Here is a 288,358-nt window from a genome sequence, read left to right as displayed (position 1 = left end):
AGGTGAAGAGACAGAGAGGAAAAAAACAGAGAGAAACTGTTTTGCCTTCTCATTTTCTTGTCATCCAGAAGCCTACATTAGTCAGAGTCAGGCTGCCACCTAGAGGGAGAGGCCTGAACTGAGTGATCATAGAGATAAACCAAAGGATGTAGAACTGAAGGATGGAGAGAAACCAAGACCTGACAACCACTGGTGACATCATTTGAGCCCAAATCCAGCCATGTCTACAGGTGAGGTCCCCAAAACTTTTCGATTAAGTCAATAAGTTTCCTTTTTTTGGAAGTTGTTTAAACACATTCAGATAGGAAGTTTTTGTTACTCCACACTGAATTAGTAAAACTTTCCATAAGTATGTGTTTAACACTGTGAAAGTAATTTTAAAATACGAAACACATAGACTCTTCCAACAAGAGATTTACATGCTAGTTAATAGAACACATATTATGGTACACAGGAGTAGACACTCATTGTTATGGTTTAAACAACCTGGCACTCTGATAAATTTTCAGAAAAACAGAGCCTGAGAAGTTATTATAGTTCCATGGGAAAAGGAAGTGGGGTTACCCAAGGTCCTGTTTTTAATTCCAGCTATTGAGTACAAAAAGGACCCATTACAATGATGATTTCAAAGTCTTGTTAGAGCAGATTTAGAGACCTTGAAACCTCCACCCACCACCATAATTTCTTGCTTTATTGTTCAGAGTGCCTGAAGCTTTAGATTCTGAATTCTAAGTTCTTCAGAGTAAAGACCTTACATTGGAATCTCAGCTACACAAAGCACAAAGAATGTCAGAGATGCTATATATATAAATTATACACAGCAGCAGTGATGAGAGAAAAGGAGTTACAAAGAAATTGTACTCCTCAGAGCTTTATGAAAGTAATATTTCACATTGAAACAAGAAAATCTGGGAAACAGTTTGTACTACATAGAAGTAGAAAATTGGGAAGTTAAGATCTGTGTTTTTAATATGTCATGATTAACTTAGGAATGGACATTGGAAATTTATGATCTGGATCACTCTCCCTCAGTGAAATAATGCCTTGTGCTTATTTTTGTAAACTATATAGAAATGAATCTTTAGGTTAAAAGCCCAAATCCTTTCATGGAGCCATTTCTTCCTTTAGTGATCTATGCATTTAGAAAATTGGTACATAAAGTAATATATTAAGATGAAAACTATAAAACATTTTGAAAAGTATTCGGAGTTTTGATGTATTTCAGAAAAAAATATAAAATTACGAAGTTTTACAGGCATAGGAAATGATACAAGCAAAAATAGAAGATCCTAAGAGATATTTACAAATGATGAACAAATGTGAGGTATAGACAAAAACTAATTGACATTGGCATCCTCTGAAGCTTTTCCTATTTTCTCTTCCACCTATCCTCCCCTTCCGCCTATCCTCTCCACCAAAAAACAGATAAAAATGCCCCATAATACAGACACCCAAAGGGCAATTACATGTATCCTATAAAATGTTCAAGCTACCACTAGCTCTTTGTGACATTCGATAAATCAAGAAGGAAAAATTGATCATCAGACATTTTTAAAATAACAGCTTCATTGAGATGTAATTCACATGCAGCTAAAGTTTACCCTTTTAAAGTTTATAATTCATTGGTTTATGATATATTCACAAACTACTGAAACTGCCTCAGGAAAGTCTGTACAGAGATTAGTATTTGTCCAATTCATTTAGGTTATCTAATTTGTTGCCATGCAATTGTTCATAGTATTCCATTATGAACCTTTTTCTGTAAATCAGTAGTGATTTCCTTTTACTGTCCCTAATTCAAATAAGTTCAATCTTTTCTCTTTTTCGTTGGCCAGTCTAAAGTGTGTCAATTAAAGTGATCTTCACAAATAACCAATTTTTTATTTCAATGATTTTCTCCATTGTTTTTCTGTTCTTTCTTAATTTCTGCCCTGGTCTTTATTATTTTCTTCCTTCTGTTTGCTTTGGGTTTAGTTTGCTTTTCTTTTTATAGTTGCTTAAGTTAGAAGGTTATGATATTGATTTGAAATTTTCATTTTTAATATAGGTAGTTAAAGCTATAAATTTTCTTATAAGCACTGTTTAAGTTGTATCCCATAAGTTTTGGTACGTGTGTTTTTGTTTTCATTCATTTCAAATTATTTTCTAATTCTCCTTGTGATTTTTTCTTTGACTCATTAGTTATTTAGGAGTGTTTTGTTTAATTCCCACTTATGTATAAACTTCCCAAATTTCCTTCTATTACTGATTTCATTTTTGTCCTTTTAATCCTTTTGTAATTTTAATCCTTTAAAATTTATTGAGGCTTATCTTATGACCTAACATATAGTCTGTTGTGGAGATAGTTCCATGTGTACCTGAGACAAATATGCATGTTGCTATTGTTGAGTGTGGTGCTCTATAAATGTCTGTTGAGTCTAGTTGTAGTCTTCTTCGGGTCTTTCATTTTATTGATCTTAAGTCTGGTTGTTCTATCCATTAATAAGAATGGGTTACGAAATCCTCCAACTATTACTGTTAGATTGTCTATTTCTCCCTTTGATCTTATCAGTTTTTGCTTCATGTGTTTTTGGTGCTCTATTGTTAGGTGCATATATGTTTATAATTAGTATATCTTCCTAATGAATTCACCCTTTTATTATTATAAAATATCTTCCTTTATCTCTAGTAACAATTTTTATCTTAAAGTCCATTTTGTCTGATAATGTAGCCACTCTAGCACTCTTTTAAGGATTGTATGCATGGTATATATTCTCCATCCTTTTGCTTTAAACCTATTTGTGTCTTTGACCCTAAAGTATGTCTCTTTTTTTTTTTTTTTTTTGAGACGGAGTCTTGCTCTGTCGCCCAGGCTGGAGTGCGGTGGCCGGATCTCAGCTCACTGCAAGCTCCGCCTCCCGGGTTCACGCCATTCTCCTGCCTCAGCCTCCCGTGTAGCTGGGACTACAGGTGCCCACCACCTCGCCCGGCTAGTTTTTTGTATTTTTAGTAGAGACGGGGTTTCACAGTGTTAGCCAGGATGGTCTCGATCTCCTGACCTTGTGATCCGCCCGTCTCGGCCTCCCAAAGTGCTGGGATTACAGGCTTGAGCCACCGCACCCGGCCAAGTATGTCTCTTATAGAAGCATATATGTGGATGACAGTGGTTTTGTCCAGTCTGCCAATGTCCGCCTTTAATTGGAGAGTTTAATCCATTTACATTTAATTTATTACTGATAATGTAGGATTTATGTCTGCCATTTGCTGAGGCAGGGGGTTTCTGTGTATCTTATGTCTGTTTTTTTTTTTTTTTTTTTTTTTTTTTTTTGTTCCTCTATTCCTCCAATACTTTTTTTGTTAAATAGATATTTTCTTGTACATCATTTTAATTCACTTGTTGTTTCTTTTACTATGTCTTAGAAGTTATTTCCTTAGTAGTTTTCATGAGGAATACAATTAACATCTAAAAACAATCTAATCACATTAATACCAATCTAACTTTAATAGTATAAAAAACTTTGCTTCAGTACAGTCCCGTTTCCTCCACTCTCCTTTGTAGGACAGGTCTGCTGGTGATACATTCTCTCAGATTTTGTTTTGGTTTCCTAGAAATACCTTAATACCCCCTTTATTTATGAAAGATAGTTTTGCTTGATATAAAATTATTGATTGACAGGTATTTTTCTTTCAGCAGTTTGGATATGTCATTCCACTGCGTTCTGACCTCCACAGTACTCCTACTGTTAATCTACAGTTGTTAATCTCATTGAGGATCCCTTGAACATGATGAGTCACTTCTGTCTTCATATTTGCAAGATTCCTTGTCTTTGTCTTTTTTTTTTTTTTTTTTTTTTTGAGACAGAGGACAGAGTCTTGCTCTGCTCTGTCACCCAGGCTGGAGTACAGTGGCATAATCCCGGCTCACTGCAACCTCTGCTTCCTGGATTCAAGTGATTCTCATGTCTCAACCTCTCAAGTAGGCGGGACCACGGGCAAGCACCACCATGCCCAGATAATTTGTTTGTATTTTTAGTCGAGATGGGGTTTCACCATGTTGACCAGGCTGGTCTTGAGCTCCTGGACTCAAATGATCCACCTGCCTCAGCCTCCCAAAATGCTGGGATTATAGGCATGAGCCACCACGTCCAGCCTCCTTGTCTTCGTCTTTAGATAGTTTGATTATCATGTGTTTATTGTGGATCTCTTTGGGTTTATGCTTTTAAAGTTTAATGAGCTTCTTGAATGTATAGATTAAATTTTTATCATATTTGGAAAACTTTGGATATTATTTCTTCAAACATTCTTTCTGCCCCTTTCTCTTCCCTCTCCTTCTAGATCTCCTACTATGCATGCATTAATACATGTGATGATGTCCCTCAAGTCTCTGAGGCTCTATTCACCTTTTCTTCTTATCATTTCTAGGACTGGATAGTCTGAATTTACCTGTCTTCAAGTTCATTTATCCTTTCCTTGTTCTGTTCAAGTCTAGTACTTCTTATAAATTTTGCATTTCAATTATTGTTCTCAACTCCAGAATTTATATTTGGTTCTTTTTTTTTAAAATAATTCCTATCACTTTACTAATATTTGGTGAAGTATCATTCTCATACTTTCTTTTGGTTCTTTAGACACCGATAGCAGCAGGGTGCAGACAAATGTCTACGCAAATGGGGCATGTCCCTGGTGAAATCCTACCTTCAAGCTAAAAAACAACCTGAAGGCTGAAAGACTGGACTGCTGGTCCTGGATGAAACCCAGACCCAGAGTGAGGACTTCTGTTCCTGTTTGCCTGCCCTTTCCTGATTGATTCTTTCTGAATAATGCCTTTTAACCAATCAAATGTTGCCTTTTCCAATACTACCTATGGCCTGCCCCTCCCCTATTCTAAGCCCATAAAAGTCCAAGATTCAGCCACACTGGGGGTACTTTCCTGCCTTTGGGTAGGGGGACAACCCCCATGTTCTCTCTCCCTGGAAAGCTGTTTTGTCACTGAATAAAACTCTCCACCTTGCTCACTCTTTGATTGTCAGTGTATCTTCATTCTTCTTGGACACTGGACAAGAACTCGGGAACTATTGCACAAACCAGAGTCAGCCTATGAAGGCTGATTTGACAGGGTACCTCCTGCAGTGGGTAGCATGCCTCTGGCATTGCTGGCTGGAGATCCCTGACTGGCAAAGGGACCAAGAAATATCCTGTATCACTGCCAATCAATAAGAAAGGTTCTGTTACAATAGCATGATAAAAATAAAATCTCAATCGCTTAATCTTCAAATTATATATCTTATTCCTACTACACATCTAGATGTAGGGTGAGGGGAGATCTATGGCCATCACACAGAGACCCAGGCTAATGGAGGCTTCATTTTCTATAGGTGATTTCAACATTAACACTACATGGTAAAGTGAATCTCCCACTGGTTCTTTTTTAAAATTTTTTCCATAAAGTGAAAGTAAGTTTATTAAGAAGGTAAAGGAATAAAGAATGGCTTCACCATAGGCAGAGCAGCCCTCACTGGTTCTTAAAGAGCTTGAATTTCATTGGCCCAAACAAATCACTTGACCATACCTAACTCTGAATGGATCAGAGCTGTGTAATTCTATCATATGACAGGAAGAAGAGAAAAGCCAGTTTATGAACAGTTAAAATGTCTATGACCATGAGTCTTATCATTTTATTCTTTATCATTCTTAATTTAACAAGGACTATTTAGTACTAAGTATAGATGTCAGTTTTCAGAAGTCTGCTTAACAAGTAAACACAGAGAAAAACTGCCTAGTAATATATTAAATTTTGGTCACCACTCAGTTTATTTCCCTAGAGAAATCTGGTAAAATAAATTCCACTAGCAGAATTCTGGATTCCTGTTAGAGTTGGCAATGATGATAACTCTGGGGATATTGTGCCCCCAAATGATACCATTTAGTGGGGGATAAAAAAAGGAAGCAGAGTTTCAGTGTCATTCTTAACATCTATTCCTTCATTTAACAGACAATGATTGGCTGGCACACACTAGTCTATTTCACTCATTAAAAAACATTCCATAGCAGTCTATTATTTGACAGATTCAGTTCTACAAATATGCATTAGCACCTGCAATGTACTAGAAACAAGCAATGCCAAGATGAATTCAATCCAACTCTACCCTGAAAAAAGCACACAGACCAAAGGAAGGTAGTGGTCATGTGATTAACAGATTACAATGCAAGGGTAGTGTTTGACAGCCAAGTTTTACTCTCTCAGTAAAACTGACCTTCAGACCCATGGAAAGCCTCAGAATATCTGCCCTCCCACTCCTACCAAAACTACAGTAGAGAAAATAGGTAGTTGGGTAGGATAAAGTAACGACCCCACTTCTAGATCACTGATTTTCAAATATTCATACATAACAGAAGTACCTAGAAAAACTGATATCAATGTAGATTCTCAGGGCCCATCTCAAATGTTCAGATTCAGTTGATATAGTCTTTGCTGTCAGACCCATGGGTGACAGTTATGGATTTTATTGTGTCTTCCAAAAACTTCATATGCTGAAGTTCTAACCTTTGGTTTTCCAATATGTGAGCTTATTTGGAAGTGAGGTTGCTGCAAATATAATTAGCTAAGATGAGTTCACATTAGGGGTGGGCCGTAGTCCAATATGACTGCTACTTTTATGTATTACTCTGCTCGGGCCCCCATAACAAAATAGCACAGACTGAGTAGTTCAAACCATAGAAATGTGCTTCCTCACTGTCTTGATGTTGATGGTCCAAGATAAAGGTTAAGTTTACCATCAGTAGGCCTAGTTTCCTCTGAAGCTTCTTTCAGTGGCGCCTCCTTCTCCCTGGGTCCTCACGTGGCTATCTCTCTGTGGGCCCACATCCCTGGTGTCTTCCTGTGTGTCCAAATTTTCTCTCCATGTAAGAACAGCCATCAGATTGGACTAGGGCCCATCCTAACCTCATTTTAACTTAATCATCTCTTTAAAGGCCCTGCCTCCAAATATAGTCACATTCTAAGGTACCAAGGTTAGAGTTTCAACATATAGATTGGGCAGAGGGAAGGCAAACATAATATAGCCTATACACCTTACAAAAAGGGAAAATGTAGACACAGACTCACATGGGGGGAATGCCATGTGAACATGAAGGCAGAGATCTGGTGACATAACCAAAACCAAGGACACCAGACTGCCAGCAACCCATCAGAAGCTAGGGGAGAGGCCTGAAACAGATTCTCCCTCATGCACTCAGAGGGAGCCAACTCTGCTGACACCTGGATCTCAGACTTCCAGTTTCAGAACGGTGAGACAACCCATTTGTTTGTAGTCCACCATGTGTGGTCGTCTGTCGCAGCAGCCCTAGCCAACTGATCTACCCTCCTTTCCCGCCACAGTCAATGCCACCAGACGTCCTGGTTAATAGTCCTGAATTTCTTTGCCTGAGACCTTTCCCTGACTGCCAGAGTTTACAGGCTGGGATATTAATGCTCCAGAAGCCACCTTCAAATAAGAAGTGATGGAAGTTGGTGTGTAAATACCTCAGATCCCTGCCCCTCAGGAGTAATAAATGTTCTGTAGGACAGAGTTCCTCTAGAGTGTTAACCTTCAGTTGGGGGCTTGATAACGTACCGAAAATCATCTGACCCATCTTCTCTGCCCTCTTCCCCACTGGGGTTTCTTTCACTTCCCCCACTCTACTTAATGCTTGCCTCAGGCTCTGTTACTAGGGGTTGGATCATTCCAGGATGGGGCCTTGAGATTTGCATTTTACAAGCTCCCCTGTCACTGGAATGCAGGTAGTTTGTGGATCACCACTGGAGGCATACTGTTTCAGGGAATCCAAGTTCTATCCCTGAGGCCAGTGAGAGAAACCCAAGTCTACACAATTAACTCCTACTTGTTCCTATCTGGCACAACCATTTTGCTGAACTGAGCTTTTATGTGACATCATCCTTGATCACTATAAGTGAAATAGGGATTAAAAACAAGCTCTAAATTCATCATAAAACTCTAAAAAAAAATTCTAATTTCATGATAAAACTCTCGCTGTATATATAAAATTCCTCCCAAGATTTTTTCTTTCTCTAAGAATTTTATGCCAAGAAAAATAAATTTCCTCTAAGGACCCAAAATGCTTCTCTGTAATAATGAGAGGAGTGGATTTGCTCTTTTTCCCCTTTTGGCCTGGTGACCAGGAAGCTCTAAGGCAAATCAGATGCTCAGTCACTGTAATTATGGAGCCCACATTCATATTTGCTTCTCATCTCTTTCATGCTCTTACATTTCAATTCCACCTATATTTCCTTTTGGAAAGAGTCAAGGGAAAGGGAATAAAACAAACAGTAGAGTGTGAATGAAGAATAATAAATTTTCTAAGGTTACCGAGGCAACAAGCCAAACAGCTTTTCCTCTACATTTTCTATGATGGACTTTCTCCCAAGGAAATTTTACGTGGAGCACTTCATTGGCAAAGAATACATAGGTGAAAGAGACTCTGAGTAAAAATGATGAATGGCATTTGACCTGAGCCAGTCCCCTAATTACACCTATTTGGCTTCTAAATCTGAATACATTCTATGCTAAAAAAATAAAATAAAATAAAAATAAAATAAAATAAAAAACATGTCCAGGAAAAGGAAAAGATTGACTCAGTCAATAGGATCCCCAAAGGGAAATTTTACCATTGCTGCAGAACCGTGGTGGGGAAACAAAGCACCCATGCACATTTCCTCTTGAGAAACCCCTGTTGAGAAGACGAGAGTTCTGTTTTCCTTTCAGTTCAACTCCAGAGGGCCCACTTCAGACAACTGTAGTTTTCTCTACTGAGCCACACTCCTCAAGCCCAAATACCTGCCAGCCCCATGGGCACTTCGAAGAAATCTTAGAGGCATTACTGTGCGGAGAACACGCTCAGTGGTACCCTGAAAGTGATAGCTTCTCTTCATAAGGAGAGACACAGAGAAAAGGGACTGACAGAGTCAGACACAGGGACTGACAGAGACAGAGGAGGCGAAGCACAGACTCATCTTCTCTAGCAGTTGTCTTTGCAGAAATTTCAGCATATTGTAGGCATTCAACATGTTGAGTTTGAGACATTGTTTATTTATTCAACAATATATTATTTAATTCTTTAAACGACATCTTCACAAGACAGGTAAGAGAGACGACCATTTGGATCTCAGAGGTGGGCAAAAAGAGCACAGAAAGATTGTGACTTATTTGAAGTCATATATGGCAAATGACTTAGGACTATTTATTCCCAATCATTCCCTAACAACCTGCACCTCCTCCTGCCTTTGATATCTCAGTTGATATCATCACCACCCACACAACCTCTTTGGCTGAAATTCTCAGAGTCAAGCACAGCCTCTCCTGCTCCTTCCCCTCCTATATAAGTTGCCAGCAATGGGTTCTGTCTACCCCAGTGTCTGAACCCTCTTCTCTGTCCTCATGACCATGACCTTGCTCCCTCCTTGTCTCTCATCAGGATATTCAGCAAGTCAAGTGGTTTCCAGTCCATTCCATTTTGAGACCACGTTTGCAGAATCTGAACTAAGGGACTAAGCAATTGTGTTAAAGGAAAGAGAGGCGTGTTCCCTGCTCCAAAGGAACTTTTGCGAGAAGACAGACAGAAAACTCCAGTGTGTGAAAGTACTAAAATGGGGCCATGGGGCCACAGGGCACAGGCATTCATTAATTCAGTCATTGAACAAATACTTACACAAACATTGAACAAACTTTGTGCCAGACACTAGGCAAGGTGCTGGAGATCATCTGTGAGTAAGACCATCCAAAGACCCTGTACCCATGGAGCTTGTACTTTCATGGAGGAGACAAACAAAACTATTGCATTGATAATAGATGAGATAAATGACAGATGAATAGAGAGAGGGTAAAATCAATTACTGTAAATAAAAATGAAGCCAGAGGAGTATCATATAGGTTATAATATAAATAGGGTGATCAAAGAAAACCTCTCTGGAGATGCTGTGGGAGCTGAGACTGGAAGAAGTGAGGCAGTGCACCCAACACCGATGCAAAATCTTCCAGGCAGAGTGAATGGTAAGCACACAAAGTGTGCAACAGGAATGTGCATTTCCCTCCTGCCAGAGCCAGAGCCCAGGAAAGCCTCATGGAGAAGACAAATGCGGGCTGACTGAGAATGAATTAGGCAGCCAGGGATGGTGGCTCATGTCTGTAATCCCAGCACTTAGGGAGTCCAAGGAGGGTGGATCACCTGAGGTCAGGCATTCGAGACTGGCCTGGCCAACATGGTGAAACCCCAACTCTACTAAAAATGCAAGAATTAGGCAAGCGTGGTGGCATGAGCCTGTAGTCCCAGCTACTCGGGAGGCTGAGGCAGGAGAATCGCTTGGGCCCGGGAGACAGAGGTTGCAGTGAGCCAAGATACCACTGCACTCCAGCCTGGCGACAGAGCGAGACTCCATCTCAAAAAAAAAAAAAAAAAAAAAAAAAAAAAAAAGAATGAGGCCAGGCGCTATGGCTCATGCCTGTAATCCCAACACTTTGGGAGGCCAAAGTGGTTAGATTGCCTGAGCTCAGGAGTTCGAGACCAGCCTGGGCAACATGGCAAAACCCCCCTCTCTACTAAAAATACAAAAATTAGCTGGGCGTGGTGGTGTGTGCCTGTAATCCCAGCTACTTGGGAGGCTGAGGCACAAGAATCGCTTGAACCCCAAGAGGGGGAGGTTGCAGTGAGCTGAGATCGTGCCGCTGCATTCCAGCCTAGAAGGGCACAGCGAGACTGTCTCAAAAAATGAATACATAAATAAAAGAATGAGTTGCTGCCAGATGGAAAAGTACAAAGCATGACCAGCTGAGGGCAGACACAGGCAGAGCACAGAGCCAGGAAAAAGGAGTGATTTCTCCTGGGATCGCCACATAGTTAGAAATATCTGGCCACCAAACAGCTTTGATCTGTGCCACCAGCTTCCTATCCCATGAAGTCTCTAGGCTTTTTGCCTCATCTGTATTCAGTTTGAGCCATCTTCTCATGCAGGCATTTCACCAAGAGAAGCTCTTGGAGATTGGAAGTTCCTATTAAAAGCTGGCTCACTCAGACACCACAGTAAAAGCTTTGGCCCATTTCTACACACTGGACTGGCCTGAGGGTCCTGATGAGAAGAAAGGGGGTGGGGAAACCACAACCCTGGCCCACGGGTTCCCAGGGAGGTACCCTGCAGCTTTCAGGGGTACCCGCCCTCCATTCTGGGCATTAGCTCAGGATATGGGCTTGGACATTGCTTTGCTTCACTGACTTTGTTGCAATACTAAGCACTGCCTCAGTTTCTCCATCTGTTAACAAGGACCAAAAGTCAGTGCCCTCCCCTTGCTTTGCAGAGCCCTGTAAGATTAATTATGCATAGTCTATAAAGCCTGGTAAACTCCTCCAAGCACAGCTTTATGCAAATACGAGATTATGCCTTCAGTGGCAGGCAGAAGGTCGGTTTTCATTTCTACATCAGCTCTTTATTTTTTTGCTGTAGAAAGAAATCCATCACTCCAGTATTCACAACTGGAGGGGGGAAGATTTCCTAATTTTACTTCCATATAATCCAGAAGCATATGGCTCACAGATCTATTGCGGAGGAAGCCAGAAGAGGCCAGATGAGGCCTCACCAGGCAGAAGGAGCACAGCAGGAGTAAGCACTAGGACAAACAGCAGTAAAAGAAAGAAGGAATGCCGGCCGCGATGACTCATGCCTCTAATCCCAGCACTTTGGGAGGCAGAGGCAGATGAATCACCTGAGCTCAGGAGTTCAAGACCAGCCTGGCCAACATAGTGAAACCCCATCTCTAATAAAAATTTAAAAAACTAGCTAAGCGTGGTGGCAGGCGCCTGTAATCCCAGCTACTCAGGAGGCTGAAGCAGGAGAATCACTTGAACCTGAGAGGTGAAGGTTGCAGTGAGCTGAGATCACGCCATTGCACTCCAGCCTGGGTAACAAGGGCAAAATTCTGTCTCAAAAAAAGAAAGAAAGGAAAGGAAAAAAAAATAACAAAGTAATTAGGCCAGGCTGCAAGAGGAGAAGGGAAAGAAAGTAGGACACACGGCAGAGGTAGACAACCAGCCCTTACCATGCACACATCCCCAGGATCAGGAGGCACCAGGAGAAAAACCAGCAGCTCATTGCTTTATCTCATAAACCAACTACTTCTGCATGACCCCCTGCAATAACCACCTGAGTCTCAATCATCTTGCTGAGAACTTGAGTTCTCATCTTTGGGTCTCCCTGTCTTCTCACAATCTAGTTAAGGAAGCTTGTGAGGCACAAAGTAGGGCTTTAAAGACAACCCCTAAATACAAAAGTTAGCCAGAGTGGTGGTGGGTGCCTGTAATCCCAGCTACTTGGGAAGCTGAGGCAGCAGAATTGTTTGAACCTGGGAGGCGGAGGTTGCAGTAAGCTGAGATCGTGCCATTGCACTCCAGCCTGGGTGACGGAGCGAGACCTTGTCTCAAGAATTAAAAATAAATAAAAATAATAAATAAAAAGTTAAATTCAACCACTAACTGGAAAACAAGACTATCTACCCACGAAGTAGCCAGAGCCAGACCACACCTGTCTCCTGGAATGAGATCTCCCACCAAGAAGTGACTCTTGTCTCCAGTCATCTCATCTGTTTCCCAGACCTGCCCTCAGCTCTCACCTTCCCCACCTGCCCTTTGGGACCCTTGACTTCTCAGCCAAGAATCAAGCCCCATCCATGCATGTCTGGCACTGACGCTCTATATTCAGGCTCTTTATGTCTTGTGTGGAGCGAGGCATGCCAAATTCTACCCCTGCAGTAACTACTGAGTCTTTTATCCACTTACTCTCATGCATTTAACAAGCAGGCACCCCGCTCCTACCATGTGTCATACACAGTCGTGAACACTAGGACTCAGAAGCACAAGCAGGAGAAGATTTCTGCCCTCAGCTTAGCACTGGAGAGAAAAGAAACACCAATAGGAGAGGGGTAGTTGATGGGTGTCTGGACCACTAAAAACAGGTGGTCAAGGAAGGTCTTTCAGAAGAGGTGATATGTGACAGATGAGAGACAGCCCGCCATGCAGAGATGTCAGGGAAGAGAGATGGGGCGTGAAGGAGGACAGCCAGTTCAAAGGCCCTGGGGCAGAATCAAGCTACATTCAGAAACCAGAGGGAGCTATGTGGCTGGAGCAGAGAGAAAGGGGGAATTGGGAAGAGATGACAGCAGAGAAGTTCCTTAGGCACCAGATATTCTAGGGCCCTGTCGGCTGCGGTAAGGATTGAGGGTTTCGTAAGTGAAACTGGAAGGCATTCAAAGGTTTAAAACAAAGGAGTGATTTGTTCTGATTTGGGTATATATTTAAAGATCATTGTGCTGCTGTTTGGAGGGAACAAAAGGAAGAAGAGAGGCCTATAGGGGCAGTTGCGGGGTCCAGATGGGAGAGATGATGGATCTGGAGAGGGGGCAGCCATGGAGATGGTGGTCCTTCCTGCTGTTCACCTACCTTCATGCAGACCCTCCTCACTTCTCGCCCATACTATTACAGTGGCTTCTGAGTTCTTTATCCTTCTTCCCCAATCTCTCCCACACGAAAGCAACTCTAACACCACTACCTGGTAATGCATCGTAATGACAGCAGGGGAGCCATGGCTGGATGCCTGTGGAATCCAATTCACCTCCTCATTATTTGCACATCACCATCACCCAATTTGGGTTAATGAGAGGCACATGAGAGCCGACAGGGTGGCGCCTCCCAGAAACCTATTGCTTTCCTGAGATAAACAATAACAGACTTGGCTGATACGAGATCTTGGCCCAGTTTTTGCCTATGGTACAGGCCCCATGCCCAGAGGTGGCATGGCCACCTGTTAAGGATGGTGAAGCTCAAAGTTAGAAGAGACCTAGTTCCCAAGAGCATCTTTGAGCCCCTGGAGCATCCCCTGGATAGCCTGCCTCTGAACTCTTTTTTCAGCTGAGGAAAATGAACCCCTATTTGTTTAAGCCACTGTAGTTGAATTTCCATTAAAAGCAGCTGAACACATTTTCTCACCAAAGCAAGAAGCTCAGGGAATAAATTCACCTACAGCAATAGATGATGTTAGCCCCAAGCGTGTGGCTCATAAAACAGAGGGAGAATTGGGTTCTGATGAGAGCTAAGTCACTGTCATGTAAGGATTTTCAATAATACAAACTCTTAGTTTCTGTGGGGTAGTTGCTAGAACTCCACGATCTCCATATGGGCAGATGTGTTAATTGAAGAACATTGGGCCAAGGCCCAGTGACTCAGCTCCCCAGGGGAGCTTGTTCTGGATGCCCAGATTCACTCCCCTAAACTCTGTGCATCGTGGGAGCATCCAGAGAGGCCTCAGAATGTGAGCTCCGAAGCAGTCACCTAAAAACAAATCGCAGCCGGGCACAGTAGCTCACACCTATAATCCCAGCACTTTGGGAGGCAGAGCCCAGGAGTTCAAGACCAGCCTGGGCAACATGGCAAAACCCCGTTTCTACTAAAAAGTAAAACATTAGCCAGATATGGTGGTGCATGCCAGTAGCATCAGCTACTCAGGAGGCTGAGGCAGGAGGATCGCCTGAGTCTGCAGAGGTCAAGCCTGCAGTGAGACAAGATTGTGCCACTGGACTCCGGCCTGGGCAAGAGAGTCAGAACTTGTCTCAAAAAAAAAAAAAAATCACTTCCATGAACTGCTGGGGGTCAGAAGGCTAGACAGGGTCTGGAACAGAGGCAACTCCTTTTCCTATAATTGTAATAGGTAAATTGTAACCATAATAGGTTCATCACCTGAAGCACATGGCAAGTCAGCGCACCAAGACATTGAGTTGCAGCAGAGAAAGAGGTTTAATCACAGGGTCACCAAACAAGGAGACAGGAGGAAACCTCAAGTCTGTCTCCTTGAGGAGTTTGGGGCCAAAGATTTTAAGGGTTTTGGAGTGGGGCAAAGTGTGGAAATCATTGATTGGTCTGAGAGTGCAGGATTAAGTCATGGGACAAGGAGGTAAAGAAGCTGTATTCTCATGCTGATTCTCTGTAAAGGTCTTTAAACCTGTTGGCATCAGCTGTTTTGCTGGAATTCAGGATCTGCTTAAGCAATTCTGAAACAAAAGGCTTAGGATTCTAACGTCAGAAATCCTAGCTACAGGAAACAATGGGGATGCAAATCGCCAGTGTCTAGCATTGAGAGGCTTTCAGTTACATGGAAGTGGGTCAAAGTGCAGCCTGGTTAATGCTTACTTACAACTATAGTTCTGTCCAGAATTCTTGTTAACCATGTGAGAATGGCTCCACTCCAAGGTCCAAAAGAAACTCAGAGGTGGGGCCAGGGGCATCCATGGAGACCACCAGTCAGGCTGAAGCATGACATTACAGGCTCTGGGGGTCAGTCCAGACACAGGCAGGCAGCATCTCGAGGCCCTGTAGTTGGAAAAAGAAAGGTTTCCCAGCAGGGAGAGGACAGAGCATATGAGTCACCACGGAACTTGTTAAAATACAGATTCCAAGTCAGTTGGTCTGGAGGGAAGCCTGAGAATTGCTAACAAGCTCAGAGGATGCTGAGGCTGCTCAACAGGTGACCACACTTTGAATAATGAGGAGTAAGAACACAGAATAGGGAGTGTGTGCTATGGGTATAACCAGGAAGCTACTGGGAGGTGTGTGTGTGTATGTTGTGCAGACATGTGTGCTCATATTTTGACAATTGTTATGAGCAGGGACTCAGTAGGAATCAGATGAGTGAGAAATGGAGTTTAATACTGGGCAGGTTACCTATTGTTGACAACAAGAATTAAATCCTGTAAAAAATATTTAAAGAGGTTTATTCTGAGCTGAATATGAGTAACCATGGCCCCATTTACAGTCCCAAGAGGTCCTGAGAACATGTGTCCAAGGTGGTTGGTTTATAGTTTGCTTTTATTCATTTTTGGGAGACATAAGGCATCAATCAATACATGTGAGGTATACACTGGTTTGGTCCAGAAAGGCAGGCTCACCTTTCCAGGATGAACTAATGTATATCTCACATGGTATGGTCGGGGTGGGTAGGGAGGGAGTTTACAGATCACAGCCACTGGATTCACAGGTTTTCTGACTGGCAGTTGGCTGAAAGAGTTATTTAAAAACCTGGAATCAATAGAAAGGACTGTCTAGGGTAAGATAAGTTGTGGAGACTGAGGTCCTTGTTATGTAGATGAAGTCTCAATAGGTGGCCACCCTCAGAGGCAATAGATGGCAAATGTTTCCTATTCAGACCACTAAAAAGTGCTAGACTCTAAGTTAATTTCTTCAGGATTGGGAGGCCCTAGAAGGGGAAAGAACTGGTTACCTTAACCGAGATTCTTTACAGAGGCAAATTTTCTTCCACAAAAGATCATTCTGAAGGGGCATTTCAAAATATAGCAAAGAAACATCTGGGGATAAAGAAGTTTGATTTTCTTTTTTATCTGCTACATGATGTTATGCCAGAGTCGGGTTGGAAAGTAAATCATGTTATAAAGGGTTAAATAAAACCCATCTGATGAGATTTTATGGTTTGTAGGGCATGACAAACCTTGGTCCCTCAGATAGGAATTCGGGCAAGAGATGAAAAGGTCAGAGTTTAGTCCTCGCTATGTGGAAACTCAAGACATTGCTGAAGATAGTCCCAGAACAAGAGACACCCTTAGGAGCCCTGCCCGGCCAACATCACTGCAGCTGTGAGCACTGCAGCACATGACTGGGGCCAGCATCATCTTCAGATACTCAATCTGTGTGGCTGCAATACACAGACTAGAGAAGCTGTCAGTTTCTTCCTATGCAGTCCAGGTCTGCCTATGCAGCTTCCTATGTAGCTACCAGTTTCTTCCTGTGCACTCGGTTGCGACTGTGGTAACTGAAACTCAGTGCTAGGACTGAGTAAGGTCCTTGGAGTTCTTGGAGTTGACACAGAGAAAGTTAAAAGACCCCAGAAAGGTCAATACATTCCTGCAATAGGAAGTTGGTGCTCAAGCCATGTAATCTAAATATAAGAAGGGATTTGACCTCAGTATGAATTCTAAGCCAGTAAAGCCAGACAGATTGCTTACTTTATAATCAGTGAAAACAATAAAGCTATTTTCATTTGAAAGAAATTGAAAATGCAGAAAGGGCCTGGCCTTCTGAAAATTGCTCTAGATTCACTGCAAAACCAAGCATGCCCACGCTTTTCCAAAACTTACCCTGTACCGGCAGCTCAAATATTTAAAGTCACAAGAATGTTCTTCTTTGCTCTTAAATGTGGACATGGGTGGGAAATGGGGAAGAAAAGGAGGCTGGATCTAAAGGAAATATAAAAGCTGGAGTGGATTTGTCCTCTCCTCTTTCAAGCTTGTTTGGAACTGTGTGAAGAAAATGTTCTGGTCTGTTGTATCCCTCTCGGTTCTCATTTAAGCTTCACTGAGACTGTATTTTGAATAAACAGAGCACAAGAGCAGTGCTTTGGAAGGAGCTTCACAGAGGTTGAATAGATAGCAGAGAAAAGAGCCTAAAGCGTGAAGATCTTGGGGCTCAGAGTCAAACCTGAGTGTCCTAGAAAGCCTGTGTTTTCTTTCTCAAAAGTTTTATTTTTCTTCTCATCTCAAATTCTGATATCCTCAGTTAGGGGTAGAAAGAGTAAATCTGGGAAGGATTGAGCCCCAGGAAGGAGCCCATTGGATCTGGTGCTGTCCCCACCCCACCCCACATGCATACAAACCTCCAGCCTAGCCCACAACAGCCCTGACTCTATCCTGCTGGCTACCAGGAAGTCAACCCAGCGAGGCTGGAGGCCACACCTGCTATCTCCCTCCATATTTGTTCAATAACTTGGCTCTGGGATTCTGAGTGGAGGCCTTGGAATCTTGTATCTCAGGAAATACGTGTAAAAGTGTCCTTAGTCTGGGCACGGTGACTCACACCTGTAATCCCAGAACTTTGGGAGGCCAAGGCAGGCTGATTGCTTGACCCTAGGAGACCAGCTGGGGCACCATGGTGAAAACCCATCTCTACAAAAAATACAAAAATTAGCAGGGCATGGTGGTGCCTACCTGTAGTCTCAGCTACTCAGGAGGCTGAGGTAGGAAGATTGCTTGAGCCTGGGAACTCAAGGCTGCAGTGAGCCATGATCACACCAGTGTATTCCAACCTAAGTGACAGAGGGAGACCCTATCCCCAAAAAAAAGTATCTTTATAAGCAAAATAAATTCCCTTTTATCCTTCTGATATGGTTGGGCTGTGTCCCCATGCAAATCTCATCTTGAATTGTAGCTCCCATAATTCCCCTGTATTGTGGGAGGGACCCAGTAGGAGATAATTGAATCATAGGGGTGGTTTCCCCCATATTGTTCTTTTGGTAGTGAATAAGTCTCACGAGATCTGATGGTTTTCTAAGGGGAAACCTCAGTTGCTTGGTTCTCTCATTTCTCTCTTGCCTGTACCATGTAACACATGCCTTTCACCTTGCGCCATGATTGTGAGGCTTCCCCAGCCACGTGGAACTGTTTAAACCTCTCTTTCTTTATAAATCATCCAGTACTGGGTATGACAGACCTAACAGGATTGAGGGGAGCCCTGAGTCTAGCTCATAGCTGACACAGTTTCTCCAAATCCCTCTGGGAGAGGCTGGAGGGGGCTGTGGGTAGAGCTGTGGTGTGCTGTAGTGAAAAGAAAGCCAGAATTGGGGATATCGGGGCCAGTCTTAGATGGTGGTAGTTAAACATCTCACCCAGTATCCATTCTAGAAATACCTACTGAGGATATGCTAGGTGCCAAGCTCTGAGATGGACATTATGGTGCAGTCACAAACAGTATAGACAGGCCTAGAAGAATGCTTATATATATATATATATATATATATATATACACACACACACACACACACATACACACACACATGCATGTGTGCATGTGTGTATGTGCATATTTATGCACCTGTGCACAGAAATATGCACATACACATACAATTGCAGAGAAAATCATGGAATGGAATGGACAGCTCTAGCGAAATGCTTATCGAGGAGCACTGACCTGACCTAAGGTTAAGGAAACCTCCCTCAGGAAGTGGTGTTTAAACTGAGCCCCAAACCTCATTGAAAGAGGAGGAGGAGAAGGAGGAGGGGAAAAAGAGTCAGTTATTGGGTATTTACAATGCATACAGCACTGTCCTAAACATTTAGCATCTATTAACTCATTTAATTCTTACAACTTTATAAAACATGTACTATTATTATCCCCATTGGGCAGATAGGGAAACTGAGGCACAGAGGAGGTAAGTAGCTTGGCTAACGTCATCCTCTCTGATGTATCAGTGATGTTCCTAGTCACGTGCACTGACTTTACAAAATCTCCAAAGCATAACTAAATTGAACATGATGCAATGGACAAACTCAAATGCCACTTTGCGTTTTTAATCTCTTTGACCCCCAAATCATTCTCTGCAACAGGAAGAGGCAGCAGCAGTGGTGGCTGTGAGGGCTGGGCTGTGGGGGCTGCCTGGGATCTTTGCAGCCTGCAATGGGAGGCTCTCCTGTGCCCTTCAGTCACAGTCAATACATGAGTGGACTCTGGGATCAACCTACCTGGGCTCCAATCCCAACTCCAGCACATATTAGCTGAGAGGAGTAGGTGACTTATTTCTCTCTGTGTGCCACTGTTTTGTCATCTATAAAATGGGAATAAGTATAGCATCTTGCTATTATAAGGTATTACTATAAGGAAGCCTTGCCTTTGAACTGCAGTGGAGAATCATTCAATACTAATTTATGTAGTTTTGTCCAAAAATTCAGTGCTTTTCCAAAAGGTGTCATATGTGTAAGCCAGAGGTAAAGTCAGGCAAGGCTTCATGGAGGAGGCAGAATATCACGCATTCGTTCAGCAAAGATTTGCTGAGCAGCTGCTAAGTGCAAGCCTTTCAGTATTCTAACAGTAGGAGAACAGATAACAGCTAGTGAATTGCTGTTGCTCCAAGCCTCCAGGCCACCCCTGCCTGAGGGCTTCTCCTTCAGAATCCTGGGAATTACCCCCAGTTCACCAACCAAAGAGGCAGGGAGAGACTTCCAGAACCTCAGGACCTGCTCCGGGACTCCCATACCCATTCTCTTTAGCAGGAGAACACAGGAGAAGATAAACAAGTAAACAACAAGTTACCAAACAGTGTGGGAAGAACAGAAATAGAACTACCTAGAGCACAGGCCAACAGCCTCATGGGTGGAGCATGATAACTGGCTTTACCAAGGAGGCGATTACTGACTACAGGCATAACTGGGAGCCACAGAGAATCAGCATCCCAGGAAGGCTGGAGGGGACAGCAGCAGAAGAGACCTGGAGGTGAGAAGGAGCAGACTCTGACAGGTTAAGAGGTCCAAGAAGCAAGATCACAGGGCATCTGTTAAGAGTATTATGAGGCAAGGAGACTAGGAAGGTGGGTGGGGGCTAAATACTGCCCAGCCTGGGATGTAATGAGAAGTCATTCAGGGACAGGAAGCTGGGGAGTGCATTTTAATAAAATCACCCTTGTGGTGGAGTGGGAAATGGACCAGAGGTACAAGAGGATGGAAGTAGAGAAGTTGCTGTAGGAATTGGTACAAGAAATGACAAGCTTCCCAACCTAAGTAGGGACAGAGTGGGTGAAGCTGACAGGGGAATTGCAAAAGAAGCAGAAAGGATGGGTGCAGCTGCTGAATGGAGAGGATAAGTGAGGTGGAGCAGTTCAAGGAAGGTGTCCAGATTTCTACACGATCACGTAGTAGATGGGATGCCACCTCCCAAGCCAGGGTGCCTCAATGGGAAAGACAATGGTCAATGATATATACAGAGGAGACAAGAGATCATGTAGCCACTGCCATTGTGAGATGGCAGCCAGAGGGATTTTTAACAAATATGCAAAAGATGACATCACTCCTGTGTTAAATTCCTGCAATGTCCCTCTCTCCCTCAGAATAAGATCTAAGTCCTTTGTTCCCTTAACCACATAATCAGGCCCCGGCATCTCTCTAACCTCATTACCTATCCTTGGCTTACTGTTCTTCAGGGACACTGGCCTCTTTCTTTTCTTTTTTATTTTTATTTTATTTTTATTTTTTGAAATGGAATTTTGCTCTTGTCACCCAGGCTGGAGTGCAATGGCACGATCTCAGCTCACTGCAACCTCTGCTTCCCAGGTTCAAGCAATTCTCCTGCCTCAGCCTCCTGAGTAGCTGGGATTACAGGCATGCGCCAACATGCCCGGCTAATTTTGTATTTTTAGTAGAGATAGGGTTTCACCATGTTGGCCAGGCTAGTCTCGAACTCCTGACCTCAGGTGATCCACCCGCCTCGACCTCACAAAGTGCTGGGATTACAGGCGTGAGCCACTGTGCCCGGCCCTGTTTCTTTTCTTTATATCAAACTCATTCTTGCTCCTAGATACTTGTCCTTTGCTGTCCCTTTCATGTGATTTGTGTTTCTCCCTATTTTTCTTGTCATCCAGAACTCCTCTTAATGGTCATCTTCCCAGAACCACTCTCTCTGACCACGTGACCTGAGGTTGCTGACTCACCTACACCCACCCAGCTATTTGCTGCCACCTTTCTTTCTTTTCTTTATTGTCTGAACAGCTATCTGAGATGATCTGAAGCATGTGTGATTGATTAGTCTTTTTCTAGTCTCCCCCACTGAGATATAAGTGCCACGAGGGCAAAAGCTGGGTGTGCCATTTTACCCCTGTACTCCTCAATGCTCAGAACAGTCCTGGCTTACAGTAAATTGTCGGTAAATATCTCTGAAAGAATGAAGGGACCCATGTGGGGCATGGGACCATCCACAGTGTTTGGTTTTGACTTTGGGAGAATACTGAGAGGGGAATGGGGTATACAGTATTATCAGTCAAGTTGATAATAAGAAACAGACATCACGCTCATGGGATGTTTGAGGTGAGCTTAGTAAAGAGACTCTTTACAAAGAGGTGTGCAGAATGGAGGCAATTTACAAGGAATGAGGAAGAACCCCAGGGTTAAGAACGCCAGAAGCTGTTACTTCTCCTGGTGAAAGGCATAAGGGAGACAGTTCCTAGAACCCAGAGGCAGTAGAAGGCACCTGCACGAGCTGGGAGCAACCCAGAGAGAAAAAGCCTGATAAATAACCTCATCCTCCCAGCACTGGTCTCCTGTGGATGCCTCTCATTGGATGAATCCAACCAGAAGCCAAGGAGAAGAGAGCCCAGGTGATGAGATTCCTATAGCTCAGCCTCCCAGGCAAAGAATGTGGAAAAAAAAAAAAGTAGAATGTGTCTCTGAAGGACAAAAGGAAGTAACCTGTGCATGGTTTTATCAGTACCATCAGAACACATACAATAGAGAAAAAGTGACTCACCAAAATGAGGCTGGATGAACAACAAAAGCAATGTATTTCCACCATGCATACAGAGTGACAAAAAAAGCATCATTTTCCATCACCTCTTTCTTGTCCCTTTGGAGTCCAGCCTTCTCTTTCTTCCTGGAGCCCCACCCCCCAACCCCCCACAGCTTTGCACTGCCCTTTGCTTGTCAGACATGGGAGCAGCACAGTGGCTGCAATCTGTAGAATCATCCTTTACATGTTGGCATTGCCTTGGGTTGTGGTGCAGAATAAACTGGAGGCATAAAAACAGATCGGTGCTCTGAAATTCTCACTGAACTCAAAAGCAGCAGGAGACAGTAGAATAAGGGATTTGAATTTTATGCCCTTATCACCTGGGCCACGAGTTTTGGAAATGCAGAATTTTTAAAATGCTTACCTTGGAAATGACACGACTCAAGCTTGGAATCCTCAGGAGGATTTAGGCTGCCCCGTGTGTTCCCCACAGATCTGAGTGTCTGCTTTTTCAGCACAGAGTTAAAGCCTGCAGACGTGGGTACACATATTCCAATGATTTCGTTGAAGTATTTTGTGTCATTTGATTCCTAGGCATCTAATTCTGTGTTTTGTCACAGTCTCTACATCACAGGCATAACCAAGCATTACCTATTAAAATCTTTAAATGTAGTAGGGTTTAAAGTCCCTTTTTCTCATATAATAGAAACTTTGTGGAGGAGAGAAGAGAAGGAAAAGTTTAAATTCCATCTTCCTCTTGTCTAAGGAGGCATATGCCCTGTGGGGATGGACATCTTCTACCTTAGGAAGAGCTAATGCATGAAAATATTCCTGCTTTCAGGGCTTGCACTTCAGTGAATGGCAGTGCCAAGCAAGCCTGACCCCCAGAGCTCCAGGCCCTCAGGGGTTACCATTTGCTCCTGGGATCCCCCTTTACTGTGAAGACACCTCCCTAATGGGGACCCCACCATTGAAGGATATCTGTTTTCTTCCCTTTACATCATTAAAATCAAAGATGGATGCTGTGCTCTGGGAGGGATTTTGTAGGGCCAATCGGTGCTCCTGATAGATTAAGCAGCAGTGCCTGATAATCGAAAAGTTTTCTCTTTGCAGAGTCACCCTCAGGCTTTAGAAATAGCCTGGAGTTGGAATGGGAGAGCTGTACGCAGGCCCTGGGCAAGCACTGGGCCCTGTGATGGCCCTGCTAGAGGCTGTGTGTGAATAGGTAAGAAACAAAAGTGGAAACAGAGAAAATGAGAATATTGGGGTGGTGGGGGAGAAAAGGAAGCAGAAAAGAGAAAAGAATAAAATAAAGATTAACATAATGTGTCCATAGTAACTCATCTGGAAAGTAGGACAGGCGGGACTTAGATTCAAATCTGGGTCTATTTGAGTCCAAAGTCCATCTTCCTTCCTCTGTAACAGGAGAGGAGCCACAGGCTATTCTCAGCATATGAAGTACCGGTACACTTACAAGGAGAATTCTCAGTTGATCTGTCTAGTTCTCCTGACTCCCACGAAAGCATTTTCAGTGTGAGCCAGACAATGGGCTGGGTGTTTGAGGCCCAAAGATAAACAAGACATAGTTCTTACCCTTGAGGAATCCACAGTCTCACAGAGAGGTAAATGTGCCAACAAACAACTATATCCAAAAATTGTAGTAAAAATAAGAACTTAAAGAAGTATAAAATGCCAACAGACCAGAGATGGAGGAATAACAATTGATCTAGAGAATATGACAAAGATATAAAAAGATGGGGTTATTTGATATGGGTTTCAAGGAATGATTAGGAGTTTCTACAACAGACGATGGCAAGAAAACATATTACCAGCAAAGGAAGAGTTATTCCAAAAGGGAAATATGGGATCAATATGTGGACATAAAGAGGTGGCAGATTTGGTTCCATAAAAGCATGAATGGCCCCAACATGGATAAACTGCCCTAGAAAACAAGAAATTCCCCATTGTTGCAAAGGTCCAAGTAAAGTGTAGACCAATCGTGTGTCAATAAAAGGGTATCATGGGGAATTCTGCTTAGATTCCTTGATGCTCTTTGCAGTGTTCCTGATTTCCTCTGTCTATGACTGAACCTTGGCTCACTCTGGAGTTGGAGTATGGTGCCCTGATGAAGGGCACAGTCTTGAAATCAGATAGTCCTGAATTGGAACCCCAGCTCTTCACTTGCCTGGGATCATGTGATTGAACCTCTCTGAGCCTCAGATTCAGCACCTGTGGACACTGTCACCTACCTCACCTGTTATAATTAAATGAATTTGTGGTGTAGAGAACTCAGTAGTGTCTGGAGTGGAATATGAGTCCACAGTATATAACCACGAACAATGACATTATGACTACAGCAAAAGGTGGTGATATGATTAGGCTGTGTGTCCCCACCTAAACCTCATCTTGAATTGTAATACCCATAATCCCCAGGTGTCAAGAGAGAGATGAGGAGGAGGTAGTTGAATCACGGGGGCGGTTCCCCCATGCTGTTCTCGTGATAGTGAGTGAGTTCTCATGAGATCTGATGGTTTTATAAGGTGTTCTTCCCTTCCTGCCGGCTTGTAAAGAAGGTGGCTTGCTTCCGCCTCACCTTCTGCCATGATTGTAAGTTTCTTGAGGCCTCCCCAGCCATGCTGAACGGTGAGTCAATTAAGCCTCTTTTCTTTATAAACTACCCAGTCTTGGGCAGCTCTTTATAGCGATATGGAAATGGACTGATACAGGTGGGGAACACCACCAAGGTAGAGTAGATAGCTTGAACCTGCTTTATCACTGAACTATGATGCTCTTAGGTGCTGGGGCGGTAGTCACTGATAAGCAGGCACCATGGACAGGGCAGGAAAGGGTTGAGGAGGGTGAGTCATCTGAGTGCAGGGGTTGATCCTAACTTTATTCAAAATTTTATATTTTATTTCTTATAGATTATTTTTGCATTCATTTTGATTTTTTAAATATTGCATTAATATATTACTTATATTGATTCTTGATCTTTTTTAGTGCTGTCTTAAATTTAGGCAAATGCCTCACTCCCCTGATCCTGTCCTAAGGTGGACCACCTACCTGTCCCCTCCCCAGACTATTCCCTCATGTGCCCTGGGATAAGCAGCCCACATAGCAGCCTGGCAGGTCCTATCTTTGCTTTAAGATCCTCCCTGCCAGGACCACCTTGCCTGTACTGAGGGTCCTGTGAGGTCCAAGACTAAATGAAAACAGCTTTTAAGTTTGTGTTAATACCTGACTTCACTTGGTTCATCTTTTTTCTTCTTTCTTTCTTTTTTGCCTGCCCTATTAGGAATTTTATAAAATAAAATTGAAAAGAAAAAACTTTAGAATTGGAAGGTAAGAGCTTTCCACTCAAAAATCAGCCTGAATTGTGTCATTACCTTGAGAAACCAGAGTGAACTGAAACTAAGACATACAATTCACATAACCTCCAAATGAGTAGTCTTCGTGCAATTTTTGCCAAGAGCCTGTGCTCAGAGGGCTTGTTTTCCAGGTGTAAAGTGCAGCAGGCTTCTACTAAGCGATGGCCAGGCATGTTTTGCAAAGTGTGGAAGCTCAGTAAGTCTCCACGTTAGCAACTTCCTTAAGTCCTGGTCCTGCTGACTTCTTTCCCTCTGCACCAGCCCTAAACAATGCTGTTAAGTAAGTCAGTTTGAAGAACTCTTACGGAGATCAATTTGACTAATGCACACATAGCATAATAGAGACTGAGCTACTGTAGAGAGAGGAATCTCTTTTGTTTGTTTTTTTTAATCAGAGAACAAGAACAGGAATTACCGACCAGGTTGGAGCCATGGCCTAGGGATGGCTTCCCTATGGATTAACATTTCCTGACTTTGCACTTTGCAGAAAGGTTACAACTATTTATGTTATGTGCAAGCTATGCATAGTAATTAGAACTTCTGCACGGCTTTAACCATGACAGTTGGTGGGATTTCAATGCAGACATCAAAGACCCTCAGTTTCTGATGACAGTTGTCACTCAGAATTGGCAGCAAGAGCCTAGAAGAAGCCTACACTTCTCTCTCTCTCTAAATCACTCTCTCTCTTTATATATATAAGGCAGTACCTATTTTATATACTGCATATATATATGTATGTATGATTGCTTCTATCATTCCAATGTCGTCTTGATTCCTTTCTCAATGAACCCTTCTGTTATGCACTTTTATTTTCCTAATGTAAACGGTTGCATTGTGAAGTCTGCAACTTAGCGACTATTTGCAAGATAGAGATCTAGTTCAAAGGCAAACCTTGGTCAGTGTAATGACTTATTCAAATCGTGCTGTGTTAATAGAAGGCAGGCATCAACAAATGGCAAACCACATAGAAACAAAGCATTTTAAAAGGTGTGGCCTTAAATGCTTTTTAAAAAGCATTTAAAAGATATTCTAGAAACTACTCACAGAGTCATTTTGGACAAAGACCAAGTGACTGCCTTGGTCTATTTGGGCTGCTATAACTGAAAGAGTCTCTCTGGGGCCTGAAAGCTTAAGGGAATAAATAATTCCTCCCTTCTCAGGCCCAGTCTCAAGGCACAAAACTACTTGCACCAGCAGCTTGCACCAGCAAGATAGCAGAAGCAGGAAGAGAGCCGGCAGGAAGACATGTACCCTGGCCAGAAGACACCTACCCCTGAAGATCGATAAAGACACCATCTGGGCACCGCGTAGCAGTTATGTCCGTCTCATACACTTCCTGTTTACAGGAGACTATGAAACCCCTGCCCCATCCTCACTTGGGGCTGACACCATTTTAGGCCTCAACCCACCTCCACCCAGGTACTCATTAGAACAGCATGTTGCTCCACACAGCCTCATGTTGTCTGTTGGCATGCTCTTGGGGTTCGAACCGATACAAGAACCTTTCAATAACAAAATGCCATAAACTGGGTAGCTTATAAACAACAAATTTGTTTCTCACAGTTCTGGAGGCTGGAAAATTCAAGATCAGGGTACCGGGAGATTCAGTGTCTGTGAGAGCCCATCTTCTGCTTCACACATGGCACCTTCCGGCTGCACCCTCACATAGTATAAGGGAAAAAGTTCTCTCTGGGAATCCCACTCATGAGGGTGGAGCCCTCATGACCTAATCACCTCCCAAAGGCTCCACCTCCTAATACCACCCATTTGGAGGTTACGGTTTCAGCATATTAGTTTTGGGGAGACACAAACATTCAGACCATAGCAGTGACCTGTGAAGTTTATGCTCCTTAAGCCCAGCAGTTTCTGATTATGTGAGCCATCAGACTAAGACCCTGTATACCTTCTGGTGTGCCCAAGTGTTCTATAGAAAATCTATTATCTTAAAAGCCATGATTTTCCAGTAACAGAGCTCCCCATTTATATGCCTCTGTGACTCAGATTTTCCCAATATAATTTTGGCTATATATTAAGTGCATTTGCAGCTTGAGCCCATGAAAAAGTAGGACATCAGAGAAGCATTAGATCACCCGGGCTACTTCATACCACTTAGAAGATTAGTAATCTACAAGGACACAGAAAACTTGTTTTAAAATGCCTTTTGCTCTCCAGCGTCTAACTTGAAATAGATTTCCAGGAAGCGAAGATAAGGGGATGGGAGGGCAAGACAAAAACTAACATGCATGGGGCTCTGTTAAGCATCACGCATTTTACTAGGCACTCACAGACCTTCTCACATACTCTAGGTTGTAATGATTTGGGATAATCAATCCGTCTGCCTTTTTATTTATTTTCAGAGAAACCCATTTTCTGCAAAGAACCTCGTGTATCTCATTTTAATGAACTCTTTGTATCAGTTTGGTTGCAAGTGACAGAATCTCAATTCAAACCAGTTTTGGCAAAAATGGAAATTTATTGACTTTACTGCAAATAAAAATTGAGAAAACAGACCTGGGGGAAGAGCAGGCATGCAGCCCAGTTTGATGACAACCGGAAAAGCCTGGAGATTGAATCTCATCAGGATTTTGTCCCCAAATCCTCTCTATTTTTTCCTTTCACTGTTGGTTTATTCTTCTTTAATGCACACTGCTGTTCTCCTCATGTTGGGGGTTGGGGGAGGCGGGACGTGCCCTCTACACCCGCACCCCAAGCACTTGAGCATAACGTCATACAGCCTCCACTTCAGGCAGGGGATTAACCAATGTCTCTTAAGACCAAAAATCTCAGAGAGAAGATCCATAGACCTAGCCTGGGTCAGGTGCCCAAAGGGAGGTTTCAGTTTCAAGATGGACACAACTATGTCGGTGGTCACCATGGTGATGGGACATGAGCACTTTCCCAGGAGAAAGGGGACAGTGTGCATAAGTCTCCTTTGAGTTCCCTCGACCTGTCCAGAAAATCTCTCTCTCCTTGGTCAATGCCTAGTTTGATTCCTAACACACGAAAGACTTCAGTAAATATTTGTTGAATGTCAAGGGTTAAAAAACTGAAAGTAGAAGAAAGGGAAATGAGCAGAATAGACAAAATCCAGGGCTGACGATGATGCCAGTTCAAAGTAACATCTCTTCCCTGCAGGGGAGCTCACTACCTACAAAAGTGCTGTTGAAAGCCCCAGGGGGAGTCACTCAAGGGTGTGCAAAAGAAGTGAGTATGCCTCTCCCCACTGCTGGCTCTCAGCTGGAGCAGACCCTCGGTCCATACCGATAAGACGCTCCAGCTGCCAATGTTCCCAGGCTTATTTTATCTTCCCCCGCAACAATATTATTTTTTTTCCTTTTAGCAGCTGGTATGAGAATCCTTCCCCCAGGGAGAGACCCAGTTTTGTCAGGCAAGCGCTTTGATCAACCCACGCAGGGCCTTGGGTCAGCTGGTGCTGGGTTCAGAGGAGCAGGCAGGGCTGCTTTTCTTCTGAGAGGAGGGAGAGGTGGAGGAGCAGAGGGAGGAGACAACAAGTCATTGGCACATCCAAGGAAGCCTCAGAAGAAAAAAGGCTCTAACTGTGTGAGGTGCCTGGGCTCTGCTATGTGAGCCCTCCCCACGACTCCCTGCATCCTTTACAAAATGTCAGCAAGCCCCATTCACTCAGGAGGGTGGCCTTCTCGGGGAAACCTGAGAAAGGAATAGATTTTGTGTCAAAGTCAGGGTGGAGAACATGAAGAGTCTTGACCATGTGGGCAAAGGAGGCAGCACTTGGCTTAGGTTCCCAATGCACAGATGTGAAAATGACCTGCACATCATGCCATAATGTGCACCTGCTGGGGCCCAGGCAGGGCACCACTGCCAGTGTCCAAGGTGAGGACAGCTGGACTGCCCTTTCTGTTCCATAAGAAGACAAGTCTGAGTTCTAACAAGTCCATCTGTTATGTCTAGTCCTTGTAAACAGGTCCCAAGTTGCTGTTACTTTGCTGGGCATTCTGACCTGAGGTCTTTGACTCTCTCCTCTTCTCTCTATTATCTCTCTCTCTCCCTCTCTCTCTCTCCCTTTCTCCTCCAATCCACTGTGCTGCGCCTCCCTCTGTCTGTTTGCTTTTTATCTCACTGTCATCTGGAAAACTCTTCTTTCTCCTTCAGATCTCTTTTTTTTTTTTTTTTTTTTTTTTTTTTTGAGGCGGCGTTTCGCTCTGTTGCCCGGACTGGAGTGCAGTGGCCGGATCTCAGCTCACTGCAAGCTCCGCCTCCTGGGTTTACGCCATTCTCCTGCCTCAGCCTCCCGAGTAGCTGGGACTACAGGTGCCCGCCACCTCGCCTAGCTAGTTTTTGTATTTTTAGTAGAGACGGGGTTTCACCGTGTTAGCCAGGATGGTCTCGATCTCCTGACCTCGTGATCTGCCCGTCTCGGCCTCCCAAAGTGCTGGGATTACAGGCTTGAGCCACCGCGCCCGGCCTGAGATCTCTCTTTTTTAAAAAAATACTTTAAGTTCTAGGGTACATGTATACAACGTGCAGGTTTGTTACATAGGTGTACATGTGCCATGTTGGTTTGCTGCACCCATTAACTAGTCATTTACATTTGGTATTTCTCCTAATGCTATCCCTCCCCCCACCCATGACCCCAAAACAGGCCCCCGTGTGTGATGTTCCCTGCCCAGTGTCCAAGTGTGCTCATTGTTCAATTCCCACCTATGAGTGAGAACATGTGGTGTTTGACTTTCTGTCCTTGTGATAGTTTGCGCAGAATGATGGTTTCCAGCTTCATCTATGGCCTGCAAAGGATATGAACTCATCCTTTTTCATGGTTGCATAGTATTCCATGGTGTACATGTGCCACATTTTCTTAATCCAGTCTGTCACTGATGGACATTTGGGTTGGTTCCAAGTTTTTGTTATTGTGAATAGTGCCACAATAAACATATGTGTGCATGTGTCTTTATAGTAGCATGATTTATAACCCTTTGGGTATATACCCAGTATTGGGATCACTGGGTTAAATGGTATTTCTAGTTTTAGATCCTTGAGGATTCGCCACACTGTCTTCCACAATGGTTGAACTACTTTACACTCCCACCAGCAGTGTAAAAGCGTTCTTATTTCTCCGCATCCTCTCCAGCATCTGTTGTTTCCTGACTTTTTAATGACCACCATTCTAACTGGTGTTAGATGGTATCTCATTGTGGTTTTAATTTGTATTTCTCTGATGGCCAGTGATGACGAGCATTTTTTCATGTGTCTGTTGTCTGTATGAATGTCTTCTTTTGAGAAGTGTCTGTTCATATCCTTTGCCTACTTTTTGATGGGGTTGTTTTTTCTTGTAAATTTGTTAAGTTCTTTATAGATTCTGGTTATTAGCCCTTTGTCAGATGGGTAGATTGCAAAAATTTTCTCTCATTCTCTAGGTTTCCTGTTCATTCTGATGGTAGTTGCTTTTGCTGTGCAGAAGCTCTTTTGTCTAATTAAATCCCATTTGTCTATTTTGGCTTTTGTTGCCACTGCTTTTGTTGTTTTAGTCATGAAGTCCTTGCCCATGCCTATGTCCTGAATGATATTGCCTAGGTTTTCTAATAGGATTTTTATGGTTTTAGGTCTAACATTTAAGTCTTTAATCCATCTTGAATTAATTTTTGTATAAAGCGTAAGGAAGGGATCCAGTTTCAGCTTTCTACATATGGCTAGCCAGTTTTCCCAACACCATTTATTAAATAGGGAATCCTTTCCCCATTTCTTGTTTTTGTTAGGTTTGTCAAAGATCAGATGGTTGTAGATGTGTGGTGTTATTTCCGAGGCCTCTGTTCTGTTCCATTGGTCTATCTCTCTGTTTTGGTACCAGTACCATGCTGTTTTGGTTACTGTAGCCTTGTAGTATAGTTTGAAGTCAGGTAGTGTGATGCCTCCAGCTTTGTTCTTTTTGCTTAGGATTTTCTTGGCAATATGGGCTCTTTTTTGGTTACATATGAACTTTAAAGTAGTTTTTTTCCAATGATGTGAAGAACATCATTGGTAGCTTGATGGGGATGGCACTGAATCTATAAATTACCTTGGGCAGCATGGCCATTTTCACAATATTGATTCTTCCTATCTATGAGTGTGGAATGTTCTTCCATTTGTTTGTGTCCTCTTTTATTTCATTGAGCAGTGGTTTGTAGTTCTCCTTGAAGAGGTCCTTCACATCCCTAGTAAGCTGGATTCCTAGGTATTTTATTCTCTTTGTAGTAGTTGTGAATGGGAGTTCACTCATGATTTGGCTCTCTGTTTGCCTGTTATTGGTGTATAGGAATGCTTGTGATTTTTGCACTTTGATTGTGTATCCTGAGACTTTGCTGAAGTTGCTTATCAGTTTGAGGAGATTTTGGGCTAAGACAATGGGGTTTTCTAAATACACAATCATGTCATCTGTGAACAAGGACAATTTGACTTCCTCTTTTCCTAATTGAATACCCTTTATTTCTTTCTCTTGCCTGATTACCCTGGCCAGAACTCCCAGCACTATGATGAATAGGAGTAGTGACAGAGGGCATCCCTGTCTTGTGCCAGTTTTCAAAGGGAATGCTTCCAGCTTTTGCCCATTCAATATGATACTGGCTGTGGGTTTGTCATAAATAGTTCTTATTATTTTGAGATACGTTCCATCAATATCTAGTTTATTGAGAGTTTTTAAGCATGAAGGGCTGTTGAATTTTGAAGGCCTTTTCTGGATCTATTGACATAATCATGTGGTTTTTGTCTTTGGTTCTGTTTATGTGATGGATTATGTATATTGATTTGCGTATGTTGAACCAGCCTTGCTTCCTGGGGATAAAGCCGAGTTGATCTTGATGGATAAGCTTTTTGATGTGCTGCTGGATTCAGTTTGCCAGTATTTTATTGAGGATTTTCACATCAATGTTCATCAGGGATATTGTTCTAAAATTCTCTTTTTTTGTTGTGTCTCTGCCAGGCTTTGGTATCAGCATGATGCTGGCCTCATAAAATGAGTTAGGGAGGATTCCCTCTTTTCCTAGTGATTGGAATAGTTTCAGAAGGAATGGTACCAGCTCCTCTTTGTACCTCTGGTAGAATTCGGCTGTGAATCTGTCTGGTCCTGAACATTTTTTGGTTGGTAGGCTATTAATTATTGCCTCAATTTCAGAGCCTGTTATTGGTCTATCCAGAGATTCAACTCCTTCTTTTTTTTCTTTTCTTTTCTTTTTTTTTTGAGACAGAGTCTTGCTCTGTCATCCAGGCTGGAGTGCAATGGCACGATCTCAGCTCACTGCAACCTCCATGCTCTGGATTCAAGCAATTCTCTTGCTTCATCCTCATAAGTAGCTCGGATTACATGTGTGTGCAACCATGCCTGACTAATTTTTGTATTTCTAGTAGAGACGGGGTTTCACCATGTTGATCAGTCTGGTCTTGAACTCCTGATATTAAGTGATCCACCCGCCACAGCCTCCCAAAGTGCTGAGATTACAGGCGCAAGCCACTGCGCCCCGCCCAGATCTCATCTTTAAGGATCCTTTTCCTACGGAGCCTTTCCCTATCTTCCCAAAGCTAAGTCCATGTTCCTTTTATGTGATCAGGGTCTCCCAGCTCATCTCAAACATCACCTTGACCATGTTGAGTTACGATGGTTTATTTGCAAGTTATCTGCCTGTCTCTCCCATTAGGCTATAAATGCAGGGAGGACAAGAGCCTGGAGTCTGTTTTGTTACCATCCCATCCCTAGCCCTCTCCAAAGTGCAGTGCCTGCCACATTGCAAGTGCTCGATACATATTTGTTGAATTTATTGAAGAAACTCACTAATCTGCTAACTCTTATGATCCACTTGGCCACTGTGACAACCTCCAGGAAACAAATACATGGGCCCTGACGGCATCAAATATGTGCTGTCTCTAGGGCAGCTGCGTGAAACCATAGAAGCAATGGCAGAACCTTCTAGAAGCCTCTTCATTGTCCTCGCTCTCTAAGCACATGAAGCAGACACAGTGTGGTCCTTATTCTCAAACAAGCCTGAACTCCCATGAAGAATAATGGACACACAAAAAGCCAAGGCACACCCACAAAAGACAACAACAGAGAGAAGGCAGTGAGCAGTTAAAGCCCACAAAACAGAGGTCTCTTCCGAGAAGAGGAAGAGACCATTCCCAGAGGACTTGGCAAACAGATAGCATCTGAAAAGGTGTATTAGATTGGCAAGGTGTTGAAAACATGAAGACTCTACTCTTCACATCTCTGCAAAAAGGTAGCCATGGGAAAACCAAAGCCGCCCTGAGGTGGGGAGAAACCCTTGTAGCTAGAACTGATGATTCACAAAGGAAGAGGAGAACCAAAAGCCTAGAAAAGCTCAGATAGATCATGGAAGTCTGAACTCCAGGTTATAGAGTTTGCACCCTGATCTCTAGGTAATAGAGAGCCTTGGAGAGCTTTAGGGGCATGTTTCCCTCAAAGTAGAGGTTGGGGACAATTAATCTGGCAATATGAAGGACGTGTCAGAAGAAGGAGGCTCCAGCAGCAGAGGGGTAGGCTAGGAGGCTGCAGCGGTGGGGGTGAGGTCAGAAGGGACTCATCTCTTCCAGATCAATCTGGACCATGGAGGCAAAGTGAGGAAGAAATGAGGTAAAGGGAAAGGAGGGCCAGGATTGGGGGTGCATTGTGAGCAAAGAAGGATTTGACTTTTTTTTTTTTTTTTTTTTTGAGACAGAGTTTCACTCTTGTTGCCCAAGCTGGAGTGCAATGGCATGACCTTGGCTCTCTGCAACCTCTGCCTCCCCAGTTCAAGCAATTCTCTTGCCTCAGCCTCCTGAGCAGCTGGGAAGGTGCGCACCACCACACCCAACTAATTTTTGTATTTTTAGTAGAAACGGGGTTTCGCCATGTTAGCCAGCCTAGTCTCGAACTCCTGACCTCAGGTGATCTGTCCGCCTCAGCCTCCCAGTGTGCTGGGATTACAGGTGTGAGCCACCGCACCAGCCAAGAAGGATTTGATTTTACCTGAAGTATTTTAATTTTTTACAAGAAAAATGCATTTATGTGAAACTTAAGTCATTAAAAAGTATTTAAAAATTTTAAAGGAACAAGCAAGGGAGATAATAAGAAAGAACTAAAGGAAGTTGAAAGAAAAGGAAAGATTGAGGCAGAGCAGGAAGAAAGGAAGACAGGGAATAAAGAAAATAAGAAAATATAATTCAGTAGATTCAGGAGGATTATTCATTCAGAAATATTTACTGGGTGCCCTCTATGTCCCAAGTCCTCTTATAGGCACTAGGGTAAAATAATAGATAGGATAGAAAAAGTTCCTTCCCTCGTTGAACTTATATTTAATGGGAAAGACAGATAATAAACGAGTTGATGCACAATTCCAAATAATTATAAGAAAATTTTTTTAAAAGCTAGCAGTATAAAAGGAGAAAGAATGTTCCTGCTATCTAGCTATTATTATGTAAATATCAACCACCAAAGAGTGGGTTTTAATAATCATCATCCTTTGTTTTTTCTCTTGATTCTGCAGGTTGGGCGGGGCTGAGTGGGGACAGCCCATCTCTGCTCTACTCAGCATCTCTAGGGTAGCTCTGAGGTTAGAGGAACCGTCTGGAGCCTTTTTCTCTCACCTGTCTCTCATCTGGTTGGCAGCTGGCACCTGACATGGTACTGTTGGCTGGAACATCACATGGCCATGGAGGAAGCCTATGCTACTCTCCATGTAGCACAGGCCTCCTCATAATATGGTGAGGAAATCGCAACACAAACATGCTAAGATAGATGAGAGACAGAGAGGGTGGCGGGGCGGGGCATGAGCGGCAGGCTGACACTACCTTGCATCTTCTGATCTAGCCTCAGGGGTCCTCCAGCACCACTTCCATTGCATTCCGTTCGTAGAGGTGAGTCACTAAAGCCAGTCCATATTCAAGAAGTGGAAAATTAGATTCCACCTTTTTATAGGAGGAGTGCTAAAGAATTCGTAGATGTCACAGACAGCAGTGTGAGAGAATGGTATGTATAGTAGTGGTTAGTAAAGGAGACTCCAAAATCCTTATCAGTCAGGATTCTCCAGAAAAACAGAACCAATAGGAAATTAGATAGATAGATAGATAGATAGATAGATAGATAGATAGATAGATATGATACGCACATATATAGATGCACAGATCTATGTAGATATGCATATACAGTACATATATAAGCCTATATACATATGTATATGTATATGCAGGCATATGTGTGTGCGTGTGTATGTGCACGTATATGTAGATATAAAGAGTTATATTTTAAGGAGTTGGCACATGCAATTGTGGGAGCTGGCAAGTCTGAAATTCACATGTCAGGCCAATAGACTGGAAACTCGGGCAGAAGTTAGAGATTTGGGAACCACTGGAAGATTCTGGGCAGGGGAGTAGTATGATCCACTTCACCCCATTTAAAGATGGCCCTGGCTGCCAGGGAGGAGGTATGATGGAAGGATTACCCAGTGTGAGCAGCTCCCTGGTCCAGGAGTGGGGAAGGATGGGGTGAAGAGGCACCGCACAGGACAGCCCTGAACTTCCCATGCCCTCTGATGCAGCACAGTCCACCATGAAACAGAAATGAAGAAATCAACCTGGGGCCTGGCCTAGGAATTCTGTTAGAGAAAGGTGAGTTTTGAAACAAAAACTGTACAACTCTCTAGAATAAAAGCAGTGGGAATTCGGGCCTAGAGGTGGCCTGCTGGCTCATGACTGCAGGTATGGTTCTCAAAGGCAGGGCTTAGAGGTGGTGTCTGAAACCATGGGCGTGAGGGGCTCAGGAAGGGCAAGAGAGGAAAGACAGCACAGGACCTCCCAGCCACCAGTTCCTTAGGATTACCTATTCATGACCACAGACAGAGGTTTCACGCATTGAGGGAAGTAAAAGAAAACAGTTTGAAGAGAACACTCCTCTGTTCTCAGCCTCCTGAAAAGGTCACGCGTGTGATGAGGTATTAAAGGCAGTCCGGGAGACAGTTGAGGGCCAGCAGTATGCAGGCATGCATTACTTATGAGACTCCACTGAAATGTAAATTGGGGTGAGTTTATTGGTTCCCTTGGTCTTAAATGGAATCATTAAGTATTTATTGGGTCCAGCGAAGGCCTTTCAGATCTGGAGCTCTGCAAGAAATATGCGGCATACTAAGGTTACATTAATAAAAAATAAATAAATCCGTGTCCGGGAAACTCGTGCTTGTGCACTATAAAACTGCCCATTCTGTAGATATTAATGTTTAATGTGTTTGTAAAAAGCCGTCGGCTTTGCCGAGCACAGCAACAAAAACGTCCCGCACCCCTCAGTACTTAACATCTCAGCACGTCTCCTAAGTGCTCTGGCGGAGAACACGCCGGCCTGGGTGGGAAAAGAGAGTTCTGGGCAGCGCCTACTGGAGCCACATTAAAACACTGCTTCCCTATGAGAAAACGTGCTTGCTTCCTCACCCATCAGCCGCTGCTACTGATGTGAGGGAGAGTCAGACTTGCATGCCCACCTCCACATACGACTGGCTCGCCATGCTCAGGAGAAATGGTAAGAGAAGTTGCTGTTCTCAACTGAATATGTAATGACTAGAAATCTGTTTAAAGAAAGGCACCCAAAAGATAACTGCTTCAAAACAAACAAGGTTTGTTTTATGGAAAATATCTGATAAACACCTGACTCAGAAGAGCACAAATATTTCTTTTGTTTCAGACCACAGACACAACCCCACCTGTTTCCTAGACATTTCTAGAAAGTTCACAGCAATCGATGGGCATCATCCCTTTCCTAGGCACATCTGATTGGCTGTACCTTGGTAGCTGTGATGTTCTGCTTTTGGTCCCGACTCAGTGCAGAGAAATCCTGCTTCCCCTAAGCTGATCTGCAGTCTGGAAACAGGCTGCCACCCTGCAGACCTGCTGACCAAGCCTTACCGCATTACCTTTCACCCTGAGGCGCCACTTGGAACTAAATGGTAAAATACGAACAGACGGGTACACAGAACAGAGCTGAACACTCAGGAAAGGGAACAGATACTTAAACCCAGCATCAGGTGCTCCACCCCGCTCACCAGCAAACTGTAGCAAGGATCTGCAAAAAAGGAGTGGGAGCAACAGCTAGAGATAGTCCTCTCTCTCTACCTCTGTGTGTGTGTGTGTGTGTCTCTGTCTCTCTCTTGTCTCTCTCTTTCTGTGTGTGTGTGTGTGTGTGTGTGTGTGTGTGTGTGTGTGTGTGCATGTGTGTCTCTCTCTCCACATTCTGGAATTCAGCAGATCCATTTTCATTTCTGTCTAGACTTCAGCACCCACTGACTGTGTCCCTGATGTCAAGGACCAAGGTTTCCCTGACAGAACAAGCCTTCTAGCTTTAGAAGTGCTGGGAGAAACCTGGGGCCCTGCTTCTTATATGGTAAGATGAAGCCAGGCTTAAGATGCTCCAAAGGAAAAGCTTTGCTTCTCACATCCGGTATTGTGGAGTCAATCGTGTTCCCCAAAATGATACGCTGAAGTCTGAATCCCTGGTACTTGTGAATGTGACCTTATTTGGAAATAGGGTCTTTAGAGGTGTAATCAAGTTGAGATAAGGTCATCCGGGCTTAGACTGGGCCTTAAATCCAATGACTGGTGTCCTTGCAAGGAGAGAGAATTAGAGACACACAGTCATACAGAGGGAAAGACCATGTGCAGAGGGCGGCAGAGACTGGAGTGACGCTGCCACAAGCCAGCAGATGCCAACGACTGCCTGCAACCACAAGAAGCTAGAAGAGCCAAGGAAGGATTCTCCCCTAGAGCCTTCAGAGAAATGATGGCTCTGCCAACATCTAGATTTCAGACTTTAGTCCTCTAAAACTGTAAGACAATACATGTCTGTCCCTATAAGCCGCCCAGCTTGCAGCAGTGTGTTATGGAAGTCCTGGAACACAAATGCACCCAGGGATACATGGGGGAAAGCTCAGGAATAAAAAAGAGAAATCCCTGAGGTCAGTGACACAAATGAGACCACGGTGAACATGAAGACATTCACAACTGGCCTCAAAGAGGCCTCCCATCAGGGCCACACTGAGGTTGCCAATAAAGCCCAACCAGGCAGGATGTGGTCAGGACACAGCTATCCTCCTGAAATTTCCAGGCAGTGTCAGCCACAAGAACGGTGTCTCCGAGAGCCTTACCAAGGCAACAGAAGAACTGAGATGAGAGGAGTTGACCGCCCAGAGAGGTTGGGAACAGGGAGGAGGCTCAAACCGCCATGTGACCAGGCAGCCATGTCGCATCATGGTCTGCTCCAAGGAGAGGGGCTGACTGTCCCCAAATAGTTCCCCTCCAGCCTGCCACAGAATTGTTGTTTATTTCTAAAATGCCTTAGCTAAGAAACACATAAACCAGTCTCCACTGGTGCCATGACTCTTCCCCGCAGGGACCCAGGGGCTGGAGCAGGGCCTAGTAGAGACTAGACACTCCAATGAGCTGAATGACTGCACCAGTGAAGGAATGCATGATTTGGTAAAAGCAGAGAGAAGAGAGGAGCCCCCCTGGATCCCAGAAAGTTAAGCGGAGGGGAATCGAGGGCTGTAGGAAGCACAGCAAAGGAGGGGCTTCTGGAAATGGTGGGCAGAATGGGCACCTTGAAGGGCAGCTCTGGAATGCCAGGGTGACTTAGTGACCCAGACTTTGCTAACCCTCCAGCCTTCTCTCACTCCTTTCTCTGATGTTTTATGCCCAATTCCAAATTGTTTCCAGTTGTCTACACTTGCCTTGCTATTTCAGGCATCCAAGCCTTTGCGCATGCTGTTCCCTGAGCCTGAATGCTGTCTCATTGCATTCTCCAAAACCATTGCTTGTCATCCCCCTCCTCCATGAAGCCCTCCTGGATAACCCCATCCAGTGCCTACTTGCACATCCGACGGTATTGCAACAACCTGGGGTCTTCCAGGGCTCCCTCTTTAGCTCACCTCTATATCCTCAGAAACTAAGACAAACTCCAGGTGAATGTCTAACTTAACTGGGGCGGGATGGGATGGGACGGACAGGACAGGACGGGACGGGATGGGATGGGAGTAGGGGGATGTGGAGAGGCGGAAAGGACAAGGACAAGGATGAGGCTGGCCCAAAGAGGGGAAATACCGAATCACGAATGGACCAACAACCAAGACAGATTTGGGGTCTGAAGGGATTCTGCCTGGAATAAACCTGGTTTTGAGTCGTCTGTGAATGCCCTTTAAAACCGAGTGTGGACATATTTATTTAGGGAAGAAACTAAAGGAATGTGAATCGCCTGGTTTTTTACTCCAAGTCCTCCTGGTTTGGCTTCTGGGATCTGCTTTCCCCAGGCAGCCTCACGCTGGCCTCCGGCAGCAAACAATCCTGAGGACAATTAATGTCAGCCGTTCTAGAAATCAAACTGTGATTTCTTGGAATCAAGACCGCCATCAGCTCATTGAAATGGACCTGCCTCCTTCCCCTTTTCTCTCTTGAATGATGAGGAAGTGAAAGAATTAGTGAATGAATGAATGAATGGGGTTTATCATGGCAGGATAAATAATACTTGGTCCTAAAAACAAGCATAACAGTGTGGAAACAGCACAGGTTTTGGAGTCAGATGGGCCCAGTTTAATGTCACTTACCAGCTCTGTGACCTTCTGCAAATGGCTGTACCTCTGAGGGGCCCCAGTCTCTCAGCAGCGATATGGTTGCTAGCGAGAACTAAAGATCAACATATAAAGTTTCCAGCACCTAACAGGTGCTTCGTGTCAAGAGTTTCCTTCCTCATTCCTCCATCCTCTCCTTCCTCTCGCCTTTGTTCCTTCCTTACAGTCACTAACATTTGATAAACACCTGCCAGATGGCAAGCCTTGTGTGCAAGGGGCTTTCCTGTGCATCATCTCATTTAATCATTGCTCGCATCCTTATGAGTGAAGGCTGAGGTTAAATACTCTCCTGCGTTAGTTTTCTAGGGCTGTTGTAACAAAGTACCACCAACCAGGTGCTGAAAATCACAGACATTTATTATTTGACAGTCTGGAAGCTGCAACTCCAAGATGGAGGTGTTGGCCGGGATGCCTCCTTCTGAGCGCTGTGAGGGAGAATCTGTTCCGTGCTCTCCCATCACCTCTGGTGGCTGCTGGCATTCCTTTGCTTGTTGATACATCACCCCAATCCCTGCCTTCACCTTCGTGTGATGTTCCCATTGTCTGTATCTATCTCTGCATATAAATTTCCCCTTTGTAAAGAACACAGTCATATTAGTTTAGGGCCCGTCCTCATGATATCATCTTAACTTGATCATCTACACAGACCCTATCACCAAATAAGGCTACATTCACGGGTCCTGGGATTTCAACATCTTTTGGGGGACACAATTAGACCCATAACACCTCCCAAAGGGCAGAACCAAGACTCACGCCCGTATCCTTCTGTCTCTCTGCCTTTCTCCCCAGAATTGCCTTGGGTTTGACTTTTCATGCCACAGTTCAGGAAAAATGCAGTGTGAGCACTCTCACCACAGGGAGACTGCTTGGGGGACAGCAGGTCAGATTGGAAAGAGATCTTAAGTGTCTTCCAGTACAATACTATCATTTTACAAATAAGGATGTTGAGGTCCGAAGAGGGACAGTGACTTGTACAAGGTCACACTGCTGGATAGAAATGAGCCAGGGCTAGGACTCACGTCCCAGATTCCCCCTGCAGACATTCTCTCTGCTGTAGAAAATTCCTCCACTAATCCCGCACCAAGAAGCTGCTAGCTACTACATTCACACTCCCCATTAATGTTGGGAAAGAAAACATTTTTTAAATATAAATTTCTGAATAAAAGCTTTAAACGCCCAGTTGCATCAAATGACTGCAGTAAGCGAAGTGTCTGTTTTAAGCAGATGAACAGACTATTATTATTATCATTATGATGATGATGATGATTCTAATACTCACGTCAAAATTGTCAGCAAGTCCAAGAATGCCACTTGTGTCCAGTTCGAAGAAAACAGGTGTAGAAAACGACCCACAGAAATGGAGTCACAGTTTCAGCTAAATACATATTTAATTCCTTATGTATTTTTTATATTTTGTTTTGTACAGGACTGTTTACCCAGTTAATGGTGAAGTGGAATGTATTGTCACCAAGTTGCTGGGGTTTTTTTTCTTACTCAGTCTTGAAGTGCCCCCTAGTGAAATGTTTTTACATTTAAAAAGTTGAGAATTAAGCCGGAAATAAGATTTTCAAAAAGTGGAATAACATTTTAGAAAGAAATGGGGACAAATTGGAGGTGGAGGGATGGCTCCTTTGTTTTAAGGGGATTAGAACATGATTATTTTACAATCCATTCCTGAGCCCTTTTCTATATGCGCCCTCACGCTGGTCGCCTTGTAGACTTGTCCCTGAGAAAGGAGGGTTTTACCTCCAGAGCGCACACCAGAGAAATCTTGCAAGCTGACTTGCATCCAGGCAGAGGGGAGCAGCCAGCCCGCCACAGACACTGTGGCCACAAAAAGGCCAGGGATTCTGCCATTTTTCCAAAGAGGAGTTATGAAACCTATGCCAATGCTAGGTTTGTGCACGGGCAGTTTTAGGGAGCATCTTTTGATGTGAGGAAATCTGAGAGTCATTCTTTGGTCACTGCAAACCATGCAATGCTGTTTGTACTGAAAACAGCATTTGAAAGCGGAGCTTGCAGAGGGAAAGGGAGAAGGGAGGAGGGTATTTTGGAATTCTCTCTACTTTCTGCTCATTTTTGCTCTAAACCTGAAATGGCTCTAAAAAAGTGTGTTAATTAATTTTTAAACAACATTTGATAGCGCAAACAAAACCCAAAGGAAGTGGTCTTAAAAGGCAAGTAAACATCAGCTCCATCTAATTGACAGTTTGCAACCTTGACTATAAAAAATGTGCATTTCCAGTGCCCATGTTCAGAGGTTCACATTTAATTGGTTTACGGTGGAGCAGGCATTAGTCTCTCATAAGCTCCCTCAAGCAACCTGATATGCAGCCTTGGTTGAGAAACATGGACCAAAAGGAGGCCCCCTGCCCAGACACCAGGCTTTCACCAAGTTTCTTCTGGAATGTGATTTGGGTTCCCTTGGGGTCCTCCTCCTACAGGCAGGAGGACAGGAGTCACTGGTCATGGGGAAGGGAAGGACATGCAGTATGTCCTATCTCCTGAGCCCCTGTAGCAAGTCACTAAAGTGGCTTCCCAGGTAAGCAGCTCACAAGAGGATTCAGTTCTCCAGGTCAACTCGAATAATTTGGGTAATTTTATAAATGGGGACGGGCCACAAAGCAGTGCTGCAGTGTGGGCTGCATTCCAACCAGAATGCAACGCTCAGGAGGGCAGTGTGCTTCCCAGGAAATGTACCTGATACTGACGAGGCTGCTGGGCACAGCCCAGGGGCCACAGCAGCAGCACACAGGCTGAGGTCCTAGCCATGCCTCTGTCCTCAGCAGTTCCTGGCCTCTGTCTGTTCCATCACTACAGGTATCAGGCCTGGACACTCCCCTTGATCTTTGCAGGATGGAGGAGGAGAGGCTGGTGGGAAACGCTCCTGATGACGTCACATAAAAGCAAGAGCTTCTCAGCAGTTCTCTCTTTTTCTCCCTTTGAAGGCAAATTGTCATAGAATTCAGCTGTAGATTGGATGTGGGAACAAGCCAAGGGAATGTCCAAGGTCATACCATAAAAATAGTGGCAACTACCAATTTCAGTGATTCCCAAACGCTAATGCTCTTAAGAATCACCTGCAGCTCTTCAGAAAGATTCCCAGATTTCTAGCCCCACATAGAGATGCTAATTCGGTAGGCCTGGGGTGGTTTCCATCCATTCAATCGTTCAGCAAATATGTAATAAGTTCCTACTACATGCCAAGCTCTGTTTCTGGGCCTGGGGACATGGGATTGAACAAATAGCCCTTTGCTGCCATGGAGCTTACATTCTAGTGAATGCGATCTGCATTTTTAACAAACTGTGTATGTGTTTTAGGTGCAGGAAGTTCCAGATCATGCTCTAAGAAGTGCTAATCATTCAGCACGCTCACATTGTAGACATGGAAGCTAAGGACCAGACAGGGAGGTAACTCACCATGAATTCCTCTGTCCTGACTGTGGGCCAGTTCTGCCAACACCAGCCCCTCCTCTTAGCCACACTGTCTAGAGCCATCCAAACATTCTGCAGATGAGACTTTTGTTTTGGTTACTCCTTTCCATATCAGAATCGAATAAAGGAAACACCTGCATTAGCTGTTAATCTTGTATGTCTGAAAATCAAACGACCAATGGTATGGTTGTCTGATCAGCAGTCACACAGCAAATCAACGCCAGAGGTGCCAAGAATGTGAAGGGTGTACTTCCTACCCTCTCCCAGGAGCGCAATCCCTCCCAGGCCGATTGCAGACTTCCTCTGGCTTTAGGATCGCCACACTCATTGCACTGTGGCATGGTGCAGCGGTTCCTGTTACTGAAAGACTTCTGCAAAATGCTGATTCCCAGGCCTGCCCCAGCCATCTCTGGGGATAGGACTTAAGAATCTGTATTTTATAAATGCTCGCTGGGTAGTTCGGATGTTATTTCCAGGTGTGGAAACCACCAATAGAGGAGGAGAAGAACAAGATTGTATTATGTCAGAAAGTTCCAGGATCAAGCCCCAGCTCTGCCACCTATTGGCTGCGTGGCCAGGGATAAGTTGTTTGACTTCTCTGAGATTCAGTTCCTTTATTTGTTAAAATGGAGTAAATATACCTTTCCTCACAGAGTTGAGGGTGAGGATGAAATTTAAGAGCGTTTGCAGGTGTCTGGCAGGGGCCCCATGTGCAGTGGGGTACAATCAACAGCTACATTTACTGATAAATTGCAGCCCTGACCAGGCCTGGGAGTAGCTCAGAGTAAGGCTCTAGACCCACTCAACTTTGGACAAGTTATTTCACTTCTCTGAAACTCAGCTTTCTCATCTTAAAATGAAGATGATGCAAGTCATCACAGTAAATTATTGAATTGTTTTGAGGATTAGACAAAGGGTAAAGCAAATGTTGGCTGTTTTTATCACGTCTGCCTTCTGTACCATTGCTCATTCCATTAACTCTTTCTTTCTGTATTTTTAAAATTTTTATTTTAAGTTCCAGGATACATGCGCAGAACGTGCAGGTTTGTTACATAGGTATACTTGTGCCATGATGGTTTGCTGCACCTATTGACTCGTTCTCTAAGCTCCCTCCCCTCACCCCCCACCCAACAACAGGCCCCATTGTGTGATGCTCCCCTCCCTGTGTCCATGCGTTCTCATTGTTCAACTCCCACTTATGAGTGAGAACAAGCAGTGTTTGGTTTTCTGTTCCTGTGTTAGTTTGCTGAGGATGATGGATGAAGCTGGAAGCCATTAACTCTTTTTAAAGCCTAACGATTATTCTACCACCTCTGTTTATCCCAGCCGGCTGCAAGAAGCCATCAAGATGTAATGGGAAAACCAGAGGCTAAGGAAGCCCAAAGTTCTGGGTTTGAATCTCAGCACATGACCTTTGCAGTGTGTCTTTGATTGTTTTTGTAACATCTCTGAACCTCAGTTTAAATGTCATCAGTGAAACAGGCATACAAGGTTCTCCAGACTTCAGGAATAACCTTTCCATACTGGTCTAATGCAGTTTGACCCCTCTGCTATGACTTTTATGAGCTTCCTCTCTCATTGTATTCCTGAGAGCCTGTAGGGAGCCTTTGCATGTTACCAAAACAGAGCCTGCTGCTACTAAGCAGCCCTCACTTCAGACCCCTGAGCCAGCACCCCTGCTGCTCCCCTCTTGCTGTCATGCTATAATCATGTCTTCAAGCCACTATCCTCTCCATTCTACTGTGTCCCAAGCATGGGACATCCCCCTTCTATTTTTCCTGCAAGCACCAGTAGCATACGTTGTGGTGTTTTTGTCTTGACCAAAGGCCTGAACAACACATCAAGAAGTCTCAATATTAAAAAAGACCGTCAGTTTCTACCAGCTCTATCAGCTGCTGCTGCCCCCAAAATCCATCAGCTTTGTCCCTTCTTGGGGACTCCACTGAGAAAGGAAAAGGGACTAGAACTTCTTGGAGGATGGAGGGACAATGTCTAAAGAGGCCCCAGTGGTGGAGCAACAGCCTTAAAACACACACACTTTGACGGCTGATTCTGAGGTTGTCACCCAAGAAAAAAGAGGGGTCTCTGCCTAGGAAAAGCTGAGTAAGGGGACCCAGAGAATGACCACTGCGGAGGCTTTGCAGAGGAGGCCCAGTGGCCACATGGAAACCAAGAACTCGCTGCTGTCAATGACCACTGGCTCCACAGGCCCTATGGCTCTTGTCAATGCAGGAGAGGACAGGTCCCTAGCCGCTGACTGTCCAGCCAGAGTGACACCTGTCCATGCCACAGCACTGCCTGGCATCATCCAACACCCCATGTGAATATACAAGAATACCCCAAGACACCTGGGAACACAAAGTTTGATGGGCAGGGACATTTTACTAGGTGATTAGAGGACAGAAAGCCTCCCTACCTATTTCGGAGGGAATTTCACACCTCTCCTAGTGACCTCTATCAGGGGTTAATGACACCCCTCTTTGTGTCTGAGGCCAGCTCTGCTCTTTCCCCACCCCACAGGGAGAAGCGTCATTGTTCTCTGACACTTGGCACCCAGCAGACAAGGGCTCTAGCCAGAACCAATGTGCTGCTTGGTGGAACAATGTGCTGCTCAGCTCCCTGCTCTCAGGAGGTCCCTTGTTTCTGTAGGATATTGGAATAGTGAATAAAAGACATCACACATTTGACAAGAACTATGGAACTGTTCACAGAGTGAACTCTAACACAAACTGTGGAGTTTAGTTAATACTACTGTACCAGTATGGGTTCATCAACTGTAACAAACATTCCACACCAAGGCAAGATGTTAACAGTAGGAGTGCCAGCTGCAGTGGCTCACATTGCTAATCCCAGCACTTTTGGAGGCCGAAAGTGAGGATTGCTTGACCCCGGGAGTTCAAGATCAGCCTGGGCAACAGAGTGAGACCCCATATCTACAAAAAAATAAAGCAGGAAGATCACTTGAGCCCAGGAGTTCAAGACCGGCCTGGCCAGCATAGTGAGACCCCATCTCCACAAAAAATCAAAAAATTAGCCAGGCATGGTGGCACACACCTGTGGTCCCAGCTACTCAGGAGGCTGAGGTGGGAGGATACCTTGAAAACAGAAAGTCGAGGCTGCAGTGAGCAGTGATCCCGCCTCTGCACTCCAGCCTATGCGACAGAGTGAGACCCTTCTCAGAAACAAAAATAATAGGGAGAACTGGAGAGAAGAGGGCACAGATAATATGCTGCAATCTCTGTATTTTCTGCTCAATTTCTATAAGCCTAAAACTGTTAAATTGTAAAAAGTGGGGGAGCATTGGCCAGGTGAGCTTCCCTTGCAATGGAACATACGGTCTCACCCATCAGAGTAAGAATCAGTTTAAATGTCAGCCAGGCAAATATATAATCATCCCTGTGCAGAAAAATGAAGCCCACCTGAGCAAATACACACGTGTGCACCCACCCCCTCCAGCCCTTCTGGGCCGCCAGCACAGTGGCCCTACAACCAGACCACTAATTCTGGGGGCATGGGGCCACCCTTCATGTACTCCATCCCTGAGGTCAGAGAGGTCCTGGCACCTCCTTAATTGTAATAAGCAGTAAAATCCCCACTAAATGCTCAGTTTCAAGTGTAAATGAACCAGCCCACAGGAGACCACCGGTGGGGGCTTTGTATTATATCCCAGCTGCTCTCAGGGCTGGGAATTATTTACTCACGAAGGTGAATACTTTCTCTGGGGCTGCTTCCCGCCAGCAACATTTCCGCAGGTCTACCTCCTGATAAATGTGTACAGAAGATCGCAGCCGGAAAGTCTGCATGCCCCGGTGGGCGAGCCCTTGTTAAATCTAACCAGGGCTGATGAAAGCCACGTCTGCCCACCCTGACTTAGTCAATTTGTCGGCTCTAGGGGAAAAAAAATTACATGGAAAAGAATGGCCAATTTTAAGACAGAGGTTGTTTTTTCATTATTGTAAAACATTTAGTATACAGGGGTATTTATCACCCTTTGCTTACTGCATTCCGCTCTGCTTGCTAAAAATAAGGAGTGCAAGGTTCCCATTATCCTGCAGGTGGTTAGGTTTGCCTTAGCAAAGCCACCAGGGAGTTGAGTGGCATCCCCCCTTTGCCAGGAACACGGCTGAGGGAAGTTTCTGTGCAGCGACCCCACCAGGCGCCTTAACAAACGCAAAATGACACCACCAGATGACAATAACCAAGCAGGAAGAAAGACTTTGGTGGTTTTAAAAAGATGAAAGCATCCCTAATGCAAAATTTTCCCTCCGTGCAGAACACCAAAAGAAATATTTCCAGGAGATGCCTGCCCTCTCGGTGCCTCCAGATCATCCCCTTGCTCACCACTTTCCCGATGCCCCTCACACATTCCAGGTGGGTATAGGATTCTCCACTCTCTGCTCACATACGTGCCCTTATAAGAGAAATCAGTAGTGAGGCATTTACTACAACTTCCTCCCCCCAGCCACGTCCTGGATGAGCACTTCACCTCACAGGTCTCACCCATCGACGATGCTCAATAGATATTTGTTGCCAGAGCAGAGAAGGGAGGAACAGTAGCAGAGAAAGGTGGGCAACTCGGGCTCCATATACAGGTAGGGAGAAAGCAACTCTCTCCCTAAGCAATCTGGCCATGGTGACATCCTGGGAAAAGTGATAGTGTCACAGTAGGTATCTAGGCTGACATGAGCAGGGCAGAAGAGGCACCCTGCCCCGCCCCCACTCCAGCCCCTGGCGACCAGGAATGTCAGCCAACCATCAGGAGCTTATGGCCAGTTGGTTGTTAAACTGTCTCTGTAAAATAACTGGTTGCTGCCACTGCCAGGGAAAGGCAGTCTCCTAGTAGATAAAAAACACCTGAAGCTGGTGATCAGCAGCTTCCCATAAAGATCTCAGGAGCTGGGCAAGTGGGCTCAGGCATGCACACTAAGAGGCAAAATGGCAGCATTTAACTGGTACATGAGCTTCCTCTAGGAACACTGAACTGGTAAGGGAAGAACGCCTCAAGTGAGCATGTGTACAATTTCCGTAAACACACTGTGCGAGTGGCCCCTCCCAAGCACTGGCAGGCCACCATGCCTGCAGACAGCCTGCTCTAAGGGAAGAATCAGGAGAAGAAACACAAACCCCAAAAACATGCCAATGTATGAAACCCCAAGTCAAGGGTGGGATGGGACACTGGGATCTCGCTCATCACCCACACCGTCCTCTCCCAAGCATACTTCGCTTCCTTTCATTCTTGCTCTAAAACTTGTTAATAAACTCTCCCCACTCCTCTAAAACCTGCTTTGGCCTCAACCTGCCTTAGGCCCCTTGGCTGAATTCTTTCCTCTCAAGAGACAAGAATCAAGTTGCTGCAGACCAGTCCAGATTCGCCACTGGTAACAATGGAAGGAGACAGATACAACCAAGAAGACCGATCTGGCCCATGATCTCGTACAATATGGCTCTACCTGTGGAATGCTGCTGGCTTTATAACGAGATAAAGCAGCTACTAGTTGCAGTAATCAGTGCAGACCAGCAGACGACCTCTAACAGTGAGCTTAAGAGGCCTTCAGCCCTGATAGATTTTTCTCAGGTGAATATATTAAAGGAAATGTCTCAAACTTGCAAGGTATCCAAAACTGGAGTGGTAGATACCAAGATCAATAATGACAAAAATAATAATTTTTATTAGTAGTTAAAGACCACCAGGAACACACTTGTGATTGGGCCTGTCGAGTCATTGCAAGGAGCAAGACAACACACCACAGAGGACCATGCCCCATCTCGGCAAGACAGTGATAGAAAGGCCTAGTTTTAAGACTGGGGTTTCTATTGAGGGATGGTGAAAAGGTTTTGAGGAAGCCAGGCTTTGCTCTGGAAACAGCTGGAGGGAGCACTTGTGGAGCTCACAGCCCAGGAACACGGGCTCACGGGAAGACTCAGATCTAATCACAGGAGTATAGAACACTGCCCCTCCCCCAACACCTTACCATGTCAATCAGAGCTGGAGCCACTCAGGAGAGTGTCAGGAAGTGGGAGTAATTCTGTGATTGATTATCCTCATCTGAAAGGCAGGAAGAACAGGGAAAGACACAGCAATCATTTGCATTGGCCAGGAATGGGGAATGATTGGCTGTTGGTTGTGGTTTGGACAATGTCCTCACTTTGCTCTCAGTCTCATCTTGGTCATGATTTCTTAGGGTCATAGCATGGCTGTGTTGTCTGCTGTTGATGTTCTGTGAAATTGTCTGTGTTTACAGGGAGAACACTGTGGCCCTGTTTGAGTGTCAGGCCAACTTCTGGTGGTCAGGAGCTGCATTTTTCTTTCTCAGCACCGCTAACGACTACCATTGAGTTATCCATTCAACAAATATTTATTGAGAACCCACTATGTGCCAGGCACTCTTCTAGGCACTAGGAATACAGGACCAAGAAGACTAACAAGGTCCCTGCCCTGTGGAGTCTGTAATCTGGTAGGGAAGAGATACAATTAACAATGAGCAAATAAGCATAGGTCCGTATCATGTAAACCTAAGTGCTCAAGAGGAAAATAAAGCAGGATGGGGCTCGAGAGAGACGTAGACTATTGTCATGATCAGAGGAAGCCCCCAGAGGGATGACGTTAGGCAGACTAAATGAAGTGAAGCAGTCAACCATGAGAATACTGGGAAAAGCCATCTCCACAGCAGAACAAACAAAAGCAGAAGGCCTGAGCATGGAGCGAGTGTGGCATGTTTGGAGAAAAGCAGTCACCAGTATGAGTAGAGGACGGTGAGAGGAGCAGTGTGGTAAGAGGTGAGGACTGGAGACACAGGGGTAGGCAAGGGCTAGGTCAAGGCTTCAGCCAGAATTCTGACACTGCACTTAGGGTCCCGCTCAACTGAGTCTTTAGTGACTTGCATCTTGTCACTCCCTGTTCTCAACTTCTTTTTTTTTTTTTTTTTTTGAGACGGAGTCTTGCTCTGCCGCCCAGGCTGGAGTGCAGTAGCCGGATCTCAGCTCACTGCAAGCTCCGCCTCCCGGGTTTATGCCATTCTCCTGCCTCAACCTCCTGAGTAGCTGGGACTACAGGCGCCCGCCTCGTCGCCCGGCTATTTTTTTTTTTTGTATTTTTTAGTAGAGACGGGGTTTCACCGTATTAGCCAGGATGGTCTCAATCTTCTGACCTCGTGATCCACCCGTCTCAGCCTCCCCAAGTGCTGGGATTACAGGCTTGAGCCACTGCGCCCGGCCCCTGTTCTCAACTTCTAAAGATTTCCATCACAAATAAAGCTTGAATGGGGCAGGAAGTGGGGAATCCTGGATTAATGAAAATGCAAATTTTCAAAAGGAACTAGTAACAGATAGAAATAAGTTTGTTCGGTTCAACTCTGGGCCCCACATTTAAGGACAATGGTGAATCAGAACACAATCAGGAAAGATTATTGGGGTGTCAGAGAAGAGTCTAAGAAATCAGATCATGTGAGAAACTTGTCCAAATGTTAGAGGCGTGTGAACCAGAGCAACTCCATCTTGAATAGGGACTAGGTAAAATAAGACTAAGACCTGCTGGGCTGCATTCCCAGACAGTTAAGGCATTTTTAGTCACAGGATGAGACAGGAGGTCAGCACAAGATACAGGTCATAAAGATCTTGCTGATAAAACAGGTGGCAGTAAAGAAGCAGGCTAAAACTCACCAAAACCAAGATGGTGACGAGAGTGACCTCTGGTCATCCTCACTGCTACACTCCCACTAGGACATGACAGTTTACAGATGTGATGGCAGCATCAAGGAGTTACCCTATATGTTCTAAAAAGAGGAGGCGTGAACAATCCACCCCTTGTTTAGCATATTATCAAGAAATAACCATTAAAATGGCTAACCAGCAGCCCTTAGGGCTGCTCTGTTTATGGAGTAACCATTCTTTTATTCCTCTACTTTCTTAATGAACTTGCTTTCACTTTACTGTATGGACTCACCTTAAATTCTTTCTTGTACAAGATCCAAGAACCTTCTGTCAGGGTCTAGATCTGGACTTCTTTCTAGTAACTCAAGTACCTGAGGCTACTTATTTTAAAAAGCAGAATGGGTGTAAAAAATGGAAATAATCCCTGATCCTGTGCAAGCAGAGAAGTCAGTGGACCGGAGAACTTCTTCTCTTGCCTCTGCCTTAAACTCTTGCCCAAAGACACCTACACCTGTTGGGTATCAATGGGACAACCAGCTTGCAAATCCTATCTTATTCAATCTCAACCAGCTATTATCATCTCGTCTTCGAGATATCAGAGAAACTACTTGAAGAAGTTCATATTCCCATAACAACAAACATTGATTAAGCACTTATGCTAGGTCAAAGCATGTTCTAAGCATCAGTCAAAAATCATTTGCTCTTACCACTTTATGAGGTGAGTAGTTCTGTCCCCATTTTAGAGACAAGAAAACTGAGGCTTAGAGTGGTAACTTAGAAATAAGATATGGTTGCAGGATTTGAACCAAGGCTGTTGGATTCCGGGATCCTTATTCACAGCCACTAAGCAATACCGCTGCCCATAAGTGGAGGGAGAGTGTTAAATTTGGAGCCCTAGAGTAGCTAGCCATCGTCCCTTCACTCCTCCCCACTGCCTTCATGCCAAGTGACTAGCTAGTCACCATCTGATTCTAAGAGTTCTAGAAAGGGTAATAGTCACGGAAAACAGGAATGGGAGATGGAAGAAGGAAAAGAAATTTTAAAAGAAATTTAAAAAGAAAAATAGTGGTTGCCCAGGGCTGAAAGGAGAGTGGTGCTCCATGAACATGGGGTTTCCTTTGGGGATGATGGAAATGTTCTAGAACTAAACAGTGGTGATGACTGCACAACATCATGAAGGTATAAAATACCACTGAATTGCACACTTTAAAACCGTTAAAATGATCAGTGTTCTGTTGTGTGTATTTTATCACAATTTTTTAAAGCATGGCATGCACTCATTACTAAGCATCTTCGAATTCCTGCCAAGTCCCTTCTTGCCCTGTAATTCTTCTCCAGTTCCCTCCTTAGGCTGTGAAAGAGAAGCAGTTGACTCTTCATCAGGCTGGCTTCCACACTATTTCAGGAGTAGTCACCAAGACCCTAGCAGAGTGGGCAAATGTGGGCTGGACAAATGCACAGAACAGGAGTCCTGCCTTTCTTTTTAAAATGTTTGGAATTTGCTTCTTCTCTTAAGGTATGATGAACAGTTTATCCTATTAATATCTGCATAATATTCCATTTTTGGTTATATCTCAATATGCCTTAATGTTCTGTTTGGTTCACTTTTACAAATGCACTGCAGTGAACATCATCATATATACATCTTTGTGCCCTCCTCTGGATATTTTTAGGCTCTTTTTCATGTCTACAAAAGAGCCAATCTCCTTGGACCCTGCCATCTGTCTTCCCCAGTTCCCACCCAGCAAGGAGCCCAGAAGCTCACTTTGGCTTGAGCACACAGCAGAAGACCCTGAGAGACTTGCGCAGAATTTCCTCTCAGCCCTAGATCTTCATTGACAAATATAGTCATTCTTTTAGCGGGCATTTATTGATCTTCATTTGCAATTTGAATTATTCATTAAGAAAGCATTTGCAGACATTGTTCTAGGACATTAAACCAGGGCATGGGCAGCAAGGAAGGTAAATCCACTATTTAATCAAAGGAATTTAATCAAAGGAGGAAAAAGGAAAATTATTTTACTGGGAGCTCCCTAAGCTCACTGGACAGTTTCTTTCTTTGTAATAAATTCATCTGAGAATTGTACTCAGCCACGGTAGTTTCTGAAGCTCTTTTTCTTTTAAAAAGAAAAAGGGAAGGGGATGTGCGTTTTATGCAATGAGATCGCTGCAGAAGGTTTGTATTCGTTCTGCTCAGTGCTAATCCCCACATTCAACCTCCACGCTGCTGTCGCTGAGTCAGCGCCGTTCCTTTAAGTGACCTGATTCTGTAATTCCATTATTAATATTATGAAAATGGCTTTCCTCTACACTATATTGTGCTATCAATGGAAAACCACAGTTCCAAAATGCATTAGCCGTTGCAGGCTCCGGCAGGATTATTTGCATCAATATAAACCGAGTTAATCATCGGCCCATTTGAATAATCAGTCACGTGGCGCCCGCCCCTCGCCGGTGGCTCTGCGGCACCCGCAGCGGGGAGACGCGGAATTTCATTTGGGCCCCGCATTCTCCTAAGCACTGCAGATTTTCCTGCTCGCTATCGCGGCAACATCTTGCCATTTACTTTGCAATGTTTCCTCTCCTGCCCTGACAGCGATGTAAGCCCGTTTCCAGCCCCCTAATCAGTGGGTCGGAGGTGGTAAATGGCATGTGTTAAAACCGATAAGGGTAAGGAGAGAAAGAAACGTTCATTAGAAAAAATAACGAGTTCGGGAATAATAAATGTCAGAACAGCAAAGATCCCTCTTATTTTTCACGGTATTAAATTGCCCTTGCTCTCTGAGGCCTTGAGCTAATACTTAACTGATTTACAATTTTCAAAACCAAAATTAAAGCAGAAGGCGATCTGGGGCAAGGTGGAGGTGCAAATGAGACACTGAGAGGGAGGCTTTTGATGCGCTCCCACCTAGACATCTCTCCTTGCCTAAGCCTTCCCTATATTGCCAGGGATTTGCCACCGACAATATTGTTGGCAATTATTACAAAATTAGGGAGTTGAAGGCTGGGGAGGAAAAAAAAAAAAAAAAACCCAGGAGGCAAAGAAGTCTTTTTAAAATGCAAATCGGATCACTTTACTTCACTTAAAACCATACTGCAAAGTCCCGCTGCCACGGTGGAATCCAAAGCTCTGCACAAGGCCACATGGGCTGCAAGATTGGAAGCCACCTGTCTTTCTGTGTTGCTCCACTCTGTGCCCCCTCCAGGGCCTCCACACGGCCTCTGTGTTCCAGGCACGCTGGGCTGGCCCCTTACCCTGGGAGCTGTTTGCTCTCTTGGGCCTCTGTCTTTCTTTGGGCCTCTCTGCCTGTCCACAATTGAGCAGGGGCTTACTCAGCCTTCTGCTTCCAGATGATACCACTTCCTCTGGTGCCTAAAGAAGAGGTTGTCCTACCAATTTTTCAAGCACCCTGCGAGTCCCCTTTGTAACACTCTCCACACTAACTAGTGTTCACCTTCTGTAGAGGGTAGAATGGTGGCTCCCAAAAAGATTTGTCCATGTCCTTACCTCTGGAAACTGATAATGTGACTTTGTTTGGAAGAAGGGTCTTTGCAGGTATTTCTCTTAAGGAACTCAAGATGAGCTCATCCTGGATTATTGTGGCGAGCCCTAAACTCAATAAAGTGCCTTTATAGGAGACACACAGAGAGAAGAGGGAAAACACCATATGAAGTCGGAGGCAGAGACTGGAGTGATGCAGCCTCAGCCAAGGAATGTCTGGAGCCACCAGAAGCTGGAAGAGGCATGAAAGGATTTTCCCCTAGAGACTTCAGAAGGAAGATGGCCTTGCTGACACCTTGATATTGAACTTCTGACCTCCAGAACTGTGAGCAAATACATTTCTGCTGCTTTAAGCCTCCAGGTTTGTAGTAACTAACTTGCCAGCCACAGACAACAAATCTACTCTCTCTCTTCCACAGACCATAAGCTTCTTGAGGCCAGGTTATGTCTACACTGCTCACCAGTCCCTCCAAAGAGACTAGCACAGTTCCCAGCACACAGTAGAGCTCAGTATATCTCTGTTAAATCGATGGATGGATGGATGGATGGATGGATGGATGGATGGATGGATGGATGGATGGATGGATGAACAGTGGTAAAGTGCACAGTAATATAGAAATAAGTATCTAAGTAGAATAATTGAGTACCCTAATGGAAAAAGCTATTTTATTTGCTGGTGACAGAAACTAACCCAAGCTATGAGACAGTGTCTTAAGAACAGAAATGCAGCCAGACCTCAGATGACTCAGGAAGAGGAACGGGGAGCAGTGTTATTGCTCTATCTCTCGTCTCAGCACCCCCTGCCCCAAAATATACACACATAGCTGCTTCATCTTTCTCTCTTGCAACATAAGTTTTTTCTGCTTCTGCCTAGGAGAATCTGCCAAGCAAACCTTGTCTTTGGGGCAATCCAACTACCCAAAAAGAGTGACTCTCTTTCTCCGTCCCAATGTACATTCTCAGGGAAAAATCTCTGCTTGGTTAAACTTGGGTCAAGTGTTCACCTTTTGTTAATCAGGGGCAAAGAAGCAAACATGGCGGTAATGAGTGGCCCACCTTTGTAGTTCTTAAAACAGAGGGACTGAGCAGGTAATGCAACAGACGCCCTCTCCAGCTACTCTGAGCTTGTCCTATATCGCAAATATCTGGGTGGCCTAATGTCTCTGGAGGCACCACAGCCTTCACAAGATAGCAGCCGTGTAAACAGACAGCCATTCAGTACACGAGAGCAGACTTTGATAGTCAGCTTGCACTCAGCTCTAATACACCCAGACTTAGGCATGTTACCTTTGAATAACTGCAAACCACAGCTGCACATGCAGTGAGGACATGTTTCTTGGGAAATCTCAAGGAAGCTACACCCAGAGCTGCACCAGCCTGAGCAGGAACTGGAGACCAGCCCTAAAGCTGGAAGATGATTTCCTCATGCACGGCATGCTCACTGTTAACTGGCCAGTGCAGAGTGCAAGAAACATGACCCGCAAGAGGACTTGCTGGAAATGATGCCTCCCTGAGAAACGAAACCCCCAGAAGCCTTTGCAAAGGACTAAGAGTGAAGTTAGTTTCTGTCTGTACAAGCCAGAGACTCAGGCTTTTGCAGATATGATTATACAATAGGGAAAAGCCACATTAAAAAAAAAAAAATCCAGAAAAAGAGAAAACAACTTACAGGCACTTATCATGATGAAGCTACATTAAATTACAACAAATAGATATCCTCTTGAAAGAACTTGCACAGATAAAAGTCTTCAACTGGCTGAGGGAGACTAAGAGTGTCAGAACCAGAAATGTCAAAACCAAAAGGGAAACTAACAGGAATCTAATTCAGGGGTCTCTCTTGACAGATGTTGAATTTCCAAGGGGATGAATAGACTTGCCCTGTCTCGTAATAGCTAGCGAGAAAGCCCTGGTTAGAAGTTAACTCTGCCAGGTTCCCAGTGGGTCCTATTATTACCTCTCTTTCCCTGTACAACAGTAAGTAAAACCAAGAGAGAGGGTAATTAAAGAGTGTTAAAGCAAAGGAAGAACAAAAACGAAGTGAAAGCAAACTCATCCAAACAAACCAGAATGTAGTAGTCAAGAAATGACATAGTTGTTCCCTCTGAAACCAGCCTGGGATATGGTAAGTGTGCAGGGAAGAGCATTTCATCAATTGCTAATTGCTGGTACAGGGTAGGGCTCATCGCATACACACAACAAAGTCTCTTTTGAAAGGACGCCAGTCAGCTTACAAGAGTATTCCGTAAGGTCGTTTTCTCTTTGCTTCTTTCACAAAACAACTATGTTCTTTTATGCGTGAAGACAAAGACCAACAAACTCTTATTAGAGGGAGGAGTGGCCAGCGGAGGGGGCTCTTTGAGGGAGTGCCCAAGCCATCCTCCCAGTATGCTGACTCTTGATGACCTTTCCAAAGAAGCTAGGGCAGGTCTTCAGTGTGGACGGTTGTTCTACATTAGCTGAATTAAAACAGGAACACCCCCAACCCAAGCCTGTTCCAGCTGGTCGTCACCACTGGAATCATGGGTCAAGCTGAGTTAGCTAATGAGCTGCATGAGCCAGGCCTAGACATGAACTAGGAAATGTGCCCATAGAAATTAATATATCCATTTTCACCAATGCAAATTTAAAACGGTTCACTCCAGTCATCAAATCCATTTGGTGCACACTGATCCTATTGCCTTCCAAACCAAACTTCCCTCACTTCTCTTCTGATTAACTTCCCAGAGGGCAGCTGTGGTTTGGGTAGAACTTCAGAGAATCAGCTCCTCTCCAAAACCTAAACAGAACACAAGCTGAGCTCTTGTGCCAAGTCACTACATTTTGCCTGTCTGGGAGTCAAGGCTGCACACATGGAGATGAGGAGAAGCTGCCACCGGGCCCTGTTCTGTCTCACGTTGCACAGACACTCAGGATAGTTGGGTGTCATGTGTGCAGAATAGGAAGGCGCCATCCGTGTTGTGTCTGGTGCTCTGGAAATAGCCCCCTTGCTCCCGTATCTTGCTCCTAAATTTCTGGGTCCCATTCTCTTGGCACCTTCTTTTTAATTAAAGAACTAAAGCTTAATGAAGGTCCTCAACATGGAAAGAGAAAGGACCCCAAGGAAACAGAAATAAAGCAGATGCATTTGGATGGGCAAGGAGAAGCAGGGCCAGAGGATAGGAGGTCAGCAGGCACTAGAGGGTGTACTCACAAGAGAGTGCGAACAGACAGAGCTAATGGGTTGAAGCTGTAAGTCTACCCAGAGGCAGACGGAAGAGTCTGACTGTCAGGAATCCTCTTCTGTGCTGTGCAGAATGAAGGTGATAACCTGTGAGGCCCACGGGGGCCATGGAAGACCACACACGGGCAAAGAGATTCGTAGGAAAAGTGTATCTTACTTCCTTGCCATCCACAATAGGAAGGCGGAAGACGCTACTAAGTCCCATACAAGTTCCAGGTCAGGTTCCAGCAACCATGACATCTCAGATCCAGGACGACCACGCCTGATTCTTCCTTCTTGATCCTGGCTGGCCCACTGATCCCAGGTCTCCAGCCTGATAGTAAAATTTTTCAAGGACTCTGTTGCCCTTCACTGTCCCTGGGCCTTGGTTGGAATCACCCTCCCCTAATGTCAACTTTTGAGCAACAGAAATTGAGGTATGGGTGCTTTAATGCCCAGAAGGCAGCTGGACTGCTTGTCCATGCAGGCATCTCTCCTCCTAGAACTATGAAGGGGGAGGCAACATTTGCCAAACGCACAAAACAATAGTTATAACCAACTCTCAGGAAAATGGGAGTGTCTTCCCATTACTGGTTCTGTGATCCCTGGATCTATCAAAGAAAACAATCTACTGAGTCAGTTTTCTTTTTTGCCAAATGAAAATAACAATAAATAGTTATTTTGTAAATTTAGATGAGATCATCCATGTAACGCACTGAGCACACACATGCTCAGTGAACCCTGAGTTTTATATAAAATGCTGCATCAGGCCAAGCACAGTGGCTCATGCCTGTAATCCCAGCACTTAGGGAGGCCGAGGCAGGTAGATCACTTGAAGTCAGGAGTTCAAGACCAGCCTGGCCAACATAGCAAAACCCTGTCTCTAATAAAAATACAAAAAAATTAGCCAGACGTGGTGGTGCACTCCTGTAGTCCTAGCTACTCAGGAGGCTGTGGTGGTAGGATTGAGGGAACCTGGGAGGCAGAGGTTGCAGTGAGCTGAGATCACACCACTGCACTCCAGCCGGGGTGACAGAGTGAGACTCAGTCTCAAAAATAAAATAAAATAAATGCTGTATCATTATCATTCACCTACAGTTGCGTTCAAAAGACCCTCTGCGAATGAAGATCTGCTTCAAACTGGCTTTATGCCTCAGACTATTCCTTTCGCAATTGGAATCTTCTCTTAGCTAATGCCTGTCCTCTTCAACACATGTGCCAATTAATGGCCCCAGCACCCTGGCTACATCAAGAGTTAATGCAGACTTTTCACTAGATTGCTGTCTGGAGGTTATGCTGCATATCTATGTACTTCGCCATTCATTCATCTCTGACCCCCTTCCACACTCACAAGCACAGCAGCTACTTAAAAAAGAAAATAAATGAAAGGCTTTCAGGAGACAGAAAAAATGTCTCATGTAATCCCTGTTCTAGTCTCATGATGCACTGATGCAGAGGAGTGTACTGGAGCCCATGTTTAAGTCCATTTGAATTAAATCGTGCATTTGCTGTGTCTCTGTGTTACCTAGCACACAAGGGTCTCTGTCCAATAATAAAGGTTGCCCACACTTCTGTAGTTCAACCCTGGGGATAGCAACCACTTTGTAAGCATCCAGGATCACCTATGCATTCATTTATCTCCTTACAAAATAGGTCCTTTGCAATTGTCGCTTAAATCTGATTAGGATGGGGAAATAAAAGGAAGCCCGGATTTAAATAGGCTAGTGAGCTTAAATGAGATTCTATCGAACACACAAAATCATTAGCAAATGTGAATGTGATTGATGTAATATTGCATTAGGAGCTGTTTTAAAAAGGGTTCATTTTGCAGTGTTTATTTATGGGAAGGCCGTTGGTCTCTTTCCCCACACATTCCCTCCTCACCACCCACTTCAGTGTTTGATTTGTTTTCCCTCTAAGATGTTGATACAAGACAAGCATCATTCATTCTAACTAGCTTCCGTTAGGCCCCTGTGATGTGCTCTGAACTGTGCCAACGCTGAGACCCAGAAATGAAAAAGTCATGGACCCTGCCTCACCGGGACAGTGGTGGAGTGTGCAGCTGTGCATGCTAAGGGCTAGAATGCAGACATAGGGAAAATGTTTGGGGTTGCAGACAAGGAAGAGTGTTGCTCATTTCAGAATGCTGAGAAGCCATCACCGAGAATACATTTCAGAAGAGCTTTTAGGGATGAGGAGTTCACCAGGGAGAGAAGAGGCCTTGTATGTGGAGGAAATAGTAGAGATTTGAAGGAGAGAAAGGGCTTAATGTTTTCATAGATGGCAATCCCAACAATAAGTCTAAAAGGAAAGCGATTCACGTTATGTATCAGGTAAGTTAGTGACCACAAGTAACAGAAAACAATACCAAAAGTAAGTTGCTTGAACCACGAAGACAATTATTGTTTCTTTAAGAAACAATCTGGGAGTCCGTGGTTTCTACCTGGTTCCAGGGTCCATTCTGTGCCTCAGCTGTCATCAGATACCCAGGCTTTGACTATTCTTTTCTTCTACCATCCTCAGTGTGTTGGCTGTCTGCCTTCTTGCTTTTAATTTGCACTTGCCTTGCTTGTCACCTCATGATCACAAGATGGCTGCCATAGCTGCAGACATCACGTCCTCATGCTACTGCCCCACATAGGAAGGAAGTGGTGAAGCCAATAGGAATTTTTTTAATCAGAAAGTAAAGGCTTTCCAGAACCATGACCTCCTCCTCCAACTGACTTCTTCTTAGGTCTAAAAATAAAAAATATAAAGGGAGAAGGGATAAATGAGTATGTGGCAAAGGGAAATGGAATACCGTGACTGGATTGGATCAATCCTGATTTTTCCCTGAGGAGGGACACATTTGGGCTGATAACCAACAGTGCTGTTGAATTTATTATGGAATATCTAAGACATAAAAACAGCATGAAGGATAACGTAATAAATAGCCCAGGATTCATCATCCACCTTCAAAACTAATTCATTGCCAACATAGTTAAATCACCCATATAGGATCCTTCTAGATTCCTCCCCTGTTTCTTTCCTCCCAGGAAGAAACCCTGATTTTAGAGATTTATCATTTATTTGCATTTATTTTTTTCTTCTTTCTCTCTCATTCGATAGTTCTCTCTCTCTCTTTCCATCTATCTACCTATTGAGAGAGAGGGAAAGATCTCTACTCAATTTACAGGATTTTTGAATACATTGAACTTTCATGTAGATATTATACCACAAATATTTATTTGCAAATTGCTTTCTTTAATCAACATTATGTCTGTGTAATTAGTCCACACTGATTCATGTAAGCTCTAGTTCATTCCTTTTCACTGCAATATGAAATTCCATCACAGAGCTTAATTTATTTCTCCCCAAATGGACACTAGGAAGTTTCCAATATTTTACTATTGTAAATCATACGTTTGTGATTATTATTTTTAATGTTTCCTGACACATATGTGTGTGTGTGTATGTATATATATGTCTATATGTAGATATATGTATGGGTATGCACATATATATATATATGAATATGTACATATGTATGCATGCACAGTGTAGATACGAATTCATATCAGGTATGTATCTAGAAGTATAATTCTTAGTAATAGTGTATGCACATCTTCAACTTTAGTGGATGTTGCCAATTTTTTCTCCAAAGTGGCTGTAACAATTTTCATTTCCAACAGCAATGGATTAGATGTCCTATTACCTCACATCCTAACCAAAACTTGATACTGTCATACTTTTTAGTTGGAGTTTTGTCAATCTGATGGTGTGAAATAATGTCTAATTTTAGCTTGCCTGCTTGTTTTATTTATTTATTTATTTATTTATTTATTTTTGGGGGGGTGGGGGACAGAGTCTCGCTCTGTCACCCAGGCTGGAGTGCAGTGTTGCAATCTTGGCTCATGGCAACCTCCACCTCCCGGGTTCAAGTGATTCTCCTGCCCCAGCCTCCTGAGTAGCTGGGATTACAGGTGCACGTCATTACGCTAGGCTAATTTTTTGTGTTTTTTGTAGAGAAGGGGTTTCACCATGTTGGTCAGGCTGGTCTCAAACTGCTAACTCTGGATAATCCACCCCCCTCGGCCTCCCAAAGTGCTGCGATTACAGGCCAGAGCCGCCGTGCCTGGCTTCATTTTAACTTTCATTTGCATTTTCCTTATTACTCGTAAGGTTAGCCATTTTACACTTGTTTATTAGCAATTAATGTTTCCACTTCAGTAAATTATCTCTTAACCATTTTGCCCATGTTAACTAACGTGTTTGTCTTTTGCTTTTTGAATTTGAGAAGTTCTTTATGTATTCTAGATATTAATTCTTTATTTCTTCCCATGAGTTATCTTCTTATTTTCTTAAAGGTAACTTTTGACAAACACATTTTGTTTTAATGCAAATCAAATGTTTTCATTTTCGCTGTGGTTTGCAAGTTTGGAATATAATGAAATTCTTTTCAACATTAAGTTTACAAAGATGTTCTACTTTCTTGTAACCATATTTAAAGTTTCATATTTAAGTCTTTCCATAACTAGGTCTTTAAGCCACATGATGTTAGGAATCTCATTTGATTGTTCTCCATATTAATAACCAATTGCCAAGAAATAAAAACACATTATTGATAAATGCCCAGTTTCCCACCAATCTGTAATGCCCACCATGCATGTATGGAATTGTGTCTGGGTTCTCCCTCCTGTGCCAGTGACCTAGTTACCTGTGCCAACACCCTTCATCTGTACTCCAGATTCACCTCGGTCTTGCTATCTGGTAGGAAAACTCCCCGTGCCTTGTTCTTCCCCTTCATAGTTGTCTTATCCAGGCGTGGCCTTTAGCACAGAATAGAATGTGGAGGCACCCCTGTTCCCATTCAGCCTCTTCCAGCAAGTCTCCACCACTCTGGCTTCTTTACCGTTTAACCCATTAAGAGCATCCCTCACCTTTTCATTTGCACATTAAGCAAAAAGTAGGTCATTTTGTACTTCTTCAAGATGAAAGATTCATTTCCCATCTGAAGCCACATCTGAAAATCTACCCCATAAGCAGAACTGTATTCACCAGTACAACACCAGCATAGCAGTGAAACATGGCCTGAGCTCACTAGTGAGAATTCAGGAGGGGAGTCTGAATTCTCTCATGCTTAACTACAGCATCCCCCGACAAAAGCCAAGCAAAGCCACCGTGTAGGGGCATTTCAGGAAATCTGAGTCAGATGAATAGCAGGAAGGAATGGGGATTGGAGTGGAGGAGTTTTATTGTGACTCCATGTTTCCCCTCTGTCATCATGGGCTAGCCCAAGCCCTACCAGCACCTTCAATTCACTCTCTCCACATTTCTTCTTTTACCTGATTGGGCAAGAAAGCACTTTCAGGTCTACCTCTTCCAGGCCGCCCCAGGATGTCCAAGGTCTCAGGATTTAATTTAATGTGTAGATTTTCTAATCCGGTTCCCTACCATTAATCTCTGTTCAATTCTCCTAAGAAACTCCTCATTTCTGTTTATATATTTCTAACTTCTACTTGACAAGTATTCAAATTATAAGCATCTTCCAAAATGTCTTTAGGGGAAGAAGGTATAATCTAGATACGTGTTCCATTTCACAGAGAAGGAGCTGAGCGTCAGGGACATGAAGCAACTTGTTCCAAGATTTGTGACGTATCCGGTGCTGGAATGTCCAGGCCAAGCTCTTTTCTCTTCTTACACATCCCTCCTCTCTCATTGGCCTTCTGGTCCAGGGAACAAAAACTCCTGGGCCCAATTTGGCTGACAAGGACCTGACATGCCCTTCTTTGCTAAGAGCTTTCCAGGAAACCACAGTGAAGTGGAACTTGGCTTCAAAAAACAAGGAACTTGTTGCCCCAGCTGTGCGGGGATTGTGCGTGCATGTCGTGTGTATGCACTTTCATAATTAAGTGTGTGCCTGAAACTCTGCAGCAATGGTGACCCCTCACGCCAATTCCCTTTTAATTCCTATGCCCTTAGCGCTTCACCTAAGGCAAGGAGTTTTTTAAGCTTTTCAGGCAAGGAGGAAAAATCTTGACACCAACTTAAAAGCTCTACTCACCCAGCAGGAATCATCATTTTGCTATTGGCGCAGAGACCTTGACTGATAAGCAGGGCCAGCCGCCCTGTCCGGAGTTCAGAAGCAAGAATTGTGGGGTGTGTTGGCGCAGGTGACAAAGGTCGCAGGGCAGGCTTGCTCAAAGAGCTCAGAGGCCGCAGGTCGGCTCTCCCAAAGGGCAAGCAGGTCGAGCTGGTTGCAACATGTTCATTCCAGCAAGGGCAAGGTGGTCCCTTCTCATTTGTGTGTGTGCAAATGGTTATCAGGTTCCCCAGCCCCGAGTTCCCTCTCCCATGTGCATCTCGTGTCTAGTCCAAAGGGCTTGGGGTGAGGTCCAGTAATTTGCATTTCTAGCCTGTTCCCAGGAAAGCAGATGCTTCTGAAACATGAGCCACCCTGTGAGGTCCACAGCTCCAATTAATTCAATTAAACATGATAAGCACCTCAAATCTGATGGTAGCTCTCAGGCTCCGTGGGAACAGATAAAAAAATAGGACACAGTCCATTCCTCCGGGAGCCTCAAGAGTCAAACATCTCCCCTGTCTGCTTGTGAGGTTGCTTCTTAGGCTTTTGAGAAAAACTTGTGTTTCCAAATCCCAGCTAATCAAAAGAGTCATCCAGGAAGTGAGTCCATGAGCAATTATAAGGGTGACTATACCTGTGAAGCTTCAAGGGATCTGAATGAGGATAGGCATCACCCTTACAAACTAACACAGGAAGCTGATGGCCTGATGGCCAGGAAGCTTGAAAATACACAGAAGCCCAGGCTTCTTCCAGAAAATACAGAATTAGTACATCTGTGATGGAATCTGGGAATCTACATTTTCAACAAGCTCCCCAGATAATTTTCATGATAGTGAGAATTTAAGACAGACTTGATGACTGGGTGTGGTGTCCCATGCCTGTAATCCCAGCACTTTGGGAGGCCGAGGGGGATAGATTGATAGGCCAAGGTGGATAGATTGATTTGAGTTCAGCAGTTCAAAACCAGCCTAGGCAACATGGCAAAACCCCATCTCTACAAAAGAAAATTAGCCGGGCACGGTGGCTCATGCCTGTTGTCCCAGCTACTCAGGAATCTGAGGCAGGAGAATTGCTTGAGCCTGGGAAGCAGAGGTTGCAATGAGCCAAGATCATGTCATTGTACTCCAGCCTGGGTGACAGATCAAGACCCAGTCTCAAAAAAAAAAAAAAAAAGACAGACTTGAATTAAGGTACAGTGTTTTTAAAAGCCCAGGACTTCTACTACCACGCATGTCTTAAAGTAATCCTTTAGTACTCTCACTTCTATTATCTGCTACCTGGCATGAATTATTTCTCAAATAAGCTGGATCCTTCCCATAAAATAAAAATCATTAATAAAGAGCCCTGGAATACCAGGGAGAAGACAAAAAAATGGTGAGACCAAGGATAGGTAACTCTTAGTAGGCCTGCGTGGAAGGCACTGAGAGTGGTGTCCATAGGTCATGTGGTAGATTGCAAATGGCCACAATGCTTCAGAGTCCCTCCCAAAAAGAAGTGAAGTTTACCCACCCCTTGAATCTGAGATGTTCTTGTGACCTGCTTTGAGCAATTGAATATGACAGAAAGGACACTGGGTAAGTTCCAATCCTAGGACCCAACAGGTCTAACAGCTTCCCTTTTTGCAGGACTTGAATCCCTGCTATCACCCTAGGAACAAGGCCAGGCTAGCCACTGGAAGATGAGCAAGACCTCATGGGGAAACTCCAGTCGAAAACCACCCTGATCCTTCCTAAGCCAGCAAGCCCCAGCCTCCAGTCACAAATGCTTGAGCAAGATGGACCAGACAAGCTGGAACCCAGTCCGAATTACCCGCAGAGTCAGGAGCTAAATGGACGGCCCTTGTTTTAAGCCACCAAGTTCTGGGGTGGTTGTTACATAGCATAAGTTGACTGATACAGGAAGGAGGCCAGGGAATGTCAGGGCAACCCTGAAAACCAGTTCCATCACTGGACCATTTGCCTTGGGCCAGATCTACTCATAGTGCCCCTGCTGTGTGGTAAAACCACCCTCTGGGTCCCCCACTCCTTTCTTCCCTAAAAGTTCAAAGCTTTTCTCTGAGTAGTAAACCAGAAAACTCATCCTTCTAATACCCCAGCTTGCTCATTGCCCCATTGCCTTAAACCCAGCCATAAGATTCAGGAGAGAAGGGAAACAGCAGCCATTACACCACTTGCTTCAATTTCCATGTTAGAAAATAAAGCAGGTCTGTGCCCCAGTATACACACATATGAGTGTCCTGCAGCTTCTAGTGTATAACTGAACCCTCAAAGATTGTCCATGCAGTGGGGCATTCATGCTGAGCTAACTCTTAGCAAATGGGATTGCTGCCTAAGTAGATGGCAAGGTGATATGGTACAGTAAGCAGTGGACCAGGGATCTGGAAACCTGGGTTCCAGTCCTGCCTGTTATCTTTGGGCTCTCTGGATGGGCCCTTACCCTCCCTGAATTCCATGTCTTCAATGGTTGGATCTGATCACCAACACATTTCTAGGGTACCGTAGAACAGGACATGAAGCTCAGGTCAGAGATCTGAGGCCCACTTCTTGACAGAGCGGGCTTTGTGTATATGTAACTGTCATGCCAGACCCCTGTTGATTCCAGCAGGGATGGCACCATGTCCAAGAGGCCAAGGAAGAGATCTGGAGCTGGCAAACGAGACATAGGGTGTAAACAGTGCAGTCCGGGACCAGCAAGCTGGACAGGAAAACCGCTCCTGTTTGTAAAAAGCATGCAAGTTGTATGGCATTTTCACTTACGAACCTCCACCTGGCAACTTCTATTTAACCCCAAACAAAGGACCTCAATCCCCTGTCCAACATGTGTTCCAAGGGATGGGCCTTAGGGGTTCAGATGGCCTTATAAATAAGGAGTGAGTTTCTGGGTCAGTCACTCCTGGATTCCTTAGCTCAGAGCTCTGAACACACATTCTTCCAAGACCATAGGGTCATTCTCAGGGTATGCTTGAGTTATTGCTTTCAGGTGTATCTGCCATACAGTCATCCAGGCAAGTTCCACAGGGCTCTGGGCTCAGAAGATCCCCATACTTGGTTTAATACCCAATTGTTTCTGTCTTATAATCTTAGTGATTTTATCTTTGAACTTGTTTCTTGTTTGTTTGTTTTTTGGGGTTTTTTATTTGTTTTTGGTTTTTTTGTTTTGTTTTTTGCTTTTTTTTTTTTTTTTTTGAGACAGAGTTTTGCTTTTGTCACCCAGGCTGGAGTGCAATAGCACAGTGTTGGCTCACTGCAACCTCCACCTCCCAGGTTCAAGCGATTCTCCTGCCACAGGTGCCCACCACCATGCCTAGCTAATTTTTGTGTTTTTAGTTGAGACATGGTTTCACTATATTGGCCAGGCTGGTCTCGAACTCCTGACCTCAGGAGATCCACCCACCTCGGCCTCCCAAAGTGCTGGGATTACAAGTGTGAGCCGCCGCACCTGGCCGGAACTTGGGTTTTATAAGTTAAGTCCGAAGAGACAGTAGAGCATGCACATGAGCCCAGGAAACACATGAAATATGCATATCTGCCTCTGTTCCTTGATAGTACATTTGCATACAGTGTTCGTGGTTCCCTGTGAGCACAGAATTCCAGTGCATCCAAGGTATGTGGGACGCCAGCAAAACTCAGGTCTATGAATATGGGAGACACTGACAGCCCTGAGAAGTCAAGCTTTCTGTTCAAACCACAACTTGCTTCAAGAGCAGAAGAAAAGCAATAGTGTTTTATGACACCTAAACAACCAAGGAGCTTGCCATGGGTTAAATTGCGTCCCTTGCTCCCCCAAAATTCATATGTTAAAGCCCTAACCTTGAGTACCTCTGAATGAAACCTTTGGAAACAGGGTTTTTGCAGATGGTAATTAGGATCAATTAAATCAGGATGAGCTCATACCAGGATAGGAGGCCCTAATGCAATATGGCTGGTGGCTTTAGGAAAAGGGGCAGTGTGGGCCCAGCACATGGACGAGGAGAATGCTATGTGAAGATTAGAGTTATGCTGCCACAAACCAACCAACTGCCAGGAGCTAGGAGAGAGACCTAGAAGATCCTTCCCTATCCTCTTCAGAGGGAGCAAGATCTTGTGAACACCTTCATCTCAGATTTCTAGCTTCCAGAATTGTTAGACAGTAAATTTTGGTTGTATAAGCCACCCAGTTGATACTTTGTTATGGCAGCCCCAGCAAACAGATGCAGAACACACTATTTTTTCTTCCTCACATTACCTCCCTGTTAGGCAACCACTAGTGCAGAAAATGATGACACAGAAGGGAAGAGAAAGACATGCGACCCATAAATCCTTTTCCTTTCTGTCCTTCCTTACACATCAGTAAGCAAAAGGTGGAGAGTGTTGGTAGAATGTGTGCATATCAAACAGTGAAATAGCCAGGTGCGGTGGCTCACACCTGTAATCCTAGTACTATGGGAGGCCAAGGTGGGTGGATCACTTGAGCCCAGGAGTTCGAGACCAACCTGGGCAACACAGCGAGACCCCATCTCTACAAAAAATCAAAAAACTAGACGGGCATGATGGCATGTGCCTGTGGTCACAGCTATTCAGGAGGCTGAGGTAGGAGGATCACTGGAGCCCAGAGGGTCAAGGCTGCAGTAAGCCCTGATCCCACTGCTGGTCTCCAGCCTGGGCAACCAAGCAAGACCCTATCTCAAAAAAAGGTAAAAAAAAAAAAAAAAAAAAAAAAATTGAGTTAGTTTTGTGCAGCATTTCTACTGTACTATTGAGAACAAAATATATATGCATTTACAAGCTATGAACGAGTTATATAATTTGAGTGATTCTACATTCAAGCTAAATACTATTATGTTTGCATTTAAAAGTGGCATTGTGGCCGGGCGCTGTGGCTCAAGCCTGTAATCCCAGCACTTTGGGAGGCCGAGACGGGCGGATCACGGTCAGGAGATCGAGACCATCCTGGCGAACACGGTGAAACCCCGTCTCTACTAAAAAAAAATACAAAAAACTATCCGGGCAAGGTGGCGGGCGCCTGTAGTCCCAGCTACTCGGGAGGCTGAGGCAGGAGAATGGCATAAACCCGGGATACGGAGTTTGCAGTGAGCCGAGCTTGAGCCACTGCACTCCAGCCCGGGCGACAGAGCGAGACTCTGTCTCAAAAAAAAAAAAAAAAAAGTGGCATTGTACAATACAAAGATGAACAGTCAAATTCATGTGAATAATGCAACTTTTAATTTTTCTTTCCTTAGAACAACATTAAAGAGCAAATATGAAACACTGTGACAAGTTCAAAAAGAGACCGAGGAAGACAGGAAAAAGCTTTTTCTATTTCACTACTTTTAACAGCACATTTGCCCCAGCTTTTGAAAAGGGGGACCTGCATTCCATTTGCACTGGGCCCTTCAAATTACGTAGTCAAGAACTGTAGGACGGTCGGGTGCAGTGGCTCATGCCTGTAATCCCAGCACTTTGGGAGGCCGAGGTAGGCAGATCACCTGAGGTCAGGAGTTCGAGACCAGCCTGGCCAAGATGGCAAAACCCAATCTTACTACTAAAAGTACAAAAGTTAGCCAGGCATACTGGCAGGCACCTGTAATCCCAGCTACTCAGGAGGCTGAGACAGGAGAATCGCTTAAACCTGGGAGGCGGAGGTTGCAGTGAGCCAAGATCACACCACTGCACTGCAGCCTGGGCAACAGAGTGAGACTCTACCTAAAAAAAAAAAAAAAAACAAAACAAAAAAAAACATAAGTCTAGGAATTGCTGTTTCTACTCAGGTGCTCTAAACTTTGCTCTTCTCCAACTCCTAAGTCTGAATCTTTCTGATTTTACCTCTTAATAACTTTACATTCGTATAGAAAACAACTGTTATATAATCACAATGTTCAGGTGTGCAAAAATTCACATTTTTTTTTTATTTCTCCATGACTGATACTGTTCTTGAGACTCCATTTACCATTTAATGATAGGGGGGGAAAATTGAAAACTCAAAGAAACTCAGTGATGTGGAGATTTGAGTTCGGTCAATTCAGGATACTCTCTCTTTCGCTATTTACATGAATTTCACTGTTCATCTTTGTATTGTAAAATGCCACTTTTAAATGCAAATATAAGAGCATTTACTTGGATGCAGAATTACCAAAGTTATATAAATTGTTCCCAAGGGAGAGATCAAAATCTGAGATGAAATCCCTGGCCTCCCACATTTATCCATGCTGATTTATGTTGAGATCTACAATTCCAGTTAGCCTATAGTCATCAGTCCTCCTGCCACTGCAGATGTGGTGAAATGCTCACATCCTGGTCTGTGCTCCAGTCCGCCCAGGTCCTCTGCATCCTTTTCTTGCTCACTGAGAGGCCAGGTCCAGCAGTTTGTCTCAGCTTCTTCTCGCTTCTCTTGGGTCTGTTAGAGATTCAGGGGTTTGACTTAAGTCTTCCTATCCTGGACCAGGGGTTGGCAAATGATTGCCAAGGAGCCAAATCTGGCCCACTCCCTGCATTTATAAATAAAGTTTTACTAGAACACAGTCATGCCCCTTCATTTACATTTTGTCCATGGCTGCCCACACTCTACAACTAGAGTTGCAACTGAGACTATATAGCCCACAAGCCTAAAATACGTATCATCTGTCTCTTTATATAAGTTTGCCAGCCTGTGACTTAGATACACTAACTGTTATTTTACCTACTATCGTTTCAATGAAATAGCTATTTTCTTTAGGAAGCCTTCTGCTTTCTTGAGAAGCAAGACTTAAGTTTTTTACTTTGCAGAATCCTACAGACTTACCAGGGTTTTCCATCAACTCTAGGGACATTTGCCTATGTCCCAAGATGAAGAACCATCATTGCCTTAACCCGAGTGACATTCTCTCTGTCTGTCGTCTATCACCAACAAGTCATCAGGTCTTTCTCAACACTTTGGACAAGAAAACTGGCCTTACATCACTGTGCATTGGGCACTTGTATTAGTTATCTATCAGCATATAATACATTTACCCCAAAACGTAGCAGCTCAGAAAAACAAATACTAATGATCTCATGGTTTCTCTGGGTGAGGAATTTTGCATGACTTGGCTGGAGGCCTCTGGGGCTCATTGTCTCTCATGAGAGTGCGTCAATCTGTTTTTGGCCCTGACACCATCATCTCAAGACTCCATTGGGTGAGCATCTGCTTTCAGGACTACTAGCAAGTCTCAAAAGGTCTGCTTCCAAACTCACTCACATCTTCTCTCCACAGGGCTGCCTCGTGACACAGCAGCTGGCTTCCCCAAGAGAGAGACAGCTCCCAAGATGAGAGCCACATTCTTTTAATACTTTACTCTTGATGTGACATCCTGTCACTTCTGCCATGTTCTATTTGTTAAAAGAAAGTCGAAAGTCCAGTCCACACTCAAAGGAAGGAGAATCAATCTCCACTTCTAAAAGGAAGGAGTATCAAAGAATGTGTGGACATGGTCTTCAAACCACCACATCCCAGCACTCTTAGGCTCATGACAAACTCTGGCCTCAAAACACCTTTTCCAAAAAACCCTGGGCTGTCAAGACAATTGTGTCTACCACGATCTCTAAAAACTCCATTCAGAAACCTGTTTGCAAACCATTTCGGGGCATCTTTTTTTTTCTTTCTTTCTTTCTTTTTTTTTTTTTTTTGAGTCAAAGTCTGGCTCTATCACCCTAGCTGGAGTCCCGTGGCATGATGTCGGATCGCTGCAGCCTCTACCTCCCAGGCTCAAACCATCCTCTCACCTCAGCCTCCCGAGTAGCTGGGACTACAGGCGAGCACCACCATGCTGGCTATTTTTTTTTTTTTTGAGACGGAGTCTGGCTCTGTCGCCCAGGCTGGAGTGCGGTGGCCGGATCTCAGCTCACTGCAAGCTCCGCCTCCCGGGTTTATGCCATTCTCCTGCCTCAGCCTCCCGAGTAGCTGGGACTACAGGCGCCCGCCACCTCGCCCGGCTAGTTTTTTGTATTCTTTAGTAGAGACGGGGTTTCACAGTGTTAGCCAGGATGGTCTCGATCTCCTGACCTTGTGATCCGCCCGTCTCGGCCTCCCAAAGTGCTGGGATTACAGGCTTGAGCCACCGCGCCCGGCCTATTTTTTTTTTTTTTTAAACAGAGATGGGGCTTCACAATGTTGCCCAGGTTGGTCTCGAACTCATGAGCTCAAGCAATCAGCCAGCCTCAGCCTCCGAAAATGTTGAGATTACAGGCATGAACCACTGCACACAACCCATTTCGTGACATCTTAATGCTCCCTTCATCTCACTCTTCCCATAGAAGCAATGAATAGTTTAGGGGCCAAAAAAAAAAAAAAAAAAAAAAAAGCCAGCAAGAAAAGCTTTGGTTATTATCTTCTAATTTTATCCTATGATATTTACTTGAAAAAGCATTTTGGATGTCTAAAATCTATCTGCTCAGACAAAGAAATCAAGCTGATAAGATGAAATAAATGAATACAGGTAGCCATAGCAATGCACCATAAATCCTCCGCAGTTCTAAGCACATGACTATTTGAGTAAACATTTAGATCCACATAAAAATATTAGCAAGCCAGTCACTGGAAAGAATTAACTGAAGAAAATCAAAGCCACTGTTCAAATAGAGTCCATTCTTTACAAATATATATATATATTTTCTTCTCTCTTCCAGGGTACTTGCTCAATCCCACAACAAGGACCCTGGAATTGTAGAAGTTTCATAATGTCCAATTTTAAGATCTCAGCCATGATTAAGACTAGAGTAATCAAGAAGATTAAAAATATGTCTTCACTTTCCTCCTTCTAAGTAAGCATAAAAGTAAGAGCCGCTAATTCCTATGTGCATGTTACCAGTTACTTTGTTAGGCACTTTACATACATTATCTCAAGTAATTCTCATCCTCACAACACCCGCGCCAGAGAAATATTGTTATCTTGTTTTTTTTTTTTTTTTTTTCAGATGAGAAAACAGGCTCAGATAAATTAATTTATTTTCCCCAGGTCACATGCTATAAAATAATGAAGCCAGATTTCCAACCCACGTCTATCTGAGTCCTGAGTCTATTCTCTTTACAGTATTACCGCACAAGGAATAAACCTGATACACACATCTTCTTGGAACATCAGTAATATATTAAGATGAAGGAGGAAATACTGTTTCCATATTAAAAGAGATATGACTATATTATGTATAGGAAAAATTAATATGCATTCAGATCAAATAAATGTCATGCTTTCAGCCTGTGGATTTGGACCACACATCAACATCTCTGAAAAGATTGGTTTCCTCTGGGTTGCAGTAGAGGTTTCCTGCCAGAAAAGAAAGTTCAAGAAGTCCAGCACCCCACACCTCTCCCAAGTAAGTAAATAGCAAACTGAGAAGAATATCAAGACACTACATAAAGTTTTCTGATTTCTCATTTTAAATACTGTCTTGATTCCTCATGGGACTTTCTCAATGCGGAAACAGCGACGACTGTACAAGGGAAAACAGATGATTGTTTTGCTCACTCCTGTCCCATCCTGCCCTCCTTGCCTTTGAGTTCTCATGCAATCCTATTGGGATCGTTGCAGGGGAATGAAACATTTTGATTTGCTTGTTGATTTCAAAGGCAGCTCCCTGAGAAATACGACAGCAATCGTGTTCAGATTCACCTGAGTAAAATGTTTTTGCTTATTAGAAAACAGTCTTTGCAACAGGAGCAAGTCATACATGAGATGCAGAGATCAGAAATGAGAGTCTTTCAGAAGGTTACTAATATTTCCTGAGATGTGCTAAAGTGTCATATTTGATAGCAAAGTGAAGAGAGCGAAGTGGGGCCACCTGAAAGAGCACAACTCAATCACTTAGACCCCCATTCACTGAAAATGCAGACGTGCCTGAGCTAATAGACAACTGCCTGCCTTTTGGAGAGTAAGGATGTGTTATAAACGCTGCAGACGTGGACCTCATCTATTCCTCATGACAACCATTGTGGGGAAAGAATTGCCATCCCCATTTTGCACATGAGGAAAGCCATGTGTAAAAATGATACAAGAGATCTGGGAATTTCCATAGGTCACTGAGCTAAAAAGTAGCAAGGCTGAGCCCCCAACAGGTTGTGCAGGGCCATCAATCACAGAGGCCCGCTAGACCCCAGAAGGTCCTGTATTATAACAGTCATGGCATTCTCATTTCTGATTTAATTGGAAGACTTTCCTACCAGAGGCTTTCACACCCCTTGGAAGGCCTGGGGAATCAGAGGCCAGTGAAGCCACAGCTTCAGTTCCTGAACCCATGAAGTGCCAGAGCCATGGAGAAGCAGCAGGCAGTCCCTGGTGTTGTCACCACCAGGGCGGTGTATTTTCATGGCAACATCCAATTAGGAGATAAATGCAGATTTGCTGTTCTAAACAGAATGCGCTTACACCAGCACTCAGCTCTCCTTCCCTTAGCAGCTGAACAAATTCTCAGGGAAAGCTACTGGGTACAGAGGAGCCTTTGCGATCACTTTCAGGTATTATTTGGTGAGTGATTCCTGGAGGCTCACCCAGAAGCTGCTGCAAACCCCATGACGATCCCACACTTCTCCTGACAGTAACCCTGAAGGATGATAGCTTCACCCTTTCTTCCACTTTCCAGACCTCATTCCAGTGCCTCTGATTGGCTGAATATAACCCAAAACCATGTAGGGAAAAGAATTGGGGGGAATGTAAGTAGTCCCTGATTCTTCCTTGTAATGCAGAAGAGAGTGGACAAAGAGGCAGTAATGGTATTGAGTTAACCATAGCCAATGGTATTAACAAATAGTATATGCATCACCAATTTATTATCCCAATGTATAGGTCTGGGACTGTTAAAGGGAATTTTTTAAATGGCTGCCACCATTGTATCATTCATCTATGGCTGCATACGAAACCACTCAAAAATTAGTGCCTAAAGCAACAACTGTTTACTTGGCTCACAGTTCTCAGGGTCAGCAATTTGGGCTGTGTTCAGCTGGTCCCTCTTGTGTGCCTGTGGTCGGCTTCCATAAATCAGGTGGCTCCATTTCTCAGGGTGCATGTCTGTTGGCCGGGACAGTGGGGATATTGGGCCACATTTCTCTCATCTTCCAGAAGATTACTCAGGCTTGTTCCCATAGAAGCTGGCAGAGTTCCAAGGGTGTGAACAGAAGCTGCCAAATCTTTTGAGGGCCAGGCTTAGAATTGCTATCATGTCGTTTTTGCCATATTCTACTGCACAAAGTGAGTCACAAGGCCCGCTCCACTTCAGAGGACAGAGAAACAGACTCCGCTCCCTGAAGAGAGAAGCCAGAGACCCACATTCCAATGGGGTGGCATTCACGGAGTGGAATCATGGCGACTTTTGCAAACATTCTGGGAAAGACTAAGGTCAATAAAGTTCAACATGTTTTTCAAGCCGCTTGCAGGACTTTAACATATGGAAATAAATGATCAGCCTCCAAGAAGAAGGCATAATGTGTAGAGTTCCCATAACTTAGGTAGCCACAAAGCCCTTTTGGTTTGGGGCATCTTGGGGGCCAGTTGCTCTGGGAATCATCTCTGCGAAATACCACTCAGCCGCATTGTGAGTTTCCAGTCTGAATCAAGGAAGAGATCTATTTTCATCACTGAGAGGGTGGAACGTCCTCAATGGGGTAGAGGTTGTATGGGGAGAATGCCTTGTTTCATAGCGGGACAGAGTGGGGAAATAAGTGCCCTGTAGGACCTTAACCTTTGGTTTCCAGCCTGGAAAGACCACAGCATGTGCTCAACAGCCTCCCTGAAGTCATTATTGCTTCCGAGCCAGCTGAATTGCTCCATAATAACAATTCTTTGCACTTGTGGAACGCGTTTCCTCCGAGGAGTGCCAAGTAATTTAGAATCACTTATTAATTAATCCTCAGCCCCCACATGAGATGAGGATGGGTTATTATGCATCTTTAACAGATGTGTGAAGTGAGCAAAGGGAAACAAAATGACATTAAGCGTCTGTCCAAGGTCACTGTGTTGTCAAACTCACTGGACACCCTCCCAGCTGCGTAGACCTCACTCGTCATTTTGGGCGCCTCTCTCACAGTGGCAGCGGAACTCCTCCGAGCTGGGTTCCGGCCATTTCAGCAAAGTCTGTGTTTACTGAATCAACCAGGAGGATTTTGCTGTTTCAGTTCACGGCGGGGGCTGGGGGGGGGTGTGGGGGTAGGGGGGGGAGTGGGGGCTTCATTTTCACTATTCCGCTTTTGGGTTTAGTGTTGATTTGAAAATCTAGTGTTCGGGTGTCCAAGAAGAGCTGGTTCTAACTGCATGTATCTTGCATTTTGTTCACAGAGACGTCACTTACTCGGGGAGAATGTGCGTTCCTCAAGCTGAAACAGGATGCCGCTGCCCACCGCGTGCGAAAGCGGGACTGAGAAAGGAGGAGGGAAGCATGTGTTATCTCCACCAGGGCCGTGTATTTTCACAGCACCATCCAGTTAGGAGATACACGCAGACTGGCTTTTCTCTACAGAATGCACTGACCCCAGCGCGCAGCTCTCCCGGGGTGCACTTCCTTTAGCAGCTGAACAAATTCTCAGGAAAGCCCCGACCACGGAGGAGCCTTCGCCATCACTTTCGGTCACCGTTTCCAATCTGTTTCCGAAAGGAATTCTTCCCTAAATATGTGTTTTACCACATATACAAACCAAAACAACATTAGCGGGTTTATTTTGGTAAAGGGAAGGGAGAACCTGCCACATGGAAATAGCTACAAAGCCCATTGAAAACTTTGACACTGTGAGGCAAATATCCCCATGGCCTGGTAACAATGAGAGCCAGGGCCAGCCTTCTGAGCTGCACAAAGCTGCAGCTACCCCTGGTGAATGAGAGCAGGCACTTCAGAGGACACAAAAATCTAGGAGCCGGTAAGGAGCACTTCTTGCACATGGTCACTTCCAGGGTCAACTCGAGGGAAGAAAATTCTGTAACGTTTAGTACTTGGAGAAACACTCTTTTGATTGGAGGCGGTTTGGGTTGTGCAGACTGAGGGAACTTCCTCTGTCCTTCATTCATTCCCTCTTTCATCAAATGTTTACTGAGCACAGCTTTGCTGAAGACCTGGCTCTAGGGCTCTTGGAGCCCTCTTGGAGGGCTCTTTTTAATGAAGCATTAAAAAGAAGATCCTGTAAGAAAGAACCTGTGGCCTGGAATGAAACATTCAATGAATTCCTTTTCTCTCTCTCTTCAGGCCTGTGTGCCGCGCCCAGTGCCAGGCTCTGCCTGGGTACCTTATGAGTCCCACTCCCAGAAGCTTAGGGTGTAAATCAGAACTGTCTAGGAAGCAATCTAATTAAGGCCTCCTGGTAGACCCAAATGTCCCAGGTCTCAAAGGAAGAAGACAATGATGGTGGAGTAGGAGTTAGAAGAGTAGAGTCCCCCGTGCGTCCAGATCACGACGTGGTGTAAGAGGGGATCTCAGGCAGACAGGGGCACTAGAGGGCCAAGGGACAAGTGTGTCATTGTGCCTGAGGACTGGCCCGCAACTAGCAGCTGTTGGCTCACATCGTGAGCTTCCCACGGGACTACACCAGCATCCTTTCATACTTCTTTCACTGTGAACCACAACACTGCTTTTTTTGTTCCTGGATCCTGAGATTAATCTTGCATGTCTGTGTGTGACAGGTGGAAGTATGTCCTTACACGTGTTTTAACTAATGGCTCATTACTGGCTGAAATTTATCATCTACAGCCCATCCTTGTCCCTCCTATCTGCCTTCACCTGCTAAATCCTCTTGATCATATTCCAAAGCTATATTTTACTGGTTTGAATCTTGTCTCTGCCACCACATGACCCTGGGTAAAAGACTTAACTTCTGAGTTTCACCGCTTGCATCTGATAGCATTGTGAACAAGAAATGAAATCACCTACATAAAGCACTTGGCACAGAGTTGGTGGCCAGTAAATGCTAATTCTTTTTTATCCCCCTTCCAACTTCTTCCTCTGTGTTCCCACCACAGGTTGCTCATCCAGCTATATTTGACTTAGGTTAGAGGCTGCTTTGTATAAAAGTTAGTGACAACTGGTCCTTTACATTGACGATGAATAATTTAAAGGGAAGAAGAATCTATATTGACTGTAAGGTAACAGAGATAGAAATAAAAGCACAGCCTTGGAGTGGGGGGCAGGGCGGGAATCATAGCTGGTTTGCATATGTACATTCACCGGGGAGTTAGAGCCAGTCATTTGTTTATAACCCAATCCTATAATTTCGAATATTTACAAAGCATTCATCAAATCATACACAACCCTATTTTAGAAGAAAATCTTCTGGACATTGGCCACATAAGAAATTTGCTCAGTGTTCTAAGGGACAAAGGTAAGTGATGGATGATGGTAAAACGAATTGCTACCTAAAGGGGATATAAATGTGGAACCAAAGAACCCACGAGAGGATGAACATGTGACACTGCTGAAGGATTTGCTGGCTTTGGCTGGATCCCCAGGTGACTGCCAACATCAGTTATATGTAAGGTACTAAAATACGTACCACATAGAGTGCAAAGTGTGGCAGACACCTGAGAAACAGCAACTAGTGGATAATGAATTAACACATACACCGTTTGGAGACAACTGCATTTTTTTTCTGACCCATTTGGAAATGAAGCATTAAAAAGAAGATCCTGTAAGAAGCAAAGAGAAATGCCAGCTCTCTACCAATGTTCTCTTTCAAGAATTCTTCCAGAATTTAGTATGCTAATGACTTGTTAAAAATCAAGTGACCCAATATAAGACTTCACTTATCTCCTAGTCTAATTTTTCAAAGACCACCCATTTCATGAACCAAGTTGAAAAATATCTTTCCCTTATAAGCAAATAAGACTATTTGGGGAAAACGATAAGGGAGTAAAAAACTTAACATCTTTTTTGACCCCACCTCTTACACCATGAAGAATGTTTTTGCATCTTCAGCAGGAGGGTTCCTGGTCTAAGTCACCAACCAGGTGCCTAAAGCCAGAAAAGTACCACAGAAGGACTAGCCAGCACCTAAATTATCCACCAGCCCCTCCCTGTATCTGGCTGGAGAAAAACCAGAAGCAAATCTTCAAATATCTTCCCACTCTGAACCCCGCTCAGCACAACAGTATTGCTATAATTCCATGCACTTAGTTGAAGAAATGTACCTTCACCTGCATTTTATTTTGAGCCAAATACACTTGGGGCAATCAAAACAGATGATTATTAATTGCCCCCACCCTCGCAATGTCTTGGGGCTTAATTAAGAACAGTAATGGCTCCGGGTATAGAAAACATGTTCGAACTCTTAAGTCATCCCTAGCTTAACCTGTTCCCTCACCAAGCAGGGATCAGGAAAAATGGTTAGATAGCAAGACAAGCCACAAAGTCACCAGAGGGTGACCTTCCAGTTGGAGGAAGGTGACCACCTTTCAGTGGTGAGGGAGAGGTGACCACCTTCCAGTGGTGGGGTGGGGAAGTGACCACCTTCCAGTTCTAAAGAGAGCAGCAGAAAAAGTACGAATCAGCAGCTGGTCATTCACAGAGCTGAACTTATATATAACCAGGGAGACAGAGACACACAAATTACAGATATACTCACATGTGTAATACACACGCTTAGCAGTGTGAACCACAATAAGGGTATCCCTGTTGGTAAGATGAGTGGGCTTCACACACACATACACACACAGGATTCATGCTTTCTGATACACGCACATGTGCACAGATCAGAAACATTTTCTTTAAAGAGATGTTCATAAATGAAGAAATACGCTTTGTCTCTGCAAATTTGAACCTCTCTGACCTTCCGCTTTGAAGGCATGGTATGACTGATCTAAGCTAATGCAAACCTGGTCACGTTAAGGGTGTGTGCCAGCCTCAGTTCGGAGACCTCCACATTTTCCATAATAATAGGAGATCCTTACATCGTTGCAGCTGTACTTAGCATTCGGGGTGTCAAAATCCCCTAGGACCCCCAAAGCCCCCTTGCTGTCACTTATCACAGTGTAGTAGGGCAAACATAATAGATTTCATCCAAACCAACTGCACAACTGGGAGATGGTTTTTAAATTTTATTCAGTAATGAGAGTGGTTTTATTGTTGCAGATACTGGAGGAATACAAGTCAGCCAGATTTCTTGTCCATAAAAAAAGCCAGCATTAGAGTCGGGAGGAATGTGAAATTGAAAAGAAGAATTCTTCTCAAGATTTATGTGTAAATAAAGTTAAAGCACAAAACAGGGAAACCGGACTCTTTAATATGGCTCTCCTTAGAAATATTTATACAAGCCTTTGAACCGAGCCCAGCAATTCAGAGTTGATGCCATGCGGTGTTCTCAACATCTTATCAAATATTAAAAACCCCATTCTGCAGAACAATGACACTTTACATGCCAAAAAGGCAAAATAATATTTAAGCAAACTCCCCTTTGTTTTCTACCAAGAGAAACTTGAGCACTTTTTTTTCAACTTTTACATTTTCGGAAGAGACATCTTTTCCTTTGCTGCAGAATCTGTAAGAAGCTGGCAACCTGGAAATGTTTATTGTACTCATCCTGGATTCTCCCCACGGGACCTCAGGATCTCAGGCTCTGAGCAGTGCTTGAGCACAGTCCCAGGGCCTGGGCCAGATACAGAGAAGGCAACTGGTCTCCACAGCTGTGCTGTCTCCTATCCTGTCTCACTCGGTAAGAATGAGACAGGTGCACTGGGCGCGGTGGCTCAGCCTGTAATCCCAGCACTTTGAGAGGCAAGGTGGGAGGATCACTTGAGGTCAGGAGTTCAAGACCAGCCTGACCAACATGGTGAAACCTGGTCTCTACTAAAAATACAAAAAGTAGCCGGCCGTGGTGGTGCACATTTGTAATCCCAGCTACTTGGGAGACTGAGACAGGAGAATCGTGTGAACCTGGGAGGCAGAGGTTGCAGTGAGCCAAGATCGAGCCACTGCACTCCAGCCTGGGTGACAGAGCGCCTCTGTCTCAAAATAAAAGAACAAGACAGGTAACAACAGTGAAAGTCTGTGACCTGAGATGATCTGGGAAAGCACTCTGAAGAAGGCAGGAATGTAGCTGAGCCTAGAAGCAAAGTGTGTACCTAGACAGCTGTTTCAAATTCCACGTCTTATGTATAGTATTCCCTCTACTGAACGGCCTCTTTTATCTTCTCAGAAAACGCCTACGTAAGTCTAAACTCAGGACGTCTCTCCGCTGACCTACTTCTCAGCCCAGTTCTTCCCTTCCTGCTCCCTCCAGCCATTCAACTTTTGCAATTTCTGCCGATTACACAGTGAGCATTTTGCCAAGAGAGCTGGATTTCACATGGGGCCTCCCGACCTAAGGTGAGAGGAGATTGTCCCCAGGTAGAAATAAAGATCTGGTGCTTCCCATAATAAGTTCTCATTAGCCAAAGGCTATAATGTTGAAAATACATGCTATGTATAAAAGGTGACTTGTCTTCAAATTTTTCTTGTAACTAGAAATGTCGTCAGAATTTTAAATGCTCCACCAGCCTAGCCAACATGGTGAAACCCCATCTCTACTAAAAATACAAAAATTAGCCAGGCATGGTGGCGCACACCTGTAGTCCCAGCTACTTGGGAGGCTGAGGCAGGAGAATCACTTGAACCCAAGAGGCGGAGGTTGCAGTGAGCCGAGATCCCATCACTGCACTCCAGCCTGGCAACAAAGTGAGACTGTGTCTCAAAAAAAAAAAGAGAAGAATGTGGATATTTATTTGCTTGAATTCAGAATCCATTTACCTGGAGTTGAGGCCTATGAAAACCTGGACAAAAAGATCACCAGGCCCCACGCCTGTCGATGGAATCTTTGGAATGGTCACTAACGGGGTGGGGCTGGGCGCTGGAGGCACTGAGCGGGAGGAGAAATTCTGTCATGGAGACAGAGGTGTGTCCAGGAAGGCTTGGTGAGAGACACACAGATTCGGCATGGGTCCTGAAGGACGCAGAAGGGGAAGGGTAGCGGAGAGGAGGTGAGAAGGGCGTCTGGAAGGGGTAGGAACAATGCGGATGGGTCTGCATGATCCCTGGTCAGGGATGAGGGAGGAGCCTGTGACGAGATTGGGCTGCTTCTCCATGTTGGCAGAGTGGGCCGCTGCTCTTGCTAACAGGAGAGATGACTGAGAGCAAAGGTTACTTAGGACATTTTTCTAGGCATCTAATTGGAGTGTTGCCCAACTGGAACCACAGGCCAGAGTCCAAGTAGGCTGTGAGAAAAGGGGTGTGGCCATAGAGGAACAATGGGAAAACTGTCTAAGATTTGGGGCATTTAGCTTAGGGGTAGAGAGGAGTGTCGCCCTGAACCCCTATTCACTCCAGTGGGGGCAGTAGCAGGTTCAAGAGGCTGGAGAGGAGACCCAGCGCCAGCAAACGAAATATGAGATTTGAGGGGGAGGTTTTGAGACAGAGTCTCCCTCTGTTGCCCAGGCTGGAGTGCAGTGGTGCCCTCTCGGCTCACTGCAGCCTCTGCCTCCTGGGTTCAAGCAATTCTCCTACCGCAGCCTCCCAAGTAGCTGGGATTACAAGCGTGCGCCACCATGCCTGGCTAATTTTTGCATTTTTGTAGAAATAGGGTTTTATCATGTTGGCCGGGCTGGTCTCAAACTCCTGACCTCAAGTTATCTGCCTGCCTTGGCCTCCCAAAGTGTTGGGATTACAGGCGTGAGCCACTGCAGGGCCCATGGGATTTTATTGGAGGCTTACATATAGGGGAGAGGGTCCAGTGGCTGTGGACTGGACAAGATATCTGCCTTTCCTACAGTAAAGTGGTGGCAGCTGGGCAGGAAAACCACAGCTCCTTGCAAAAAGCATGCAGTTTATGTAGCATTTCCACTTAACACCTTCCCCCTAACAACCTCCACCTGACAATCCTCACACAACCCAAAACTCAGGGCCTGGATCCCCATGTTCCATGGGATGGGCCAGCGGCTCAGATGTTCCTGATAGACATGGAACAAATCTCTGAGTTCGCCACTCCTGGATTCCCTAACTCGGAACACACATTCAGGTGCATCTGCCATACAGAGTCCTTCTCAGAGTACACTTAAATTATTGCTATCATGTGCACTTACCTACAAGGAGTCAGGGCTCAGCAGAAGTAAGGATGTCTTTCTCATAATAGAAGGGCCAAGTCATGGCAGACTTTGCACCTGGGTTAAGTCGTTTCGATGAATCCAAGAAGGCAGAGAGGTTTCCTCTCATGTGCCATTCCTGAGGAAATCATAGCACCTGCCTGGAGGGCTGTGCTGAGAAGGACATCAGCTCCTCAGAATTTCCTCCTCTGCGTGAACAGCCCTGTTCCCCTGCCTGACTGCATTTCCCACCGCTGAGCTCAGCTGGGCTCACCACGGGGAAAAATGGCCCAACAGTTAGCCCTACCCCTCAGTGGGCCCATCTATACATTGACACAATGCCAACCACAACATTCCCACCCCTGAGCAAGTTTATGCAGCAACTGTAACACTTGAGCCCTGGCTGGGAGAGGTGCTTGTGAAGTTTTTCCAACTCTAACATTTTAGGATGGAGCCAAGGTGATAAAAACACAAAAGCTTAAATCCTACTTAGATGGGTCCAAGATGAAATTGACCAGGCTTTGATAACAGAGAACTACAGCGTCCCTGTTCACACTCAGCTGTCAAGTGGATTAACCAGGACTCAAAAGGTGTTTCAAAACTCAAAGCACCACAACAAAGAATTCAACCAATGAAATATTAACGGGTTGTGCTGGAAGATAAAATTAAATACTTAGTATTTGTCGAATACCAAAGCAAATTACACCAAATAACTCAAAATGAAATATTTAATTAGCTGCTCTGAAACGGATTTGTTCTGAAACCATTAATCTCATTAACACACACAACTTCCCTTTCGCACGCAGTACCTGCTTTGTTTTTGTATGAGGCTGCCACGCAGCTCACATTTGTCTACTTGTGTATGTGGATATCTCTAAGAGCCTCCTAGTAATACAAACTGTGTTTCTGCTTCCTTGCTTCCCATATTTGTGGGTAACATTCATTATCCACAAAACAAAATAAAGAAATTGCTCCAAATGAGAAACAGTCGATGTTTCCAACTGCACAGAGAAGGGGCTATTTTTCCAGCGTGCACTGCAGATGTGGCAGCTGAATGCATGTGCACACGAAAATGCTAAATGAACAGCCTGCATAATCGTGACAATTATACGTTGCAATATGTTCTGTTTCTACTCATCAACTCGGGAAGTTCCAAGGAGGGGTAAAAAGTCGGTCGTTCTGTTCTCTTAAAACTGCAGTTTTGTGGACTCTACCTGCTTACTGATAAATTTGACATTATTGAAAAAATACTGTAATAAATTTAGAAACAAAGATTATTCCCACTGAAAAATTACATAATTAACATTTGGAAAGCAGCTGGAATTGGAAAGTATTGGAAAAATACCAATACAATACTGCCATCTAGAGGAAATTAGGAGAAACCACAGCCCTTTTTTATTTTTCTGATTGCCATCTTCCAGTTGTAAAATCAGCAGCGTAATAAAAGGGTTTGCTGGCTGGTATATGTGATAACGATGAGGAAGGGAGACTCACAGTTCCAAATAATGCAATCTTTAAATGAGAGATCTCAAAATTTTTCTTCACGTCCCTGAACTCTGAGGCGTCGGAGAGGTTGAAGAGGGGCACGTTAACCAGAAAAAAAGGGGCAAACTCAGACCTCCATGAGGCCCGCCAAGAGCCTGAATGCATGTGCAGCCCAGTCTTAGTATTGCCCTTCCTTCCTTTTTTTTTTTTTTTTTTTTTTTTTTTTTTTTTTTTTTTGCGTGTTTTGGTTGTTTGTTTAAGGAAAGCTGAAAATATGTGCATGTGTTTGAAATCTCCAGATATTTTAATTTGGCAACTTCTAAAAAATTTAGCTGCGCTGTCTGAATAAAACATGTATGAGGACCAGCTTTGGCTCAAAGCCAGCCAGTTTGTGACAGCCAGTTTGTAACCCTTGGAATAGAAGAAAAAATATTGCCAGTGAATACTGACCAAATGAAACATGGAGAACCCAGGGGGCTGTTACCAGCTTAGAAATGTGTACAGTGCATATGTGCCACACTGAAATGCCAGTGTAGTTAAGTGAAAAGACAAGATTCGAACACAGCATTGGCTTTAGCTGTCCTGCCCTCTGTAGTTTATACACCTGTGCACAGTAAGGCTTAATGAAACCGTGCACCATTTTTTTTTTTGGAAGGAGTTTCACTCTTGTCACCCAGGTTGGAGTGCAAGGGTGTGATCTCGGCTCACTGCAACCTCCGCCTCCCAGGTTCAAGTGATTCTCCTGCCTCAGCCTCCTGAATAGCTGGGATTACAGGTGCATGCCATTCACGCCTAGCTAATTTTTGTATTTTTAGTGGAGACGGCGTTTCATCACATTGGCCAGGCTGGTCTCGAACTCCCGACCTCAGGTGATCCGCCCACCTCGGCCTCCCAAAGTGCTGGGATTACAGGTGTGAGCCACTGAGCCTGGCCTGTGCACCGTCTATCTGCAAATGCAGTAAGCGGTTTCCCCACTCACATGCTGATTCATCAGTAGGTTAGGCCAGTCCTTTCTCTAACCCTGGTTACGCCTGAGAAATCTCCCCCAAGAGTTCATCACCAGGTGATGGAAGACACAATGGAAGAGAAACAAAGGAGAAGAAAGCACTAAAATAAAGTCAAAGACGGAAATTGCCAAAGGAGACAGAGGCTGTTGTTCTGATGTTTTCAAATAATCACGTGGTTAAACAAGGAAAAAAATCATAACTAACAATGGCCACAATGTCAAATAACCAAAAGAGACTTAGAGAAAAAAATGTGTACAAAGTGATGCCAGGCTCTGTGTGTGTCTCTATTGAGTAAATAAATTTTTGCTCGTAGGGAGCACAATGCGAAACAAGTTGAGAGGTTGCCATTGATTTGCACTCTCAGCTATTTTGCACCGAGGTGCCCCAGCTTGTTTTCCCTCTTGGTTAAATAATCGAGGGGTTATAACTGTCACAGAACAAAGAAAACCATGACATGTGCATCCCAATTTTTGTATCTGATTCCACATACTTCTGATAAACAGATTAAGGAAGGACGTTTCAAATATGTGTATGGGAGAGACCAGGAGGGGAGGTTCATGGGGCATGAGCAGTCAGAGAGGTGAGGGAGGGGCAGCCTCCCAACTCGCCCTTTTCCTTCTTGTCCATTGTTTCAATGTACGAAAAAGGAGTGTTGAAATGTGCTCTTGTAATTGTGGATTTGTCTGGTTCTTGCCTTAATTCCGTGAGTTTTTGTTTCATGCATTTTGAAGCTCTGTTATCATGTACTTCTTATATAAACACATGTATTTAGGATGTTTGTGCACTGTTGGTAAATTAACCCTTTCCTCATTATGAAATGTCCCTCTTTCTATGCAGTAATAATCTTTGTCTTAAAGGCTACTTTGTGTGAAATTGATATAAGCATACCAGCTTTCTTATGCCTACTATTTTCTGATACATAATTTCCCCCTCCTTTTTTACATGTCTATTTATACTTACATTTCGTCATTTATGGGCAACACACTGTGGGTCTTACATTTTTATTCAGTCAGAAGTTCTCTGCCTCTTGAATGAAGAGTTTAGTCAATTCACTTTAAGTAATTATTATCATGACTGGGTTGAATTGTATTATCTTGCTATTTGTTTTGTGTTTTTCCAGTCTTTTTTTTTTTTTTTTTTTTCTTTTTCTGAGACGGAGTCTTGTTCTGTCACCCAGGCTGGAGTGCAGTGGTGCAATCTCGGCTCACTGCAACCTCCGCCCCCCCAGATTTAAGCAGTTCTCCTGCCTTAGCCTCCGAAGTAGCTGGGATTACAGGCACGTGCCACCACACATGGCTAGTTTTTGTATTTTTAGTAGAGGCAGGATTTTACCACGTTGGCCAGGCTGGTATTGAGCTCCTGACCTCGTGATCCGCCCAACTCGGCCTCCCAAGGTGCTGGGATTACAGACATGAGTCACCGCACGTGGCCTTTCCATTCCTTTTTGTTTGTTCTTGTTCCTCCATCTCGCCTTGCTTGTTTTCTTTTGAATTAACCAGATTTTTAATATTCGGTGCCTTCCATTGAGGTTTTAGGTACGTCTTATTTTTTATAGCAGCTGCTCTAGTGAGCACGTTCACCCTTACCTTACCACACACTACAGAGTAATATTCCACTTCATGTGAAATGCAAGGTGTTTTCAAGAGTACAGTTTCATTTTTGTCCCCTGAGCTATTATTGTCATATTTTATTCAACATATATTATACATTTCAAAATGCAATATTCCCTTTGCTTCAAAGTGTTATATGTTTGTTAAAGAACTTCAGAAGTAAGGTCGGGCATGGTGGTTCACTCCTTTAATCCCAGAACTTTGGGAGGACAAGGCAGGAGGATCGCTTGAGGTCAGGAGTTCAAGACCAGCTGGGCCAACATAACAAGACCCTGGATAAAATTTCTCTTCATCTTCCAATTGATCTCAACTTTTAAAAATATAAAGAAAAAAGAAATTGAGAATAAAACAGACAGTACTTTTTATATTTATCCATATATTTAAAATTTCTGGTGCTTTGCTTTACTTTCCATAGGTCTGAGTTTTCATCTAATATCATTTCTTTGGAGGCTAAAGAACTTCCGTTAGCATTTCTCTTAGTGTAGCTCTGCTGGCAACACATCTCAGCTTTTTAAAAATGGATCTGAAAATCTATTTTATTCTAATTTTTGAAGGATATTCATGCCGGATAAAATTAGCATGAAAACACCTGTCTTTGCGACAGTTTTCCTTCTTCTTTCAATGAGTTTAAGAAGTTCTTTTATGTCTTCTGGCCCTCATTGCTTCCCAGGAGAAGGCATTTGTCATAGGCATTATTGTTCTCCTGTGTTGGATCTTTTTTTCTTTGGCATCTTTTAAGATTTTCTAAGTGGAGTTCTCTGTGTACTTATCTTGCTTGGGATTTACTGAGCGTCTTGGATAAATATTAATTTTTTTCTACCCAATTTTGGGGATTTTCAGGTATTATTTTCTCAAATATTTTTTCTGCCCATTCCCTCCCTTCTCCCTTTCTTGAATCCCAATTATGTGGATGTTAGACAACTTAATAATCTCACATGATCACTAAGTCTCTGTTCATTGTTTTCATCTTTCCTCTTTTTTTCTTTCTTCTTCAGATGGAATAATTTTTATTGATTTCAAGTTCACTGTACTTTTTCTTGTGAAGTCTCCAATCTACTGTCAAACCCATCCAGTAAAGTCTTCATTTCTAACAGCACACCTTTCGGTTATAGAATTTTCATTTGTTTCTTTTTATAATGTTTATTGCTCTATTGAGGTTTTCCATTTGAGGTTTTCCACCTGTTCACTTACTGTGTCCATTTTTTCCTTTTTACCTCTGAACACATATGCAATGGCAATCTTAAAATTTTAGTCTTTACAGCATCTGAGTCATACAAAACTCTACTCCCATTAACTGGGTTTTATTCCCTTGATCATCAGTAACATAATTCTAATTTCTTATATGTCTAGAAATTTTTTGTTCTATGCTGGGTATTGTGTGTGATACATTATGAAGAGTCTGGATTATGTTGTCTTCTTTGAAGAACGTTAGTTTTGTTCTGCAAAGCAGTCAGTTGGTGCCAAGTTCCCCTACTCTGGCTTGGTTTTATTCCTTTTTTAGGGTGGTTCTGTTTTACATTTATTCCTAGTCCAGGACATTATTGCAGGAGTTGGCAAATATTGTCTGCACAGGACCAGGTAGTAAATATTTTGGTCTTTGTGAGTCAAATATGGTTTCTGTCTCATTTTCCTTCTTCCTGTCCTTTCCCCCCTCCTCCTCTTCCTTCACCTGTCTTCTCCTGATGATGCTGCTTCTAAAATGCAGAATTATTCTTGGCTTGGAGGATGCACAAAAACAAGCCCATAAGCCAGATTTGGCCAGTTTTCTGACCTCTGCTCTAGAACATGATCCTACTCCTAGCATGTGGCCTTTATGAAGTTTGAAGCATTCATTGAAAACATTCCATCTGGTCTGGCCAAAACTCCAATGTCTCACAGTACCGTACAACCCCTAGCCAATCAAAAGCCACTCTCTGCTAAGCCTCATGAAGGCTCACTCGGTGTATGTACCACCTAGCCCTGAGCGAAGGACCCATAAGAAACCCATATCCTCCTTACCTGCACTAAAGTTCAAAAAATGCACCAGACAGAAAGCTGCAGTGACTGTGTGGTTCACTTGATGTGTTTCTCTTCTCTCAAGGAATATGGTCTGGCAATACTTGTTTTTCAGTGTGTGAAACTAACTTTCTCATATTTATTGACCTGTTTTATATTTACTTATGGCAGATCAGTTACCCTTATCAGAGCCAGAAATGGAAGTCCCTATACGTTATGCTTTGAACAGGTTGTGTTTTAGTGACTCTGAAACCTATGAGTGGAGCGTATAGAGGGCAGATTATGAGGAATGGGCAGGATGTGTAAAAATACAAATTGTTAGTACAGAACACTTGACATTACATCAAGGGGTAAAACTTCACTGGGTAAACACACAATTGATAAGAGAAAAGGGCTAAGGACTGGATCAGGGTAAACATAAAGATGAGAGCTACCTGAGAGCTAAATGGGGAGAGTTGTCCAGTGGAAGATAGCTCAGCCTTCTCTGGCTTAATTTTTTTCTCAGAGATTTTATATTTTAGGAACATCCCAAAGAGCTTTCTGTGTCCTCACTTTCTGTAATATGTCCTTACCCTCAGGGGGACATAGTGATGCAAATCTTATAAAATGGTCATCCGTTGCATCTTTGCAAATGATTTTGCTCTCTTCCATTCCAGTATGATCAATTACTGTAATAAAAAGAAGTCCCACCACCATTGAGTCCTATCATCAACTTCTGGCTTTTCTCTCATACTTCCCTGAAGGTTCTGCTACAACATACAAGCTAAAAAGTGGTCTTTGAACAGACAGACATCCTCAGAACCTCAATGCAAAGGACGATACTTTTACCCATCAATACTTTTAGTTAATAGACTCATTACTTACATGAGTACAGACTTCCAAGCAGATACCACTTAAACAACTACAGATTGTAGCATGGGAGTCAGGATTTTTAGGGCTCTGTTTTATTATGGAAGCAGCAACTTTGTAAAAGCAGAATATAGTTTCAAGAGCCAGTGCAAGTAATAATTACATGAGACTGAATGAACTGATAAAATGAATATAATTGTGGTTGTTTGTGATATTTTTAATTTACTTATTGTGTATTAGCATTATTTTTAATATTCTATTTTATTATAGGCATACGGTGAAGCCCTTTTTCTTTCTTCTTGACCTATCCCTAGCCTTTAAATTAAAAGTCATTCAACTATGGTCCATGGGCTAACTCCAGCTCACTCCCAGTCAAATGCAGCCCATGACAGGCAAAATCCAGATATGCCCCCCTTTTACATACTGTCTATGGCTGCTTTCATGTTACAATGGCAGATTTGAGCATAAATCTTACATCAGACACTCATGGCCTGCAAAATGCCTGTAGTCCCAGCTACTCAGGAGGCTGAGGCAAGAGAATCGCTTGAACCCAGGAGAAGGAGGTTGCAGTGAGCTGAGATGGCACCCCTGCACTCCAGCCTGGTGACAGAATGAGACTCCATCTCAAAAACAAACAAACAAACAAAAACTGAAAACATTTATTATCTAGTCCTTTACAATAAAAGTTTGCTGACCTCTGTTTTAGACTATGCTTTAGCATACTAAAATGAAATATTATTTAAATAGTATTATATTCTCACTGACCCCTCAAAATCCAGGGACAAATAGTTTTAAGTCTGTTTGCCTTTAAAAACAAGGTAGTTTTTGCAAGGAGCCAATAAGAAGCTCTTATTGTTGTTGTCATTAATCAAGATAAAGTGAGGAAAAAAATCAATTGTATAACCAAAGCCTTAAAGTGTTATATTAGAATAAATCTTATTTAAGCAGGTATGGCAAGCCCCCATTGATAACAGGAGTTGTGTTTCATATGTGGAACCAAGGCTCACAAAACTCTCCCAGAAGATTGGTCTACTCTATGGCTTTTGGAGCTCTGGATATTTGGTTAGAGGAGAGAATCACTTCCTGGCAGACTAAGTACCTTAACAGATTGGAAGTGGGAGGAGGAAGAGGTCAAGAAAATAAATTCACCAACATTTACAGGTACTCCAAGCAACACTGGTATAAATTAATTTCTTGGGGTTGGTTTCCTAGCTTCAGGACATGAGCACAAATAAGAGTGATACAAAGTTCTCTGGAATAATACAGCCTGTTGAAAACACAGCACTAGATTCCCTGTTAGTTCTTATGACGGAGGTTAATTTTTTGGCCTTAATAGTTGCCTAACACTATATGGCACTGAATGTGCTGACCATAGTTCAAGGAAATTTACATATATTAATTAACACTTCTTGCTGCATTGCTAATTAACAGGACAAAATAAAATAACAACAGCTTTTGAGATCAAGAATAATATTCAGGGATTATTTATGATCACAGAGGATGGCTTTTAGAAAAGTGTCCAAGAAAGAAGAAAAATGGCAGCTAGGAGGCAGGACTGTCAGCCCCCACTTGAACAGATGGAAAAGTGTGTGGAGACTCACATTGTGAACTTTGACTCCAAGAACTACTGCAGGAACATACCGAGAAAACCAAAATAATTCACAGACACTTTGGAGGAAGCGGCTTGCTGCTGCAAACTCCATAAGTAGCCCTGAAACTGTGAGCACCCAAAGTGTGAGAAGGGGAAGGCCTGCCTCCAAACACACATCCTTACTAGAGGACCTGAAAATCCAGATCACCAGAGAAGGATTTAACCTTACCTAGAGCTGAAATAAACTTGGAGAGCCCAGTGAAATATAAAGGTAGAAGAAGCAGTGAGAAGAGCCCTGTGGGCACTCCCAGTGCCCAGGGAAGTCATTTCTGACTTTGTCTCACAGGGGTCCTTGGGGAGGGCTGCCAGTAGAATTGAGGAAGGGCCATAGGCAGAAGGAAACTTCTAGATGAATTTTGTAATAATTTCATGAGCATGAACCTTCCTGGTCAGAACCTTCCAGGGCAGCAAACAGGAAGTGCAGATATGAGCACAGAAACAAGTGGGGAAGGGTGGGGCCTGAAAGCCCTGCCTGCATTCTCAGTGGGGAAGCTTGTAGCCTGGGGTGAGATCTCAGCCCTGCTCACCCGCTGCCTGGATATAAATTTGGTGCTGGTGGCGAGAGTGAGACTAGCCGTGTGGTTGTGTGGGAACTGGGTGAGGCCTATCACTGCTGGCTTTCCCCCACTTCCCTGGTGACCTGTATGACACAGCCAAAGGCAGCCATAATCCTCCTGGGAACATAATTCTGTTGACCTGAGAACCATTCCCCCATCTCCCATAGTGGCCACAGCAAGCCCCACCCAAGGAAAGTTGAAGTTCAGGCATGCTTATCCCTGCCCCCACTTGATGGTTTTTCTCTACCTGCTGTGGTAGCCGAAGACAAAAGACAGAATCTTTTGTGATTTCTATGACCCTGCCCATTACCTGAGAAACCTGAATACTTATCCAGGTGACCTTAGGGCAAGCTTGTATCAGCTGATGCCCTCTTGAAAGCAAAACCTCCTGGCTGGAGGCCAACCAACTGCTACCACAACCAGCCTTTGAGAAAACCAGTGCACAAAACGAAACTACAACCAAGGACCCTCACAGAGTCCACTTCACTCCCCTGCTACCTCCACCAGAGCAGGTGCAAATATCCACACCTGAAAGACCTGAAGATGAATCACATCACCGAACTCTTTACAGACACTGTCCAGTACCAGCCCAGAGCCCTGTAGCTCTGCTGTGTGGTAGACCCAGAAAAGCAATAACAATAACTGTAGTCTGGTTCTCAGGAAGCCCCAACCCTAGTGGAAGGGGGAGAGTGCCACATCAAGGGACCACCCAATGGGACAAAAGAATCTAAACAGCAGCCTTTGAACACCAGATCTTTCACCTGACATAGTCTACCCAAATGAGAAGGAAGCAGAAAAACAAATCTGGTAATATGATGAAGAAAGGTTTTTAACAACCCCAAAAGATCAGACTAGCTCACAAGCAATGAATCCAAACCAAGAAATCTCTGAGTTGCAAGGAAAAGAATTCCTAAGTTCGACTATTAAGCTATTCAAAGAGGAATCAGAGAAAGGTGAAAACCAATTTAAAGAATTTTTTTAAATAATAGAGAATATGGACCAGAAAAATCTCCAGAGAAATAAATAGCACCAATAAAAAAAAAAAAAATTACAACTTCTGGAAATAAAGAAACACTTAGAGAAATGCAAAATACACTGGAAAGTCTCAACAATAGAATTGAACAAGTAGAAGAAAGAACTTCAGAGCTCCAAGACAAGTCTTTCAAATTAACCATTCTGACAAAAACAAAGAGAAAAGAATCAAAAGAAATGAACAAAGCCTCCAAGAAGTTTGGGATTATGTTAAATAACTGAACCTAAGAATAATTGATGTTCCTGACAAAGAAGAAAAATCTGAAAGTCTAGAAAACTTATTTGAGGGAATGGTTGAGGTAAACTTCCCTGGACTTAACAAGAGAGTTAGGCATCCAAATAGAAGCTCAAAGAACATCTGGGTAATTCATTGCAAAAAGATCATCACCTAAACACATAGTAATCAGATTATCTAAAGTCAAGACAAAGGAAAGAATCTGAAGAGCTGTGAGGCAAAAGCATCAGGTAATCTATAAAGGATTATCAGATTAACAGCAAATTTCTCAGCAGAAACCCTACAAGTTAGGAGGAGTAAGGTCCTATCTTTAGCATCCTTAAACAAAACAATTATCAGCAAATAATCTTGTATCCAGTGAAACTAAGTTTCATAAATGAGGGAAAGATAAAGGCTTTTTCAGACAAACAAGTGCTGAGAGAATTCACCAGTACCAAGCTAGCACTAGAAGAACTGCTAAAAGGAGTTCTAAATCTTGAAACAAAGTCTCAAAATATACCAAAATAGAACCTCCCTAAAGCATAAATCCCACAGGGCCTATAAAACAATAACCCAATGAAATAAAACAAAGCAAAAAACAAGGTATTTGGGCAACAACTAGTACAATGAACAGAATAGCACCTCACATCTCAATACTGATGTAGAATGGCAGAATGGATAAGAATTCACAGAAATTCACAAGTATCTGCTGTCTTCCAGAAACCCACCTAACACACAAGAACTCACACAAACTTAAGGTAAATATAAACTTAAAGGTAAAGGTGGAAAAAGATATTCCGTGCAAATGGACACCAAAAGCAATCAAGAGTAGTTATTCTCATATCAGACAAAAACAGACTTTAAAGCAGCAACCGCAAAAAACTCAAAGAAGGACGTTGTATAATGATAAAAGGACTAGTCCAACAGGAAAATATCACAACCCTAAATATATATGCACCAAATACTGGAGTTCCCAAATTCATAAAACATTTACTACTAGACTTAAGAAATGAGACATATTGCCACACAATAAGTGGGGAAGTTCAATACTCCACTGACAGCACTAGGGAGGTCATCAAGACAGAAAGTCAACAAAGAAACGATGTACTTAAACTATATCCTGCAACAAATAAACTTAAGAAATTTTTACACAACATTCCACCCAACAACTGCAGATTATACATTCTATTCATCAGCACATAGAACATCAGCATATGGTCTCCAAGATAGACCATATGATAGGCCACAAAACAAGTCTCAACAAATTTAAGAAAATCAAAATTATATCAAGTACTCTTTCAGACCACAGTGGAATAAAATTGAAAATCAACTCCAAAAGGAACCCTCAAAACCATGCAAATATGTGGAAATTAAATAATCTGCTCCTGAATGATCGTTGGGTCAATGATCTCGAAATCAAAAAGGAAATTAAAAAAACTCCTTGAGGCCGGGCGCAGTGGCTCATGCCTGTAATCCCAGCACTTTGGGAGGCCGAGGTGGGCAAATCACAAGGTCAGGAGATCGAGACCATGGTGAAACCCCATCTCTGTTAAAGATACAAAAAATTAGTCAGGCACGGTGGCGGGCGCCTGTAGTCCCAGCTACTCAGGAGGCTGAGGCAGGAGAATGGCGTGAACCCGGGAGGCGGAGCTTGCAGTGAGCCGAGATTGCGTCACTGCACTCCAGCCTGGGCGACAGAGCGAGACTCCGCCTCAAAAAAAAAAAAAAAAAAAAAAAAAACTCCTTGAAATGAATAATAATGACACAACCTATCATAACCTCTGGGGTACAGCAAAAGCAGGGCTAAGAAGAAAGTTCATAGCATTAAATGCCTATATCACAGAGTCTGAAAGAGTGCAAAAAGACAATCTAAGGTCACACCTCAAGGAACTAGAGAAACAAGAACAAACCAAACCTAAACTCAGCAGAAAAAATAGAAATAATCAACATCAGAGCGGAACTGAATGAAATTGAAACAAAAAAGTACAAAAGATAAATGAAATCAAAGCTGGTTCCTTGAAAAGATAGATAAAATTTATAGACCATTAGTGAGATTAACCAAGAAAAGAAAACACAAGATCCAAATAAGCTCATTTAGAAACGAAACTGGAGATACTACAACTGATACCACAGAAATACAAAAGATCATTCAAGGCTACTACGAATACCTTTACAAGCACAAACTAGAAAACATGGAGAAGATGGATAAATTCCTGGAAATATACCACTCTCCTAGATTAAACCAGAAAGAAATAGAAACTGAACAGATCAATAACAAGCAGTGAGATTGAAATAGTAATAAAAAAATTGCCAACAAAAAAAAAGTCCAGGACCAGATGGATTCGCAGCTGAATTCTATCAGACATTCAAGGAAGAATTGTTACTAATTCCACTGAAACTATTCCAAAAGATAGAGAAAGAGGAATCCTCCCTAAATCATTCTATGAAGCCAGTGTCACACTAATACCAAAACCAGGAAAGGACATAGCAAAAAAAAAGAAATCTACAGACCAGTATCTCAGATGAATATAGATGCACAAGTCCTCAACAAAATGCTAGCTAACTGAGTCCAACAGTATATCAAAAAGATAATCCACCATGATCAAGTGGGTTTCATACCAAGAATGCAGGGATGGTTTAACATACACAAGTCAATAAATGTGATACCCCACATAAACAGAATCAAAAACAAAAATCACATGATCATGTCAACGGACACAGAAAAAGCATTTGACAAAATCCAGCATCACTTTATGATTAAAAGCTTCAGAAAAATCAACACAGAAAGGACAAACCTTAAGGTAATAAAAGCTATCTATGACAAACCCACAGCCAATATTATACTGAACGGGGAAAAGTTGAAAGAATTCCCCTGGAGAACTGGAACAAGATAAGGATGACCACTTTCACCACTTCTATTCAACATAGCTCTGGAAGTCCTAGCCAGAGCCATCAGACAAGATAAAGAAATAAAAGGCATTCAAATAGGTAAAGAGAAAGTCAAACTGTCGCTGTTTGCCAATGATGTGATCATATACCTAGAAAACCCCAAACACGCATCCAAAAAGCTTCTAGAACTGATAAATGAGTTCAGCAAAGTTTCAGGACACAAAATCAAGGTACACAAATCAGCACTGTCATACAACAACAGCAACCAAGCTGAGAATCAAATCAATAAATCAATTCCTTTTACAATGGCTGCAAAATAAAATAAAATACTTAAAAATGTACCGAACCAAGAAGGTGAAAGACCTCTACAAGGAAAACTACAAAACACTGCTGAAAGAAATAGATGATACAAACAAATGGAAGCACACTCCATGCTCATGGATGGGCAGAATCAATATCGTGAAAATGACCATACTGCCAAAAGCAGTCTACAAATTCAATGCAGTTCCCATCAAAACACCATTGTCATTCTTCATAGAACTAGAAAAAATAACCCTAAAATACATATGGAACTAAAAATGAAGCCACATAGCCAAAGCAAGACTAAGCAAAAAGAACAAAGCTGGAGGTATCACATTACCCAACCTCAAACTATAAGGTGAGAGTCCCCCAAACAGCATAGTACTGGTATAAACATAGGCACATATGGCTGAGCACAGTGGTTCACTCCTGTAATCCCAGCACTTTGGGAAGCTGAGGAGGGATGATCACCTGAGGATGCAAGTTCAAGACCAGCCTGGCCAACATGTTGAAACCCCATCTCTACTAAAAATACAAAAAGTAAACTGGCATGGTGGTGGGCACCTGCATTCCCAGCTACTCAGGAGGCTGAGGCATGAGAATCTCTTGAATCCGGGAGGTGGAGTTTGCAGTGAGCTGAGATGGCACCACTGCACTCCAACTTGGGCAACAGAGTGAGACTTTGTCTCAAAAATAAATAAATAAATATTCAGAAATAATAATAGCAATAGGCACATAAACCAATGGAACAGAACAGAGAACCCAGAAATAAAGCCAAATACTTACAGCGAACTGGTCTTCAACAAAGCAAACAAAAACATAAAATAGGGAAAACACAACCTATTCAACAAATGGTTCTGGGATAATTGGCAAGCCACATCTAGAAGAATGAAACTGGATCCTCATTTCTCACTTTATATAAAAATCAACTCAAGATGGATCAAAGACTTAAATCTAAGACCTGAAACCAAAAATAGTCTAGAAGATAACATCAGAAAAACCCTCTAGATATCGACTTAGGCAAAGACTTCATGATCAAAAACCCAAAGGCAAATGTAACATAAACAAAGATGAATAGATGGTATTTAATTAAACTAAAAGCTTCTGCATTGCAAAAGAAATAATCAGCAGAGTTAACAGGCAACCCACAGAGTGGGAGGAAATCTTTCCAAACTGTGCATCTGACAAAGGACTAATATCCAGAATCTACAAGGAACTCAAGCAAGTCTCCACGAAAATAATAATAATAATAATAATAATAATAATCCCATCAAAAAGTGGGCTAAGGACATGAATAGACAATTCTCAAAAGAAGATATACAAATGGCCGACAAACATATGAAAAATGCCCAACATCAGGGAAATGTAAATCAAAACCACAATGTGATACCACCTTACTCCTGCAAGAATGACCATGATTAAAATACCAAAAAATAATATATGCTGGCATGATATGGTCAAAAGGGAACACTGTTACACTGCTGGTGGGAGTGTAAACTAGTACAGCCACTATGGAAAACAGTGTGGAGATTCCTTAAAGGGCTAAAAGTAGATCTACCATTTGATTCAGCAATCCCACTACTGGGCGTCTACCCAGAGGAAAAGAAGTCATTATATGAAAAAGACACATGCACACACGTTTATAGCAGCACAATTCACAATTGCGAAAATATGGAACCAGCTCACAATGAATGAATAAAGAAAATGTGGTATATATATATACCATGGAATATACACCAGCCAGAAAAAGGAAACAAGTAATGGCATTTGCAGCAACCTAGATCGAGTTGGAGACCATTATTCTAAGTGAAGTAATTAGGAATGGAAAACCAAACAGCATATGTTCTCACTTTCAAGTTGGAACTAAGCTATGAGGATGCAAAGGCACAAGAATGATTTAATGGGCTACAGGGACTCAGGGGGAAGTGTGGTGGGGGGTGGGGGATGGTGCGGATAAAAGACTGCACATTGGGTACAGTGTACACTGCTCGGGGGATGGGTGCACCAAAATTTCAGAAATCACCACTAAAGAACTTATCCATGTAACCTAACACCACCTGATCCCCAAAAACCCATTGAAATAAAAAATATATTTTAAAAAGAAATTGACATAGGAGCCTAACATCTGCCCCTTCCAAATTCGGAGTATAGGCAGACATGGATGTCAGGTGGGGAAGTGGTTTTCTCTAAGTGGCTGTGTTGGTCTGAATTCAGATTTCCTTTATTGAGCAGTGAACTTTGGCCGGCTACTAGGATTCATGGAGTGGCTCCTCAACTCTACATTTCATTTATGAAAATGCTTGCAAGTTGCTTCATCTCACAGAATTTTGAACTGGAAAGAAGCTTATGAGGTCATCCTTCTCCCTTACCCCAATGTCATCTTTTCATCTTTTGGAAGAATTTCCATTTAGTGGTCTCTGACCTAGAGTCACCTGTACTTTCTTCTAAGATCTTCCTGGAAACTGATGTGCAAAATCAGCAGCAATGGCAGCAACTCACCTTTCTCCTGTCAACATTGGTGCACACTCGAACATTTTACCGAGTAGCTCCGTAGCTATTCTTTTATCTAGATTAAAGCAATTTTTCATTTTCCTAAAAAAAGAAACAGCATCCAAAACCTGGAATTAAGCAAAAGAGATTTTTACATGTCCTTTTAGTGCTGTGTTGAACATTGCATAGGAGGCCTGCCTGGAGTTCTGATTCTCTAGGAGTGTATGCCTTTATTTGACTTGCTATTTACTATTTAGGATATTTTTCAACTTTGTAAGGGTGGATGTTAATTGTAGGAAGCTGATAGAAATGTAAATTATTCTTGTTCAATAGGAAGGAAAATGAAACTCATCCCTGCAGAGATGCAAATGAAAATATTATAACCCAAAGGTTATGGTTTATTTTGTATGTAATTAAACTATCTTATTGCAATGACTTTATATGCCCAGTCCTTTACATTTTCTTTAATTCAGTTTTACCATGCTGCTGGCCCTTTCATTAATAAGTTTAATGATTCTTTGACACCACTTCCTTTAAAAAAAAAACTTAGATATATAATCACTGGCTATCTTCCTAGGTGCTTGGATAAGATATGAAAGCAAGAGAGTTAAGAATTTTTTTCTTTTAAGATGAAGATTTGAGATTATTTCATAATGTGAAAAGAAGCCATGGAAAGAGAGATGTTAGAGAAACAGTAAAGATAGGACAATTAATGAGTCAAATCCCAGAAAGAGCAGGAGAGCAAAAAATTCAAAACACAAATGCCTGGAGGATTCTTGGTTACAGAAATAACTTTTCTTCTGATAGTGAAGAAAGGAGGAAAGGCTGGCTGTATGTATACACACACACACAGACACAAATTTTGTAAGTTAGGGGCAAGAATTTGAAGATGTTCATACCAAATGAGCAGTCTTACTGAGAGTCAGGATTGGGTGGTGCAGCAGATGATGTGAAGAGATCATATGGATTTGAATATTCACTGATGGAAACAGGAAAGAGACCTATTGGAACAACCGCAGAGTTGGGGGTAAAAAGGGAGTTGGCTGTACTTATCTGTGGCGGGAAATCAGGGATGTGCAGGGAAAGCTCGGGTGCTTGCAGTGATGTGCTGTGGGATTGAGGTAGGTCAACGTAGGGAGGAAAACCAGCGTGTGGCGAATGGACACAGAAAACGTGGGTGATATCAAGAGTAGGATCCATGACAAGGCTGAAAAGGAGAAGTGGAAGCAAAGGAGTTGGCCCCTGGAAGAGTAGGCAGTTTTGGCCAAAAAGGCACAGGAAGAGGTTGGGGATAATGAGTCCACAGGTAGACAGTTCCAGAAGATGACAAGATTTCCATGTGAGCATCATTGGTGTCTGTCACTCAAGTAATACAAAGGTCTCATCTCAACCTCTCAAAAGATTTTAGGAAGGGATGCAGGGACAGACTAGGAAATATGACTTCATTGAATAACATCAGTGTGACATGGAGCTCTCACACACTGGTAAGGAGTAAGAGGTGCTTTTTTCATAGAGTCAGCACTTGACCTACCCCTCAAGACATTCCACGTGACGCAGGGCTGAAGATCACAGGGAAGGGCAGAAGGGTTCAGTTGACTTACTTGCAAAGGACCCACTTGAGAGGTACCCAGCACTGCGTTAAGCCTTTCTCAGGCATCATCTCATGTAATACCCATAGCAACAGTGAAGCAGCATTATTAGCATCCCTACTTCATCCATGAGAAAACAGCCTCTGAGAGGTAAGTTATTTGTTCTATTTCATAGGTAAGAAATGCCAGGGGTCTCGTGCTCAGAACTATCAGACTCCAAAGTCTATTTTCATAATGACTACAGCACGTAATCCCCCCAAAATAAGGAAACAGGATTCAGGAGAGGGAGAGAAGTGGGAAAAGGCACTTAACAATTTATCAAGACGAGCAAACATAGGCACTTTGTTTTTTCCAAAGGGGGAGGAAAGCCCTAGCAAAGGGCACCCACTACAGAGGTGCCCTTGTACACATAGTGAAACTGTACCCGTGTCCACAGGAAGAAATAATGTTTCTAAAAATTGAGAATCCATTAAACAAACATACACCAGGAATACAAAGTAAACCCAAAGCCTTTGTACCTGTTGCTCCTGACTGTTCCATCTCTGCCTGGGATGTTCTTTTCTAGGTGTTTCCATGACTGTCCCTCACTTCATCTTATTACTCAGATGCCACCATCTATTTCGCACAGTTCTTCTCTGACCACCCAAGTTAAAACTTAGACCCACTATCTCCCCCATCACTACTTGGACACTCCCTGTGACCTTCATCTAACATATTGCATATTTTGTTTACTGTCTGCACCACTGCATGTAAGCCCCATGGGTGCGGGGCTTTTTGTCTGTTTTGTTTACTGCTATACTCCTGGCATCTAGAAAGATTTCTGGCCCATGATAGAAATGCAAATATCTTAAAATTTATCTCAAGGTCAAGCAAGTGTCCACTGACACCCCTACATTCACGCACATGCAGTCATGCACACGCATGCACATACATGCACACGCACACACACTTGTCCTGAAGAGCAGAGCTCCCAGGTAAAGCTAGACATGAGAACATGGCTTGTGCCTGTGGCATACATTTCTAACTCTACTCAAAATCCTCTCCCTCCTTCTTTCTTATCAGTAGAACCCCAATTATGTTTGAGGGCAGAAGCATACAATCGTCAATCAATGAATCAGTGCTAACCCACTACATTTATCAGCTTCTCTAGCTGAGAACGACTGCATGGCATCTCAGTTCTGGCCAACAAGCTGTGGTTTTCGGGTGAGGCTTCCCAAAAAGCTCTTTACGAGGGAGCAGCATCCACTGACACATACCATCCTGCCTTTGCCCTTCTTCCTGCCATGTGAATGTGATGTCAGCGGTTACCTTGGGCCATCAGGCAATTCAGGAGGGATAAGTCTGCTTAGTTGTGTTTTCTGTGACTTGCAGCTGAATGCGATCCTGTCAAAAACCCTGAGGTCAAAGTTGTGCTTTCCACTCTTATCTCTTTAGCACAAATGCCACTTCCTCAGCAAAACCCATCCCTGCCTTCAAGTTGTTAGGCCTCCTTTAAGTAATCTCACAGCCCTGTGAACCCTTTGTTCATAGCACTAATAACAAGCATGGTAATTTAATTACTTATGGATTTGTTTAACAAAGTAGGAAAGGGCTATGCTTCTTGTATTGTTTGCCCTGCACACAGCACATTGTATTCTCTCACTATGTAATTATTGAAATAAGATCGAATAATATAAGAGATCACATTAGTTATCAGATATGTAGCACACCCATTAAATGCTGAGTGCGGGAGAGGTGGTAGAGACCAAGAGTGGATAGGCTAAATCACTTTACTAAGGAAAAACCTGAAAGGAAAGAATGTGTTCCTCCTATTGAGCCTATTCAGACATCACTCATCCTTCAGAGTTCAGCTCTGAAAATATGTTTCTCCAAGAAAACATACTGGACATACTAGTCACTTTATGCCACTTTGATCTCCTCCTTTCTTGGAATCCTCCCATAAGACAATGAAAATAGAGTATATACAAGTGAAAATAACACTCACTTGTATTGGGTAATACTCTTGAACTGTTTTCTGGTCATTCCATTTGTAATGGCCTTTACCAGCCTGGAGCTGGAAGGCAGCAATAGTGTCTGTTGTTCATTTATTCACTCATCAGGCATGCAATGTATTCAGTGCCTAAAGTGCCAGTTCTTGGGAGTTCAAAGCTACACAAAGCAAAGTCTCTGCTCTTACATAATTCAGTCTATTGGGCAAACAAGTAAACAGGTCATTGGAATATGATGTGTCAAGTACCGCAATAAATAACAGTAAATTCCACACATTTAATGGCTTTAGCACAGGAGTTCAAGACTAGCCTGGACAGCATGGAGAAACATCTCTACAAAAAAAGAAATACAAAAGAAGACGGGAGGCCGGGCACAGTGGCTCACGTCTGTAATCCCAGCACTTTGGGAGGCCGAGGTGGGTGGATCACCTGAGTTCAGGAGTTCGAGACCACCTTGGGCAACAGGGTGAAACCCCATCTCTACTAAAATACAAAAAATAAAATAAAATTAGCTGGGCATGGTGGTGCACACCTGTAGTCCCAGCTATTAAGGAGGCTGAGTCAAGAGAATCGGTTGAGCCTTGGAGGTGGAGGTTGCAGTGAGCCAAGATCGCACCACTTGGGCGACAGAGTGAGACTCTGTCTCAAAAAAAAAAAAAAAAGAAACCGGGTGTGTTGGCGCACACCTGAAGTCCCAGCTACTCGGAGGTGTGAGGATCACCTGAGCACCCGGGGAAGTTGAGGTTGCAGTGTGTCATGATCGCGCCATTGCACTCCAGCCTAGGTAAGAGTAAGACCCTGACTCAAAAAAAAAAAAAAAAAAAAAAAAAAAAAGGAACGAAAATTCTGCACATCACAGAAATGGTATCTCACCCAGGTTGGGGGCATGCATGGAAGGCTTCCTAGGGATATGGGAGTTGAAGGTTTAGCATTAGTTGCCTAAGATGGAAGGGGACGTTCCAGGCAAAAGCAGCAGCTTGCCTTACTTCAGAAATTGCATGAAGTTCTGTGTGACTAATTATGTCCACAAAAGTCATGAGGCCAGAGGAGTAAGCAGGGCACAGAATATCAAGGACTTCTGCTAGTCTTGGTTAAGTTTATATTTTATCCCACAGGCAACAAAAGGCAGAGAAAAATTTTATTCAGAGAAAATCCACTGTGCAACTTAAGAGAGCTCACCAGTGAAAGGATGAAGCGGGTGGTGAGGCTGGGTTCAGTTTGCTTTTTGAAGTGAATAATGTGAGAAATGGAGAAGCAAAGCCCCAGGGCAGTAGATACAGAAGTGGGGCATTCACTGAGACATTCGGGGAACGAAATGGACAAGATTTGGTGAGTTGACAACAAATGCACCCTTTCCCTCCTCTCCCCTTCCCAAGGTCTCATGCCCAGGCCTATTTACCGGTTCATTTTCTTACCTTTAAGTCAAAGGCAGCCTCTAGTAGAGCAGTTCACTGTTGCCCCCAGGCTCCACTGTACACCCCACACCCCCAACACCCCTTTTCATTTCTTCTCATTGTACTTTTTGCTACAGATAAACATCTTATATGATAACAGAAAGCTTTTTTGTGGAGAATAATGAAGCAACAAAGCCACATTTCTTATTCTGGAAATGTTTTCCAGTACCTTACAGCTGGTGACCTTCAATTTTCCTAAAATCTGATGCCACCACACCCTAGAAGTCAGAGGTCTGTAGAAATATTTCAGCAGTTGACATTTTCACACATGGGAAAATTAGCCTATGTAGGTATTTCAGAGCATAAAGAGGTGGTGCTTAAGGAGTACACAGATGTTCTTAAGAATGAGAACCGCAACACTGGATGGCTGCTAGAAATAAAACCCTATCAAACTGAGTAAACCTGAAGCAAGAGATGAACTATTTTGACCCACATAAGATTTCTGAGTCCCACTTTTATAGGGAACTAGAACCTGGCAGGGCAAAACAGCACCATGTGGGAAGCGGATGCTTGGCTGTTGCTTCAAGGACTGGTGATTGAGAATGGCTGAGCCACTGTGACTTCCTGGGGCAGAGCAGCTCTCACCAGGAGGAGGTGAACTGCACTCCTTCCCTTCAGCTCACTGCTCTCCGTCACTTTTGGAGCTTAATGAAGATACTGCAACATATCCAGTAAAAACTGAATCACCTGGATGCTGGAGACTCTGGCCATCAAAATGCTGCAACTCATGAAAGACTGTGAGGCGTCTGTCTCAACCCCATCACACTAACAGCAAATCAAGATGTGGACTGAGGCTTCTCCATGATCTATCTAGGCCTACTGCCCTAGAGAGGACCCTTTGAGAGTCACTTCAGACTTTGTAGATACCAAGAAAAGCCCAATCACGGGACTGAGGTCAAATCCTGAAACTTGGCCCAAAGCTCACTTGACATCAGCTGATTAAAGATAGCATCCTGAGAAATCTGAAGGACAGTGTCTTTCAACAAAGTCTACCCTGTTTGAGAGCTGGGAATGTGGGCAGGGAACTCTCTTTAATCAGTATTATCTGGGTTTACATGATTGCTCAAATGTGGTGTTTCTGGCAAACACTTTGCTCCAAAATAAGCACTCCCACAGCTAGTAGCAAGTGTTTCCCTGGAGCTCAGTAACTGCAAGCTCATTTGCCAGAACCAGACCACTAGTGAGTAGAAACCCTAAAATTAACTTGCCCTTGGTCCTATACGTTTCTGTCACAGCCAGTCTCTCCATGTCCTCGACAAAGCAACACCCTTAAATTATCCTTGATTTCATACATACTTTCGAACTATACAATCCCTCTCCCCACTGGGCCCCACCTCCCCAATATTCACTTTTCATTTCTATCACCCCACTCATTACAAGGACTTTTGACTGATCTGTCTCCTTTATTAGATGCCAAGTTCCTTTAAAGAAGGCACCTGCCACCTTAGTCTTTATACCTTCAGAGTTTATCATGGTGCTTGGCATGTGGTAGGCTATTAAACATTTGTTGAATGAGTTAAGCAGATCCTATATTGTCTCTTGCCTGTAATTTTTTGGGGAAAACCCACCTTGACCATATCAACAAGGTGAAACTCTCCCATTCAAGACCCCAAATCAGGAGATCAATAAGACTAAAACTTAAATCTAGGTTTTCTTTCATTTACTTCTAAAATCAGTAAGAAAAATACATGTATCATTTCTTGAAATCACTGATTAGTTAGTAAATGAAGAATATAAGAATAGCTACATTTGAAAGACTAGCTAACTGTGCAAAAGATTTAGAAAAACAGTAGGACTCCAAGAACTTAATGGGCACAAGAACAATTCACTAAAATAAAAAATACACAAGGCTAAGAAAATATGAAAAAACTTTCCAATCTTATTGGACATTATTAGCCTATTAAATTAACGAAGTTTTAACCATAATGGTAATTGAGAAAAGGTAGTGTGAAGTCAAAGGGCACTCATATACATTCAAACATTGAATGGAGGGTGGTTATCAACATGGTTATATGAATAAGAAACCTTAAAACCAGCTACGTCCAAGGCATGTGAGACTACATGTGTATATATACATACCTATGTACATATATATTAAAATTTAAACTAAAAATCTTATATTTTTCTGTAAACTTCTAAAACTATATGCCCTAGGAAACCAACGTGTTGATTAGACTTTATGCAGTATGACTTAGAAATTAAGAACATGGCTCTATCACTAGCTATATGACCATCAGCAAGTTGACTTTTTGGGCTTAGTTTCATCAGTAAAATGGTAATAATAATAAAATAACCTACTTGACAGAGTTGGTGTAAAGATTAAATGATAATATAGAAGTGTAGAACAGTGCCTGGCATATAGAGTGCTCAATAAATGTGAAATGCTCTTACTCCACATATCGGAAATTTAGAAACAGCCAAATGTTTAATGTCAAAATACTTCAAAAGATCATGGTAAATCCAAACAATAGCATATTAGTATACAGTCATTAAAATGTTGCTCATGAAGAGTTTTTTAATGATGTTGGGATAATGCTTATATTAAGTGAAAAAGCATGATATAAAATTGAATATATAGTATGACTTCAATTATGTAAAATATACATCAATATGTAGAAAAAGATCTAGCAGAAAGCATACTAAAATATTAAAAGTGATTATTTGGGGTAGTAGTATTTGACCTGCTTGCTATTTTCTTCTTTATACTTTTCTATCACTGATCTTTTTTTTTTTTTTTTTTTTTTTAACAGTAAGGAAAATATTACTTTTAAAATCAGGAAAACACCGTAATTTTAAAATGTTAAAGTAACAAATGGATAATTTAAAAAACTTATAGAAATGCCCAACTTTTCACATATAAATGATGTAACACAGAAATGACTGTAGCTTTCCAAAACTCAATTATTTCCTGTTGAATTTACAAATGTGTATACTCCATTAATGCAAAATAATTATCACAAGCAACATAAAGCAGTAAATATCCCTTGGTTGAATTTGTTTATAAATGAATGTCTGAAATTGAGCATAAACAATGCACGCACTCCCTGACTGAAAATGGCTCACAGTCCCTTTGGCCAGCCTCCTCTACTCTAAGCAGCAGTGCTGGCCCCCAGCTGGTTCTGCTCCAGAGCTCCCTTCTAACCCATGAGCAGCAGTGGGCCTTGCTGGCAGCTCCTCCCATCTTCACTCCATGCTCTGGCAACTTTTCCCTTTTCTATTCATCCAATTGCAAGGTTCTCATTCCTTTTGCAATTTTCAAAGGGAAGAACGCCTCCTGTCTGGTTATAAGAAAAAGAAGGTTAAGGTTTTCCCTTCACTCTGAATATAACACTCCAGAACCCTTTTCAGTTCTTTATGCACTTTTCCCCTCCTCAACAGCTTTCAACCCTGTGTTCCTCAACCCTACCTCTCAGGTTATCTTACCTTATCGTTAGTGCAAAACACTATGTTCATTTCAATCCGTTTTTGCCCTTACAGAACGCAATCTATTAAGTATTTAAATATCAGCCAATACAAATACCAGTCAAGTTTTTAACAATAGTAATAAAGAGAATAAACAATCACAATTTACAGGAGACATCAGGAAATTGTTCATATTCTTACTAAAGCATTTCTTTGAAGCAAATCTCAAAAGAAACTTCTTGTTTATCAATTAGGATTTTCACCTAAATAGCACTGGGTTAGACGTATATTTTAGCCATAATGCTGAAAAAGTATTCTATCTAAAATGTGTCAGTTGTTCATCCAAACATCCATCTGCATTGCAGTAATCAAATCATTTATGATTGCATATTTTTAAAGTGGTATAAGCAGAAACTCCCTAGATGTTAACATACTTTGTTGCTATATGGAACTTAACTCTCTACTGTCTTTTTAACAATAAAAGCTACCCTTACACAACCCACCAATATAATGAACACCATACTTTATAAATTAATACAACACAATCTAAATGCACCATAAATTTATATTTGTTAATCTTGATATTAGAACATTTATACATTTCAAACTACATAAAAATATGACAAACAATATAAAATAGAAATTTGTTGACAACTTACGTCCAAAACATCACTATTTCTTATATTGCAATTAAGCAACAAGACAGCTTACACAGCTCTCCAGAAAACATAGTGTTTTTTGCGGAGTGTTATCAACAAAAATCAGGACAATCCCACACAATAATGTCTCCAATTTATTATCTTTTCCACAGTACACATTTTTCACAAACCATAAATCCTTTGCGGTTATTCAAAGTGTGTAAACAATTGCCTGAATCCCCATATCCCCCCACCTCAGCTTAAGGTTATGAATGTTTTAAGTCCTTCAATCAAGTTTCAACTCTTCTACTTGCATAAGGAATCAAGAGCCTTCTCTCTTTAAATTATGTATATTTTATCATACAGCCTGCAATGCAGTAAATCACAGTGAAAGCCCTGGGGAAAACAAAACAACATGATCTTTACAGCGGGACTTGAAACTTCACAATAGTAAAAGCAGTTAAAGAAGCTTCCCATAGTAAAAGCGTGGGTTTTCATTTCCAGAAATCAATTAGAAACCCTAGGTTCTACTTAAAAACTCATTTTGATCTAAAAGTGAAAACAGTCCCCTATCCATAGTCATTTTATAAACTCTATACAGTTTCACTTGCAGAGATTTTTTTTTTCCAGTCTGGAAAACAGTAGTGCAATTAGTTTTACTTCTTATAAGTTATTTAGTCCAGGATGTAAATAGCTCTGTGGAAAGATAAGAAGATGCTCTGGTAAACAAGAAATTTTTGCAAGCCCATGCTGGCTTACGAGTCCATTAAAGCTTGTAAGTCCATAGTGGCTTTCAACGAAATGTTGTATATACATCACTAATAACAAAGCAGAAATAAATAGGCAGAAATGACTGTAAACTGTCTCATTTCAATGATTTTTCAGTAATAACTGGCTTGATGAATTGATTATATATAGTCACTTAAATAAGCAGACAGTAGACAGTTGCCCTCCTGGACGTTCCACTATGGCATCTGGCCTGGAAAGCCCCGATGGAGTTACATTCCTAAAATTAAAAGAAACCTAAAAAAAAGTGGGGAGTGGAGGGCGGGGAATAATAGTTTACAGATACCATTTGAATGGCATTCCATCAAGTCAGCCAGTTCACTTAGATTTCTTCTTAAAAAGGCTTTTGATTTTTGATGACTTTTTGCTTTTCTCTCCATTATGACAAAGGTCATGTGGGATGCTGCTTATTCTGGCAACACTTGGGGCTTCCTGAACTGGTTTACTGTCATTGCCAGCTGAGGAACACGATGTGTGGCGAGGTTTAGGCACCGGGATGCCACTGGAAAGCTGGTTCATGCTACAGGATTTCTCCAAAATTCCATTGTACACTTTGCTTGCAGGACTGAAGATCATACTCTTAGTTTCTGTCAGACCTACACAGTCGGGAGAACCCCAAGACACATCCACAGTTACAGGCGAATCCCCTCGGGAGGAGTCCTCTAGGGACACCTCATCTCTTGATATCTTTCGAGGAGATAATGTTTGGTATATCTCGAGGCTTAAAGGAGGAGACTGTTTCCTTCCAATGGAAGAATTTAAGGAGTCACATTCTGAAGCTGTGTCTGGCACTTCCCTGAATGAAACACAAACAAAGGTACAAATTTTAAATCAGTATGTTCTTAAGAGTACTAGCAGACATTCTAATTAAAACAACTTTCATTGTTTATTGCAATTTAAGAGGGAAATGATATGATTCTATATACATTTTAGCAAAATGAGAACATTACTTCTTTAAATAATATGGCTTCTCAAAACTCAATATTGGATTTTTAACATAAACCATAATAATGAAATCTTACGAACTATGGACAATATAAGTTACACCTTCTTTTTGTCAAATAAATTAATATGTTAAATTTTACAGGTGATTCAGCTATCATCTCAGCTACTTTTATGTTTTATTTCAATACTATGTTTCTTTCTAAATCAGAGTTGACACTATTTTAAAAGATGAATTTTAGTCACTGCCTCTCCTTTTGTCATTAACTTGATGAGCTATAGCTTTGTTAGGAAGGAATATACATGAAAGGAATTACACTAAAATATAAGTTCTACCAAATTTAAAAGGGGGGCAGGGAATCGAGGTGCATCAGAGTATGGCAGTGGAGGAGGGGGCAAACATATGATGCTATTTAAAAAAAAAAAAACAAAACAGACATTCAGTGAATTCTCACAGCATTCTTACTCTTGAATGTTTTCCTCCTTTTCTCCACAGTGGAAATATAAATTTTGTAACCCCACAACCAACATACAGTAAATGCCATCACCCATTCCTTCAAATCTCTCTCAAATCCACCATTCCTTATTACGCCCCCTGCTCCCATTCTTCCTCTGAAACAGCCAGGAACTCACCTAAATGATTGCAACGGCTTCCTAACTGGTCTCCCTGCTTTCATTCTCGCTCTTCCCTCCCAGTTACTTCTCCACACAGCCATTAAAGTGATTTTTTAAAACTCAAGCAAAATATACCATTCACTTACTTGAAACTTCCCAGTGCTTTCTCTCATACTCAGAGTAAGGTCCAAAGCCCTAGTCAAAGCGTACCAGGCTTGTACATGTGGTCCCTGGCTATCTCCAACTGTACACTCCCTCGTGTTCCTGTAACATGCCAACCTCAAGACTCCTCAGGGCCCTGCACTTGCTGTTCCCTCTGCTTGGTGTTATTTACTCTCCATCTCCACGTGGCTTACTTCTCCAGGGTATGCAGGTTACTCCTGCCTCCCCTAACCACCTTATCTGAAACAGCATTCTCTTTTGTTTTACCTGTCTTTGTTTGCAACCCCAAAACTTACCAAAACCCAAAATGATACTTTATATTAACTTGTTTATAGGCAGTATCCCCCAAAAAAGGAAATAAATAAGGACAAGGAGCCTTATTAACTTCTCTGCACTAGAAGAATGGCAAGCTCACGGTGGGTACTTCATAAATATGTGTTGGACAAATGAATGGAAGGGTGGGTGTGTGAGATATTAAAGAACAGGGATCACATCTTACTCACTTTTTTTTTCTTTTTTGAGAGCTTCACTACTTAGTCTCATTCGCTTTTGCATGCACTGAGCCTAAGGTGAATACTGTTCACTCCATGAAAGGAAATGATTAAGAAATGAAAGGGAGAGTCAAGGTAAAAAGTGTCAAAAGAAATATGGTGTGAGAAGGGAACAGAGCTGAAGACAGAACAGGAAGGCAAGAGTACACATGATTATAACCCAGCAGCTGGAACTAGGCCAGGGCCTTGTCTCACTTGTCTTGGCAGCTCATGCTATTGGCAAATGCACCTCTCATAGCAAGGACTAAATTCGTATTTAGGAAATGAATAAACTGAATGATCTCTTACCTTAGATGGCCTATGAGTACTATCATTTTCATGTTATTGATGTACACATTTACTGGACGTCTGGCACTCACTTTTGATGAATATTTTATGTTAATACCACATTTTAGATACAGACTAAGATTGCTTAATTTAGTCATTTCTATGTACTTTACTCACACATGTCTATGAAGATTGTCTTTACTACACTATAAGGTCTCAAAAGGTACAAAATCCCCTAAAGACGTAACTAATGGTTTCATATAATACACCTGCGTGTGCTGCATAATTCTCAAATGCTTTTACATTCGATAATGGGTAGCGCTAACAGAAAGTAAGCAGCAGTTCAGATATGAGGAAATGATCAGACTCAGAAATCAATCATTGGTAGAGGCATTTCTGCAAAGCTTTTTTTTGGAATGGCTGTCAATTAATTGAGCAGAATATATCATGTTCCCTGGAGCTGTTCAGCTTCCAAAGAGCAGAAGCTGATTTAGTATAATTTTACGAATTTATTTTCTTTTCTGCTATGTGGCTTGGCTGCTTTGTGTGTGAAATTCTAAGCTAGGCTAAAAATATTTTAAAAACTAGCCTCTAAACTCTGAACAATGTGTGAAAAGAATACTAATTTAAGTCAGGAGACTTGGGTTCCTAAGCTGGTCCTACCATTAATCAGTTGTAAAAGCCTCAGCAAATCACTTGATTTCTTGAGGTCTCAATTTTCCTATCTGTTAAAGTAGGAAAATTCGATTAATCACTAATGTTACCTTCTAGTTCTAACATTTGAATTCCGTAATGACAAGAATCCAAAGTGTTGCTGCTTCTGCATAACTAATCTGACTTGGATAATAAGATATAATACAACTTCAAATTTTATTTTCTTGCAGAGTACATATTCTTTGGAATGTTGAACTTAACTCTGTGTACCACTTATGCAATTTTTTCTGTTTCTTTTTTTCCGCAGAGTGACATGGAGTTGAATTCCCACTATACTTGTATAAGAAAACTTAAAGTGAGGTTTAAATGAGCATACATGTGCATAAGGCATAGAACATTAAAAAATCAGTAAATATTTAACATTATTATTCTGTAAGAATTCTGGTGGTTCAACAGAGGAGAGACTGAAAATGAAAAGGAAGAAAAGTTTTCCAAATTCAAATTCTTCTCTTATTTATGAGAGCTAGCTATGAAATTTTGACATTGCTGTTGAAATGAGAACTGAATGCTTCATCAATGCAGAAAGTTTGATTAGACAGTGCAGCTCTCGAGTTTTCCTTCTGATTTCCAGAAACCACACAAGACCAGTTCTGTCAGTAAAGTCATCTTGCTGGTGACTACGTTCATACTGCAAAGACAGATGAAAAGCTAGCCATAAAGTGTTAACCAAGCAAAGCTGCATCAGATTCTCCAACTGCAACGAGGGTACAAAACTTGCATTATCTCCTTAGGAATATGCTGCACTGATCACTTGCAAATCATAACATTTCTTTTACTACTAGATAGTTATGAATGAAAAATTATTATTTGATGATAATGTTGCCTAGAGTCACACGATAAAGAGTGTGGACCACTCCCTTTCACTTCTCAAAGAAGAGGGTAAAGCCTTTGGGGCCACATAGCTACTAAGTGTCAATACCTGAAACTAACACTCAATACCATACTGCTTTTAAAGAGGAATGCAGTTCAAGAACAGAGTTCCTCAAATTAACAGTTTCATGGAGCACTGATGTCATTAAGTTGGACTGAAATACACTGCTGCTATGCCCATTTTGTTATTAATTTACTTTTCTCCTTTAAGTTCCTGACATTTTCTTAAACCTTTGGCATATGATACTGCTTATGTGTTAGCAAGCACCAGCACATAACAGAATAAATCATTAAGTGACAATAAATATTTTTAAGTCAATCATATTTGATATTTGTGTTCAAGTATATTCAAGATCATGCTTTTCTATTTTACATATAAAATTGTTCGTGACAAGTTTATGCTCTGAGATCTGAGTCAACTGTGTCCAGTGACCTCTAAGCAGTTACTTCTCAAAATATCTACCTACATGTCTGTGGTAGGCAGAATTCTAAGGCAGCTCCCAAATTCCCAGCCTCTGGTATACACCCACCTTCTTCCAGTTTTCCAATCAAACATAAAAATAGATGTGGCTGTAAAGGGATTCCAAAGATAAAATTAAGGCCCCAAACTAGTTGATCTTAATATAGGGAGATTATTATGCAGGTGAGCCTTTGAAATTTTAGTCTAGAGATCAGAGAGACAAAAGTTGGAGACTCAAAGCAAAGGAGGAATCTACAGCAGGGAAATTCTCTGTTGCTGGCTTTGAAGATGGAGATCCTGTGGCAAGGAACAGTGGACAGCCGCCAGGAACTGAGAGCACAGGCCATGCGGCTGAGAGAAAGCACAGACACGGGGACCTCCGTCCTGGAGCCACAGGAAATGAAGTTCACCACAATCACATGAGCTTTGAGAACTGCAAGCTCCAGATGAGAATGCAGCCTGGCCAACACTGTGATTTTACCCTTGTAAGGCCCTAAGCAAAATCCCCAGTCACACCAGGCTTGGAATTCTGAGGTACAGAACTAAGAGCTAAAACATGGGTGATGTCTGAGGCTGCAAAGTCTATGGTACCTTGATATGCTGTGACAGAAAACAGAAACAATGCACCACTCCTCCTGCCCCCCTCCTCACACCTTACCCCCAACCCAGCCCCAACATGCCCTGTAGATTATTCACTGCCAATACCATTGCTTTTCAGCAGAGAAGTAAATAGCCTCTTCCTCCTCTTCATTTCGATAAAGCGCAGGGCAACTTGACACTGAGAGGATATCTGGATCAGGGGAAGGCAAGGAGTGTGGCGTGTGCTGGGGGTGGTGAGGGTGCCGGGGGTGTGACGGGTGGGGGGCGTGTGGAGCAAGCTGAGCTCGCTGAGGCTGAGGCGAGGACGGCACGATGCTGCGGCGTGAGCGGCACAGGCTGCTGCTTCTGGCTAATGATCCAGGAGGTTTAGCCATGGTCCCTGAAAAACACCAAGAATGAAAGATGCTCGTGAAGTCCAGGGTCCCCTTTACAGTCACCACAAATACATACACACAAGAGAACTGATGTCACTAATATGTCACTATTTCATCTCCCTTCATTGAAAGTTACTGTACAGTTATTACCATTCTCTACCACCTACACTCGGAAAGTTAAGAAATAGAAACAAACAAACAAAAAAAAAAAAACAGGTCTAAAAAACAAACAGACGTGAACATAAACATGAGGCTTTAAGAGAAAACCTAAATGTACTAACCAAAAAGGCTTAAAAATTTACCTAAGACAACAAATCTTTAAATTTAAAAACCTGTATTGTATCACAAATTTTTATGACTGTTAACACAAAGACAGGACAACAGAATAAAGTAGAGTGGACTTTTACCAATGGATATCTCTTGAAATATCACAAGTTCTTTGAACCTCAATCAGTTTTAAGTCAAGGAAATCACTTAACTACTGTATGCACAGTCTCACAGCTGGTGAGGCAGAGCTCAGACCAAAACTTGTTTCTTGAATACCCACTACTGTGGAACTAAACAGAAATCTTAGATCCAACTGTTTCTGCTACCAGTCTCAGTTGAGACTTATGCAGGTGGGTAAAGAAACTTCCCCTACATCTTCAATGTCCTCACTAAATGGGCATTCCATTTCTTACTCTTAACTGAATGAACATCGTTCACCTAATAACAACCTTCTCAAGCTGAAGCTGTTCACTCCTGCATGGTTCAGATGCTATAGCATCAGGACAAAAGGTGGGTGGCTTTGCTCCCCAGTACTGTCTGCACACCCTTACTCCTGCATCCTTTCATACAAATGCATTCGTGCTGAAGCGAACACTATTAAGGGACATGACTGAATCTTCCACCTCCATTTCACTAGTCACTTCCTGGATGGTCTCTGTCTTACCAGTCCTTACAACCCATCATCAACGTGGGCAACTTCACTTGTAAGACCTAGCCAACACCCTGACCAATCAAGGTTTCACCTCTTCTCCCCTGACCTTCACTTCTGCTCCACCACACACTCTCATGCCTTGCCCCACCATCATTCAGAACTGTGCTATCTTTGAATATAAGTCAGACTGGGCATGGTGGTTCACACCTGCAATCTCAACACTTGGGAAGGCCAAGCAGGGAGAATCACTTGAAGCCAGGAGTTTGAAACCAGCCTGGGCAACATAGCGAGATCCTGTCTCTACCAAAACAAACAAACAAACGACAACAAAAAAAAGTTAAGACATTAGACATTTAGATTCTGACCATGGTCCACCTTTCCAGTTCATACAGTGTGTTCCCTCCACTTATCTATCCTACTGTCAACCCAAGCTCAAGGACCTTACTCTACTGGTTATTCTTTCTCTTGCCTTGTCATTGTCTGCCTTTCCCCCTCCCACAGCATTTAAAAGCAAATTCTGAAAAGACAAACATAAAGAATGAGCAAATGACAATAACAGCAACAAAAAACCCCTCTACCCCAGACTGATTTTCAGCTGACATATCTCTGTTCCTGTTTATGAAGAACTGTCTATGTTACTGTCTCTACTATTTCATCTTCACTCATTCACCAAAGAAACTGTACAGTGTTTACTTACACATTCACAATTTCACTGAAACCATTCTCAACCAGATCATGATCTACTACCTCAAGGTTGCTAAATTCAATCAGTACTTCAATCCTTCCTTGACATCTGATCAGCATCGAACAGGGATTATTACTGTGCCCTTTGCTTGTCTTCTCCAAGCATATTCTCATCTCCTCTTTCACCCATCCCTTGACTGCTGGTCTTCTTCAAAGTTCTATTCTAAGCCTTGTTCTATTCTTGTTCCACTTAATCTTCTGGAGTACGTTCATCTACTCTCATGACTTCAATGATCATTTGTGGTCTACAGAAGCCCAGATCTGTAACTCCAGGTTTAATCTTTCTCCTGAACCCTTATATCCAACCTCCCAATGGACACATGAATGTGCCACACGTGCCCAAACTGAATTCAACATTTTCCTTCCCAAACTCACACCTCCTTCTGTGTTCCTTAGCTCAGTAAATAACATCACCACCTACTCAGTCATCAGAACTGTCAACACAGATATTCTTGACTCTTCTTCCTCCACCAAAATCCACCTCTAGTTAACCACAGGGTTTCTACCTCTCTAATATCTTTCAAATCTGTCTGCTCTCCTACACCCTCACTGCTGATGGATTATACTGGACTACTGTACCCGTATTGTATTATAAAGTCCTGATTTCCCCCTTCCAATTTATTCTCCAAACTGCACCTGCAAGTTCACTCTAAAATGGAAAAAGAAAATGAAGGTGTACTGCTTAAAACTCTTAAAGTGAAACCCCTTACCACGGACCAGACTGCCCTCCTTACCCAGCCTCTGTTTTAGAGCTAGTGTCCCTCTGTTCTGTTACAGGAATATTAGAAGCAGTATATCTCTCTCAGCTCCTCAGAGGTATCACATTCTCTCTCACCTCCACGCCTCCTTTCCCCAACTCTCTCTTGACCTACAATTTCAGGTCTTTGCTTAAGTGGCATTTCCTCCAGGAAAGTTCCCAGGGTCCCTCCAAGTTTGAGGTCAGTGTTTTCCCTTGTGTCCACTCAGCAATACCACAGTATATTTCCCTATCGCATAATTTATCTCAATGCACTGCTCCACTAGACTCTAAGTTCCATAAAAGCAATCACTGTGTATCATGTTCAACTTTGCATCACAACACCAGGCTATCATAGTGCTGGGTAAAAAGTAGATGCTCCATAAGTATCTGCTCAGTAAATCAACGAATGTTACAAACTTTTAAAAGCCACTGAAATAACGTGATGAATTGAAACAAAGAAAAATAAAGTAAAAGTAAAATAAAGTGTAATTAAAAGGCTTTTTCCAAACACAAAAAAATATAATATGGAAATATTTGTAATTTAGCTGGCAAACAGAATTTTCTCTCACTTATTTATAAGGATTCATTATAGAGAACTATAGGGCTCTTGCAAATCTTTAGTCTGATGTTTTCTCTCTGCCAAAGAAGAAAATATGTCTTGTAAAGACTAAAAAAAAAGTGTCTTAAATTCTACAATTCTCGACATATACTGCAGTCATCTGAGCAATCACCCATTACTTGGAATATACAGTAAAACCAGCAAGATTCAGTCATGACTGTAAGTATGGTGGGAGAGGAATCAGGTCTGAGAGGAATCAGGATTCGCTACTTGGAAAAATGAATACTATCCACAGAGAGAGATTCACACACACACACACACACACACACACACACACACACACATACACACACACACATATTGCATAAGGAAGTTTTAAAAAGGAAATAGTTTATGTAAGAAAAATTCTAAGTAATGCAATAAAGAATATAAGAATCAGTAAATTTGTCACATCTGTAAGTTGTTTACAACTTGACAACCTTTTCCAAAAATATCTTATTACATATTTTGCCATCTCTTTTGCCTTAAAAAATCTGTCCGTTAAGAGTTATGTACACTGAAGAGCTGAGGGTTATCCTTCCTCCTTGTTGTTGAAGAAGTCTATGTAGGGCTGAAAACATTTGCAACATCACAAACTTCATGGAAGATTAAAAAGCAGTGCACTTTGGCCTTGTAACAAGTTATCTTTTACATAAAGCAAATATGAATGCCTTATAATACTCTCAGGCCATTAATCATTCCTAACGCAGATAAACATTCATTCATGTCTGTGATTTATCACAGTAGGTAAATGACACATTAAAGGTCACTGTATAGGAATCTATTTCTGGGATAACTTTTCATTCTAATATTGATAATTACCTATAGAAGTAGAGCAGTTTAATATGACCCTGTATTTGTGAACTATATTTTGTGATGTTTCTTAGTTGAAGAGGATAAAATTTTGTTTTCAAGAAGGGATTCCCTACTAACAAGAACCAAAAATAAGCAATGTATATACTTCTGGTTCTAACAACATGGCAGTCAAAGGTAACCTGACAATTATCTCCCAATACCCAACAACACAGTTTAAATACCCTCAAACATTCTTATATAATGGATAAAATATAACAATTGCTTTAAACACATAGCTGAGTTTGTAAGGAGAACAGAAAACTCTCAGAGGCCAAAACGAAAACTAAAAGTAAATGCTAATATGATGCAACTGTTATGGGAGGTTATCAGTCTCATTAATCTACGGGTTTGGGGTTTAATTTGGGGATATAAGATTAGGCTTCGGGCCCATGTTAGGTATTGGAATAGTGAGTCAGTGTTCTGGATAAAAGCCTGGACCTAGAAGGACTACATTCCTCTGTGAAAGGGTAAATTTCTAACTAATGAGCAAGCAAATTTCTTTTATTTCAAGATCTCTAAATATAGGGATTTTAAAGGGCTTCTGTGAAAAACTCAATACTCTGGGCCTATATCTCATATGAGATTGGAGTGCAAGCTCATGCTACCAAAAGGGTCTATGAAACTGTATTCCAAAGAGTTAACATAAAAAACTGGTCCCAACTTGGTGATATCCAAGTTGAAACTACTGCAGGAAGCAAAGAAAGGCATTTGAGGGGCACTTTACCACTTACACAGTTTTCTCCAGGTTGGAATAATGGCAATCTCCTTAAAAATAGCTACGTAAGAAATTATAAAACAGGAGAGAGAAAGCAATCCGCTATGCAAACACAGGAAACTGCTGTAACAATTGACCAAGAATATCAAATATGAGGATGATCAAATGAAAACTAAAAAATAGGGATTCTTTTTACATCATGAAACTATATAACAATAAATAGAAAATATGAGAAAAGAAAGCATTAAAACATAGATTTGATGAAGAATCAAACAGAACTAATAGAAATGAAAAACAGTAATTAGAGTTAAACATTCAGAGGATGAGCTAAAACGAAATTAGAACTGAAGAAATAATTAGTAAGCTGGAAGGCAGATCTGAGGAGATGTCTCTAAATGCAGCGTAGATAGATAAAAAGACTACAAAAAGAAAAGTTAAGAAATGTGGACGATAAGATGCAATAAGTAACTAACAAACTAATACTAGTCATAATATTTCTACATAACTAATATTCCAGAAGGCATGAATAGAAGAAAGAAAAAATAATATTCAAAGAGATAATGGCTAATGGTTTTTTTTCCAGAACTGATAAAAGACACATCCTTCAGATTCAAGAAACACACCAAATATTAGCAAAAAAAAACTGTTTAAATCCACACCCAATCATATTACAGGGAAACCACATGACAACAAAGACCATGAGAACATTTTTCAAACAATCGGAGAAATGGCAGCTTATCTACTAAAAAGAACCTGAACCAAGCTGACTGACTACAAACTTCTCAACAGCAACAATGACAACCTCAAAATAGCTGAGAAATAATTATTGAAAACTAATTGTTAATCTGGAATTTTATATCCAGATACATTATTACTCTCAAGTGAGACTGAAAATAAAGACATTTTCAGGCAAAGACTAAGAGAATTTATCATTCCCAATTGCTCACTGAAGTAGCTTTTACTGAAGAACATATTTTTAAGAAAGAAAAAAAAGAAATGAATAACAAGCAAAATGCAATGATAAACAGAGAAATAAACACATATGTAAATTATGACTGAAAGAAACAACAAAAACAGTGACTGTTTTGAGAGACTTTCAAAACAAAACAAAATACCAGACAACGCTAACACATGATTTAAGATGGGAGGGCAGTGGCTAAAATTAAAGCCTCTGAAGATCCTGAATTGTTCAAGAGAATGAGAAAAGGTAAGAAGAGGTGTGTAAAACAGAAACCACAAAACAAGATTCCAGAGATAAATTCAAACAGATCAGCAAGGGAAGTAAATATATTTGCATTAAATTTGCCTTAGCCAGCAACATATTCTAAAATAGGATACAAAATAAAACCAGTTACTGCTATTTCTTGTAGAGATGTATCTAGTGTCTAATAATGGAAAAATTTAGAAGAAAGTGAAAAAGATACGCTAGGCAAATATTAATCAAAAGAAAGCTATTATAGGTATTTCAGTATCAGGTAGTATAAACTTAAAGGCAAAAAGTATTAGCCATAAAGCAGTGTCCACGTAACTATAAAAGGAACAGTTAATCTGTAAAGAAGATATTATACCTGAACTTGTATTCACCAAATAACTTAGTACAAACTATATAAAACAGAAATGGGTAGAACTGTAAGGAGAAACTGACCACCATGGGTGGGAGCAAGCGATAGAATAACAGACAAAAATGTATAAGTATATAGAAGATTTTATCATAACAGACTGCATAGTACCCTGTAACTAACAATTAAGGAAAATGTAATTTCCAAATATAGACAGAACCATTAAAATATATGACCAATAAATACTAAGTCACAAAGCAAGTATCAGGAAATACAAAAAAAGTCATACTGACCTATTCTCTAACCACACACAAAGTAGAAATCAATAGACAAAGATGTTTTTAAAGAACAGACAACAAAAAACAAAGCATACATGCATATCTGGAAATTAACACATATGCTTTTAGGTAATTCATATTTCAGTGACAAATTAGTAATTAAAAACCTTGTAATATTTGATGATCATAATCAAATTAACATGTCAAAACTTGTGGAGGTGGCTAAGGTGGTTCTTAAAGAGAAAATTCATAGCCTTAAGATAATATGAGATATTTAGAGGGGCAGAGCAAGATGGCCGAATAGGAACAGCTCCAGTCTCCAACTCCCAGCACGAGCGACACAGAAGACCGGTGATTTCTGCATTTTTAACTGAGGTACTGGGGTCATCTCACTAGCGAGTGCCGGACAATCGGTGCTGGTCAGCTGCTGCAGCCTGACCAGCGAGAGCTGAAGCAGGGCGAGGCATCGCCTCACCTGGGAAGTGCAAGGGGGAAGGGAATCCCTTTTCCTAGCCAGGGGAACTGAGACACACAACACCTGGAAAATCGGGTAACTCCCACCCCAATACCGCGCTTTAAGCAAAGGGGCACACCAGAAGAATATATCCCTCACCTGGCCGGGAGGGTCCCATGCCCACGGAGCCTCCCTCATTGTTAACACAGCAGTCTGCGGCGATCTAACCGCAGGGCAGCAGCGAGGCTGGGGGAGGGGCGCCCGCCATTGCTGAGGCTTAAGTAGGTAAACAAAGCCGCTGGGATGCTCGAACTGGGTGGAGCTCACAGCAGCTCAAGGAAACCTGCCTGTCTCTATAGACTCCACCTCTGGGGGCAGGGCTCAGCTAAAAATACAACAGGGGAAGCAGCAGAGGCCTGAGCAGACGCGAACGACTCTGTCTGACAGCTTTGAAGAGAGCAGTGGATCTCCCAACACGGAGGTTGAGATCTGAGAACGGACAGACTGCCTGCTCACGTGGGTCCCTCACCCCTGAGTAGCCTAACTGGGAGACATCCCCCACTAGGGGCAGTCTGACACCCCACATCTCACAGGGTGGAGTACACCCCTGAGAGGAAGCTTCCAAAGTAAGAATCAGACAGGTACACTCGCTGTTCAGCAATATTCTATCTTCTGCAACCTCTGCTGCTGATACCCAGGCAAACGGGGTCTGGAGTGGACCTCAAGCAATCTCCAACAGACCTATAGCTGAGGGTCCTGACTGTCAGAAGGAAAACTATCAAACAGGAAGGACACCTATACCAAAACCCCATCAGTACGTCACCATCATCAAAGACCAGAGACAGATAAAACCACAAAGATGGGGAAAAAGCAGGACAGAAAAGCTGGAAATTCAAAAAATAAGAGCGCATCTCCCCCTGCAAAGGAGCGCAGCCCATCGCCAGCAACGGATCGAAGCTGGTCAGAGAATGACTTTGACGAGGTGAGAGAAGAAGGCTTCAGTCCATCGAACTTCTCAGAGCTAAAGGAGGAATTACGTACCCAGCGCAAAGAAACTAAAAATCTTGAAAAAAGAGTGGAAGAATTGACAGCTAGACTAATTAATGCAGAGAAGGTCATAAACGAAATGACAGAGATGAAAACCATGACACGAGAAATACGTGACAAATGCACAAGCTTCAGTAACTGACTCAATCAACTGGAAGAAAGAGTTTCAGCGATTGAGGATCAAATGAATGAAATGAAGCGAGAAGAGAAACCAAAAGAAAAAAGAAGAAAAAGAAATGAACAAAGCCTGCAAGAAGTATGGGATTATGTAAAAAGACCAAATCTACGTCTGATTGGGGTGCCTGAAAGTGAGGGGGAAAATGGAACCAAATTGGAAAACACTCTTCAGGATATCATCCAGGAGAACTTCCCCAACCTAGTAGGGCAGGCCAACATTCAAATTCAGGAAATACAGAGAACGCCACAAAGATACTCCTCCAGAAGAGCAACTCCAAGACACATAATTGCCAGATTCACCAAAGTTGAAATGAAGGAAAAAATCTTAAGGGCAGCCAGAGACAAAGGTCCGGTTACCCACAAAGGGAAGCCCATCAGACTAACAGCAGATCTCTCAGCAGAAACTCTACAAGCCAGAAGAGAGTGGGGGCCAATATTCAACGTTCTTAAAGAAAAGTATTTTGAACCCAGAATTTCATCTCCAGCCAAACTAAGTTTCATCAGTGAAGGAGAAATAAAATCCTTTACAGATAAGCAAATGCTTAGAGATTTTGTCACCACCAGGCCTGCCTTACAAGAGACCCTGAAGGAAGCCCTAAACATGGAAAGGAACAACCGGTACCAGCCATTGCAAAAACATGCCAAAATGTAAAGACCATCGAGGCTAGGAAGAAACTGCATCAACTAACGAGCAAAATAACCAATTAATATCATAATGGCAGGATCAAGTTCACACATAACAATATTAACCTTAAATGTAAATGGACTACATGCTCCAATTAAAAGACACAGACTGGCAAAGTGGATAAAGAGTCAAGACCCATCAGTCTGCTGTATTCAGGAGACCCATCTCACATGCAGAGACATACATAGGCTCAAAATAAAGGGATGGAGGAAGATCTACCAAGCAAATGGAGAACAAAAAAAAGCAGGGGTTGCAATCCTAGTCTCTGATAAAACAGACTTTAAACCATCAAAGATCAAAAGAGACAAAGAAGGCCATTACATAATGGTAAAGGGATCAATTCAACAGGAAGAGCTAACTCTCCTAAATATATATGCACCCAATACAGGAGCACCCAAATTCATAAAGCAAGTCCTTAGAGACTTACAAAGAGACTTAGACTCCCATACAATAATAATGGGAGACTTCAATACTCCACTGTCAACATTAGACAGATCAACGAGACAGAAAGTTAACAAGGATATCCAGGAATTGAACTCATCTCTGCACCAAGCAGACCTAATAGACATCTATAGAACTCTCCACCCCAAATCAACAGAATATACATTCTTCTCAGCACCACATCACACTTATTCCAAAATTGACCACATAATTGGAAGTAAAGCACTCCTCAGCAAATGTACAAGAACAGAAATTACAACAAACTGTCTCTCAGACCACAGTGCAATCAAACTAGAACTCAGGACAAAGAAACTCAATCAAAACCGCTCAACTACATGGAAACTGAATAACCTGCTCCTGAATGACTACTGGGTACATAATGAAATGAAGGCAGAAATAAAGATGTTCTTTGAAACCAATGAGAACAAAGATACAACATACCAGAATCTCTGGGACACATTTAAAGCAGTGTGTAGAGGGAAATTTATAGCACTAAATGCCCACAAGAGAAAGCTGGAAAGATCTAAAATTGACACTCTAACATCACAATTAAAAGAACTAGAGAGGCAAGAGCAAACACATTCAAAAGCTAGCAGAATGCAAGAAATAACTAAGATCAGAGCAGAGTTGAAGGAGATAGAGACACAAAAAACCCTCCAAAAAATCAATGAATCCAGGAGTTGGTTTTTTGAAAAGATCAACAAAATTAGACCGCTAGCAAGACTAATAAAGAAGAAAAGAGAGAGGAATCAAATAGATGCAATAAAAAATGATAAAGGGGATATCACCACCAACCCCAGAGAAATACAAACTACCATCAGAGAATACTATAAACACCTCTACGCAAATCAACTAGAAAATCTAGAAGAAATGGATAATTTCCTGGACACTTACACTCTCCCAAGACTAAACCAGGAAGAAGTTGAATCCCTGAATAGACCAATAGCAGGCTCTGAAATTGAGGCAACAATTAATAGCCTACCCACCAAAAAAAGTCCAGGACCAGATGGATTCACAGCTGAATTCTACCAGAGGTACAAGGAGGAGCTGGTACCATTCCTTCTGAAACTATTCCAATCAATAGAAAAAGAGGGAATCCTCCCTAACTCATTTTATGAGGCCAACATCATCCTGATACCAAAGCCTGGCAGAGACACAACAAAAAAAGAGAATTTTAGACCAATATCCCTGATGAACATCGATGCAAAAATCCTCAATAAAATACTGGCAAACCGGATTCAGCAGCACATCAAAAAGCTTATCCACCATGATCAAGTGGGCTTCATCCCTGGGATGCAAGGCTGGTTCAACATTCGCAAATCAATAAACATAATCCAGCATATAAACAGAACCAAAGTCAAGAACCACATGATTATCTCAATAGATGCAGAAAAGGCTTTTGACAAAATTCAACAGCCCTTCATGCTAAAAACGCTCAATAAATTCGGTATTGATGGAACGTACCTCAAAATAATAAGAGCTATTTATGACAAACTCACAGCTAATATCATACTGAAAGGGCAAAAACTGGAAAAATTCCCTTTGAAAACTGGTACAAGACAGGGATGCCCTCTCTCACCACTCCTATTCAACATAGTGTTGGAAGTTCTGGCTAGGGCAATCAGGCAAGAGAAAGACATCAAGGGTATTCAGTTAGGAAAAGAAGAAGTCAAATTGTCCCTGTTTGCAGATGACATGATTGTATATTTAGAAAACCCCATTGTCTCAGCCCAAAATCTCCTTAAGCTGATAAGCAACTTCATGAAAGTCTCAGGATACAAAATTAATGTGCAAAAATCACAAGCATTCTTATACACCAGTAACAGACAAGCAGAGAGCCAAATCAGGAATGAACTTCCATTCACAATTGCTTCAAAGAGAATCAAATACCTAGGAATCCAACTTACAAGGGATGTCAAGGACCTCTTCAAGGAGAACTACAAACCACTGCTCAGTGAAATCAAAGAGGACACAAACAAATGGAAGAACATACCATGCTCATGGATAGGAAGAATCAATATCGTGAAAAGGTTATTTATACATTCAATGCCATCCCCATCAAGCTACCAATGAGTTTCTTCACAGAATTGGAAAAAACGGCTTCAAAGTTCATATGGAACCAAAAAGAGCCTGCATTGCCAAGACAATCCTAAGTCAAAAGGACAAAGCTGGAGGCGTCACGCTACCTGACTTCAAACTATACTACAAGGCTACAGTAACCAAAACAGCATGGTACTGGTACCAAAACAGAGATATAGACCAATGGAACAGAACAGAGTCCTCAGAAATAATACCACACATCTGCAGCCATCTGATCTTTGACAAACCTGAGAGAAACAAGAAATGGGGAAAGGATTCCCTATTTAATAAATGGTGCTGGGAAAATTGGCTAGCCATAAGTAGAAAGCTGAAACTGGATCCTTTCCTTACTCCTTATACGAAGATTAATTCAAGATGGATTAGAGACTTAAATGTTAGACCTAATACCATAAAAACCCTAGAAGAAAATCTAGGTAGTACCATTCAGGACATAGGCATGGGCAAGGACTTCATGTCTAAAACACCAAAAGCAACGGCAGCAAAAGCCAAAATTGACAAATGGGATCTCATTAAACTAAAGAGCTTCTGCACAGCAAAAGAAACTACCATCAGAGTGAACAGGCAACCTACAGAATGGGAGAAAATTTTTGCAATCTACTCATCTGACAAAGGGCTAATATCCAGAATCTACAAAGAACTCAAACAAATATACAAGAAAAAAACAAACAACCCCATCAAAAAGTGGGGAAAGGATATGAACAGACATTTCTCAAAAGAAGACATTCATACAGCCAACAGACACATGAAAAAATGCTCATCATCACTCGCCATCAGAGAAATGCAAATCAAAACCACAATGAGATACCATCTCACACCAGTTAGAATGGCAATCATTAAAAAATCAGGAAACAACAGTTGTTGGAGAGGATGTGGAGAAATAGGAACACTTTTACACTGTTGGTGGGAATGTAAACTAGTTCAACCATTATGGAAAACAATATGGCAATTCCTCAAGGATCTAGAACTAGATGTACCATATGACCCAGCCATCCCACTACTGGGTATATACCCAAAGGATTATAAATTATTCTACTACAAAGACACATGCACATGTATGTTTATTGAGGCACTATTCACAATAGCAAAGACTTGGAATCAACCCAAATGTCCATCTGTGACAGACTGGATTAAGAAAATGTGGCACATATACACCATGGAATACTATGCAGCCATAAAAAAGGATGAGTTTGCGTCATTTGTAGGGACATGGATGCAGCTGTAAACCATCATTCTTAGCAAACTATCACAAGAAGAGAAAACCAAACACCGCATGTTCTCACTCATAGGTGGGAACTGAACAATGAGATCACTTGGACTCGGGAAGGGGAACATCACACACTGGGGCCTATCATGGGGAGGGGGGAGGGGGGAGGGATTGCATTGGGGAGTTATACATGATATAAATGATGAATTGATGGGTGCTGACGAGTTGATGGGTGCAGCACACCAACATGGCACAAATATACGTATGTAACAAACCTGCACGTTATGCACATGTACCCTAGAACTTAAAGTATAATAAAAAATATATATATATATATATTTAGAATTGCTGGAATAAATAATTTTTATCACTGATGAAAAAAAGATAATATGAGAGAAAACAAAGACTCAAGATTCATGTGGGAGGTGTATAAATATTAAAACAAACAAGTAAAAAAGTAAACTCCAAGAAAGTAAATAAAAGAGCAGAAATAAACAGAAATATTAACAAAACAAACAGGCTTTTGACAAGAGTGAAATAAAACAGACAACTGCCAGCCTGACAAAGCAGATGAAAGAAGATACAGATAATTATTAGGAACAAAAAAATTTTTAAATGTAACTGAGATTTTTAAAATCATATAAAATAGTATAACCAACTTAAAGCCAATAGATTTTAAAACTCAGATAAAACACAATATTCTAGAAACATGTAACTTCACAAATCTACACTTTTAATCATTAAATTAAATTAATACTACAGTTTAAAAATCTGTTCCTTGTCAAAACATATATACATCAAGGTCAATTCATAGGCAATATATTTAAAATCCTCAAAGAACAAATAATCCATACCTTATACTATTTCAAAGTATAGAATAAAAATCATACAATTTACTGGGTGATTATTGTAGCCCAGGGGCTGGTTCCAAGTGTCTTACAGGTATTACTTAATTTAAATTTAAACATATCTCCACAAGGTAGGCTACATTTTACAGAAAAGGAAGCTGAAACTCAGGAAAGTGCCTCCCACTCAGTGCCCTGAGTAAAAGGTAATACGATTACTACAAGATGAAGTAAAGAATCAAACCCAAGCAGTCTTGTTCCAGGATTCCACATCTTAACCCTACTTTATATTGCTGCCTCTCTCTGAAAGCAGAAAAGAATGGAATGAAAGAACAAGGAGTATAGTATTCCCCCTTATGCTTGGCAGATGCATTCTAAGACCACAGTGGACGCCTGAAACCATGGATAGTCCCAAACTCTCTACACACTATCCTTTTACTATGCATACATACCTATAATAGAGTTTAGTTTATAAATTAAGCACAGCAAGAGATTAACAATAACTGATAATAAAAAGGAACAATTATAATAACACGCTGTATGTGGTTTCCAACCACCCCCACCTCGAAATATCTTATTGTATTCTACTCACTATTTTCAAACCACAGTTGACCACAAGTAACTAGAAACCATGAAAAGCAAAACCACATATATGGGCAGAGGGGGACTACTCTTTGATTTATTTTATGATGTTAACATAATCTTGATACCAAAATCCAAGATAGTGTCAGGAAGAAAAATTACTGGCTAATCCAATGTGTGATTAAAGATGCAAAAATCCTAAATAACAAACCAAATCCAACTCATTCTAAAAATAGCACATTGTGACATAGTTTCACTGACATTTAAAGGATTTACTTAAACAGATTAAAATTCAGCAGAATAAAAAACAAATGATCACCTCAAATTATGCAGAAAAATAATGTGGTAAAATTTAATATCCACTGATTAACAAAAAAAAATTCTTAGCAAAACAGAAATAGAAATGACTTTCCCTAACTTACAAGTAATGTACCAAAAACATAAAACAAAAATACTTCCTGGTGAAATTCTGGCAGCATTCTCTTCAAAGTCAGAAACGGCAATCCCTGTTGCCAGCAGTCCCCACTTTCATTCAATGTTTTACTGGCGGTCTTAGCTTGGGCAATAAAGAGGAAAAACTTACTAGTATTAACATGAAAAAGCCAAGACTACTATAAAATACTTAAATATATGTTTCCATATTTGGTATTCTGTATTCAGCATACCAAATCCAATGGCATTTCCTCATCAGCAACAAGCAATCTGAAATACAGTTTTATAAGAAAGGTAATGTATATAACTACCAAAAATTTATTAAGGTACCTAGAAATTAATCTTTTTTAAAAAAAAGCAAGACCTGCACAGAGAAAAAAAATTATCAATTTTATTTAAAGATATAAAAGATCTCGATAAATGGAATTTATTAATAATTCACTGCATATAAATTCACAACTTAAAAAAAAAGAAATTTTAAACCCAATGGAACCTTTCATGGAATTTCATAAGCTGATCTTAAAATTCAGAAGATTAGTTAAGAGCAGAAATTCTGAATTTGAATAATAAAGGAACACAAGGTCTTATCAAGTATCAATACTTTTTACAAAACCCTAGAAACTAAAGCAGAACGGGGCCAGTGAAACAAAATGGGAGAGCTGGGAGCACTTATGTATCTATGGAGAGAAGTGGTATTATAAGTCAGCAAGGACAGAACAAGAATGAAGCTGAGACAACTGTTTACCCATACCTCAAGAGAGATATTTAGATTCCAACTTCACACTATGAACAAAAATAACTTCTAGGTGGATTATAGGACTAATGGATTAAAGAAAAACTTAAAAACTCTAAGGAGTGCAAACAACAATCTAGCATCTTCTGAAAAAGACATAAAAAGCACAAATCAGATTCACAATTTGCCATTTAAAAAGCCAAACTCTGGAAGATATTTGCAACCCTCAAATAACCAGAAAAAAAAAGAACACTTCCACATCAGTACGGAATCTTGCAGGGATTCCACAGCAAGAACAAGCAACTCAGAGAGGAAGAAATCTGAACAACAAATGCCAATAAAGGAAATGGCACTCAACCTCAACAGTCATCAAGGAAATAAAAAGTTTAGTAATTGTGAGGTATCATTTCATACCCGTTCGAGTTGCAAAACAAGAAAATCAGATTATTCCAAGTACTGATGAGGATACAGGCACACAGGCACTCTTATCAAACAGTGGGTATTTAAACCATTTTGACAGCAACTTGGCAATGACTAGTAAAAGGTGCCTTCCCAATGACCCAGGAGTCCATTTCTAGGTGTCCACACAGAGAAACTCTTAAAGTTATGCACAAGGAAATACAGGTAAAGATGCTTGTTGCACATTGTTTGTAAGGGCCAAGAAAGTAGAAAGAACCTATGTCAGTAGAAAGACGGACAAACTATGGATTTCTAAATACAATAAATAAATATATAAGTTATGGTTAACTCATTAAGCAGTGACCTTAATTCATCTCTACATAAACATGAAACATTTTTGAAACGTAACTTTTGAGCAAAAAGAGTTGTAAAATAACACCTAGTTTGATAACATTTATATACATTTCTAAACACGCAACAATTGTATATAATGTTATGGATATATATGTATGTAATGAAAGTACAACAGGCTTTAGCATAAGTCACAACTTCAAAACAGAAGGGGAGGCAACGTGGTCTAGGTGTATTTGTAATAGTTTATTTCAGAGAAAAAGATAAAGAAAAATGTTGAAATCTGTTTATCTTTTTGGTAGTTGGGCATACTATTTTCAGTCACTTTAAGTGTGTGTGGACGGCTTTATATGAAAGTTTAAATAAACTGTTATCACATTCTCACCAAGGAAAGCACTTAGCAGATATTTAAAAAGTAATAGGAAAAGATATTTTAAAAAGTAATAGGAAAACAACAATCACCCATTCCCCTATCTACACAGAGCTAACCATTGATATTTCCATATAATTAAACAGACAATATTATTCTATGTATATTGTTACAATCTTTTACTTTGTTCTTAACATACTACAGGCATGTTTCCTTGTCATCATTTCAAACTTGTAAAATTTACACAAATCCATGCTTTAAAAAAAAAAAAAAAGCCGGGCGCGGTGGCTCAAGCCTGTAATCCCAGCACTTTGGGAGGCTGAGACGGGCGGATCACGAGGTCAGGAGATTGAGACCATCCTGGCTAACACGGCGAAACCCCGTCTCTACTAAAAATACAAAAAAAAAAAAAACTAGCCGGGCGAGGTGGCAGGCGCCTGTAGTCCCAGCTACTCCGGAGGCTGACGCAGGAGAATGGCTAAATCCGGGAGGCGGAGCTTGCAGTGAGCTGAGATCCGGCCACTGCACTCCAGCCCGGGCGACAGAGCAAGACTCCGTCTCAAAAAAAAAAAAAAAAAAAAAAAATTTTTTTTTAACTGCACAGGAGGGTATAGAAATGAAGAGCCTTCGTCCTTCCCTAGACTTCCATTGCCAAGAGTTTCCCATTTATCAGGTCAGGAAATTAGGCTTTTGTAACTAAGCAGAGTGGAGTACCTCTGTGGTGCCACTGGGTGGAGGCAGAGCTCTCAAATTGCAATCTTTGGTATGAGTTATTTTTCAGAGATAATAAATTTGATCACACATTTCTTTTTTTCTTTTTTTTGAGACTGAGTCTCGCTCTGTCGTACAGGCTGGAGTGCAGTGGCACAATATCGGCTCACTGCAGCCTCTGCCTCCCGGGTTCAAGCGATTCTCCTGCCTCAGCCTCCTGACTAGCTGAGATTACAGGCACACGCCACCACGCCCAGCTAATTTTTGTATTTTTAGTAGAGACAGGGTTTTATCATGTTGGCGAAGCTGGTCTTGAACTCTTGACCCAGTGATCCACACTCCTCAGCCTCCGAAAGTGCTGGGATTACAGGCATGAGCCACCGCGCACAACCTGATCACAGCATTTCTGAAACATTAAATTTATAACCAACTCTTGTACTTTTTTCTTATTTAAAAGTTTAAATTTGCCTATATGACACAATCACTTAAAACTAGAATAATTATTCACATTTAGTACAATTGTTCCTTTTAAAAGACATATGGATATCCAATACCTCTGCCCCCACCCCAAAAAGTGTTTTTAAAAAGTAAAGAAAAAAACTAGTTAATCTAGAGAATGCACCTTCATGCACAATTCAGATATTAAACATGGATTTTAAGGAGGAAATTCAACTTTTAAAAGCTACAGTTCTCAAACAAAAGCATGTACTTATGAATCAGTGTTGCATTTGGCAAGCTTAAGGGCATATAATTCAAATAAACAAATACAAACTGACAATATTCAAACTGCAGAGCTGGCCCAGATCTAGACATAACTTTGCAACCATCACAACCTCACAGTACGGAGCAAGCGAAATGAATGCAGTCACACACTTCTAGTTTTGCTGTATTTACAATCTGTCCACTCTTCTTGTCTCTGAGTGCCGCCTCACTCTCCTTGCATTAACTGTCTGCCGTCAAACCAGAGAAGTAAAACCAGCAAAATAATACAAGTACATACCTACAGTGAGTTAGTGGCAGAGCTAGGATACAAATCACTGTTTCTAAGATCTTCCCCTAATTTTTATTTCTACTATAGATTAAGTGCTCATTTGAAAGGATATTTTCCCCAAAAGCTCAGCACTTCATTCCCATACTGATTTGGCATTTATCATGTGCTATCTTTACCATCAATTATGTTTTTATGTGACTCCTCATTTCGATTTAATTACAAGCAATGTTTTAAAGAAAAAGTCTTATATTCAACACTTAATATAATGTTATATGAAACAGTTGCTCAAATAAACATTTAATAATCAAATTTATAAAGCACTCAGATTAAAGTGTGTATAAATATATAATATAAATATACAAAAAGTATTTATATATGCGTTTCACATGGTATTCTCAAATAGTAAATATTTAAATTACTAACAAAAAGAATGAGAAAACGAAGGATAACCCAAATTTTTTCTCATAGATTTCAAAGTGCATGATTCCTAAAAGGACACAGGGGAAAATTACTATAAAACCTATACCAACACTTTTTGTTGAACTCACCACTTACCAGGAAATTGTGACACTATTGGGGGTGTGTCTTCATCTAAGTCATCAACTCCTCCAGCAATTGGATAGGGTGGAATGGAGACTCTGGGCATCACCACCCAGCTGTGATCAGAATAAAGGGAAGAGGTCAGGCTGGGGAGTCCTGAGTTATGGGCTATCTGAAAGCCACAGATCTTCTCAATTTGTTGCCAGCGAAAAAGTCGTTCTCGTAAACAAGTTGTCAACTCAGAGAGAGCTTTCCTGGAAAAGCCAATAAAGAAATGACTCACTGCACCAAAAGGTCTTTAATATGGCACTGAAAAAAGGCAATACATGAACAGACCGTGGCAATTAACTAATTTCAAGAAGAAAAAACTCACTTTTAAAACTAATGTAAATTATGTAATTATATAATTAAATAATAAATGTAAATTGTTTACAAATTACTCATTTCAACACAATAACAATAAAGCAAATAAAAGCTAAAATAACATTCTTACTTTGCTTCCAGAATTTTGTGGTCTACCTCATCTAGGGAGGAGCTGTGTGCAACGTGCAGAGTCCCAAAGACTGTGCTTCTCTTCTTTTTAATTTTTTCTGCCTTAAACCGAAAAGGAATAAAATAAGGCTAGGTTTGAAAAAAATACAAACATTTATATATATATAAAATAATAAAGTTTATTTTGGTTTTTAATATATTAACAATCATAAAACCAGTAGGGAATTACTAGCCAAGATATCCCTGCATTCCAAAAAAGAAAACAGAGGAGGGAGAAAATGTGCTTTCCTAAGCCAATCGATGTAATTCAAAACTTTATTCTGGAGAATTTTTCTCTTATTTCTATGGTTCAGGAAGACCCGAATCTTGTACTAAAAGTAACAGAAAAACATTAACTATATCCTACTACAATGGTGCTAGTGAGTGAACTAAGCTTTTAAATTCTTTTGCTAGAATTCAGATTAACACTTATTCTCAATCCACACAATGTAAGTGTCAAAATTAATTTCTAGTAACTACTAACCTGCATCAGATATGAAGCAGCAACCTAAAGGAAAAAAGCTCTGTATAAAACTTTTATGATAATGATAAAAAAAAAAGAGAATGTTTAAATCACTAAGGTCACTTTGAAAAGTATCCAAATGCAGTAATTTTAATTTAAAGCTTATGATTACTAGAGTCTATTTACACAGTAAGTTCCAGTTTGAAAAAAGAATCTGCAATAATAAAACTTTTATTCAGATCTGTGTATCCCAGTTGAGTAATCCCTTTAAGAATGCAGCCTAAGAAACAAATTTAGTAAACTTTGAAATACAAGAGAGTACCTCATCTTTAGCAATAGCTAGCTGCATTTCAGCGTTTTGTCTTTTAATATTGTAGTATTGCACTTCAACTTCATGTGTTAACTGAAGCCATTTCTGAAGTGCATCTGGAACAGACCAGCTGCTTCTCAGTTCAAATTCTTTTTCGGCCTTTTTCAGAGCCATGCGAACCTAGAAGAAAGAAAGGAAAGAGGCAGGAAAGGAGAGAGGGAAGAAGGAAGGATTAAAATATTTTTAGTACCCAAACTAAAAGAAAAGGCTATCTTAATTACGCTCTTTGTAAACATCGTTTTAAACTGCAAAGACTAAATACAATAGATTTCTAGCATTAAAATTAAGGCTGAGCTTCAAGTGCATCTTAAATCCACGAGGCAAAGTTGTTAAGTCAAGGAGGGTAGAGAGGGCTTATTTATATCTTAAGTTGCAATATTTAGTTTTGCATGTTATGAAAATCAGACTGAGGGGGGAAAAATCAAGGGTATATACAAACTAAAACTGATCACATTTTTCCCATAATGCATATTTCATTTATGAAGTATTATATAAAGAAGTGTCCAAAATCAGGTGGATACACGTTCTACTCCTCCTCCAAATGTTTCCAGAAGACCTACTGTAGCTCCTTCACTATATACTGATTTTTTAAAAACTGTATTTTTCTGTAGTTTTTCATGACATCTTCTTTATGGCTAGTTATTTCTTATTGTTGCCAAGTATATCTACTTCTTATTGTCTGTGTTACCACTTCTGCTACATAATTCCCTGCTTTGAATACACCAGAAAGTAGCTAAGTGAACATCTGCAGAGCATGTACACATTGTGAGGAAACAGATTCTGAGTGAGAATCCACTTGATTTTTTCATGAGAAACTATGCACAGTCTTCAGTATAAGGATGTCATAGTATTTCTTCCACCTGCCATTTAATGGAGCCAGAAAATAAACAGAAAAAAACAAAAATGCGTGGTGGTTAGTTGAAAAGCACTAAGAAAAAGTATCATAAGGAAAGCCTCACTAAGGAAAGACACAGAAGGAATAGATGATTCATTCTTGGAACGATTTACTTAAAAACTAGCTAGAGTTTTCAAACTAAAGATGTGTAAAGATACAGGATGTAATTTATGAAATTGTGCACATACACTCAACACTCAAGACCTTGAGGCAAAGCGATGAGTGACTACGGAGCATCCTGCGTGTCGAGCACCACCCCACAGATTAGTTTTCCCCAAAGCTAACTAAGGACACTGAAGAGCAAAAGAATGTTTGATCTGAACAAACCCAACTTATTTGAATAAACTTTATAGTGTGCCAGAATAAACCAACAAGAGTACTATACACAAACTTCTGATAAAGAAAAAGAACAGCTGTCAGTTAGTGTGAAAACAAAGAATTGTGCAGAAAAATATCTTTTAAGATTCCAGAATTAAAAACAAAATTCACAATGCAACACTAGGTAACAATTCAAAAACACATTAAAGTAAGGGGAAGAGCACTAACTCACTGAAAGCAAATCCCAGGCAACATATCTGCCTACATAACTAACTGCAATGGCTTGGGACAATACTGTGTTTAACAAGTCAGTTGGGTAAGCTGTGTGGCGTCCCTGCTAAGCTCTCAGGAAGATAAAGCTCAGGTTCATGCAGACCTGCATAACACCACAAAATCTATGTCTACAAGCCCTTTTTCTCAGAAGACTTTAAAGCTAAAATTTCTATACAATTTTCACTTCCAAGGAATTATACAGAGAATCTCAACAAAATTCATTCAAGTTATGTTCTTTAATCATAGATTTTTCTTAATATTTCCGTAAATGTATTTCCCCTAAAAGAGCTCAAACACATTTAACATAAAAACTACTTATATATTTTTTAGCATAAATTGAAGATGAACAATGTTTAGATTGATTGCCAAATAATGACTCAAACTTGTCGAAAGTCTGACCTTCTGGTAGTAGCAACTATTTAACTGTTTTCTCTGCTATTACTCATAAATGTTTCATTTGATCTAAATCCCAACCCTTTGTTTAAATCACATTGTTGTTTACAGGGGAATGAACACAGAAAAAATTGAATAATAAACAGCTTTTGCAAACAATAAGTAACTGTTTAAAATGTAACAATTATTGACACAATTTTTGTATCTTAGGAATAAAACAACAGTAAATAAAAACATGATGTCACAAAAACAGCCTAAATATCTGAAAACTTGGTTTCTAGACCCAACTGTATTATTTATCATCTCTGTAACCTTCAGTAAATTCTTAAAGCTTATTGTCTCATGTAGAATAGGGGTATTTCACTTGCCCTGATTAAAGGCTTCCTGAGACTTTTTCTAAGAAACTAATTTGTGAATACTATTTAAATCACACAAAATATAAAGTGGTACTTAGTCACCCAAAAGTCTCTGTTCTAGGAAAAATAACACTATATAAAAAACATACCGGATTTTCCTGACTTCTAAATTTATGTTGATTATTCTCCAGACAAAATACAGTAATTCCCTGAACTATGTGGAATTGTGGGTTATGTCATATTATACATCATTTCTCAGTTAAACTTATTTCTACAAGCAAAGCTTTTAATAGCAGTATAAGACACAGACTTTGGAATATGACACGCAAAATCTTGCCTTTACCAGTTAACAGCTGTGTAACCCAAGGCAAATAAGTTATCTAGCCTCTCTACACAGCTCATTTGTAAATGAAGATAACATCTATGTGTTGTGAGGATTAAAATTTATGAGCAAACCACTGGCAATGTGTGTGGCATACACTTCTGGTACAGAGTAAGCCCTCAGAAAATTGTGTTTCTTATTAATATAATCATGCCAGACAGTGTTCTTTTAAAAAAAAAAATTTCCTTCCTTTAAATCACCTTTTACTGACCCAGGATCTAATGAGTTTACATTCACACCAATACATCATATTTTGGTAACTTCAGGTTCTATTGAGATGTGCACGGTCTCTCTCCCAAAGCTTTAAGTTAGAATGTCCACAATTCTTGGGCCCTTTTTTTATATTGTCTCTTCTCCTTCACTGTGAGACAATCACCTGTGAAGTCCTACCATCGGTTTATATCTCTGTAGAAGAATTCCAAACTACTGTTTTCTGATTTGCTCTTTCTTATGTACAAAGTTTAGAAAGACAGAAATATGCCAGAACAAACTGTGAGTTGGACATCTTGGTGGAAAAAGGCAGGAAGGGTAAAGGGCATAGTACCCAATTCTCGGATACAGTATGATTTCGACTAGGCCTTTTTTGTCAACTCCTGATTCTTTGCTACATTCTGTGCTGATATGATTTGTTAGGTGAATGGGGCATGACTGTAAAATATATCTAAGAGTTCTTAGAGGGAAGAGCTCCAAAACACAGACATCTAGGAGTGTCAGAGGAGGAGTGGTTAACAGTTGTAAAAAAGATGGCTGCGTTCAGTCAGACATAGTCTCATAAAATGGCGATCTTGAAGGAAACAGTAATGCACAGTGCATATTTTCTCCTGAGTTGACCTTAAGTCATTCATCACTTAATTTGCATTTCTTATTTAGCACTATATTAAGAAGGCAGCAACAGTGCATAAAATGAAGTGGAGGCAGAATACCTAAGCTCTTGCCCTGCTTTATAACTGAGTCACCTCTAATTTTGAGCAAGTTTTATAATCCTCATTTTGTTCTTCAGTTTCATTATCAGTAACAAAAGCATCAAAGTCAGAAGGAGGAGATGGGACCACAGAAGTAGAGGCTGGAATGACGCACTTTGAAGACAGAGGAAGGGGCCATGAGCTGAGAAACGTGGGTGGCCTTTACCAGTGGAGGAGGCAAGGAAACACATCCTCCCCTACAGCCTGCAGAGGGAACACAGTCCTACAGGCTCGCCTCAACTCACTCTGACCTCCAGAACTTTACGATGATAAATTTATGTTTATTTAAACCACTAAGTTTGTGGCTTTTTTTTTTTTTTAAAAAACAGCAGGAACAGGAAACTAATGCATCTGCCTATAATTAAATTCTCCCAGCACCTCACCCTCTCCAAAGGACTCTGTGCAATGCCTAAATGCCTATTTTCTATCTTAAGTAACCGAACAGGAGAAGCAGGTATTGGAAAGGAGCTTCTTTCCAATTATGTTTCCAGATTATGTTCTAAAACTATTTAACAGGATTCAAATGGATGTTTAATAGAGATCCTTTACCTTTGCAGAGAAGTTCAAACTTAGATATACTTTATCTTACTACATTACAGTCAGAAACTTAAACATATTACAGATGTTAAACACCTTAAATTTACTCAAGACAATGAACATGGCAAGAGTTAAGATTTCATGAACGAGTGAACATGATGGCAACTTTATCTTTCAGTTACTGTGTTATTTTGCTATATGAACTTTGATCAATGCTAACAACATAAATGATTCTTTTATCAACTGAGGAACAGTAGACAATGGAACTAAATGTAGGAAACTGAAGAAAAACAGGACCTGCCTCCTCAGAGTGGCAATGTTAACATCTTTACAACTGACTTTTTTTAATGTAAATACCTGTTCCAATTCCTGTTCTGCATACTGACGTCTACTCAATTCACATTCAGCTCCCTCCCTTAGCTCTCTCAGCCGACAAGCCTCCTCCTTTGCGTAATTGATTTCATCCATCATTTTGCGCTCTAAATTTTGCTTTTCTACAGCAACATTTCTGTTTTCTTCCTGTGCCTTTTCAAGCCTTATAGAACAATAAAAATAAAAATTCCTCACAAAAATTTCCAAAGTTTTATTTTTTACAAAATAATGAATACTGTGTCAAGCAATTAAATACATATTTCAATCAAAAATCATAGCATTTTTCATTAGCCCTAAGTTTGGTTAATAAAAATATCAGGCAACTTACTATACAGCTATTTTGGTTATCCTGGGCTCAAAAGACAGGGAAGACAGGGAAATACTCTTCCGCAAAAAGCTTTTTAAAAATTCGTAATTATTTAAATCAAGTTAAAAATAAAACTTAGCTACACATCTAATCCCACTATATTTGACTTACCTTCACTGTTCTTCTAGTCATTTATTCTCAAGTACACACATTTATAATAAATCTGTAATTATAAAAATATACTTTTCTAAAAAAAGTGAAATCAAATATGCATATATTCCTGATGTGTATAATAACCTAAATATAAGTGTTTAAGCACATGCCCATATTACTTTTTTTTTACAAATTGTATTTGCCTACATAAATAACATGAGTTATGATTTTTCTGAACTTACCTCTCTTGTAAGTCCATTAGACTTTGCTCTGCAGTTTGTAGGCTCTCTAAATCTTTCATCATTTTTGCAACATGTTCTTTTGATGTCTTATTCTGCGTATAAGCAAACCAGCACCCTCCAACACCAATTACTATAGAAACTGTGAGGATAAAATCTTTCATCCAGTTATGAGGTGGGCCTATTAAGAGAATTACAGACGATTAAATTAATCTTTGAATAGGACAATACAAAAAGACACTTTTTAAGTAGTATCTAAAACAAAACCAAAAAGTGGAGATCTCTTTCCCATGCACAAGCTCTAGCCTTTTAAAAATTCTTTTTTCAAGTAATGACTGTGCTTCTTATAACTCTTTGATATACTAGACTTATAGAAGGGTAGAGGTAAACCCACATGGACACACCATGCCCCTGCTAGTGGTAGACGGAGTGGCCAAAGTCATGGGGACCCTTGAAAAAGCAACCGCACTTCCAATCATATGCTGCCAGAATGGTCCTCTGTGGGGTGAAGGGAGCCATCAAAAGTATCACCACCATCATCCCAACTCCCTTCCTTCAGTGAAGCCAGACAGCTGTCACATTTTTGACACACTTATAAACCTGATCACTCACCAAAATGTATTTTCCCCAAGGAGGTAGCCATATAACTAATTAGGTTAGGTTAATCAGTGGTTCTCAAGGCTGGTGGTAATTCCTCATCCACCCCTAGCAGACATTTGACAATTCTGAGTTGTCTCAACTTGGAGGAGTGGTTACTGGCATCTAGTGGGCAGATGCCAGAAGTACTGCTGAACATCCTACAGTGCACAAGACAACCTCCCCCCTGTGTCACCCCTGCTAATAACAAAGACTTATCCAAGAACTACCCAGCCCAAAGAGTGACTAGTGCTAAGGCTGATAAAAGCCAGGGTTAAATAGTAATAACAATTATTCAATTTTAGGTGTCTATATGCCAGAGATACAGGGGTTACTGGCGTGATGCTAACCCCCAGCCGTATGTCTAAAACAACAAGGGAGAAGCCAGGGCCTACTGCCTTCGGTGATACAAAACACAGAAATCACTATTCAAATTTCCTAATTCAGCCCAGTCAGTACACACTACTTTTCACGGGGCTCTCTGGAACAGACACAATGATAGCTAATATATTATTGTAATGCTCCAAAGACATACAGCTCACAGTGAAAAACTGCCTACATGCCCAGGCCTCCAGCAGAAACATATTTTGAAGTTTGGTGACATAAAGAATTCTACAGAAATCCCAAGTTCCCAGGCTGACAAGTCTGGGGTTTGGCTATGTTTGTGTAGTGTGATATGTAGCATGCTCTACATCAGAGACTCTCAGTTCTCCATATTGCCAGAGTGCACACCCTCACCCTTCCACCTGTAGTGGAAGAAATGTACGGCTGAAAGCTACAATCTCAAAAGCATTTTTTATTTCTGTCTCACACTGAGATGTTCAACTCAGGTTCTCCTTCAACTATGAGCCCTATTCTCTGATCATAAATAACAATAAATAGATAAATAAGGTCCCACACTCAATAATAAGCACTAGACTGGAAAAGATTTAACAAAAAAAAAAAAACTCCTTTAAAATGTATCTCTGTTCATTTCACAATGCTGGTTTTTAAAATAAATCTAACATAAGTGTTCTGACTATGAGGCACATTCACTCAAATAATCATCTAAGACAAACATTTAAAATCATTAACTTTTTAAATGGTTTACTTAAATATTTGTTTACAGTCTTTTTTGAGACTAGTTTGATTTCTTTTCAAATGACTTGGTAATATAATTTTGGGGGCTTAGAAAGGTGTTAGTTTCAAGATTAATAAAATATGAATATTCCTGATCAAGTTGTAAAGAGAAACAAATTCTATACTTTAATTCCTATTTTTACCAACCACTCACATGAGAAAAATTGGACAGAATCCCACAGAAGACAATCCCCCAATGGATTCAGTCTGGAAGTGAGGACAAGGAAAAGGTTGGAAAGGGCATCATCTCTATGGAACGCTCGGCATTTCAGTAGTGTTCTGTTTCCTAGGGTTTGTAATTTCCACCAACAGTGCATTTCCACCAACTCTCATAAGGGGAGTTCCAGCTGTTTCACCAGCTGTTCTTTTAGTCCAAGCCAAAAAAGAACCACCAGTAAAGTCATAAAATCTATTCAACCAATTCTAGTTACCCTTTTTTTAGAAGGGCCATTCCCAAGATGGTATCATAGAAACCTGAAAATCTAACTCCAAGAATTCAGGGAGAATAAACATTAGCTTCCTACTTTATAACTTAAGGAAGCAATTTTTCTTGTGGTAATTTTGTTATTCTTTTTTGACTTAAAAAAATAATTCCTTTAAAAGGTGTACTTTTCAAACACTTTCTCCCAAAGCTTTCTGAAAAATTTGAAATTAAATAAAACAAACATATTAAACTTCTCTTCTGGGGAAAAAAAATATTCCTGTCAAAGTAAATAAATACAAGGTTTATTTTCTTTACAGATATTGCATAACACTTTCTCAAATGTTTCTCTTCAAAATAATCAAATAACATTGCCTACTTCCTGCTCCTGCCAGTATAGTTCGTTAATTTATAAAGCTTCAAGTGAGTCTTTGCTTTCCATCTATATCTAAAAAAACCCTTTTCTTGGTACTTAGTGAAATTGTTAGGCTCTATTGCTTCATGCCATCAAGATGGTTAGATTGTATTATTTTTTAAGAGATTCCTCAGTGAATATCCAATTATAGTAACAGCAACATTAAAACTGCTCCAAAGATTCAAAGTTTTAAACCTAAAAATTCTAAATTAACAGCTAAATATAGTTTTTTTATGTATCACTTCTTACATTAGTAACCAGCTTTGAAAATTTCACACTCATATTTCAGTGACAGAAAATCCCAACCTATAAATCTTTTAAGAAAGTAATATACTTCTTTCACAGCTAATAGATGATTCTTCTTAGAGGCCTACTATCTTATTTTTTTCTTTCCTTAAATAACACAGAGATGATCAGGATATTATCTTACATCATCCTCTGAGTGAGAGAGAATACTAACGTGTTAGAGGTCCAAACAAAACCACATCCAATGCCTTGAGCTGAAGTTTTTGTCTGTGACTCCGGTCACTGATTTTCAACTGGGAGATCATAAATGAAGGTTCGTGCACTGCTATCCTGTTTATTTGAAAAACATAAATATATATATTAAATGAAAATATTTCTAGTACATAAATTTAAATATTTGAGCAACACATTTAATACTTTACATATTACTGACGATGACTGTTGGAGCTCATCCATGTGCGATTTAATAATTTGTTACACGTTTCAAAAACCTCTTCAGAGCAAACTTAGCTGCAGAAAGACTCCTGTATGTTAAATCATTTAGTAGCTACACTGAAAAAGTTTTTATTTTCTAAGGTTACTTTCTGTTATGACTTACTATGATTTAGAAATGTATAAAGTTGAAAAAAAAACTTTTTTTTGAGACAGAGTCTCACTCTGTCACCTAGGATAGAGTGCAGTGGTTTGATCTTGACTCTCTGCAACCTCTACCTCCCGGGTTCAAGCGATTCTCCTGCCTCAGCCTCCCGAGGAGTTGGGACTACAGGCACCCGCCACCCCGTCTGGGTAATTTTTTGTATTTTTAGTAGAGATGGGGTTTCACCATGTTGGCCAGAATGGTCTCGATCTCCTGACCTCGTGTTCCACCCGCCTCGGCCTCCCAAAGTGCTGAGATTACAGGCGTGAGCCACCGCGCCCGGCCTAAAGTTGAAAATATTTTATAATCATTAATTACTTCTGTCATTTATTATCCTTTCACAAAGGATAATAAAACCGTAAGTAACTTAATTTAACATCTACAGCACATTTTAAAAAACAGTTTTCAATTTAGATCATATTGATTTTCTTTAAAAGTATCAAAAAATCTATACCTTTAACATTCTAATGTTTAAACTGTTTAAAAATTGAACAAAGTACACTGAAGTCACAAGTGGGAAATAAAAAGCCTTCACGGATTGAGGTAGGTAGGTAAAGGAATTTATATAATAAGAAGTACTAAACCATCTTATTAGCTATGAAGAAAGCATGTAGGGGGCACAGGTAAAATAAGGAAATAAAATCACTTTATTATGGACCGTAAACACAAGCAGCCCAGTACTCAACTAAGATTTCTTAACAACCAAGTATGATGCTGGTAAAGATTTCATTACAGAAAGTCTAATAATAATAACAATGACAATAAACACAGCCATATAATATATGCTGGGTCCTGTACCAATGGCTTCATAGTCAAGAAAACCTTATAACAGTACTTCCATTTTATAGGTGAAGATACTTGTGAGAGATTAACTTGCCTAAGGTTACATAATTAGCAACAGATAATACAAGGATTCAAACCCAAATACGTACGATTCCAAAGACTACTCTGAAACACTACATTTTGTAGAGAAAGGTATCAGTACTCTCTAAGTATGGAGAAAATTACAGGAACTCCTATGAGGCTTCTATAAAACCGTAAAGAGCAAAGAACTCTAACATTCCCTCTCTAAAATGCCTTCCTTTATCTTCACAGGTACTTTCCTATAATGCTTCCCTTACACCTTTAATATGACACTTATCAAACTGCACACAGGCAAAGCCTATGTCTTATTTCTGTATCCCCAAAGCCTAATGTAGTACTTGACAGAAGCAGAAGCTTGATAAATGTTTGTATAATAGCTGAATGAATGTATGGACGGATGGATGCATGAATGCATGAATTAATAGCAAACTATCAATAGACTAAGAAAGACAACAAGATGTAGTAAAAAAGAAAATACATAACAAAAATTTATGCAAGATTCAATATGAGTCCAGAGGTAAAAATGATTCCACCTGAGTGGGTGAGGGTATCAAGGAAGGCCACATAGGCCTGAAAGAAATGAGGTGGTATGTGTCGGGTGAAGAAAGCCTTAGTATAATGTTTGGTAGTAACAATTACAGAGTAGAAAACACAGTGAAAGGTTTAAGATCACCACTACAGTCAACATAAAACATAGTTTTAGCTACCTTTGGCAGATGTAAAGGGTTTTAACGTCACAGAAAAGAAACATCATAATGGACTGTTGTAGGCCAACTATCTAGAATATGTAATACATTTTCTTATACATTCTTTGAACTAGCTCTTATGTCTACAGATACCATACAAAGAGCTCTGGAACTTACACAATAATTGAAATTAATAGATATTGCTCCTTTAAGTTGACTCATCTAATTTCCATTACCACATAACAGGGGCTTAAGAAAGAGTTTATTGTTTTCCTTTCTCCTCCCCTAAAAAAGGTTCCAATGGGCTGACCTGAAAACTGAACTTATGTTTTTCTATAATAACATGTTCACTGTTTAAGGAGTTATCTTGACAAGTGTGTGATGTCACAATTTTACCAGAATTGGAAGCATCTCTGATCATCTTTACTTAACCAAAAGAAATGAGTAGCTATAATACTAATTGTCAAAACACAGATTAGCCTATTTTATTTCATGTTGTTGTTATATAAAGAAGTTTCTCAAAACGCAACAAGGAAATTTCTGTTGTTCCTCATACCCAGGGCAACACATATAAACTAAAAAACTCTAATTTCATTTTAATGTTTGACTCTGTTTTAAGAACTTGTTTTAATTAAAAGAACTATATTTTATTTGATTTTTGTCTTCTTTCGAACATCTAGTTGTACTATGAACATAAAAGATATTCAGGAAGTAGTTATCGAATTGAATCTTATCCCCATAATTTCATCATTCTAGTCATGTGTATAATAAAATCAGAAATACTAATGTTGGTGTTCAGAATACATTTAAGAGAGATTTGAAAACTTTCAACTTGATCCAAAATACAAAACTCAAAGCAACAAAGGATATTTATCTAAATAGGGCATGTAAGGAAGTTGACTAGGGACACAATGTATATATTTCATTACATATAAAGATCAGACTGTAATAACTGATCAGAGTCTTTTTTGATGTAGGAAATCATCCAGGGAAAAATAAAACTTAAGAAGCAATCTTGTAAGGGTAAAAAATTCTGGTAGAATCATTACAAATTTTGACATTTAAATCCTTCAAAATTATTAAGTTAATTAATTAGAAATTATAATTTCTAAATTATATCATTTGGTATTTGCAAATGATACAACTTAGATATAATTTAGAAAATAAAATTTAGAAAACAACTGGATTCAGACATCTAAGGGAAAAACTGGCAATCTGGACTTTGCTATCAAATCTATCTGGGTTTAAATGCTGCCTTGGGTGAAATGTTTAACTTGTCTCTGACTTGGTTTTTTAACCTGTAAAATGGGAAGGACAATATATAGCTCATTTTAATCATGAGGGTTAAATGAGATAATATAAAGTACTTGTATGTAACATACATTTTTAAATGGCTGCTATTTTTTATTAATTTCATTTTTAAAATTCAGGTATAACGTATAGACACCATAATTCAATGGTTATTGTCATTTAAAATGTCACAAGAAAGAGATGCACATTAATCCATTCAAGTAGGTGTGTTCACAAAAATGAATCAGTATCAAAAAAAAAGTTTTTCTTAGATCAGTCAAAAGTTGACCCTTGATGTTATTTACAAATGATATAGTTGACCCACCTTCTGAAACTCAAAATCATGTTCCTTGGAAATAATTTTTTTCAAGAGCCTGATTATTTAGACAAGAAAAATTGATTAAAACTTGAAAATGCATAATTTAGAAAGATTAAAGAATGGATACATTTACATTTCCTTTGTGCCCTCAGTCATGGAAGTAACTTGTACATTCAGTATGGGAAAAGACATCTAGCATATAACTCTCCCTGAGAGGAAAATACATTTGCATAACAAAGACTCACCTGGGAAGTGTCGTTCCTTTGACATTGTTGTCTCTAAAATTCTTCTCATATTGGGGTAGTTCAACAAACTCTATCAACCACTGAAGAGTGTCTTCAAGGGTCCAATTATGAACTGCAGGAGATAAAAGGGGAATGCGTATTTTAAACACACCTGCTTCCAGAAATACATATTATATAATTTCAGAGAATATAAAGATGTTAGATTGCATTTTCAGTTTAATCAACATTAAGTACTAAAATTGTATCCAGCACTCTATGAGAGAAGAAAGCCTTACAATCAAAAACAGAAGAGATAGATAAAAGCAATTAGGACAAAGATTAGCATAATTAATTCTAAAATAAACACCTATACAAAGTTTGTAAGGATGAAATAATCTATGATTTCTCTGGTTGTAGAAAAATTACCAGATACATACTCGTTCATTCTTTCATCTAGCCATCCACCCATATAGTATTGTAATACTGAAAACATTCTGAATACCAGATTCCATTCTAAGCACTGGGCATATGGCAGTGAATAAAAGGATAAAGTTCTTGTATGGAAATTAAATTCCTTTGGGTTTGGGGAGGGGCACTTTATGAAAGAAGGAAGAGGAAGGGAAATTTCAGATAGTGATTAACTTAAGAAAAGAAGGAAAGATGTCAGGGTAAGCCTCTCTAAGGAGTTAACATCTGAGACCTAAAAATTGCAAGGAGCCACATTGTGAAGATATGGGTGAAAAATATCCCAAAGAGAGGAAAAGGCTAGTAAAAAGAGCCTTCAGATGGAATGAACTAGCAGGGTTTGAGAGACTAGCAGAAAGTCAGACAGGAGCTAGGTCATGAAAGGCTTTCAAGAACTCTGGATAGTTTTCGAATTTCAATAAAAAGAAGGGAAATAATCTTTTTTTAGAATATTGTTCTTCAATGTGGAGAATGGATTGTTCAAGGTAAGACTAAAAATGGTCCAGTCTTATCGTGAAATACAGAGAAATAAGAAGACCATTCATTATATAATTGCCTAGGACAGGAAAGGATTATTGTCTTAGACTATGATGGTAGTAGATAAGATGACAACAAGGAGTCAGATTCAGGATATATTCTGGGGATAATGCTATTAAGATGTGCTGATTAAATGGACAGGGGCTGGTAGCTAAACAAAAGCCAGAAGTACAAAGGGTGCTACCATTAACTGAGATAGAAAAGAATGGGGAGGAAAAGATTGGGGAAACAAGCAGGGGCAGGTGATAGAGATCAAAAGTTGTTTTAAGACATGTTATATTTGAAGTATGCATCTGACATTTAAGTGTAGATAATATAGTAGCAGGCAGACCCGCAAGTCTGGAGCTTAGGAAAAAGTGAGGTTAGGAACAGAAGTATTAGTGGGAAGTTATCAGCATATAGACGATCTTTAGACTAAATGACATCAACCAGAAAAGACAGCTATTAATAGATTCTAGAAGACTGGACTTAAATCAAGAATAAAATGATAACTAGCATCTCTTCGCCTGGATATTTATTTTAAATTAAGTCCTTTGTACGCATTTTCTTACATCTTAAAAAAAAACTTACAAGGTTCTAACATATTTATCTTTATTTTGGAAGTTAAAAACTAAAAAAACTAATGGAACCAACAAAGTAAGTAGCAGGACTGGATTTGAACTCAGGCACACTGTCCATAGAACAAGACTTTATACTACTCTGAAAGTACTAATACTAAAAAACAGTAAAGATATAAACAAGCAGTTAAGCACTGGATGCAGCTCAAAGGTTTCTGCTTATGAAGGGTAATGATGAGTTTATGCAAAGGGAAGGATGCAAGTGTGCTTAAAAATGAGAAGTTCTATACCGTCTGCATTTAATTTGAGGGTTTGGGAAAACATGATGCTTATAGACTACAGAAGAGGTCAAAGGAGAGTGAGGAAAACTTGAGCAATAAAAGCAGATCTGGGAATCCATCTGTATATAAATAAATCTGAAAAAATATTTCTGAGAAGCTACATAAAAATATGAATTCACACTTGCAAGCAAAGCTAGGTTTCCATCAATCTGCCTTTTTAATTAAGTGTTCTTTAGAGAATAAACTTAAATAGACCACAAACAAAAACCAAAAACATTTAAAAACTAGACGTGGTAACTGATACTTTTATATTGAAACAAAGCTTTCACTGTTCTCCCCTTCATGTGTTCCTACCATAAAACCTGGACATGGGTCTGAGGCTGCTGTATCCATTTAACCAAATAACAGGATGTCAGCGGAAGGTTCAGGCCCTGGGTGTTTTCCACTGAATTTAGTGCATTCAAAGTAGACTTTTTACTCTTAAGTTTCTTCCTATTCAAAATGAACTGCATTGAGAATTGCCCTGTCCTGACTGCCAAGAAACTCATGGTGCAGCTGCACCTCAGACACCCACACAAAATCCCCAGCCAAGAAAACAAGGTAAGATTCTCTCTTTCTGTGACCGTTCAACAGTGAAAATTACTGATCTAAACACTTCAGCACATCAAAGTCATCCCTCAATTTCCAGTAAGTCAGTATAGAAAGGAATAAAACTCAAATGAAAAAGAACACATTAAAACTGCCCAAATCTTAGTAATACACTACTTAGCAAATTAAAAATTGTAGTGTTCTTGACAATGAATCTTTAAAACAAAATTCGAACAGTACAGTTTATTTTGGGGGGAGATTCACTTCTCCTTTTGCTGTGGTTTCCTTGGTGATACTTAGTAAACACTTTCACTTCTCTTCTCATGACCGAGACTTGCATTTTTTATTAGCTTTCTCTGTTCCAAATACTCTAGTTGTCTTTCAATTCTTAGGACAGATCATACTATGTCCTTCTTCAGGGCCTCTGTACGTGCTGTTTGCTGAGTATAAGCTCCTTTTCTCTATCCCTCCACCTTTTTGTTTCATTAAACCTTCATATCTCCGCTAAAACTTTAACTCTTTAAGTGAGCCTTTCTGAACATTACTATATAACCTTTTTTTTCTTCCTTTTTTATAGGGACGGGGTCCTGCTGTGTTGCATAGGCTGATCTGAATTCCTCAGCCTCTCAAAGTGCTGGGATTACAGGCATGAGCCACCACACCTGGCCCCTGATTATTAATCCCTTAGTAGATTTTATGCATAGCATTTAAATAACTATAACTACTTATTTGTATGATTATTACTTCAACAACTGTTTATTTCAATAAAGTTTAAGTCTTCTGCTCATCACTCTAACCCCAGCACTTGGTATAAAGGCACTCAACAAATGATTTGTTGGATGCTGTTGAATGAAGTAGAACATGTTTAATTAATAAGTCTTACGAAAATCTATTTTTACATTTTGGTGGTGAGACAAACAGAAACGGATTTGTATGTATAAGGAATTCTTTTTCAACATTAAAAATTTCAATAGCTTTTGGGGTACAAGTGATTTTTGGTTACATAAGAAATTCTTGATGGTAAAAGAGTTACTCATTTAAGAATTATCTGGTTCCTTATTACCTGCCTCTCGCTGGTCTTTTACACACGCTGTTGGTAAACAGCACTTCCATCAGATAGCAAGCAGACAGAGATACACCATTCCTTTCAAAGGTATCTTTCCCAATCTGCAGAGCTACAGAAATGTCAGTTTCTAAAATGTTAACTTACATTGTTTCTGCTTGAAATTGTGGCGAGTGCTATAGGTCAGTGTCTCAAAGCAATTTTTGGCAGTTTATTCTAAGACTAATGAAAAAACTCGGGAATGGAAACAGACCCAATTTTACTCCCAGCTGTGCCACTGATTCAGGATATCATAGCCACATTATTTAACTACAGCTCAGATTATCTTTCTAAAATTGATATTATACTTATTTTGGAAGTACATATGGTTATTTTGATACACGTACACAATGTGTGATGATCAAATCAGGGTAACTGAGATATCCGTTACCAACTTTTCTGTGTTGGAACCATTATAATTATCTTCCAGCTATTTGGAAATACACAATAAATTATTGTTAACTTTAATTTCCCTACTTTACTATCAAATACTAGAACTTACTCCTTCTACCTAACTGTATTTTTGTACCCATTAACCAACTTCTCTTCATTCCCCTCTTCCCTTCCCAGTCTCTGGTAACCACCATTCTACTCTCTACTTCCATAAAACCTACTTTTTTAGCTGCTACATCTGAGTGATAACGTGATATTTGTCTTTCTGTGCCTGGTTTATTTCACTTAACATAATGATCTTTAGTTCCATGTTGCTGCAAATAACAGGATTTTGTTATTTTTTATGGCTGAATAATATTCCATTGTTCTTTATCCATCCACCTGATGGATGGATTTTCTTTATCCATCCACCTGATGATGGACACTCAGGTTGATTCCACATCTTGCCTATTGTGAATAGTGCTGCAGTAAACATCAGAGCGCAGGTATCATTTGAAATAATGATTTCCTTTCTTTTAGAATTATATGCTAGTTCTATTTTTAGTTTTTTTGAGAAACCTCCATACTATTTCCCATAACAGCTGTACTACTTTACATTCCCACAAACCGTATATAAGAATTCCCCTTTCTCCACACCTTCAAAAGCATTTGTAATTTTTTGTCTTTTGGTAAAAGCCATTCAAACTGGGGTGTGATGATATCTCATTGTAGTTTGGATTTGCATTTCCCTGATGATTAGTGATGCTGAGCATTTTTTCGTATACCTGTGGGCCACTGGTATGTCTTTATGCCTACTCAGGTCTTTTGCCCATTTTTTACTCAAGATTGTTTTTCTGCTATTGAGCTGTTTGAGTTCCTTATATATTCTGGTTATTAATCTCTTGTCAGAAGGATAGTTTGCAAATCTTCTCCCATCCTACAGGTTGTTTCTTCACTTAGTTCATTGTTTCCTTTGCCATGCAGAAGCTTTTTAGCTTGATACAATCCCATTTGTCTGTTTTTGCTTTTGTTGCCCATGCTTTTGAGGTCTTAACCCCAAAAACTTCTTGCACAGACTAATGTCCTGAAGCCTTTCCTCAATATCTTCTAATCTTTTCAGATCTTACATTTAAGTCTTGAATCCATTTTGAGTTGATTTTTGCATATGGTGGAGATTTAGATTCATTCTTCTGCACAGAGAGATCCAGTTTTCTTAGCACCATTTATTAAAGAGACCATTCTTTCCTCAAGGTACATTCTGGGTACCTTTGTTGAAAATGAGTTGAAAATGAGTATGGACTTATTTCTGGGTTCTCTATTCTGTTCCATTGGTATATGTGTCTGTTTTTATGCCAGTACCATGATGTTTTCGTTATTATAGCTTTGTAATATTATTTGAATTCAGGTAGTGTGATGCCTCCAGCTTTGTTCTTTTTGCTCAATACTGCTATAGATGTTTGTGGTCTTTTGTGGTTCCATACAAATTTTAGGACTTTTTTTTCTATTTCTGTGAAGGATATAATTGGTATTCTGATAGGGATTGTATTAAATCTGTAGATCACTTTAGGTAGCAAAGACATTTTAACAAGATGAATTCCTCCAGTCCGTAAGCATATCTTTCCTTTTTTGTGAATCCTCTTCAATTTCTTTAATCAGTGTTTTATACTTTTCTTTGTAGAGATTTTTCACCACCTTGGTTAAATTCATTTCTAGGTATATTTTTTGGTACCTATTGTAAAGATTGCTTTCTTGCTTTCTTTTTCAGAGTGATCTCTGCTAATATATAGAGATGCTACTGACTTTTGTAGGTTGATTTTGTATCCTGCAACTTTATTAATTCATTTATCAGTTCTATGAGTTTTTTGGTGAAGTCTAGGTTTTTCTAAACATAAGATCATGTCCTCTTCAACCAAAGATAATTTGACTTCTTCCTTTTCAATTTGAATGCATTTATTTCTTTTGCTTAATTATTCTGGCTGGGAGTTCTGGTATTACGCTGAATAAAAGTGGTGAAAGTGGGCATCCTTGTCTTGTCTCAGATCTTAGTGGAAAGGCTTTCCATTTTTCCCCATTCAGCATGAAACACACAGCTTTTGGGCTTGTCATATATGGCCTTTATTGTGTTGAGGTATGCTCCTTATATATCCAATTTGTTGAAGGTTTTTATCATGAAGGGATGCTGAATTTATTAAATGCTTTTTAGCATCTATTAAAAAGATCATATGGTTTTTGACCTTGATTCTACTGATGTGAGGTAGCACATTTATTGATTTGTGTGTTGAACAGTCCTTGCATCTTAACAAGCAGAACAATAATATTGAACTAGATCACTTTTAAAATTCATTTAAACTGGGCCGGGTGTGGTGGCTCATGTCTGTAATCCTAGCACTTTGGGAGACTGGGGTGGGTGGATCACCAGAGGTCAGGAGTTCGAGACCAGGCTGGCCAACATGATGAAACCCTGTCTCTACAATACAAAAATTAGCCAGGCATGGTGGTACATGCCTGTAATCCCTGCTATTTGGGAGGGTGAGGCAGGAGAATCTCTTGAACCCAGGAGACAGAGGCTGCATTGAGCCAAGACTGTGCTGCTGTACTCCAGCCTGGGAGACAGAGACTCTGTCCCCCACTCCAAAGAAAAATTTCATTTAAACTGTTTCTTTGATTCCATTATAATAAACAAGGGTTGGTATTTATTAATAAAACATTGCTAACTAAAGTGTTGGCCTAGAACAGTAGATTACAGAATACTGAGAGGGAAAGAATGGCCCTAAGAACTTTTAGGATAGCCATAAAAACTGCTAACATTTATTAAGTGTTCATTAAATACCAGGAGATTTGCAAACATTATTTCAAATGATCATTGCAAAAACCCTTTTAAGTAGACACTTTTATCATCATATTGAATCTAAAAGTTTATGGAGGTGGGGTTCTTAATTAGGTATAAAAGATTCATAAATAGTCAAACCAAGTTTCAGACCAAACCTGTTTCTAGAGTTGTTAAACTGTGTGCAGTAACACCTCCTCTTTAAAATAAGATAAGTGGTCCTAATAATCAGATTAGGCACCACAGATAGTTTATGGTCTAGTCACACTTGCAGCCATATTTGCAGCTTTCTGTACAATATTCCCCCAGGCCCCACTGCCTCTCCTTCAATGTGGAATGTCTTTCCTTTCTTCCTTCTTTGCCAGGCTTGTTCTTCTTTAAGACTCAGATAAGAAACTCCCTCCTTCATGAAGTTTTCTCTATCCACCCATTTCCAGATTAGAGCTGCTCTTCTTTGTGCTCCTTGATCACCTATACTTATGTTTGTCATAGGATTTATCATATCCCATAATTGTCCATGTTCATCTTATTCTCTGGATGATGAGTTCCTAGAGGGCAGGAACTTGTTGTTTTACCTAACACAGTCATTATTAACACACACAAAAATGCCACAATCCTTTGGGACTATGGGGCTTTATCTTTTACTATACATTTTTACATACATTCTCATTTAACCCCCAACAACTATCTTTGAAAGGTATCTATTATCTCTACATTCTATACAAACAACCTAGGCCAAGAGAGGCCAAGTGATCACACACATGGCCACACATCCAATAACTGAGAGAGCTAGAAATGAACTCTAACCTTCTGACTCTAAGTCCATTACTAATATAGATGGCTGATTTAGAACAGCTCACTGTTTAAAACTTGAAACATATTTTCTCTCAGAAACAAACCTTTCAAGCATATAGTACTAACAGTAATAGTACTAACAGTAATGCCAAAGTTAAATGTTATATATGAGCAATCTGCCACAGGCAATTACATGAATGGACTCCTGATTCTCCTAAAATCATCAAGTATACATTGGGGCCTACTAAAGGCCTGGAGGGAGTAACAGAAAAGCTCAGTGGAGCTATGCCAGTTCTTCATCATGGAGGTGATTCCTACAAGTTGGAAGAGGGGCTCTAACAGCCTGAAAGACAAGATTTCAAACAGCCAGGAGATTCAGAACTGCAGCTCGGCTCTGGAACAAAGGAGATGGTGGGGGATGGGAGAGTGGGGACCGGATGGTGTGTGGAACCAAAATTCCAGGAGATGAGAGGGTACGGGGAGGTAGAATATGGGGAAGGGTGGGACCATACATTTGTGGATTTCACAGGAATCCTTTTCATTACTCCTCACCCATGCTGCTATCAAAAGGGCAATTTCTACAACAGAGAATAAGGTTCCTGATTCTGTACCCAAACAGTTTCCCTTTCTTCTGCCCATCTACTTGCTACTTTCAGTCCCACCACCATGTCACTATTTTGGATCAGCACTTAAAAAGGGATGAAAACTGTGCCTAAGAGCAGAAAGCTTTTTGATAGCAGTGGGGTCCTAAACACAGGGAGAATGAAGAGATTGTAAGGGGTGAAAAGAGCCACCAATAGAGAAGAGAGGCAATTGGCTGTGGCCATCCAGCTGAAGCAGCCTTCCAAAAAAGCCACGAGTCTTGCATAGGTACATCCCAGTTGTACAACTAGGTTATAAGTGAATGAAGTACTCTAGCTGAAAGCAATTTCTTCCTCCCTTGAATTACTATAGTGCTTAACTATTTCTACCAAATGGCACATCATATGGGCTGCCTTACTTTGTAACTGTTTGCTTATACCTTATGTTCCTACTATATTGCAAGCTACTGTAAGACAAGGACTGTAGAAAACATGTCAAGTTGCCATTTAAGTATTAGCTGAATGTACAGCTGACTTTTTGTCTTCCTTAAATAAAAGAACTTGTTTTGTTTTGTTTTTTAATGATCAGTTTGCTATTCCACAGTTGTGTGAAAGATAAACAATACTGCCTGCCTGGTATCTCAGTTTAAAGCAGCATTGGTGAATCCTTGGCTCCAGAACAGAACCAATGAGTCTTATCACATAGGGGAAGTAGCAATTTAAAGTTGTGTGGTTGACAGCGGTATCAGAAGAGAGTTTGTGTGCCTTGCTTTAAGCAAACCTGATATAAACAAATCAGTATAAAAGATAAACTTTGAAAGATTAAAATATATGTATTTACTTGTTTCTTTCATCTGTAAAAGGCAATCTTATAAAACCAATGCACCCAAAGCACTTAGCCATATGCCTGTATTAAGTTACAAGCCTAAAAATACAAAATAGCCTAGTGAAGTACTGCCATTAACTTTTCATTTGTTATATTTAATATAAGTATATACTATCCAAAATATCTTTAAAGATGATCTGTGAAATCACCTAAATACTGTGGGGGGGGGACCTAATTTCTAATAATAAAGCATTTTTGTGTATGAGACATGTTAATAATAGTAGTACCAAACATTTTGTGAGCACTTGGCAATTTCCAGTAACTGTGCTACATGCTTTACACGAATCATCTCATAAAACTCAAAAACCCTATGAAGTAGGTATCAGATGTAGTATTATAATCCTTGGTTTATAGATTAGGAAGCTGAAGCTCAAAGTTTAAGCCACTTGCTCAAATTCACACACCAAGTAAGTAGTGGAAACAGGATTTAGAACTACGCCCACTGAGTTCAAAGGCCAACTCTTAACCATCTCCTGCGTTCTGAGGAAACCTCAAACCTCAAGATACAGCTGTATTCACCATCAGCTGTGGCAGACCTTGGATATAACAAACATACACATTACATGTATTCTGCTCTTCATTTTTTAATAGCTTTCATACTACTTTTTAAAAACTGCTATGTCCTAAATTAATGATTTTTAAAACATCTGTAATGTCTTTCTTACTGTTAAGAAAGCAACTGGCTTGTTAAGAATTTTTTTAATTAAAAAAAAGCAACTGGCATAAAAGTTTCTTTGGGAAAATTAATGTATTTTAGGGAAATCAACTTCTGATATCCTGAGATAAGAGAGTAGAGTTAAAAACAGTACAGACTGTTACAAACAGTATGTGTTACAAACATATACTGCCTTCTCTTAAAGCATGAACACATCTTTATATCTACCAAATGGTTTGGCAACAGGGTCAGGGAGAAGACTAAATATTATTAATAAAAGTAACTATATTTAAAGTTGGCTATATGAAATGTTTATAGAAGCTAAAAACGTATTAGCAGTTTGAAAACTATTTGTGTTATTTGAATATTTATATAAAATACCATATTCTAAAACACAGGTGTACACCAGTATTCACTACTTTTAAACCCAATTTCAACTGAGTTTTACAAGTTACAAAAATCTCAGTTTCTCTTTACACTGACACACATAATTTATCACAGGAAAACTGAATTAACCTAAGGTTCAATATTGCAGGGATTTAAAAATAAGAATTTGTAAACTAATATAAAAGAAATAAAATAATAACTTTTCAAATCTAAAAGTTGAGTAAGTTTCAGGCCTTTCACATTTCACCCTAACTCAGCTGGTATTATAGACTTCCTGGTGTCACTTCTGAACAAGACTTTAGATGCTCAGCTGCTCAGCACAGTCAAGACAGGCTTATGTTTAGAACAGTGCCAGAATGTGAGCTCCTCATTTGCACAGTGGTCAGCAGGGCATGTCTTTGCAACATGGAATAAATTCCTGCAACATGCTATATTTGGATACCTAAAGCCACACCCTGAACTTGAGTTCAGATATTAGTAATTGTACCAAAGAGAAATACACACTTTTGCTCATGAGCTCCTTTTCTTTAATTATGCAATAATTACATGTAATTTTTAGAGACGCTAGGTAGATGCTGGCAAATGTTTGAACATTCATAACTTAAAAATTACCAAGGTGTTTTGTTCCCAACAGTGGTACAGGGGACACTAAGGGAAAGCTTTACTACCTTTTCTATTATAAACTCCAATCTTATTATCAATGAAACTAAGTGTACTATCAATACCTAGTTCAATGAAGATGGTGAGAAATAACAAAGATATATCTTAAAACTAGAAACTGAAAGCTGGGTGCAAGTGGCTCATGCTTCTAATCCCGGCACTTTGGGAGCCAGAGGCAGGCAGATCACTTGAGGCCAGGAGTTCAAGACCAGCCTGGCCAACACAGCGAAACCCCATCTCTACTAAAAATACAAACAAAATTAGCTGGGTGTGGTGGTACGTACCTGTAATCCCAGCTACTCAGGAGGCTGAAGCAGGAGAACTGCTTGAGCCTGGGATGCGGAGGTTGCAGTGAGCCGAGATTGCGCTACTGTACTCCAGCCTAGGCAACAGAATGAATGAGACTCCATCTCCAAAAAAATTAGAAAGTTGGAGAAATAATGGGTCCCAAAATCGTATGGCTGTTCTGCAGACAGTGTTTCTTATTCATTCTATATTCCCAACATGTTATACAATGCCAAAAATACAGCGGGAACTTAACAAACATGGAATGGGCAGGTACATAGTAGGAACTAAATTCGTATTTATGGGGTGAGTAAATGGATGACAAAATGATTCTGTTAACCAAGACTGCCAAGGAAAATGTCACTTTCATTGATTCTTTTTAGGATCATTTCTAGATAAAACAAACTTTCAAAAGTGTAACTAAGCTTCATAAAATGAAGAGGGTGCTATTTTCCAAAGTATAACAATAAAGAAACATTTCAATTACAGTTTTCAATTATAGCTTTACAACTGTTTGCTTTAATTTTCTGCTATTAACACTTTTTTCTCTTAGAATTTGAAAGTTTCTTCTAAAGATTTTCTGTAGGCAACTTGAAATTCCTTCATCCAGCAAATATTTACTGACTGCATAGTAATTACTTTGGGAACTGCATTAAATAAATAAAACATCAGAGTCAAGGAATTATTACCAAGACTACCAGAAAGCATGATGTAATAAAACGCATTAACTTTTAGAGCGAGTTCAACAAAAAATGAATACAAAAGCCTAGTTAATAAATACCTTCTTTATTATATCAAAGGCCTGCTAAAAATTGAGCTTTCACTGCTAGTTGCCAAAAAACTTCCAGGTAAGAAGATACACTACATTCAAAACTTGTAAACCTTGGTTTCTTTAATAATAGAAAAATTTGCCATTTTCAATGGTAGAAATATTTTCAAGGCAATTTTACTCAGAAATTTGTTTGATCTTCAACTACATATGATTTTTCCTAGTGCATTTAGCATTTTAAAATCTAATAATTCACAAATATTACTAGCTACATTTACCTAGTATATAACATTTTCTAACTTGGGCTTCAGCTGTTATACATAGTAGTGGTTTAACTAATATTATCAGTGGCAAAAATAACCTTAGGAAAAGTTTAATTGCAGCACTGACACAATGGTTAAAGGATTAAATTACTACATAGGCTCCCCATTCATAGGGGACCTTTGTCAACAGCCAGAGAATTACATGAGAAAGGCAAAATGTGAATAATGTGCTTCAGTAATCAAAATTGACTCATTTACACCAAGTTGCTGGATAGTGTACATTCAGATTTTTCTCCCAAGTTTTTTTTTCAATTTTCAAATTCATTTCAGTGTCTTTCAATTGCCCAGAAGTAATCTGGTCCCACATGGGGATGAGACAGGCTAACAGTGGCCAGTGTCTCTATAATGCGGACAACACAGTGGCAGCCTTGTGAAGGCCAAGGCCGACATAAGGTAGGCTCCTGAAAGAGGTAGCAGCCTGTGGGGTTGGGACCCTGGCTATGTACAGAGGGACTGAGCAACTAAGTAAACATATTAAGATAACAGAGTCAAGTTTTCACTGTCAGTGAAGGGAAGTACAAATAGAAAAAGGAGTTAAGCTAGAATTAACCCAAAGTATAGGAATGAAATTGGAGTTTATCAGGTATCAGTGTGAATTCAGATTTTCAGCATAAAAAAAGAAATATAAGGTGTGTGCATGTTTCTTAACTCTGTCCACTGAGGTCTGGGAACAACAATATCTCAGTAGCAACGAACACACCTAGTGCCCAAACATTAGTTTCTATATAGCACCTCAGTTAAAAATAACCAGGGTTCCTTGGAGAAACGGCTGTTTCCAGGATTGAGATTAAGAAATAACACAATGAGCCTGGAATACCTTTATGTGCCAAAAAGTAGGGAAGAGCTAAAAAAAAAAATGATGGAGATAGAAGGATATATAAAGGAATAAAGGATATCCTTTACCTTTATAAAAGGATATAGAAGGATATAGAAGCCAGTTAAAAAAGGATATTTAAAAGAGTATAGAAGCCAGTTAGAAAGGATATAAAAAGATACAGAATCCAGTTAGTAAGGCCTCCCATTAACTAAATTTGGGACAATTTTAGCATAAAATTCATAATAGTAACAAACCCAAAACTAACTGAATAAAATAGGACATAAATGAATAAATGCAGAAGATCAATCTTCAAAGCATTCATACGTTTTTGAGAATCAGTCTTTCTCCAATTCCTAGTTTCAAAATATGTCTTTGTTATCTCCCACCATCTTCACGGACAAGATATTGATATACACTCTGTTTAAATCTCTTCCTTATAGTAGAACATCAACTAATAAATAGAAGGAATGATGGAATTCAAAAAGTTACCATTTAGCAACCATGTGAGTAATAATTAAGTCAGGCAAAAAAAAATTTATAGATGCTAGAACTAAAAAGTGAAATAAGGAATGTGATTTTAAATAGTCTTTGAGTATCTCTCCACCAAAAAAAAAAAAAGGTATTAATTACACATTTGTTGGGCGTGGGGGAAATACCTTTATAGTTATGGAAACACAGCACACACTATCTTCATCAAATGACAAAGATAATACCACTGGTAATAAGACAAATGATACCAAGTGGCACCCAAAATGATACAATAAAAAGAATCACTACTGTGACAGTCCAGCCCAAGATGCATAACCTGGGTCTAACAATGTAAAAATATCAAACAAACCCTAATTTAGTTATTTACTACAAAAGTGATGTTTTTGAAGATTACTGGCCAACGTCGTGAAAGTCCAGGCAGTATTATGAAATTTTTCCGTACTGAAGACAACTAGAGAGACAGGAAAACTGGGTACAATGCATCATCCTGCATCCTTTGGCTATAAAAGGCCATTATTAGGGCAAATGGTGGCACTGGGAGGGGAGGGGAGGGTATCTAGACAGTGTATATGGGAGTTCTTTGCTCTGGTCCTGCAACTTTTCTCTAAATCTGAAATCACTTTCAATTAAGAAATTAAAATTTTAAAAAGAAATCTTTCAGTTCTTCTTCAATTATGCAGGTAGAGAATTCTACTAATTGCTAGCTTCTCCATTACTTTGTAGCTTGTGCTTTTCTCCAAGAAAGTATGGTAGCCTTTTAACAACACTAATAACAGCAAACATTGGGCTTTATTAGCTATCAAATACTGTTCTAAAACTCCATATACTTGTTGACTCATTTAATCCTCAACACAACCCTCTAAGGTTGGGGGTGGGGTGGGGGCGGGGTACTTATTAGCGAGATTTCACAAATAGGGAAAGTTAGGGACAGAGAGATCAAGTTATTTGTCCGATGTCACAAATCTAGTAAGTGTTATGTAGAGACTTGAATACAGGCAATCAAGCTCTGTGTTCTTACTCACTTTTGGATTTTGTCTGTCTGGGAAAGAAGAGCTGTACCTTGGGGTTTCTTATTAGTACTTAAGAGGCCTCAGAATCCCTAAGTTTACTTGTTGCTGGATATTCATTTAGTTCAAACATCTTTTCGTGCCAGAAAGTAAGGAAGGGCTCCTTATCCACAATATTAGAAGTAAAGCTTCTAATATGTAATCTCGTAAACCCGCAATATTGAAAAAGCTTCTAATATGGATTTAAGATGTTTATCTAGCAAAAAAATTAATAAAGCATTATAAAAATATTTATGATACCTTTTGAAAACTAGCCTTTAAAGGAAACCTGATTTTTTTTCTTGACTCTGTTTGCATGTGGAAATAATCTGAAATTTTAGTAGTCTTTTTAGAAACACAGAGATTACATTAGTTTAAATTACTAAAACACTTAAACTCTTCCATTTCTCAACTTTTATGGGCTAGAATTTCTAACAATCTTCCCTCAACCTATTTCAGATTATTTTTCTTTTTCTAATCGCCTATTCAATAATTCCCATTTATATTCCTTGGTAATTCTTTGTTCTATGGCAACTGATTTATTTCCCAGATCCAGAGGCAAGATGTGGTTTTAACTTTTTTTTTTCCCCCAAGCTCCCAGCTATGCTAATGAGGAAGAAAGTATTCTACTTACTCTGGTCTAATAGTGTTGGAGACAAACCAACAAGTTATTAACAAATAATTAAATTCAGAGTCCTTTTGAAAGTATAAATTGCCCTTTCTTATATTTGATGTTATATGCAAACAAAACCTTCATTATCTAGGAAGTAATGATTATTTGTTTTAATGGAAGTGTTGACAAACTATAAATGATCTCTAAATCCTGCCTGAACAATTTACTTGCAAAATAAGCAAATTATTATATTCTATAAGACAAATATAAGACCTATTTGTAATTTATACATGCCTTTAGTCTACACTAAATACTGTACCCATTTGGCATTTTAGATAATTATGATCCTCGCATTCTATTAATTTAAAGAAAAGTGGGGCTGGGTCCAGCAGCTTACACCTGTAATCCTAGAACTGTGGGAGGCCAAGATGGGAGTATTGCTTGAGGCCAAGAGTTTGAGACTAGCCTGGTCAACACAGTGAGACCCCTATCTCTATAAATATAAAATAAAAAAGAAAGATAGAAAATGTTCATAATAACATCAAATGAATTTTCAAAAACATACTACCCAAATCTTTCATTAACAAATATAGAAAATGAAGACAGCACAATAAACTATAAAACTAACATTTCTTACAGCAAGTGAAGTCATATAAAAGTATTGCTTTTCCTGTATTTGAAAACAGCAAATTATACTTAAAATTTAACAAAACTCTTTGTAATTCCATAAAGACATGCCCTCCTAGATAATTATCTGGATGGCTTTATATGTTTTAATTATACTTGCTTTAAACGAGTATATTTAAATACACTCACTTAAATATACTCTCTAAATTTTATAGTTGTTCCTTTTCCTCTTGAGAAGGCCTCATATGGCAAAAATTCACCAGAAACTCAAACGACAAGAGCTCTAGTACAGTATGAAGACATGGCACTGCAAAAACCTTCCACGTTCTTAAGCTTTATTGTAAAGTATAACAGTATTGTTGGTATTCTTAGATATTACTAAAGTGTGACAAATACTATTTCTCTTTTGAGGGTGGTTAGGTCATGAAGAATCATCTACTCTTCAAATTTACCAGTATTCAGAAAGCATCTCTTTCTCAAGATTTCCAACCTAACTCAGCACAGACAGTGCCTACCTTTTGCTGCCTCAAATTCACTTTTCTCCTCCTCCAATGATGCTTTTAAAAATACCTATGTTTCATCATTAACAATACAGACATGTTTGGAGATTCTAGGTAAACTCACCTACGGTTTCAAAGTAAAAAGTACCAGGCAATAGTACCAATCTGTAATAGCCAGGAAGATTTTGGAAGTTTCCAGTGGTGAGAGTTATATTAGTTCATTTCATTAAAATACCAAAATGGGATTTAATAAAATGTCTCTATTTAGGAAATGATCCACTCAATTACCATAAAATTCAGAGTGGGACAAAAAGAGGCCTTTGAGAAAATCCATTTATCGTCCAAAAGTTTTGAGAACTGCAAGTTTCAGGAAGTTAGAGATGTTCTGAAAGAGTAGCTATATTTTATATCACATGACCCATGCTGCCAGACACCACCCAACTCTGCATCCTTTCAAAGTTTTCTTCTACCTGCTCTTCTCAAAGTCTAGTGATTCTTAGTCATCAACCTGTAATGGCGGCTGGCTGCTAGGTTACTCCTTCTCTCTCCTCCTTCTTTGGAGACAAGACTCCTAATCACCTGGGGTAGGCAGATGGGGAAAGAAGTAATCACAGGACCCCATTCTGGAGGTCACAGCAACAGATCTAGATTTGGCCACATGACCTAAGTCAGTTACTTTCTGGCATTTCTCTAACTAGAACAGACAGGGAAGACTCCTAGTTCTCTTTGGCCATGATCCTAGGAAAACATAAGCCTACAACTGCCAGCAGCCACAGAACTAGCCTCTAGGAAACACAGGAGGAGAAAATAACATCAAAATCCAGAAAGAAACAGAGAAAGAGAGGACCTGGGCCAGGGTGGATTAAGGCCCTGACTATATACCAGCACTCTCCTATTAAATGAGGATAGTTTTTAAATTAAAATAGTTTTATCTTCTCCTGTATCAATTATTTCTTAATTGGGTCATTCCATATATCTATACACACACACACACGCGCGTGTGCACATATATGGAATGTGTATATATGATTTAAATATATATATGTATATGTGTGTATATGTATAGATGATGAAAATCTCCTATCATTTAAAAAATAAAAAAAAATCATTCCCATCATTATCTCCCTTCACGTATCAGAGTTCCATTTCTTGACTCTTCCTTTTTAAAGTCAACAATATTTACTGTCTTTACTTCCTGTTTAATCCATTCCAATTAGACTTTTACTTGTACCCCTACAGTGACATCTGTCTCTGTTAAGATCAATAAACTTAACTTCGACTTTGCCAATCCAATTGTGAAGTCTCTGTTGTCATCTTATTCAGATTTCTGGAACATGTGACACTGCTTTTTCTTAAAATGCTTTCTTCACTAAGCATCTATCTAGGTCCCCACATTCTCCTGGCTCTCCTATCTCACCAGCCATTTCTTCCCAGCCTTCTCTCCAGGGTCCTCCTCTACTTCTTGACCTCACAGTACTCGGTCCTTCACTCTTTGCATCATGATCTCAACCAGTATTTTTCAATGTTTTCCCCCATTATTAACAACCTCCCCATGAGCCTGTTCAGATTTCTGGTTTTTTTTCCTAATTACTCCTATTCCCAAGAAATTTCAATACCAAACAAAACCTAGGAATCAACTTTTATTCCTGTCCCTGGCCCCCACTAGCATCCTGAGTTCAATTCCACAGCAAATCCTGCCAGCTATTTCTTCAAAATATATCATGAATCAGACTTCCCAGTCATTTCCTTCTCGCCAGATTACCATCACCTCTCACCAGTTCACATGGGGCCTCAATAGGTCTCTACTTCTACTCCTGACCCCTTCTCCTCAAGAGTCTAATATTCACACAGTAATTACAATAACATTTTGAAAAATAAATCACATCACTACTTTGCTCAAAACTCCTAAATGGAGTTATACTTGCAATATACTTACATAACCCATATAATAAATCTCATATTCCTTCTTGGCCATACCAGGTCCTATGAGATTTGGCCCTGTCTCCCTGGTCAACTTAATTTGTCTCCCACCACTCTCCCCATTCCTTACTACTTTATAGCTACATGAGCCTTCCAACAGTTTCCTAAACACTTTAAGGTTATGCCAGTCATAAGCCTTGGCCTGGCTGGTCGCTAAACCTGGAATATACTTCATCCAGATTGTCTCCTGGCTCACCCTCTAGCGCCACTCAGATCTATAACCAAAAACCTCTTCTTGGGGGACTTCTTCCTTGACCACATTCTCTAACTAGTCCTTGTTCCATCTGCTCACTAACTATACTGTTACCCTGCTTTATTTTTTCACATATATAACCCGTTCCAGCAGTTGTGTGAGTGTATATTTAGCTACACACATACATACATGCAAACTTGTTCACTGTCTCCTAAAAGAGTGTTAACTCTGTAAGGGCAGAATATCTATTTTGTTCAATGCTCTATACCCAAAGCCTAGAATAATGCCTGTACTGTCTCACAGGAAAAATATTTTTTTGGGGGGGGGGGGGGGGGGGGGGGGGGGGACAGAGTCTCACTCTGTCACCCAGGCTGGAGTGCAGTATTATGATCTTGGCTCACTGCAACCTATGTATCCCAGGTTCAAGCAATCCTCATGCCTCAGCATCCCGAGTAGCTGGAATTACAGTTACGCACCACACCCGGCTAATTTTTGTATTTTTAGTAGAGACAGGGTATCATGTTGGCCAAGCTGGTCTCAAACTCCTGACCTCAAGTGATCTGCCTGCCTAGACCTCCCAAAGTGCTGGGATTACAGTATTAATTTTTGATTACACATAAATAAAGCAGGTGAATCTGATTTTTGTAACTTGCAATCAATCAAATCATTGGTGATCAAGCATCTTTACAATGAACTTCTCATTACTTGAGGTAATTTGAGTCTCCATCTCTTGCCACTAAAAAAAAAAAAAAAAAAAAAAAAAGACTCCCAAGATGGCCGAATAGGAACAGCTCCGGTCTGCAGCTCCAGCGTGATCAAGGCAGAAGATGGGTGATTTCTGCATTTCCAGCAGGTACCTGGTTCATCTCGCTGGGACTGTTTGGACAGTGCATGCAGCCCACAGAGGGTGAGGTGAAGCAGGGCAGGGCATCACCTCACCCAGGAAGCACAAGGGATCAGGGGATTTCCCTTATCTAGCCAAGGGAAGCCGTGACAGATTACCTAGAAAAACGGGACACTCCACCCAAATACTGCACTTTCCCCAAGGTCTTAGCAACCAGCAGACAAGGAGATTCTCTCCTGTGCTTGGTTCGGCGGGTCCCACGCCCATGAAGCCTTGCTCACTGCTAGTGTGGCAGTCTGAGATAGAACTGCGAGGTGGCAGCCTGGCTTGGGGAGAGGTGTCTGCCATTGCTGAGGCCTGAGTAGGTAAACAAAGCAGCCTGGAAGCTGGAACTGGGTGGAGCCCACTGCAGCTCAACAAGGCCTACTGCCTCTAGACTCCACCTCTGTGGGCAGGGCATAGCTAAACAAAAGGCAGCAGTCACCTTCTGCAGACTTAAACATCACTGTCTGACAGCTCTGGAGAGAGCAGTGGTTCTCCCAGCACAGCGTCTGGGCTCTGAGAATGGATAGACTGCCTGCTCAAGTGGGTCCCTGACCCCCGTGTAGCCTAACTGGGAGACACCTCCCAGTAGGAGCCAACAGACACCTCATATAGGCAGCTGCCCCTCTGGGACGAAGCTTCCAGAGGAAGTATCAGGCAGCAATATTTGCTGTTCTGCAATATTTGCTGTTCTGCAGCCTCTGCTGGTGAGGCACTCCAGGCAAACAGGGTCTGGAGTGGAGCTCCAGAAAACTCCAACAGACCTACAGCTGAGGGACCTGACTGTTGGAAGGAAAACTAACAAACAGAAAGGAATAGCATCAACATCAACAAAAAGGACATCTACACCAAAACCCCATCTGTAGGTCACCATCATCAAAGACCAAGGGTAGCTAAAACCACAAAGATGGGGAGAAACCAGAGCAGAAAAGCTGAAAATTCTGATAATCAGAGCACCTCTTTACCTCCAAAAGATCGCAGCTGCTCACCAGCAAGGAAACAAAACTGGACGGAGAATGACTTTGATGAGTTGACAGAAGTAGGCTTCAGAAGTTTGGTAATAACAAACTTCTCCGAGCTAACAGAGGATGTTCAAACCCATCGCAAGGAAGCTAAAAACCATGAAAAAAGATTAGACGAATGGCTAACTAGAACAAACAGTGTAGAGAAGACCTTAATTGACCTGATGGAGATGAAAACCATGGCACAAGAACTTCATGATGCATGCACAAGCTTCAATGGCCAATATGATCAAGTAAAAGAAAGGGTATCAGTGAATGAAGATCAAATTAATGAAATAAAGTGAGAAGACAAGGTTAGAGAAAAAAGAGTAAAAATAAATGAACAAAGCCTCCAAGAAATATGGGACTATGTGAAAAGACCAAACCTACGTTTGATTGGTGTACCTGAAAGTGATGGGGAGAATGGAACTAAGTTGGAAAACACTCTCGGGATATTATCCAGGAGAACTTCTGCTATCTAGCAAGGCAGGCCAACATTCAAATTCAGGAAACACAGAGAACACCACAAAGATACTCCTCGAAAACAGCAACACTAAGACACATAATTGTCAGATTCACCAAGGTTGAAATGAAGGAAAAAATGTTAAGGGCAGCCAGAGAGAAAGGTGGGGTTACCCACAAAGGGAAGTCCATCAGACTAACAGGGGATCTCTTGTCAGAAACCCTATAAGCCACAAGAGAGTGGAGGTCAATATTCAACATTCCCAAAGAATTTTGAACCCAGAATTTCATATCCAGCCAAACTAAGCTTCATAAGTAAAGGAGAAATTAACTCCTTTACAGACAAGCAAATGCTGAGATTCTGTCACCACCAAGCCTGCCTTACAAGAGCTCCTGAAGGAAGCACTAAACATGGAAAGAAACAACCAGTACCAGCAACTGCAAAAACATGCCAGCTTGTAAAGACCATCAATGCTAGGAAAAAACTGCGTTAATTAACAGGCAAAATAACCAGCTAACATTATAACGAAAGGACCAAATTCACACATAACAATATTAGCCTTAAATGTAAATGGGCTAAATGCCCCAATTAAAAGACACAGACTGGCAAATTGGATAAAGAGTCAAGGCTCATCAGTGTGCTGTATTCAGGAGACCCACCTCACATGCAAAGACGCACATAGGCTCAAAATAAAGAGATGGAGGAACATCTACCAAGCAAATGGAAAGCAAAAAAAAAAAGCGGGGATTGCAATCCTAGTCTCTGATAAAACAGAATTTAAACCAAGAAAAATCAAAAGAAACAAAGAAGGCCATTACATAATGGTAAAGGGATCAATTCAACAAGACCTAACTATCCTAAATATATATGCACCCAATACAGGAGCACCCAGATTCAAAAAGCAAGTTCTTAGAGACCTACAAAGAGACTTAGACTCCCACACAATAATAATGGAAGACTTTAACACCCTACTGTCAATATTAGACAGATCAATGAGACAGAAGGTTAACAAGGATATCCAGGACTTGAACTCAGCGCTGCACCACGCAGACCTACCAGACATCTACAGAACTCTCCACCCCAAATCAACAGAATATACATTCTCAGCATCGCATTGCACTTACTCTAAAATTGACCACATAATCGGAAGTAAAGCACTCCCCAGCAAAAGTAAAAGAACAGAAATCACGAAAAACTGTCTCTCAGACCACAGTGCAATCAAATTAGAACTCAGGATTAAGAAACTCACTCAAAACCGCACAACTACATGGAAACTGAACAATCTGCTCCTGAAGGGCTACTGGATAAATAACGAAATGAAGGCAAAAATAAAGATGTTCTTTGAAATCAATGAGAACAAAGATATAACGTACCAGAATCTCTGCGACACATTTGAAGCAGTGTGTAGAGGGAAATTTATATCACTAAATGCCCACAAGAGAAAGCTGGAAAGATCTAAAATCGACACCCTAACATCACAATTAAAAGAACTAGAGAAGCAAAAGCAAACAAATACAAAAGCTAGGAGAAGGCAAGAAATAACTAAGATCAGAGCAGAACCAAAAGAGATAGAGACACAAAAAACCCTTCAAAAAAATCAATGAATCCAGGAGCTGTTTTTTTGAAATGATCAACAAAATTGATAGACCTCTAGCAAGATTAATAAAGACCAAGAGAGAAGAATCAAATAGACAGAATAAAAAATGATAAAGAGGATATCACCACCGATCCCACAGAAATACAAACTACCATCAGAGAATACTATAAACACCCCTACGCAAATAAACTAGAAAATCTAGAAGAAATGGATAAATTTCTGGACACATACACTCTCCCAAGACTAACCCAGGAAGAAGCTGAATCTCTGAATAGACCAATAACAGGTTCTGAAATTGAGGTAATAATTAATAGCCTGACCATCATAAAGAGTCCAGGACCAGATGGATTCACAGCCAAATTCTACCAGAGGTACAAGGAGGAGCTGGTACCATTGCTTCTGAAACTATTCCAATCAGTAGAAAAAGAGGGAATCCTCCCTAACTCATTTTATTAATGAGGCCAGCATCATCCTGATACCAAAGCCTGGCAGAGACACAACGAAAAAAGAAAAATTTAGACCAATATCCCTGATGAACTTTGATGTGAAAATCCTCAATAAAATACTGGCAAACCGAATCCAGCAGCACATCAAAAAGCTTATCCACCACAATCAAGTCGGCTTCATCCCTGGGATGTAAGGCTGGTTCAACATACACAAATCAATAAACGTAATCCATCACATAAACAGAACCAAAAACAAAAACCACATGATTATCTCAATAGATGCAGAAAAGGCCTTCGACAAAATTCAACAACCTTCATGCTAAAAACTCTCAATAAATTAGGTATTGATAGAACGTATCTCAAAATAGTAAGAGCTATTTATGACAAACCCGCAGCCAGTATCATACTGAATGGGCAAAAACTGGAAGCATTCCCTTTGAAAACTAGTACAAGACAAGGATGCCCTCTCTCACCACTCCTACTCAACCTAGTGTTGGAAGTTCTGACCAGGGCAATCAGGCAGCAGTAAGAAATAAAGGGTATTCAGTTAGGAAAAGAGGAAGTCAAAATGTCCCTGTTTGCAGATGACATGATTGTATATTTAGAAAACCCCATCGTCTCAGCCCAAAATCTCCTTAAGCTGATAAGCAACTTCAGCAAAGTCTCAGGATATAAAATCAATGTGCAAAAATCACAAGCATTCCTATACACCAAAAACAGACAGAGAGCCAAATCATGAGTGAACTACCATTCACAATTGCTTCAAAGAGAATAAAATACCTAGGAATCCAACTTACAAGGGATGTAAAGGACCTCTTCAAGGAGAACTACAAACCACTGCTCAGTGAAATAAAAGAGGACACAAACAAATGGAAGAACATTCCATGCTCATGGATAGGAAGAATCAATATTGTGAAAATGGCCATACTGCCCAAGGTAATTTATAGATTCAATGTTATCCACATCAAGCTATCAATGGCTTTCTTCATAGAACTGGAAAAAAACTACTGCTCACATGGAAACAAAAAAGAGCCCACATTGCCAAGATAATCTTAAGCAAAAAGGACAAAGCTGGAGGCGTCACGCTACCTGACTTCAAACTATACTATAAGGCTACAGTAGCCAAAACAGCATGGTACTGGTACCAAGGCAGATATACAGACCAATGAAACACAACAGAGGCCTCAGAAATAACACCACACATCTACAACCATCTGATCTTTGACAAACCTGACAAAAACAAGAAATGGGGAACGGATTCCCTATTTAAGAAATGGTGCTAGGCAAACTGCTAGCCATATGTAGAAAGCTGAAACTGGATCCCTTCCTTAACACCTTATACAAAAATTAATTCAAGATAGATTAAAGACTTAAGTATTAGACCTAAAACCATAAAAACCGTAGAAGAAAACCTGGACAATACCATTCAGGATATAGGCATGGGCAAGGACTTCATGACTAAAACACCAAAAGCAATGGCAACAAAAGCCAAAATTGACAAATAGGACCTAATTAAACTAAAGAGCTTCAGCACAGTAAACGAAACTATCATCAGGGTGAACAGGCAACCTACAAAGTGGGAAAAAAGTTTTGCAATCTACCTATCTGACAAAGGGCTAATATCCAGAATCTACAAAGAACTTAAACAAATGTACAAGAAAAAAGCAAACAACCCCATCAAAAAGTGGATGAGTGATATGAACAGACACTTCTCAAAAGAAGACATCTATGCAGCCAACAGACACATGAAAAAATGCTCGTCATCACTGGTCATCAGAGAAATGCAAATCGAAACCACAATGAGATACCATCTCACGCCAGTTAGAATGACAATCACTAAAAAGTCAGGAAACAACAGGTGCTGGAGAGGATGTGGAGAAATAGGAACGCTTTTACACTGTTGGTGGGAGTGTAAATTAGTTCAACCATTGTGGAAGACAATGTGGCCATTCCTCAAGGATCTAGAACTAGAAATACCGTTTGACCCAGTCATCCCATTACTGGGTATATACCAAAAGGATTATAAGTCATGCTGCTATAAAGACACATGCACACGTATGTTTATTGCAGCACTATTCACAATAGCAAAGTCTTGGAACCACCCCAAATGTCCATCAATGACAGACTGGATTAAGAAAATGTGGCACACATGCACCATGGAATACTATGCAGCCATTAAAAAGGATGAGTTAATGTCCTTTGCAGGGACATGGATGCAGCTGGAAATCATCATTCTCAGTAAACTAGGACAGAAAACCAAACACTGGACAGAAAACAAGGACAGAAAACCAAACACTGCATGTTCTCACTCATAGGTGGGAACTGAACAATGAGATCACTGGGACACAGGGTGGGGAACATCACACACCGGGCCTGTCAGGGGGTAGGGGGCTGGGGGAGGGATAGCATTAGGAGAAATACCTAATGTATAAATAAGTTAATGGGTGCAGCAAACCAACATGTCACATGTATACCTAGGTATCAAACCTGCACGTTGTGCACATGCACCCTAGAACTTAAAATTTTAAAAATAATAAAAATACATATATACACTAAAACCAAAACAATATCCTAAAACAGACTGGATACAGAAGCAGCTATGAGAATCTACCCTCCAATGAGTCAGACATTGAAGAGGTCTGCAAAAATGCAAGACAATGTTAGTCTTCTCATTATTTTGGAAAATATAATTTATTTTAAATAAAAAGATTACTTATATATTTTGAAAGACTTAGACAAATTGCTCAAATTTTAAAATAAAACTTGGTAGTAAAAAAGAAGATATACTGTACTGTACTTTCAAGCCACTCAACAAAGCGTGTTGAACAATCAGTTATGCACAGGAATTTATTAAGCATTTAGTTTTGTGATAAATTCAGCCTCTTGTACTTAATATACTGTAGTTCCATTAGAATCTAGAGTGATTACTCTTTTGGGCATTCTTGAAAACCACTCAAAGAATCCAGACACAGTCCTAAAGCACATATTCACTAACTTAAAACTTCACCTTCCCTCATTCAAAAGCTTCCAATTACACATCTAAAAGATAATGCAGTCTAAGGACATCAACAGATTCATGCAGTTGAGCATGCTCATTAAAAACAGATGAGAGAAATTTAGACCACTACCAAAGCAGATCAATCTCCAACTATCTCACACTGCAATCTGGGATATGCTTACCTTTGCTAAGATCACAGGCTCTGGATCAGTGGGAATGCAACTAGCACACAGAAACCTATTATTCATTGCAGTAGAGCTGTAGCACTATCAGTAAAAGTCTCCCACACAATATTTGGTACTGGTCAAAACAGGGAAAATAATCATGTTAGAATTCTATATGCTTACAATATATAATTCAGAAACCAAACAAATGCATAAGCCAATTTAAAAGTGAAGGAATCTCTTGGGCCGCCCTTCTCTAATTACTTGCCCCTCCACCGCAGCTCTCCCCATCCTGCCTCTATCCCCTTCCACAAAGTTCAAGACATTGTTCAACCAGGATTGTCACACAAATTCATCACAGAAAATGAATTCTAAGAAGGATTTAAAAATTGTTAGTGATATGCCTGTGAGTCATTGCCATCCAGCAATGGAGAATTATTCTGTCAACAAGTTTCTTGCCTGTCTGAGTTTAAATTATTTTCTTATTAGCCTAACAAAATCTTTTCAATCCATAAACTGACACAACTATCCATGAAGAAAAAGAAAGCTGACATGAAACAAAATATGTAATAAGGCTGACATGAAACAAAATATATAATAAGACTACCTCTAACACATAGTAGGTGTTCAAAAAGTAACTGCTGAATTATTTTTTAATGTTCAAGTTTAAAAATATCAGTCCAGTGCTTCCCTTTTGTCTTTTAAGTAGCCAAGATCTACCAGTTCTTAAGAAAACTTTCTACTTGATCAGACGACCCATTTAATTAAAAACTACCATTACATTTCCCTCCATTTTCTTACCTATTCCTTAAATAGGGGTCACCCACTGTTTCTACTTTGTACACACTCATTCTCTTAAATCCTTTCATTGTGGTGAAATACCCATAACATAAAATTTACCATCCTAATCAATTTTAAGTATACAATTCAGTGGTATGAAGGATATTCATATTGTTGTGCAACCAGCATCACAATCCATCTCCAGAACTCTTTTCAATTTATTACACAAAACTGAAATTCTGTATCCGTTCAACAACTCTCTGTTCTCTCCTCCCCACAGACCCTGGCAACCAACATTCTACTTTCTGTCTCTATGATTCTGACTACTCTAAGTACCTCGTGGAAGTGGAATCTCACAATATTTTTTACGTGACTGGCTTTTTTCACTTAGCATGATGTTCTCAAGGTTTATCCATGTTGTGCATATGTCGGAATTTTCTTACTATTCCCTTGTATGTATATTCTACATTTTGCTTATCCATTCATTCATCAATGGACACTTGGGTTGCTTCCACTTACATCTTCCTCAGGATCTGAGTGTGTGTGTGTGAGTGTGCATCTGTGTCACTCCATTCCCCATACCAGTATTTAAATTTCCTGAAGGTTAATGATTTTTTTTTTTTTTTTTTTTTTTGATACAGGGTATCAGTCTGTCATCCAGACTGTAGTGCAGTGGCACAAAGTTTGTCTCTCATACTTCCTTATTTTCTACTAATGAGTGTGATGCATGTTGTAAATATACAAATAAATATTTTGTTGATGGATGCCACAAAGATAACACTACCTTATTATCTGCAAAGCTTATGTTTTGCATTACTCTTCTGATAATGCTAAACAATACACACTTTTCTATTTACAGTTTTTTTATTCCAGTCTCATTGTAGCCAACATCATACACTTTAAAGAGCTGCTGGATTTTATCAACACTTAGAAATCCCTTTATACTTTCATATCCGGAAGAAAAAGGTTAACTTCCTGAAGGTTAATGATTTTTTTTTTTTTTTTTGATACAGGGTATCAGTATGTCATCCAGACTGTAGTGCAGTGGCACAAACATGGCTCACTGTAGCCTTGACCTCCTGAGTGCATGTGATCCTTCTGCCTCAGCCTCCTGTGTAGCAGGGACCACAGGTGCATCCTACCAAGCCTGGCTAATTTTTTTTTATTTTTTGTAGAGTTGGGGTCTCACTTTGTTGGCCAGGCTAGTCTCAAACTACTGATCTTCCTGCCTGTTAACAGTAATTTTATTCTTCCCAAATCTAATGGGTTTTTTCACATACATAGTATTTCTCTGTGTCAAGCTACTAGCCACTTTTCATCTCTCCTCTCTCTAACCCCCACTTGTTGGAGGAGAGGGGCAGGGGAGGAGGAAAAGGGAGAAAAGAAATCACTTACGAAGATGCATACAATGCAAAGAGAATAAAAGATGAAAGATGTCGCTGGACCAGAAAGATAAAATGAAGCTCAGTTAAAGGCACTTGCAAAATATATGAGATCCTTAATAACAGTTACAAAAGGCAGACAAAGAAGGAAACAAAATCAGTCACAGCATTCACAATATAAACACAAAACGTCTGCTCAGCAGTACATCTATTCTTATTACTGAGACCTAAATGAAGAATTCTTCAGGAGGACTCTTGGCAGACACTTTGCATTATGGCAAGTCTATGCGCCGTACTATATAACCGTCTATCCCTCCCTGAAAACACTCCCCTCTCTAAATGCTGACACTGTGCCTTCCTGATTCTCCCTCCATGTCTCTGATGGCCATTACTGATTTCATTCATCAATTCTTTGCCTTTTCCTTAATGCCAGTATTCCCCAAGGCTACTCTCTCCCTTTCCTTCTTTTAATGAACTCTCAATTTATATGACTTGAAATTATTATACCTTTACGTGAGTGAATCACAAATCTCTTTGTTTGAATTTAGAACATTGCCCTTATGCAACTATAATCTCCTAGTGATAAACACCTGTTTTGCATTTTTTAAGCTGATTACTTGGTAAGAAAAGTTGATGGAAACAAAAACTACAAATTTCCTTCTATGAAAACTGCCATTCTGTTTCATTTTGTCAGACCGATCTAGATTCTTAATTTTAAACTAGTAAGTAATTATCTGATTAAAACACTGAAATCAAAAGTATCTAAATGATCTACTATTTTCAACATCCTGAAAGAATTAATGTTGATGCAAAGAGTGGGAGAAACAGAAGATTATCCAAGGGTTGGAAGAATGCTTACTGAAGACCTTTTATTGAAGAGGTTCTTATCTTTAAAATATAAAACCAGATGAGATGAGAAAGATAGAAAGATATAAGCTTTATTAGTTCTATTCTATGCAGAGTAACCATCCAGAGAGTGAAACGGTTTTTAAGATACAAAAACATGCTAAGTGATTTATTCTATTTTTTATCATTCATTTCCCCTGAGCTATATATTTATATATGTAACATATACATAAATATACATATCAGAATCATAGAAATGTTTAGAATTTTTAGAAAGAGCAAAGGTCATATTCAAATTGAAAGGGCTGGCTAATACCTTGGAAAGTTTTAGTTTTCATTGTATTAATATTTGTAATTTACATTATTTCTATTACAGTCGCTACTAAAATGCTAAGTAACATTCAGTTAAATGGGGGGAAAAGACTCAAGTAAGCATAAGATTTGTCTGAAAAGAAAAAAAAATTTAACAATGTCATACTCAACAAACAAGTCCTTTATTCAAAAGCAGTGGGAATAAAATATTTGTTCCACATAAAGTAGAATTTAATATAGTGACTCTCCTGCAATAACCTACATTTGAAAATCTAAAACTATTTCCTGAGTCCCTCCTTCCCACCCCTTTCCCAAAACAAAGACGGATAAAGGAAAATGTAACACACATGCATATGCAACTGTTTTCCAACTACCAGGAAAAGGGTAGAAAGGACAATATGATGTCCAAAAAAGGCTACTGTTTTCTAGATAGTCCATCACAGTGAAAAGTGGACAGCCCTCATTTTTACCTTCTGCAGAAGGTTCTGTTACTGTACTCCAAACCTGAGGTATCCTTTGAGTCTGTGAACACAGCAGAGAAGAAATGTAGAATAATTCAGGTGTACAGAAAACCAAAAGGCAAACTCACCAACAATCTTAGAATAGTACCTCCTTAAATCATAAGAAAAGCTTCATATGTTGAATTATATACTGGAAAACTTGTTATGTGAGAAAAAACAAGGCTCAAAACATTTATTTCACGTGTTCCTACAGAATACAATTGTCAAGTTTTCTACAGGACAGAGAGATGTGATAGGTAGTTGGTCTCTGCATCTTCTTCTGAGAGGGAGTCTCTATTTCAGAATAAAACCAAGAACAATCTATGTAAAGGCAGGATTGTCTCAAAGTTAAGTATCTTCCACAAACTAAAAAGACAGAATTAATCCCAGCAAATCAGCATATGCAATGATCCAAAATCTCCAAAACTCAAGTGTACGTAAGTAAAAGAGGAAAAGCTGACAATAATAAAACAGAAAGAGAAAGAGAAAAAGAGGAAAATTAATAAAACTGAAATAGCCCTGATGGGTAGATTTGAAATGAAGGGAATAGAAACTAAAAAGGCAACATAAGATCATGATTAAGAGCAATCAGCAACTTACTGTGAGTGCTCTGAACTCATGTGGATAATTTTATGATAAAAAGAAAGCTATTTGATAATAAAGGGAAAAGGGGGCAAACTCTGTATGAAGTACAAAAATCCATTCTAACTAATGATTAATACAGAACAGTGTTTGCCAAATTTGTAAATTAATCAAGAAAGACTTACACTATTTTTCTAGCAAACCCAAGTTAAAATCCCTTAAATGTTGGTTGACAGAGCGAATGAGCAACACACTGGTGTCACCTATTCTCTTCACAGAAGAAACTTGGACTATTAAAGACCTTTTGTTAGTGGTAGAAATGATGACATCTGTTATTCTGAAACTACACTCTACCTCAAGAATGGGCCTTCCCTTGCATAAGCTCCTTTCTGTGAACAATTAAAACTCAATCCCTCCACTATGGCTATAACAAGAGCTTCTCCTAAAGCTAAAAGCACTGTAGGAAAGCTGAAAAGTGTTAAAACCTGATTTACTAAAATAGCACAGGTATTTGTAGCATATTAACAGCCTTGAGTTTTTTCAATGCACTATATTAAGTACAATTATCCTCCTAGCTATTAATCTAGCACAGTGTCTCTCACTGAAGGGGTGACAAGAGATGAAAAGTAAATGTCCCTTCATGGAGCTCGTCTGGCTTTACTTCTGCAGGTGCATGGACATGCTTTTCTTCTTATTATCCCACAGTGCCTTCTACATAATCTCAGTTACAGATTGTAGCACATCCCTTAATTACTTGTTAAATTAAGATCTTTCTCCAACAGACTGTAGACAGGTGGAGGACAGAGAACACAGTCTTCATCTGTGTATCTTTTGAACCTAGGACAAGGGCTTTCTCACAATAAGTATTTACTAAAAAATTTTTCCTGTATGAATCTGGTAAATAAACCCCCCTCCATGCCCAGTGGATCCAAAAATCACAGGGAGGAAAAAACTGGAATTCATTCTAAACACAGGGGAAAAGTTAACCCAAATCTTCCTTTAAGACACTGCTCAGAATTCTTGTTTCATTCTTCCCACTCAAAGCCACATTATATTCAACTCAATGCTAATGTTCCTGCCAATAGTGAATTTGTCTTTTTATAACTCTTCTACATTACCAGGCCTTCTAAAGCAAGAAGCTATAGTAGCTCTTAATACTTAGTACAATGATGATAAAACGCTACCACCTCCCACACAGTAAAATATTGCTAATAGATAATTGCTAAAATAATATCCTTTTTTGCTATCAAGACAGATACAGACCAAGCTTCCTTAATATAGTGCTCCAGGGAATCACTATGGATTGGTAAGCACTGGAATATGAGTGGAATCATACTTGCCACTCTTGGAGCTGCTCATCAGATTTACACAGAGACTCACTATAGTCTGGTCTCCTTTTCTGACCCAATCTCCCAGCATTCTCCAACTCAGCGCCTCTTCCAGCAATGAGTCTGCAATATCCCATAAATGTGCCATGGTCAGATTTACCTTACAAAAACAGTAATAACAGGTATCTATTCATCACTTATTTTATGTGGTAGACAACTTTTACTCCCATTTAACAGATGACAGAACTAAGATACAAGACGGTTACGCACTACATGTTAAGACCAAATGACAAAATTTTAAGTGTTTATTATTATCTCACATACACTAAAAATATATTATCTCTTGTATAAATTATGCTTATTGAAGGATTTAGCATTTACATCTAGATTCATTTTAATGTGCTAACTTGTATATCCCTCTGTTTCTTATTTCTATGAAAATTTTATCTTTCAAAGTCCTGTTGAAGAGCCATCTCCCTAATGAAGCCTTCCCTGTAATAAATCTGCCCATTCTCTTAGATTCCGACAATCATGTCATTTATATAGTATTTAATCAAACCCTCTTGAATTGCTATTTAACATTTCATCTGCATACATGCAAAACATTGTTAAGCTCCTGGAGGAGAAAGTTTGTCTCTCATACTTCCTTATTTTCTACTAATGAGTGTGATGCATGTTGTAAATATACAAATAAATATTTTGTTGATGGATGCCACAAAGATAACACTACCTTATTATCTGCAAAGCTTATGTTTTGCATTACTCTTCTGATAATGCTAAACAATACACACTTTTCTATTTACAGTTTTTTTATTCCAGTCTCATTGTAGCCAACATCATACACTTTAAAGAGCTGCTGGATTTTATCAACACTTAGAAATCCCTTTATACTTTCATATCCGGAAGAAAAATCTTATGGATATAAAGGTTCTATATATTTTTAAAATATTTTTAACTTCCCTTACTTTTAGGAATTTTATATCCATGGTTAGAATTTTTTTTCTTTATATTTTCTTTTATAAAATACTTATATTTTCACTGTCCTAAACAAAAAGAAAATACTTTTGGTCATTTAATCTCTGGCTAGCCTCTAGGTACTCTTGAAAATAACCATTATTAAGTGCCTGTATCTTTCTTCTCTCAGACTATTTCAGCTCTTTTTAATTTCTGATCCTTAAAAAATAAATAAATATTCTCTTAAATTTCCAAATGTCAATTCAATTTGTAAAGCCCAAAATTAAATAGTGACTTTAGGTAGGTTAAGATTTGTGCTGAATAGGATGGAAAGATTACCTCATGGTTGTCACATGTTATAATAACTAACCCAGTGACTTTTAATTTTAGGTATCTGGCTACTATTTAAGTACATTCAGTAATTCTCACAACGTATCCAGTTTATCAAAATCTATCTGAAATCTAATACTAGTTTTTAAACGGCTTTCATTTGCATTAGACAGTTGCCATGTGCAACTTGACCAAGCATTCTCTCTACACACACACACACACACACACACACACAGCATTAAAGTCACTGTTGAAATTCTATTTGAGGTCAGGATCAACTTCTGCATAAAATAATTTTACTTTTCCACAGTTGACAACATTCCAGAAAGATTTTGGGTACATTTCACTGTCCAGAGTTTGCACACAATGATGGTACATATATAGCTTAGTCTGTTCATTTTATAAATATTGTGAGACCAAGTCAAAAACAGTATAAAACTTTGAATATGGCAATTCCTCAAGGATCTAGAACTAAATGTACCATATGACCCAGCCATCCCACTACTGGGTATATACCCAAAGGATTATAAATTATTCTACTACAAAGACACATGCACACGTATGTTTATAGCGGCACTATTCACAATAGCAAAGACTTGGAATCAACCCAAATGTCCATCTGTGACAGACTGGATTAAGAAAATGTGGCACATATACACCATGGAATACTATGCAGCCATAAAAAAGGATGAGTTTGCGTCCTTTGTAGGGACATGGATGCAGCTGGAAACCATCATTCTTAGCAAACTATCACAAGAACAGAAAACCAAACACCGCACGTTCTCACTCATAGGTGGGAACTGAACAATGAGATCACTTGGACTCGGGTAGGGGAACATCACACACTGGGGCCTATCATGGGGAGGGGGGAGGAGGGAGGGATTGCATTGGGGAGTTATACATGATATAAATGATGAATTGATGGGTGCTGACGAGTTGATGGGTGCAGCACACCAACATGGCATAAGTATACATATGTAACAAGTCTGCACATTATGCACATGTACCCTAGAACTTAAAGTATAAAAAAAAAAAAAAACAAAACTTTGAATATGACTGAATTTTTGTTTATTTCGCATTACTACTGAATGAGAGAATCAACCTTTACTAAGTGCCTAACAGGTGTTGCCAGAAATTACGCCAGGTACTTTTACTACATTACTCATTTATGTCACACAAGAATTACATTTTATAAGTGAATTTTCAAAATCTATCCAATGTCTCACTGTTCATAAATAGAAGAGCCAGAATTTAAAGCGGTATAGTTTGAAAGCCTACATACTCCCTATAGCATGCCACCTCCACTTTCACTTCTAGCAAATTTTCAGGTAACTAAAGAAGGAGGCTGGGTGTGGTGACTCCCATCTGTAATCCTAGTGCTTTAGGAGGCCAAAACAGGAGGGCTGCTTGAGGCCAGGAGCTGGAAACCAGACTGGGCAACATAGTAAGATCTCATCCCAACAAAAAACAAAAAATAAGCCAGGCGTGGTGGTGCACGCCGATAGTCTCAACTACTCCAGTGGTTCACTTGAGCCCAGGAATTTGAGACTGCAGTGAGGTATGATCACACCACAGCACTCCGGCCTGGGTGACAGAGCAAGACCCTGTATATTTCAAGAAAAAAAAAAAAAAAAAAAGATGCCATGGGGGAGCTACCATTTATGTTCTACTTCTTGTCTCCTTCTAGAACTCCTGGGTCAACCTTCAGAGCCCATCCCAAACGCCACCTTCTGCGTATAACAGTGAACTGATCACTCCCTCCAGTGAGCTACCTCCATACCCTAAATTTACTGCTATTATTGTGCATATCACCTTATAGTGTAATTATTTTTTTTCTTTGTCTTTCCTACTCAGCAATTTGCTCTGTATACCCCAGATCCATGTTTAACTCATCATTAATCCCCAGGATCCAATGCAACACTCGTTTAGCGCCTAATAGATACAGTCTGTTTTGCTGCATGTGCTTCTGTAACATGAATTAGTTTATGTGCCACTAGTAATCAGGGGTCACGTCAATCAAAAGTCGTATCATTTCATATGTGACTTTTCCAAACATGGTTTCATTTCACATCACCAAGTAATATCAAATGGATGCAAAGTATACTAACTGCCAATACAGCAAGCTACAAACAGGAGCTTCCACTTACCCTCCTTCTTCATCTTTGCTCAATTTGGCCAGAGCCTCTGTCTTGGAAATGCTTGTTGCTCAGTTCTCACCTTCATGCACTTTGCCCTTGTCTTCATTTTTTAGCAAGCTCAACTCTACTAGAACGCCCCACCCATCTTTCTATAAAGTTATCTTCATTATTTTTAATGTAAATTCCTCCATCTACTATATAGTATGTATTGATTAAGAATTTAAAATTCTTTTTAGTGGTACTTGTGTGTGTGTATATATATATATATATATATATTTTTTTTTTTTTTTTTTTTTTTTTTTTTTTTGAGATGGAGTGTAGTAGCGCACTCCCGAGTTCAAGTGATTCTGCTGCCTCAGCCTCCCTAGCAGCTGGGATTACAGGAGTGTGCCACCAAGTCTGGTTAATTTTTGTATTTTTAGTAGAGACAGGGTTTTGCCACGTTGGCCAGGCTGGTCTTGATTTCCTGACCTCAGGTGATCTGCTCGCCTCGGCCTCCCAAAGTGCTGGGATTACAGGCATGAGCCACTGCACCTGGCCTGTACTAGTATTTTTATTACTACTGTTAATGCTATGGCTAATAAGGTTCTGAATAGTCTCCTTCAGTCCCATTTTTCCCCTAAACTGTCATTTTTAAGTTCATAATTTTAAAAAACAAAAATTTTTAAGAAATGCATGTAATGTCTTACAACAGAAACGCCTGTACTCAAAACATTTGACCAACTGAATTACTGAGCATCCAATACTTATCAGGCATTACACTTTCATTCATTCAACAATGATTTACTGAATATCAAAGTGAATATTCACTATTGAATACTAAGTGAATGCACTGCGGCTAGGCACGGGAGACACGACAATGATGAGCAAAGAATGAATGCATATATTTGCCGTGTGTGTATGTAAGTGTGTTATATACATACACACCCACATGTTTCTGTATATATTCAAGTAAACAACCTTGAATTACCTGTTATTGTTAGGGGTACGTTCTAATCTCTACTTCAGCAGTTTTCAAACTTTTTCAGAAGAACTACTTTTTGTTTCTCAAGATAAATTTTAAACAGAAACGAAATATAACAGATAAAAGCAGAGCCCTGCACACTCAACATGCCCTGTCCCTGGGACTCCTCCTGGAGCCTGAGTGTTTCAAAAATCAGTGCTATAGCAACAATGCCCAACCCTTACATGACCCCTTTAATAAATAGAGTCTGATATGGGTTGAGAAAAATCAACTAGGTCATTATAAAGCTTCTAGTGAAAGTTTATTATCATTTGATTCCTCTCTCTTTCATCCCATACAGCTGCATTAGTAGGAGTCCTGAGACTACTTCTCCCAGGCTCTGTAAGGTTATATAGCCAACTGGGGCTTAGAGAAAAGGAAGCAGAGAGGAGATAACTTAGGCCAACTGTTTAAACTGGGGAAATCCCTCATTATCATAATGGTCAGATCTCAGATTAAGGTGAAAGCCTAGGGAAAAAGGTTTAAGAGGTCATTCAGCTTGGAAAGGCCTTAGCTTAAAATAAAAAATAAAAAGTAAAAAAAACAAGCAAACAAACATTCTCATAGATCACAAAAGATCTCACCAAAGTCACTAGGGTGGGAAAACAAAAAGGAGTTTAAGAATAGAGTTCTCTTTATTTAGGATACATTAATAAACAAAACACACAAAGTTCCCCTGCTCTATAAGACTTACATTCTTGGGGGTGAGGCAGAGAGAGAAGGGAGATATATATATAATGAATAACCCAATTATATAGTATCTTAGAAGGTGATACATGATAGGGGAAAAGGAAAGCGTGAAGCTGAGTAAGAAAGATCAAGAGTACCAGAAAAAAAAAGAAAAATGAGTAAAAGGGGAGGTTAGCAATGTTAAACAGGGTGGCCAGAGAGGTTTCACTGAGAGCATAGCCCTTGATAAAGACTTTAACAAAGGAGGTGATGGAATTAGCCACGAGGAAGTGTGCATTCCTGCATTTGTGGAATAGCAACAGGTCCAGAATGAATGGAGCACAGTGAGCAAGAGAGATGGATGGAATAGAAGAGGTAAGAGATGAGAGAGAGGTGGAAGTAGAAGGCAGAACATGTAGAGGCTTACAAGTCTTTGTAAAGATTTGGACTATTACTCTGAGCTACTACAGAGTAATGGGCAGATCTAATTTACATTTTAGAGTACTCTGCTAGGTGAAGAAGAGACTACAGCAGAGCACAAACACAGGGAGATGAATTAGGCTGCCACAATTATCCAGGCAAGATATGATGGTGGCTGAACAAAGGTAGTACAAGAGCTAAGTGGTCAAATATTTTTTTTTCTTCATTCAAACATAGTCAAGTGGATTCCAATCAATGTATTACATATTTTAATTCTTAAAAAAATACTAATAGCAATAGACTCTGTAATGGATCTCCACCTCCCTTCTTAGTATCTATGGATTGCTGAGCCATATCATGTCAATAAGGTAAGTTTGTTGCTGAGTTCCCCACCATTTTCACTTTTCTTCATGAAACTGGTATTTGTTTATTCCTATTCCTATCCAAGCTCATGTTATTTTTAAATGGTGTAGGAAGAGAAATGGAGAGGTTTTTTAAAAGTCTATATATTTTTCTTTTAAGTCCATATTGTTTTCTTCTTTCTTCCCCCAACCCAAGTATATTTCAACAGAAAAACATGTAAGCAAGCTATCTACCATCTTCTGTACTAAGAAAAATACTGAGCATTGGTGGGACAGTTTCATTTTCCCACTTTTAAATGTTATAATGACTCAAGTAAACTTTATTATTTCTTTACACTCTTAATTGGTAATCTGTCCCTTTAATTTAATTATTCAGAGAAAAATATATGCTTACAATATAATTGCTGACTTTCATGAAAGAACAGAAGTATTAGAAAGAAGGAATTTTAGTTGAGTTACTGAAAAAAAAAAATGTAAGCTTAGTGGACTTGTAAATTTTTTTTTTTTATTTTAGTAACTGCCTAGTATTAGGAACCAAGTTGAGATTTTTAGATCACAGACTTTTCTTGTACTAAACAATTACTGTCCATAATACAGCTTGAGAACTTCACAGTAGAAAAGGGAATAAAATACCAATTATTCAATTTTATCATGCAACTATTATGAGACGTCGTAAAGGATTTACTTAAGAAAAAGTTGAACAGTAATAGCCTCCTAAAAACATTAGGAACTATTCTCCAAAACTAAAAAGAAAACTTTGTGTTTCCGTATGTTTATTTGCTAAACCTTTTATAATAATGTCATGTAATAGCTGAAATAACGCTTTACAACTTTAGGTTCTCAGACATGCATTATCTTATTTATTCTACTATAATTATATGAGAACAGCTGATGCTTAATGACTCTCAGAAAGATAAAAATCATCTTTCAAAAACAAGAAGGGAAAATTATTTACTAAAATTTAAATATCCTCACAAAAATGTTATTTTGATTTTTTTGGTAAAAACATACGCATAAGTGAGTTAACAACAACTAAGCAGGCTAGATGTGCAGAAGGGGAGGGAGCCAGGTCACGAAAGCAGTCTTACCTTCTGATGTTTTCCATCGTTTCCATAAATCCTCAATTGTTATATGTTTATCTTCTCTGTGCAGATGGCTGTGTTTATTAGTAGCATCTTTATATTTCATATCTTCTCTGATGAACTATAGAAGAGAAAACACTAAGATAAATATAAATTCACTACCTTAGTCTTGATAACTGGAGAAAAAAATAAAATCTGATATCCAGTGGGTGGCTATTTTCAAACAGTAACTGGTAAATTTTTTGGTATTATAGTCATATTATTCTTACATGTTTGTAAAATGTATTTAATGAAATGTCTTCTGCTACTAATCATAACACTACCACCACCAGCAGCAGCAGTAAAAGTACTTAATTCAATGTTTATTATTTACCAGATATTATTCTAAGTTATATAACAAATAGGTGTATACAGTCACCCCCTCCATATCTGTGGGTTCAGCATTCGTGGAATTGAGAATATTAGGGGAGAAAACAGATGGCTGTGTCTGTATTGAACATGTACAGAGTTTTAAAAATCATTATTCCCTAAACAATATAATACAACAACTATTTACATAGCATTTACACTGTATTAAGTACTATAAGTAATCTAGAGACAATTTAAAGTATATGGGAGGATATCTGTAGGTTATATCCAAATACTGTAACATTTTATATAAGGATTTAAGTATCCATGGATTTTGGTATCCACGGGTAAGAGGGAGTCCTGAAACTAATCCCCCACAGACACCAAGGGACCACTGTATATCTGTCTATACAGAGGAAGTCATTTAACTTTACGACAGTCCTATAAGGAAAAGTATTATTTTTCTTCATTCTACAGATGAGAAACCAAGGCCCAAAGAGACTAAGCAATTTGCCCAAGATTGAAAAAATAACGAATATCAGAGCTGAGAGTCCAACGCAAGCCATTTGGTTATATTCAACAGCATAATATACTGCCTCAATATCACTGCATTCATTTTTACCAAATACTTGGTGACAGGGATGTTTGAAAACAGAACAATCTTCTCAATTACTGCATCATATTTCTATGTTCTCCTGCCTTTTTTAAGCTACTACTTTTAATTCAAAAGCATTTGATTATGGTGTTTAGAGCTAAAGCATACTTTACAAAACTGAAGTATACCTTCTATTAGTCTTACTTTAAAATATATAGAGAGATAGGCTGAGGCAGGAGAATTGCTTGAACCCAGGAATTTGAGGCTGCAGTGAGCTATGATTGCACCACTGCACTCCAACCTGGGCAACAAGGCAAGAACCTGTCTCTTAAAAAAAATATATAGAAAGCATTAAAATTATCTTTGCTAAAAACTAATCTGTTCTATATTACTTTTTTAACCGTTTCCCATTGTCTAACAATAAAAAGCAAACTCCTTTTTATGATTTAATACCACTTATTAATCTTATCTCTGAGAATCTTTTAGGCCTTATCTCTTGATACTTTCCTTATATGTACCCATTACTCTAATTATGTGAAACTAATAGTTTTTAAATTGTTTATGCTTTTTCTACCTCAATATTTCTGATTTTTCTTGTTTCATTATTTTACGTGGTATCTTTTTTGTTTTTCTATTGTTCCAAAACTGTAAGATCATGTAAAATATTTCAGAAGTCCACAATGCAGAAATTGAAAATTTCCCACAGTTAAAAATGCCAGAGGCATATTTTTCTGACTTTTACACTAGCAATGAACATCACCTTCAGACAAAAGACCAAATTCTGCCTGAGTAGAGATGCTCTCTACTGAAACTGAAAAAGAAAATTTTAACAGCTGTATAATATTGAGCAGATCATTTAACTTTTCTGAGGCTCAGCAACCCTGGCAGCAAAATAAAGAAATAATGTTCTAGGATCAACAACACTGTTGAACATGTGGTCAGCAGAGTAGTGTCAGCATTATGGCAATCAGAAAACACTTTCACAGCATCTGGGTCAAGCATGTGATAAATATGCTCACCTTGTCCACCCTGTACATATATACTGGAAATTAAAAATCTGGTCCCTCATCATCAAAAGTTTGAAAAGTATTAATCTGAAAAACCTATGTAATCTGTTGTCTTCTTTAAATAGTGCCTTATTCCTTTATAATAAATGCTGCCTTAAGTTATATTTAAGGGGGCTGCCTGATTGCTCCAAGTCCTCCTGTCATCCAACTCTTCTTGACTGACACCTTCAAAATCCAGTAGCGACACTTGGAAAAATCACTACCAAAGAGATGCTCAGAAATTGTCTCTATCTTGGAAAAGGTCCAAGAGCTGGAAAGAAATTCTAGACTGAAAATGGTAATAATGGACTGAGCAGGGAAGAAATCTGTCTTGGAAATGGTCCAATCAGTTGGAACAAATGGCAACTGTTTCATTTATGTAATATATATTAAAGACAATGTCCAAAAAAAAGTATCCTCACTACACGAACACAAACAATCTAAATGTGAAGTTCTGTGATTTCAGGATCAATATATTTCAGAAAATAAGCAAATTTCCACATGACTAGATGTGGCATTCTAGCCATGTAACTATTTTAGAAAAGCCGGAATGAGTTTATGGATATATGCCAAACATACTTAACAAAATAAAAGATTTTTTAAAGTTTTTTATGCTTTTGAAGATACTTATAGCTCATCTGGTATAAAAGAACTATCTATTCCTAAGAAAGTTGGGTGAAAATTAAACAAACACAATGAATTGTATTTTCCCTGGAATTACCATCTAAAACTACTTCTGTTTTAAAACGAGAAGTATGACTCCAGGATATCACAATAACTCGTAACAAACCACATGAAATAAAAGTATATTCTGTATCTTACAGATCTTCAACATGCTGATCACAGAATGTGACTAGAAACCAGTATAATTAGAAATATTTTTGTTCGGAAAATGTTTAAATGAACCAAACACATTAAAAATCATCACGTTCTATGGAACCTTTTCCCAATATCCTAAAGAAGAAAAAAACATATAATTCTGACTGCTCAGACTTTTCCAAAATTTTCTTAAAAATTCCTCCTCATTTTAGCAATGAAGTAGGGTAACTAGAGAAATTTTAAAACAGTCACCAATAACTGAAAATGCATACACAAGACAAATACTCCTTCTTTGTATTCATTTGTCAAAAGGCAAATACTTCTTATTTGCAATTCATGAATTGAGAAATCTGAAAATAGGATGTGAAATTCAACGAAGTGAGTCTTCAAATAATGTATGGCAAATAATGTAGCGTTCCCTGGTAAATACATCCAATTACATGCAAACCTACTATAGGGAATCCTAAATTGACAAGGTACATAAGGGAGTGCTCAGCAAATAAATGACAAATGTTCTTTTTAAAAGATTCACTCACACGATTCTTTTAAATAAACTCTTCTAGTACCACTGAAAGTAATGCTTTACATATCCAGTTTGGGGAAGTTAGTTTTCACATAATAAACTGATTTCAGTTTCTCACACCTGTAACTTCAATGTTGTATTTGTGCTGTTATTTTTATGACAGCACTTTAATAAAATCTGATATATGTTATTATAGGTACATTCTGGGGCTCTATTCAGGCCATACCCTTTTCCCACACAAATACCAGCATTAGTGTACATCCCTGTGTGTGTGTAGTTACCCCCTCTCAATCTATCATCCACAGCCACAGCTATCTGATCAAAGGATAGACAGACACCTCACCTACAGGAGAACAACCCTGAGCCTATGCCAGGATGGCAGGATTCTCCTCACAGGAAATTTTACTGAGATTATGAAAAACTGGACGACTTGGCCACAGCTCTGGACTTTTTAGGGTGATAAACACACTGATGTTGAATGTACCATTTTATGAGTAGTAAAGATGGGCTAGGTGGTAAGGCAAACAGAGGAAGCCAATAAATATGCAGAAAGAGAAAATAACGAAAGAGAACAGAGGTGACCACAGGGAAAGACACAGCACAAAGAACTGCCTCCGTTCTTGGTGACTTTCTACTTTTAATTCCTCGGGAGGCCTGTTTTGCACAATTTTTATCCTGATTTCCATGATGTAAGTCTGTTTCCCCTTCTATTTTTAAATATATAATTTTAAGACCTCAATACTCAGGAGAGGTGATTTATCATCATAGTCAGGCATGCAGACTCGAGTCTGACATATACTCAAAACTTGACTCCACTACTTACTATAAGATAGTTGCAAGCACTTAACTGCTCATTAGTCCCATTTTTCTCTTCTGTAGAATAAGGAAAATAAAATTGCCTACTATATAAGGTAAAATGCATACACAGTGTATGCAAGTGTTAGACAAAAATATTTTGAGTGGTTTTTATATGTTGGTGTTGAGTTACTGTCAAAGTTTAAAACATGAATAAATGAGCACCACCCTGATTATACTGGAAGGTGTAATACATGTTTTGGGGATTAACAGACATTTATGTAAGTTTGCCCAATACACCCATTTCAGATATCCTGAAACAAACTGCATAACAGGGATGGAGCAGAAAACCAGTTTCTTTACTGACAATGTAAGCAGACTTTCCCAAATGACATCTGTCATCAAAACAATACAATGTCCAAGGTCTGATATGTGAGTCAGTTAAAACAGATGGGTTCTTCATAAACAATTGCAAGGTCTTGAAAATACTACTAAAATAGCTTAGTATAATGTCTCAGTGGAAAAAATCCACAAGAAAAGTACCACTATTATTCCCACTTTTTTTTTTTTTTTTTTTTTTTTTTTTTTTTTTTTTTTTGAGACAGTCTCACTCTGTCGCCCAGGCTGGAGTACAGTGGTGCAATCTTGGCTCACTGCAAGCTCCGCCTCCTGGGTTCAGGCCATTCTCCTGCCTCAGCCTCCCGAGTAGCTGGGATTACAAGTGCATGCCACCACACCCAGCTAATTTTTTGTGTATGTTTTTTTTTTCAGTAGAGAAGGGATTTCACCGTGTTAGCCAGGATGGTCTCGATCTCCTGACCTTGTGATCTGCCTGCCTCGGCCTCCCAAAGTGCTGGGATTACAGGCATGAACCACCATGCCCGGCCTATTGCCACTTTTAAAGATGAAAAAACTAAGGCTAAGAGAGAGTCAGCAATGTATTCTATTTCATAGAGCTATTTAAAAGGAGACCCAATTCTGGAAGTAAGTTTTAAAGAATTCTAAAGTCTAAGTTCTTCACCACCATGCTCACCTGGATGTTCTGTAAAAATGCACGGATTCCTAAACTCTTAGATGTGATAACATGTTAATAAAGCATGAACTGCCCATGTTTCTCTCTTCATCTTAAAATTGTTATATCAAACAGTACAGTGTTTGAGAGCACAGACTTGGTCTAGACTACACAGATATCCCAAATCTCCTTTTTGTTTTATGACTGTAGTAAGTTACTTGACTCTCTGTGCTTTAGTATTCTCACCTGCAAAATGGTCACCTTCAAAGGGTTATGAGGATTAAGTTCTTTATTTTACATGAAGTGCAAAAAAAAAGTGTTTGGTACATTAGTCGACACTCAATGTCAACTATTTTAATTTTATTGTAAATCACTTATTTTTCAAAATAATGAGTTGAATTTTTACCTTGATTTGCATATTCTGTATGATTTCCCGGACATGAATGAAGACAGTGTGAGGTACTACAAACACCAGCTAATAATCACTGATCTAAGAATTAAATCTACAAAGAACAGCAATACCAAATCTTGATTGAGACTCACAACCCGAGACACTGTAATTTGTATACAGATAGAGGTTACTACTAAGACATTCCTTGTTTTAATAACCTTGATCTTATCCTCTGATATGGTTTGGATGTGTCCCCACCCAAATCTCATTTTGAAATGTACTCCCGTAATTCCCACCTGTTGTGGGAGGGACCCGGTGGGAGATAATTGGAATCATGGGGCAGTTTCCCCCATACTGTTCTCGTGGTAGTAAGTCTCACAAGATCTGATGGTCTTGGTCTTATCAGGGGTTTCTGCTTTTGCATCTTCCTCATTTTCTCTTGCCGCCGTCATGTAAGAAGTCCTTTCGCCTCCCTCCATGACCCAGCCAAAATCTACCATTAGGCTTTGGCCTCTGATGCCAGAACTCTGCATACCTAAATATCCACTTGAGTGTTTCTTGCCATCCATTACTTAGACATGATCAATCCTCACACAATCACATAAGTTAACATTATATCCAATCACCATTACATCAATAATATATATAGCAAGTCATTTGGAATTAATGTTAATATTCATGTTAATATTCACTTTAAGTAGGGGTAAGCATTTCAGATTTAATGAATGAAAAAAATCTCCTTCTGTATTTGCTAAAATTTAGTAAGTCAGAATTTGCATTTCCAGCAAAGACGAGGTTACAGGGGCCAGATTTACCATACCTCCAGGCCCTCAAAAAACAACTAAAAAACAGACACAATATACAAACAATAGTTTTCAAGACACTGAACACAAGGCAACAAAGAACAGTGATCCCTGAGAGACTAGAAACAAACAACTGTGCCGTATGACTGACCCAAATGAGTTCCTGGAGAGAATTTCTAGGAAAAGGTGCAAGAAGAGGGAACCCAACAGTGCCAGGCAGTTTCCCTGAGTTGAAAAGACGGGACTTTGTGTGGGAAATGGCACATTCATACATCTGTGGGAGTACAAACTAGTGTAACCTTTGTGGGGGGCAAATTTTAGCAATATCAATTAAAATGTTAAATGCTCATTGCCTTTAACCAAGAATTTCTACTTTTCAGAATTTATTCTATAGTAATGCTCACATAACTGTATAAAAAGTTCAAGAGTTCTCATTGCAATATTATGAATAAAAATTTTATGACTATTCAAACTGCCCACCAGTAAGAAACATTTGACAAATTACGACACCATCAGGGCAAAACGTAAAAGCAGATATATCCGTTTACCCTTAATAAAAAAGAAAAGCTTACAATATAGCTATCTGATAATTTAATAAAATTACATCAGTTGAGTTTGATCACTCTGGAATTTTTTTCATGCTGATTAGAAGCTATGATGGCTGATCTGATACATTAAAAAAAAAAAAACAACAAACCTATAAAAGCTTTTAATGTACATTTTCATACTCTCTCTTAACTTCTAGCCTAATGTTACTTGGATCCACCAAGGCGCTGCTTGATAACTCCAAAGAACAACACAGAACTGGATCAAGCATCCCAGAGTCATAGGGTAACACCAGAGGAGGCATTCTATCAAAAGAACAGCTTGTCTTAGTCCATTTAGTGCTGCTATAACAGAATAACTGAGACTGGCTGATTATTTATAAAGAACATAAGTTTATTTTTCTCACAGTTCTGGAGGCTGGGAAGTCCAAATCAAGGCACCAGCATCATCTGGTGAGTGCCTTCTTACTACATCCTCATATAGCAGAAGGCTAAAAGGCATAAGAGAGCACCCACTCCCACAGGCCCTTTTTATAGTGGCACTAATCCCCTCATAGTCTAAGCACCTCCTATGAGTCCCCACCACCCAACACTGTTGCATTGTGGATTAAGCTTCCAACACATAAATTTTGGGGAACACATTCAAGCCATAATGCTTCTTCTGATCTGAATTCATGGTTTAAGAGAGAAATCAAAATTTCTATCTAGAACAGGAGTGTGTAGATTGTACCATAGGTATGCAGTTTTTGTAGATAAGAGAATACCAGTAAGACAAAAATTATATATTTAAGAAGCTTTTAATTTCAACAGAATCAACTGAAAGCTGTTTCGTGTCATAAAAACGTAAAGACTACAATTAGTCTGAATGCTTAAAACATGAAATAGCTGTCACTGGTTCTTGTTGATACTAGAGCTCTAATTAAGTTGTAAAGCACTAGCAGCGGAAATATATTGCAGGTAAGATTATGTGTTATACGGAGGGTCAAGTAATTATTTCTAGTATCCATCACTGAGAATACTGTGTATTATGCTTACTTTCACTGTTTAGTGAGTACCTATAAGCACTTAAAACAAAGCTATATTGTATTTATAAAATGCAATTTAGAAATATTCTTCATCAAAACATATTAAGTATTCAATTTGATTAATATTTTTATAAAGCAAAAATTTTAAAAAACGTATGTATATGTTTACATATGATTTTATGAACATAAAGAATGCTATGGGGGAAAAAATCACAAGCAGTAACACCGATAATGAACGGGGGATGGGATGGGCCATCAGGAAGATAAGAGGAGGAGCCAAGGAGGAAATACAATATTTACACATTAAACTGTGAGCACCTGCTTAAGTTAACACACACATACACAAGCTCAACAATAAAGACCCTGAAGCAAGACGGAGGCATTTCAGAGTGAGACACAGGAAGCAGACCTAAAACTGTATCACAGCTGTTCCTAAAGCACAGATTAGAGGTTACTACCACTTTCTTTGGAAAGAGAAGCTGGATACCAATTTCATAACCACTACAGGGCCTTTATTTCATTATACATAAATATAATAAACCACACATAGTTTTCATCGAAAAAGAAACTTTACATTAGTACTTATCATTTTAATGATGAGTTATACAGTTCATTTAGTCACCAATAAAATAATTTTACTACTTAACTATGTTAAAATACATACAGGGCTGTGAGACAGAATAAAGGTCAATAATTTAGACTGTAAGATAGATTATACCAAAGTAAATTCTGGAGTTGCCACTTTTAGAAATATTTTGAATGAACACAGACACTGATAATCATGAGAAAGCTTTGTGGCACTCAGCATTCAGAGAATAACTCTGACTATAAATATGGATAATATTAATAAAATTCAAAATATAATGTATCAAAATTAATTTGTCAAGACTTACTGTGTAATAGGATTGATAAGGAAAAATAAGAGACTATCTAAACAAAAAGAAAAGCAATTCTATCCTAAATCCGTAAAAAGTGACATTGGAAGATTAAGACTGAAGAAAAAATAATCTTCTACAAAGAAACAAAATGAATACATTGTATGTACTGTGTCAGTTCACTAGGGTGTGCCTTATCTATCTTCGCCACTGAACATTCATTTTTCTGTAATTCTCCTCATTTTTACTTCTCAAGGAAGCTAACAAGTATCTTCTATCAACCAAAGACTTGGTTTCTGAGAAGTCACTAGCCCTTTGTTATCCAACAATCCCAAGACTAGTAATGTTCACTGCAATATTAATTACAATTTTCTTTAAAAAAAAAAAAAAACTATAGAATTAGTAATACGTAATGTATCCCACAACGTCAGAAAATGAAGGCATTTCCAGAATACTGAAGACTGCCTCTTTAGCACTAAAACATTCTAATTTTAAGCAATTTTAGTGGAAAACATTCTAAAATAAACTGCCTTAATAAATGAAGTTTTCAGGAGGGGTTAAAAAAAATTTTTTATAGAGACAATGTCTCACTATGTTGCCTAGGCTGGTCTCGAACTCTTGGGTTCAAGCAATCCTCCCAACTCAGTCTCCCAAAAAATACCAGGATTTCAGGCGTAAGCCACTGCGCCTGGCCAAATTACAAGGCCATCATTTTGAACACTACTTCTTTTCGCAATCATGTCACAGTCTCCCAGTTCCTCCCCTCTGTGGAGATGTATGTTTGAATTGAGGAAGCCTAGCCAATAAGACTATCCCTATTCCTGTGGCCACAGGGAAGGGCTGGAGGTAGGCATGTGACCATGTCAAAACAATTAGAACCAATATGAATCCCACTTAGCACTTTCATTGGAACACCTGGAAAAAATAAGCTCTCTCTGCTGTGGCCACAGAAAACTAGCAGGATTTGACCTAGAGCTGTTGAGAGACACACAGGGAGAACGAGCCTGAGAATATGGCCAATAAAGAAAGCAAAGCTGAGAGAAAGTGGCAGAATTTTGATGACAGGTATTCAAGCACAAGAATCCAATCATACCTGAACAATTCTAGATTGTTCAGCTATGTGACCCAATACATTTCCATTTTGCTTTTGTAAATTAGAATGGAATTTGTTTCACCTACAACATCCCTATTATGGAATGTTTAGAGCATATAAAAATTTTCCTGATTATAAAGAAAGATCCCCGTATATATATTTTTGTCAACTTCTGATGATTTCCTTTGGATAGGTTCTTAGAAAGAGACAGACATACGATTATAAGGCTTTTGATACACAGAGTCAAGTTGCCTTCTGGAACAACTTTTATTTATTTTTTTTTCATGTGTGCAAAGTATAGTTGTTAAAAACAAAACAACAGAAACAGAATAAAGAGGCTGTGGCTTCTGTGGGGCAGTGCCAAAGCAGAGCTCCACATACTCAGACCTGGGGAGGAAGGGCTTTATGCTCCAACAGGTCTAGGGCTGGCAAGCAGGGATGGGGTCTACGTGTTGGCCCTCATAGCAAAGAATGGAGATCTGGTGAGGCTGATGGAGGGCTGGAGAAAGCCTGATCAAGATGCGGCTGTGGCCTCAGTCCCCTCCTCCAAGTCCCACAACTCTGACTGCAGATAATCAGCAAAGAGAGCCCTGGCCCAGCCAATTTCACCCCCTCCCTACACCGGTATTATGAGTACCTAAATCAAGATATTTTCACAAGCTTTATCATATATATATATATATATATATATATATTTGTATCATTTGAAAAATAAAATGTAATATGTTTTGATGTGAATTTATTATAATTTTAAGATTATAAATTCTCAAACTCATATTAACTATTTGTATTTCTCATGTAAAACGTTTATTCCATACTTATTTTACATATGGGAATCTGTCAGCGTCCTCTCTAATAAAACAGAGAAAGAGAGACAGAGATGAAAGAAGAACAGCATCCCTCCAATCTCCTAAATTCTGATGCTATCATGGGACAATACAACACTTGGAGCTACTGCAGCCACGTCCAACCATGAGTAGAAAGCCAATGAAAGAAAAGCTAACACAGAGACCTACACATCATTGAGCCTGTGTACGAACCTTAAAAACATTTAGCCCCTGACTTATGATAATGCATTTTCAAATATTAAACTCCTATTGTTCAAGCCACTTGAATTCAGGTATTCTATTACTTGCAGCCAAAATCATCCTAAAACATAGTCAAATAAAACTCTAGCTTGCTAGTCCCCATCTCTTAGGTCTAGTGTACAGGATCTGGAATCATTTAATGACCAGTAATAAGCAAAGATGGTTTTTGACACAGGGAAACAATGCAATAGACAGAGAATTATAAGAAACCACAAAACCAAACTGGTAAACTAATGTGATAAACCAGATTATCCAACTGCATGTTTTTAAGTCTATGCACCCTTTTTCTAAAGATTAAGGGATATAAAGCCATCCAAAATTTGTTTCAACTTTGTAGGAAGCAAAAGGAAAGGGATATGACATCGGAAAATCAGAAAAAAAGAGTGCACGGAAATGCAAGCACACAGGAGCATGTGCATGCATATGCGCATACACACAAACACACACACACACACACACACACACTAGTGAGGCAACTGCAGCAGCAAATAGTGAGGCCCCTCACACAGAGAGAAGAAAGATACCTGGAAGTAAGAATCAAAAAGCTATGACTTGAGCAGTTCCTCTCATCAGATTCTTCCTCCATTACTAATCTTAAAGAATCAAGGTTTGATATGACTACATTAAGGGAACTGACAGGTTCTTATCAGAGGTTCCAATAAGTTCTATTAAATAATCACCTATATTTTCTTCTAATTTTGGTACAGTTTCACATTTATCCATTTTTTAATATATCTAGTTTATTTTTGATATAAGGTGAAAGGTCAGAACTGAGTTTCATTCTCTAAATCTTAACTCATGACTCAAGCATTACTTATTGAAATAACTTTAATATTCCCAACAACCTGCAATGCTATCTTTATACAACTGAAACATGGTAGGACATCAATATTTTCCCACAGTTCAAGCTAACCATAAACATAGACAGTTCTGTTTCTGGAATATTCCATTTACTTTTTTCACGTTAATACTCACAGAAGAAAAATAGTGATTTTTGCATGTCCAACTAACATTAATGACATCATATACAAATGCAACAATTTTACGTATAAGGCACATAGCACAAATGTAACCGACATCACTATAATGTTGTAAACATGCCACGGATTCAGAGACTTTATTTTCTAGAGCAGTTTTAGGTTCACAGGCCTGTTAAGTTCACAGCAACATTGAGTGGAAAGTACGAAAAGTTCCCAAATACAACTTAAATTTACAAGAAAAAAACAAACAACCCCATTAAAAAGTGGGCAAAGGACATGAACAGACACTTCTCAAAATAAGTCATAAATATGTCCAACGAGCGTATGAAAAAAGCTCAACATCACTGTTCATAAGAGAAATGCAAATCAAAACCACAATGAGATACCATCTCACACCAGTCAGAATGGCCATTATTAAAAGTCAAAAAATAGCAGATGCTGGAGAGGTTGTAGAGAAAAAGGAACACTTTTACACTGTTGATGGGAGTGTAAATTAGTCCAACCATTGTGGAGGACAGTGTGGCCATTCCTCAAAGACCTAGAGGCAGAAATACCATTCAAACTAGTGTATCTCATTACTGGGTACATACCCAAAGGAATATAAATCATATCTATCATTATAAAGACACATGCCTATGTATGTTCACTGCAGTACAATTCACAATAGTAAAGACATGGAATCAACCTAAATGCGCATCAATGATAGACTGGATAAATAAAATGTGGTACATTTACACCATGGAATACTATGCAGCCATAAAAAGAACAAGATCATGTCTTTTGCAGGGACATGGATGAAACTGGAAGCCACCATCCTTAGCAAACTAACACAGGAACAGAAAACCAAACACTGCATGTTCTCACTTATAAGTGGGAGCTAAATGATGAGAACACATGAACACATGGAGAGGAACAACGCACACTGGAGCCTCCCAGAGGGTGGGGGGTAAAAAGAGGGAAAAGATCAGGAAAAGTAACTAGAGGATATTAGGCTTAATACCTGGATGATGAAATAATCTGTACAACAAACCCCCATGACACACATTTAACAATGTAACAAATCTGCACATCCTGCACATGTATTCCTGAACTTAAAAGTTAAAAACAAAAAAGTTCCCAAATACTCTCTATTCCCAACAACTTACTTCATTCATTTAAACATTCACCATGCACTATTAGATTTTAAAATCTTTATTGAACCACCTTCACAAATCCATGTACATAAGAATACATACGCATAGAGTTAACAGTGTTGGGGAAAATACTATTCACGTGATTGATGAGAAAAACAGATATTCAGTGATTGTTAATTGACAAACAACATTTTCTAACTTTGCGTAAGAAACTTTTCACAAGTTACGAGAAAAGATTATTACACAATAGAAAACATAAACTTTTACAATACTAGTGTGAGCTCTTTGGTATCCTGTCACTCTTAGAGTATTTAGTAATGGCTTCTGTTTTAACAAATTTTAATTTGCATTGAGATAAAACACAATGAATGCACAATGCAATTATTCATGAAAATATTTCCTATCTATCATGGACCAATAGTGGGAATAGAGCAAGACAAAAGAAACAAAAATCCCTACCCTCAGAGAGCATATTTCCTAGCATGTGAAACCCAGAAATTAAGAAAACAAGTCAAATCAAAAGTATATTGTTACTTGAAGCAAGTAAGGCTAACCTGCTAAGGAAATAGAGAATAAAAGTATTTTGCTTGTATTTTAAAAATTGAAGAACAAGTAAACCATAAAATAAAGGGGGAAAAGGTAATCTTTAAAGGGATGGAGAAAATATAGTATACGAGACAAAGACAGAAGGATACTTTTTGCATATACTTTATTGCATAGATTAGACTATGGAACCATATATATATTTGTATAAAACAATAATTATAAAAACAAAATTAATTTTAAAAGGTAATCCTTAAAAATTACAAGTAAAATAAAACAACTGAACCTAACTACATCATCCAGATAGTGGTATAACCATACAGTTAGGAACTATCCTCACTGATTTTAATCATATTTGCCTAGAGGGACATGTCCTATAAACAAAAAAAAAGAACTCCAAGAGAATAAAACTGTTTTTGGTAATTATACCACTGGTTTTAACGTTAGTATTCTTATCCTTACTAGTTATGCTGGTATTATTAAGAATCAAAATTTTCAGTGTGACTGTTGGAAAATACAGGGTTAAGACCAATAAAGTTAAATTAAAACGCTGTAGTACTAAATCTGAATCATAAATATCAGACTGAATTCATAGTGTATATTATCTTTGAAAGAAAGTAACAACAAAATATTTCCTAGCCCCATCCACTGAGAAGACATAGAAACAATGACTAATGGAGCGCTGCTAGCACTTGGATTGGGGTCTATCAGATACTGTTTCCCACTAAACAAAATTAAAGCTCCTTCAAGAAACAGCTGAAGAAAGCAGAACTCTGGGGCCAGAAATATACAAGCTGGACATGGAACATTTTGTCACTGTGGAAAGCAAGAAACCTATCAAAGGCAAGGTTGTGCCTGAAGGATCCAGGTGCGAGCCTAAGTAAGTTTCCACTGGCCAAAACTGGGGCAATTTAAACAACAACAAAGATAATAACATAGCCTGAAGCTCATTTAAAATCCTGAGTTCATGATACTAAACATACACACAAGCATGCCTCTCATCGCCTTTAGAGGATCCTTGGAAACTACCTAATTATTTTGAATATGTGTAAATACGGGGAATCAATCAATTATTTTTCTCGCCTTTCCTATACAAACAGGAAACCAAATAATTGATGTGTTAAAATGTCTCTTTAAAGGGTATTCCAATTAACGAAAAAAAAGGATAGAAGTAAAATACTGGCATTTTTCAACCATTAATAAATTAATGAATCCCAGCAACGATCAACAATGGCAGATGAGATCACAAAACATCAAGGATGATGCCAAATTTTTGGGCCCACTCAAAGATTGTTATAATGCAGCTGTTTAAACAGCAACTCCATTGTAAAAAACAAAAACAAGAGAGAAGAGATTTGAGTCAAGTAGGAAATCAGGACTCAATTTTAAACCTTAAATTTAAGATGACTACTAGATATCTAAGTGGAGATGTTGATGCAGTTGGATATATGAAGCCAGAGCTCAGGACTCAGTTATAGGGTATGTAAAAGCCTCGAAATTAGGTAAGATAACCAAGAAGGTGAGTATAAATAAGCAAAGCAGTGTACAGACTAATATTTGTAGTTCAAGGAGATAAAGGGGAAACCAGCAAAGAAACTGAAAAGCAGCAACCAATATGGTAGAAATAAAATAAGGAGGGCATGGTTTCCCAAAGATCAAGTCTTTTAAAAAAGTGCTTTAAAAAGGAAAATATATTAAACCATATCATGACACTAGTAAGTAATATGAAGACTGAGAACTGACCACTGCATAGCCACATGGCCATCACTAATAAGCACAATAAGAATAATTTTGGTGGCATAATGAAGTCAAAAGCCTAAGTGAGATCAAGAAAAAAATGAAAAACAGTACAAAAGTCCTTTTGAGATTTTTTGTTTTCTAATCAAAGGGAAGAATGAGGCAATAACCAAAGGCAGAAGGAGAGTCAAGAAGTTCTTTTGTTGTGTGTAAAGGTAAGAAAAATAATGCCAGGTTTGAACACACGATCAAGTTACAGTAGAAAAGGGAAAATATGGTTGCTGAGGAGAGAAAATTGCAAAAGGACTGCCCTAGAGTAGGGATAGGGGATGAGGTCAAGTACAGAGGTAAAGAAATTCACTTGGCAAGAACACAGACAGTGAATTCACAGTAGTAGGAGAGAAGATAAAGCTTGTGGACACAAATGCAGATGGTGAGCCCCCAGTGGTTATCTGACACAGATAGTGAGAGAAAACACTTCCCAACCCCAATCGTAACATCTACAGGTAGTTGTTAGATCGCTGGGATAAGATTTTAAACATATCACAAAGTATGGGAAATAAACTAGCAACTGAATTTATCTTTAAATTAGTGACCAAACAATACATAACAGGTTTTATAGTAATACAAAGATTTCTCTTCATTGTCTTCTACAAAAGAAAGTGAAAGTTTTAAAATTTGAGAATCAAATCTCAATTAGGGTAATGGCTACATGAGTATGTAGTTTTCAAAATTCATCAAACTATACACCTAAAATCTCTACATTGAATTGTATATAAAATATAACTCGAAAAACTTTAAGCCATTAAGAATTTGAAGAAATTCATTATCTTACACAGGCACAATTTTATTCATTAAAAAGATACTTACCTTTAAAAGGTACTGCTCATCTCTTAGGATCGTTAAGAAAGCCAGTAATTAGGAGAGCCCATTAATTTACTATATGGTATAATTTTTAAGTATCTTTTTTTAAGGGGAGAAAATAAGAGTTTAAATCTCACTTCCATCAGTGAGATTCAGGGTAATAACTATAACTCATTTTTGGAACGTGAAAATCCTCTATCAATATTCAGGGAATACTGGCTTATCAGGCCTTCTGGTTCTAATCTACAGAAAGAATTTCATTTCCTGCATCACCACACATATGCTCTGTAACTAAAGTGGGACAGGTAAAATACAAAGAGTGAACTGGATAAGGGATGGAAATTGGAAATATGGGTCAAGCTAAACTACAAAGCAACAAATACCATAAAGGAAGAGTGCAATGCAAGAGATTACTTTGGCTTGGAAGAAGAATGATAAAAGAAAATACAAAAAACAAGAAACAGAGAAAAGATTCCACTTGAACTAATCTTTAAATTAATCTTAAAAGATCGTTTGACAAGCAAGATGAAACAAGCGGAGACTGAGAGAAATCCTAAGGGAAATGCCTGTATACTCATGAGAATACAGGATGTGCACAAAAAGTTGTCTGTCAGTAGTTCACTTTGGCTAAAGTAAAGAGCACGTGAAAAAGCTGCACAATAAATGATCATGGATAGAAAGGCAGAATATGGCCAGACTGTACAAGATCATGAATGTCAAACTAAGCAGCCCAAACCGTATTTGGAAGATTATGACAGCAGTTCTCAGAGCATGGTCCCTGGACCAGCAGTATCAGCATTGCCTGGGAATCTGTTAGAAACACAAATTCTTGGGTCTCATCCCAGACCTACGGAATCAGAAACTGTGAGGGTGGGCCCAGCCATCTGTGTTTTAACAAGTCCTCCTGGCAATTTTAATGAAAACTAAAATTTGAGACCACTAGACTATGGGGCTCTAATATAAATTTCTGAGTAGGGCAGAGAATAACAAAATATTATGTTCTAAAATGTTTTAACCAAGTAATAATGTCAAAACGGATTTACAAAAAGGAAAAGATAAGCAATGGCAAGAACAGTTAGAAAACAAATAATAATAATAAAACTCAACTCAGAGAGGCAGACAAAGCAGCAAAGATGACGCTGGAGCACTGAGCCTGAGTTGTAGGTAAAACAGTGGTATCACTAATAAAAACACCACCACACTTAAAGAGAAATAAGAATCAATGTTTTTAAGGAAGGCAGTGATTGGTCCAGCATGAGACTTTCTAAAAAGAAAACCACAGAGAGAAAGCAATGTATTTCATTAGCACTTAGGACATTGAGTTGGAGATCTGCACAAGCCAAACATGAGAATGGAATTGTGGACAGAAGAAAGAACTATTTACAGAATATTTCAGGCCAGAATATTTACAGAAGTGATCATTAAAACCATGGGCCTGAATAAAGTGACTAGGAAGTGAAAGAAAGAGGCCTAAAGACAAAAATCTTACCAAATACATACACTTACGGTGGAGGAAAAGTAAAAACAACTAAGAAATCAGAAAAGTAGGCAAGAGCAGGAAGAAGGAAAACCAAGCAGCTTCTTTTCAGTCCTATCCTCAACAACATTAAGACTCCAGTCAGACCGCATGATTCGCTACTGAGTAAATTAGCACTCGAGGGGCTTTAGTACTTTTTCCCTGTCCTGCCCCTACATCATGGCACGTGCTTCCCATCATCTAAACCCGTGAAAACTATTCCCATTTCACAAAGTCCATCTTAACGACCCTAGGTAGAGCTTTGTTTGATGCTCCCCAAACAGATGTGCATCACAAGAACACGCCACGATTCATGTGTATTACTAGGATATCGTTTGCCATGACATGCCTTGTAGTATATACATATATGACATTATATACCCTACTAGACAGTAAACTCATGGGGCCTATGTTCAGTTTTTCAATCTGTCCCATATTTAGTACAGTGCTAAATATATAAACAAGAACTTCAAAACCTTACATGTGTTTTGTTTTTAACGAAGTCATCAACAATGCCCTTAGGCCTATTTCCCAAGTCCTTCAGGGGGTCAAAGAAAAGAAAACAAAGGGGAAGTGAGAACAAAACAAAAACCACACATAAAAATTTTCAAACATCCCCAATGAACACTTAAAAGAAATTTTAGGTACGGGTATGATATTAAAAAATAACAAAGGTGATTTAGCAAGGACTGACAATTAAAGTAAAAGGCTCTTAAATACTATCAATTGTTTGTAACATTTTTAGGATCCAGACAAAATATTCTTTAGTTTTAAAATGTTATATTTATCTGATTCAGCCCTTTAGATCCAGTGAGGTGGTACAAAGCATGTCATCAATACTTGGTAGTACCAATGCTAAGTCAAGAACAGTATCAGGCCAGACTCAGAAAGGCCAAGATAGAAAATCTAATACTGATTTAATAAGCAGGGGAAAGAGGCAAGGTGAATCCTCCAGCCAAGCTCAAGATAAGACTCAAGATAACACTTGGTAGAGTCCTTACAACGGACCTTGTGAAATGGGAATAGTTTTCACAGGTTTAGATGATAGGAAGCATATGCCAAGATGTAGGGGCAGGCCAGGGAAAAAGTAGTAAAGCAAGCCCCTAGAGTGATAATTTACTCAATATGGTAAGATTCAAACCAAAATACAGGGAACAAGCAGGGTATGAGGTCCTAGTAAATGAACTAAATACCCAGAAGTTTCCAATATTAACATTAACAGACCATCCAATATTAACAGAAACCCAGTTCAAGAATGTATGCAGACAGCCTCCTTTAGCTTCCATGGCTCAAAACTGAATACAAGTTAAAAATTAAAAAATTTTTTTAAAAAACTGGAAATTATGCCTAAACACGTCATGAAGAATGAACAGTAGTTGGGACAGGTGGACTCTAATCCTAGCGCTCTTTAGGTACACTATGTAACCTAAATAACTTAATCTCTCTAAGCCTCTGTCTCCTTATCTATAAGAGAGATAACACTTCTGTCCATCTCAAAAAAGTACTGCTGAAGATAACGTGAGACAGCATAAATGTGAGGTTACCTGAGGATAAGAACTATTTACCTTACACCTCCCTGATATAGCTTAGCACTTTACCTTACGACAACCCAAACAGCTTTCTAGAGCAGAACTGTCTCCTGAGACTATGTGATCAGTGACTGCAGCAGTCAGTCCTTGGGGAACTTCCTGCAGGCTAAATGCTGGATACATAGGAAAACTTAGACTATTACATAAAATTCTTCAGATATGAAAACTTGGTTACCTTTGTTTTTGTGGTAAAAACACAAAAGATCTACTCTCCTAGCAAATTTCAGGTATATAATACAGTATTATTAACTACAGTAACTAGCTACACATTAGATCCCCAGAGCTTATCATCTTATAACTGAAAGTTTGTACCCTTTGACATGTGAGGTGATGAGACTGCAATAATAATCATTTCACGATGTATAAAGATATCAAAACACCACATCATACACCTTGAATATATACAATCTTTATTTGTCAAATATGCCTCAATAAAGCTGGAGACTTTTTTTTTTTTTTTAAGAAAGAAAGAAAATTTGGGAAAACCAAGAAATATACTACTAAAAAAAAAATTCTAAAAGTCAACATTATTTTAATATAAGAAAAGGTTTGGCTGGGCGCGGTGGCTCACGCCTGTAATCCCAGCACTTTGGGAGGCCGAGGCAGGCGAATCACGAGGTCAGGAGATTGAGACCATCCTGGCTAACACAGTGAAACCCTGTCTCTACTAAAAATACAAAAAATTAGCCGGGCATAGTGGTGTGCGCCTGTAGTCCCAGCTACTCAGGAGGCTGAGGCAGGAGAATGGCATGAACCCAGGAGGCAGACCTTGCAGTGAGCCGAGATCGCGCCACCACAGTCCAGCCTGGGCAACAGAGCAAGACTCCATCTCAAAAAAAAAAAAAAAAAAAAAAAAAAAAAAGTTTACACTATTTATTTCTAGAGAATAAAAAGACAAAAAAAAATCACTTACCTGCAAAAAAGAAAAAGGAATGGAAAGTTGCTGAGTCTTTCTGTCATGTTAGTAGAAAACAAGCTGTACAATACAAAAAGACTCAGACTGATAAACCAAACTGAGGTAGAGCCAGGGTTTTTAGCAGTAGCACAAATCTTGGCACAAAACTTAGATCAATTTAATAACAACTTAGTGAGGGAGCAAGACAAAGATAAAGGTAAGTACAACTGAAGCGGGCTGATAAGCCACATGGCGAAGGTAATTATATGGCCCGTCTGCTTAGGACAGTCCTCGTTTACACCCTTTGGATGTAATTATTAATAACACTCTCTTTCACTCAGAAGAAAATGACAGTTTGGATAATAAATTATATGGCCATCCTATCTATAATAACAACAATACAAGACTAATAATGTTAATGTTACAGTAAAGGCACAATTCATTTGTGAAATGGGAATAAATAGGTCTGTACTCAGCAAACATCTTAAGGTGAGATACTATGTAAAGTATCCTAAACTCGCAAAAAATATATTAAATCAACGCAATGCCATGCTGTGATGCTGAAAACGCTGAGAAGGAGTGGGGAGACAGCAGGACTGGCAGTACCATCAGGCTGGAATTGAAAAAGAGAAGTGCAGACACACTGTCCTGTCATAATTCACACTCCTACTCCCACTGCTCTGCCCCCTTCCGGTCTGTAGCAATGTTTAATAGGAAACTCTTGTTGAGGTAAACTAAAAATTAGTGAAACAGAAATGAGAAATAATTTTTAATAAAAAATACATAATTACCATATGGTCTGACTAATGAAAGCAAAAAGAATTTGGGAAAGGGGCTAAAAGAGTCACTAGTTGAAGCAGGGGTTGTGGCAACTCCCAGTAAAACGCAAAAGGCACCAGGCACAGTGGCTTATGCCTGTAATTCTAATACTATAAGAGGTTGAGGCGGGTGAATTGCTTGAGCCCAGAAGTTCCAGACCAGCCTGGGCAACACGCTGAAACCCCATCTCTACAAAAAATACAAAACTTAGCCAGGCATGGTGGCTCATGACTGTAGTCCCAGCTACTTGGAAGGCTGAGGTGGGAGGATGCCTGGAGCCCAGGAGGTCAAGGCTGTGGTGAGTCATGTTCACGCCACTACACTCCAGCCTGGGTAACAGAGCGAGACCCTGTCTCAAACAAAAAAGGCAAAAGGCACTGGGTTGAATGTTTCGATACTCCATGATACTATAAAACGATTTCAGAAGTTTTTGGCTCTTCATACACAGATCATATACTACAGTCAGTTATTCTCAGTTTATAAATAGGTTACATTTAAGAGTATTCATCCACTATGTGAAGCATATCTTTCCACAGAAACTATGTTATTGTGTTTAACTTCCTAGTTCACCACAAAATCCTATTTAATCTGTACATAACTGAACCATATACAACCAACGGTGTTTCTCAAATGTCCTATGACTAAGAAAGCTTCAAGAAGAGGGAACCCCCTATAATAAATCAGAACTCAAGCATAGAGATTACATAGTCTGGATGGTAAGAAATAGTAGGGTAAGAGCAAGTTCTTTGGTTTCTATTGTGGTTGCTTTGAGGGACAAGCAGATACATGACTAGAAACGCTCTGGGAGAATCAGCTCTTATCAAATGTCATAAACGAAAAGATAACTCAACAGCAGTTGGTAAATGAACTGGAAAAGCAAGAGACAGAGAAGAAACTCCAGTAAATAGTTACTGTAATTGTCAGGGCATAAGGCCAAAGGTACTTAACTAAATAAATGCTGGGACCAGGTAGAAATTTCACAATTTAAGTAAGAAATATTCTAAGTATAATATAAAATCATGAGACATTTTCTTAAGATCTGTCTCAATAACCTGCACAATGATTTTTTTTTTTTTTTTTTTTTGCGACGGAGTCTCGCTCTGTCGCCCAGGCTGGAGTGCAGTGGCCGGATCTCAGCTCACTGCAAGCTCCGCCTCCCGGGTTTACGCCATTCTCCTGCCTCAGCCTCCCGAGTAGCTGGGACTACAGGCACCCGCCATCTCGCCCGGCTAATTTTTTGTATTTTTTCAGTAGAGACGGGGTTTCACCGTGTTAGCCAGAATGGTCTCGATCTCCTGACAGAACTATCTTACTTTAAAAAGCAAAAGATCCTCCTCCACATAAAAAAGACAAATACAACGCTGCTTGTCAATGACTTCCTGTAAAACATACAAAGAAATTTTTAAGGTGGAACTTGGCAAAAGTCAAGTCACAAAATACAGGAGCTGAAAACAAGGTATCTTGCAAGAGCATCACAGTAGTATTTATATTTAAAAATACTGTGCCTGAGATTATAAAAAAAAAAACTGCAAAAGTATGATGCAAAACAACTGTAAGATTTATCAAGGTACAAAGAATAAGTCATGAACCATATGTTCAAAGACCTAATCACAAAAAAATAAGATTTGTTACTGTGTACTCATAAAAAGTCAAGATAAAGAGCTTACTATCAGTGTCCTGAAGGTCTAGTGGTTCTCAAACCTCATCAGAATCACCCAGAGGACTTGTTAAAACGGATTGCTAGGTCCCATCCCCAAGCTGCTGATTCAGTAGGGTTTGCGTGGAGCTCCAGAATTTGCATTTCTCACAAGTTTTCATGTTAAGTTAATACTGCTTGTCAAGGGAGCATCAACTTGTTTATTCCTTAGAGCAATTTCTTGGAAATACATCAACTCCCTTTTCATCTACTTCTTTCCCTCCTTTCTCACTCTGTAAGCTAAATGAAAAGTATTAAGGTGGCCCTAACCTTTTTCTATTTAATATCTTGCTTCTAAAAGATGTATAGAGTGCCTATCTCATTTTGAATAATTTAAACTATAATTACATATAGGTAAACAAAGAAGAGGTAACCAAAATGACAAACAAGTGTGTAATGCTCAGCACGCTTTGGTGAGCTGTTGAATATCAAAATACCGTATACATACCCTACAAGATGACTTCCAGCTACATCCAAGAATCTTTCTTCCAGAATCCTAATTAATAGTGTCCAAAATCATTACTTCCTGGGTCTCTTCAGATCAACAGATATCCACACTCCAGATATAAATTACATTTTAAAACAGAATTTGCAGTTGAAATATAAAGCCATAGTGGCAAATTTATAAGATATATATTTTTTTTAAGTTTAATCATGTCTTCCCTTATCAAAAATGATTATCTACATTTTCTGCCTCACTCATTCTCGGCTTTTTTTTCCTAAACTAGTATAAATAAGTGAACTTTGTTCTGTTTTTTTTGGAGATGGAGTTTCGCTCTTGTTGCCCAAACTGGAGTGCAATGGCACAATCTCGGCTCACCACAACCTCCACCTCCCGGGTTCAAGAGATTCTTCTGCCTCAGCCTCCTGAATAGCTGGGATTGCAGGCACGTGCCAATATGCCCATCTAATTGCAGGCATGTGCCACCATGCCCATCTAATTTGGTATTTTGTGTAGAGACGAGGTTTCTCCATGTTGGTCAGGCCACTCTCGAACTCCCGACCTCAGGTGATCCACCCACCTTGGCCTCCCAAAGTGCTGGGACTGCAGGCATGAGCCACCGCGCCTGGCCTTGTTCTATTCTTATATTACCACTTCTTACAGGCATCACAAGTATCAGAGCTAATTTTAATCATAAAATGCACAGTGGACATCATTAAAAGATCAGTAACTAATGTGCTATATGATGAAGAAACCTGCAAAGAGTGACCATGAAAATTAGAGAAGAATAAATATTAACATTAGCAAGTGTCTCTAGAATTTGCTTTCTTGAGAAATTCTCACAATTGTCTGTTCTTACGAAAATGGAATGAAATCTGTGTGACTTATAACATGACATTGCTTTACAATTCATTAGTGCAACGGTCTCCAAATTTAGGTTGCCCACACCCAAAAAGGATGTATAATCTAATCCACTTGAGATTTCGAGAAAATATTAGAATTTACATTTACATTCAATTTTATCTCATTTTTTTAATTTATATTTTTGTGGGTATTTTTTTACTTTTTCTTTTTTTGAGATAGTCTCGCTCTGTTGCCCAGGCCGGAGTCCAGGTGCATGATCTTGGCTCACTGCAAACTCCACCTCCTGGGTTCAAGCAATTCTTCTGCCTCAGCCTCCCAAGTAGCTGGGATGACAGGCGCGTGCCACCACGCCCGGCTAATTTTTGTATTTTTAGTAGAGATGGGGTTTCACTAAGTTGGCCAGTGTGGTCTCAAACGCCTGTTTTCAAGTGATCCTCTCCCCTCAGCCTCCCAAAGTACTGGGATTACAGGCGTGAGTCAACGCACCCAGCCATATTTTTGCGAGTATTTTAAAAACATGTAACATTAGTACAAGAGTTTGAATGTGTTCATATATAATATGTAATATATATGTATCTATACACACTAATTACATACAGCTATTTATTTTAAAACTGTATCAGGAAGCACATATTCAAAAACTTTTTTTCTTTTTTTTTGAGATGAGGTCTCGTTATACTGCCCAAACTAGTCTCAAACTCCTTAGCTCAAGTGATCTTCCTACCTTAGCCTCCTAAGGTGGCTGACATTGCAAGTGTATGCTACCCACCTCTGCAAAACCTGAAGCATATAATAAAAAGAGTCTGGAAAAATATGATGATGATAATATAAAAACAGTTTGGAAAAATGTAACAGTAGAGCCACTTTTGACCTACAGAAAGTCATTTTCTTTTTTGCTGCTATCAGAAATGCTAACTGATTCAACAATGCCATTTGAAGGATTGTATTTGAACCACAGGTTTCTCCACATTTGCATCAAATCTACTAGGCATCCTTCACCTTTTCCTCAACTTGTAAATCTGTTCAGCAGAAGACTCACTTCTATACCTAAAATCCATAATTTTCTTCATCATAGAACAACTTTTCCATTAACTTTCCCACTTCCCCTTAATATTTATTTACCTTTAAGTAAGATAAAATGTTTTCATAAGAACAGATATGAAAAAATGAAGAATTCCAGACACTAACTTTTTTGTTTTTGAGTTCTCAATAGCAGTTCTGCAGGCTAGAAGTGCTGGCCTATGACTTGTGTGCCCTCTGCAATAAGCGCTAATACATCCGGGGGTACAAAGACCTCTTACCTCAGATTCACTCTCCCACCAGCTCTTTTATGTTTTCCATTGTTGCCTTACTTTCTTGATATCCACAGATCACATCAGCATTAATCTGATGCTTTCTCATGTCTTTTCTCACTTCTAGTCTCTTATGTACACATTGATTCTTTATTACTTCTCAGTTCTTTGAGGACAAGTCATCATGCGTTTTTTCCATTAAATGACCAGATGCCTTTGTTTATTTTTGCAAAGCCAACATCTAGCACACTGTCTGGCAGACAACAGGTGATCAATAAAAGATTGCTGGCCGGGCGCGGTGGCTCAAGCCTGTAATCCCAGCACTTTGGGAGGCCGAGACTGGCGGATCACGAGGTCAGGAGATCGAGACCATCCTGGCTAACACGGTGAAACCCCGTCTCTACTAAAAATACAAAAAACTAGCCGGGCGAGGTGGCGGGCGCCTGTAGTCCCAGCTACTCGGGAGGCTGAGGCAGGAGAATGGTGTAAACCCGGGAGGCGGAGCTTGCAGTGAGCTGAGATCTGGCCACTGCACTCCAGCCCGGGCGACAGAGCGAGACTCCGCCTCAAAAAAAAAAAAAAAAAAAAAAAAAAAAAGATTGCTGAACCGAAGTTTGTTTCTTCAGCTCTTAATTATTTTTCTGTTGTTGACAAGTACTAAGCAGTTGCTGCTGTTGCTGCTTAGCTCCAGAGAGTGCTCCTAACCTATGATCACCATGGGCTCTCCATTGTCACTTACAGGCCCAGGCCATTCCAAAAGTTTGATTTCCCAATATTCATTCATTAAACAAACATTTATTAGATGCTTATTAAGTACTCTTTAGACATTTATAGCCAAGATATACTGCCATGAAAAATTTAATAAATGCAAAACAAAAGCAATAAATTTAACAAACGATGTTCAATTTATCATTTGCTAAAATGACTTTATCTTTGATCAGATGCTAAAGTAAGTTTAGTGTCAGTACTGAGTTATGTTAAAGTCACTAAAAAATCTATGTGGTGTTATTTTGGTAGCAATTATCAATTTTCAGGAAAAACATTCAATTAAACAAAAACTGATTGACCACTTACATTATGCCAAACTTAAAGAGATAGTTTGTACTACAAAAGTTCCTTGTCAAACAGACCTAAGATTTACCATCCTTTTGAAGATTAATAATCTACATTAACACAGAGAAACAACACTAGAAATCAGGAACATGGGTTCTGGAGTCTGCCTGGCTTCAAAACCCCAACTCTATCATTCACAAGCTGCTGACTATGGGCATATTGCCTAACCTACCAAACTGTTTCCTCAACTGCATATAAGATAATAAGAGTAGATTCTTAGCTAATAGGGTTATTATAAGGAGTCCATACCATTTTAAATACAAAAGTGCTTATACTATGGTACAACCAGTAAATGCTCAATAAATGTTATTTTAGTATATAAATTTATAAATTAAGAAGTCCTACAAAACTAATCCAGTATTTCCCAATTTTGACCATGTAATCCATTTTCCTACAAAACACCCATTAACATTCTCTGCTACTTTAATTGTGTGCTGATTGTCATTATTTTCCAGAAAGAAAGTCTCTATTTTTATGGTATCAAGTTATATTAACTAAACAAATCATGAAATTATGAAAATTTCAGTATAGAGGAAAGTACCTCAGTAACTGGAAGTTAACAGACAGCAAGACTTCTCTAGCACCTACCTACACCCTTCCCTTACCTTTGCCCTGCTTGTTCTTTCAGAAGAATGTCAAGTGATCCTTCAGTGAAACAAATTACACTGGTACATTTGTGCATGTAATTAGAGTCACCATTCACTGCAAAGCTCTACTCAATAGATAACTTTTAATCAGGCTTTAAAATTCTACACATATCCTATTACAAAGATGAACACAATGGGTTTTATTGTGGGACACTTCCAAAACAAAGCCTTTTAAAGGAAATTTTGTAACTTTACTGCTTTTACACTCTATATTTCTATGGCTTGAGAATCTCCCATCAAATATTTCTAGTTAGCAAATTATCAAAACAAACTGTGGTAAGCAGTCTCTGAAACGGCTCCCAATGATCCCCACATCCTTGTATTTGTCTCTCCATGCGGGTTGGCTGGACCTAGTAACTCACTTCTCATGAGTAGAATACAGCAAAAGTGATGGGACGTCACTTCCAGCATTAGTCACAAAAAGATTATAACTTCCACATTACTGCCCCTTCTCTGTCTCTCAGAGCTCCCTCTCACTCTGAGCGAGTGAGACAATGGGCTGAGGGAACCCCATTGTCATGTTATAAGCTGCCTACAGAGAGACCTATATGGCAGAAAACTGGTATCTCCAACAGCCATTGAGGACCTGTGAGACTAACAGCTACACGAGCAGGTTTTTAAGTGGATCCTCTCCTAATCAGGCCTTGAGATGACACAACCCCAGCTGATATCTTAATTGCAGCCCAGTGAGAGACCCAGAGCCAGAAGACCCACCTAAGCTGCACTAAGATTTCTGACCCACAGAAACCATGAAATGAGAAATGTGTGTTGCTTTAAGCCACTAAGTTTTGGGGTCATTTGTTACACAGCAATAAACTAATACACAAGTTAAAAGTTAACCTTAGAAAACTTCAGCAAAAAATAGATGTATTTAATCTTTCGGACACAATACCCCACATAATTCAAAACACACTGTTCGATTTTAAAATGCATTGCCTTCTTTTTTGTCTAATCCTAATTTTGCCTGTTTTCTTAAGTGACTCTCCACAGATACATGTGTTGTTAACTAAGCTTTCCAAGAGGTATAAAAATTACGGCAAAGGTATTGTGAAGGGCGTATACCTAACATAAGGAATACTGAGATACTAGGTACAATGGACTTCTCAGATAAGTAGGTCTTAAAGTTGATTTTGTTTTATATATGTATATCAAACAAACTGATAAGGAAAAAAACCTCTAAAACTACCTATTCCAGGTGGTAAAATGAAAAAGAATAAATAAAAAGAAAGAAAAACTAGAAAAAGGAATGAAAAAAATGTTCATTCAAAGAAGAAGAGGGAAAAGTAAGAACAGAAAACAAAAATCATACACACTAGAATCTATGATAAAACTTTTCAGTCACAAAATGAGCAATAACAATGTGAACTCCACTGCTGTGCTCCGGCATCAAAACCATTAATTTCTCTTATTTAAATTATTTGTTGATCAAATACCTAAACTTTCCAAAATTTCACTAAAATTGACAGAACGTGCAACCTTGAATGCAATCAACAATTCAGTCTTAACAGGTCACAGATTCTGCATACATTGACATCTAACCTTTTTTATGGTGATCCAGAAGACGATGACCTAGAGAGCAAAAGTTTTATATCCTATTCCTGATCTGAAACACCCCAAGTACTCCAAATTCAGTTTTAACATAGCCCTGGAAAGTTATCAGACATTTATTCTCTTACTTGTCCAAGTACTGTACACATGATACCCTTTAAGTGTTACCCTCACTTTGCCTGCCACCCTATAGAACATTACAGCCCCCATCATCTCTAACTGATAATGATCCCCCGCCACTGCTTACTTATTTTGCTTTGTCTCCTTCCCACAAGCCCTACCAGAATGTTTACTTAAAAGCACAGATTTTGTCTATCTTGTTCCTGATCTATTCCAAGCAACTATCTGAGTATCTGGTATAAAATAGGCCATCAGATATTAGCTCAATATTAAATAAATTATAGAAATAAACAATCTCTCATATGGCCAAAATGCAAAACAGAGGGTACTAAAGAGAAAAAAAAATGTTTTTAACCAGAATTTTTCAAATGCTAAATACTTTTTTGAATTTTTTTTTTTTTTTAGAAAAGCAACATTTCAAAACAAAACAATCACAAGAAATTAAGTACTTTAAAATTTGGGCTAAAATCACAAGAAATTAAGTACTTTAAAATTTGGGCTAAGGTTTCCTATTAAACTTACAAAGTTTCCTGGTGAAGGCCAGTAAAGGTCCATAAAAGAATTATTGTTTATTTCTTTCAAAAAGACACTTTAACAAGAAATACAAATCAAAATGCATCTATATTGAACTGAAGGACTATAGTCCAAGAACTGCAGAATTAATAATTCATCCTTTAAAGCATACAAACACATCACACAGAGTCTAGATCAGTGCTAATAGAAATAAAATGTGAGCTACATACATAATTTTGTTTTCTAGAAGTTACACTGAGTAAAAACAAAGAAAGTAAATTTTAATATCATATTTCATGTAACCCAATATGTCTCAAATATCTCCAATGGGTAATCAATATTTTCAAATTCAATATTTAATATTATTCTTCTCATATAAGCCTTCAAAATTTCAGGTGTGTTTTATACTTTATAGCACACCTCAACTTCGAATGCTGAATAGCCAAATATGGCTAGTGGCTACCACACTGGACAGTGGATTTCCACATTCTTTTAGGTAATAGTAAAATATAAAGGCATGTTGTGTTTGCATTTAAACAGTAAGAGAAATACAGAAAGATATCTTCTCTTTTTAAATATTAAAATTCACCTCTCATATCAAAGAATTCTAAGCTCTACTTTTTAAACCTAAGTTTTACTTAGTTCTGACTTTTATTACAACATGCCAAAAACTCCACTGAAATTTAAAAGACTCAGTAAGACTTCCACTGAAATATAAATTACACAGCCATGTATGCTTAATTTGTTTTGCAGAGTGGTAATAACACTTTGCACACGTGCATTTAACATCTGATAAAGGCTGGTGCATGCCTGTAATCCAAGCACTTTGGGAGGCCAAGGCAGGAAGATTGCTTGAGACCAGGCTTTTGAAACCAGCCTGAGCCACACAGCAAGATTCTCATCTCTACAAAAGTAAAAAAAAAAATTAAAAATTAAAGAAGTATATCTGATGAGGTAAAAAAGATTAAAATAACTTGTAATTCTAAGAATTATAATGCAATCAATTACAAATAGGCTGTGAAATATCTGCAAAAGCTTCCTTGATACCTTCTCTGTGTATATATTATGCACAATTTTAACTGCTCTTTCCTTTGAAGGTATTTTTAATGATTCAGGAAATGTGGATTTCTGCTATTTTTCATATTTAAATATTTTTGTAATTGTGGTGTGTTATAATTTGAATGTTTTTCCCCTCCAAAACTCATATTGAAATTTGCCATTGTGGCAGTGTTAGGAAGTAACAGGTAATAGGGAGGTTTTGGGAGGTAATAGGGCCATAAGGGCTCAACCCTCAGGATAGGAATTAATGCCCTTATAAAAGGGCAAGGTAGACACCTTTTGCCTCTTGGCCCTTCTGCTTCCACACCGTAAAGAGAAAACAGTCTTCCCTCCAGGGAAGGCAGCATTCAAGGAGTCATCTTGAAATCAGAATCACCAAACCTGCCAGCACCTTGATGTTGGACTTCCCAACTTCCGCAACTGTGAGTCAATACATCTCTGTTCACTATAAATTACCCAATCTATAGTACCCTGCTATAGCAGCACCAAATATATTAATATATAATTTATTTACCTATTTATCATAGATTTTATAATTACATAATATATATTTATATAATATTTTATTATATTAATAATATGTTAATATACAATGTATATAATGAGAAACATATTTGGTCTTTGTCCTAGGTTCCAGGCACAGAGATCCTAAAATCCTGGAAATTTCCTGACAGGTGAGTCTTTTGTTATTCACTACTGCCCCTATCCACCAACCTGAGTTTATGCTAACAAAGTGATTTAGGATGGGGCCCTAAATAGCTTCAGGTTAAAGCTGGTTACTAGAAAGACCAAGTAATTAGAGGGTTGTAACTTTAAGTCCCACCCACTGACCGTCAGGAAAACAGAGCTCTACAAAAACTCTGTTACAAGATTCAGGATTCTAAGAGCTTCCAGGCTGGTGAGCATATTAAGGTGTTGGGAGGGTAGAATGAAGACATGGAAGCTCTGAGCGCACAGCCCCCATACCCTGTCCTATGCATTTCTTCTATTCGGATGTTCCTGAGTTGTATACTTTATAATAAACCAGTAAAGTGTTTTCCTGAGTTCTGTGAGCCATTTTAGCAAGTCATTGAAACTGAAGAGGCTCAGTTTTTGGGTTAAAACCTAAAACTGCACAGAGTATTCATCTACTTAACACTGTATACTCTCAGAATTGACATGGAATTTGTTTGACAAAGCTAATCCTGTCATATTGTAAATGACTAAGAAAATGTACAAAATAATTTGAGAAAATCTCTTTGGCTTAGAGAATTACCTCTATAAATAAAGGTAATTTATAAATAAAGGTAATTTACCTCTATAAATTACCTCTATTTTATAAAAATATAAAGAGAGAAAATGAGTGATGATAATGATGATGAGAGAATGAATTATCCACTCAATATAATAAAACGGCCCACAATAAATGACAACTAGTTTACGTTGTTTTCCAGTAACGGTAAAACTCTTAATAATCCATCAATTTTATCTCACTCACTCTTCCTTATGTCCAACAGACTATATACTTCAAATACTTTTTAAGTTGGAAGCTATGTAAGACAGAATTATATAGTCTGTGGTTCTAGAAACAAATAAATTGGTCTACTTTGAACCAAAAGTAATGATTTTGGTATCACTGGTACTGACTAAGCTCTAATCAGAATGATTTTAATCACAATAAATAGCAGAAATCAACTGATGTAGAGACATTAAATATAAGACTGAAGATTTAATATCTGATCTAATAAGCAATTAGAAATCACTATGTTTCTTAGCTATCATGCTCTCAAAGTGATAATCATGACGGATTAGAAAGGAGAAACTTAGAGACAGTAATCTAGACACAAGAAAATAAATAGCTAGATTAGAACAGAACAAGCAAATAACTAGAATAGATAAGAGGTAGGGGGGAAAGGAAGAAAAAGGAACATATTTTAAGAACACAAGAGCTTAATTTACAACAGGGGTTGGCAAACTACAGCATGCAGGCCAAATATGGCTGCCTGTTTTTGCAAATAAAGTTTTACTGGAAAACAGCCATGCCCATTAGTTCTTACACTGTCTATGGCTGCTTCACACTATAATGGTAGAGCTGAATAGTTACAACAGCAACTACATGGCCCACTAAAGCTAAATAATTTGCCACCTGGCCTATATTCGTTTCCATTCATTATGGGACTGCCATAATAAAGTACCATAAATTGGATGGCTTACAACAATAGAAATTTATTCTCTTACAGATCTGCAGGTTAGAAAGAAGTTCAAAATCAAAGTGTCCACAGAATCATGCCCTTTCAAAGGCTCTAGGGGAGAATCTGTTCCATGCCTTTCTCTTAGCTTTGGTGTCGGCAACAATCCTTAGCATTCCTTGATGTGCAGTTGTATAAAGCTAATCTCTGCCTCCGCTGTCACAGGGTCATTTTCTCGCCTGTTCTGTGACTCCACATGGTGTTCTCCTCTCTTAGCAGAACACCAGTCATACTGAATTAAGGGCCCACCCAACTCCGGTATGACTTTATCTTAACTACATCTGCAATGACCCTATTTCTAAATAAGATCACATTCTGAGGTGCTGGGGTTTAGGACTTCAACATATGTTTTTAGAGAACACATTTCAATCCATATTTTGGCCCTTTACAGAAAAAGTCTGCCAACATCTACTTTAGAAGAAGAATCGAGAAATAGGTCCAGAGGTGCAACTGAACAACGAGAGATTAAAATAGCAAAACTGGGATTTTGTTTTACACATACTAAGTTTAAAGCAACAGTAAGAGTCCTCTAAAAACATCAGGCAGAAACCAAAAGGTCAGGCATCTGGACTGGTTAGAGAGAGAGGAATCGGGGCAACCTGAAAATGGATGGTCATTCTCAGACAAACGTTTTGTATAGCAAGCCAAGAACTGATCTTTAGAGAATGTCTCCGTTAGATAACAATGTTACTAGAGACTGTTACTGTTACATCACGAGATAATAATGTAGAAAATAATGTAATTTAGTATTATATAATCTGAAAAAGAAGCAATTCAACAGCGACAAATCCAACAAAGGGACTGAAAAGGCCTGAAAAACGACCAGGGGATTTGGTTAGAACGAGACAACACTCAAAGAAGACAACTTTTAGGGAGAAACTAAGGCAGAAACCAGACCAGTAGGGGAAATGGGAATGCTGAAAAACTGAAGACAGTAGGTACAGTAAATTAGCACGTTGGTGGTCTCCAATGAATCACATTTCCTGGTTATCTACATCTTTGTAGAATCTTCTTCCACACAGACTCTGAGCTTAGCCAAATGACTTGTTTTGGCCAATATATTAGCAACCATTGGCAAGCAGAGGCATGATAAACACTTGCACATGGGAACCTGCCTTCTTAGACACTAGCTGCCATGCTGTAATAAAGTCTGGGCTAGGCTCCTGAATGATGAGAGGTAACATAGAAAGAGATTATGCAGAATAAGAGGCTGTCTTAGATACTCCAGCCCCAACAGAGCTCCCAAGAGAATGCAATTTCCATAGTGACCTCAGCCCATATCTAAGGGAAAAGAAAAACTGCCCAGCTGGGCCCAGTGATCCCACAGAATCAGGAGAAATAATAAACTGTTGTCATTTTAAGCCACTAAATTTGGAGTGGTTTGTAAAGCAACAATAGATAAAATACAGTCAGAATAGGATACATGTTTGAGAAATACAATAACATGAGACTGAAAATTTTTATAAAACTGGGTAGACTTATATCCAAATGGGGAGAAAAACAGAAAAATCATGTAAATGTTTATAAAGGGTAAAATTAACACATAAAAAGAAAAACTAAAGATGTTGAAGAAGAACGCAATGAGCCACATGAGGAAAGAGAAAATTGAAGACTAGAAACAGAAATGCAGTCATTCTGTTCTAAGACAATAGCAGGGAAAACATTTTTCCACCTACTTCATCACTTTCCTCTACTTCAATTCCACCATCTTTGTCATCATCCATTTGTTTATGTATTGTTTGAAGAGCTTCCAGACTAAATTTGTCTTCTTCTGTAAAGCATGGTGGACTCAGTGACATGCAAGGATCTGAAAGAGAACAAAGGGCAATTACTAACTTGCCATGCCAAAACAAAGGCTATAGTTAGAGAGTATAATTTAAAAGAAAACCAACAGAACTAAACTTCAGACTAAGTTAAACTAAGAGACTTCAAAACGTCTAGCAGAATATTCTTCACATCAAAAGTATAATATATGAACACAACTGACTAAAAATAAATAATCCAATTTAATTAACATTAGGCAACTACAACCAGGAGTTATGCCAGTACTAACTTCAGGTTATCTAAAATATCTACATCTTTAACCATTTCTTCTTATCCAACCTGAATATTTACTAATCATGATTTACTAATCATTCCCCCCACCAAAAAAAGATGTTCTCCCTCCATTAAAAAAACAAGAAACACTAAAAATCACAGAATACAAAGTGCTATTTTTGCACAATCCAGTTTAATCAAAATGAGTCCTAGAAAATATCACCAATAAAAAAGGAATGGAAATGTAGAATAGTCACATGACCCTTTTGTTTTCATTTTTCTATTTAAGATAATCTAAGAGTCTACCCATATAGCTTTTTTCAAAATACATATGTTCCTAGGTTCAACTACAACAACAACAAACAAATGAAAAAGACTAACCAGATTTTTAAAAATCTTGTTCTTCCTGTTATCTTTAATATACACTTACTGGTCAACCCTTTCCCTATGGAGTATATGTGAATCCTCACATTCAGGTTGTCAAAAATTAAGTTGGAAAGCATGAAACATTTTTCAATGGCTTAAAATCAGACTGCTAGAAATTACTTCCTGTGCATATAACTAGCAAACAACCTATATACAATGGGAAAGTATTGCCAAAGCTTCACTTACACCCAATCTGGCTGACTGGTGGACTGACAAAATTCTAGGAACTTACTTCTCTTCTACTAAATCACTACAATAATATTCCTTTAAAATGTCATCAGAACCACATATATTTTCAGAAGTAGTACGGCCTTAAAGTTGAAAGTGGTTAGCGTAAGAGAGGGGTTAGCCATAGCTTAGTTATCTCATCAATAGTTAGCCTATCATCTGGCCCTACTATTAATTACCTGTCATCAGTTAATTGTGGACAAATCACTTGTTTTTGTGTCTTAGTTGCCTCATCCCTAAAATAAGGGAAGTAGAGATGCTTACTAAGATCTATTGTAGCTACAAGGGCCTAAGAATACCTAATTCTGTGCTTAGGGGGAAAAAAGCTGGGAGAAGAGAAGCCAATATTTGAGGCCCACAGATAATTTTATTTTCTAAGAAAAAAAAATTCAAACTGACATTACCTAACATGTTCCAATCACAGCTGAAAAAAATATTTTGGTGATTTAACATTTTTAATAGTTTTAATTCAAAATCTAATTTTAATTTATTTAGTCTTGGAAGGGAAGTAAACAGAAGAGAAAGGAAACTATAAAAGTAGGAAATGCAATTATAAGTTCTGTGTGATATATGAATATGTTTACATACAAATATTTAAAACGTCAGTTAAGATTTGCTAAAATTCAAGAACTTAGAGGCATAATGGTCAATTATGATCCCTAATTCACAAAACAATCAAGACCCTGATATGTCCATAAATTTGAATTTAATTGCAATTATTTAAAAGATGCAAAATAGAAGATAAGATCTCAGGTACCAAAATGACATATAGTGTAAAGATCTGTATATAATATGTAATTGCCTCCAGCAGAACTATTTTTTACACATAGTTTAATCTGCTAAAAAAAAAAAAAACAGTGAAGGTGTTCACTGCAACTGGTATATAAGGAAAGTGCCAGCATCTCTTACTCTGATTAAACAGGTTACTGTTGTGAAAGTCTCTAACAGGAGTCAACAGTGAGGACTGTATAACCATAGGAAGCTTTAAGAGAAATTAGGAGCAACATGATTTGAAAAAGTCATATGAAAATAAAATTGGTAATTATTTACTCAGATAGGCATATTTCATAAACACTAGCTAATCTACTAAAATACCCTCTCAAGTCTACTTCAAGATGTTAATACTTCTCCATGAAGTCTTTCATAAACACTATTTCCTAGTGATCACTTCCTTCTCTGCACTCCATTCAATCCACTCAACAACTATCTAATGAGCACCTACCACCTGTCAGGCACCAGAAATAGCACGGTGAACACAACAGACAAAAATCTTCACAAAACGTATGTTTTACTGGGGACTATGAACCTAACAAGATAAATAAGTAAAAGGTATAGGCATGTTAGTAGTGATAAACAGTTAAGGAGAAAATGAAAAGCAGATATGAAATGTTAAAGGATTTGAAGTTTTCCATTATATCTTCATTTTCTAATCACTCTACCTAAGTCCTCACTTAATGCTGTACTTGATTAAGCTTTAACTGCCTTATGTGTCATTTTTGTCCATACAACTAAGATTATGAACAGGGCAGGGACCATGTTTCTCCACTTCTCACATAATACCCATTTTAGCTGAACATATTTTAAGCCTCTGATAAATTGTTACTTCATTTATTAACTAAATCACAAACTTCTAGGCTTCTATCCTGTGCAAGGCATTAGGAATTAAAGAGATAAGAGAGTATCCATACTCAAAAAAGCTCACAGTTTAGTGAGAAGGAAGACATGTAGACTACTACAATATATTATGCTAGGTAAAAGTTTTCTAGAGGTAAACTTGAAGAATTTTAAATCATCTGTAGTTGATGACCTTGAGAAGAGCGAACAGCACGCCTAGAAGCAGCATCATACATTCAGTGACATAAAAGAAAAAAAAAACATAAAACATTCAGAAAAATGTAAGTGGTTTAACATGTCTGTAGTACAGAGATACCAACATACAGAAAACAGAAGATCAGGTAGAGATGCTAAAAGGCCAGATCTCCAAAAGCTCTGTTTTTCATACTAGGATATTTGGATTTTTTTCCTAAAAATACTGAGAAGTTATTAATGGATTTCAAGTAGGGGAATAACACAATCAGATTCATTTAAAATCTGGTGACAAGGGAATGGGATGATGGCAATTCACCAGATCCCTCTGGTGACAATGGAATAGGATGGTGGCAAGACTGAGAGACACAGCTGACAGTCAGCCTGGCAGCACTCAACAGACCATGCCTCTAAGGAACAGAAACGGTAGATGATGAGACCACTCTAGGGTTTGGTGTTTTGCCAAGTTGGAGCAGCAGAGGAAAGACAGGAGTTGAAGTTATGGCAACAGTGATCCATATCTTCACATGAAATTTTATTTCCTTTAAAGTATGACTCAAGGCTATTACAAATCTAATTTAGAATAGCTGTGAATTCTGAACTCTATTACCTGTTCTAATGTCTCTTTTCATTTTTAGTTATTTACCTTCTAGGTTAATTCAGCACATGTGATCAGTTTAACTCAAATTAGCTGGCCTATATTTATTTTAAAATATTCAACTTGCCAAAAAAGGTTTGTGCCTAAAATTATAATGGTTTCAAAGGCAACTGCTACTAATATTGTTCCCCTTTGCTTATATTTTAGATACTTTAGCTACCCCAAATGCCCCAGTGGACATCAGGTACTCCATACTAGTACATCTTCCTCATCTAAACAGAATTCACTCACTAATTTAAACATGATATGGAATGCCTATAATATGTCAGGCTCTGTGGTTGGTGCTGGGCACACAAGGCAACAACTAAGACAAATGTTCTCCCCTCAGTGCCCTCACCTTGTGTTAAATGCAACATGGTGTGATATAGCTTTTGAGTATTATATGCTAATATATTATATTGTTAACAGCAGCCCTTTGCGCTGAGGGAAAAGGAACCAGTTGCAACAGAATGAGACCTAACCCAAGTCAGTTATCAACACCATTATTAAATTCCACCTTGTTTTCCTGTAACTAGAGCCAAATGCTCAGTATGGTTCTACAGAAATAAAGTAAAATGAATCAAAGTTATTTCACCCATTAAGAAATATCTACTACAGGCTGGGCACAGTGGCTCACGCCTGTAATCCCAGCAATTTGGGAAGCTGAGGCAGGCGGATCACCTGAGATCAGGAGTTCGTGACCAGCCTGGACAACATGGCGAAACCCCGTCTCTACGAAAAATACAAAAACTAGCCGGGCATAGTGGCACGCTCCTGTAGTCCCAGCTACTTGGGAGGCTGAGGCAGGAGAATTGCTTGAACTTCGGAGGCAGAGGTTGCAGTCAGCCAAGATCATGCCACTGCACTCCATCCTTGGTAACAGAGTGAGACTCCGTCTCAAAAAATATATATAAATAAAAAATAAAAAAGGAAGAAAATTATCTACTACATTCTAGAAACCAATACTATTTTATCTTCATAATTTATTCCCTGCAACCCTGTATGGGGCAGATAATATCTCTATTTTCCAGATAAGGAAATAAGACTCATGAGTAACTTGCTTAAGATCACACTACTAGGCCGGGCGCGGTGGCTCAAGCCTGTAATCCCAACACTTTGGGAGGCCGAGACGGGCGGATCACGAGGTCAGGAGATCGAGACCATCCTGGCTAACACAGTGAAACCCCGTCTCTACTAAAAATACAAAAACTAGCCGGGCGAGGTGGCGGGCGCCTGTAGTCCCAGCTACTCGGGAGGCTGAGGCAGGAAAATGGCGTAAACCTGGGAGGCGGAGCTTGCAGTGAGCTGAGATTCGGCCACTGCACTCCAGTGTGGGCAACAGAGCGAGACACCGCCTCAAAAAAAAAAAAAAAAAAAAATCACACTACTAGAAACAACAACTGGGATTCTAAGTATTCACAACTCCAAATCCATGTCCAAGTGTCAGTATAACGAACATAAATGGGTCAGTGTCACCAGCATCAGAGAATTAAGTATCGCTATCACAGATATTGCCAGGACTTGGCTGAAGAGCTGACTGCACCAAGAAGCATAAATGTGCCCCGTGGAAGCAGATCATGAGACACTTGTGGAATAATGCTCACAATCTAGAATACGTATCTATACGTCCTGCCTTGCTTTTCCTTTAGATAATCTATCTCCACTTCAATTCACACTCCCCTTGAACAAACCATTATATTAAGTATATTATATTGTATCATAACTTTTGTATCATAACATAAACTTAACTATTGTATCATAACATAAACTTGATTGAGAACATGCATTGTATTAATTTTTTATTATCAGTATCTACCACAGTGACATATTTGTTGAATGGTTTAAGTATATGTAAATATTAGAAGTCAAATGAATTAGCTTCTAAATACAATTCATTTATGTAGCAAATATCTAAATGGCAGAGTCTAGGGTACCTTTTGTGTACCCAGGCAAAAATAAATGAAATTAAAGACGGCAGATGCAATGACAGATATACAAATACACAATGGTGGCAAAACTAAGGGAATAGTCACGTCTACATGCACAGCAAGAAAGGCTTCAAAGAGAAAGTGACATTTACATTGATTCTTGAAAGATGTGCAAGTGTTCTCTAGGAAGACAGGTATAGGCAAGAGCATAAGTTAATGATTATTATATAACAAAAGTCATAGTGATAACTATCAATATGGAGCATCATGGTATTTATATTGAATAAAATATACATATATAAAAATTAAGTGTTATACATTTCACTTTCCCTACAAAGTAGGCATTATTCCCATCTAATTAGATAATTAACAGAAAAAGTATAAGCGAAGGCCAGATTATGGAGGGATCTACAGATTATCCTAAAGGAGAAAAAAACGTTAATAAATCATTCACTGAAAGCCCTAACTTGCAGTTTCCTCCACGTGCAAAGCTCTTTCTCTCAGATATATCCATGGTTGGTTAACTCCTTTCATTCCAACTTAAACGATCCTCCTCAGAGGCCATCTTATTTCCCTAAGATAGCCTTCTCCTTCGCTCTTTCTACTTGTTTTTCTTAACAGCGCTTTACCACAGGACAGTATATGAGCTGATTCATTTGCTAACTAACTCTCCCACCATAATGCAACCATGAGATCACAGGCTTTGTTCTGATCATTCCTCTTTGCCCAGTGCCTACACCAGCATTGGCACACAGTAAGTGCTCAAAATACATTTGTTTACTAAATTACTTACCTAACTGGACTCTCAATATAAATATATCTGTTTACTAAATTACTTACCTAATTGGATTTCCAAAATGTTTGAAAGAAAAAAAACTTTTCAAGAAATAATTTGGCTGATTAGAAAAGCAGGATGGAGAAATTAACAAAACTCATCTTTTAACACTGAATTTAAACCTAAGTAGTTAGTAGAAATCTAATAACATTACTATTCTGCTTAAAACTATTCAGAACTCCCCAGACCTAAAGTAAATTCTATTCACTGTCAAATATTATTGTTTAAATACTTACTGAACAAAATATGCAACATATCATGCAAAAATAACCAAGGGGAAACTTTAAAATATTTAAGACAGTCAGTCCTTAAGGCTCTTATACTCTAGTAACAAAGTGAAAACTCCATGAAGTCAAAAATAAAACCTGTTTTATTGATTACTATACAATATTATAATGTATAGTTACTATATATAGTATAATCCTATATTACTATATATAATTACTACTGTTATACATCTTATATGTAAATTACTATTGTATGTTACCAAATCTAATACATAATTTGCCTGACTTTTACATGTAAGCAATTGCATTTTCAGTGACCTTATGAAACTGAATTTTGGTAATTGGAGAAAACGGGAAAACAAGAATAAACACAAACAGGAAATAAGATGAGCTCTGGAACCCACAATAATCACAGACTGGCTAGCAGGCTAGTTCTCAACTGAGAGTGGTAAGGCCTCCTCCCTGCTCACTCACCCACTGTCAGCTGCTACTGGTGGTCAATGGCGGGGGTGTTGTGGAGGGCAAGAACACTGAGTTAACTGCCATGCCCAAGCCTGACAAGTCCCACGCAACAAAGAACTGTCTTCTGTTATACCAACAGTACTCCCCAATGGAAAGAAGAAACACTGGCAAAAGACAGGTGGAGCAGCAATCAAAGGTGAATGTGTCAGTTTCATTTTTAATCTACAGCATATGTTTGCTACCAAAGAATGCCTATCACAACAGTCTAGGCAGGAAGTAATAAATATAAACTACAGAAATGATAGTGGGGATAGAAGGAAAAGATCATACTGAAGTGAGAACTAGATATGTTAAGAGAAAACAGACAAATACGACTGGCATTTCAGGCCTAAAAGTCATCCTAGATAAAACAAAGGTACATTTTCACCTATCTGGCTGAGCCACACCAAACACAGAAATACAAATTGCATCAAATGCTATTCTCTTTGCCTTCACTAGAGGAACAAATATGCCATATTCTATACTTTGTCATCATAGTCGATATATGGGGGAAATACAGTTCAGAAATTTTAAAAAGCAAGAGCTTAAGAAAGAAATCAAGCTGAAAAAAGTGAAGTCTTCAGAGCTAGGTTCCCTCCTGAAATATTATTTAAGTCGGCAAATTTCACGCAGAAAAGAACAACTAAGAAGGGGAGCCAGGTGACTCAATCACAAACCAAGGACTGCAGCCTGCTAACAGTGTTTAACAGCACATGTTGCCAAGAACTTGGCTTACCACGCTGGCAGCTATTTAATGAATCTCATGCTTAGGATTTTCTTAATTACTACCGGTAAGAGAACTTCTTAAATAAGTATTGTTTGTATTTAGTACTTCCACTAATCACTCATGCATTTATCAAATCAAATACTTCAGTACTTCTAATATTCAATATGAGTATTTTCAGAGTAAATTCTCTAGAAAATTTTCAGGTGTCATTTTTCAATATACCAAAGACCTGATTCAAACTCAAAAGGAGAGTGAATAATGTCTTCCTTCTCTTCTGATACCCTCTCTAGGGCAAAGTCTATTTCATATTCCTAGTATTCCCTTATATTTCCAGTATCTAGCATACTACAAACACCTAGCACATAATAGGATTAATGGTTATTTCTCCAAAAAAAGTAATGCATAAATAACAAAAGTTGCTGCATATTTTTTCAGAGAAAAATGAGTTTCAGCCTTTTATACATGTTACCTGTTACATGATGATAGGCATTCAAAAAATACTAACATTTATTGAGAGCATATATTACATGCCAGAACAACAAATGAGAAAGGGAAAGTTGTAACTGGATTAGGTATACTAAATGCTATACCAGGAATGCTATAAAAATGCAGGCAAAGGACTCTACATAATCTCTGATACCTATTCAAACTTCTGAAAAGTTCAACAATTAAAGGAGAAAGACCTTACCAACAGAAGGCTGAGAAACCATTGCAGATGTTCTATAATTATGGCTTAAGTACTATTCTGAACAGAAAATACAGACCTTTGGTGAAAACGCCTTCTGACTGATGGCTGCCTCTTAGAACTCTGATCTCTGTAATCACTCACTTTGCATAAAAAGTACCTGCTAATTTACCTGGACCCTAACAAAAACAGTTTCCCCTGATTGTTAGCTAAAAGTTCCCCTAAATAATTGCTAACTTCATCTATACCTTTCAAATGTTTTATTTCATTTATTTTATTTTAATTTATTTATTTATTTTGAAACAGTCTCGCTCTGTTACCCGGGCTGGAGTGCAGTGGCGCGATCCCGGCTCATTGCAACCTATACCTCCTGGGTTCAAGCGATTCTCCTGCCTCAGCCTCCTGAGTACCTGGGACTAGAGGCACCCACCACCACGCCCGGCTCATTTTTGTATTTTTAGTGAAGACGAGGTTTCACCATGTTGGCCAGGCTGGTCTCAAACTCCTGACCTCAGGTGATCGGCCCACCTCGGCCTCTCAAAGTGCTGGGATTACAGGCGAGAGCCACTGCACCCAGCCCCAAATGTTTTAAATAGACTATCATACAAAACTCAATTCCTTAGGTCCCTTCCCACTTTCCAGAGACATTTAAAAAGTTATCATATTCTGATTATTTCATTCCTACCTATTTCCCCTTCTGTACCCCACCACGCCACCACCAAGCAACTTAAATTCCTGCTAATCTCAGAGCCTTTCTAAAAGTGGGAACCAGAAGGCAATGCCTCTGCCTCAACAGCTGTCTTATTAATATGCAATTCATTTACTAACGCACTCCTCTATCCAAAAAGTATCTACACTTACATTCATGGTTAACCAATATGTTCCTTCGGTGTATCTAAATAAACCAGTAGGTGTATTCATACAGCTGTATTTATCTCTATATTCACTGACAGCTATCTAATTAGTTTTATTTTAGTTTAGTTTGTTTTTTTGTTTTTGGTTTTTGTTTGTTTTTTGAGACACAGTCTCACTCCATCACCCAGGCCGGAGTGCAGGGGCATGATCTCAGCTCACTGCAACCTCTGCCTCCGGGGTTCAGGCAATTCTCCTGCCACAGCCTCCCAAGTAACTGGAATTACAGGTGCTCACCAACGTGCTCAGATAATTTTTGTATTTTTAGTAGAGATGGGATTTCACCAAGTTTGGCTAGGCTGGTCTTGAACTCCTGACCACAAGTGATCCACTCAAAGTGCTGGAATTACAAGTGTGAGCCACCAAGCCCAGCCAGACAGTTTTCTAATTTTCTCCACTGTTTTATACTATAAATTCCTAGAAAACAATAATGTTTCTACATGTAACATTGTAGTATCTGTCATATCTTAGAAAATAGTTGACTAGGTGCAAAAAAAAGAAAGTAAACAGGTGCATGCAAATTTCTTGACTCCTGGTTTCCAGGGATGCTATTGAAAATTTAATGAAAAATATCTTAAGCAAAAGATTTGGGTGCACACATATATAGAATCGCAGAAGGAATTCCCAACTTCTCTCCAAAGATCAGAAAAATCTCATTGACTTACACAAGTGAAACCAAAGTGACCAAAATAATCAAGAACCAGGATTCCAAGCAGCACTGGCCCTTTTGAGACCCTATCTCATGCTACTAACATTTTCACTAACAATGTTATAAGCACAGAGAAGTGAAAGAGCTTTGCTTATTTGTATTTATGTTGTGTTGTTTTCGAGGGCAGAATATGGTAATTCCAAGCTACAACTACAACACTATGAATGCACGCGGTGCTACTGAATTGTACGCTCAAAAATGGTTAAAATGATCTATTTTATGTTATGTATATTTTGCCACAATAAAAGCTACAACCAAACACAAGCTACAGTGAACAAAGATGATTAATACTATCTTAACTATATCAACACTAGAGAAATAAAGAGAATATTGTCGTTAGTTCCAGGCACTGATTCAAGTGCAATACATTGTTTTACTTCCCTCTCAGTACAAGAACTTTTAACAACAATCATGCAAAATAAAATATGTACCACAATTTTACAGATGAGAAAGGTAGAAAGGTCTATAGAGAAAAACATAACTTTCAATACATTCTCACCCTGCCACTTACATATAACTTCGGGAAAGTTATAACAACTTTGCCTTAATTTCCTCACCTGTAGAATTGAAATAATAGCACCCTTGCAAGGCTATTGTTAGACATGACATGTCTATGTATAAAACACCTAACAGAGTATGGCACATATTTGTAACTCAAGAGATAACTAAATACTATCATGGAAAGAGAGTAGCAAGGTGCCTACAGTAATTAGTTAATAAATGACACAGTCGGAATTCAACGCTTAGTCTCCTGAAATCTAAGTCTAGCTTTCTGTTATATTACTGTTACCTTAACAGCTATCAAAAATATATTTTATTTTCCTAAGAGACAAGGTCTCACTCTGTTGCCAACGCTGAAGCAAAGCGGTGCAATCAAAGCTCACTGCAACCTCAAATGCCTGGGCTCAAGCAATCCTCGTGCCTCAGTTTCCCGAAGTGCTGGGATTACAGGCATGAGCCACCATGCCTGGCCCAAAAATATCATTCTTTCATTTAGAATGAAAATGAGACTTTGTTCTAAATCTTTTGACGGATTCCAAAACCAAATATAGTCTAAAATGCAAAGAGAGAGGATAAAAGCAGCAACAGAGCATTTACCGTATTACATATAACAATGACTGTGGCCACGTATAGTGACTCACGCCTCTAATCCCAACACGTTGGGAGGCTGAGACGGGTGGATCACTTGAGGTCAGGAGTTCGAGATCAGCCTGGTCAACATGGTGAAACTCTGTCTCTACTAAAAATACAAAAATGAGCTGGGCATGGTAGCATGTGCCTGTAATCCTAGCTACTTGGGAGGCTGAGGCTGGAGAGTCGCTTGAACCCAAGAGGCGGAGGTTGCAGTGAGCTGAGATCAGACCATTGCATTCCAGGCTGGGTGACAGCAAGACACTATCTCAAAACAAACAAACAAAATGACTGGGTGCTTTACTTGATTATCTAATTCAAATGCCATGTTAGTCTCAGACTACCACTTCTCATGATGACTAAACCAAGGTTCTCATAGGAAAAGTAATTTGCCCAAGGTTAAACACCTGGTTAACTGTTTTGCTGAAATTCAGCCCAGGTCTGTCCAAATCCAAAGAACTCTATCTTTCCCTGTATCTTACAACCTGTCAAGAAAAAGGTTTTCTAGTTTTAAAAATACCCAAAAAAGAATATTCTGAAAGTAAATTCCAAAACAGGAACTCTAAAAGCAGGTTCATTAAAGCTATCACTTCCTAGAAGTATAACCTCCAAAGCACTCTTTTTCAAAAAGGAAATGCTCATTTAAGACCTAAGTGTTGCTATGTGTTCATTGGATTTTTTTTTTGAACAATTATTTTAGAAAGTTCTTAATGTTTCTAAGTGAAAACATTTCCAACTAAGAAGCAGAGTCCCACCAATTTGGTCTCAGCAACAAAAATGGGTAATTCTCCTTCCATGTACTGTTCCAAACTAACAGATTTACAAAGCTATGCTACAATCATAAGGGAAGAGGGGAGAACCAGACATATGTGCACTATGCCAATGGCACAGCAAGTGAAATGAGGCCAGACCAGGGACTTGATGTTCAGTGATATTTGTAAATTAAGTATTTTTAAGTGGGGAACTGCTTATACAACATGTAAAGAAACAACCAACTAATTCCTTTTCTCATGAATAAACCTCCAAAAATAGAAAGTCTGTTTTGTTTTTGTTTTGTTTTGTTTTGTTTTGTTTTGTTTGGGGAGAGGGAAGTCTTACAAAAATCCTTCCACATTAAAGTTACGATAATTTAGCTTCCAACACACAGGGCTCTAAAGTAATGAACAGTTGCAAAGTGTACTGAAATCTTCATTGATAATTAAAACATCAAAGCAGAAAACATAATTGTGTCTCTCAATGTTAAAAAAACTATCTTCCGAGTTTTTTTTTTTTAATAGCCTCTTTAAGACATCCAAAAGCAAGAGAGAGAAAATGGAGACTTCAGTACTTGTTAACAGCCTGCAAAAAGCCTCATGCAAAAGCTGAATCAGGCAAAGCATCTGTTTAATAGTTTATGAGAGAAGTTACAGCTAACTCTTAAGATCACTAACTTCATTCTTCACTACGGTTCTTTCTACCTATCCTTTTTCACATGATTTTTTCACACCATATAGTTCTAACTATATGTTCTAAGCACTACATAGTTCTAAGTATTTACCTCAACTCTTCCATGATAATGATTTAGGAACTCACTCTCTCTCAACACCAAGTTTTACTGAAAATAACACTAAAAATAATGAAATAATTGAATTAATACATTAAAATATATGCATATAAGTTAATACTGCGCTTCCTAGTCAAAAAATTCTCCTTAGGAAGATATCCGCACTTACTCCAACAACTCAGCCACTACCCCAAATGCCTGACACTCATTAAATACCCAAAACAATTACACCAACACCAAAGGACATGCAATGTTTTCTACATATTCTTTTTATTTTATTTTTTTTTTTTTGAGACTGAGTCTCATTCTGTCGCCCAGGCTGGAGTGCGGTGGCACAATCTCGGCTCACTGCAAGCTCCGCCTCCCAGGTTCATGCCATTCTCCTGCCTCAGCCTGCCGAGTAGCTGGGACTACAGGCACCCATGCCCAGCTAATTTTTTTGTATTTTTAGTAGAGAAGGGGTTTCACTGCATATTCTTAATAATAGCATAATTTCTTACATTTAGTGTGCCTTTAAACTTTGGAAACTGCTCAGGCAATCAATCTACAGAATATCATTTCCAGTCCAAATGAGGTATCACGTGCTAAGAAAGAAAAAAAGATATTCTCATGTGTTCCATAAACTATAAAATAAATTCCAATTCATTAGCCCTCAAATTTACTTTCATTTTACATTTTTTGGAATATACTATTAATATCTTAAATTTCTTTGAGATGACACTGCATCTTCATTATGGTCACACTAGCCCAACCATTATATCACCTATTGCTGAAACATTGCAATAGCTTTAAAAAAAAAAAAAATTACTTGGGGTTCATGGATACATCAGCAGGTTTGTTAATACCGGTAAACTGTGGGTCACAGGGGTTTGGTGTGCAGATTAGCATAATACCCAGGTAATAAGCAAAGCACCCAATAGGTGGTTTTTCAATCTTCACCTTCCTCCCACCCTCCACCCTCAAGTTGACCCAATGTCTGTTGTTCCCTTCTTTGTGTCCATGTGTACTCAGTGTTTAGCTTCCACTTATAAGTGAGAACATACAGTATTTGGTTTCCTGTGTCTGCATTAGTTCGCTTAGGATAACAGCCTCCAGCTCTACCCATGTTGCAGCATGACATGATCTTGTTGTTCTTATGGCTGCACAGTATTCTATAATCTTAATTTTTAAAAAATAATGACCTAAAACTAACTTCATAAGTTTCTGGATTAAAGATATAAAACTGGCTATATATATATATTTTTTTAATGTCTATATATTTATGTATATATATGTGTGTGTATCTATGTATACACACACACATAAATAGCCAACTAAACCAGTTATTAACAGTTAAACACAAGAACAATATAATTTAAGACACAGTAATGCCTTTTATCTCATACATTTTCCAAAATGCTACTTTCTCAGTGTAAACTAAAAGTAATGCAAGTTTTTGATGTACATGTTCTGTTCAGTTCAACTATATTCCCACCTAGAATACTACCTGGCACATAGCACTCAGTAAGTATTTACAGAATAAATAAATCAGTATAGAAATGTAATACATGGCCATGGATTTAGCTGATTTATATTTTTCTGTGTTAATTACGCTACAAAATTTTCTCTTTTTATAAGGAACAATCAACAAAACATGACCAAGACTGTAAGAAAGGACTAAGCACGTCAGTTGACAGCAACTCCATTCCTAAAATTGGTCAGGCCAAAATTGGTCAGGCCAATAATCTTTCTCGATTATTCTTCTCACACACATCCATCCAACTTCAGGAAATCTGGCTCTATCTTCAAAATATTATCCAGACTCTACCCTTTTCTAAGGCACCAACATCTCTTGCATAGATTTCTGTCCCTCACCTTTTGATGTGCTTTCTTGCTTCCTTTCACAGCTTAATCCACGGCCACTCATAATCACTCCCCTACAAACACCCTCGACTTTCTTGCCCTTCTCTGATTTCATCATACTTGGTTAGCAAAGCCATAACCTGATTAAATCTAATTCTTCAACTACTCGGTATCTCAATACGGCTAATCATGATGCTTTAAATTAATAACCACAGGCCATAACTGCACCCTTAATGCTGCCAGCCAAACATACCCTAACTCCCTGGTCTATTCACTCTCCCACTCGACTTCATACCTTCTGGATCCTCAACTCCAATGCCTCCTTCCTGTCCTTATTCACAGTGAAGACTTTGCTTCCTATACTTCACTGAAAGAAAATATTTTTCATGAAGCTATTTGAAGAGAACTTCCATAAACTCCTACAACCCACTCAACCACCTTCCATTGTCTATACTTTCAAACTGTATCTCTGCCCACTGACACAAATAAATTATCCAAGTTTCTATATAATGCCAATCCCTACACTTGTAAACTCAATCTCTTAGCCCCTCAAGGGCAGTGCTCCAGTAATTAATTCATCCTTTACATTTTTCTCACAGCGAATTGTTGCCATTGGCATATAAACATGCTGGGCTTTTGCTCCTATCCTTTGGGGAAAAAAAAAATGCAAAACACTCTCAACCCCACTTCACTACTTCTCCATTTCTTTCTTCTCTTTGCAGAAAATCTTAAAACCATTCCCACTGACTGTCTCCAATTTTTCTGCCCCCTTTCTCTCTTAAAATCCACTCGTCAGGTCTCTGCTCTCACCACTCCACCAAAACAGGCCTGGTCAAGATCACCTATAACCTCAACATTACTAAATCCAATGGACAATCTCATTTCTCATGTTATTGTGCCTATGAGTAAGTATTTACCACAGTTGATCATTTTCTTCCTCATTTAATTTCCAGGAGAGCACACTACCCTTGTTCTCCTCCTTACTGACTGCTCCTTCTCAGTCACCTCTAACAAAGGCCATGAGAAAACTTTTGGGAATGGTAATTATGCTCATTATACTGACCATGGTGATGGCTTCATGAGTACATACATATATTAACACTTAGCAAATTGTACACTTTAAGTATGAACCATTTACTGTATGTCAATTATACTTGAAAAAAATGTTTAAAAAACAAAACAAACAAAAAACCTGCTGGCCTGTACATGCCATTCCTAGTCTCCAAGACTGCTCAGAGATCATGAAAACAGAATTATTAAAGTTGTTTTTAGACCCTAAGATTAAAAAACATCCCAGCCACTGAGAACAGTTAGCTCCTTTCTCATCCAATTATCTCTCAATAACGTGGCTCTACCATTTTCAATTAAACAATTATTTTCCTAACAAAAGAGAGAATCGGATGGTATCGAATTTGACATTCTTTTTGTCATCTATTATCATGACAGGATCAGAAATAACCTTCTGCCTTCTTTGTTTTTTCTCCAAACCTAACATCTGAAAACATCTTTTATTATTCTTAGTATTCTTTGCAGGCCTCAGCTGAGCTAGCATTTAGTATTACAAAGACAACTGTCAAGAGATTTGTGCCATTTTCTTATTTATTATAAGTTATATATCCTCTTTTCTATCTTTTTATAATTTTATGCTCTGTCTCAATTAACATTTACCTGTACCAGGTACTTCAATAAATGTAATTAAGAAACAAATAAATAAGTAAAAGAGTACTTGAAGCATATAGAAATAACTAGTTCATTAAAATATTTTGCAAAAATCAAGTACATTTATGCACATGTGTATACACAAAACTGTTGAGCTAGTGAGACCTCATGGAAATCAAATGTCCAAGGAGCCTCTCTGCTTACAACTCCAAGCACTTAACAGAACTCATTAGCAATAAGAGATGCAAGGAGACACAGGTTGGACAGTGTCAGATTTGTATTTTGTAACAAATATTCATACAGTTAAGAGTGTGGATTTAAGGATAACAGACTAGAGGTATGGGGCCAAGTTATTTTATTATCCCAAGCAATAAAAGTCTAAACTAAGGCTGTACTAATGAGGTAAGGCCAAAAAAAAAATTTTTTTTACAAGGTGCATTTCACTAATTCGTAGAACTCTCACTAGTTCCACTACAGTATGCAGCCTTCATAATACAGATATGTCACCAAGCAGGAAAAGATCTTATTCATTATCAAGCATAAAGACAGCTACCATTTACCATTTCCCTTTGTATTTTGTAATATTAGAGAAAGACACACCTAGGTATTTAAACTAAATTTCTGAATGATTAGATACTAAAAACTAAACACATACTATCACAAACTTTTATTTTTGGCCCCATAAATAACAGGAAGTGTGTTCTTACAATCCAAGAAAACTCCACCTGCCACATGGCAGACTGGAACTCGGCAATAACTCCACTCCAGCTCAGGACATGAGGAAAGGACAAAATGCAGTGTGGCATCAAATGGAGAGAAATGGCCCTTGGAGGACACACTGTCAAAAGACTGACAATTACTGCATTCTTCCTGTAAGAACTCAAATCAGTAATTTCTAAGAAAAGATTTTGAATGATCTAGAATGAAAGAAGTCATTCATAAAACAGTGCTGATCATCTTAAAGTAATATTAGCTTTGCTTCCTCAACTGCTGTTACTGTGTAGGTCCTATACTGAAAAGTCTTATTCCATTATTACATAGTCCAGGTATAAATTTACCTTCCATCTAGAGACATGGCTTTGTCAAGAAAGATGTGATTTCTCTCCTAAATGTAGCTATACTCTTAACACTTAGGATTAAAGTTCTCTGCAGATCAGTAATTTGAAGGTAATCACAAGACTAGGACAATCTTCTAAACACAAACATTTAGCTCTTACTATTTCTGACAGGGAGAGAAAATAAGTGAGAACAACATCTGCATATTGTCTAATTATTAAAAGCTCAAAGCCAGTTCCCTCCTCTCCATCTCTCTACCACTTCCCTAAGAAACAACCTCACTCCTTCTCCTGAAGTGTTACTGTAATGGTCTCCCTATCTCTAGCACCACCACACTACATGGTATTTCCCCTTTACAGCTATCATATCTCTTCAGAATATGAATCTGGTCACATCACCACTTCTGTTGAAACCCTTCAGTGCCTCCCATTCCCCCGAAAAGAATAAAGACCAACCTCCACAGCATGAAATACAGGCACACTGTGATCCCTGAAGAATCACTTCGCCATTGATTCACTCTATAAAGTCATCCTGACCTTCCTAACAGATGTTTCCTACTCTGCACTCTTAATAACATTTTATGCATAACTATTACAGTTGCAAGTAACTGTTTACCTATCAACCCATATCCTCCTCCAAATAATCAGTCTCTCAAAGAGATAAGCAGAATTTCACAAAGACCACGAAGTCTGGAGTCAGACCTAAACTCAAATCTCAATTCCACTATTTTTTTTTTTTTTTTTTTTTTTTTTTTTTTTTTACCAAGCACAAATAAGTATTTGTTTTATTTAACACTTAGGCAGAACATTTTTCACTATACATCCATATAATGCACACTACTAAAAAAGTGCAAAATATTCATCATAAACAAGAGGAAAGTGAATACCACAATGGTTGCATCACTCAACTAGGTAATCTTGCTCTCGTTAACAAAAACACAACTTTTTCTGAAAGTTTTTTGGATGTTAACAGCTGTTCAACATCTTCTTCCATCTAATTCTTTCTGAACTCAATTCCACTATTTACTAAGGACGTAATCTTCGGCCAACTTCTTCACATCTTTGGATCTTAGCTTCCTCCACCGCAAAATTAGCATAAAATATTCACCCTCATGGGTTCCTGTGAATAATTTTTAAAATAAAGAACAATAAATAGTTCTAGAAAACCATAGACTTAATATAGCTAACAACATCTGTAAGGCCCAAAAAGGAACATTTATTTAAAGGACAAACTCTTCTCTGCGGCAGACACAAGTTATACCTTTGCAATGAGGATATATGTAATAAATGTATTTAAAAGAAAATGTTCTGATTTTCAAAGGAAAAAAGTCACAAGCCTGTTAAACAGCTAAACCAGCATTACATCTTCCCTTCAGCTTCAAGTCAATAAAAGTATAATGAATTTAATGTTTGTTGAATTCTCATAGGAATTAGTATTTAAACAGAAAGAACATAGCCTCAGTTCCTAGAAATTTTTTATCCAAAACACTTGACAAATTTAGCATTTGATGGTGTTACCTCCAAAAAAAAAACTACAAGTGTGATGAAAATTACCTAAGTAAAATTTTTCAAAACTTACTGAAAATGTGAAAAACATATTTTCTACAAAGCCACACAGACAAGTACGCTTGGGATTTTAAAACTGTTTCTGCAAACTTGAGCCCCTCCTTGTAGCGTGTCCTAGGTGTATCCCCATCACTCAGGCAGCAAACATCCTGGAGAGGAAATGCAAAAAGGGAAGGAAAGAGGAAATTCTTAAATGAGATCAGACACAGACCAGAGGACAAGGATCAGCAACTGAAATATGTGTTGTGCCTTTTGAAGGGTGTGGGGAGAAAAGACAATGCTGGAGGGAAGAGGGGGCTGTAGTCCGGGATTTCCTTTTCCTGCTCTTGGCTTCAGTAAGCTACAGCAGTGACAGAGAGGAATGAAGTCCCCTTCCAGGGGATAAGACACTACAAACACTGTGCAATATATTGAGCCTTCAATGCTGAGATAATAATAAACCCTTCCATTTGTAGTATCGACTTCAGGAATTTGAAGAAAATATTAATTTTCCAGAGTACACCTGGAGAAAATAAGGAATTAAGTAGAAAAACTGGATTCCAAGAAACTATCTCTAACAATTAGTTTGAAAGTTTCACGCCAATTATAAATTAAGATTTTACTAAAATTATACTGAATCGTTTTTAAAGTAAAAGTTCAACTGAATTTCTAGTACAAAGCCATGCTGTAACCACACAGGACTTTACTTCTTACTGTATTAGATGAATTTTAATCCCTGAAAAGTGTAACAAGGCTCCCTTTGTCTAGATTCTGAGCATGAAAAAAATTCAATAATTACTTTGACAGCAGTTTTAATTACTAGTAACTTAAGAAACGAAAGTCTTAAAATTCCTCTTTCCCCCTAATGTCATGTATACTTCTCTACTACACTCTTGAGGATAATACACTCAATTATGTACCTGGAAAAGCCAAAGCTTCTCTCAATTACCTCGTATTTCATCTGAGGAAAGGCAAAACCACAAAAGCCCACTGCTTTGGAAAGCAGGAAGCCTGGGTTGCAAGGTCAGTTTTGTACACTAACTACTTAGAGATAACCTTGGGCGTTTCTCTAGCTTCTGTGGTTTCTATTTCCTATAAACTGGAGGGACTCACACAGATTTCAAAGGCTCCTTCTACTCCCTCTCTTTGAACATTTGCCTACATTCACTAATTTCAAAACCTTCTGTTTATGGTTAATAAAGGACGTCTCAGTTTATCCTCATGAAAACTATATGAAATAGATACTTGTTTTACAAATGCAAAATGTGAGGCCCAGAAAATAAGAGACATACTCAAGACAGTAATGGCAAGCCAGAAGTAGAACCTAGCTCAAAAGCCCTTCAAAGGAATTCCTTAAAAATTCATTATTCAAAAATCTTACAAATGTGAAAAGCTTAAAACACAAATCTAAACAATTGTATGAAAGTAATATACAGCACAAAGTCTATTTTTAAAATGTAATTTTATTCAATATGCTAAATAATTGCTTACAGACAAATTGTATGTAGCATGTACCTCAAAAAATAGACACAAAACAGATCAATTCAAACTACTCAGGAAAAAGTGTTCATCAGTGACTGAATTTTTCACTTACAACTACCAGCTCTGTCATCAAAGAAAGATGCTTTAACCATCTAGGAATTTCTCCCACAAAGAAACTTCTAAACCTTGATTGTTTCATTAGTGAGTTCTAACAAAAATCAAGGAAAGAAGAATTCCACTCTTAGACAAACTCTTCCAGAGATTAGAAAGAAAAACCTTACTTAAAAAGGTAGTGAAACACTTACACCAAAACCAACGGAACAGTATTAGACATGAAAATTATAAAGCCAGCCTCACTCATGAACATAAATGTAAAGCTCTAAAAATAATTGTAAATTAAATGTAACCACAAAAAGGATAATAATACATCAAGACAGCTGAGCTCATTCCAGGGACAGAAGATAGGTTTAACATTAGAAAATAATTTAACATAATTCACATTAACAGGTTAAAGGTAGAAAACTCATTTATTCGTGGGAATAGATGTAAAACTATAGTCCATAAAATTAAACATTAATGCTTGGTAAAATGTATAGAAATATAAAGGAATACCTTAATCTTGATAATCTATAGCAAACCACACTCATTAGTGAGGAACAAGAGAAGGGTTTTATTATCTTCATTTCTATTCCAACATTTACTAGGTTTCTCTTCTACTACAGTAAGAAAAAAAAGACATCCAAGGTATAAAGACTTGGGATTTAAAAAAAAAAAAAAAAAAAACTGTCATTTGCAGAGGAATAATCTAGAAATAAAATTAACAAGAATTTAGAAAGATTGCTAAATTTTTTAAATGTGTAAAAACTGTATTTCCAAATGCCTGCAGACAGAAAATGAATTTTAATGTCATCAAAACGCACCAAATGCCTTTTTAAAAATTCACAAATTGAAAATGATACACAAAGAAAATGAAAGGAAAAATATCCCATTGGTGTCTTCTGTAGATTGCTAGGATGTCAACTCATTACTCTGAAAATTGATACATAAGGGTGAAAAAAATGAGCATTTCTCCTGCCTTTTCTTTATCAACTGTATTTCATGAAAACCAAAATACTGATCAAAGTTCTTGACAGTCCAGCTAACAAATACAGAATAAATCAGAAAATCACTATTTTGCAACACCAAATATGTTGGATCTAGGCAACAATCATCAATAGTGATGATGAGATGAAAGACTAATAGAAAACCACAGCCACTACATGAAGGATTAATAAAAACTTTTTAAATGGAGGAATGGAGTTGACAATACCAGAACTCACTGATCAAACTTAGCAATTCAAAAAGTGGGAAAACCAAACATTATGTGACTCCTGATGTAATATAACAGGAAGTACATAGTACTTCTATGAGGTATTCTTGTCTAAAACTTAAGCCCAAATCTAACCAAGCTGCTAAATCTTACTATCAGTTTAGAGGAAATGAGATAGAACAACAAATTAAATGACAAATAAGGAAGGAATCAGCCAAAGCCAAATTAGTCCAGAACACAAATCAATTGCCTCAGGAAAAAAGAAGTGCTATCTGAAAAGTGAACATAAGTAAATGCAATCAATCTTATGTGAATTCTTATTTCCATCAATCATTTTTAAAAATACATATTTGGGACCAAGCACAGTGACTAATGTCTATAATCCCAGCACTTTGGGACGCCAAGGTGGGCAGACAGCTTTAGCCCAAGAATTCAAGACCAGCCTGGGCAACACAGAGAAACCTCGTCTCTACAAAAATTTCTATAAAAATTAGTCAGGCATGGTGGTGCACCTATGGTCCCAGCTATTTGGGAGGTTGAAGTAGAAAGACAGCTTGACCCCAGAAGGTCAAGGCTACAGTGAGCCGTATTCACACCTCTGCACTCCAGCCTAAGTGACAGAGCAAGACCCTGTCTCAAAAAATGACAAATAAAATATATATTTGAGAGAGAAAATATAAATATGGACTAAGTATTAGATGATATTAAGGAATTATTGTTAAATTAAATATGATGCTATCCTGGTGGTTACAGTTTTCAAATGTCCTAATAAAGACAGAAATGCATATTGAGGTATTTACAAGTGAAATGTCATGATATTTATGTATCTGATTTGCTTTGAAATACTCAAAAGAAACAAAAGAGCAAAAATGTCAAAACGTTTGAAGCTTGAAAATAGAAATTCATTATACTACTATGTCAACTTTTTGTATTTACCTTTAACACTGCTAGCCATTAGGGAAATTCAAATTACGACCACAATGAGATAGCACCATAGGCCTATTACAACAACTAAAGTAAAACATACAGAAAGAACCAAATGTTGGTGAGGATGCAGAGAAACTGTCTCTCTCATACTTTGCTGTTGGGAATGTAAAACGGTACTGCCATTCTGGAGATCAGTCTGGTAGTTTCTTAAAAAATTAAACATACACACCCAGACATGAATGTTCATAAGCATTTTATTTGTAAACAGGCCCATAGTGAAAACAACTCAAATGGCCTTCCATGGGTGAATGGTTAAACAAACTGAGGTACCTCCATACAACGTAATACTTACTCATCGATAAAAAGGAACAAACGATTGATACTCTCAACAATTTGACTGGATCTTAAGAGTATTATGCTGAATGAAAAGGGCCAACATCAGGTTTCATAATCTAGGATTCCATTAACATAACATTCTCGATACGGCAAAGTATAAAAGTGGAAAACAGGATTTAGCAATAGGGTTTGACTGTAAAGGGGAAGCATGAGGGAACTCCTTTGTGATGACAGAGCAGTTCTGTGTCTTGAAATGTGATGGTTATATGAATCTATACAAAGAATTATACACGAAGACATACCAAAATTTTAAAACCAATGCATGCAAAAACTGGTGAAACTGAAGTCTGTAGTCTACTTAGTTGTATTATGCTACTATCCGTTTTTCCCGGTTTTGATAATGTACTATATTTCTGTAAGATGTCACATCTGGGGAAAACTTCCAATTTTAAAATTGGAAGATTCAATATTACAATGTATACATAAAATCGTTTGTGAGAATACAGTTAGTTCAAAATAAAAGCGTTTAAAAAAATTCAGACAGGAAGAGTCAAGGCATCATCTCACATGAAGATATGAAATTTTCACGTATGGATGAAAGTGTGGAAGACACAATTCTAAATTGTTCCCAAGATTCTCGTCCCCTGTTGATATACTCTGTATAATTTAGGACTTGTGAATATGATGGGATTATCACTACTGTGATTATGTTACATAACATGGCAGAAAGGATTTTACAAATGTAATTCAGAGCCCTAATCAACTGACTTCACTTCAAAAGGAAATTTATCCCAGGTGGGGATGACCTTATCTAATGAGCTCTTACGAGCAGTCAAAGAGATGAAAAGTGTGGAAAAGATTCACCTGCTGGCCTGGAAGGAGCAAACTACCATGTTTTGGTGAGAGTCAAGTATCAGGCAACAACAGGCTATTCCTAGGAGCAACAAGTGGTCAAATCAAGCAATTGAAGACCTCAGTACTACAACAAGGAACTGAATTATCTCAACAATCTGAATGAGCCTGGAAGAGGACTCCATGATCCAGATGAGGACATGGTCCAACCAACACCTCGATTTCAGCCTTGTGAGAATCTGAGAATCGAGGTAAACTATGCCCAGACTCATCACCAACAGAAACTCTTAAATAACAAGCACATGATGTTTTGAGATACTGAGTGTATGGTAATTCATTATGCAGCAGTAGAAAACTAACACACTGTGTTTGAGTATTACTCTTCTTCAAACATCCTTATAAAGAGAATGACTTTGAGGTAGTAGATAAGCCAAAAATAGATCCACTTACTTTTCCAAACTAATTTAAAATGTGTCTGAAACTTAAGCTTAAGTTTGTTCATGAGAACAAACTACACAAAGAAGTTCCATGGTTTGCCTACAACTCTAGTTTGCTCTCATAAATGACAGGGCAAGATCGAGACTTAAAATTGATGAAACTGGGTTATGGCCAAATTCAACAACATAAAAAAAAGTTTTCTGCATTTCTCATCCCAACTGAAGGTCAAAATCTTGCCTTTTTCTAGCCATACTAAAAAATATTAGGAAAAGGAGGAAAATATTTGCAAGTTCATGCTTCCTAACATGCAAAAAACCTCAAAACATATGGATCCATGATAGTATTTGTTATCGTAAAGATTGGGAACTGACAAAACCATTTTGAAAATAAAAACATTTATGTTTTGAATCAAAAGATAAAGTACCTAAGAATAAATACAGTACCTAGGAATAAATGCAACAATCTGCAAGTCCTCTAGGGAAAAACTATAAAATTTTATGAGAGCCATTAAAACAGACTTAAATAATTATCAAATACTTATTTATGTATTTATTAATTTATTTTGGAGACAGACTCTCACTCTGTCGCCTAGGCTGGAGTGCAGTGGCGCAATCTCAGCTCACTGCAACCTCTGCCTCCTAGGTTCAAGCAATTCTCCTAACTCAGCATCCTGAGTAGCTGGGATTTCAGGCGTGCGCCATCATGCCCAGCTAATTTTTGTATTTTTAGTAAAGACGGGGTTTCACCATGTTGGCCAGGCTGGTCTCGAATTCCTGGCCTCAGGTGATCCGCCCACCTTGGCCTCCCAAAGTGCTGGGATTACAGATGTGAGCTACCGCACCTAGCCAGAAATAATTACCAAATTTTTAGACTGGACAACTGAATGTCAACTGCCTCCAAATCAATTTAATAGAACCAGTGCAGTTCCAGTAGGTTTTTTTCATGCAGCTTCACAAGCTAATTGCAAGGTTTATATGAATTTGCAAAGAGCAAAGAATAGCCCAGTCTTGAAAAAGAACAAATAAAACTTGCTGTACCAAATATTAAGACATTTAAGATGACAGTGACTTAAAAACACTGTGAGTATTGTCAAAGCAACAGAAAAATAGATCAGCGGAAAAAATAAAGAGCCCAGAACAGATCCACGCACATACAGACACTTGCTATATGACACAACTAGCACCACAGATTGGTGGGGAAAATTCAAACTTGTTAAAAAAAAAAAAAAAAAATGGTGCTGGAATTGGCTGAACATCCATACAGAAGAAAAAAAATGGAAATCAGACCTGATTCTCGAAACACACAAAATCAATTCTCAGTGAATAAAAACCTGAATTTGAAATACAAACCAAATTAAACTAAAGACAATAAAAGAATAGAAAAGGATTACATCAGTAAGACACAAAAAGCATTAACTATAAAGGGAAAATCCAGTTAATTTGTCCACTCTCATTAAGAACTTCTGATTAATATGACACATATATGTATGTATATAAAAAGACAAGGCAAAAATTCACAAGAGATATTACAATTGTGATCAAACATAATAGAAATATAAAGAATTAGGCCAGGCACGGTGGCTCACGCCTGTAATCCTAGCACTTTGGGAGGCTGAGGCAGGTGGATCATGAGGTCAGGAGTTCTAGACCATCCTGGCCAAGATGGTGAAACCCCATTTCTACTAAAAATATAAAAATTAGCTGGGCGCGGTGGTGGGCACCTGTAATCCCGGCTACTCGGGAAGCTGAGTCAGGAGAATCGCTTGAACCCGGGAGGCAGAGGTTGCAGTGAGCTGAGATCGTGCCACTGCACTCTAGCCTGGGTGACAGAACAAGACTCCATCTCAAAAAAGAATTATCTGTAAGAAAAAAACACACCAATAAAAAAAAAAAAAAAAAAGGACAGATGACTTAAATAGACAATCTCCAAAAGAAGAAATCTAGATAATCAGTAACATGAAGTGACGCTCAACTTCAAAAAAAAAAAAAAAATTGAATGTTTAATACCAACGTTCATGACACTGGAAAAGTAAACTGATACATCCCCTTTGGCAAATAATTTGGCATTACTAAGTAAAGCTGATATCATCTAATCCAGCAACCTTTCCTTGGTTACACAACCTTGAGAAACTCACAAAAATGTTCAATAAAGAAATATTCACAGAATATTCATAAAATTTATGAACATTCACAGAATGTTTATAAAAGGTCAAAACTAGAAACAAAATCTTCGTAACAAAAGTGGATAAACTACAATGTATTCAAAATTGGAATACAGCAATAAAAATCAATGCAGTTACACAGAACAAAATGGACAAATACCACACTTTGTTGAGCAACAGCAAGACAGGCAAAAAGTACATACAATGATTTTATTAATATACAGTTTGAAAAAGACAAATTTTTACCTACTATCTAGGTAAACATACACAAATTGTAAAAAGTAAAAAGAAAGTATCACGACAGAAATAATGACAACTCTGGCAGTAGGAGAGGTTGTGATTAAGAAGAGGGACTACGGGGAAGGGGAGCTTCTAGGGGTGTTGATGAAGTTCTATTTCGTGACCTGAAGGTGGTTTAATGGTTCCCTTTATTTTTCATTAGACTACATAAACATTTAATGTTCTTCTCTGTATTTTATGTCACTCCAAATATGTTTCACTCTAAAACTGCATACATTAGTGCCACTATCAAGGGCCTGAAGGATGCAGGGGTAGTGATTCTAACACATTCCCATTCAACTCATCTATTTACCTCATGCAGAAAACAGATGAATTCTGGAGAATGACAATGATTATAAACAACTAGGTAACTCCAATTCTAATTGCTGCACCAGATGTGGTTTCTTTCACTGCTTGAGCAAACTAACACACACCCTGGTAACTGGTTTGCAAATATGGATCTGAAAAATGCTTTTTTCCCTCAATGTGTGTTAATAAAAACTGCCAGAAGTAGTTTGTTTTTAGCTAGCAAGATTGAAAGGCAATACACTTTCAGTCTTACCTCAGGGTTATATCAACTCTCCAGCCCTATGTCATAATTTAATCCAGAGACCTTGATCAACTTTCCCTTCCACAAGATACCACACCAACTCATTACATTCATGATCTTATGCTAATTGGACCTAGAAAGCAAGAAACTGCGACTACTCTAGGCTTATTGGTGAAATATCTGCATGTCAGAAGGTAAGAAATGAGTAAGACAAAATCCAGGGGTGTCATGGACTGAATATATGTGTCCCCACCCCAAAATTCATGTTAAGATCCTAACTCCCAATGTAATAATAATAGGAAGTGAGACCTTTGAGAAGTCTGTCAGTCATGAGGGTGGCACCATCTTGAATAGGATTAGTGCTCTTATGAAACAGGAGCTCACTCACTCTCTCTGCTCTCCATCACATGAAGATACAAAAAGATGGCCGCAAAACAGAAGAGTGCCCTCACTAGACACTGGATCTGCCAGCACCTCGATCTTGGATTTCTCAGCCTCCAGAGCTGTGAGAAATAAATGTTTGTTGTTTAGGCCACCCAGTCTTTGGTAATTTCTTATAGGCTGATGTATTAATTCATTTTCACACTGCTGATAAAGATATACCCAAGACTGGGCAATTCACAAAAGAAAGAGGTTTATTGGACTTACAGTTCTGCATGGCTGGGGAGGCCTCACAATCATGGCAGAAGGTAAGGAGGAGCAAGTCACATCTTACACGGATAAAAGCAGGCAAAGAGAGCTTGTGCAGAGAAACTCCCATTTTAAAACCATCAGATCTCACAAGACCCATTCACTATCATGAGAACAGCATGGGAAAGACCCACCCCCAAGATTCAGTCATCTCCCACTGGGTCCCTCTTACAACACGTGGGAATTATGGGAGCTACAGGATGAGATTTGGGTGGGGACACAGAGCCAACCCATATCACCCGAACAGACAAGGAGCCTTCCATCTCGGTGAAATTTCTAAGGGTCTAGTGGTGTGGTGCATGTTGACATATCCCTTCTAATGTGAAGGAAAAGTTGTTTTCATCTAGTCCCTCCTAAAATCAAGAAAGACAGAATGTCTAGTAGGCCTCTTTATATTTGGAAGGCAACATATTCCTCATTTGGATATGCTACTCTAACCCCTTTACTGAGGGTATCATTCAGGGTTTTCTAGAAAAACAGAACCAACAACCAATAGGGGGTGTGTGTGTGTATGTATATACAAATGTTTATATGTATATATACATGTACAAGCACATATATATGTGTATAAATATAGAGATTTATTTTAAGGAACTAGTTCACAAGATTATACAGGCTGCCAAGTCTGAAATCTGCAGTGCGGGCAAGAGTTGATGTTTTATTTGAGTCCAAATTCTGTCACAGGAGCAAGCTAGCAAGTTGGAAACTCAGGCAAAATGTCTAGGTTACAGTCTTGAGGCAGAAATATTTGTTTTTCAGGAAACCTCAGTTTCTGCTCTTAAGGCCTTCAACTGATTTGATAAGGCCCACTCACATCATCCAGGGCAATCTCTCAGCATCAACTAATTACAGATACTAATCATATCTACAAATTACTTTAATGGCAACATCTAGACTAGTGTTTGACCAAACAACTGGGCACCACAGACCAGCCAAGTTGACACACACAAAAAATTACCCATCACACAAACTGAACTAAAAAGCTATTAGTTCTGAATGTGGCCCAGAACAAGAAAAGGCTCCGCAACAGACTAGGCTGCCATTGTAAGCTGCTGTGCCACTTGGGACATATGATCCAGTAGATCCAATAGTGTTTCAAGTTTCAGAGGCAGATAGAGCTTCTGTGTAAAGCCTCTGCTGACATGCTCACATAGGTTAATCAGAGTGCAGACCCTTAGGATCTTAGAGCAAAGCTCTGCCATCCTCTCTGGAAAAGTACTCTCCTTTTGAGAAACGGATTTTGGCTTGCTACAAGGCCTTATTAGAGACCAAATGCTGAACAATGTGCCAAGGAGTTGCCATGAGACCTGAGCTACCCATTATGAACTGGGAGATACCTGGCCCCACAATTCATAAAGTGGGGCATGCTTGGCAGTACTCCCTCACTGAATGAAAACAGAATATGAAAGATCAAGATCAAACAGGCCCTGAAGGTTCAAGTAAGTTATATGAAGAAGTTGTACAAATGCCCATAGTCCCCATTCCTGCCACATTCCCTTCTCTCTCCCAGCCCACACCTGTGACCTCAGGGGAAGTTTCCCACTATCAGTTGACAGAAGAAAAAAAACATGGGTCTAGTTTACAGATGACTGTGCACAATATGCACACACCATCACAAAGCGGATGGCTGTAGCACTAACTGCCTTTCTGGAACAGTCCTTAAGGATCGTAATGAAGGAAAACTCTCCTGTGGACAGAACTTGGGGTGGCACACTCGGCTCTCATTTTGCATGGAAGAAGAAATGGCAAGAGGTGCCACCGTGTATACCAATTCATAGGATGTGGCCTACTGTTTAGCTGGATGGTCAGAGAATTGGAAGGACATAATTGGGAAAATGGTAACAAAGGGATCTGGAGAAATCATGTAGATAGACCTCTTTGAATGGGCAAAAAATGTGAAGGTATCTGTGTCCCATGTGAATGCTGACCAAAGGGTGACCTCAGCAGAGCAGGATTTTAATAATCAAGTCGACAGAGTAATTCATTCTGCAGATACCAGCCAACTTCTTTCCCTAGCCACTTCCGTCATGAACAGAGAGGCCACAGGAAGGAGGAAGGTGGCTCAGCAAAATGAACTTCTATATACCAAGGCAGATCTGGCTACAGCTGCTAATGAGTGCCTAATCTGCCAGTTACAGAAATCAATAATGAGTCCCTGATATGCCACCATTCCCCAGAGTGATCAGCCAACTGTTTCAGGAAAGGCTGATTATACTGGACCATTGCCATCACGAATGGGGCAGTGTTTTGTTCTTATTACAACAGATACTCTGGATATGGATTTCCCTTCCCTGCATGCAATCATTCTGCTCAACCCACAGAATGCCTTATCCACCATCTAGGTGTTTCACACAGCATTGCTTCTGATCAAGAAACACACATTACAGCACATGAAGTGTAGCAATGGACCCATACTCATGAAATTCACTGGTCTTACTTACCATGTTCCTCATCATCCTGAAGCAGCTGGCTTAACAGAATGGTAGAATGGATTTTTGAAGACTCAGTTATGTCATCAGCAAAGTGACGAAAACGTGTGCAATATTTTCCATGAGGCTGTGTATGCTCTAAATCAGCATCCAGTATATGGTACTATTTCTCCCATGGCCAGGATTCATGGATCCCAGAATTAAGAGAGAGAAATAAGAGTGGTGCCACTCACTATTATCCCTATTGTTTCACTAGCAAAATTTTTGTTGCCTATTCCTTAACCTTATCCTCTGCTGGTCTAGAGGTCTTAGTTCCAAAAAGAGGACTGTTTCCACTGGGAGATGGAATGATTCCACTGAACTGACATTAAGACTGCCACCTGGCCACTTTGAACTCCTCATGCCTCAGAATGAATAGGCAAAGAAGACCCAAGGTTACTGTACTGACCAGGGTTGCTAGTTACTAAGAAGAAATTCAACTGCTACCATACAATGGAGGTATGAAAGACTAAGCCCGCAAAACGAGAGATCTTGTCATTACTACCATGCTCTGTGGTTAAAGTCAGTGGAAAACTACAATAACCCAATTTAAGGACTACTTAAATTGGGTATGCCCAGACCCTTCAGGAATGAAGTTTTGGATCACCCCAACAGGCAAAGAAACACAAAGAGCTAAGGTGCTTGCTTAGGGAAAAGGAAAAATGGAATGGATAGTGGAAGAAGGTAATCATAAATAAAAACCAGCTACAACCATGTGACCAGCCACAGAGAACTGTAATTGTTAGTTCTTCCTTATTTTGTAATGAATGGATTTAGATATTAAGCAAATATCTTTGTTTTCTTGCTCTTTAATCCCTTTATCATCTGACATAAGATATATTAATAATAGCTAACTTTACATCATGATATTTAAGTTGCAGCTTATTAGGGAGAATGAACATTACCCAGGGACTCTGCATCTTCTTCCGGAGAAAGGGTTGGCATGTTTTCAGTTGTTTGAAGGATATTCATATTATGTTAGGCAGAAGTATGAGTTTGTTATTGCGTTCATTTGGAGATGAAGTATCATTTAAGAAGATGTGTATGGGTGCCAAGTTGACAAAGATGGACTATGACAGTATTTATGTGTCAACGTGTCTAGACTATAGCATCCAGTTATTCAGTCAAACACTAACCTGGGTGCTACTGCGATGGTATTTTGTAAACACAGTTAACATCTACAATCAGTTGACTTTAAGCAAAGGAAATTACTCTTGGAAATGTGGGTGGGCCTGATCCAATCAGTAGGAAAGCCTTTTCTGAGAAAGAAATTCTGCCCCAAGACGGCAGCATCATCGCCTGCCCAAGAGTTTCCAATCTGCCAGCCTATCCTAAGGATTTTGGATTTGGATTTGGATCTCTTCAATCACCTCAGCCAATTCCTTGAAATAAATCTCTATGTTTTATCTATCTCTATCTAGGTAGATATGTAGACACATGTGTAAAACAATCATTTTAAGTTATATCTTTGAGTATTTTAAGTGCAATTAAATAATTAGTATTATAATTACAGATATGTACTATATAAAATTATATTAATTTTTAATAATGAACATATACATTCATTCTTCTGGTTCTATTTCTGTATAGAACCCTGACTAATACGGGGTCTTTTAAAACATTAAGAGAAAAAATAGTCACTCTTTGCTTCAACGGATATATCTAGAACCCAAAGAAAGTACTGAAAGATTTTAGTTTAATAGAACAAAGAACTTTTCACAAACCAGAACTGTCTACTAATGGAAAAGTCATTCAGGAGCAATAAATTCCCAGTCACCCAAAGTATTTGAGGAGCTAATGAATGACAATCTATAAGGGATACACCAGACAAGTTCCTGTAATTAGCAGACAGTTTGAGCATTAGGCTTTGTCCACTTCTTTGAGTTCAAAGTCTGTAATTCTGTAACAGAATGGTGTGATCTTAGATTATTAGCAAGATATATCTTAACCCAAGTAGAAAATGAAAGCAATATCAACCAAAACAGTAAAGAAAAAAACCTCAGATAAATCCTAAGTTTTAAAGGGATCAGGGACAAAGCAAGAAGCAAAAAAAAAAAAAAAGAAGTTTAACTATTTGGTTTGGTGTTTATTGTATAACATTCAGCATTTGAACACAAGTTGTTCCAATTTCTTAGCTTTTTAAATTATATCATATCAAGGTATAAGCTTTTATGCCTTTACTTCACAATAAAGTTCATATGACAATGAACTTGATTTTCAGGACAACAGAATAGAAAGGCTTTCACTGTATTTAATATCCACATATAGCTCCACCTATACCACCTATTACCACCTCCATAGCTAACAAGGGAGCTCTAGCACTTTCTCTCCCTGGACAAAAACCTACTAATTGGTCTCCCTGCTCTAAGACTAGACCTTCTGGGGTGTCATTTCAGTTAAATAGCTGAAGTGATCATTTCCAAACGTAAATCAAATCATGTCACATCTCTTCTCGAAAACCCTGCAGTAGCTCCCCATCTCAGAGTAAATGACATACAATGACAATGTCCTTACATCTTGTAGATGATGTCTATAAGACTCTGTACATTCTAGCCTAGACCACCTCTCTGATCTATTCTATTACTCTCTCTATTGCTTACTCCACACCAGCCCTGTGGTCTCCTGGAAGTTTCTCCAAAAATCCAACAATGCTATCCAACAGGGCCCATGCACATGTCATTCTCTCCACCTGAAGGGTATCTTCTTATCACTCTGTCCCTTCCTTCCCTCTTCTCAAATGTCAACTATGAAGATTTTCCTGACCGCCTTACATAACAGCAAACACACATACACTTTCCCTACCATTCTCTTCCTTCTCACCCTAGTTTTATTTTCTTCATTGCATTTATCATCTCCTGATAAATATTTGTCTACTTATTAACTGTCTTATCCTCACTGAAATTAAGCTCATTGTTTTCTTCATTGCTCCAATACCTACAATACCTGTAAGTGTCCAATGAGTACATATTGAAGTAATATATTAGCCTTAAGCTAAAATTTCAAACAATCTTCTCAGTTACATAAATATGCTCCTAAACAGAAAAGGCTTTAAGAAGGAAAAAGTTCATATACTGTCCTTGTTCTCCTTACATCCTTCTCACTGATTTGGTTTTACAGAGAATATGAAAGGAAAGTAAATGTTCTGCCTGTCACAGTTCTCCTCTGTTCCACTTAACCTCAAATTATGAGCTCACATAGCCACAACTTCCTTGTTTGTCAAATAAGAGGAACTGGCCTATGGTGATCAGCTTCTTAAAAATCAAGTATCTAAAAATCATTTTTGAAATAAGGTTTATATGTAATTTTCAATAAGCCATAATGGAATGTCTCAGTAATCAGGATAAATCAATACTGTATATTTACATGAATAGACATATATGTATACCATATATATACATATATTTATATAACCTGAGGTGCTACATTTGACTTCATTCTCATAATGCAACTAGCACTGAACGCTGTATTTTAAGTTTTACTGCTCTTATAAACTACATAGCCTGATTATCAAGGTAAACAATTTGTATATCCGAAAGTTACATTCTGACTTCACCCAGGCAAAACTCAAACCTGAAAAAATACTCAGAAACGAAAACTATGTTACAAACATCATACATTAAAATCCTATATGCTTTATTCAAAAGAGGATCCTTCATACCATCAATATTTACAACTCAAGCCTTGATACCCCTATTTTCCAGTCTTAGTAGATACCAAAAAATAAAAAGATACCTGTCCAGTAAATAAGCTGATATAATCATATGCTGATGACTCCATTTATTTACATTCAAAAACAGGGAAACACATCTATGGCATTCAAGTAAGGACAGCAGTTACTTGGGCAAAAGCACATAGCGATTTCAAGAGGGCATGGAGGACTTCTGGGTAAAGGCAACGCTACGTTTCTTGATCTGGGTGCTAATAACATGTGCGTATTCACTTTGTTAAAAATGGTTGAAATGAGCTGTATACTGATGATTTGAGCCCTTTTCTGTACAGTTATACTGTATTTAAGTAAAAAGCTTTTGGAAAACTAGATATCACAGCAATTCAAAACCATGAAAAATAAGGTTGAACATGAACAGCGAAACACAAATCAACAATCCTTAAGAATATCTGTGTTTTTGCATGTGTACCAATGCTAATATTGTGCCTATTAACAGCACCCACTACATTCTAATTAAGAAAGTAGGGAAATAAGTAACACATTTTGAAATAATTTGCCTCCAAAATGTTTGAAATAAAGTAAGTTTTATAACTCAAAGGAGTCAAGGTTCAATTATTCAAGAGGCAAGAGTGGTTAATGATATGAATCTTGTGAGAATTCTGTCTCACCCACTTGCCAGTTCCGTGAACTCATGTTTAACCTCTCTGGGTCTGTGTTACATCACCTATAAAATAGGGATCTACCCCATAAGCTTGTGAAGACTAAATGAGTTATTTCATGTAAAGCATTCAGAGCAGGTGCCTGATATATGTAAGTATTCAATAAATGGTTGTTCACTCATGTGGGATACTTAATCCCCCAATGGTGCTAAATAGGGTGTTTCTACTACGGCCAACTGACAGATGAACAATGAAATGCAAAGAGCCCCTTCTTAAAATAGCTTGTACATTACCCTGCCTATACAACGAGACAACTTCCTATTAGTTTACTTTATATTTAAATGTCCTAAAGTAGTTGCAGTAGAAGCAATAAGTCACACTCTAGCCCTATTCTGGTTCTTTTCTAAACCTTTATTACAAACAGGTTTAAGAATTAAATAACCATTTTAAGTAGAGCATCATCATAGAAGGAAACTGTAGCATTTTAAAATACAGTAACAGCTAATGCTTTCTAAGAGTTACTATGTAGAAAACACTGTACTAAACATTTTCCTATACTGATCTTTATTGCTCACAACAACCCTATTAAGTAGGTATGTTGTTCACCCTCACTAAAATGGCCTAAGTCTCTTTTACTGGAGAACACATTTTATTTCACCTTTTCACCTTCCTAACCAGTCACACACAGTCTCCCACATCGAAGGGGCTCAGGGTTATTTGCAGGAACTGGTTCGTTATAAAGATGATTGGCTGTAACTCTCAAGCCCAACTTGCATTTGGGTGAATTCTAGAGTTAGTACCTTCTTTTCCAGAGAAATGTAAGGAACTCAGGTATCTAATCCCATTATTTCAGTCCCATTTGAGATAACTTCCCTGGTTTGCTGAGAGGCTCATCCATTTGTGACATATCAATCCAGGTAACAATCTGATAATACTGTTGCTCACAGTAACTTTTCAAAGAGTAAGATAAATGCCGAGGATCAATTTCATGGCTATATAATATGAAAATAAGCTATCACCATCATACCAAAATACATAACCTTACAGATTTACATGGCTCACTCAGCACAGCCATGTATATGGTGCTTTGTTTCTGTCAATTACAAAAGGAACATTTGATACAGCATTAAGTCTCCTTCAAAGAGATTAATAAACATAGCAGTAAATTTTCATTTGTAAATTAACCTTCAGAGTCTTTTCATACTGTATTTTAATTATACAATTCTATTTTTACTGCAGCTGTGTTACAAAGAATGGATCTGTTAAACTGCTTTGCCCACCATAATGTAACTTACTATACACTTTCAGTACCTCAGTCAACGTCTTAGCATATACTAGTATACCTTATTCCTGTGTTTCTATAATACAGTAATTCCAAGACATTGTGCCAATCCCTCTATTTCCTAACGGAAAAAAATACCTAATTCACTGAACACCAAATTATATACAATATAAGACAGGTATATACGTGCATGTTTTCAATTTAATCCTTACCATGACCTTTAAAGACAGTGATTATCTCTTTACTTTTAACCCAAGGAGAAATTGAAGCAAAGGATTCTGAGTTAGCAAATAATATACCATTTATATGCAAGTTTATTTATAAAGCCTAGTTCATTCCTTTATTTCACACAGTTTTCCTCCCAACCCTCCCTCTTTCTCATGCTTCAGGGTAGGCTTCTCTGATCATCAGTCCCCATGGGAGAAAAGATACACAAGGCCGAGCGCGGTGGCTCACACCTGTAATCCCAGCACTTTGGGAGGCCAAAGTGGGTGGATCACCTGAGGTCAGGAGTTTGAGACTAGCCTGGCCAACATGGTGAAACCCCGTCTCTAATAAAAATACAAAAAAAATTAGCCGGATGTGGTGGCGTGTGCCTGTAGTCCCAGCTACACGGGAGGCTGAGGCATGAGAATCACTTAAACCCAAGCAGTGGAGGTTGCCAGTGAGCCAAAATGGCGCCACTGCACTCCAGCCTGGGTGACAGAGTGAGACTCCATCTTAATTTAAAAAAAGACACACAGACAGCACCTGGATTTACATATAATAGTTGAAGCCATAACAAGAGACTAATGGGCCAGGTATAGTGGCTCATGTAATACCAGCACTTTGGGAGGCCGAGGCAGAGGACTGCTTGAGCCTGGGAGTTCAAGACCAACCAGGGCAATATAGGGAGATCCCATTCCTACAAAAAAATACAAAAATTAGCTGGGTATGGTGGCCCATGCCTGAATTCACCCCCAGCTATTAAGGAGACTGAGGCAGGACGATCACTTGAGCCTGGAAGGCGGAGGTTGCAGTGAGCTACAATGGCACCACTGCACTCCAGCCTGGGTGACAGAGCCGGACCCTGTCTCCAAAAAAAAAAAAAAAAAACAGAAAGAAAAACAAAAAGAAAGAAATTTAAGAAACTAGGTTTCTAGATAAAACCAGAATTACAAGGGGGCACTGCTTCTTGGCCTTTTGGCTAAGATCAAACGTAAAATTACAATTGGGGGAAAAAATTAGCAACAACTGAAACTTTACAAAACTGGAAAAAATGAAACCGCAATTAACTTATTATTAATAGAAAGCTCAACCCTTTTCATGGTATCACATTTTTACAAGAATCACCGTAAGAGAATGTCAGAAAAGAATCAGTCTTCATCTTCTCATTAGTTTTACACATCTTTTGCCAGAGCAATCTCAACCCCCAATTACAAGGGACAGTGTATTTAACAACACAGAAAAGGGAAACCAATCATACTCTAAATAATCAAAGAAATAAAAACATGACATTTCACTGAAAATACCAAAGATTCTTTTTCAATAAAAACGCTATTGGGCACTCAAAAACACAATCCTTCCAGAAAGCAATCTGTCAGTAAATATACACAAATATGTATTTTTTGAACCTTAAAATATTCATATCTTTTAATTTAACAGTATGCTTCTAGGAAGGTGTCCTTAAAATCCAAAGTGCAGAAAAGATTTATGCAAAAAATGTTTATAACAATATTTTTTAAAGAAAACTCCAAACAATCTATCCAACAATGGGAATCTATCCAACAATGAGTAAATAATTTATATCTTCCATTCCATTTAATAGTTAAGAAAAAGCTCAGGATACATTGGATTTTTACAAGATGCAAAATTCTATCTAAAAGGATTGCAACTTGTCTTAGTCCATTCAGGTTGCTGCAACAAAATACCTTATACTGGGTAATTTAGAAAGAACAGCAATTTTTTTGCTTATAGTTCTAAAGGCTGGGAAGTCCAAGATAAAGGCACCAGCAGATTCAGTGTCTGGTGAGGGCTCTCCTGCTTTACAGGTGGCACCTTGTTGCTATATCCTTACATGGCAGAAGGGAAGGGCAAAAGTGGCTTTTTTTCTTTTTTTGAGATGGAGTCTCGCTCTGTCGCCCAGGCTAGAGTGCGGCAGTGCAATCTCGGCTCACTGCAACCTCTGCCTCCAGAGTTCAAGTCATTCTTCTGCCTCAGCCTCCCAAGTAGCTGGGACTACAGGCATGCACCACCACACCTGGCTAAATTTTGTATTTTTTGTAAAGACGGGGTTTCACCATATTGGCCAGGCTGGTCTCAAACTCCTGACCTCAGGTGATCTGCCTGCCTCGGCCTCCCAAAGAGCTGGGATTACAGGCATGAGCCACCACACCCAGCCCCCTCTGGCCTCCTTTAGAAGGGCACTAATCCCATTCATAAGGGTTTTGTCCTTATGACCTAATCACTTCCCAAACGCTCGACCTCAGTACCACCATCACCTTGAGGGTTAGGTTTCAATATATAAATGTTGGGGAAACACACATATTCAGAACATAGCACAACTACATAAAATAATACCACATATACATATAAAAAGAACAATACCAAAATGGTTCTTTCTGAAGAGTACAATTTATTTTATTCTTGTCTACACTTATATATATTTTCCAAGTTCAAAATAAGAAAACCTACGTATGTAAGAATAAAATTTGAGATAACATAGTACCCATTTCAAGAATCCTAAGATCTTTGAAAAAAATCATTTCTAAAACATTTAAGTTACCGCATCTGGTTTAAAATGCATTAAATATTTTCTCTAGTTTAATTCTAATTTGGCTGTCTATTCTCAGGGGAAAAAAATTATATATATACATATATATATATGAAGGTTTATGCACAAAAGGTATGAACCAAGGCATTCATCCAAAAAGTTTTATGGAGTACCTATGAGACACTGTGTACTATCTAGACACTACATGTAGTAGTATACTACAGGGCCCAATCCTTTTACAGCTTATATTTCTGTGGATAAGTACAGGTAACAAGTTAATAAGCACATTAAAATGTAATTTCTGGTTAGAAGTATTATAAAGGAAATTAACAAAATACTGTGTATGTTTATCAGAGACAGTACAGACTGAGCCTGCTCCTATAGGAAGTCACCAAAAAAAGTCCTGAGAAAAATACAAAACCGAAAATATACTACATCCAAACATGCAAAAAGCTGAGCAAGAACAATCAAGACATGGGAAACCTCAAGTGCCAGGGCCCAGAAACAGAGAAAGAGTTTCACATACTCCAGCAGCAGAAAGGAAGCTGGGTAGATGGAAATGGTAAAAACAGATGAAGCTACAAAGGTAGACAGGGGCCAGATCATGCAGCGATTTGCAGCTCAGCGTGAAAGGTTTCTATTTTATCACAATTACGTGAGAAGTCATTAAAGAGGGGGGAGAAAATTATCTTACGTGTACAGTCTTCTGAGATTAGGCTGCAGAAGGTAAAAAACGATAACAACAAGTTAGGAAGGTACTGCAGGAATCCCAGTAAGAGGGAACGGTAGCCTAGACCACAGTGATGGCAATGAAAATAGAAAAAAGCAGAGAAACTCAAGACATAATGTAGTGGCTAGAACCGACAGTATTTGCTGGCAGGAGGTCAGAATGTGGGCAATGAGGGCCCAGAACAATCAAGTATACCTCTTAGGACTCTGGCTGAATCATTACTTACAAAGCTAAAACTTAAAGTGTGTTTCTAATAATAAGGAATAGTTATGTATACTATGAAGCATCCATGAGATGAAACATTACTAATGTTTGTGGAAGGCTTGCTTCTCTTTACTATCTATGAGGTAATGGACATGATACTTATATAGTCCTTCAGTTTCCCCAAATAATTACTACAAATAATACCTATTTCTCTCATAGAGTTGTTGGGAGAATTAAATGTGAACCTATGAAAAGCACTTAACACAGTGACTGTACTCGATAAATTAAAGCTATCAGAAGTCATAGTCATAACATCTCACCACCCAGAATAAAAAAAAAAAAAAGGTATTCAATAAATGTTTTGTAGATGAATAGAAAAGCAGATAAAAGTAATGGTATAATATCCCAGGTCACCTGACTCAATTCCATAATCCTTCCACAAAACTATGCACTCTTCACCACAGGCAGGTAAAAAAAAGACTAAGAGTTTCACAACCGTTAGACTGTGAAATCAACTAAGTGAAACCATGAAATCCTCATTAGAGATTTTTGGTACAAATTATACAAAAATGCAAGATCTACACTGTCATGTAGATTACATAGTTAAGTAAATACACAGTCAAGTAGATTAACTAGAATAATAGGTAAGTTTCTGAGTCACAAAAGTAATTGAAAAGTTTACTGGCCTACTTACAGGCTGATGAGTCAAGATGAATGCAATACAAAAAGAGCACATGACAGGGGAGACAAAGCAGCAAGAAAATATTAAAATACAGTCAAAAGTCAGATAGTGATATGGTTTGGCTCTGTGTCCCCACCCAAATCTGATCTCCAATTGCAATCTCCATGTGTGGAGGGAGGATCCTGATGGGAGGTGATTGGCCTACAGGGGCAGTTTCCCCCATGCTGTTCTCATGATAGTGAGGGAGTTCTCATGAGAGCCGATGGTTTTAGGTGCGGCACTTCCTTGCTCTCTCTCTCTCTCTCTCCTGTCGCCATGTAAGATGTGCCTTGCTTCCCCTTCGCCTTCTGCCATGATTGTAAGTTTCCTGAGGCCTCCCAAGCCAGGTGGAAGTGCAAGTAAATTAAACCCCTTTTGTGTATAAATTACCCAGTCTCAGGGACTATCTTTATAGCAGTGTGAAAATGAACTAATACAGATGGGGAATACAAGTGAGTGACTAAATAAGAGAACAGAACCTGAAACCTGGAAGGAAAGGAAAAAGAGATATACCAAAAATCAGGATTAGTCAGAGTCTGAGAGACAATTACAGACTAGGAGAAGCAGGTAATTACCTCTCCCACCCACAAGGTCCAGGCAAAGATCCATTGCCCCTAAGGGAGAGACAGAAGTAAAACCCTACTACACTTCAAGGACACAGAGACCCTCCTGACCCATGATCCGATACTAAAACTAAGCAGAAGTACACTACTGCTAGAGGAAGGACAGAAAACTCTCCATCCCAAGTACTACCTCAGTCATGAGACACAATTTGGCTGCCATGGGAGGGGAAAGATTGGGGGAGAGGAGAAGACCGAAAAGGTTCTACTCTCAAGACTCAGGCTCACAAGCCCTACCTAAGACTGAGAGTAGACCAGGAAAACCAAGAACTTCTCCACCCCCATTACAAACCTAGCACATACAAAAAAGAATCCACTATAGAACAGGATGTTGCTGACAGCTGCCAACAGAGCAGTGTCTTAGTCCCTTTGTGCAGCCATAACAGAATATCTGAGACAGTGTAATTTATAAAGAACAGCAATCCATTTATATTTCCTCACTGTTCTGGAGACTGAGAAGTCCAAGATGAAGACACCAGCATCTAGCTACAGCCTTCTTGCTGAGTCACTACACGGCAGAAAGGCAAAGAGAGAGAGACAAAAGGGAGCCACGCTTGCCCTATATTTTACAACATTAATCCTACCTATGAGGGCAGAGCCCTCATGGTCAAAGCACCTCTTAAAGGTCCCATTTCTCAGTACTGTTACAAGGGCAATTAAATTTCAACAGGAGTTTTGGAGAGGACAAATGTTCAAACCACAGCAAGCAGGAACACCACTCAGTCCATCCAAAGCACAAATAACAGCAACCCGACGTGAGAGAAATTTAGGTCTGTGGTGCACTGAAGGTGATGATAGTAACAACAGAGCCATATCCAGACCAAGTAATGACAAAACTAACTCAACCTACCGTACTAACAGGTGACAGAGGAGGTGTACCCATTTCCAGACACAGGTTCATCTATCATTCAAAAATTATGAGATACATTTAAAGAAGAAAAAAAAAAAAAACAACCCATCGTTAAGAGATAAAGCAAACAATGGAACCAAACAGAGATTACCTAGATGTTGGAACTAATCAGAGATGCTAAAATAACTATGATTCATAAATATGTTAAAAGAGGTAAAGGAAAAGATTAATATGTTAAAGGATCTGGACAACATAAGAACAGATATGAAATTTTAGTAGGGATACGGAAACTATAAGAGAGTCAAATAGGAATGCTAAAACTAAAAATAAGAATTTATCAAAGATGGAGAATCCCTTTGACAGGATTATTCATGAACTTAGGTCAACAGGAGTCATCCAAACTGAAACAGAAAAAAAAGGGGAGAGGTGTTTTTTAAATAAAGAAACTGTAAGGAAACACCATTATCAAATAGTCTAACATATACTTAATTGTTGTCCCAAGGGAGACTACAGAAAGCAAAGGAAAAAAGAATTATCTGAAAAGATAATGGCCAGGATTTTCCAAAATTAACAAAAGACAACCAAGATCCAAAGAGGTCAGAAAGCCCTCTTAAAATTGGTTAAGTTATAGTTACCTTAAATCAGGCAAGTCAAAGCAAAAGGTTAATACAAAACAATATAGCTTGGAATAACTAACTATTGGAAAGTACATATGTAATAGATATTGTAAAAATATTTCTATCACCGATAAAAAGATGACATTCTATTTACCATCTCCACATGAAAAACAAAAAAAAACTCAAATGGTCTAAAACGAAAAAAAAGACAGTAAGAGACAGAAAAAACCTAAACTGTAAAGTATAATCCAATAATTAAACATATACTATAGTTTTCTGCCAAAAGCCACTAAACCAATGAAGACACTGACTACAGTACTTTGGCCAAAAAACTGTCAATTTTCAGCAAGTACATTAAATAAAGGCATTTGGTTATGAGTTAAAAAAACAATTATTATATATAAATTTAGTAAGTCCTCTAGATGATAATTCCACTTTATGAAAACTCTAATAACCCACAAATTTATCTATGGTTTCTCATTTCCACTACTGTGAGAATGTTTATGTTAGAGTAACTGGAAAAGAAGGGATCTAGAGATTGATAAGAGTAACGCAAGGCAGAGCCAGTTTTAATACTTTTAAAATGCAACCCTGAGTTAAAGGAAACCTAGGTAAAGTCCACTTGGCCTTAAAAGTGTATCCCTGTGACTCAAAAGTGGGAAAGTGTTACAATCCAAAGACCTACCTAGGTGGTGGGAACAGAGGCAGGAGAGACTGTCCAACATCCTCATGTCTTAACATAAAGCCTCTAGAGGAAGAATTCTAATTTTACCAATACCCTGTTACTGAAGTGGTTTCATTCATAGTAGTGGAGAAATTAAAGACTTCTTAAATAAGTTTACCCCAAACCTTTTCCATTTGATTCATCCAAATCAATCAACATTTCTGAGACCGTGTGGACTCCTAAGACATGTGAATCAACAATTTCAAGTAACAAAAACAAGACATCTAGCTTCTCAATGGATTGGACACTGAGCCGCTAATATGCTCCTTTGTGTACATACTATCTACTACAAGCGAACATGGGTTTTCAAACATCTCATAAGCTACAGAAGGAAATACTGAACTCTTCCTAATAATAAAAGGATGATAAATGGAAACTAACTTTTCTGAATTACTAATTCAGAACATGCAAATGATTACTATGGTACTTTCTTTTAGCAAATATAAATATTAATAAGGGCTGTTGGGGGGCTACAGACTGTCTGAAGCCTATTTTTCCCAAAGGTCTGTTTTTCAATTTGAAATTTTCCTAGTATAAGATTTTTCAAGAACATCCCCATAATAATTAGAAAGGAATTGTCTATAAACATATCATGTCTTGCTTGGGAATTTGTATTTAACTAAAAACAGCTCCCATTTATCTAGAAATCTTGAAGACTGACTAAATACAAAGACTTATTATCTTTTCATTCCTACAGAGTCTGTTCTCATGTTGTTACATTATAAATTAGAGGCCTGAGACTCATACCAGCTTCTTACTCCTTTACTAATCTAGAACATGAAGAAAAAAATAATCCTAATTGTTAACGTATTTAGGGCTTATGATGAATCTATCATGACTACCAGCCACCTGCCTGAAAACAAACTTAAAGACTTCAAAATGTAAAACTAAATTTTTAGTACACTATAAAAGTTACCAGATAATGTTATAAACACGTTTAAACAACTCATCATAGGTTATTCATATATAAGTTTAGTTACATACAGAGGACCAGCATATGTGCATATTTCTATAAGATTTTTAAACAAATCTCATAAAAAATACTATATAGCACATGGCAAAAATAACACAAAACTAGGAGTTAACAGATCTGAGTTCTAATTCTAGGTCTATTACACTAAGTTAAACTTGATTGTAAGTTAAGAATATGGATATGCTTTGTATAAAACTCAAAGAGATTTATCATTGTGATTTGTATAACTGATATTATGAGTTAAAAGATTAATAAATAAAACCAATGTGCCATTCAGTTTCAATTAGAGGAATCTGCAAACTAGTGAGTACTGGAATGCGTAGCAATCATAATAAGAAGAAGCTGCTAATTTTATTCTAAGACCACATACTGCACGTAGCAAAACTACAATTGCCCAACAAATGACCACAGCATTAAAAGTAAAATTATGACAGCAGCAACTTCATTAGTTTAGTTTTCTCCTACTTCTCCGGCATCTAAAAAGTGTCTGCTGTCTAGCACATAGTAGACATTCAAACATTTATTGAATAAATATCCTCCACAACTAAGTGCCACAATATAACCTCACAGTCTATGCATAATACTTATCGATTTTACTACTTCCAATTTCATATTAACCAGCACTTTTTAATGTTCTTAAAATCTGTGAGACTATAAATCAAATAAAATTGTAACATTTTAAATAATCCATTCTTTTATTTCCCTAAACTTGAAAAGATATGAAATTATCCATTAAAAGAGGAGAGTTCATAACTTAAGCCAAATGAGTAATATATTAATAACTGCTCAGTTTATGTAAATGAAGAACTGAAAACTGATCCTATAACATTTGTCCACTAGAAGTTACTAGTCACCAATAAAGATACGCCACAGTTCTTCCTAAAAGTACTTAACAGTACTTGGTGTCAGGTGGACGTTGTGGGTGCTGGGGCCTAATGGTTACACAAGACTCTTGGGCAGGCAGATGGCTTCTCGGTGGCAGGCTGTAGGGGCCTCTGTGCACTGGAGATCTCTCCAGCACCAGGAGCAGCTTGAGGACAGCAAGGAGCTGCAGCCTGTGGCCAGCCATCCAGGAGACCTCTGCCACAGCCCTGGGTTCCCTGTGCAGACAGTTACAAAGGAGGCTGCCCCTGACAGTCGTCAACCTCAACCTCTGGGGAGACCCCTCCTGGAAACACCTGGAAACCCCAGAGCCAGGGCAGCAGAGCCTCCAGGCTACAGCTCGCTCAGCTAAGAGTGCCTTGGATGCCAAGTACCAGAGAATCCAAGAGTCCTGACACCAAGTGGCTAGTGGAGACTCAGGTGAAGGCCAGGAGGAGGAAGAGAGGGGCAGAGAAGAGCAGTGGATCCCCAACTCACAGCCTGAGCCAGAAGAGCACCCAGCTGTCTGGAGGCGCCCCTGCCCACTCAGCCGCAGACCCCTGGGAGAAGGAGCATCACTGCCTCTCTGCCCGGATGGGTTCACATACCCACCCACTACGGCGGCTGAGGCGGGAGTCTGCCTTCCAGAGCCCTTACTCCTTGACAGAGCCCCTCTGCTCTCCCAGCGAGTCTGACAGTGACCTAGAGCCTGTGGAGGCAGAACAGCATCTCCAGAAGCTGTCCCAAGAGCTGGAAGAAGCCATTATGGCAGAAGAGAGTGGTGACATGAGCATCTCTCTCACTGATGACAGAAGAAGTGCCCTACAGGAAACAAGCCCTGTCTGATCACCAAAACTTCATATCCAAGGATGTCTGTACTTCCCCATGAGCTTCCTGGACAAAGGAGTCATTAGTAACCCTGGGCCACTGCTAACAAGGACCTAACAAGGGGCCCAGAGCCCCCTGCTCTGGCCACATCTAGCCAAAATGATTTAGTTCAGAACTAACACGGCAGCAACAAGAATGGAAAAAACATTTTTTTTTTTTTCAGACGGAGTCTCACTCTGTCACCCAGGCTGAAGTGGAGTGCAATGGCATGATCTCAGCTCAGGGTTCAAGCAAGTTTCCTGCCTCAGCCTCCTGAGTAGCTGGGATTACAGGCACCCAGCATCATGCCTGGCTAATTGTTGTATTTTTGTAGAGATGGGGTTTCACCATGTTGGCCAGGCTGGGCTGAACTCCTGACTTCAGGTGATCTGCCTGCCTCGGCCTACCAAAGTGTTGGGATTACAGGTGTAAGCCACTACACCCGGCCTGTTATCCTCTGAATTAAACCCAAACATAATGTAATAAGGTCTATGCGGCTCTGTACCATCCAGTCCTTCGCTTTTCTATAGCCAGATCTCATCCGACATTCCCCCTCCCTCAAGATGCTAGGTCAAAATTAATACTCTTTCATTTCTTCAAATAATTCCAATTCTGTCTTGCCTCAAAGTCTCTGTCCGTGTGGAATGCTATTCCCCAGTTCTTCAGACTTGGCTCTTTATTGTCTTCCAAGATGCCACCTTAAATGTGACCTTCTCAGAAGCCTTCTCTAGCCTACCTATATTAAAAACTGCCCCCACATTATTTTCTATTTTATGTCTCTTTTGTTCCTTAATAGCATTTCTCACAACTCAAAATAGCATTTGTATTTTCTATCTTCCCAACTGAAATGCAAGCTCCATGAGAACAAAAACTTCAAACTCATTCATCTTTGTATCCCCAATACTTATCATATGCCTGTAATATACTTGGCATTCAAATATTTACTAAGTAATTTCACATTTTTTAAAAATCACTCTATGAGCCTATTATTAAATATGTCAATATGCATATATATCTATAAAAGATTATAAAAAACAAAATTTTGATGTTATCTTTGTTTTTTGTTTTTGATTTTTGAGACGGAGTCTCACTCTGTCACCCAGGCTGGAGTGCAATGGTGTGATCTTGGCTCACTGCAAACTCCACCTTCTGGGTTCACACCATTCTCCTGCCTCAGCCTCCCAAGTAGCTGGGACTACAGACACCCGCCACCATGCCTGGCTAATTTTTTGTATTTTTAGTAGAGATGGGGTTTCACCGTGTTAGCCAGGATGGTCTCGATCTCCTGACCTCGTGATCCGCTCGCCTCGGCCTCCCAAAGTGCTGAGATTACAGGCGTGAGCCACCGCGCCCGGCCCATCTTTGTTATTTTTAGCTGTTGAAGTAGATGTATTTTCTATATTTACTTTTCAGTATGTTCTAAATTTTTTATAATAAACCTTTAAACTCATAAATTAAAGATTTTAAAGTCTAACATTTCAACTGCAAAATGCTTTTAATCTTTAAATGATATAAAATAATAAAGGTACAGAATGACTTAGGCTTATGATACAATAAATTTTTTTTTTTTTAGTATCATGGGGTTTCTCAATGTCACTGTCTATACTTAGCTTTATATCTCTACAGAGTTTTAACTAATCTCGGACCATTCGTGGTCCAGTTATTTAGATCAACTAACTGCTTCAAACTATGTCTTCATACTTTTTAAAATGCAACATAAAATATCTTAATAACACTCAATAAATCAAAGCATATTTCTACAACTATCCTACCTCTGTATCTACAGATAAAAAGAATAATGTAAGTCAATAATACCTGAACACTTACCCTTGCCAGGCTCTATTCTAAGTATATATAGAGTTATTCATTTATTCTTTGCAGCCCATTTTACAGATAAGGAAATTTAGGCGCTAACAGACTAAATCATCTACCCAAAATTACAAAACCACTGTCAGACTGGGATTCAAACTCAGAAAATCCTGCTCTAGTCTAGAGGCTATGCCCTTCATCACACTATACAAAAGTGGAAACAGGCCAGGCATGGTGGCTCATACTTATAATCTAAGCACTTTGCAGGGCGAGGTGGGAGGATTGCCTAAGCCCAGGAATTTGAGATCAGCCCTGGGCAACATACCCAGACTCTGTCTCTACCAAAAAAAGAAAAAAAAAGGTGAAAACAAACTGATGGGCCAGATAAAAGTTCAAGATATAAGATGCTATGCTTCTTAAAAATTACATTCCATCATCCTTACATTTATGAAAACAAAGCACAAACAGCAATTACGCATTTATCGAAAAGCCGAGTCAAACTGAACAAACCGAGTCAAAGTTTAATTTTAAAAAGGACAAATTACTGGGCCTCAGATATATTTTATAGGAGTCGTATTCCAAGATTTCGGAATATTTAATAGCAAAATTTTGTTATTTACCAAAAATAAATGAAGGAAGAACTCCTAAGGCCACTGGACAATAAAGATCCAGAATGTAAATTAATCACAACGTTTGTATCTGCTCCTTCTCCAGCCTCATTTCCTGATTCAACTCCATATATACCTTATGCTTAACATGAAGATCCTTGGCACTGGGTGATTTTTAAAGTACAAACTATTTGAGAGCAATCCTAAATTTCTGTTAGATGTACTAACTCATGGAGATAACCTCACAGGGATTCTCTAAGGATTCAATTGGATGAAACATACAAAATGCCTGGCAAAAATTTAAATCCCACATGCAAATATGGATGATGCTGCACTGCAAAAGGGCCCAGCATTGACTCTGTCATCCTGGGTATTTGGTAATTCACAATCATATTTAGCATTCTCAAATGTCAATGCTTATAATAATCGTCACTCCCCACCCAGCTTCCTCACTTCACACCTCTGGTTTTCCACCATGCCTTTCTCCATCTGACAAACTCATACATTCTCAGCAGACACTTCTACTCTGGATATTTAAAAAAAAAAAAAAAAAAAAAAAAAAAAGGGATTCACTAACAACCTGCATCTCCACATCAAAATTAGTAACTCCATCTTTGTAATTCAGTAAAATACAGCACATAGCCTTAGGCCCTTTTACCCTTACCATAATGTATCATCACCCTTTAAGTGGATATGCCTTCTAGCAGACTACAAGGTAGGGTGAATATCTTACTGATCTTGAAATTCCAAACACCCAACTGGTATCTGGCACAGAGGACGCACTGAAATTTTGGGTTTGCCTGCTTGTTTTTTAATAAAGTATACTAAAGAGTGAAAAAGGAATGATACCTGAAAACACGTACATCTATTATGTATCAGTTAAAATTTTTTAAACTATATTTATAATTATACTTTGTTCCAAAGAAGGGGGAAGGGGGACTTATTTTTTAATACTTCCAATAAATATTCTTATATTTTGTTATAACTTCAGTGAGGCATAATGACAAAAAGTAGATATATTTAAGATATACAATTTGATTTGATATATGCATACATTATGAAATATTCACCACAATGAAGCTAATTCACATAATCCAGCACATCACAGTCTTACCTTTTTTTTTTTTTTGGTATGTTAAGAACTCTTAAGGTCTACCCTCTTCACAAATTTCAAGTACAGTATACGATACTATTAACTATAGTCATATTGTTGTACATTGCATCTCCGAACTTATTTATGTTGCATAACTGAATCTTTGTACTTGAAGTTTCAACATCTCTCCATTACTCCTTTCCCTAGCCCCTGGTAAGTATTTGTCTTTCTATGCTCTGCGTTATTTCACTAAGCATAACGTCCTCCACATTCATCCGTGTTGCTGCAAATGGCAGGATTTTCTTCGTTTTTAATGCTGAATAATATTTCACCGTGCATGTGCATATGTGTCACATTTTCCTTATGCATTCACTGATGAACACTTAGGTTGTTTCCATATCTTGGCTATTGTAAAAACTGCTGAAAAGAACATAGCAGTGCAGATATCTCTAACAGGTATTTTCAGTAAATGTAGCAAGGATGCTAGATAAGCTACCACAGTAGTGGTCTTTTAAGAAACAAAATATTTATACACATTTTCCTATTTTTAGATTATGCAATCCACTCTCAGGCAATTTTCAGGTTTACATTTAAATTTTTTTTTTTTTAATTAGCCACCTCTGGTGCTTCACAGCCTGGGAGGCTGAGGTGGGAAGACTGATTGAGTCTAGGAGTTTGAGGCTGCAGTGAGCTATGATCATGTCACTGCACTCCAGCCTGGGCAACCAAGTGAGACTACATCTCTAAAAATACATAAATAATAAATGTTTTTAAATGGTCAATTTCAGCATCTTTATATTTCCAGTTACTCAAACCATAGCTGGCACAAAACCATCACTAAATATTGTTTAAAACTCTATGCACACACAGACATATTCACCAACGGCTAACTTTCTCACTTTAACCTTCAATAGTTCTATTTAGGACCCATACAACAGACCTAGAACCAAACAAACTTTTTTTTCCTTCTTTTTTTTTTGAGAGAGGGTCTCACTCCGCCGCCCAGGCCGGAGTGCAGTGGCCTGCTCAAGGCTCATTGCAGACTCGACTTCCCCCAGGCTCAGGTACCTGATTCTCCCATTTCAGCCTCCTGAGTAGCCAGGAATACAGGGGCACATCACCACGCCCAGCTAATTTTTTTGTATTTTTTGAGGAGATGGGGTTTCATCATGTTGCCCAAACTGGTCTCGAACTCCTGGGCTCAAGTGATCTGCCCATCTTGGCCTCGAAAAGTGCTGGGATTACAGGCAAGAGCCATAGCGTACGACCCCAAACAAACACGGAATAAACATCAGAGAGTATGCAAATTCAATTCAAAAATAGGCAGGGGTACCTACAATTGCAGTTTAGCTTTTCTTTCTTAATGTGGTACCCAGAAGAAAGAAATGGCGAGGATTAATAGAGTCTGAATATGTGTAGCAAAGCAGAAATAAGAGCTAAACATAACAATGGTTCAAGGCATTGGGGAAACAGAGCAAAAATTACATACACGTCATGAATGAAAAGGTTAGAGATTTATTGCTGGACAATAGGAATAAAGAAGGGGGATTAAGATTATCTAGTTATCCAACATCAGATTTTTTTAAAAAGAAAAAAAAAGACAGTAATAGAAAACACGGGCCTGTGCAACTTGTAGTGTGCTGAGTAGGAGACAAAAACTTCAAACAAGGGTTTAAAAAGACTTTTTACTTATTGAGAATATTTTAAGAAACTACAAATCACTTTGACTACCCTAGGGGGTTTTGATGAGGCTGTTTATGATAAGGCTGTTTAGTATTCTGTAATCACATAAATGAGATACTCACTTCAAGCATTTTTTTTAATTAAAATCCCAGCACTTAATTCAATGAAAGTTTTTGAGGTGTTTCAGTTCCATATAATGTCAAGTTTAGGAAGATCAAAGAGAGGCAGAGAAAGTGAAAATGACTAGAGGAAAAAAAGTTACACAGTGGCCAAGATCCATAAGCACACATAAAAGAAACACGCGGACAGATACAGGTACTTGGGCTCTGAGATGAATGTTAGTCCAAGTAAACTGCGCCTGCCAGGCTCTGTGGCTCCAATCAGCCTGTGTGTACTGGAAGGGAGTTACCACTATCTTATGAAAACACTGAATAGACATTATTAAACATTCTGCAACTGCTCCTAGCCTTAATCCTGAAATTGTTTCACTTTAAAGGATATGGCTGACAAGGCCCAGTAGAAAGGAAATTAGTCTCGGGACTGCAGCCATGATGCTTGTGCTGTATCACACCAAGGGCCAAAGGAAATAAAGCCAAAATTCAAATCAATCATTGGCTTGGGGTTCCCTACCCCCAATTTAGACCTTTCCTAGTAATGAAGTTCTCCGAGGAGGAAATGTTCAGCTAGACTAGGGGAACAGGAGGCTGAGAACAGAGACTTAAGATCAGCAACAATGAAACTAGTCACGGAAAATAGTTACAGAAGGTAGAATTAGAAAGTGTCAAGAAAGACTGAATATCCAACGTATACTAATATAAAGATCTAGATGGATAAAGAAAAGAACAAACCATTTAGATTTGGCAACAGAAATCATCATCTGTAGATTAAGCTTGAAATTCACACAGGAATGAAATTTAGAAGTTAATATTGAAGTAAGTAATATGCCACTAGTCTGAAATATTGTTATTCACAGCTGAGGGGTCTGGGTTGACTTCGACTCTTGACTTCTAACATTAGTTCAATCTGGAAACACTTATCCTTTTTACACATGGAATTCTAAAAGCTTTATATAAGCATTTTATGGCAAATATATTATCTTCGGATATCAAAAGTTTTTTACTGGCAAAGACATTTGCAACTGTTTTTCTGTCAACAACTTTGTAAATCATCACATACGCCCAATTACATTTTTTTAAAAAACTAATCTTTATATTAAGAAATGGGCACATTTGAAATAAAGAAGATTATCACAGTGTGTTTCTTCTTGGATTTATCAAGGGCTTATACTGATTTAAATCATTCTATAAACTCTGTATGTTTAATGCTAAAGATAATTTTTATTTCTTACACTTCATATAAATAGCCAGATTCCTTTCTAAGCTAAGAATACAGGCGATTTTACAAAATTTCATCTAAACATTTTCATAGCCACTACATAATTAGAATTCTCAAGCTCTCTTCTTCTAAATAGTTTCCTAACTGGCATCCTTATCTCTGTTATCTCCTCATTGCCATCCACCCAGAATTGGCTGTCTCAAACACAAAGGACATGTCAGCCCCCCCCATCTTCAAAAACCACAATGCCTCTCACCTCCTAATGACAGGATATAGATTTGTAACTTCAAGAGTTTATTAACAAAACATTCTGAAAGTTCAAAATGCCTTTACCTCAAAAATTAAAACATATGTACATTTTCCCTAACGTGCATAATTAGAAATCTTTAGTTGTATATCTCTCAAATAATCTAATAAAATGCATATGCCCAGAAAATGTGTATTTGTTCTGGGTGTCCCATTCTTCCTAGTATACAGACGAGTACCCCAGTTTTAGATGTGCTGACATTTTGATACATGCTGAATACACTAGGGAATTGTAAAGCTCTTGATAAGTTGGCCCCAACCTTCTTTCTTCTTGCATTCCCCACTACTCTACATATACCTTATACTTAACTCTAAAGAAAACTATTTACCCACTATTCTTGGATATGCCTCCTCCCAGAAAGCCTTTTCACTCATCTCCGTAAGAAGTCCTATCTTCTTGTGAGCTTGGGCAAGTTACTTAAGATCATCCAGTATGTTTCCTAATCTACTATACGAAGATAAAGACAGCAACAATAGAAACTGAGGACTACTTGTAGGGGAGGTAAGGAGGAGGGGTTAAGGGTTGAAAAACTACTGAGTACCATGCTCAGTACCTGGCTGACGAGATCACTGGTAACTAAAATCTCAATATCATGCAAAAAACCCAGGCAACGAACCTGCAACATGAATCTAAAATAAAAGTTGGAATCAAAAATGAATCCAAAAGAAAAGTTGGAAGGAAAAAAAAAGTAGCTATCTAACAGGATTAGTCTCAGAATAAAAAACAGTGATGTATAATATAAAAAGCACTTAGCACAATACTAACACATAGGAATAGTTTAATCAATGTGCCTATTATTACCTAGTCTGAGTTCAAAACAGTCAGACCTACATCTTACTCTTTTGTTTAATTCTTTCCCACTTTCTCTTTCGTGTTATTCTGCTTGTACTTAATAATTATTTAGTTAATAAAACCTCATCAATTCAGAAGTAAATTCCTAGGTAGATCTTAACAAGGTAAGGTCCAAAGTCTAGTAAATGTCAAAAAATGGCTTACTATCCATATTATTAGCAGTTAGTTTTACTATTAGCTTAGCCAATATATACATTAACTATATTACATAAATGCAGATCTCCGACAATCATTGTGAAAGTGTTCACACCGCAATTATCATCAATGATTAGGGCACTATCAAAAATCCTTGATATCATTACACAAAAAGAGCCTAAATTAATCTGAAAATACTAGCATGTATCCAGCCACAAAGCAAGCCTTTGCCAAGCTAAATCATCCTGTGTCCTCCTTTAGAATAAAAGGAAGCTAAATCTTGGATCCACTTTTCCAACTGGCCCTCTGAATTCTTCCTGTGCTATGAGACTCCCAACAGAGGCCAGTTCTGCCATGGTATTCTTTTTTTTTTTTTTTTTGAGACGGAGTCTCGCTCTGTCACCCAGGCTGGAGTGCAGTGGCTGGATCTCAGCTCACTGCAAGCTCCGCCTCCCGGGTATGCGCCATTCTCCTGCCTCAGCCTCCCGGTTAGCTGGGACTACAGGCGCCCACCACCTCGCCCGGCTAGTTTTTTGTATTTTTTAGTAGAGATGGGGTTTCACCGTGTTAGCCAGGATGGTCTCGATCTCCTGACCTCGTGATCCGCCCGTCTCGGCCTCCCAAAGTGCTGGGATTACAGGCTTGAGCCACCGCGCCCGGCCCTGCCATGGTATTCTTAAGAGTACCAAGGGATGCAATGTTTCCAGACCAATTAGATTACTACCAATTCTTAAATGTTCAGAATTGACTAGATCAAATGGATATGAACAGATTTTTTAATCCTGTAGTTAGCAACAATAATACAACTACAGCAATGACTAAAGACTGATGAAGAAAAGCACTGGTAATGATACTTTAGGGAAAGAGAAAGAGGATACAGCAAACGATGGCTTTAGAAGTTCTGAAAGAGCAATGTCACAGAGGAACAAAGGTTTCTCACGCCATCTGAATCTACTTTGAGTCTATGGTCACAATGGAAACACTAACATGTGTAAATTATTCATAAAATATTACTGAAAGCAACACATATATCCCACAGGCAAACAAACTACTAATTTAAAAAAATAAGGAATACAACTGATGTCATTAAAAGTTCCGTTTAACATTTTCCCAATGACAATCATGCTAATTTGAGATATTTCCATCTAAATTAATGAAAGCTCCACAACGCAGAGGTGTTTAACAGCACTGGGTAAAGTGGCCATTCTAAATGGTATTATATGTTGAACTAAGAATGTATTAAACTTTAATTGAGATTTTAATACTTCTAAGAGACATGTTTTTATATATGTATATTTCGAATAACATGCCAAATCAGTGAAATGGTACTACAATTAAGATAAAACCTTCATATAGGCACTAAAGAATGTTACTTTAATTCATTCTTTAAAAGGATAGAGGCAAATATGTTCAGTTAAAATTTGTTTTTGAAAATTCTGAAACAATTAATTCCATAAGAAATAATGTAATATTTCAATTATTCGGCATTTTGTTGTTGCTGTTTCACTTTCATAAGCTATTTCTCAGGGACCCTATCTGGATGAGATTGGTCACTCCCCACCAGGATCAATTCATCAACTCTAAATCTGTTAGGCAAAGAATTTAAAAAAAAAAAAGGTATTGTTTTGAGTTATTAAAGTACTGCTTTAGAACACAATCACCAAGCTCTCACCTATCCCTAACTTGCTTTAAATTTCAATCACTTTCAAAGTAAGTGCTCTAAATACGTAAGTGCTGTATATGTCATTTAAAACCCTTACTATACAATGTTATGAAGATTGGTTCTGTCTCATCAAAAACATTTGTACACTGAATTCTGAAAAGGTAATATTTAAAAAGGAAAAGAAAATATAAACCTGTGTTCATTATGACAATGTGTCTGTTTATTTGGATGATTTGTATAGTTTTGAGCAATAATAGTTTATTTGAGCAAATAAACACAGGATAAATTAAAGGCAATGTATTCTTAGAGTACACTAAATCCCCAAAATAAAACACTTGAGAGGCAAACTGCAGTGAAAAAGAAAGTTTCATAGATTTTATTAGTAAAAGGCAAACTCTTATGGAGCTTCTAAAGGTAAGTATTAAAAACACCAGTCTCAAGAGAAAAACAGAAAAGTGATTTTGGTTGTCATTTTGCAGAGCGATTAAGAATACTCACTGCTAAATCACAACTTTAATCAGAAGCCAAAGACACCAATTCTTCTCTCAGAAGGCTTTCAAAAATTTTCAATTTTCCAAATTCATGTGAAGTTTAGTTCTCTTATTACTGATGCTCTACTCCATCTCTATCCATTAACGCTGCCTAGAATATGACACCACACCACAGTATTTTGTAAATTCAGTCTATGGTTTTACTTCCTGAAGTGTACACTAATGCTAATAAATTAGGTTCTAGGCTTTGCATAACATTTACAAATAGAACCATAAAAGAAAGCACTATTCATACAATCTTAAGAATGGGAAACTGCCCTATAGAGGCCATATAGTTCAAACAAATTTTCAATATTCTCTAACTTCATCACAGATTTTCAATTTACCTTTACCAAGATATGAGTGCTACTGACTGTATTTACATAAACTTATTAAAATAACAATTTAATTTGTATATTGTGTAGTTTTATGATTTAAAATTTAAGTGGAAATGTTTAACTTGTTAAAAATCAATATTCTGATGAAAGAAAAGAACATTAGAAATAATTCCAGGGTATTCTTCTAGCAAACTTATTTTAAAGCCCTATGGCACAACTCATTTTGTGTGACACATTGGATTTTTTTCCAGTAAGAATCACCTTTTTCCCCCAATGCTTTAAATAAGTACAGACAAATTTAAGTCTTAAAAAGGATTGTAAATAGCTTATTAAAATAAAATTCCATCTGAGCAATTTTCTTAATGTGATCTACACAGTATAAAATATTAGCAGTCAGTAAATACTAAATGTTCTGAATTGCTTGCCTTTTTAGCAATTAGTTTTTGACAGAGCATTAGCCAATTATGTATTAACCAAATTTTTCTACTAGAGAAACCCAGAACCACGCTTATACCTTCTACAAACCTAAATATTTCTGCTCCTTCCCTTCCTGCATGAGGCATTAAATCTCCAAATTATAGTCTTATCAACTTTCCTAATAATCACTATTCTTCACTATAATGTTACTTGTCACATTTTTATTTGGAGAATAAATACTATTCAAGCATAAAGCATAAAGTTGTCTGGCCTATCTTCTCACTCAAACTGTATTATGCTCCTAATGCTGATTATTTTATAATCACTTTATCCCAGTTACCCAATTGGTAGGTTTGATGTATCAAGTTCCATTTAATAGGGCTTGATATGCTTCAGGGTAAAAAACATGCTGATCATTATGTTCTATCCCCTACATCCTCTAAAGTCTTTAACGTTTACCAACATCCTTCTTCTCTCTAGAATAGTAAATATCCTATCATAGAACCCAGAGAAACTGCTTGGCTTTAAAGAAGACGGTTTCTGAGCACTTGTCAGAGAAGCTGTTCGTAACTTCCAGATGCCCGCTGGACTATCACTTTGGTTAAATTAATCATGGGTCATCTTGTGCCTCTTTAAACTTTTTAGTCTTAAAATTACCGTAGGAAATCTACAGATCTACTTTAAAACTAAGTGAAATACAAAAAAAAATCATTATTTTAGCTCCATTACTTTTCCCAAAGAAATCATTTCAGGGTCCTTATATCATAACTTTTACTTAAACCACAACCCATCAGTTGTACATAACACCGGAAGGCTTTAAAAAGGATACAATTCTGCACTTAACCTTACAAAGCACGTTTCCAAGTTCTCAATTACGAGAACGTTCTACAAAAAAAAAAAAAAAAAAAAAAAAAAAAAAAAAAAAGGTGCTGGTGCAGTCTATCAGAACTGTGTTGCTAGCTGCAAGCCCCGAGTATGCTGCACTTTGCAAATTTTAAGTATAATTTCTGGTTACCTGCTGCGGTTTCTGCACCCTTTGTCACCCAGTGATGCTCCCACCAGCAAACACCTTCCATCACTTAAAACGGCCTCTTGCCACCCCGCAAAAAAATGCACAGTAAACTTAGGCATTTCTGCATACAAACACGGAACCACTAATATCACCAGGTATTATGGCTCTCAAAGAATCCTCTTTAGCAGCCTCCCCTGGGACGTTGTGTTCAACGGGGCTTTGAACCGGTGAGACTCGCTGCCAGCTGCCTTTGCAAAAGCAGCACCAGGGGTAGACTCAATACCGCAATGCTGCTGCTGACTTTTTTCCAGCAGCTTCAAAAAAAAAAAAAAAAAAAAAAAAATCAGCTCAGTCCCCTGCAGACCCTGCTGGCTCTTCTGCAGCACGAAACAGAAACCACCGCATTGCTCAGCTTGGAAGATCTGAGAGCCCGACTGAAGGGAGGGGAACCAGTGCCGTCGAGAGGCTCGGCGAGAGTGGGGTGTTGGGGTAGCGTGTTGGGGTGAAAAGGGAAGATGTCCGGAGTGCAGGGAACCGCGACGGAACAGCAGCCAGGGCTCCGCATCACGCCCGGCCGGGGCCGTGGAATAGCGGACGTCCGGCGGAGATGCTGGCCTCTGCACGGGATGGGGGGGTCCCACCGCGGCCGGCCGAGCCCCGCCCGCCGCCCCCTAGCCCCTCACCTGTCGTGAGCGCTGGGCTATCGCCGGCCGCCGCGGCGGGAGAAGAGGCGGCAGTTGTGGCAGAGCCAGTCGCCCGCCGCCCGCGGAGGTGCCGGGGTACAAGCTCGCATCCGTCCGCCGCTCCGGCTACCAGCAGCCCGAGCACCAGCAGCGCAGCCCAGCGCCGCAGCCGCAGCCAGCCCCAGGCTGGGCCGGGAGTCGAGGCGGGATGAGGGCGCCGAGGAGGAGCCGGGTGAAAGCGCAGCTGCGCCCCGGCCGCTTGCCGCTCGCCTGCTCCCTGAAGCGCCGCCACCGCCGCCGGCGACTCCTCCGGCCGCCCCCGCCGCCTCAGTCGCGGACTCCTGCCGGGCACCAGCCTGGTCCCGTCGGCACCGGCGGCCTCCGGAGCTCTGATTCCGGCTGCGTTCATTGGTTCCGGTTATTTAATTAAAAAAAAAAAAAAAAGGTGGGGGGTAGAAAGGTACGGCGTCTTCAGGCGGTGCACAACACCCGCGCTGCTGCTGCGGCAAGACCGGGATCCGCTGCTCTGGCGCCGCCAAACACCAGCCCCAGCGCCCGCGCCGCCGCCGCCGCCACCGCCGCCGCCGCCGCCGCGGCGCATCCCCCCGCCCCCTCCGGCCGGCGCTGGTCGTAGTACCACGCTCCGCCGGGACGCCTCCCTCCCCTCGCACATTCGCTCGCATACCAATCCCCCGCCTCCCTCAGGCTCTCTACGGCGCAGGCGCGGCGCTGCTGTACAGCGCGTGCGCGGCACCCCAGCCCCGCCCCGGAGGCGTTCCCGGACCAACGGTAGTACGGCGGGGCGGTTACTAACGCTGTAGCGAGCCGCGAAGATAGGGGGCGGGGAAGAAGGAGGACGTGTACCCCTCCCTCATTCACGGCACCACCGCGAGGGGGAGTGGGGGGCTACAAGGGGGCGGAGAGAAGAGTGCAGACGTCCCACATCCTGAGGGCGAGTTACAGCCTCGTGGAGGGCAGCAAAAGTAATTGCATGGGTTAGGAAAATCTCGCAGTCGGAAAACAGTAGCGTCCCCGCAATTTCAGTATAGGTGGGGCTTACAAGTGGCTGGCTGTTTAGACGCGGTTAGCATAGGTTAGCGCTTTATTTACTTGCCAAACATTTCACAAAGCGCGTACTATGTGTGAGTGTACCAGGCATTGTTCTAACCGCTTTGCACATTTACATGCTATATCTCCAAAATTATCGTTATCCCCATTTTACGAATGAGGAGACGAAGGCCCAGAAATTTGAACTAAGTTGTCCCACAGCTAATTCATGGGAAATGAGCCAGATTTAGCAGCCACTGAGAGGGCCTATTTAAGAGAATTTACTCTAGCTTCTGACTCTCCTAGGTACAGACATTTACGTGAACTCATCACCTTCCCACCCCCATCCCATCGACTCTGTGCCGTATCCTGAACCGGCTGACAGAACAATGGTGCAGACTTGACTTGTTTTCGCCAACCTGGAATAAAGCAAAGTTCTTGGGCACACAAGGTCTGCTCTCTGTTGTAAATCCTGTTCAGACCTGGTCTAATTGGTTTGGATAAAGAAAGAACCGGAATCTTTCTCATCCAAACCAGTTGCCAGCATATTTTTAAGGCCACCTCCCTTCAAATTTAAAAAGTGTTGAATGTAATATCACTATAAATTAAAAGCCCTAGAAATTCACACACAAGGAGGCATTCTCTCTCCCGGGACACAAAATTGTTTAAAATTTGCAGATAGGGTTATTAAACACGAAGATCCTTTTGCTATTGGGTTCTGTTGGTTTGATTCTGTTTATTGGTTTGTTTGCTTTCTCAAGCCAAGAAGATACTCAAATTACATTCTCCTAAAGTATTTCTTAGGCAGCCTGGCCAAGATAACCACAAATATCGTTTATTGTAGAAGGGCAGATGCACACTTTAGAAAAGAATCCAGGATGTCTCTGAGGCTAAGTCAATCTATCAACAATTATTTCTCAGCAGACTTCTTGTGGGCATAGTGTTCAGGTGGCAATTCTTTATAGGGCAAAACAGGGAGATTATCTTTCCCCTGCTGAAAGGCACAGCAATGAAGTCACACCAGAGTGCTGAGTGCCCACCAGAGAAGATAATTCTGCTAGGGGACCAGAACAATATAACAAGCTTGTTCCTGCTCTCCAGGAGGCATCATTTCATTTATTAAATGTTGACTGAGTACCTAGTATGCCAAGGAGGGTACTGAGTGGTGAGGGTTCAGCAAGAGAGACACTTGAAAAAGGCAATTAAGTCAGCAGTCAGGGCTATGAGATAAACAGCACAGTCCCATGACTAAGGCATCTTACAATCTTTTTAAGGAGATAAAATTTACACCCATTAAACAATTAGAGGCTAATACAAGGTAGTAATCAGTTGCTAAATGGTGTAGTGCAAACTGTGTTATAGCAATAACAGTATAAAAACACAACAAATTAACAAATCACAGGGGCCAGGCTTCTTTAAACAAAGATGATTTCGTATTTTTTTCCTTCTTTTAAAGATAGTGAGGGTGTTGACATTGAGAGTGTATTGGAGTTAGAAGTGTTTATTATTCCTCTCACTACTGGAACCGGAAAGGAACTAAGGATCCGGCAAGCACTAAAAAGACCAAGGTCAGGCAGGCCAGGGGCCAGGAATAAACCCTCCACCGCAGATCATCTTTGCCACAGGTATATAAGTTTCCAGCTGTTAAATGACTAGCCGGAATGCACCTTGCTAAACAGAGGTAGGTGTCACTGTGCATCATAGCATAAACCCTAAGAACGGAAAGGAGAAAATTCATTTCTTTGAAAGAAAACCCCAACCCTAGAATTATAGATGCTTCTATTTGCAAGCCAAACACAAACACAAGACTCCAAATGAGGCAATCGCTTTCTCCCCGTTTCCTTTCCCACCTCCACGTTTTTGTTTTCCCTTTCCTTCCCTTTCCCTTGTTCTCACCACCGGAAAGCTTCCTCTCCTTCCCTGTCGCCAAATCCCATTCAAAATCTACCCTTAGTTCCTTTTCCTTGGCACCTACCCGACTCCTACAGCCAGCCTATACCTCTCAATGTCCAAACCTCATGATATGCCTTTTTTTTTTTTTTTTACAGAACGTCTTCAGTCCCATTTTCACCAAATTATGACTTCAAACACCTGATGGGCAGCACTGAGCTCTAGAATCAGGCAAACCTGAAAAAAAACAGCAGTTCCACCACTTTTCAGCTGTGTTACATGCAGACCGGTTAATCTGTCCTCCATTTCCCCACTTTTAAATTGGGGATCCAACCATGCCCGCCCCACAAGGCTGTTAGCGGCGGCGGGAGAATAAAAGAACAAGGAAAGCCCTTGCGCGGAGCCCGGCACACAGGTGCGTTGCCACCCCTCGGGGAGAACTGGCTCTGGGCGTGCATTCTAAGCGTGTTCTTGGCTTAGGATAAACGCATCGCCCTTTGTATGCCAATGTCGTTTGATTGCATCTTCTTGCAAATCCCAAACTACTGGGACGCGCCCTGCACAGATGCACAGCAGGATCTCTGCACTGCCTCCTCCCAATCCCAGAGGCAAGCCTGCCCTTCCCAAGAGTCGGGCTTCCTATCTCCCTCTTCTCCCCTCGTTCCCGCACAGCCCACAGCACGCCGCCAGCTCTGACTAGGAGAACCGGTTCCAGAACGGCGGGCGTGGCAGCGCGCCTGCGCCACCGCAGCCCTGCGCATGCCCGCTGCCTCCCGCCGGCTTCCCCCAGGTGCGCCAGTTCTCAGGCTGCTGGGTTCCGGGACGCCGCGCGCCACGGCATGCCCGGCTTCCGGCTCCCACTATGTGGGCGGGGCGCCCGGCCGCCGCGAGATGACGTCACCGCGTGGCCGGGCGCGGCGGACTGTCAGTGGAGAGGGCGGTGGGCGTGGGGCGGGAGTAGGGGTGGAGGCACAGAAGTGGGGAATTCCGGCGCCTCGCCCTCCCACTGATCGTCTCTTTCCCGCCTTAGACTTCCTCGCGTGGCCCTGGAATGTCGGGACTGACCCAGCAGGGCGGTCCAGTCTGTTTCTATTGCTCTTGATGGTGAAGCCCCTCGGAGAGCTGCCTTTGGTGGAAACCCTGTTAGGTACCAAGTTTTCCCGCTGACTGTCCACGGACGCTAACAAGAGACTCGAGGTGCTGAGAACTTTGGAAACACCTCTAAAGTGATAGACAATGTGATGGCTCCATTCCATCAATGAAGCCCTAGCATAAAAATGGGGTCCTCAAATTGTTTGATAAAGCACTAGGAATAGAAGTGACACCGTGGAAGTAACTTATTAGCAAGACCCTTGCTCCCTAAACCCAATAAAGCATGAGATAGTCCTCAAGTGGTGTAGTGAAGGTGGAAAATTTTATTGCTGCTTTCTCTGGGAGCAGAGGAAGGAAGTCTTTGTAAATGTCTTGCATCTAGGGTAGGAAGTCAAAAACTCTAGATTTAACTTAGCTAACATCGTTTTTTAAAAGTCACTCAACAGAAGCAAGTCAACTTTGCCCGCTAAAGCCCAGTGCAGTCAGAGGGCATGTGGGGTGAGTCGTTTATATTATTAAATAGGGTATGTTTGCTCTATACTGCTTAATTTGAGGTGTTACATGAATATTATTGATCACATGATAACTGACAGGTGCTAAAGCAGTAGGAATGTTGACATTTTCCATAAAAAGAGGACTAGAATTGTGATGGAGCTAAAGTAAAGATGATCACAATTGAAAATGGTGAGAAAATGATGGTTATCAAAAAGATGAATAAGTGTTGATGAGGATGTGGAGAAAAGGAAACCCTGGTATACTGTTAGTGGAAATGTAAATTAGGATACCCATTTTGGAAAGTGGTATGGAGGTTTCTAAAAAACTGGGAATAGAATTATCGTATGATCCAGCAACCCCACTTCTGAGTATATATCCAAAGGAATTGAAATCAGTATGTCAATGAGATATCTGCACTCCCATGTTCATTTCAGCATTATTTACAATAGCCAAGATATGGAAGCAACCTAAATGTCCATCAACAGATGAATGGATAAGGAAAATAGGGTATATACACACAATGGAATAGTATAGAGCCTTAAAAAAGAAGGAAATTCTTCATTCACTGCAACATAGATGGAACTGGAGGACATTGTGCTAAGTGAAATAAGCCAGGCACAGAACAACAAATACTGTATGACCCCACATGTGTGGAATCTAAAAAAAAAGTTCATCTCATAGAAACAGAGTATAAAGATGATTACCAGAGGCTGGTAAGTGGGAATCGGGGGAGGGATTGGGGAAAGGGAAGATGCTGACCAAAGGGTACAAGGTTACTGTTAGACTGGAGGACTATGTTTTAGTGATCTATTGTACTTCACAGTAACCACAGTAAACAATATCTATTTCAAAATTGCTAAAAAGATAGATTTTTAACATTCTCACTACAAAAAAGGTTAAGTCGGTGAGATAATAGATATGTTAGCTCAGTTGAATTGTTCTACAGTGTACATATAGCTCAAAACATTGTACCCCATAAATATACACAATTAGTATTTGTCAATTAAAAATTAATTTTAAAAATATAGTGTCTGTGAGTTGTGAGGCAGGAAGCTGCCAGTCGGTTCAAAAGGAATTACCTACTTTCAATCTTAAAGTATACAAAACACCTACTTTAGAAAAAGATGCAATGCAACAAATATCAGCAAGGAGAAGAAAAGTGGGCCTGTTTAAAAGCTTCAAAGGGCTGCCTACCTCCCTCTTCTTTTGTGGAAAATCCATCCAGGGACTGAAAATTTAAACTCCTTAAGTTTGAATGTATTTTAAAAATGGCCATAAGTACAGCCATCTGAAGCCTAAACCCTTCATAAGGTGAAGAATTCCTGTATTTTTGTTCCAGTAAAACCAGGTCCTTATGCTAATACCTAGATAGAGGGTTGTTGTAAAGTAAAAATGATTGTAAAGGTGCCTGGTGCATAGTTAGCTATTATTATTTAAACCCTTAAGGGTATGAAAAACAAGAGATCATTTTGAGTTGAATTTTGCAAAAAAGGAAAGTAGAAAAAAGAACACACAAACGGTCTACAAGAGCACATACAACAAAGATACACACACAGAAATCTTTACAGGGCCATATGCCTAAAGTGACATTCAAAGGTTCTCTAGAAAACAGACCTGATGCAAAGGCTCATGTAACAATTCCTTAGAGAGTAGGATTTCCTTCAACAATTCCTTCAACCCCGGGGAAGCAAAAGTGAGGAGAAGGGAGACATGAGCCACGCACAGAAGGAGGCAGAAAAATATCAAGGCGATACACCACTCAGCTGGCTGCTCAGTCTCTCATGATGTCTCCATAGTAGAGACCACTCTGTTTTGGAACAGTGTGAAAAGAAGGGAGAAAAATGGAACTTTTGGCTCCCATCAGTCAAAGGTTTCTGCAGGAGGTGCAAACTCCCCCGCACTTTTCAGTCATGCCACCTGCCGCTCCAGGCAGCTGCCAGAGAAGCCAGATCCCTGAACAGCAGTGGCATTATACATGCATGAGCTGAGCCAGCAAGTGAATGGGTGCCAGGAGCACTCCCCACTGTCCACCTGCAGCCTGCAGTTTCCCAGGAGCGTCTACCACCTCTGTAACAAAAGGGAAGCCCCAGGGGGGAAAAAAAAGGCTGGAGATTCAAGGCATTAACCAGGCATTATTAAAGTTGTGCCCAAAAGCAGCATGAGAGACCTGGAGCAAGGGGACCATCACATCTTGGCCCCTATCACCAAGGCAGCCACAGAGCTCAACAAGCCACACTCCAAGGAAGATTGAAACATCCCTTCTGCAACCTGTAAGGATGCTGTTACGGTGTAAAGTTCCTAGATAGTAATAGTAGCATTCAACGTAAAACTATTACCAGGTAAATCCGGGGAGGCACATAAGCTGGGTTCAACTTTATGATAATGGCAAAGACATAGGAGAACCAAGGCATTGTGAACTAAGAAAAGCCATTTGTGTTTATACATCAAATATTGAATGCATTTTAGGGTCAGGTGCTATATTAGGTGCTAAGATCAAAAGTGAGTAAGATAATTTCTAGTCCAGAATCCAAGGAGCTCACAGGCATACAATAGCACCAAAAAGATAGATATTTCTTTTATTTATTTATGCTTTGTTAATTGTTTAAAAATATCTGTCACCGTGAAATGCTGGTTCCACAGTCTGGTATATAGTTAAATCATTTTAAGAAAATAGTTTATTTCAAGATGTTCTACCTCAAAATTTAATGTCAAGTAAATTTGTAAATGATCCCATATTTCACATAATGTAGTTGCCAGGAACTGGTAAAATCAGGCATTTGTCTTGATGTGTTTATATTTCCACAAAGGTGTTTCAGAAAGTGTTTTCAATGAGGAAGAATAATAATTAAAAGAGAGTTTGAGGACAAGCCTTCTGACATGGAAACGAAGGAAAACAGGAAGTCTGGAAATGTGGAGGTTTCAGTTACAGAGGAGCCCATTCCCAGAGCATTATTGTAAACACGAAAGAAGATCTGATTTTAAAAGTTGTTTCTTGGCCAGACGCGGTGGCTCACGCCTGTAATCCCAGCACTTTGGGAGGCTGAGGCAGGTGGATCATGAAGTCAGGAGGTCAAGACTATCCTGGCTAATACAGTGAAACCCCGTCTCTACTAAAAATACAAAAAATTAGCTGGGCGCGGTGGTGGGCACCTGTCGTCCCAGCTACTCGGGAGGCTGAGGCAGGAGAATGGTATAAACCTGGAAGGCAGAGGTTGCAGTGAACTGAGATCGCGCCACTGCACTCCAGCCTAGGTGACAAAGCGAGACTCCATCTCAAAAAAAAAATAAAGCGGCGGGGGGGACGGGGAGTGGAATTCTTGGTAAATTCTTAAGGTAGAATCAACAGGATTGATATTTATTTATTTATTTAAGACAGGGTCTCGCCCTGTCACCAAGGCTGGAGTACAGTGGCACAATCATGGCTCACTGCAGCCTTGACTTCTCGGGCTCAATCGATCCTTCCCATCTTAGCCTCTGAGTAGCTGAGACCACAGGCTTGTGCCACGACAACCAGCTAATTTTTGTATTTTTTTATAGTCCCAGCATCAGGAGGCTGAGGCAGGAGAATCATTTGAACTTGGGAGGTGGAGGTTGCGGTAAGCCAAGATCGTACCATTGCACTCCAGCCTGGGCAACAGAGTGATACTCTGTCTCAGAAAAAAAAAAAAAAAAAAACTTCTCACAGCAAGGTATACATTTATAGACATCACTACTCATAGAAATACTGTAGTACAAAATAAGTATTTAAATAGCAAATAAGGTTTAGTTTAATAGCAGAAAAGTAAGTTTATGAAGGGGAATTCAGTAGCTTGAGTTTACATCTTTTGCACCTGAAGTTTGAGTGTTAAGGAGATCATTTCGTAGTAAAAGAAAAAGTATTTGGAACCATTCAACCCTGGGATCAGTCCACTCTCTTTGCTATTAAGAAAGGAATTACATGTCTGTATTAGTTTCCTAGGCTTGTGTATTAGAGTTCTCCACAGAGACAGAACCAATGGGATGGATGGATAGATGGATGCATAAGAGGGTATTTATTAGGGGAATTGGCTCATGCCATTATGGAGGCTGAGAAATCCCATGACAGGCCCTCCACAATCAGACCCAGGAAAGCTGGTAGCATGGCTCAGTCCACATCTGAAAGCCTCAGAACCAGAGAAGTCAATGATGTAACTCAATCTGAGGCTGAAGGCTTGTGAACCTGAGGGATTGGGGGGTGCTAGTGCCAGTCCCAGAGTCTAAAGGCTGGGAAACCTGAAGTTGTGATGTCCAAGGGCAGCAGAAGAAGGGTGTCCCAGCTCTAGAAGAGAAAAAAAGAGAATTTGCCCTTTCCTTCCCCTTTTGTTTCATCCAGGCCCCTAAGTGATTGGATGGTGCCTGCTCACATTGAGGGTGGATCTTTCCCACACAATCCACCAATTCGCATACCAGTCTCCTCCGGAACCACCCTCACAGACAAGCCCAGAAATAATGCCTTACCAGCTATCTAGATGTCCCTTAGTTCAATCAAGTCAACACCTAAAATTAACCATCACAGGCTGCCATAAAAGTTCCACAGACTGGGTGGCTTAACCAGCAGAAATTTATTGTCTCACAGTTCTGCAGCTACAACTCCAAATCCAGGTGTCAGCAGAACTGGTTCCTTCTGAGGACTGTAAGTAAGGGATCTGTACAGGCCTCTCTCCTGGGTTTGTAGATGAACATCTTCTCCCTACATCTCCTCTCATCATCTTCCTGCATGTCTGTCTCTAAATTTCCCCCTTTTTCTTCTTTCTTTCTTTCTTTCTTTCTTTTTTTTTTTTTTTTTTTTTTGAGACAGTCTCACTCAAGCTGGAGTGCAGTGGCACAGTCACGGCTCACTGCAGCCTCAACCCCTCTTGGTTCAGGCAATCCTCCCACCTCAGCCTCCAAAGTAATTGGGACTACAGGCATTTGCCACCATGCCTGGCTAATTTTTCTATTTTTTGTGGAGATGAGGTTTCACCATGTTGCCCAGGCTGTCTGGAGCTCCTGAGCTCAAGCGATCCACCTGCCTCAGCCTCCCAAAGTGCTGGGATTACAGGTGTGAGCCACTGCACCGGGCCCCAATTTCCCCATTTTATTAATACAAGGACACCAGCTATACTGAATTAGGACCCACCCTAATGACCTCATTTTAACTTGATACCTCTGTAAATAAACTGTCTCCAAATACAGTCACACTCTGAGGTACAGGGAATTGGGACTTCAACATATGAATTTGGGAGAGGGCACAACACGACCCACAAAATGCCTAAGTAAAGCACTAAACCTAAATCTCAAGACTGCCTTGAGGCTTCAATGAGATACTTACAGTATCTGATCCTGTGCCTGGCATATAGCAGCCAATCAAATTGTAGAGTGACAGAGAATAGGTTTAACCACCAATGGTAAATACGTACAATCCCCCCAAAAAACTTTCTACTAACGTAAGCTGGCTATAAAAATAATGAAAAGGTTACTTCCTCCTAGAGCCAACCAAATGTTGCAGATGTAAGTATGTCTGGGTGACCCTAAAACCTGAGAAATGGATTTAGGATTTAAAGTTGGCATGATATGGATTTAGTGGTTCACCCAACAGCAAGAGGATCTTCATTTATCTGTGTGGTAATTTGAAATGAAAGCTCTTTCATTTGCAAAGGGCATTAATCTTTCATCATATATGTATCAAGTTACTACTAATGCCAGTCACTTGCTGGGCGTCTGAGGTTAAAGAGACAGATCGCCTGCTCACAAGAAATGTTCCATCTAATGATGGAAACAGATTAACAAGTATTTACAGTAAAAACGTGATAATCAGGGTAAAAATAGAATGCTACATAACCACAGTCCAACTGGGGCACTAGGGAAGATTTCTTAGAGGAAATAGCAGTTGAGATGACTCTGAAGGTCAGAAAGGTATTACCAAATTAAAGGTTAACCAGAGAAAGAGGAAGGAAAGACATCCTAATCAGAAGTGATATCTGAACCTTTTTAAATATATAAAGTGAAAACTTTCTTACAGAAGAGCAAATATGCAGTCTTTGAAGAACAGCCATATTGTGTTCAACATTTTCATGTAAATAATTGGGTAATAGATCTTTCTTGGCATCATGAGGCCCGCGTGTGTGTGTGTGTATGTGTGTGCATGAGGCCCGTGTGTGTGTGTGTGTGTATTTATTTTGACACAAAGTCTTGCTCTGTCATCCAGACTGGAGTGCAGTGGCACCGTCTCAGCTCACTGTATCCTCAACCTTCTGGGCTCAAGCAATCCTCCCACCTCCTCAGCCTCCCAAATAGCCAGGACTAC

The 288,358-nt window shown here is 39.5% G+C and overlaps 1 protein-coding gene and 1 pseudogene across 3 annotated transcripts; one reads left to right on the top strand and one right to left on the bottom strand.

The window, feature by feature from the left end:
* Positions 1-108,168: 108,168 nt before the first annotated feature.
* STIM2 (stromal interaction molecule 2) lies at positions 108,169-278,229 on the bottom strand. Of its 3 annotated transcripts, none has more exons than XM_010368900.2 (13): positions 277,531-278,210; positions 219,290-219,420; positions 185,064-185,178; positions 146,501-146,612; positions 142,674-142,789; positions 139,626-139,803; positions 138,909-139,086; positions 134,388-134,555; positions 134,087-134,110; positions 133,565-133,665; positions 133,087-133,325; positions 114,334-114,607; positions 108,169-109,843 (listed from the first exon to the last, which is right to left on the bottom strand). In XM_010368900.2, exons 1-13 carry the CDS (start codon positions 277,937-277,939, stop codon positions 109,366-109,368), a joined length of 2,523 nt encoding a protein of 840 aa, XP_010367202.2. In that variant the 5' UTR covers positions 277,940-278,210; the 3' UTR covers positions 108,169-109,365. The 3 variants fall into 3 exon arrangements, with proteins under 3 accessions (XP_010367202.2, XP_030773452.1, XP_030773446.1); XM_030917592.1 differs by lacking the exon at positions 277,531-278,210 and adding an exon at positions 275,049-275,270; XM_030917586.1 differs by lacking the exon at positions 134,087-134,110 and having other exon boundaries at positions 277,531-278,229.
* LOC104666779 lies at positions 264,302-265,087 on the top strand (annotated as a pseudogene).
* Positions 278,230-288,358: the final 10,129 nt, after the last annotated feature.

This window comes from Rhinopithecus roxellana, chromosome 2, assembly GCF_007565055.1.
Source record: "Rhinopithecus roxellana isolate Shanxi Qingling chromosome 2, ASM756505v1, whole genome shotgun sequence".
NCBI classification, from domain to species: Eukaryota; Metazoa; Chordata; class Mammalia; order Primates; family Cercopithecidae; genus Rhinopithecus; species Rhinopithecus roxellana.
This window is presented reverse-complemented; position numbering and strand designations above follow the sequence as displayed.

Coding starts and splice junctions, on each gene's coding strand:
- STIM2 (XM_010368900.2), bottom strand. CDS start 277,939: ATGAACGCAGCCGGAATCAGAGCTCCGGAGGCCGCCGGTGCCGACGGG. Junction 219,421..277,530: donor TAGCCCAGCGCTCACGACAG/GTGAGGGGCTAG, acceptor GTTCTCTTTCAG/ATCCTTGCATGTCACTGAGT. Junction 134,111..134,387: donor TAGCTATTGCTAAAGATGAG/GTACTCTCTTGT, acceptor TTTTTCCTTTAG/GTTGCTGCTTCATATCTGAT.